The 288,358-nt window shown below is 46.5% G+C and overlaps 1 protein-coding gene, 1 non-coding gene and 1 pseudogene across 5 annotated transcripts; 1 reads left to right on the forward strand and 2 right to left on the reverse strand.

The window, feature by feature from the left end:
- Positions 1-18,983: 18,983 nt before the first annotated feature.
- LOC105066732 (large ribosomal subunit protein uL4-like) lies at positions 18,984-37,576 on the reverse strand (annotated as a pseudogene).
- On the forward strand, positions 20,328-214,380 carry SIPA1L2 (signal induced proliferation associated 1 like 2). 4 transcript variants are annotated; one of them, XM_074373151.1, is made up of 22 exons: positions 20,328-20,611; positions 117,215-118,933; positions 138,138-138,271; positions 140,393-140,581; positions 145,941-146,115; positions 150,047-150,150; positions 158,333-158,490; positions 161,019-161,595; positions 165,963-166,237; positions 176,885-177,142; positions 179,339-179,422; positions 180,870-180,970; positions 181,333-181,436; positions 183,299-183,684; positions 186,384-186,602; positions 189,926-190,082; positions 192,582-192,801; positions 199,987-200,118; positions 209,612-209,665; positions 210,178-210,301; positions 211,244-211,325; positions 213,105-214,380. In XM_074373151.1, the coding sequence occupies exons 2-22, from the start codon at positions 117,457-117,459 to the stop codon at positions 213,249-213,251; spliced, it is 5,157 nt and encodes a 1,718-aa protein (XP_074229252.1). In that variant the 5' UTR covers positions 20,328-20,611; positions 117,215-117,456; the 3' UTR covers positions 213,252-214,380. The 4 variants fall into 4 exon arrangements, with proteins under 4 accessions (XP_074229252.1, XP_074229253.1, XP_074229256.1 ...); XM_074373152.1 differs by having other exon boundaries at positions 117,220-118,933; XM_074373153.1 differs by lacking the exon at positions 209,612-209,665 and having other exon boundaries at positions 20,330-20,611.
- Positions 90,449-90,555, reverse strand: LOC123616028 (U6 spliceosomal RNA). The gene has a single exon (XR_006723892.1). It is a non-coding gene; the product is annotated as a U6 spliceosomal RNA (small nuclear RNA).
- Positions 214,381-288,358: the final 73,978 nt, after the last annotated feature.

Genomic DNA, 288,358 nt, shown 5'->3' on the forward strand with positions numbered 1-288,358 from the left:
CTTTCTTCATTGGACAAACCATGACAGGGTTCTCACTGGGCTTTAGGTCTTTATACAGCTGGCACTGAGTTCAGTGCTAACAGGAAAGGACGAGCTGGAGAGAGATAGGTATCAAATGAAAAGATCACAGAATTAGGAATGAGAGGAAATTGACATAATAAGGATAAAATACAAACATAAAACATTTCGATGTTTTCTGATTATAATGGATGTCTATGTTAACTCTTCACTGGAAAATCTCTGCCATTATTTGATTTTCTACTGGTAATAGTTTTAACATCATGGCATTTGATTTTTGAGTTATAATAATTATATTAGCCTGAGCTATAAGAAGAAAGGTTACAAAAACCCATAAAACAAAACAAAGTATGATGAGACATATGTTCATGAATGAAACAGAAGTATTGCAGAGGCTATGTTATGTAGGTGATTAGTACCAATAATATTTTAATGCACACCAAACGGGAAGGATACAATGATTCAACTACAATCAACTTTGTAGTGTTTAAGAGTACCTTGTAGGGCAGCAGCTACTAGAATTCTCAAGTTACAGAAAAGAAACAGAGGCAGGAAAAGGATAACTAAGATTTTACCATGATCTGATGCTGTTTTCAGAGAGGTTCATGCTGCCTTTCCAGTTTTACGTGCTCTGTATCCTTCTGTGGAGGAGTCATGGACATCTCTAGAGAGAGAGTGCAAGGAATGGTCTTCTGTCATTAGGTGTATGAAAGGAATTTTAACTTAGTAAGCTGGCAGCCTTCGTGTTCCAAAATTAACTCTTCTGGGCTTGGAGACCCTTCCTAAATTCTGAGGACCCAAGACAGGGTAAGAATTTTGACGTGAGGCAGTGTGAGAATGCAGACCTAAGGTAAGACAGAGCTTCGGGACTGCATGGACTTGCAAGCGAATTTAGAAATAGAGAATTCCTTAAGAACTCTGAAAAATGTTCAAATGGGAGGTCATGCTTTGAAATAGGGCAAAGCTGGAGTCTTCTGCTGGCTGCTGATAGAAGCCAGAGAAAGTGCAGAGAAGAATGAAGGTTGGTATCTCCAGTATCTCAGACCACAAATAAGCATAAGCTTCCACTTTGCCTAGTTAAAAACCGGAGGGGAATATGCTGAATTCATTTTAGGGCTGTGTCCACTTTAGGAAGTGGCCAGTGAATCTGTTGCAGTCATTGAACAGGTGTGGGCCAGCCAAGAGTGGAACTCACAAGAGCCCGATGTGCAGAGCCCTGCACACAGTAGGCAAAACTATGGTCATCTGGGTATGAAGATACCTTCCCTCCAAATCTCCCCTTAACTTTGTCGTGGTATTAGGGCAAGTCCTAGAGGAAGTTCCAAGGATATCATCTAAGTACATGGATGTATGTAGATGTAGGAGTGGGGAAACTCAGAGCATGTGAATGCGTGGTGATCATTTTTTAATGTATAAAAATATTGAATCACTATGTCATGCACCTGGAACTAACATAGTATTGTAGGTCAATTACTTTTCGATAAGACAATAGCATTTGAATGACCCAGGAGTGGTTGGTCAGTAGTTTACGTCAGTGCAAGCATTGTAAACTCCAACTCAGGACTTGTGCTGGTGCACAGAGTGGTAGGTGGCAACATCACAGACTCCGGAGGACAATTAATTAACCGGGTAATCACAGCAAGTGTCTTGTGAGTTAGGACCTGTCTGTTTGGGAAATAGCTGATAGATGGAGAGCCTTGAATTCATTTGTTTCAACAAATATTCACCGAGTACCAAATTTATACGAGGCATGATGATGAAGCAGTTTATTCCCTTGTAAATGATTTAAATAAATGAATAGACCTTCTAGGACATCACATATCTTTGGAACTAGATCTTGTTAAGAGGGCAGGACATGGTTGAAAGAGAGGAAGCATCTTGTGAAAAGCACTGGCACCCTGCGCTGGAGGTGGGAAGACAGCCTGAGAGTGGGGAGGGTTGGGCATGGAAGAGCAGAACTTAGCCCCTTGAGAAGGGGAGACCTAGAAGGAGGAGGAGATGTCATTAAGGATTTGTGAGCAGAGGAGGGGCAGGACCAGCGCAGTCCTCAATCTTGAGCTGGTAAAGTTTTATTTTTTTAATTGAAGTTAAAAAAAAAGTTTCTTTTGTATAGCACAGGGAACTATGTTCAATATCTTGCAATAATCTTTAATGAAAAAAGAATATGAAAACAAATATATGTATGTATATATATGACTGGGACATTGTGCTGTGCGCCAGACATTGACACATTGTAACTGAGATGGTAAAGTTTTATATCAGGCTGAGTTGCTCCAGTTCCTTCAAGTTGGCAAATCTGGAGGGAAGAGGGGGTAAAAATGGTTCTGTGCACTCACAGACCGAAGTAGATGTCAGAGCTCACAGGACACTTCAGCTGGTAAACGTGCTTCTGAATTAGACTCCCCCCAATAATATGACAGAGAATTTTGAGGAAAGTCACACACAGACATTCTGTTTTCTGTGTGAAAGTTCATGCTATCCGTACGGGTAGCTGTGATAGAATCTCCTTTCTCATGCCCTGGGAAGTTAGGAAGATATTTCAGTGGTAAGATTATTCTGTCTCTCTAAATCCATGCTTTTGAGGTATCAAAGCTGAACTGACTATTGCATCCTTAAGACCTGGCCCAAGATCCTTTGATGAGTAAATGAGGTGTTTATTTACAAAAGTATAGACATTATTGCTAAAGAAGCCACTCAAAGAGCCCGTATTATCTTCCTAGGAAATTACAAAACTGTATCAAACCATGTAAAAGTCATCACTAATATCCCAGCTGAGGATAGGATGGATTAGAAAGAAGGAAAAAGAGTGGAGGTGAAAAAGGCAACGGATATGTTGCACTAGTTCTAAGGAAAGTTAGTAGGAGCCTAAGCTAAATTGGTGGCAGAGAGAGTGGAGGGGCAGAGATCTCTCATAAAGGTAGAGCAGAGACACTGGGTGAGGGAGAGAGAGCGCAAAAAAACAAAAAAAATCGCTGGGGAGACAGAAAAATATGAGAGACAGATGAGAAGGGGTTTAGCAGGCGGCAAGGTCAGTTAGATGTGCTGGTTTGGACCCAACCTGAGATCGTCCAAATGTGGAACCAGAATTCTGGGAGAGACTGGGCAGCAGAGAGAAACTGGGGAAATATCTGCAAAGTAACATCTGAAGAACTGGAGGAAAATGCACGTTAGTCACATGGAGAGGGGGGTTTACCGGTATTTGAAAATGTTAAATGTATGGCAACGAAATCTAAATTGTATTTTTTCTTGGCTGGTCAAACTGACTTGGCTTCTCATTTATTTTAGTTTTTGTTTCCGGAGTGTGTGTGCTGGGAGCTCTTTGGTGAGTAGAAAGGTTGGAATCTAGCACAAGGGCCACCTCACAAGAGAGCAAAAATAATACCCCTTGGTCCCAGAGAGAGCCACGGTTACCATTCAGTAGTTCTCTCTCACCACAATCCCCTTGTGTCCTTTGTCCAGTTATGTCAGAAATATAAAAGGATGCTACGCTGGTCAGTAGTCAGCCGGCTCCCACACCCATCGCTGCCCTTGCCCTGCTCTGATGTAGCCCATGAGATTGCGTTTCCAAGACTCCTCTCAGCTGGGAGCCCCGTAGAAGAGTAGACGGTGAGAGAAAGGATCAGCTAGGACAGCTCCCTCTCCCCTCTGTCTGCTTCCTCTGCTGTCTTTGGCGGTATCTGTGTCTCCCTGTGTGGTTGGCAGCTTCTGCCATGGCCCCCAGGACCACAGCCTCCTCATATTCATGCTCCTGTATAATCCCTTGTCCTTGAGTGTGAGCTGGGCACATTCTAGTGACTAGAACATGGCAAGAATGACAGGATGTCACTTCCAAGACTAGGTGAGAAAAACACTGACTTCTGTCTTTTGATTTTTATTTTTTATTGAAGTGTAGTTGATTCACAATGTTAATTTCAGGTGTACAGCAAATCGATTCAGTTATACATATACATACTTTTTTTTCCAGATCCCTTTTCATTATAGCTTATTGCAGAAAATTTAGTATAGTTCCCTGTGCTATACAGTAGGTCCTTCTTGTCTATCTATTTTATATATAGTAGCAGATATATGTTAATCCCAAACTCCTAATTTATCCCTTCTCTGCACTTTCCCCTTTGGTAACCATAGTTTGTTTTCTGTGTCTGTGAGTCTATTTCTGGTTTGTAAATAAAATTTGTATTTCTTTTTAGATTTCATATATAAGTGATATTATATGATATTTGTCTTTCTCTTTCTGATTTACTTCACTTAGTGTGATCATCTCCAGGTCCAATCATGTTTCTGCAAATGGCATTATTTCATTCTTTTTTATGGCTGAGTAATATTCCAGTGTGCATGCATGCAGGTGTGTTTGTGTGTGTATGCGGGTGTGTATGTGTATATATCTCACATCTTCTTTATCCAGTCATCTGTCAATGGACATTTAGGCTGTTTCCATGTCTTGGCCATTGTAAATAGTGCTGCCATGAACATTGGGGCGCATATCTTTTCAAATTAGAGTTTTCTCAGGATGTATGCCCAGGAGTGGGATTGCTGGATCATATGTTAAGTCTATTTTTAGTTTTTTATGAAACTTCTATACTGTCCTCCATAGTGGTTGCACCAATTTACATTCCCACCAACAGTGCAGAAAGTTTCCTTTTTCTCTTTAGCCTCTCTAGAATTTATTTTTTGTAGACTTTTTAATAATGTCCATTCTGACTGGTGTGACATGATACCTTATTGTAGTTTTGATTTGCATTTCTCTAACAAATAGTGATATTGAGCATCTCATGTGCCTGTTGGCCATCTGGATGTCTTCTTTGGAGAAATGTCTATTTAGGTTTTCTGCCCATTTTCTGATGGTTTGCTTTTTTTTTTTTTTTTTTAAATTAAGCTCCAAGAGCTGTTTATATATTTTGGAAATTAGTCCCTTGTTGGTCATGTCATTTGAAAATATTTTCTCCCATTCCGTAGGTTGTCTTTTCATTTTGCTTATGGTTTCCTTGGCTGTGCACAAGCTTTTACTGCCTTTGGTCTTGTTCACACCTGTTTGCTCTGATGAAGTCAGCTGCTGTGTTGTGAGTTGTCCTATGTGGCAAGATACTGAGGGGGACCTCTGGTGAATGGTCCACAAGGAGCTGAATCCGGCCAACAGTCACTTATGTGGGGTCTTCAGATGACTGTAGCCCTGACCACTAACTAGATTTTAGCCTTGAGGGAGCCACAGCCCCATGACACCCCTAGGGACAGACCAGGATTCTTTATCCTCAGAAATTGTGAGAAAATACATTTCATTTTCATCTGTAATGTTTGAGGTGATTTGTTACGCAGCGTATGTAACTAATACACATGGCTCCAGCTTCCACCAGCAGCTTCTTCCTTTGTTATCTGCAGATCGGACAGGGCCTGGGCTCTGGTGGCTCTGCCTGTGGTCACTCCCGCCCCAGGGACAGAAGTGATGTCTGCTCTTGTTAATTGCTATGCTGCTCCTCTGTTTAGGTGTCCAGGTCCCTTATCTCCTGTATAACATCCCACCTTGAATAGCTTTTGTTTTTTCAAGGTGAATCCTACCTGAAAAGGTCATAGCTCACAAATTTGGTAAAATGCCCCTCTTTTGTGTCTGTGAGGCGCTTTCTCTTTCCATAAAAGTCAGAGGCTTGAAGGTGCTGCTGGGCCAGGGTGTGTATTCTAGCAGGAGTAAGTCCTGTGCTGTCCATCGTTGGAAGCATGGAGTTAGTAGCAGAAAAACAAGGGACCCTTTCATGTCTAATTTTGTATTTGTAATTCTGTAATCTTTTTCTTAAGAGCAGCGCTCACATTGATTTCAACTTCAATTCCCATAAACCTGGGTCTGCCCCCTAATTTAAACACATTGCATACCCATTGAAGGTCTAAAAACAAATCCATTTAATCCAACTAAAAACAGCACTTCAATTAGAAATAAAAAATTAGAATAAATATTTCACTTTCATTGGCCATAAGCTTTTGGTCTTTTTTATTTTCCACTTATCTCCAAGGCTTTCAATTTCTATTTTCATTTAAGTTGGTCTTAAAAAGAAACACATAACAACATAAAGGTTGATGAGATTAATTTTTGTTGTAGGTAAACTCACGTAGTTAGTGATTTTCTCTAGATGACCAAACTCTTGGCCTTTGCTCAGAGAAGCAGGTCTATGTATCTTTTCTTACCTGTCATGTACCAGGTCTGATTTCTAGTTAATGACTCTTCCGTCTAGGGAGAGGTTTATAACTAATGAAAGAAGAACGAGTGAGAGTCAGTACTACTCCCTGGAGAAAAGTGGACCTCACCGTGGAAGAGATTTCCATGTGACAATCATTTATTAGTGCTAGACAAGGCTGGTTAGAAACTGTGACAATTAAGAGTCCATTACTTTGAAAGAGAAGATTCCTGCCCAGGCAGAGGTCAGTGGGAGACAGACACAGATCAACGCTAATGAGAAAATAATGAAAAGACACACAACCACTATGTTCAAATTCTGTAAGAAAAAACAATATTTTCAAGTACTTTTTAAAAACAACAATAACAACAAAGTAATGACAATAAATGTTCTTGTCTGTCTTGGATTGTTTCCTGGAGACACCAGAAAAACCTTTGTTATTTTCTTCTAGACTTTCAGATTCTGTGATCTAGGACTCTACTGCTCAGAAATCGTTTCCACTCCACTCAGTCAACCTCTAAAATGAAATAAAAACGGTCACATATTTGAGCTGCAACTGCCTTCATTCGTAGACAATAGTTAAGTCTCAAGGAGGCAAACTCAACTCTTTGGAACATTTTTAGAAGAAAGGTCCTGCCTTCAATACTCTTTGCAGAACAAATGCAGAAGCACAACAGATTGTATCTAGCAAGTGATACTTTGTCGAGTAATCAGAAATACTGCCCTTCTGTAATTGAGCAGGAATCTCTCAGAGTAGTGTGGCTTCTGCTAACCTGGAAGAATTGCATACAAGGTCAGAGCCAGGAGGGATCCTAGAGGTTGTTAATTCCCACTCCATCATTGGCAGCGAACAAACTGGGGTGTTTTGTGTTGGAGTGAAGTCCCTGAGTCCCATGGCTGGTCTGTGGCAGAGCCAGGCTAGACCTCGCGCCACCTGGCTCCCAGTTCAGTGGGAAGTGACATTTCATTGCCTGCAAACATGGTGGCAAAGTTAACTTAGTGGTTGTGTCTTCCCTTAGAGGCAAATCTGGGAGTCTGCATGAGAGAATCTCAGTTGTCAACGCTGAGTAGTAGGACCTGTCTTACCGGAATGATAGACGTTCTGTCATGAAAAGCAATAATCGTGGGCGTGAAAATGGTCACAAGTCAATCACTGGGTTGCAACAAAGATGAATAATATTGTCATGTTCTCTGTGGTGTCCAAACATTCCCAGGCTGGAAGCCAGATTTGCGGGCTCTTTCTTTGATGGGCTGTGTTGTCTTTTCAATTAGCCTTATCTATTTTCCTCCTTATAAATGGGATAAACTTCATTAACGGCAGTTACAAAAGTGATAGAGTCTCATGCTTTATGTCTTGTTTCTTTTAGAAAGAGCCAAAAAGTCTGAGTTAGCCAAATGCTATGTTCTGAAAGAGGATGGAAAAGCAGGTTAAAGTTCTGTAAGTCCACAACAGTAGAACCTGCCCACAACAGCAGAAAATGAAATCTATGTTCTCTCAGACTGAAATCGAATTTCCCTATAAAGTTCAATAACTCTGTTAGCACAAATGCTGCCTGAAAATTTCAAGAGCAAGAAGTTATGCTAAGGTTATTAGTATTTTGCTAAAGACAAAATTAAAAAAAAAAAACTCATTCAGATTGAAATCACTGAACAGATCCTAAGGTTTTTAAGAATTTAAGGAGGATTGCAAATTATGGCCATGCCACGAAGATGGGTTTACATGGTATGCAGAGACTTATCCCTTTGAGCTTCCTCATGTCTGTCAATTAAATTTGATTTCTCTTGCTTACCTTCGCAGTCAGCATATAAAAATGGGTGGGATGATAAAACAAAGAAAAAAGGTGTAACCTCAGCAAAACAACAATTCCAGATGAAAAGACCAGCTTAAAATCTTTCGTAGTAAATGCCAATTCAGGTTCAGGAGATTTCATCTTAAAAAGGAAAAGATTTCTTTTTGCATTATCTCTAAACTGGAAAATATTTCACTGGATTTGGTTCAAAAATAACCTTGGTATATTATAACCTTGAGTGGGGGCCAGTGGCATAGTTAAAACACAGGGAAATATTGCCTTTGTCAGAGTTAAGGAGTGACTAGGAGGTGACTAGGCAAAAATCAGAGAAAAGTGACAGCGAAAAAGGAAGTGGGAAAGGCATCTTAATCCAAAACAGGTTTCTTCCCGCCCTGGTTCCTAGCTGGCATTCTTTGGGGCTGACTTTCACATCCTATCTCTTCCTGACTGCTGGAGGAAATTTTCTAGAAACTATCATAATTAAAAAAAAAAATTATTAATCTACTTAATTTCTCTTCCACTAGTGACTGAGATCTAGCTAATTTATCTTTGGAAGCACAGTACCTACCACAATGCTTCGCACGCGAAGAATGTTGGATGGATGGACGGTTAGGTGGATGAAAGGAAAAAAAAAAAGAGTGAACAGGCGTTTATCTTGGAGTCTTTTTATATGCTTGTCCTGAGCCCACTACTCTTTTGGTATTTGACAGCCCCAAACTAGACACGAACTAATCTCACCTATGAGAGGACCTACAGCATGGACCGCCTGCTCCCAGGAGGGCACCCAGCGCACAGTAAGAGCTCAGCACACACAGGCTTGCTCAGTGCCAATGCTAGAGAGAGATTCCCTCATCTCCGAATAGCAAGTAAGAAACCGAGCTCACTGATGCTGCTTTACAGGAAAGAGGGAAAACAGACAGCTTGGAACGAAGGAGTTCAGTGCGTAAACTATATGTTTACAAGCGATACAGATGCACTTTCCTCTCTGATGTCTTCCCCTGGTGCCCAGTGACACCACCTCCAGCAGATCCGCTTTTTATCACCCTGAACTGGGAACAAAGTGGCAGAAAATTTGATTTTATTGTTCCCCGTGAATACCAGTCAATTTTCCAAGTGGGAATACAAAAGATGGTAATTGTATGTTGTCTAATCTTGTCTGGATGGGTCCCCTCTAGTGGTTTCCTGCCACTGGGAAACCACTGAAAGGATGAAAGGATCAGAACAAGAACGAATGAAATGTAATGTGGTTTGTTCTCCACATTAACATGTGCCTCTTTGTTGGAGGGTATCGCTCTGTGTATATAGACGCATGGAGAGGCACAGACAGTTATAATTTTTTTTCCTGTAGGGCAGGCTTTTCTCAGGGAGTCAGCTAAGTAATAGTCGATGGAAGAAATGGTAGTAAATGATCAGACTGCATATTTGGGGCACTTGACTAATTATCTAGGCCATGGGATGTTGTGTGATGCTTGTGCTGGTCTTGCAAGGCTTCAGTGTTCCCTTCCCGAAGGGGGTCCCAGAGCTGGTCCTTGGTGGGTAATGACCATCAGAAACCTTCTTGAACAACACACCAACATAAAAAAAAAAATCTTGTCTGAGACTGTTGCTTTGTGTTTTATTTCATGCAAGTTGCCTTTTGGGAGGAAGCAATCACACTCTCTCATTGATGAGTTGTGCTGTTGCATGGAGAAGAGATGTGGCTCACAGGTGACCCTGAAGCAAGGGCTTTTTGTTATTAGAATGGAGTTGGACAGATCACTTTATCATACTTCCTCTCACACATGTACCTTCCACACCCACTCTCCACACCCTTCTCCTCTAATTTCCTCTGGGAAACAGCTGGGTGGATCATGGAAGGGATGGATATAACAGAAGGGCGACCATGTCTTCAACATAGGAGACAGTGAAGAAATTGGGGTTCTGGCCCTACATACTCAAGAGACAAAAAACCCATTTACAGACATACCTCATTTTATCACACTTTCCTCTATAGTGCTTTTCCGATATCATGGTGTTTTGGTTTTGGTTTTGTTTTTTTTTTTTTTTTTTTTTTTACAGATTGAAGGTTTGTGGCAATTCTGCATCAAACAAGTCTATGGGCACCATTTTCCCAACAGCATTTACTTACTTCGTGTGTTTGTGATTTTAGCACTTTTTCAAACTTTTTCCTTATTACTCTGGTTGTTGTGCTGACCTGTGATCAGTGGGCTTTGATGTTATCACTACGACTCACTGAAGGCTCAGATGATGGCTAGCATTTTTTGGCGATAGTTATCTTTAATTAAGGTCTGTACCTTGCTTTTATAGGCATAATGCTATTGCACAATTCACAGACACAGTGTAGTGTAAATGTAGTTTTTATATAATGTAACTAGGAAACAAAAAAATGTGTGTGACTTGCTTTATGGCAATACTTGCTTTATTGCCATGGTCTGGAACAGGATCCACAATATCTCTGAGGCATATCTGTACATTTTCCAGGTTTTACACCCTCAGGGGGCAAAAACATATGAGTACTGCTTCTTTCTGTATTATAGTCTCAGAATAATACCACACACTCCTAGCATTCTTCAAAGTCCCTTGAAGTGGCCAGGTCGCTCAGATTTATCTCCACCACTTATCAAATGTGGTTAGAGAGACAAGACGGGGTTGGACCTATTACAGTAATAACAGAAAGTTTGAGACAATATCTGTAAAACCAGTGACATGTACAATTTGCACGTGGCCAAGGATTCCCTAGACTGGCTTCAAGTATGGAAAGGGCCACGTTTACAGTAATTATTGGTCTTTTTTTGGTTCTCACTCCCATCTGCTGTGCTAGAATACCACCTCGCTACAAAAGCATCGGCTAACTCACGGATTTCTGGGCATCTTCAGGGCTGAGTCTCAAGTACACATGGCTGATTCAACTCTGCCTCCCGCTAGGTGCAGCGTGGCTTCTGGACCAGTGCAGCTGGCAAGAGCTGCAGCTTCCTTTTCCAGGTAAAGCCACCCAGAGGAATACCACCACCTCCCTGAGCCTGCCCGTCCTCTTCCTCCTTGCCCCAGTCCCTGCCACGTCCCGCAGGGCACAGCTCCCGAGGTGCCTGTGCTGTTTGAAGGTCAGGGCTGAATCTAGGGACACCTTTATTGTGTTGGGTCACACGGTTAATAGAAGAAAACAGGTGCAACTCGCTTGTGTCCTGCGCCCCCCCCCCCTGGATTTCAGTGGGTCATTTTAAAGTATAGCCCTCCTTCTCCCTTGAATTCAGCCATGGAGACAGGTTCCGGGATACACTGTTATGAGTGATGGACATCATTCGGTCCCAAGAATCCTGCCTCCCCTCCAACTCTGAGGTTCTCTAAGTGGCCCAATGTGTCCTTTTCCCTAGGATGAAGTGGTTCCCAGTGGGCATGTTGAAACCCCTGCAGAGGCAACAAATCACCCCCACCCCCGCCCGGGGCATCTTCCATTCAGCACAGGCACCAGCAGAGGCCCGTCTGGAGCCCAGGCTGGGATCTCTGGCAACAGCTATTAGGAATTTGGATGTAGATCAGGCTGTGAAAGGGCATTTCAGGGAGGCAGTCAAGGCTGCTAGGCATTTCCTGCCTTCACAGCTTCCAGCCTAGTGGTGAAGACAAAGGCCATGCGCCCAAGAATGCAGCGGGAGGTGTGAGGTGGGCCAGCTCAAGAGGCCACCAGAGGACACCGCGGTGACCTGACCCGGTGCAGGGTCCAGGGGGGTCTTCCTGAAAGAGTGCTTTCTGAGACCTGAAGCATGAATAGGAGTTAGGCAGATGAGGGCAGGGAGAGAGGGGAGCTGTGGGCCGAGAGAAAAGTCTGCTGGAGGCTCCGTGCGAAGAGTGAGGAGTGAATGGAAAGGTACCTGGAAGGGGGCAGGGCGGCAGGCTGGGGAGGCCAGGGGGCAGATTCGGGAGTTAAGGTTTTAGACTTGTGGGCAACAGGCCACCTCTGAAGATTCTGAGGCAGGAGAGGGAAGCGGTCTGACTAGTGTGGATGAAAGACTGTAGGGGGCAGACGGGTTGGAGAAGAATGATACAGGAGACAGGAAGAGACGGCTGTTGTCTTGGCAAAATACGATGGAGCAGAAGGATGCGAGATGCAGATGGATGCAAGCGAGACTTAAGACGTAGAGCTGAAGCCCTGGTCCTTGACGGGATGGGTGTGTGAGGCAGCAGGAGTTTAGGAAAAGCCTGAGGTTTGTTTGTTGGTTGGTTGGTTTGTTTCTTTCTTTCTTTCTTTCTTTCTTTCTTTCTTTCTTTCTTTAATTGAAGCACAGTCAATTACAATGTGTCAATCTCTGATGCACAGCTCAATGTCCCAGTCATGCATATACATACATATATTTGTTTTCATATTCTTTTTCATTGAAGGTTATTACAAAATAGTGAATACAGTTCCCTGTGCTATACAGAAGAAACTTTAAAAAAAATCTATTTTTCTATATAGTGGCCAACATTTGCAAATCTCAAACTCCCAAATTTATCCCTTTCCACCCCCTTTCCCCGGTAACCATAGGATTGTTTACTATGTCTGCAAGTCTGTTTCTGTGTTGTAGATGAGTTCTAGTGTTTTTTTTTTTTTAAGATTCCACATGTGAGTGATATCATATGGTGTTTTTCTTTCTCTTTATGACTTACTTCACTTAGAATGATAATCTCTAGGTCCATCCATGTTGCTGCAAATGGCATTACTTTATTCTTTTTTATGGCAGAGTAGTATTTCATTGTGTAAATATGCCACAGCTTCTTTATCCAGCCATCTGTTGATGGACATTTAGGCTGCTTCCATGTCTTGGCTGTTGTAAGTAGTGCTGCTGTGAACGTTGGGGAGCACGTATCCTTTCACATTAGGGTTCCCTCCAGATATCTGCCCAGGAGTGGCATTGCTGGATCATACGGTGAGTCTACTTTTAGTCTTTTGAGAAATCTCCATATTGTTTTCCATAGTGGCTGCACTGAACTACATTCCCCAGCAGAGTAGGAGGTTTCTGACATAAGAAACAAACGTGTGGTGATGGCATTACTGAACTAGAGATCACAGGAAAAGAAGGCATCTGGGAGGCCATGTGATGGTCTCATTTTTGGATATATTGTGCATTGGCGCATGCTGAGTGTGAGCTATCTTTGAGGTGTACGAGTAAATATTGCCTGGGAGCTGAGGTTTGGGGTGAACTGCAGAAGGATGGTCATTGTAGACACTGGAAGGATGAGGTTTCCTAGGGAGAGGGAAGAGTAGGCAGTAATCCTGTGGCCTATCATATGGTGGAGAAGAGGGAGAAGGCAGCAGAAGAGAACACCACGAGCCTCAGAGAGAGTGAGGAGGGGCAGAGAGGTCAGAGGAGGAGGAGACACATGGGGCAAAGGGAAGTGAGTGTTCCAAGGAGGAGAAAATATTGCCAGGAGGTCCAGGAAGCTCATGTCGGAGCCAGATTGTGGAAGGTCTACATGTTGGTAAGGGGAGGGGATTTGGACATTATCCAGAGGATTTTGAGCTGGAAATCTATGTACTAAAATTAGTGTGTATCTGGCGATTGGGAAAGTTGAGGGGCAGAAAGCAAAGAACTCATTGAGGAGAGTTGTCTACACTTGAGGCGAAAAGCACCTCAGAGGGGGTGGTGACACTGGAAGGGCAGAGGAGGCTGGTGTGAGAGACCTTTGGGGGAAACCAGAATACTTCCATGTTGGATCATGGAAGGCAGAGAAAGGGTGGGACCCAAGGAGACCCTACGGTGTCTACTGTTAGCAGAGTGACACCACTGTGACACAGGTGCTAATAAGGGTAGCAAGAGGAGCCTGCCTTTGGGGAAAACTGATGGATTCGGCTTTAGGTGTGTTGAGATGTGTCTGATGGTCTTCCTTTATGGGACAGCAGGCACGTCCTTAAGGTCAGTCTTATTTACCAAGGTAACCTCAGTGCCTTGTACAAGACTGACGGTCCCTAGGAACCTGACCCCAAGTTGTCGAATGAATGAAGGGATGAAGGGATGATGAAGGGTCTGTCTGCCTTTTTATTTTTTCCCTAGGCTTTCAACTTTTTCTAACGTTTTGGGGGTGGGGGGTTGTAGTTAGGTTTTAATTTATTTATTTTTAGTGGAGGTCCTGGGGATTGAACCCAGGATCTTGTGCATGCTAGGCACGCACTCTACCACTGAGCTACACCCTCCCCCTAACTTTCTCTAACTTTGTAACCTGGGGGTAAGTTGTCCTATCAACAGGACACAAGGATCTGGAGAGCAGTCAGCAGGTACTATGAAATGTCTTCACACTGAGGCTGCTTCCAGTTTAATAACTAAAAATGTGGTTACAGGAGACTTAAAATGAGATTTGCCAAACTGTAGGCAGCTCTAAATCCATAACTAACGTTACAAAGAAATCATATTTAAAAGGTAAATATGTGTGTGTGTGTGTGTGTGTGTGCGCGCGTCTTTTCTGTGTTAATTTTAGAATTATTACCAGCAGAGTAGGCTCCCTGCTTCTTGGCATTATTATTGATAGACGCCACCTAGTGGTGGAGAACAGCAGCTGTTTTTAGATCAGTGCAACTTAATGTTATCATTCTGATCATTACTTCGTTATTTCTTAAAAGTAGAACCAAAAACACTGCTTAAAGAATACTGTAAGTCCAACTACGAATAAAATTTAGAGGATTAAGATATAAACTTTAAACCTCCTATGGTAGAAAATTGAAAAAAAAAAAAAAAACAAAAACACAGGACTTCGTCTCAGTGTAATCCACCCATCCGTCCCTTCATTCATTCATCAGGTATGTGTCAGGCCCCTACCGCATGCGAGGTCCTATGTGAGGGACTGGAAGTAAAATCCCAGGGCCCACCCTGCATGGGAAGAGGAAATGGTAAACACTGGTGATCTGCTGTGTTTTCTGCCCTCACTGAGTGTGAGCCACAGTGCTCAGCACTTCAGACCCCAAATCATATGGAATCATCACGGCAACCTTCTGAGGTCTGAAGGCTCCTGTTTTCCAGATAAGGAACAAGGAACTTTGAGATATGACTTGTCTATACTCCTGTATCTAAGAAGTTTGCAAACCAGATTCAGAGGCAGGGTTGTCTGACATCACAGTGTGAGAGCTCCTATAGATCTGCTGTTGGGGCTACCGAGCCGAGGGCAAAAGCAGAAGACAGTTTTATGGGTAGTAAACTCTGTGCCTGTCATTAAGCTGTGGGTCTGGCTTAGAGAAGGTAGGGGGTAGACATGAGAACAAGTATGGCCAAGTCTGGATCATCATAAAAGAAATAAGCCATCTCTCTTGGAAGATTCTTGGAGATACACTGGATTGGGAACCTTACAGAGAAGCCCAACATGGGAAGGACATTGATCACTGGTCTTTGATCACTCTGTCCAGTGCTGCCTTTCCAGCTGTCCACGGTGAGTGTGCGTACAACGTTACATTGCTCATCTCTTGCCTCTGCACTGTTAGCTGCATTATTTCCTGTGTAAAAATCCCAGCTCAGGTCTCTAGTCCTTCTTTAAGGATGGTCTTATTTCTATGTAATAATCTTTCTCTGTATCCTGCAGGGCAGAACACAATAGGCCTCCATTATACTTGCAGAATTGAGAGTTTTTTTAAAAAATTATTAGTTGGGTTTCTTCTTGGCTCCTATGGAGATCATGTAGCATTTAGCACAATATTAAATAACTCTTACATTATGCTCCCTTCTCTCTTACTTGCCCGGCCAGTCTGATACCCTTGGCGAAACCTTCCCAGCTTGGCCCAAGCATTGCCTGCAGACAGCTGACTCTCCTACTCTCCCTGGGGACACCAATCATTGGTGGTCCTCAAGCACCCGTTCCTAAGTTCTGTTCCTGGTCATGAAATTCACAGGCTCTGGTGTACAGCCCTTTGGGTCCTCAGAGTCTAACACAGAGCTCTGAACTAGCATGCAATCAACACACAGTTGTTGCAAATTATGAATATTCATATGGCAAAAGAAATCCTTGAAATGAGAGAGTTGATTGTAGAAAAGGGAAAGAGGAGATGAGGGTGGGAGTCTAAACCCTTTTGGCTTAGCCATTCAGGTTTATTACAGGCTGTGCATATCAGCTGAATCTTTCTGTACTGTGTCAAGGAAATAAAACTCCTGTTCTGTTCAGTTCAGAGGTAAATAGTTGCAAATGCCAGCCAAGGTCAGCGAGCAAGCTCAGAATCTTGGAACGGGGCAGACAGCTGGTATGTCTTTGAACTCTGCGCATCCTTACACCTTTCAGAGAAAGATAGGTAAGATGGGTGCTGGAGTTATTTCAGAGGGAGTTCATGTGCCGATTCAGAATTTTAAGGAGCATGACTCCCTTGAGTCTGTTTCGTTAGGAACTCCTGGAGCATGGTGAAATTCACAGGAGGAAAAAAAGGCTTGAGAGCCAGAAAGTGATGCTTCGAGAACAAGGAAGTTTTGACCTGAGGGAAGGTGAAGGTGAGGAGATTCAAATGCAAGAGAGTTCACCCTAGGTTTCAGGCAAATACATTGTCACACTTCAGAGTTGATATCCTCCTTTAAAACTTCAGGGAAATATATAGCTTTAATAGAAAAAAAGATTTTTTTTTTCCAGTAAGATAGTCTAAGGCTCAAATGATGAACTCTTAACAGGCACTGCAGTTCTAAAGTGTCTGCCCTAAGTTCGCCTTCCCTGAAAAGGCAAGGACCCAGAGGGCTGCCGGAAAGACCAGCGAGGAGGGACACACGCACTACATCTAATAGGATTTGCAGAAGATGTGAAGTAGGTCCCAGATCGTTCCTGAACTTGGTCTCCTGAAGACCTCACAGCTTGCCAGAAGGCAGATACCTTGTAGGTCTGGCCCTGAGCTGGAAAAACCACCTTCCAGCATGGGCCAGGCAAGGTGGAGGGCCTCAGTCATGTTTGCTGAGGCCCGAAACTTTCTAATGAGGGAAGGCCGCCTGTGACCTGTGGTTCTGGGGATGACGGAAACTCTCAAGGACTGTCATAAGCGGACGCCACCGTTTCCTCCGCACTGTCAATGACCAGCATTTAAAATCTGCTCCCAACTTCGGTAGTGGCCAGAGGGCTTCGGCTTTTCCAATTTTAGTTGCAAAACCCAAGAAGAGGGATGGTAAGGTGGAGAGAGAGGTCACTGTGGCCAACATCGTCCCTGAGAGGGTCTGGCCAGACTTCCTTATTAGGTCGTTATGGACATTAAGGGACACATCAGAGCTTCCTCCTCTACCTGACAGCAGCAGCAGTCACCTTGGTGACAACCCATGGACTCAAGTAGTCACTTGCCTTAGGAGTCCAAACGCTGAGGGAGACGTGATTCTTTTCCTCGCGGTCCTTATAGAATAGTGGGAAAGACAATGAAATGTGCAATTATGTGAAGTGTGAGAAGCACTGTGATGATTGCGTACTTGGAAGGGAAGTCCGTCCTCCCTCAGCTTCCACAGGAAGTGTCCCTCCCCGGCCACTCCTGTGGGATTTTGTCATACCTGTAGTCCAGCATCTGCCATGGATGGGGGTGGGCACACGTGAGATGGTGAGATGATGAGGAACAGGGCCTATGTCCCATCCATTTTTAAATCCCCAGCACTGAGCACCTTCACAGGGTCACCATACATGTTTGTTGAGTGAATAGACGACCATCTTGGTAAGTGCTGTTAATGAGGTGACCTTTGGGAAGCCCACCAAAACCAGGAGAACTTAGGAGTTTTGCCGTGTCATAGTATTGCTCTCCAGCGTCTTTTACTGTATACCCATATTATACCAAGAGATGTAAAAGACTGTCCAAGGTTTGCACGGATTAGATCACAGATAGCATGGGAGGGACCGCCTCTCACTTTTCACAGGGTTATGTTCTAGGGAGTGTTTGTGATAGGGAAATACAGGCAACATTATCTCTCCAGGAAGAATTCTGCCTCCAGGAAAGAAGGAACTGAAAACTGTGAATCCAGTGTCAGGAAGCACAGCCGGAGCAGCTCTCTCACGGTAAAACCCGCTCTCGAGATCCAACGGTGGGGCTGGAAGGTAAGTTAGAGTCTGCCTAAGCCAGTCTGTTCCTGCTAGGAGGTTGTGACTCTCACTGAACCCTTTGGGCAGCGTCAACTCCAGTATAGCTCAATAAAGTCACGTGAGAGCATTTCATCTTTCAGCAACCAATTCAAGTGTCAGGCAATTAACATGAATAGTTTCAGGTAAAGCTTCCACCTGGGCGATCAACATCTCTTAGGAAAGTTGAAAAGGTAGATACATAAAAGGTCATTTTCTCGTTAAGATAAAGATCCAAAAGCTTTTGTCCCTTGGGTGGCGGGCTGCCTGGAGGCGGGGTGGGCGGGCCCGGGGGCGCCTGGACTTCTGGCCTCGCCCAGCCTCCTTCGGGACTCCGAAAGGTTTGTTTTCCCCAGCGTTCCTGCGGGCTGGCCCCTCCTGACCTCCTCAGCGTTGCTGTCTGCATCCTCCCATCCCAGCGCCTGGGGGCAGGGGCACCGCCGGGGCGACCCAGGGCGCCCTCGAGGGCCAACACCCCTTAGGGCTCGTCTCTCGCGCCGTCTTGCAGTGAACACAGCGGGGCGGGGATCCTGCGGCCCCTTGGGGCAAGTCCCTGCGCAGCGCCGGGCAGCTTTGCCGTCCGCCGGCAACGACACTCAGGCTCCGGCCGCGCGGGGACCGAGCGCCGGCGGGCGTGTTTGTCCCCACCCCGGAGAGTGGAGGACGGGCGGGGACGCGGCTGCGCCAGGGGGCGGCGCGGAGCCAGGCTCGGGGGAGTGTGTCGTATTTTTTTTTCCTTACTGCCTCTTTGATCAGGTCTTTATTCAAAATGAGCTGTCCAAAATGATTTGACCTTCATGGGATAAACACATCTAAGTTTATGCAGCTGGTTCCTTCTCTTCTATAGGGTTCCCTCCCCCCCCCCCCCGCGGGCTTTCCTGTGGCTGGTTTCTAGGTAGCGGCAGCCTCCCCGCCCCCCCCCTTGCCCCCCGGCTACTTCTGCATTAAGATGCCAACAGCCTTCTTTCCTTTCTTCCCTATCACAGGCTTTTTGCCTGGAAACCCTCTTCCTCTGATCTGGCTTCTACCGTGGCTCCTCCCCTATCTACCAGGAGTTTGTGGAAGACTGGAGGTGCCCAGGCTCCTGGTTTTTGCACGTGGGTTTAGTGAGATTCAGCAGGATTCTAAGGTTTTTTTCCCCCCCAGTGGATTCTTCTTCAGGACCCTGCGATGACTCCTCTAGCTTGGTGCTCTGGATTTTTTTAAGATGCTGCCAAGGTCTGTGTTGAGCATCTTGTGCATGGGAAGGTTGTAGTGCTACCCTTGAAGGAGGCAGTTTTCCTCCAAGAGCCATACAGAGCATCTTTACTTGCAGAAAGCAAATATAAAACACCCCCACCCCCGCCCGACTAGGAGCAAGTTTCAAAATGTTCAGTTTGCGCACATTGAGCAGAGTAATTCTTTTTAAAGGGAAAGGAGAATTAGGGGCCAAGGGGATGTTCCTTAAGGCCTGGATAAGGTCGTCGTCGTTCTAGAGGATGCAGGGCTCCCTGCTGTGCATACACCACCGCGGTTTCTCACTTCCCCGGTGCCCGTCTCATTCGCTCAGAGGCACAGACCATCTTGATATTATTTCAGGCCTTAAGTTTCTTAAGAAGCAAAACAGCCCTTTGGTGGTCTTGCAGCCTTCAGCGTTATCGTCAACTACCAAAGGAAGTTCAGGACTTCCTCAGTACAGTGACCTTTAGAGAGGACCAGCACCGGTAAGGCCGAAGCAGCAGGGGCAGAGCAGATGGTACGTCGCTTCTGTGTTGTGTTCAGTCTGCGGGGCCAACGGCGCCAGGTTTGGTTGGCGCCACATGCGGCCCCCGCGACACATGTATTTCCCCAGTTAAGAATCACATTTTTCAAATTTTAGGAATTAAAAAAAAGATCATGTCTTGCTCAGTAAGAATTTTCGGCAACTGTCGCTGGTAACACAGTAAGACGCAGATTACGACATCACTGCAACAGATTCGGGGTTTTTAACTTATTGGTGCCAGAGGGGCGAAAACGAGTCCCGAGGAGGACGGCGACAGCTTTCCCGGGACTGCGGGCCCAGGTAGGCTGCAACTCCCTGAGGTCGCCGGCGCCGCGCACCCCGCAGCCCCCTCTGCAGGGAGAGAGCCGAGCCCCTCCGGGACGCGCCGCTCCAGCGCGCCGCGGGGCCTGGGAACCGCGCACCGGCTGCGCCCGGAGCCCCGCGGGGCGGCGGGACGGGCGGCGCCCGCGCCCAATCGCGGGGCGGGGCCGAGGGGGCCTGCAGGCGGTGGCCAATGGGAGGCGGCGGAGCGGGCGGGGGGCGGTGCCGCCGGGCGGGCGGGCGGCGGCGTCGGGAGCCGGCGCGGCAGTCCCGGAGCCCGGGAGGAGTCGGCGGAGCGGGAGGAGGACGCAGGAGGAGGACGCGGGAGGAGGAGGAGGAGGAGGAGCAGGAGCAGCGCCGCGCCCCCGCCCCGGCCGCCCGCCCGCGCGCAGGCCGACCGCTCCAGCCGCAGCCGGCGGGTCCCGGCCGCCTCCCGCCGGAGCCCGGCGCGGGCAGGGTCGGGGCCGATGGGCAGCCCCGGGCAGCGGCGGGCAGCGAGGCGGCGGCCCCGGTTTGCGCCGCCGCGGGCTCGCGGGCTGTAGCAGGTCCCGGCGGACTGCGTCTCCGAGGTGCGTGTCGTGGCGAGCGACGGGAGGCGAGGCGGGGTGCGCTCGGGAGCCTCCGGTCGTGTCCGAGGACGGCCTGGGCGAGGACCGCCCGGAGGTGAAGGGCGGCCCTTCGGGGGCGCCTGGGGAGCTGGCGGCGGGGCGGGGGCGCGGGGCGGGAGTCCGGCCGGCAGATGCGCCCGCGTTCCGGAGCCCAGGGTGGAAGAGGAGCCGCCGCCGCTCCGCTCGTTCTCTCAAAGTTATCGATCGGCTGGAAGGTTATTCCCGTCTGGTTGACACGAGCACTAATGAGGACCTCTCTGGGCGCGCAGCAACTCCTCTGTGACTAACCGGGGAGAAGAGATAAAAGGTTGCCCGACGCGCTTCCCCGGCGCGCCGGGCGGGGTCACTTGCTGAACTTGCTGCGGGGTTTATTCCCCGGGAAGGCGTGTGCCCCGATCGCGAGCCCTGGCCGGCGCGCCGCCCCTCTTTGTAGGGTCCCGAGCAGCCGGCGAGCGCCCGTCCTCGGAGCCCGCCGGCTCCCCCAGCTCCCCCAGCTCCCCCGGCGTCCTTGCCTGCATGGTCCTCTGCTCCCGGTCCTGCTCGCCCCCCCGCCCCCCCCCCCGATTATTGAAGCTAGTTTGGCCAGGTCCTGGGAGTATCCCCACGAGCACCTACAGATTAATTTTCCACCATGCCGCAAACCCAGAGAATCAATCTCGGCTCGTCATCAGCGAGCGAGGCCCGATGCTTCCCAGGAAGAGAAAACAAGTTGGCATGACCCCTCTGGGAGATATTTGTCATCATTAACCTGCTTCAGTTAAATTAATTCAGCCCAGGATGACTCCAGCGTGAGTCCTGGAAAAATCAAGTGCGTTGGTCACGGAACTGTGGTCACCGAAACCCGATTTTGGTAAAAAATACAGTCGTAGACATTTTAGATTTTGTTTAGATTTAGACCTGGTTTTTGATGAGAATGGACGCCGGCCCCCCTCCCCCACCAAACAAAGAATCTTGGTGATTCTCATAGGTTTGCTCAGTAAGTTCAAAATAGTCACTTAGATTTTTTCTTTTCTTTGCCTCTTTTGTCTGCAGTTTTCATTTCTAAATGTTAACACTAGATGGCTTTCTTATGACAGGCATTTAGTAAACTGCGCTCTTGGAAGTTGCCTGTCTGCAATCCAGGTTGTAATCTTTCCAGTTTCACAATTAGTAATGGGAGGGGGAAAAAACCTCCCAAACTGTTGCTTCTTTAAAATATATTACCTTCCCTCTAAAAACAGTATTTATGCAGATATCAAGAGGTAGCCTGTGATTTCTGGCATTCCTAAAGATGAATTTCAAGAGACAACGTGGTTTATTGTTTTTAGTCACAAATTTAAGGCTGTTCTTGTGTTTTGACTTGAGAAATTCAAAGTTCTACAGTAAGAGTTGTAATTCTCTTCTTATGACATTTCTACTTATGATGTTTTCTGCTTCATTTAGAACTTCACTGCTTGATTCAGAGAAGTATAAAAGAGTATTATTCATAAGCAAGTGTAGTCTTTCTGGATGGCTATTTCAGCAGCAGCAGCCCCAGGTCTCAATGATGTGTTTTCAGTACTTTTTCTCTAAAGCAAGACCATGGCAGCCTGTCCAGATCTTGCCTAGGTAGGCAAACTTATTTATAAGCTGGAGAAATATCTCGCAGTTCTTCTTTACAGCTGTCATTTATTGTGTGTCTTGCCCAGCTTAAAATAAGGTATGTTAAATTTATTTGTTCTAAATTAGAGCGTATTCACAAATAGCTAAAAGTGTAGAGGGAACACACCTCTCTTGCAAACATCTGGGAGGTAGGAAATGAAACTAGAAACAGCTTTTATCAGTACCCTCATGCTACCTATAGATGGAGTGAAATGAACTTGGATAAGAAGCAATGTAAGCATTTAGTCTGGAAAATAAAGCAAGAGAGAAATTCCAGGTACTGGAGGTGGAGCTTATGGCTTTAGAGCATGGACTGCAGATTTTCCCGAGGTGGTTTAAGTGTATATTTTTCATCAAATGCTTTAGATGTTTTTAAATATGAGCCTTTCTCAAAGAGCTTTAATTTCAAGGAATGCAGTGGGGGAATTGTCAGCATCATGACTTGACTTTTGTGATGCTTTTTGTAGTTAAAGTGTAATAGGGTTTGCAAGTTTTATTTTATTTTGTTTGTCTGGAGTTTGGACTGGCATTTAGAAGGTTTCCCTGATACCTGAGCTTGGTAAACACCTGTCCACCTTGGGGACTCTACCTGAGGCAAAGGGGGTATTGAGTTATTCATTTTGAAAATCTATCTATTCCTCTAAGTGAGGAGGTAATTGTGAGCTACCCTGAAAGGGCAGTTGTTTGGTAATTGAAACTGGTTTAAAAGTATTTGGTCATCAAAACCAGTTTAAAGGGGTTGCATTTACTGCAAACTTTGCAAAGGACTCTGTTTTTCTGTTGATTCAGCCCCCTACCCTCCCAGTCATAATTGGTAGATGTAAAGGTTTGGGTTGTTTTTTTTTTTTTTTGAGATTGAGGAAGGCATTGAGTCTTTGAACTTGTGATGTACTTACGGCGATGGTTTAGGATTACAAATCCCTTCAAAGACATGCTGAATTGGAAGAAAATGTAGACTGTTATTGTTAACTGAAAAGCAAAGTTTTTTGTTTTTTTTTTTTTCAGTTTTGAACTTTAATGAAATATGAAGTATGGTCCAAAAGAATATAGGGAACCGTGTTCTAGAGTTTCTACGTCTATTACTGTACCTAGTTCCTTTGTTGGGCTAGAAAGACCACTGGGTGGGAGGACAGGAACCTCGAGTTTTCTGCCTCTATTCCCTGTCACAGACGAGTTTGGAAAAGTTTTTTCATGATCCCTTTCAGTGCCAAAGTTTTAGGTTTCTTTAATGTTTAAAAATAAATGCATTAGAGTAAAGAAAATGACTGATTGGGGTAGTTTATATTTTTTTCACAATGGTGTGTCCTTTTCTCTTTGGCCTAAGTTTGTATCTGAACATTCATGAGAGTTTTAGCTTCCCTGTTTTCCCTTGAAGTCAGTGATTCAGAAGTAGCTTTGCTGTTCCAGTCACATTTAGCTGTGACCCCTTTTAAAGGAAGGCTCACAGTGTGACAGGAGTTGAAATGCTTCATTACTTCAGAGATGACTTATTTTGATCCTTTCTGAACTTGATGCGTAAACTTTGGTTCCAAAGAGTGGTCCAAGGGAGACAGATCTTACCCCCATTAGAGGTTCCATTTCTTGGGAAGATTTCATATTTAGTGTAACCCAATTCATATATACATTTTTTACCCCTGTGCAACATTGTATAGCCAACTTGGGTGATGGGAAAGAAGGGATGCAGTAAGTTGAGTCTGGTTGTCATAGCGTCCCTGAACCACAAAGGTCCAGTGGTTATCCCTTCAGGTTGTTCCTATACTGTTGGTTTTTATCCACCTGTAGAGTTAAAAATCAGAAACAAAATCAAAATTTTAGGGATGGTCACATTGGTCACTGTTTGAGGCTGTTACCTAAGTATATTGAAAATTAACAACAGCAATTACTGTCTACTAGTAATGCCTTTCATCGAGTTACAGTAATACACCAAAAAAACAAAAAATAGGGAAACATATGCATGCTATCAGACAGACTTAAGGAAAGTTCTTCCTATCCGGAGGGGGCATGTGTTAAAATTACCCCCAAAGGCACGTATACCCACCTGTACACAGACCCTCTTTCCTTTTGCATGGACCAGTGAAAACATCACTAAGGACCAGGGTTTGGAAATCCCTGACCAGCTCAACTCATCCTTCCCTCATGCTTGGATCCCTTTATGTACTGTGCAGTGATCTCAGAAGGGGTGAAGAGTTCCACCTTTCTGATGTTTCTGCCTACTCGAAGGAGCTTTTTACCTGTAGAACTGCGATCTAATTCTAACCGATTTATTTGAATTCTGCCACCTTGTTCAGCTGCAGAACTAGCCTTTCTGGAGAGATGTTTCAACTACTCACTGAACAATACCTGTCCAGGTGGGGCCCAGAGCCGAAGTCTTCCCAGCTCACCTTGACCTGTGTAGAGTAGAGGCCCTTCCCTCAAGGAGGGGGTGCCCTTCCTTTAACTCGCATGTCTTGCTGGCACGGATAGAGTCCAAGTTTGTTTTTCTTCTCAGACTCAGCGAGTTAGTTTCCTATTCAGTCGAACCCCTGGGTCCTGAACAGCATGCTGTCATTCCCTTCCTGCCCTGATGTTGCTGCCAGACCTACCATCTCTTGTACTTTGTTCTTTATTTTAGCTGCTTCTTCCCCTGGTGCTTTTGGGAGTTTGATGCTAGCACCTTTGCCTGCCCTTCCGAAGAAATGCTGCCTGCACACCAGATCAGACTTCTTTTTAAATGTCTCACCTACATTGCTGACAAAATTGTTAGACTAGCTGAACCACCAGTGGAGTTCTGAGAAGCTTCCTTTGAGGTTTACAAGGAGTCACACTCTTGTTGGTTCCAGTGCAGTACGAAAATGCACTTAATTTCTTAGCCCCTGTCTGTCTGCCTTTTCCACGCAGATGTCCTGAAAGAATGCGTCAGATCTTCTTTGCTGGTTCCACTGACCAAATCAGCCTAAGAACTGAATTCATTTTTAGCCTGTCCCTAGTAACGAGAAGCATGTTCAGCAGGGTTGGAGATTAAGAAGTATGTGTTCAGTGAGTGACTGAGAAGCTAGGGCCACCCTGTGGCCTCTGGAGGCCTTAGGCACTAAAAAGATGGTGGAAAAGAAGAGAAGGTGGTTGGACTTTTTTTTTTTTTTCCAGTCTTAAACTTACTTTGCAGTTTGGTGTTGTCTTAGTTTGAATTATTTTCAGATGGTGGGGAGGAGAACAATCATCTTTCCCCAATTTTCCAGTGTTTTGATTAGTGAGTACTCTTTTCTTCCTGTTTCACAAATAAGCATTCAGCCATCAGGGGGGTGCTGAGTGCCACCAGTTCGATTACTTATGTTTTTCACTTGTGCATAGTTGCGAAATCTGCCAGAAGCAGCTCCCAGTTAATTGAGCTGTTTAAAAAATCAGATTAGTCCAAAGTAGGCTATTTATTTAGTTGTGTATTCAATTACTCTGAAGTTAAAAAAAAAAATCTAGGTAAAGAGCCAATGTTAAAAACTGTTACTGTGGAAAGTAAGAACTCTTGGGTGAATGCAAAATTAGGTATGCTGAGACGCATTGTTGTGTAGACACTAAAAAAATCTCTAACTGCAGTGCTTGGGGCCCCGGAGCTGGTGTGGTCTGCATAGTGATTGCTTTCACTGTCATCAAGGCATGTTTTGATAATCGTCGTGTCCCTGTTGAACAGGAGGAGTAGATGTGGGATACAGGCCTGTTTGTATTGAAGTATCTAGTAAGGAATTTTGGGAATTACACACTTTTTTTTATTCCTCATGCAGGACAAATGCTGTTGTTCGGAGGGTTTAATGCCTTAATCCAGAGAACAATTGTTTCTTTGTCATAGGGTCTCTAAACTTTTTCCAACATGCATTCCATCTGCATAGAATCACCTGTGTTTAATGCCCACCTGTGCACATACACACTTGTGTCTGTCTGTGTTGGTACACGTGTGTATATGTGCGATTTAGCATATGCATATAACTTTACCACGCTGAGATGGACAATACAACATAACTAAATTTTAAGAAAGGTGATAATAAACATAAGTAAAAGTTAGAGTATTTTCTTTGGCACCTCAAAGGCTTGCTTGTTACTTTTGCAAATGTATGGCCCGGGTTAGGAGACCACCGCTTCCCGCCCGACCCTCCCTGGTCCGAGTTCATGGCTCTTTGGAAACAATTTCTGGGGGGCCTGTAGGGTCTTGTGAGGGAAGCTTAAGACAGACCCTAACCTTCAGGGGCCCTCTAGTTACTGAATCTGTCCTTTTCCCTGAGGACAGTTTGTGCTTTGGCCAGTTTTCTTCCAATTGCTTATGGGTTGCTTGGTTTGAGGTTCCATTTTTTGGGAGGGTACCATCCTCCTTGCCACGTTTCTTGTTGAACTCAGCTGTTTAAGAAGCATCGTACTGTCAATACCCAGCATACCGCAGACCCATTATCAGGATAGAAGGATGTAACTAATCATTTGCTCATCTAGAAACTTCCAAAGAGTAAGATAAGACCAACTATGAACGTGCAGGTTAATAGTGCAGTTCACCCTGCGTGCTGTTGGCTGGAACTGCAGCACATGGTCGTCTGGTGCAAGGGAGGCTAGGGTCCCAGCCTCTCTGGTGAGCTCGCGGGAGGTGCAGGGATGATGGGAGGGGGTGGTGGGCCAGCCCCAGCACCCTCTCCACCCACCCTCCCCCAGATGCTGAGCGGTTTTAATCTACAGCACTTAGCACTGCCTGCCATCATATTATCTGCTAATTTTTATGTTTATCTCCTATCTTGCCTTGATGGACTTTAAGCACTGTAGGCCCAAGGGCATTTCTGGTTTATTGCTGTGTTCCCTACGCTTCTGTGGTTTTTTTGGCCAGATAACAGGTTTTCCGCAAACTGGTGTTTGATAAAGGAAGGCTTGAGAGCCCGGGGTTTAAACATGAGAAAACCGTGTCTCTTGGCTTTGGTTGAACTAAGTGTTACCTTAACGTTCTGATTATTTCCATTGTAAATGATCTACCTAAACAGCCTTCTGTACCTCATTTTATAGCTCTTCTGGGTCACTTGAAATGACCCGTAATTGAACGCTGATATCAAACAGGTAACGATGGAGAAGTAGTTTCTGGGTCCCAGCGGAGTTCCATCTGGTCTGTCACACCCTGGATGGCCCCGCTCAGAGGGGTGTGGTTTGGGGAGGGTGGGCCCCCGGGGGTGGGAGGGTGTGCTCTACGCCTTTCCCAGGTTTCAGAGTCTGACCCCAGCTGACACCTGCACAGCCTTACTGGGTTCAGATGAAGCCGCAATTCCCTTACAAGCCTGCTCGGACTTCTTAATCAAGGTACCCGAAAAGAAATGATTTCTAGGTGGTGCACCGTTATCTGTGTGGCCTTTTCTTATATCGCTCAGTCCATCAGTCAGGATCATTTCTACAGGAAATAATGATTTGTAAAAACCCATCAGAAGTTGGTGGCATACCTTTAGTGAAGTTAGTGCTTTTAATCTGAGGATTGCAGAGTATGTAAGAATTTGATTTATGCCTTAAATACAGTAAGTGCTCCGAAAGCACAGTTTTAATTTTACAGGCAGAAGTCTCCTATCTGAACATCCTGCCATAGCACTGATTGCCCACAATACATAAATTGAGGGGAAAATCACTCTCTTGATAAAGTAATGTGTTAAGGTGTATACTCTTACTGGAGCTATGGGCAAGGCTGAGAGATGAACCTAAATACTAGTCATATCACCTTATTTACCAACAGTTTTGTTTATTTGAGAGACGTTGTAAACCATTTGCCTGGACTAATGGATCTGTTTTCCTGTTCAAAAAGTTTTTTGTTTTTTTTTTTAAAGCAGAGGGAGGTTTAATGAATTAATTAATTAATTTCAGAGGAGGTGCTGGGGATTGAACCCAGGACCTCGTGCATGCTAGGCAGGCGCTCTACCACTTGAGCTATACCCTCCCTCTAAAAAGTCTTAAATGCTGAGAGGAGAGAGGGAGGGAGGCTAACGTGTTTGACTGAGGGACAGACGAAAGGACTGGGGAGAGAGATTCCTCCAGGGAGACTTAAAAGCAGTTATTGTGTTTGAACTTTCATTTATGTCCTCGCACCTGCTGAACCAGAACCTTGCAAGGCTGGTGGGATTATCCCCTGGTACGGATGCAAAAGCTAAGAGCGAAAGCAAGAACACGTGGTTTTCCGAATCTTAGTTCTTAGAGTTTAAACCCGGCTCTTTGCTCCACCGTGGGGCCCTCGCATCCTTGTGAGGTCCCTTTGGTCTCAATAAATCATAAACGGGGTTTAGGAGAGGAGAGGCAGGGAGGGGGCTGGTAAGGGAGGTGGCTGCAGAGGAGAGAGCCCATTATCCCACCACCGTTCCCCCAGGCATGGGGTGGTGGCTTCGGGGTGGGCTCATGAGCTATGGTTCTAGTCTAAAAAAAAAATGCCCTGTTCTGTCAGCCAGTGCATCCTCTGAAAAATATCGTACTTTGCGGTCAGGTGGCAGTTGTGTGGATGGAACCAGGTTCTCTCCTTGGCTGGGAGGTGAGAGGGCTCTGCTGTGACCCTGCAGAGGACATTTCTTGAGCTCTGGAGTCTTTGCCAGGATTAAAGGAAGCAGAAGAGGAACAGTTTTTGTTTTGCATGGATCCTTTGCTGGATTTGCATAATCTTTGTTTAAGTCCGTTGGATGTGAATCCCTAAATACATTTCAGGCATTTAAATATTTAAAAGGATTCACCCACCTGTACTTTCCTCACCCAAAGAACAGTGCTGACAACAAAGAAAAGAAGCCCCTTTGCAGATGCAGCCAGACACCCTCACCTTGTCGCCGAATGATGAAACATTCATGGCAACACTAGAACCGAACAGTCCCTGAAATGCCTCGCTGGCTGGGTTCCAGAATACTGTGTCCTGCTCCAGCAAAGCAGGACAATTTGTCTAAAACTGGCAGTCAGCCAGTCAGAAGCGCTCTGACGCAATCGTGCAGTAACTGCTTCGCTCCGACTGCTAATTTTAGGGCAGTTAAATCGGGGTGATGTCTGGTGGCTGCTGTGTGTCTGGCTCTGTGAAGCTTTCTAAATCCATCCTCCTGGCCCGGCATCCTAACTCACAGCCCTTTCCCAAACCGTAGAGCAGGGAGGGGATGTCGGGAGATGCGGGGGTAGCGAGGCGGGCCCTGGGAACCTTTCAGGAGGCACTCCTATCTTCTTCCTGTTCTCTTTGTCATTCCATCCACAGACACTCCTCCAGAGGTGCCTCCCTTGCTGGTGGGCTGGTAGGGGTGGAGGAGGGGGAAGAGACCCGGCCTCCAGGGAGCAGCCCGGTGACAACTGTCACTCGGGTGCCTTGCTATCCACTGTGAGCTTTCGCGGGTTTAAAACTGAACTTTGACCTCCTCCTTTTCTGGAAAAGATGAAACGAAGAAGATGAAGATTTCTCTTCTTTTTCTTTCGATTTTTATATCTTGTAAGAATTATATGTTTATCTTTAAAAGGTGAAGATTTTTTAGCAGAAGAACTTAGAGCATCAGATGGGAGAGCAGAGTAGAATTTCTTTGCTGATGCTGAGGACGGAGGTGGGGGAGGGCTGGTGGGAGCACTTTGGTGCCCACGTCTGAATTGCTTTGCTTCCAGGGCAGTGAGTATAAGCTGATTTTAAAAGAGGAATGTGGGGCCACTCAGTCTGGAGGTCTCTTTAAACTCTGTCCCGTTTTAAGATTTCCAGGTTCGCAGGGGGTGCTCTGGGGTGTGAGACCCTGAAAGCAGGGACCCAGTCGCTTTATTGCAGTCCTCTGGCCCAGGGAAGTGTCTGGCACTGTCAGCAAATTAACCAACTCAGCGTCTTAGGCCTCGGAGGGACCTGCGGTCCCCCATTCTCCTGTAAGCGTCCTGGCCTGGCTGATGGCCACACGTCACGTGTAGTAGAAGATGCCTGTGTAAAGGAGACCCCAGGAGAGATGGGCAGCGTAGCCTCTTCCAGGGGGAAGACCCCGTGGGTGGTGGAGAGCATGGTGGGGGTGCGTGGTTGGGAGGACATCGGAGGAGAAGGGAGGCCCGGGGTTAGGCTTCGGAAAAGGGTCGGGGTTTGCATTTTTGTTGAAGGGCTCATCTGCAGGGCCCCTCCTGGCTCGGGCTGCACCTGGAGGCCTGCGAGCCCTGTATCTGCCAGGCCTCTAGACTGAAGAAAGAGCCCGGAGTCGGCGACAGTGACATCAGTGGGTTAATGGATAGGGGATCTGGAGCCTAGGAGCGAGGTCCTGGAGCCACACCCAACCATGAGCAGCAGGACATGGCAGCGCCTTCCCTGCCGGGGGAGGGGGGGTAAGCAGTCACGTGGGACTTGACATCACGTGAGCTCATCAATTACCAGGAAAGCCAGCGGAGGGACCCCCCTCACCTCCCCTCTGATAAACTATCATAGCGGAGATGTTCTGATCTAACGATTAGAGCGGTCACTAGCTGGGGCCGTTTCAGGCTTTGAGTTTTGGAACTTTTGGACTGTTTTTTTAATACTTTTGATCTGCAGTTGGTTAATCTGCAGGTGTGGGATCTGAAGACACAGAGGGCCGACTATAACTTCTAGTTCAAATAGAAGAATGATTAAGGCTGAATGTCCTGGCTTTTGGCTATGGAGGAGACTGACCAAATAAGCCTAAAATACTAGGAGATTTTTCAGTCCCCTGGGCTGAGGGGAGAGTGGCTGGCAAAATAAAATCCTAGTTGACTTAAAATTCTAGACTTAACTAACTGCCCCCTTTGCTATGCCTACTGTTGCTGGAGTTTTGAGTTACTGAACCTCTTCAGTCATGAACAAAACTAATAAAAAAAAGTGCTGAGCAGCAGTCCTGGTTTAAGGTGTACACACACAGATACACAGTGTGCTGTCAGTGTGTGATGTTTCCTCAGGGCCCTGTTGGGCTCTGAAAGAGACTTTGAGGTGCAGTGTCCAGACCGGAGAGAGACCGACTTCCGTCTCGTGTGATAGCCCGAGGTCTGGGGATGCGGGCTCTGTCTGGACCTGATGCTCAGGGACCCAGGGCCCTTCTGTCTTGTTTCTCCAGCACCTGGCCTTGGCCTCATCACGTGGTGGGAGCCCACAGGGCCTGAGTACACACAGGCTGGCCAGAAACGCAGGGCTCCCAGGAGGTGGGCATCTGAAGACCCCAGAGGGTCTGCATCACTTGTGCCCTCATTCTGCGGAGACCTTAACGACCTGGCCGCAGCTGACTTGGAGGATGCTGGCCCTCGATGCACATCTGTGCCTGTGCCCTGACCCTGGCCTTGCCTGTTCATAGATGGAGTCACACACGTGTCATATACTTCCTGTGTGCTCTGTCGGGCCAGGCGCGGTCCTGGGGGGTACTCGGGGTTTGAGAGTGAGTAGGCAGAAAGAGGTGTTGCTCTTATGGCATTTGTACATCACCTAATAATATTGCTGTCGGTGGAATTTTCCTTTTTTTTTTTTTTTTTGATTGGAGGCAGTACTGTCTTCTTAAAAGTGCAGCTTAGTTCTGGGTGGAGGAAGGGAGGGTAAAGTCTCATAATAATGAGATTGCCGCCAGATTCTGTAACTTTGAAAGCAGTGTCCCTGGGGACATGGATTAGGGGATGTAATAAAGGACGTGGCCCCCGGGTTTAAAATTCAGACTCAGAATAGAAGGCTTAAGAGACCTGTGATGAAATGGAATCACGGTAATCGCTTGTTCGGGAGCCGGAGGGTTTCTGGGGAGCAGAGACCTCCCTGGAGACGGCAGGGCGCTCTGGCTCGGGCGTCCTTCAGACGGAAGTTCCGCTGGAGCTCGGGGGCCCTGTCTGCTCAGAGGGGAGCTGTGACAGGGTCACAGGCGAATCCTAAGGAAGCAGTTGTGCGTGTGACGCCCCCCAGGGTAATGAGCTAACTTCACCCTGCTTTCGCCCCAGATCACTTTGAATAGACTGTTTGCCAGCATCTTGGAAGGCTCGTGACGTTGATAGTCTTGACGTGATCAATGGGAGTGGCTGCCTGGGAGACCGAGTGAAGCTGTGGGAGTCTGTCCGGGCTCGAGGGGACAAGGTCATGTCCCATGGGTGCCGAGGGGGCAGGGGAGTGGCCACCGGGAATGGGCTCTGCGATCTGTGTTCTCCAGTTATCCTGTGGGTTTCCAAGGACGCGTGGCGTGTTCCTGGTGGTACCAAACATAGCTGTTCCTTCCAGGGGGCCACTTTGTGACACCTGTAGTGCTCTGGGACCGTTTCCCTCCAGGAGTTTGAGAGAAAAGTCCCTGCTCACCTGCTCTGGGTTAGGGGACTGCATCCAGCTTTGGATTTATTTAAACATTGGTTTTCCTGGAGGTTGGAGGGGTCCTGTTCTGGAACGAGGATTTGCAAGAGAACAAAAACTAAGTCATTGGGTTCCCTGGGTCATTTTCCACTAACCAGTTCAAAGGGGTGGGGGTGGAGGGCCAGAAAAACTCTTGGTTGAAATCAATGCCACGTAACATCTTTTTTAAGGATGGAGAGGCTGGATAGGCTTTATTTCAGCAGGAGCATCATGGCATTTCCATCATCTGGAAGTTGTCTTCGTTTCGCTTGCTGCTGTCTGCTCAGGATATGGTACAGATGGGTTGTGCTGATTTTGCTAATTTTTGCCAATAATTTAAGCATGGAAGGATTCAGGGACCTCCCGAGCGATAAGAACACAGCTGCCGAGGATAACTTGGAGGGAAGAGGAGCATTTCTGGAGCCTTTCACTCGATTTGGGGGCAGTAGCTGCGGCTAAGCGGCTGCAGATGGTGTTTTCGGCTCACCCGGTGGCAGTTGGGGAGTGTTTTTTTTTTTTTACATCTTTTTTGTTTGTAGTGAACAAAAGAGCCATGTAGAACCCAATCAGCTTGGTCAAGTGTATATCCATTCTGAGGATGGTGTCTCTCTCTTAGCTGAAATCTTAAACTTCTGTGTAAGGGAGGGAAGCTGGCCGGGTGATTTATTGGGGTCCCACTAAAGCCCGCATTACATGCCTCTAAAATGTGCATGCTCTGACTTTCTATTAATGGGTAAACATTTACAGTGGCCTTTGCCCTTAAAACTTACCATCCCGTCCACCGAGACCCTTTATCTTTCTCTGCTTTCGCTGTTACACGAAGTATTTGGCAGCCCCTGCAGGGAGCGCGGGCCTGCCTGTCTTTCACACATTATGTTTAATTTGTTGGTGGAACGGTTTGAAGGAAGCAGGGAATGCTTCTGGAGAGGGGGCGGTTTCTCAGGGGTCATGTCTTCATGGGAGGAGGGGGAGGAGACGCCAGAAACTTTGCAGATACCATAACCCTCACGGAAGTGGTTTTATACAGCACCTCCCGCTAAGTGGTCCCTGTTATTTTTGGCCTCAGAATAAAGTGCTGAGGACCCTGCCTCGAATCCTGGGGCGGGGCGGGGCACGATGCTTACATTGTTGGTTCAAAACCTTCTTGGCTTTCTGTGGTTCAGATGATGGCTGTATTCTGGCGACTGAAAAGGCACCCAGCACCTGAAAGATCGTAGTCTGTGCTCCCTCAACTTAGACCCACTAATTTGACCCACACCAAGACTTTTTTTCACCATTGTATCTTTTTTCTTCTTGAATCAGGACTTCATTGGAGGTTTCCAAAAGCCTGATCCTGCTACTCTTCTGTCTCTGGTGGCGTGTCTGTTTTGTTCACAGTTTTTAATCCTTGTTGTGTTCTTCTGAGGGTTAGAGATTCCAGACTATTTCCAGAATTGTTGGAAGACTATTCGGTGTTTGACACCTTTGGAGAATGTGGTAACACCTGGAGATGTTCCCCCTGACTCAGCAGAAGCGGGTCATGGCCAGAGACCACCTACAACTTTGCTTTTTACTTCTGGCCTGGGACTCCGACAGCCTTGACTGTCAGGATACCTTTTTTTTAAAGAAAATCTGGTATGAAGGGTCTTATAAAAATAGCAATACTTTCCATAATACCTTTTGGAATAGAGATAGCATGCAATTCATTGAAAAAGTACTGCTTACTGTACCACTCAGTCTGAAGTTTTGGCTGAAGGTCAGAGAGCACTGATGGCCTTCTGTGTTTTGCGCCTGTTGTTAGCACAAACAGATTTTTTTTTTTTTATTTAAACTCATTTTAAAATATGAGTCAAAGTTACTGCCTGGACAAGGGTGTTCCCCCTCCCCGCCACCACCATTGTATTGCCTATATTTACTTCACTTTATACATTCACTTTTTTCTGCTTTTTTCAGACACCTGCCCTGGCCTTCTAATAAGTTCAGGCTCCGGGAGACCCGGTATTGAAGTGTCCTTACTTGCCGCTCCCCCCTCGACTGAGGGACACGAGCACTGAGCCAGTCCAGGGGTCTGGGGTGCCATTCAGGTGCCAGGGTTGGTCCTTGTCCGGGTCGCGTGTGGAATTCTATTTGTTTGTAAGACTTGAAGGCAGATGCTAGAGGACGTACAAATATTTTATTGTTTATCAAGATCTCTCAATAGAATTTCTTATATATTTCATAAAAAACAAACAAACTATAGAGATAAGCAAGGTGTTTCCACCTCACTGTCTTCAGTAGTCAGAAGGGATGAGGGATAGACTTAACCCAGAAAATGACATTCCTGTAAATGTAACCACAGTGAACACAGGAAGAAAGAAAGGCATTTAAGGAATTGTGCAGCTTGTTCACGGAAACTGTACATACAGGCGATCAGAATAAGGAGTCATGATGATACATGCCACTTTTTGTTGTTCTGTGACTGTGACCAAAGAAAAGTAATGCTTAAAAGAGGAGCTTCCTGTTCATTTCGAGCAAATAACAGGCATATAACAAACAAATAAAATTGTTTAAAGCTTGCAGGCTGATAAGTGAGCTTGCTGGCTTCTTGCTTATTAATTTATCTAATCATGCTCAGACGGATGACATGCTGTTTGCAGGGGGTAATACATACCTGAACAGTTTCTGTGTTTTGTTTTTAATAACACTGGTTGTAGAGAGACCCTCCCGTGGAGCACCTGCGCTGATAGAAATGAAAGAAGAAATTTCAAAGCACTTTCAATAAGTCCAGTATATTCATTTTGAACTTTTATTCAGAAAGTAAGCAAATGATGTATGTCACAATTTATCTTTGATCTGTCCTTGGTGGCCAGGTCCAATAATTCATTCTGTAAAGTAAGAGGTCGTTTGTCTTTTCGTGAACAAAAGGGAGTCTGGATTTTGTGTACTTTTGTGCTACAGTTGTATGACGTTTTACGTAAAATACCACAACCCTGATACTCCTAGTGGGCGTGATTAGCCGTGCGACTCACCGCACCAGTTTAGCGTCTTCCAAAGGGGTCTGCAGGTCGTTTGATGAGCTAGCTTTCAGAGAAGTGCGGTTAAAATCGTGGGATACAAACCATTAGGAAAGGGGTCACTTTTTTAAACAGCTGTCTCTTCTTTAAGTTGGGGGACATGGCGTAGTGTTAGATAAGGTCTGACTTCATGCAGACTGGCCCGGAGCGAGGAGGCAGCTAGTAGGTCAGAAGTCTTTGGAAGAGGTGAAGATGAGGAAGGTCATAGGCCCTCTGGTCAAGGGGCCAGCCTGGTCCTGGGTGGGCGTTTCCTGGCCTGCGTGCCTCTCTGACTTGGACTGCTTCCGTGATGTGATGGTCTCCGGCCACTCTGGTGGGCTGGGTCAAGCTCTGTGTGATTTTAAGTGGAGTAGAAGGTTAATAACTGTATAGGGATTTGGGGTGGGGAATTTGCCCCAAGGAAACAATCACACTTGGGTCCAAAAGATTTATATGTAAAGATCCGTATGCAGAGTTAGTTGTAATGTGAGAAACTGGAAAAATATTGGCAGTAAGACTCTAAATTATGATTCTCCATATGATCAAGTAATTTAAATCAATTAAACATCTTGTTTTATAAGGCCACTTAATGACATGGGAGAATGTTCACAGCATATTAAATGAACATGTTTTCTTGCCAGGCAGTGTATATAACAGATCCCAGTTTCACAGGAAAATTAAATATGCATAGGCATCAACAGAATAGGATACATTCAAAAATTTACAGCGGTTATAACATGTAGCTGTGTTATGTCTGATTATCATTTTCTTTTTGCCTTTGTTTTCAGCTTTTCTAAAATGAACATACTAATTTTGTAAAAGGAAAAAACATAACATTAAAATATTTGAATCATATGACTCGTGTACATATCCTTTAAAACTATTGGTCTTTTTCAGTATAGTTTCTTGGCTCAGTGCATAAATTTGGATCTATTTTATTTTATCATAAAATCTTCCTTGATTTGTATTTTGGGGTTTTATTTAACAGAAGTTTTTAAGGCAAATAATTAGCAAACATTTATTAGGTACTTATGTAGACTAAAATTACTTTTTGTACACGTTCTTTACCATAAAATCACTTATAATCTAAGTTTAGTCTCATGTAGGTAGATTTCCTTTGAAAATTGTTTGCTGATTTTGTATGTTAGAATTTAAGCATTATATTTTTTTAGGGTTTTCACCACCTTCTTTAATCCAAACTTGTCACATAGGAAAAAATACATATATATGTATACTTTAAAGGCATTAAATTAATTTTAGAGGACTTACTATTAATGACATAATTTACTGGGAAGACACTGAATCACTTGCTTTTATGCACGTTATTTTATTTAATTCTCACAGCTGTCTTTCCTTGGTATGGGGATATCTTTCTCAGTTGGTAGTAAGAGTTGAGTTACACACTTTGGCATTTGCTTTAAAAATACCATGAATACTCTTTACTTTGAAAAAAAAATTTATTTCATTTCCTATTTATTTATTTAATGGGGGTACTTGGAATTGAACCCAGGGCCTTGTGCATGCTAAGCATGTGCTCTGCCACTGGGCTAGATCCACCCCACTTCTTTGCTTATTTTTGAGAGCAGAGCTACATTGACTGAGATAACATCTGTGTCTTTTTAGCAGTGTAATTGCTGGCCCTTTGATACTGTGCTTTTTGACATTTATATTAAAAATAAAAATTAGCTAATTTGTACGTTATAAGGTCTCAAAAAGTAGTTCATTCTTCTTTCATGCCTGTTAGTGCTTCTATTAAAATTCTGAAATGGCTTATTAAATTAAGTGCAGTGTCAAAGGCTAATTGTCTCCCTGTGAATTAGTCTACGTGACTTATGATAGCATGATGTAAGAATTAGGTTTGAATAGCAACTCTGAAGTCAGCTTTTAGTATCTATCAAATTGTAATGATTAGAAATGAAACGTATTAATAGACCACGGAGTCCATTTTCGTGCTGTTACAAAAGATGCCTCTAAGATACCTTTCGTGTCAGCCCCCTTGGACTTACCTGACTTGTGAGCATCCCACTTCTGAGGCACCGACATGTGAGCTGCGTGTGCTGTGTCCCACGCGGCCCGGCCCGATGGGTCAGGAAGCAGAGACATGCCTGACTGTGTCTGGGGCCGCCAGTGTGCGTGTGTAATGGGCGCAGGAAGTGGGTGGGAGTGGACTGGTGGAGAATCAGAAATCCCGTGTTTGTTTTTTCTCCTTATTTTTAATCGTAGTTTTCAAAATTAGATTTTGCAGGTCAGTGTAATTTTAGAGGCATGGATGTGAGGTTTGGAGCTACCTTTATTCAGTCTGTCTCTTGAGTACTTCCCGTGGCTGGAGCACTGTGGTCACCCGGGGTTTGAATGCAAGCTGGTGATTCACATCTGACGTCCACGTCTCCAGATGGGGACGTGATGCCTGTTGTCTGTGCTGGTGGTGAGATCACCAAGGACGCTCACGGAAGTGCCCTGCCTGGCACCTGGGTGAGTGCCCGTGGCGCCTCGTCACTGTTCCCCGTCGGGGACGACTGAGCACCCAGCGTGTGCTGAGGGAATCGTGCGCCCACACCAGAGCACGGGAGAGGATGCGCTGGCAGGGAGACCAATACCGATTACAGCTGAAGCATTAAGGAAATTAAGGTTCCTTTTTTTGGGGGGGGGTGTAGAAATTTTTTTGTTTACTTTCTGTTTTTTAGTAGCAGAAATTTCATTTTACAAGAGGATCTCTGACACACAGAGCCCTAACGAAGTCAGACGATGTTTTCTTTCTTTTTTTTTATAAATCGTGTGGCACCATTTTTTTTTTTAAATTGAAGTATGTAGTCTGTTCCATTGTGTCAATTTCTGGTGTACAGTATAATGTCCCAGTCATACATATAATATATACATACATATATACACATATTTGTTTTCATATTATTTTTCATTAATGGTTATTACAAGATACTGAATATAGTTCCCTGTGCTCTACAGTAGGACCTTGTTGTTTATCTATTTTATACAGTGTAGTTAGTATCTGCAACTCTCGAACTCCCAGTTTATCCTTTCCCACCCCCTTCCCCCCGGTAACCGTAAATTTGTTTTCTATTTGACAGTATAGTTTGAACGAATTTTCTTTCACATTTCGATTTTCACTACCTGGCTGAGAAAGGCCCTTGTAAATAATGAAGTATATTTGTTATATGTGGTGTGTCCCTAACTTGGCTTGAACATTTTGGCATTTGGGGAAAAAAATTCCAGGTATATTTAAGAGAATTTGTATCATTAACCTATATTTCTTCTTCCTTTTTTTTCCCCCCCGCCTGAATCCAGAACTTCCCCAAATGGGCCACTTTTACCCCTAACAGAAATATGTTTAAGACACATACAGTCAGGAGTTATGAGTTCAAGGAGCCATGATTAATCATTAAAGGAGACTTCCCTGATAGCCATCATTTTGCATTCCCCTCTTGTTTGGTGCCCCAGAGGTTTCTGAACTTTGGAACAATGCACCAGGGTAAGATTTTAGAGAGAGGGGAGCTGTTGGGAGACTGACATGTCCTACTTCCAGGGAGAATGCATGTGAGAGGTGGGGTTCTAGAAATTGACTCCTTAAATTACCCCTCACACTATTCCTTGAACTTTGCACTTGGGCTTCTGGGAGTCTCTGGGGGCTGCGTGCTGTGGTGGGGAGACTGCAGCTCTAGGACAGGGTGGTCTCCATCACCGGTCCCCGTGCCTGGCTGGGGCTGGGCGCCCTGGCCGTGCCCACGTGTCTGAAAGCATAACTCTGTCTCCTTTTCCAACTGGCCACAGCCTCCCCTATGGTTCATTGGCTTCCTTCGAGGGGCAGTGGGGGGCCTGCAGCCGAAGCCTTCTGTCTCCCTGTGGATGTGTCTTGGGCTCCGCTGGCCACAGGCAGCGGGTTCCTCACGCTCTGCCTTGGGGAGGAGTGGAAGGATTTTTGTCATGAAAAGCCACCATGTTTGTAGAGGCCTGCATGATTTTGTTAAGCATCACATAACCAGTTTTACAGGACGGTGATAGTGATGGTGACCGTGTTCCCTCGTGCTGGCTGCAGGATGGCTCTGTGGCTTCCCTTCCTTCCTGGGAGGTCCACAGGCCTCCTGCTCGGCAACCAGGAGCTCAAGATTTAGCCTCTGCTCACTGCTTGGCTAGCTCAGGTGGACCAGGCAGTATCATCCAGCAGACACTGACATAGGTTGTAGGGGAGCGGGGCAGCATAGCTCAGTGGTAGAGTGCATGCTTAGCATGCATGACATCCTGGGTTCAATCCCCAGTACCTTCATAAAAAAAAAAAAAAACCCAAACAAAAATGTAGATTGTCATTTCTTTTAGGAAATTGTATAAACAGACACCCCGGGCAAAAAATAAAAGAAAAAAAGAAAAAGCTGGTTACAGACAGCAATGGCTTGATTCTCAGGCATCCTAGCCACCCAGTCGTCTCATCACATCGCACTGACAGCTCCCACTTCCCTGGGGGTCAGGCGTTCACCCAGATGAGGCCGTCTTGCCCTTACAAGCTTGAAGTCACCAACGTAAGTTAGAAACACTTGATTGGGAATAAAAAGGTGTGTTGACTTTGGCCCTCACTTCTTAGGGAGGGGGATGTTAATTTTATATTTTTTGTTTTCAGAATGTGCTTTCTAATTCTGCTTAATACAGCACAGCACAGATAGGCAAAAAAAAAAAAGTTGGGGTTATTTTTTTGGGGGGGTGACAACGGTCACCCACACTTCTCTTTCATCTGAAAACTCAAAGTGACTGTTGTTTGTGTAGCTCCTTCCAGAGCTGAGCTCTACGTTGTCAAGCATCCCTGGCAAGCACTCAGCAAAGGCCAAACCAGTTCAGGTCAGGGGTGCCCCTCGGGAAGGCGGTGAACTCCAGCCCGGATCATTGCTTATGGTTCTGGCAAGAGCCCCGGGGTATGCTATGAAAGCAAAGCCCAAGTGTTTGCTCTCTTGTGGCTAGTATATTAGTCGCTACGTTTTCCGTCTGATACATCTCAGTATAACACAGCTTCAGGGAGGTGCTTCTTATCGTGGACGGGAGATGCCTCGGGAGAGACGGAAATAATGAATGGTTTGCGGAGCACCTTCGGGCGATGCATTTCTGCAGAGCCTGCTAAGATTGTGCTGTGGCCTCCCTCCAGCCTCGTAGTGTGTGGTGATAGTCATTTTAGTGGGAGGCTCGGGCTGTGCACAAAGCCATTTTCCAGGGTGGGCACCGTGGATTGCGGTTTTCCCCAGAACTGGTCACACGTTTGGATCTGCTCGTGTACCGAAGGTGATGCAACTTCCTGCAACAGGTAAAAATTTGCCCTTGGCCAACACTGTTGCTGGCAGAGCTTCGGCGAAAAGCTGTCTGCATTCTGTTGTCCTGAATCCTCCTGCCAAGTGGCACAGTGAGTGGGAGATACAGGGTGTCAGGAAACAGCCATTGGACGAGGTCCACCGTGAGACTCTGAGCTGTTACTGGCTTCGGCAGAATGGGTAGCTTTGCAGCAGCTGCTGTGTTCCAGAGGACCAGCGGCAGCTCTGTGCTTTCTTTCAAAAAAGCATGTGTAATCCAAACCCAGGACCCCCTGCCCCACTCTGCTGTGGTCTGGGTATCACCACCTGCGACCAGGAGCTGTTCACCCAGCGGGTGCCCATTATTTGCTAAGGGAAGGGATGTCACTGGACCTAATGGATTTCAGGATATCAAGGAAGTTGCTCAGTCAGCAATTGTTGAATTAAATTTAAACGAACAGATTAAAAAACCCAAGGCTGGAAGTATTTTATTTAGAGCTGGGATGTCACCTTAACTCAGGGACCAGCTTCTCATCGGAGAATAGACTTGTTTCACGGACAGCGTCTCAGTGACTGCCTTCGTCCCAGGAGGCCAGGGACAGTTTCAGAGTTGAGATGCTTCTGAGGCCTCTTTGTCTTGGTTCATCTCTGAGCTTGACTCACGAGGCTCTGCTCATGCCTTACGGATGAGCCAAAGGACAACGGGCGGCTTTGAGTTGGGCACAGGCTGTCTCTTAAAGGAACGTTGACCAGACAGAGCAAGTCGGTCCCTGAGAGCCAGATGAGGAAAATGAAGAGCTCCTGGCCAGGCCCGGCTGAGGATGGGGGTGCGGGTATCAGCGGGACTTGCCAGTTTCAGGAGCCGGCCGCAGCCCACAGGCAGGTGTGCCTGGCTTTAAGAAAACGGAGATGTAAAAGGGGGCTGGGAGGAGCCCTTGTCCGTCTGGCCAGTCCTTCCACCTTGGGCGTGAAAGAATTCCAGAGTCAGCTAATGAAAAATCGAGTCCCACCCAGGAAGAAGTGGAAAGAAGCCCTTCTCACTGCCAGTGGGCTCCTCACAAAGTCTGCTTCCCTCTGGTAATGGTTTTAATGTCAGAAATAAGAACAGTAAGCTTACGTTTCTCCAAATAGATAAACTATGTTTCACAGATGATTTGTTGAAATCAAATAGCCAAGCACCCTACCCTCCCTCTGTATGAACGTGGGGGACTTTAGGATATATTCATTGACCCCCCCCCCCAAAGACTAAACAAGCTATGTTTTAGTTTATTTTTCTGGAACCAATTCTAAATGTTTCACATGAGCATAAATAAGTCAGTGACCAGTGAAGTATGTTAGGGTCCTTCTTGGTTTGTGATTTGGGGCCCAGTTGTTCTGATCTCTCACTTTGTGTCACTTTTAGCAAAATACGAAGTGGTGGCAGTGGACGTTTGGAATTCACTTCACAGCAAACACGGGGTAGTTTTCCTGCAGCCAGTGAGTGCTGGGGGACTCTTGGCAGTGAGTGCTTTTTGTGTTTGCTGCTGTCTCAAGAGGGAAGGTGGGTGAGAGAGGGAGGACAGTGAACTCCAAATGTTACGCTGTATTTCGGGGTTTCCTGAATTGAGCATGAGTAGATTCGCCGAGACTCACCTGCTGATTTGCGGAAATCTGGTTGGTTTCAAGGAAGACCTTTCTTGTTTTTCTCCTTACCACCCTCACCCTTGTCCCCAACTTCAGACCCGCTGGTACCTGTTCCTTAGGAAGGTAGTGATGCAGGAAAACAGATATGGGGCATGAGAAGGGCTGTGTCCCGGACTTCGGTTGAGCCCCTGGGATGTGACCCGCCAAGTGTGGGTCCTTGGCTTCATGCAGGAAAGAATTAAAGAGCGAGCCACGATTGAGTAGAGGTAGGTCTGTTCATAGAGATACATTGAAAGGCAAGAGAAAGGCCACGTGATGTGGGGGTTGGGTGCTCAGATTAGAGTAAAAGTAGGTACACACTCCATATACAGAGTCTTTGAATGGAGAGAGGGTGCTGGCCACGAGGCATCTTGTTGCCAGTTTTTATGGGCTCAGTGGCTTCACATGCTAATAAGTGGAAGGACCAGTCTAACTATCCTGGGGAAGGGGCTGGGGTTCCCAGGAAGTTGGCCACTTTCCACTCTTTGACCTTTTGTGGCTAGTCTTGGGACTGCCATGGTGCCTGTGGGTGTGTTATTCACCATGTTAATATATTACAGTGGATGTATAATGAAGCTCAAGTTCTCCTAGAAGTAAAATCTCCCACCATCTTGAGCCTCAAGGCCCACTGGGGGTTGAATCTTCCACCATTTTGATGTTAACTGCGGCATCATTCCTTGAATGGCTGTGCCTGCCCCCTTCTTGTCTCACTACATACACATACATATATTCCTTTTCATGTTCTTTTCTATTACAGTTACTACGAGATATTGAATATAGTTCCCTGTGCTGTACAGTATGAACTTGTTTATCTATTTTACATATACCAGTCAGTATCTGCAAATTTCGAGCTCCCAATTTATCCCTTCCCACCCCCTTTCCCCCCTGGTGACCATAAGTTTGTTTTCTATGTCTTAAACTAGCATTTGAATGACAGTTTCCATTTATTCATAATGAAACTAAGATTTTTTCCTTTGACATTTTTAAAAGAATAAAACTCAAATTTCAAATGTCTCTGAAAGTCAGATGTTCCTTTTTTTTTTTTTTTTTCTTAAAGAGAGCATTTGATTGGGGGAAAAAAAGATCATTGCTGCACAAACTGTAGCCCCCAGGATGGATATCCATGTGAGCCTAGCCTGCCCCGTCCATTGCAAAGTTAACTTGGTTTATGTGAAAGTCAGGATTCTGAAAGCCCCTATGGTTGGGGGGTGGGGTGGGGCACACAATAGATGTCTTTGCAGACCTCAAGCCCGGCTGGAGCTGGAGAGATTAGTTAGTGTGCTGGGGGAAAGGGTCCAGGCCCCCGCCTTCTCTCCTTTGTCAGGAAGGTGACAGCTGAAAAGAGTCAGGACCCGCCCAGTGGCAGTGGTGACAGCTTAGCACAAAGAGTGGTGTGCTCCCAGCCTCTGACCTCTGCCTGTCCTTGGTCCTTGCTCTCTTCTCCAGGGGTGGGGCCGGGGGATGGGGGGAGGGCAGCGGTATCTTCAGTTCACTTAGGGATCCGACCTTGACATTTTTCTCTTATAGTTTAATTTTCTTAGCCAGTTGATTGAAGTAAGGCCTTCCTTGCCCCAGGCTTTGTGCTCTCTGGGCTGGAGATTAAATGAGATGGGGGTGGAGGGTGTGAATGGAAGGGGATGGTGCCAGGAATGACCCTGAGACCCAGCTCGCCCCACCCCGACCAGTCAGCCAGTGATTTCCACCAGCGAGATGGGTTTATACTAAGTGAGAGGGCAGTTGAAAGTTGTCAGCGAGGTGATGTACGTCTGTAAGTGCCCAGGTCAGGCTTGGCTGTACGTGAGAATCTTGGGTTGGATGCCCAGGCCCTACCCCAGACATACTGAGTTACTGGAATCAGGACTCTGACCCTAGACTGGCTGAGGCCTCAGACCTGATTTGGCCCCAAGGGGGGCTGCACCACATCAGGACCACCCGCAGGAGCTCTGAGCGTTGTCCCTCCTCCCTCCTCCCCCAACGTCCTGGCTTATCGCCACCCTTCATGATTTCGGGACTTGAAGTTTTAAATAGTTAAATGTTATAAGGTAATTTTGGGAGAGATGCTGGCTAGATCTAAGAAATTGCTTATTACATTTAGGAGACTTGGGCCACAGAGGGGTGTCAGACCAGGAGAAACTCTGGTCAGAACATTGGAGCTGTTGATGGTCCTGAAACCTCGAAGGGAAAACAGTTGGCTGGTGTCCCTGGTTCTAAGGATACAGAGGACCAGCGGAGGGCCGGCGGAGGGGGACTTGAGTGTCTGTGGATCTTGGTGTCCTGGGAGTGCGGCGGGTGGGGCTCCTGAAACCAGGCCTTAGAAAGAGGCTGGGGAGGGAGGACTTGGACTCTGCTGCCTTTACCATTGGTCTGAGGCAGTCCTCCTAGGAGGAGGAGGAGTACAGAGCTCCAGACAGGGCTGTCGGAATGTGTGACTCGGAGCACAGAGTTGGGTCATGGTCAGAACCCCTGTCCTGGTCCTCGGGGCATTGGCCAGTGTCTCTCCTGGTGCTTAATCCCGGACACCAACCCCTTGGACTCAGTTTCTTGTGTTTTCATTCTCTTCTTTGCACCAGGCGCTCATTTTTATTCACTCAACTTCCCTGCCCCACAGCCCCCTCCACAGGCCTTTGCCACTCTGCAGTTCCAACTAAAATTTCCTTTTCTTTCTCCTTTGGTTCGTGTTTTATATTCACTTTTTGTGTATTACGTGGAGGTGGTCAGATGGGGTGATGGAAGTGGGGGGTTGAAAGGGGCTTTGAGAAGTAATGGGGCTGCGACCAGCACCGGACTGGACAGAGGTTAGTTACAGGGTCAGAGGTCCAGCCCTTGGGCAGGCGGTCGGGGAAGCAGCTGAGCGGGGCTGACAGCGGGGCCTGAGCTTGTCCGTGGGGGCTGGCACCCACCATTCAGACGAGCTGGGCCTACCTGCCAGGCGGAGTCTCTGGCCTTGATGTGTCCACAGAGAATAACCCCCCTTCGCTCAGGTGGTCCGCACGCGTGCTTGCTAAATGTCACCTCTAAAGAGCATCCTCTCAGCTCTGTGAACATTGCTTATTTCACAGGAGGATTTTTAATTTAATTTTATTTTTTAAATGGGATATCTTTGTGCTGCTCTCTGTTTGGCTGAGAATTTCTAGCTTTTTGTTTTATTTTGACAACTTGTTGGAAAATCCTTGCCATTCTGCTAACTTTCGAGATGCCTAGCAATGTTTTATAGGCAATTTGAAACGTGTCTCTCTAATCAGTTTCGCGGGACCGTAATAAATCATTTTATGAAAAGCACCCTAGAGGCAGTAAATCTTTCCAAGGAGTTATTTCAGGATTCTGGAGTTGACAGAGCTGCCTTTTAAAAAGTGTAATGGAGCCTCTGGCTCAGGCCTCAAAAGGCTCACTCCTAGTTAACGTCCTGCTTACGCTCGGGAATGTCTCGGAAACTGGGTTGATGTTTGAGCCACAGGCTGAATGCATGTAGTCGGGGGGGGGGGGCCGCAGGCTGAGGCTGGCTTCTTTTCTGCAGCCCCCCGGCCCAGGCCGCAGCACGACTTTGTGAACTTGACCCTCATGAGTGCTCCTGCTGAAGCAAATGAGCATCTTTTGACCCTCAGACAGGAGTGTGACCAGATAACTCAATGTACCATTTTAAAGACATCTTTGCTAGAGTCGAATATTTGATTTTATTCTTTTAGACAATTATCTCCTTGTTTTTCTTAAAATTATTGTTTCTGTATTTGTTATAAGTGTGTGACAGGAAGTGTGATAATTTATGCAGCCTCTGAGAAGATGTGTCTTCAGAGTCATTTCACAGCTGGTGTCTGAGTTTCCCAAGTGACTTAGATTTACTGTTCAGCCCCAGGCTTCGGTCACTGTTAAAACTGAGACTCTCCAGAGGTTGAGAATGACAAGGAACTGATTTTCTTCATTACTTGCAACTAATTTGACCTCCTTCTATTTTTCTAGTTGAACCACAGGGAAGTCTGAAGTAGAGGATTTGAGGAGAGAAAGGCATTTCTGCTTCAGTTTCTGTTTTGTTTTGTTTTGCTTTTTTCTTTTCCTGTGAACATAGGGAAAGGATAAACTGAGGTTTGAAATACTAGTGCTAATTTTTATTTTATGTAAGAAATTAGTCTTGCTGCTAGTTTCCTAAGGTTTTTCAATGAATGGTTGGAAAGGTTCTGAAAAACCTGCGTTCTAAAAAACTTACCAGTTGACCAAGTGTTTGGTCAATTAGAAACTTTCCTTTCTCTGATGGTTCAGAAAATTTTTCTTAGTCCCCTGATGCCTTCAGGCCAGGTGTGTACGGACAGTGTGATAATCAGCATTTGCTTGATTTTCACTTATAAACCAGACATTATTTTAAGACTAGCAGTCTTAGTTTATAATAGAATATAACTTTTTTTTTTTTGTTAAAGATGTGAGCATTTTAGGTGGCCATAATTGTTTTGGAAACAAGTGGCAGGTGGTCGCAGTCATCTCTACCCAAGTAGATGTGTTTACCTCTGGAGATGGAGTGAAAGTAATTGTATCTGGCAGGGAGCAGAGACAAATTGTCCTCACTGCTAATTATTCAGTGACTTCCATCTATGCAGCCTCCCGTTTTAATCCAGACCGTAAGTGTCTGCAAATGTCTGTGCTAAATATTCTTTTGCTATCAGACAGCCTCTAAGAGCCTGTGTGCGCGTGCGTGTGCGTCTGTGTGTCTGAGAATTGATCTTTTTCCTTCTCTTTCTCTGCTGGTTTATTTTCAGTCGTAAGTTAGTGGAAATAGATCATTCAGTCATCTTTTTTTTTTTTTCCTGATTCTGGCAGCCCCTTTCCAGCCCTGATCCGTGGGAAAGGGCTCAGTTCCCTGAATCAGGTGGATGGTCTGACCAGGGGCACCCCTGGGAGTGGCCCTTCCTGGCAGGCAGTGCTTAGAGGCCTGGGCTGTTCTCATTTCAGCTGTATTTTTCTATTCTTTTATTTATTTTTTTAGGGGGGTCTTTTTTTTTTTTTTTTTAAACTGAAGTACAGTCAATTACAATGTGTCAATTTCTGGTATTTTCTTAAAGACAGTCTTAGCATATTCTAGTAAATTAAATTCTCCTAAGAAGCGACGTGGGGTCCTCTGTGGTGAGGATAAGCTGGATTGCTTAACTTGACTGCTTGGGCAGCCTGGAGTTTTTGGCACCAAGGCTCTGCAGCACGGGCGCCTCTCATTTGTATCAGGTGCCACACCCTTTTATATTTCTTAGACTCTGTCCTGTTGTGGCCTCACTGGGGGGACTAGAAAGCTGAGAGAAAGCAGGTCGCTGGATAAACTGCACTCAAAGGGCTTAAAGACAAAAACAAGCCAAAAGGCAGAGGTGCTGGACAGTCAGGCAGTTCTGGGTGAATGGTTAAGCCTGTCTCTGCCTGAAGACACAGCTGGAGGCGGTCGCATCCCTGCACCCTGAGGGGGGGGGGTGGCAGCTGGCCTGGGAGGGCCTTCGCGGAGGGTCCCCGTGCTCCCTGCTGTCCTGTCTAGTTCAGCTGGCCCAGCGCCATCCCTCCCTGGCCCCCACCTGCCCCGCTGGTCCAGTGCACCCAGGGCCGAGCAGAAAGGCACAGGCAGACTCGGGGAGAGGACAGTGACGGGAGGCACAAGACCGGCCAGTCAGCTGCTGCAGGGCTGATTCCAGCCCCTTGCTGACCAATGTGGAAAATTTCAATACTTTTTTTTTTTTAACCCCCTCCCTGAAAGGTAAGCAGTTGGATTATTTTCCAGTTTGGTCAGGGAAGTAGAAAATCACGTGCAAAGTATTTTTGTAAGAGGCAGAGTCACTCATTTTTGTTTTGCTAAGTCTTTCCATTCAGATACCCTTGGCTGTTCCTTCATCGTTCTCGTTTGGGTGATGCCTTCACAGAGGGTACTGGGGGGTCGAGTGCACTGTCATTGTCCCCAGAAAACCCTCCTCGTGCTTGAAGTGAACCAGGTTCTGGTTTACCAGCTTTTCCTTTAAGTAGACCTTTGACTTGGTCAAGGGTTAAGTACCTTTTGTTTGTTCTAAACTGAATTGAGGAAACTCTTTACAAAGCACAGCCGTTCCTGTTTGTATTACTGTGTTTGGAGTTGATGGATTTCAGTTCTCTCTTTCAGGGGTTACTTCTCTCTTTAGTTGGTTCGTCTAGTGCCCGGTGATGACTTCGCTGCTTCATGTTGTGACGTTAGCCTGCCCTTCGTTGGAAGATCTCAGCCTCTTCCACTGCAAGACCAGTTCTTCTTTTTCCTGGTGGGGCAGGTACCCGGGGAAGGCAGAGGTGAGCCTGACCTGCAGTGTGACCACTTCTCTGGCCTGGGCCCCAGGCTCCCGGGAGCACCAGCTCCTTTGCAGGAAGGAGGTAGGGCTGGGGTCTGAATTAACATCTGACATCAAGTCCATTGTGTTTTTTTCTCTCTACCTTCCTCTTTCTAGTGAAGAATGTGCATGCACTCGGAATGTCTCTCTTCCTGCAGCAATTGTGCTCATGCTGATGTTTCCATGCAGTTACATTTCTTTCTTTTCCTCTTTTCTTTCTCCTTCTTCAGTTTTTAAACTTTGGCTTAAATGGTTTACTTTCTCCCACACTCAAGTTGTGCACACAAACTGAGCCATACTGAATCTCACTGCTAAAACTGGTGACAGCCACATTTTAGAGAAATCAAGAAGAGCCATCATGGGTGTTCTGAAGATACATTCTTGAGGCTCCGAGTAGCCAGCCTGATAGAACTCTGGAGGTAGGGCGGGGTCCTGTTGCATTGTGTGGTCCCATAAGGGGTCGGGGATCTGGTTTCTCGGCGGGGGAGGGGACTGAGAGATGATGTTCCAGGCCCGGAGGGGACTCGCATTACTGGACTGCAGGTGCCTCTGGGCAGGCTGTCTGGGGAGCCTTGGCTTGTGCAGAGTTGAACTGCTGGTTTTGCTTGGGAGTCTTAATCCTAGAGTAGGTGATTTTTGAGCTGCTGTGTGGGAGTGTCCACTGAGCTGTGCAAATATTGCTTCAGGAATTAGAGGCTCTTTTTCCTTCTCTGAGACTCATGCTTGCCAGAGATAATGATTTTATTTTTATTTTTATTTTTATTTTTATTTTATTTTAATTTATTTGTTTATTTACTAACTTACTGTTCTTGTACCTCAAATATTCCACTTTTATGAATGAGAGTGTATCCACGAACGGGCTGGGTTCAGTAAAACTGACTTATTTCTAAGATCACATAGTACAGTGTTGAATTGTCGGAGAACCGAGGGAGGACCTAAGGGAAATGAAGCAGCATCTAGAATCCAGTGGAAAATAGGTCTTTGCCCAGTTAAGTGTCTGGCAGGTGGGTTATCTGTTAGTTATGCCAAGGATATTTTTAAAATTCAGTGTCTATCTCATCCTTAGGTTTCCAATAATTTTGATTCCTCAACAGACAGTGAAGGATACAAGGAAAATGAGACTGGGAAAAAGAAAAATAATTTCTGCGGAGATAAGCCCAACTGAATCTTACTATGGTAATTAATTGGCAGAAAATCAATAATTCAGCGAGAAGTCTCTCAGCCAATGGTGGCAGAAGACGATGCGGTGAATGTGAATTTGGGAGAATGTACAAGTGAGCTATTTAGGGGAACTTACACAGGGTGTTATTTAGTGTCACATCAGACTAGACATTTGGGAGATTTATAGGAGATTCATGGAGACCCAAATGTTTAAGTACTTTAACCATTTATCTGCCCCTAAAGAGAAACCTCTAAACCAATAAATATGTATTTCGCTAAATGAGTTAAAATGAAACTGCTTTTTTTTTTTTTGCATTGTCATCTGATGATTCAGAACTGTTAGTTTACCTGCTTTCTTTATTTCTTAAATTTGCTGCCTTGTGTTAATGGCCATCTAAAAGTTCCTTTTAAAATGTTTTAGTCTCAGAGTTTTTTCCACTCTTAAAAATGATAGAGGACTCCAAAGAGCTTTTGTTTATATGACTTATATCTAATGATATTTGTCATATTAGAAATAAAACCCAAAGGGAAGGTATAGCTCAGTGGTAGAGCACGTGCTTAGCATGCATGAGGTCCTGGGTTCAATCCCCAGTTCCTCCATTAAAATATAAATAAATCTAATTACAACCCCCAAACAAACAAACAAAAACATTAAAAAAAAAAAGAAAACCCAAGAGATTTAAAAATCATTATTAAATTAAAACCTACTACATGTTAACGTAATACCATTTTTATGAAAAGGAACCATTTTCCAAAGCAAAAGAAACCTTATTGAGAGGCGTGATTTTTAGGTCTCTAATATCTGGCTTAATCGATGACAGCTGGGGTGTCATCGTGCACCTGCGTCCATTCTGGTGTGACCTGTTGTTTCGGTGCCCACGTATGAAGAAAACCCAGCCCCACACAGAGATGTGGGGGGGGCAGGGGGAGTATTTCAATTTCTTCTTAGATAATGTGGACTCTTCTTTTGATACCACTAAGCTACTAAGCTACCACAAGTGGTAGCTTCTCAAAGGTTGGTTGAGATGTAGATTCTGAAATCACATCAATGAACTTTTAAAACTGTTGCTTGTGTGGTTTTGAATATCGTGCATGGTCATTTGGACAGTCTTCCAAATGTTGACACATTTCATTTCACAGTATCAAAAAGATCGTATCACCAATTAGAAAAGTCTTTAAATATAGGGAAGTTGTCCTCTTCACAGTGCATGTGGACATAACCAGTTTTCAAAAAATCTAATTTTTGTATAACATCTCGAATCTTATTTTGTCAGTAACTTTCCTCAAAAACACACCCATTTTGTTTCTTTCATATAAAATGTCTTCCAAATAGCCAAGTCTGAATAACCACCATTTGTATATTGTGCTTTTAAGTGAAAGGTGACGTTTCAGGGAAAATGTGCTTTTCCTGGAAACACCGGCCACGTGCCGCGTGGGGCTTTTCCGGTGGGCTCCCCTTTCATTGCACAGAGTGTTGAAACGTGGGCACTCAGGGACCCAGTTTGATAAAATTATTTCACTTCTTCATCAAGGATCTTGAGCAAGACCGTCCTTCCTTTTACCTGTTAGTTCGTTTTAGCTGCGGGGATGCGATACGATTCCCAGCGTACTTTGGTGCCACTGCGTTGCTCTGTGCCAGGTGCCAGCAGTTTTCTATATTGTTACTTCTGTGCGATCAGTACAGTCAAACAGGCCGATAATGACTCAGGGTTATTATGAGAGCAATTGGACCTCGCGGATCCAGGTGAAGAGCCTCAGGGAGGCCGGGGGTCCGTGGTTCACACTCTTGAGGACCATTGCTTTGAGACATGTGGGAAGGGTGCTCAGTGAAGCAGGAGCCAGACCCAATTTGTACGAATCAAGTATCCCAGAGATGAGATGGATCATAGCTGTCGCTGCGGGTGGCAGGGGGTGTTGGGGGAGGGGCAGGCGAGATGTGCGGGCGTCCTAGTCGCTGGAGAGTGGGACTTTGATGGGGGACATCAGCTCACAGGTCCTGAGTCTGTAAGTCAGTGCTCGGACATGACTCAAGAAATAGAGTGCTTTGAATCAATAGTCTGAGAGTAGTAGGTTTATAAATATAGTGGGTTTTTTTTTTTTAAAATCAAATTGATCAAAGTACATTTTTTTCCTTGTATTATTTAAGTAAGAAAAGTTGAGGACCATGGCGGCACAGCCCCTCCCAGCCCAGGCTGTCCTATGATACTGTCTTCCTGGCCTTTGTAGTCTGTTTCCTGTTCCATCGAGGTCCCTGTCCCCAGCTGTGCAGAAACACTCTGGAATAATAACAGCAACCTCGGTCGATTTTAGCTTAAAAAGCCAACCTGTGTTTTTCCTGATGGGAGGCGTCCCCCCTCCGTGTAAAGGACAGTGTCAGGCTGGCCATGCAACTGATTCTGCTGCTTGTGACAAGGCGTCATTCACTCCGGTCTTCCAGTGTTTTTGCTTTGTGGCTGGGCGGTCAGGCAGGTTTCCTTGTTTTCTGTGTGAGGTGTCAAAAGAGAAGTTTCCATGCCTAGAAGAATCCCTTGTCGCTTCTGACAATGCTTTTCTTTGTTCTTCCTTAAAATAAATTTGTCTTATCCAGGTGCCCCCATCCCCCCCCCAAATTATCTTGCTGATAGTGTGGAGTAATTTATACCGATATAGGTTAGCAGTGCTGCCTTCGGAGGAGATACATGAATGACTTACACATACATACGTAATTCAGGTAGCCAGCTGGTCACTTGTGAGTCCGCATTTTGCTCCATTTTATTTTCCTCTTCAGTTTCCTGGTTTTGTGCGATGGCCTGGGGAGCTCTTCCTGTGAACTTGAAATACTCTCGGGTTGGAGTACGTGTTTTAGGGCCTGTTGAGAGGAGGCTGGGTTTCCTCCAACTTCTCCTCCCATTAAGAAACCCCAGTTGTACAGGCATTCTGGGGACGGTGTACTTGTCCAGCTAAAATGAAAATGTCTGATAAAATATTAACAACCACGTGATTGGCGTCTGCTCCTGAAGATGTGGATGAGAGAAACCTAGGCATTCTATCCCATGACTGTCCTTTTAATCGACTTCACTGTGATGAAGACAAGACCCACATGATGGAGGAAAAAATCAAAGGACAGTGTGAGCACAGTTCTAGCAAAACCCCCGTCCCAGCCCCGTCACTGTTCTGAGCAAACGGATGAGGTTTGCGGGACGAACTGAGTCTCATCTTGTGCTTTCGTGTGGGATTTTTCTGGATCAGCCGATGAAGCCAAGCCAAGTAGATAATCATCTTCTTTTCGTGGTGGCCTTTTGTTTGGAAATACCATTCCAACCCTATTTCCTATGTATTTTTCCTTTTCATTCCTACTATTATTTCTGCAGATGAGAAGTACCACCTTTTCTAGTCCCACTCCCCATGGTTTTCTTACTTTGAGCCTGTGAAAGGTTGCACCCAGCTCAGCAGGCCCGTGGGGAGTGTTTGGAAGTCGGTAGCTGTGTTATGACCAAACCCGCATCTTTGCTCTTCGCTGCTGGTGTAAGTCCTGTGGTGTGCATGTCGGTGCCAGTATCCTCTTCTCTCCTTCGTTGAGTTAAGAGTAAGGGAGCCTTGTTGTGGAGAATTTGAGTCATCCAGGACTGACTCTCTTCCTCCTGCGTTCTAGCGTTATTTCACGGTTGTGCGTGCTTACTTCTTTATGTGTAGAGTTGTTACAGAAATGGCAGGCCAGCCAAGAAACAAGCACCACTTGGAGGGTTGGAGTACTCAGGTTTATTACTGAAGCTCTGAGCGCCTCCGGGAAGTGTGAGTGAGGGTTTATAGGGTCGCTTACAAGCTTGGGGGTCCATCAACCAATAGGATGGGTACAGCTAGGCAGTGTCATAAAAGCGGAAGCAAAGTCATTTCCAGTAACCCAAAACCGGTCTGGCAAGGGCGAAACTTCAAATTCATGAGTTAACTTAAAATTCATGAGTTAGCCCAGCCCAGTCTTGGCCCCAACCCAACCTTTTCCTTCTCAGAGTCTCAGGTCTCAAGCTGTCGGCTCCTTTGGAGTGGGAGGACGTTTTGGAGGTGAGAGGGACGGTAAGGATGGGAGCGGAGGAGATGGGGGTATCAGAGAAAAAGATGGTTCCTCTCTGATCAGTTTCCATTTATGCAAAATTCTCAGCCTTTGGCCTGACTCTTCCTGCCCCACACCACCTGCTTCACTTCGACCGGAACTGGACCTCTTCACGTCTGCTTGAATAATAACTCCTATATTGTTCTGCGTTGATATGATGACCACTTCCATAGATAAGTTTGTAAAACACCTACTTTTATTGGAGACAATAAGAGATTTAGCTAGAAAATAAGCTTTAGCCTCTGGAAAACTGTACCTTGCTGACAGTATTTATAAAGCTGTCAGCTAGAGGTCTGATAAACTGGGCTGAGAAAACTGATGGAAGTTACGTTTTCTTGAATACAGTGGGTAACCTGAATGGATGGGTAAGCAGTGTTCCCTTTCAGGACATTTCAAGTGGTTTCACTGTATTTTTTTCTCCAAATCATGTATTAGTTATGTAAGTTTTGCATTTTCTGTGTTTCTGTATATAAAATAAAGATCTATGTCTCAGATGAGTAGATACGTAATTGTTTAAAATGGGAACAACCTGAAGTAATGGGGCTTGAGTGAAAGACATCCTTACTACTTGGTGGATGTTTGACAGGTGTCAGCTGCAGTGTTGTCTCCCCCCTGCCCCCCCGAACACGACAACGCGGTTATTGTGTACCTTTGCACACTCAGATTTATTTCTTCTGTTCTAGGTGTGGTTACGCCTGTAGCAGACAAATCTATACCAATTTATTTTCCCTTCCTCATTTGTTTTCTGTCTGCTTTGCCCAACTCATTGTGGAGTTCCACCTTGTGTTTTGCGTTAGTCATAATTTAAGTATGATTCAAGAAATTCTTCTGATGACGGGTTCTGTCCCTTTCAGTCCCAGAAAACAGAGACAGCATGACTTTACTTGGTGAAGCTATCATCTGGGGGCATTTTTTACCTTTTATGGACGCCAATAGTCTTTTGTTTGAATTTAGACTTTCTCAGCTTCTTATGGTTGCTAATAGTGCCTGTTTTTAAAATAGAGAATCTACTTGAATTTCACAAATTTGTTTCATTCTTTCCCTTTCTTTGTTGATTTGATGACCACTATTTCAGGGATATAATAGAGGGTCCACCAGTCTTGGATTTGCAGACACACACTACTGTATATAAAGTAGATAAACAACAAGGTCCTACTGTAGAGCACAGGGATCTATATTCAATACCTTGTAGTAGCCTGTAGTGTAACAGCCTATAACAGCTATAATAATAGCCTCTAGTGGAAAAGAATGTGAGAAAGAATATATACAGATATATAATTGAATCACTGTGCCGTACATCAGAAACTAACACATTGTAAATCAACTATACTTCAATTTAAAAAAATGGCATCGTAACGTCATTACCTGAGAACCGCGTTCCACCTGCGCAGGGGGTGTGGGGAACCGCCAGACGGGGAGAGGGCTGCATTCGATCTTGGCTCCACCAAGGTTGGATCAGAATTCAGTTCTTAAGATAATGAATGTGAACCGCCACACTAAGGAACGACATCTTATTTGTAACATTTGCTTGTCTCCATGCAGATGATAAAGCAAACTAGCAAATGATGGTGGAGGAGCACGTCTCGGCCAGGCGCGCCATGTTCAGTGTCCTGTTTTGTTTTTTTTTTTTCCCTTCCTGGATAGGTATGTTTGTGGGGTTGCATGTGAATTCATCTTGTACGTCTTTCTGCTGATAAAGTTGTTCCCGGTCCCCACAGTATAGTTGTATTATTAGTTATTGTGTTTTACACACTGGGTAGAGGAGAGGGGCGTTCAGCACACAGTGCCCTGACTTTTCACTCCTCCACCCTCTCCCTGAGCAATCTGAGAAACCGCGCTTTGAGTGTGTGAGCCTGGGCGGCAGGAGAGGATCTGGAAGGATGGTTGGGGAGATTGCTGGTGGCCTGGTGGCCAGGTGGCCAGGTGGCCTGGTGGCCAGGTGGCCTGGTGCCCTTGGCCGAACGTTTGGACGTCACGGTGCCAGTGGAGTAGTTAAAGCATTTTAGCTGTAGTTCAGCAGCGGTGTATTGTTTCCCAGGAATCATCCTTATTTATCTTATTTGTGGGAAAAACTGAAAGAACCCAGAGTATTTATTTCCTCTGCCGCATCAAGACCATCCCAGTAGTCATGGTAATTTAGTTATTTACTCTTAAAAGTTCAGAGGAAAATTAATGTAGTGAATTTATGCGGAAAGGATAAAAACTTTGAATTAATTGAGACACCATCGCCAGCAAATGTCAGCTGGCCTGCTTACGATGACTCATTTCACCAGTTTCTTATTGACTCCCTGTTACGCCTAAGGCTTCTGCTCATTAAAAACTCACAGTGGAATTATTTATACATAAATCACATATAGGCCTGACTGCAAAATGTTAGAGCAAAAACACTAGGTTCAAGTAACTGTCTTGGGGAGTAGACACCGTCTGTCTGGAAAGTTTTTCTTTAACACTTTTTTTTTTTCTTTCACTCAGAGATGTCTGAGAAAGTTTGGTGAGGATGAAGGCCTTTGACTGAGGCTGTGAAGGCCACTGGGTATTCTGGAGGATGGAAACATCTTGATAAAAGGGACAGAGGCAGGACCTTAGGGCATATTTCTTTGGGAAAGGTCATTTATTGCATGCTTTGACTGTCAGGTCAAAGGTGCTTGGGCTGTCTATGGAATTGTTTGAAGGCTATTTTGAGATTGAAGTTATGCGTGGTGCAGTTTTGAATAGGTGTAGCCATGTGGACTATCCATTATGAATAATGAAAACCCAACTTAAACCGTTTTATGCAGGAAGGGAAAGGTACTGCTCAGGTTAACAGAGACGTCTAGGAATAGTATGCTTCAGGTCTGGTTGGATCCAGGGGCTCAAACCTTGCCCTGGAGACACTTTCTGTCTTATATTTTGACTCTCCTACTCTATTTGGCTGAGTTCCCATCAGCTCTTCCCATGGGATTGGCAGGTTGGTGGCCAGCGGTTCACACCCTCCAAGCTCAGCATCCTCAGTGGAAATCCAACTTCTGCCTCCCAAGATCCCTACACTACCCCAGAGGAGATGTCGAGGGCTCCCTTTGGTTCTGCACCCTGGGCTAGTCACTGAGGTGAGGGAGGGCTGTGCCCTGAGTGACCCGGGGGCTGCAGGGTGTCCCTCCCAGAGCCAGAAGAGGGGGTGCTGGACAGACAGGGCTCAGGCTGCAGAAGAGGGCACGTGAGGGAAGACGGGGCTGTTAAGCCCAAGTTGGGAGCAGGGGTGGAGAGGAGGTTTGTGGGACGGACGTGAACTCTGTTTTCTGTATTTGAGTTAGAGGTGCGGTGGGTTGTTTTTTTGTGGCAGCTGGCTGGTTGGGCACAGAAGGATGGATAAGGCTGTCCTTGTCCCCAGATAAGTGACTGATGGTAAAGACAGGCACAGGCCGGGTCAGCCCACCAAGGAGGGGTGGTCACGGCCTTGGATGTTGGGCGTTGACAGGTGCGCTGGTTTCTAAAATGCATTTCCAGGAGCAGATGGCAGAATGTGACGTTCCTCTCCAGAATCCTCTGTGATTCAGAACTCTCTCCAGGTATAACTGGCTCTTTGAATCCAGCACTGGTTGCATATTCATGTGTCCCGTGCTTTCAGAGTGGTTGACTGCTGGGTTCAGTCTCCTGGGGACCTTCTGGTCCAGATGCCGGGCGGGAGTAGGCAGGACCGCTGTGCCCATCACCAGAGTTCACCGGTGCGAGGCCAGAAATCAGCGCTTACGGCTCTGCCTCTCAGAGACATCTCAGTCTTTTGAAAGGAATTTTTATTTTGAAGATGAAAAAAACAAGAACAAACATTGGCCTCTCTCTGGTGCCGGCTGGCCCTGAGTACTAGCAGGCCTGCCCTAACAGTCAATGGATACATGGAGGTTTTAAGCCAGATAGAGTATTTTTATTCTTCTCCATGGAAAGAAGATGTTTGCCTTCACTTTCCAGAACCCTGTTTTACTGGAGAAACAGCTGATGAACCCACTGGTCAGGACAAGGGACCAGACCTCCGCGGATCTGGGTTTCTGGAGGGGTTTCTGGTTGAAGTGCGAGGCGCCTCTCAGAGCGGGGGACACGGGACCATCGTCCCTCCCCTCTCTGTGACAGCCATGGCCCCAGCTCTTCTGCTTGGGAAGACTGCTTTGCAGAAAGCTCACGTTTTTGTTTTTGTTTTTGTTTTTTTTTCCCAATCCCGAAGTCTCCAAAAACAAGGCAAGAGACAATAGGCAGTTGCCTCATGTAAACCACCTGCTTGGTAGGAAATGAAGCAGAGCTCCGGAGTCCGCGGTGCCATTGGAGGATTTGTGGTTTCCCTTCCGGTCGGTAAACAAAAGCAGCCCGCTTAAAAGAGCGGGGCATTCATTGTTTACAGGATGTTTGCTGCGTCGGAGGAAGGAAAAGTGCCTTTGACAGAGTCGTGTGCTTTGTGTGGGGGCACTGCCGCATAGCTTGGAGGGTGTCTGCTGGGGAGGAGAAGTGAGCCACGGCATGCTGAGGCCTGAAACAGACGGCTTGCTCAGTAGGACTCTGAGAGACTTAGGTGTAAACTGAAGCTGAGGGCTTGATAGTATAGCAGCATTAAAAAAATGAAAAGAGAGCCTCTTTAGAGAAAAAAAATGATCCCTAAAACTTTGAAGAATAGTGATGCTTCGAATTTTCTTTCTCCCTTCCTTCCTTCCTTCCTTCCTTCCTTCCTTCCTTCCTTCCTTCCTTCCTTCCTTCCTTCCTTCCTTCCTTCCTTCCTTTCTTTCTTTCTTTCTTTCTTTCTTTCTTTCTTTCTTTCTTTCTTTCTTTCATTGGAGGTACTTGGGATTGAACTCAGGCCCTCGTGCATGCTAAGCACACACTCTACCACTGAGCTCTACCCTCAGAATTTTCTTTTCTAAAATTGTACAAGTCCATACTTAGTTTGCGAGGAGCGTTTATTATGCGCGGGCGGGGTCGCGGCTCCTGCGCAGGCTTCCCCGGGGCGCTCTTTGGTGTGCCTAGCTCTGTGGCTGGCTTCTCTGGTGCCTGTCTCTTTTATCAGCTCTGAGCACAGGAGGTGATAACCAGGAGGCTGTCGGTGAACGTTTGTTGGGGGGATGAATGCTTGGTTGGTATTAATAAACTCAGTGAAGATTAAAACTATGACATAAGGTACTCAGTAATATATTCTTTTCTAGTTACTTAGTGTTAGGAAACCTTTTTGATAAATACTTTTATGGTTTTCTTTTATTGTGGTAAAATATCTGTAACATCTGTTTTAACCATTTGCAAGTGTGATGTTCACTGGTGTTAAGCACCTTCACATTGAGGGGCAACCATCACCACTATCCTTCTCCAGAGCGTCTTCCTCTTCCCAGACAGGAACCTTGTTCTCGCTAAACAGTATCCCATCCCCACCTCCCCACCCTCTGGCAACCACCGTCCTCCTTTCCGTGTCTATGAATCTGGCTCCTCTGTGTACCTCATGTAAGTGGAATCCAGCAGTATTTGTCCTTTTGTGACTGGCTTATCTTGGCTAAGCATAATGTCTCCAAGATTCATCCAGGTTCCAGCGTGTGTCCCAATTCTTTTCTTTTTAAAGGCTGAATAAATTCTGTTGTTTTATTGAATGGACATACCACAATGTTGATGGGCACTTGGGTTGTTTTTACCTTTTAGCTGCCGCGAATAAGGCTGCTGTGAACGTGGGGGTCCAAATGTCTGAGTCCCTGCTTTCAGTTCTTTTGGGTATACGTCCAGATGTGGGGATTGTTGGATCATATGATAATTCTAAGCAAAAAACATTAAACAGGTTTTTTTGGGGGAGGGGGATTCACCATACCATGCGGTAGATTTTTAAGCTCAGAGTCAGCTGTATTGGCTGCATATGTTTTATCAGTCAGTATTCCTTTCCCCTCCCTCACCCCTGCACATAATCTTAAATTCAGCTATAGCTGAAGGAGTCATACTAATACCGCTTCACCAACTGTTTCAAAGCTGCATAAAAATTGAGACAGATTGAAAAAGGTGGGCTTTCTAAAGCCAAGGCCAATTATAGCCTTCTTGATAGGCGACCCTGTAATTTATCAGGGACGCCGTTAATGCTCTGCAGGGACAGCAGATGTAAACCGGTCAGTTGGGGGGGAGGGTGTCTTTTGTAGGCAGCTGGGGAGCCCTGTCAACAGCATTTCATCCAGCTGTGCCCTGCACAGTGTCGCATTTTAATCCACACAAGGTCAGGTCAAGGAGGAGAGGGGTGGGTCCCAGCCGCTTCGCGCCAGTGAAGTTTGCAAAAATTCTCACAGTTGCTCTTTTAAAAAGTGATGCAGTGAAAGATCATGGGATCATGGTCTTAGGAGCCAGGATGACTTGCTGATCCGCTTTGGGCAAGTAACCAGTCCTTGAAAGCACCAAGGGGGGCAGAAAGGCTGGGTTTTTTGTTTGTTTGTTTTTGTTTGTTGTTTTTTAGGATGATTGTGAGTTTGGAGATGACACACACAAAGCATTTAGCAGGGCCCCTGGTACATGGTGCTGCGTACCTGATACCGACCACTGCTGTTGTTAAAAGCAGATGCGGTTAAACAGAAGTCACTACCGCAATAGACACCTGATACAGCTCTTCTCACAGTGTTGGTCTCAGGCCCTCAGACACTTAAAAGTTGCTGAGGTTCTCAAGGAATTTTTTTTTTTAAGGGAAGTACTGGGGACTGAACCCAGGACCTCGTGCGTGCTAAGCACGCGCTCTACCACTGAGCTGTACCTCCCCTCGCCAAGGAATTTCTGATGATGCAGCTTATCTTTACGGATTCTTACCATATTAGAACTAAAATTAGGAAGTTTAAAAGTATTGATTAATTCATTTAAAATGTCAGTAAGCCCCGTACACCTTATGATAAATGATGTTTCATGAAAATGGCTATTTTCTGAAACAAAAGAAATTAACGAGCAGAATGGCGTTTTACATTTTTGTGAATCTCTTGGATATCTGGAGTTAGTGGGTACGGGAAGATTCTCCTCTCTGCCCCAGGGTGGGTTCCTCAGCCTCTGGGAGACTCCACTGCACTAGCAGGAGGGTCAGGGATGCTTGGTGTCCTGATGAAGACGGCTCTGACCTGGGGAGCCCTGGAAGGGTCTTGGGAACCCCAGGGGGTTCCTTGGGGCACACCCTGAGAACTGCTGAGCAGAAGTTTCTCTGTGAGTCAGAACTGGATCTGTTTATCTTGTAGGATCCTGCTCCCAGCCCTGCGAGCCTGCCACCCTCTTGCCGCCACCCTCCTGCCACCACCCTCCGGAGCTGCAGAGCCACCCCGCCTGTTCCCCGCAGCAGGCTTCTATGTCCCATGAATAGGTCTTTTTATTTTTTAAGATTTTTGTTTTAATTGAAGTATAGTCAGTTTGCAGTGTTGTGTCAATTTCTGGTGCATAGCATCGTTTTTCGTCCTACATACACATATATATATGAAGCTGACTGTTTCTGTTCCCCTTGGCTGATGGATTGAGTGTTCTGGTCGGTCACTCCTCCACAGCAGACGGGTGAGCTTCAAGTTAGGAAGCCTGTTTGGACTTTGGAATTGCCTAGATTGGGGGCTTCAGAAGGAGTCATTAGCACTTTCCCGTGAGCACCCCTTAATATGTCTAGAAGGATAGGGTTTTAGAAATCGGATTGTAAGTCTCTGCGTGGAATGCCCCTTAGATAAAAGGGGCCGTTTGAGTTTCATGGTGGGCAAAGGGCTGCTCTCCTGGTGGTGGGGTGTGACATGGGGGGTCTGCACTGAGAGGATGTTGAGCGGACAGTGATGGAGAGAGAGGTGGGGGACCAGGGCATCCGGCACGAGGTCCAACTGGCTCTGCCTGGGGCTGGGGGGGTCCCCTCAATTGTTCCCTCAGACATAGAATAAAGGCAGAGCTGGCTCTCCCCTCCCTGTGTGTGCTCACAAATGTGTTTTCTGTAACAGCAGGAAATAAGGAGCTGTCAGAAGGGAGCATCCGGGCACATCTGGTCTCTGGTGCTGGATTGTCAAAAGTGGATCAACATTCTTCTCTCTCAGTCTCTGTCCACAGACACACACACACACGCACACATGTTTTCTTCTGCACTGTTTAAGGTTGAGTTACACACATCATGGCTTTTTACCCTCCAAGTACTCGTGTGTATTTCCTAAATACAGAGATATTCACTTACTGAACTACTGTTCAGTGATCAACTTGGGGTAACTTCCTGTTGATGCATTACTTATACCTAGTCTGTTATCATTCCAGTGTTGTCATCTGACGTGAAGTGTCCTGTGTAGTGTTCCTGCCCCACACAGGTCCAGTCTAGGGTCAAGTCCTGCATTTATTTGACATATGTCTTTTTTTTAATGTAATGTAATTTTTTTGTTGATGTATAGTCGGATTGCAATGTCGTGTTAATTTCTGGTGCACAGCGCAGGGATTCAGTTACAGTCGTGTGTGTTGGGCATCTGTATTTCCACAGCCTTTGTTGTTGAAGTGTGTTGGTGCATTTTGAGGTCTCCGGCCTGAGAGCCTGCATTTAAAAATTTTTTAAGTGGCTAAGCACTCAAACAGTGGCAAAGTAGTACTGAAGGAGGAGGGAGTAGAAACCCATCACATGTTTTCTTATCACAAATTGTAAATACATTATATGTATATATATGCGTATATATATATATATATATATATATATATATATATATATATATGCACGTATGTTGAATGGTGAGATTGTGAAACCACTGCTAGAAGAGAAGGACTCAAGGAAACAATAGTAGAAAGACTCTCAATCTGAAAAGACTGTTCCCTCTTAAAAGCAACTCAAAAGACTTGGCTGAAGTGCTAATGAGAGCATCGGGACCAGAGTAAATTCTGCCATGGGAGTAACAAGAGAGGAAGGTCATTTACATTTCAGCACAGGCAGCGGGAGGTGTTACCTAGATTTATTTTAAGGGAAGACCTGGCCTTGTACAGCTGGCCTTGTCCCTCCTGGCTCCTTGGTCCCTGCTCAGACCGGTGATGCGTTCATCCTGACACTAGCCTCCAGCCTGCACCGGGGCACCTCGCCCCTCCTGGACACAGCTCTGCTCATTTTCTGCTTTTTGCTGTGCTTTTGGGCACTTTGGGGGGATGGCTGCCTGGAACAAACACCTAGGTTTTCTCTAGTCAGTAGTCAGGTGTGTACAGCAGCTGACTTTAGAGTATATGGTCTCCAGATTAATTCCTGCATGGCCTCCAGATTAATTTCTTTTCTGGTTAATTTTTGAGGAGTGATAGTATGGGTTTATCATAGAATCTGCCACCGTATAAACATTTGTGATACATGCTCATCATATAATTTAAAAAAGTTTTCTGTTTTGTTATTCAGGATGTAATTTTAAGCATGTTTTGTCAACAGTTACAAGTTTCAGTTTTAAAACTGATAGAAGTATTCAGTTCAGACAATACAGACTATTTAAAGTAGAGCAGGAATCTCCCCTATCATCTCACTCCTCCCAGGCAATCCCTATTTTCTGGTTTTTTTTTTTTTTTTTCAGTTTTCAGTTTTATTAGGTAAAATTGTTATAATTTGACTGCACATATACATTGTATTGCATGCAAATATATATATACAATATATTGAACATTTTTTTTTTTACTTTGCATATATGTACAAGGCAGTCACTATTGACAGACTTTCTTTTAAATCTCCATGCAGACTTTTTAAGGAACTAAAACACAAAACAAAGAAGAGATTAGTCAGTAGGTACTATTTTTCCGGTTGTTTTTGTTAACTTACAAACATATCAGAGACATCTTTTCATTGTCAGCGTTTAGGTAGTTCCTGTTTGTTTTTAATGATGAATTGCTCTTCATTGTGTAAATGGTCTATAATTTATTTAGCTAATCTAGACTATAATTTATTTAACTAATCCCTGTTGAGGACATTTAGGGGCTTGTCAGTATTTGGATATTCCTAATGAAATGTTTGTATATAGACTTGACAACCACTTCTCCAGGATACATTCCTGGGAATGGAATTTCTGGATGAAGGAGTCCATACACTCAGTGTCGATGGCGTTGCCGCATTGCCCCCCAGATAGTTTGTGCCCGCTTACGGTTCCATCAGTGACCTTCACCAGCAGTGGGGATCTCAGTGTTTCATTTGTCTCTGATTTTAATGAACAAACTATTTTCTTCTTTTAATATTTATGTTCTTTTTAAAAATGAATGCTGAAGTTGACCAGTAACCATGTAAAAGGCCACTTGTGTTTCATTGGCCCACTTGCCTTTTCAGTATTACATGTGCTGATTTTTTTTAACTTCTTTATTCTGTATATTAGACCTTTGTCACATAAATCAAACAGGCATTTTGCCAGTTCTTAGTTTTATTCTTTTGTTTTTCTTTTCTTTTCTCTTTTCTTTTTTTCTTGTCCCTTTCTTTCTTTTCTGTTTTCTTTTCTTTCCTTCTTTCCTTTCTTCCTTCCTTCCTTCCTCTCTTCCTTTCTTTCTTCCTTTCTCTCTTTCTCCCTTTCTTTCTTTCTTCCTTTCCTTCCTTCCTCCCTTCCTTCCTTCCTTCCCTCCTCCTTTCCTTTCTTCCTTTCTTTCTTTTCAGCTAATAAATCCCAAACTGAAAATCCTTTTAGGGTTATATTGACATGGGTTATAATTATACCCCTAATTATACCCCAATTAAAGGCAACATTACAAATCTGTACAACATTGTCTATTGTTAAAAAAAAGCTATGAAGTTCATTTGCTTTGGTTCTTTTATTTTCTCTTTTGCAAGGACTTCTATTCTCACACAAATGTATCTGTAATGAGAACGTTGTTTGTAATCTGTAAATTCTGTAATAGCATCAGAATTGAGGAGATGCTATACTGGTTTAATTCTGACTTGCTCATAATCCCATGTAGATGATTTTATCATTCGATGCCCTCACTTCCCATTGATGAAGCTAGGACGTACTTAACTAACCACCAAAGGGGCTTAGAAGCATGTTTATCAGGGGATTAGAAGACTTGTTCTGCAGGATAAGTCAATTGTTATCATTAGGGGATTACTAAGAAAAATTCAGGCTGAGCGCCAAATTCTTGTTCTTACAAAGATGAGTACAGTTTCCCAAGACAGCTGGGACCACAGTGTGATAATGGTGTGCATTTCAGCCTTCAGATTTCTGGTGGGAATTTTTAACTCCTTAGGCATCTTCTTAGCAGAAAGCTGCTGTTTCGATGCCTGGATTACCTTCTGCCTCCTCTCTGTTTCAGCGCTACCTTCAACCTTCCTCCTTTCTGGAATGAAAAGTAGTGGCAGGTGATGCTGGGTTTTTTTTGTGATCCTGTCCATTTTCCTTTTTGACCAGTTTTGTTAAGGCCAGTAGAATTCTAGGACTAATGGACTGCCCAAGGCGCCATCGTTTATCTCCATTTACTTAAAGTCTTCTCATTGTCCTGCTCAAGTTTCTGAGGGAGCATCGCAGTTCCTAGGTTGGATCTCTACTAGGAGAGCAGCGCTGGGTGGAGGGTGTCATGTCCAGTATGCTCTGCATTGTCTGGGTCAGGATGCCAAGGATGCGTTGAAGCTGAAGGTGCTCGGACACTGGGAAATGCACTAGCCTATATGTAAAAGTGTCCTCTTCCGTAAGTTTGTGTTTTTGCTGCTTAGATTCATGGCATTTAAAGGTGGGTTAACATTTTCCAGATTATGTTTACAAGCATTCGGTTTCAGCCAGATTGAGGAAGGTTTAGCCACGATCTTAGCATTGGAAGACCTCAGGGGAACGACACCCTGGGCTCTCCTGTTCCATGTATCCTGGAGGGCGATTTGGTTTAGTAAACTGTTTTTTTGGGTAATTTCTGTAATTGGAATGCTCTGTTAGGTCCCAGGGGAAAGATGATGATTAAAATGCAGCCCTTCCCGCCAAGAGTTTATAATCTAACAGGGAAGGGAAAAGTACATCCGAGGACCTCTAATACCAGGTTCCCGTGCGGGAATTATCAGCCTCTAGGGGGATGCTGGTGAGCTGAGGTGGCCGTGGGGCTGTGTGCCCTCTGGAATGCTGGGCACGTTGTGGGTATTGCTGCGCACACTGGAATGCATAAGTGAATAAATTGAGACACGTACATTTTGGTGTTTTATGTTCATAGCAAAAAAGATGTGTTGATAGAGCTAATGTGAGGGATTTCATATGGCCCCAGAGGGTTTGAGAATTCGTGGAGGTCACCAAGAACTCAGGGCAGGTTGTGCAAATTCCGTCACGCAAGCCAGCCTTTCTCCTTGGGTGCCAGGGGCGGTCCTGCGGGTTCCTCGGCCTCTTCCTCCCAATTCTTTCTCTGCTCTCCCTGAACTCATCACTTGAACAAAGGAGGATTTGGTCCTTAATTTGACACGTCCAGCACTCTGGTTTCCCATGGGCTGATTGATGCTAGTCAGACTCAAAAAAGGAGAGAAAAACCTGCTTTGAAATTTGAATTATTCTTAAATGACAAAGTGACATATAGTTTTTTTGATAACTAGGAATTTCTTTCTTTTTTTTTTTTTGGAGGGGGGAAGCAATTAGGTCTTTTAAAAATTTATTTAAATTTTTGTTTTTAATGGAGGTACTGGGGATTGAACCCAGGACCTTGTGCATGCTAAGCAGGTGCTTTACCACTGAGCTCTGCCCTCCCCAGGAATTTCTTTCTTTTAATTCTATTTTTCTAATTCCTGTTCTTACCATTAGGTTCTATCTGGTTGAATCCGTGACATTGTGCTTTATCCCCATTAGGTTACAAATAATTTTTTTCCCGAAATGCAGACACGGTCTCATTGGCAATATGTTTGCAGGCCATTTCCTCTTCTTCCTACGAGTTATTGTTATACATTATTGCAGCTTTTCTTACTGTTTATCTACATGGCAGATAATATTTTAGTACTTTACTTATCTCATTTAATCTCCCAGCAGTGCCTTGAAGTCAGCATTATCATCTCCCTTTTAGAAATTAAGGGAACTGAGGCCAAGGGAGCTTAAATGATTTGCTCAAGGTCACAGAGCCAGTCAGTCCTGGAGCCTGGGGGACCTGGGCTGGCAAAACTCACTGTGGCCATGCCCCCGGGGCAGGTGACTTCAGGAGAAGGCTGAGTCACTCCTTTCGTCTTATCTTACAGAATTGTCAAGGTGTGACCTAGTTTTCTGAAGACAGATATGAGAAGAACCCCAAAGAAGAGTTCGGATAATTATATTGATGTAACCATTTGTAGGTCAGCCATAAAGATAAATGCACTGATACAGTATAACACCAAATGGAATCCCAGCGGAACTTGAAGGGTGTGTCCTATGATATGTGTACTATAATATGAAGGAATTATTCTGTGTTCTGATACTCAGATGAATGCTAAATGAATGGCCCATCCATGGCCGGAAGACTGCTCCAAACACCCTGAGGGTTGTGAACCCCCGGTCTTTGACAACTTTGTTGAATCTTCAGTGGCTTCTGGGCTTAAAGAATAATTCTGCGTGATTTCTGACAGGTGAACGTGACCAGTATGAAAGCTGGTTTATTAGGGGTTATCACCACGGAGTATTTACCACGCCATGTCGAAACGTTGTGCAAGCCACCTGCAGTGTTAGTATTTGGAAGACGTTCACAGTTCTGTGCCGTGAAGGCATGACTCTGGGTGTTCCCTTAGAGAGACACTGCTCACACCCATCTCAGCCCATGAACCTGAAAGCCAGAAGGCCTTTCCCGAAAACACAGTGTAGCTCTGTAAGTTTGCTTTCTTTTGTTTGTTTGTTTTGATTAGATGTTTCTCTTTGGAGGCAGTACCAGCAGAAGATTTCCTAAAGAAGGCCTTCGGTGAGGAACAATGGGGAGCATTATGATTTTGTTGCTGAACTAACATCATTGCTTTTCCTCGATAAAAGCAACTCCCCTTGGTCACAAGCAGAGTGTCTGACAGAAGCTGAGAAAGGAAAAAATGGAACTGTCTTGTCCGGAGAGTCATTCCGAGCTCAGCAGGCCTGCCGCACGTCTGTGTGAGCTGGGAGGTTGCAGGGTGCCCGTCACACCTGGAGGCCCAGTAAGAGTGAAAACAGGGCAGTCGTCTCTTTTAGAAGGCCGCTGGCTTAGACAGAGGGGAAGGTAGAGCCTCCACGTGCAGTGAAATGTGCCAGCTCTTTATGTTTAATGACCTACCAACAAATGGGAGCGTTCCTCAGATCAGAGTCTGATTCTCTCTTCCACTCAAAGTGGTGATGGCAACAGCTGGCTGCTGGGAGCACTTTCTGTTCCCGGACTCTCTTTCCTTCACCGGGAACAGCTCCCAGGCTGTCTTCCCTGCTCTGCAGGTGCAGGTGCCCGTGCCCCCCAGCACAGAGCTGCTCCAGGGACCTCAGAAGTAGATTCTGAGCTGCCCTGGGCAGGCTCCCGTGTATTTGCAAAAAAAAAAAAAAATACGGCAAATGGGCTTGGTGGAAATAGCATGATTTGGTGATCAGAACGCGAAAGAACCTTCATTTGAAGGTTGGACCACAACAGGGTTTGCCATGCAGGCTGTCAGACGATTCATTGAATGTTCCCTTGGGCGGTTTGTTTAATCCTGGATGTGCCCCAGTTTTGACATTGGCAAAATGGAGATGATAATCTCTTGTAAGATTTTTATCTGAGTTCAGTGAGGCCATGCTTGTTACGACTGATCGGGCTATTCGATTCACTTCCTTTTGAGTTGATCTGATAACTCGACTGAAGTCCACTTGTCAAACACTGGCATTTATTCTCCCATCTCAGCTTTATCATCCATAAAAACCCACGGTCGAATCCCTTTTTTAAATAAATACATTGAGAAGGGGAAGGAGAAGCAAGTGTTGAATTAAAATTGGGGAATAAGGAGTATTAAAATTTGGGTTTTTGGTTTTCACTTTCTCACAATCTTATCTGACTGTTTTGGTAGCTGCCAGCTGTGACTTGATTTTTTTATGCTGTTCAGCGGTGGTTTCTGAAAGAGTAGAACTTGCGGCCTCTCGGTGGCCCATCCTTGGCAGGTTTTGTCCCTGTGTTGACCCCCTCCCTGCTGGTTTTTGTTGCCTGCCTCTCCTCTTGGGCAGGGGACCTGACTTGGCCTAAACCCCTTTGTTGTTATAAGCAGTGGTTCTCAGCCCTTGCTACCTATATGAATTGCCTGAGAAGTTTTTAAAAATGCCAGTGCCTGATATTTAAAACTGATTATTTATTTAAAAATTGAATTGGAAACTGAATTTCTGACATCTATATTTCTAAATAATTTTTTAAATTGATGTGTAGTCGATTTACAATGTTATGTTAATTTCTGGTGTACAGCAGAGTGATTCAGTCATACATATATATGTGTTATACATTCCTTTTCATATTCTTTTTCATTATAGGTTACTACAAGGTATTGAATATAGTTCCCTGTGCTACACAGTAGGATCTTGCTGTTTATCTATTTTATTTATATAGTTAGTATCTGCAAATTTTAAACTCCCAATGTATCCCTCCCCACCTCCTTTGCCCCCACTTTGGTAACCATAAGTTTGTTTTCTATGTCTGTGAGTCTGTTTCTGTTTTGTAAATAAGTTCATTTGTGTCATTTTTTTTAGATTCCGCATATAAATGATATCATGTGATATTTGTATTTGACTTACTTCACTTAGTATGATCATCTCCAGGTCCATCCATGTTGCTGCAAATGGCATTATTTCATTCTTTTTTATGGCTAAGTAGTATTCCATTGTATAAATATGCCACATCTTCTTTATCCAGTCATCTGTCGATGGACATTTAGGTTTCTTCCACGTCTTAGCTGTTGTAAACAGCGCTGCTGTGAACACTGGGTGCGTGTATCTCTTCAAATTAGAGTTTCCTTTGGATATATGCCCAGCAGTGGGACTGCTGGATCATAGGGTAAGTCTCTGTTTAGTTGATACACAGCGAAGGCTGCGGTCCCTGCTTCAGTGTAGGGCATAGTCAATAATTACTGTGGTGTGGCCGTCGCTTTCATGTCTGTTTCAGTGGGGGAAGGACTCCTGAAGGTGGCAGTGAGTACTGTAGAAATGTGTGGCTCTGTCTCCCCCCCACCCCTGCCCCAGCTCTGTATAGACTGTTATAAACTGGTTTGCTGTGTGTTCAGACAAGGTGGGGAGCCTGGAGGGCTCCAGGGAGGGAGGCGGCCGCAGGGGCTCGTGTGCTGACAGCGAATACATCTTACTGTTCTTTTCATTCCTCCGTCTATTGTTTGGAAGTGTAGCGTGTAGGAATTATTCCTCGGTGTGATCTGCCTGCGGAATGTACTATTTTTAGGCACTAACCCACACAATAGGTTTATAAAAAGGCTATTGAACCTTTTGAGGCTGCTGGATTTTGTCGACAAGGGCTGAGTTACAAGCCGGCTCTCCCGCCTCACAGTTCAGACATGTAGGATTTTTTGTTGTTGTTTCTTCTTTAGAAAGCATCTGAATAGCTTAAAAATACAGTGGTTTGGCCGTCTGACAGGTGATGCCAGATGTCTGCCTACCTCTCCTCCAGTGTCCCGGCTCTCCAGACACAGCTTGGCAGGTGTTTTGCTGGGTTGCTAATTTTTACTTCTTCCCCTTTCCTTTTTAAAATGTGCTAAAATATGCATAGTTAGTGCTGGGGGTGAAAAGGGAACGCATGAAGCATTTTCTTGTTCCTGAATCTCTGCCTGCTGTCTAACAAGACGCATTTTCCTCCCTTGAGGGGATCCCCGTGTCCTCGCAGGGAGCATTTTGGTTTTCCCAGTTACATTTGGACCATTTCCCCCATTTCTCCTCATCAGTATTTCTTTAGGGTCTCCTACTCTCCAGACCTCCTTGGGGTTTGTTGCTGTTCTAGGCAGCGCATCCGTGTTACTGCTGTAGTTACTAAAGCAGAGCCTCTGAGAGAAGCTGGAACTGTGGGAGCTCTGTACTGCCTAGCTTTCTGGCCCCCTCGTCATCTCTGTTCCCGAGGGAACTTAGTCATTTCCAAACCTGCATGTCACGAGTCCCTTGAGGTCTTTTAGGAACTACCCACCCCCAGGCCCACTTCACACACTGCCCCGAACCCCTGCTCTCCTGGACTTTGATTCAGAAGGTTGAGACGGAGGCTGGTAAGTAGGATTTTCATCAGGATCATTCTCATGCAGTTGTCTGTGCGGACCTTTGAGTGTTTGGGAGCCGCCCTGTGGGTCCAAGCTCCGTTGTATAGATGAGATGTCAGAACCCAGCAATGACCAAGGAGCTCGGGCAGGACCGCACTTAAGAGCTGCCCGTCAAAGGTCAAAAGACTGTCTCTTGCACTTTTGTATGGCGTGTGTAGACATTGCAGAAATAACCAGAAAGTCAGCTGGGCTGTTTGTCCTGGATACAGGCGCATTACTGCTTGGCTCATTAGTTCCCATTTCCTGGAGACTGTGTATGGCGGTCCCTGTGACAGAGAGGGACATGGGACGAACATGTGACTTGTGTTCAACAACCCGGGACCAGACTCGAAGGTGATGAGTGTGAGCCTCTTGTATATTGAATGAGTCATTGGTGAGTGTGTTGTGTTTGCCCCCGGCGTGGTTTCATGGTTGTGTCAAGCGGGTGCCCCGGTGAGCTTTGGCACGCTGATGGCTTCACTAGCAAGTTCCATGGAACAAAGCAGGTTCAGAACAGGGGCCAGAGTGTGACAAATAAAGGCCTAGAACGTGGTCCTTATTCTGATCACATGGTGACAAACTTATATCAGCAAATCCACTTAAAATAAGTGAAGGTGACTTGTTGAAATTCACATGAAACCTCTCTTCCCTTTGCCCTGATAGATTATGATGTGGAGTTGGGACAAGAATCCAGGAGGATGAGTGATCGTTTCTGTAATTAACCAGAAAGATCCAACCAGCCAGAATGGCCATCATTCAAAAGTCCACAAATGATAAGTGCTGGAGAGGGTGTGGAGAAAAGGGAACCCTCCTACACCGCTGGCGAGAATGCAGTTTGGTGCAGCCACTGTGGCAAACGGTATGGAGATTCCTCCAAAGACTAGGAATAGACTTACCATATGACCCAGGAATCCTGCTCCTGGGCATACATCCAGAAGGAACCCTAATTCAAAAAGACCCCAGCACCCCAACATTTATAGCAGCACTGTTTACAATAGCCAAGACATGGAAACAGCCTAAATGTCCATTGATGGATGACTGGATGAAGAAACTGTGGTATACTTATACAATGGAATACTATTCAGCCATAAAAATGACAACATAATTACATTTGCAGCAACATGGATGTCCCTGGAGAATGTCATTCTAAGTGAAGTAAGCCAGAAAGAGAAAGAAAAATACCATATGATATCACCCATATGTGGAATCTTTAAAAAATAAAAAAAAAGAAGACAAATGAACTTAAATATAAAACAGAAACAGACTCACAGACATAGAATACAAACTTGTGGTTGCCAGGAGGGAGGAGGGTGAGTAGGGACAGACTGGGAGTTCAAGATTTATAGATACTGACAGGTATATATAGAATAAATGAACAAGTTTATACTGTACAGCACACGGAAATATAGTCAAGATCTTGTAGTAGCTCACAGTGAAGAAGAGTATGAGGGCAAATATATGTATATTCATGTATGACTGAATACCTGTGCTGTTCACCAGAAATTGACACAATGTTGTAAACTGACTATAACGCCAAAAAAACCCAAAACAAAACACAGAAAGGTCCAGGAATTCCTGTTACTTGACTTACTTGACCTTAGTGACACGCAGATTGCGGTACAGCCCACAGGGCCTGGTCCGTGCAGGGACTGTCGGCATCAGCCGACCCTTACACCACGTGTGTGAGCAAATGTGTGAGACTCACGGGGCATTTGTCCGGCACATGGCAGGTGCATAATGCATATTTGATGAATGAAAGCTTAAGGCTTTAAAAAAGAGGCCCCTTTTGTGTGTATGAAAATTCTAGCTCAGGATGCTGCAGTGTTTTGTTGACTTTTTTTCCTCCTATATATCTGGGCTCTAAAATCTTTTAATGTCTTTAGTGGGATAATTTACATTTCTTATTATCCAAACCTGTGATGTTGGTATTCCTCCAGTAACGGTACCCCTCATGGTTCTGTTCCTTAGGAGAAATCATATCCACTCAGAAGTCTACATTTCTGGCTCATTTTAGAGCTTATCGTCAATGCAGTCCAGGCGCCTGCTAGGAAAGAGGCTTTGCATCAGGGTTTCTGGCCTGACCCCCCTGGCCAGAGCCTCCTGAAGGCTGGCAGCCTCGCCCCATCTCCTGGGCTGTCCTCCACTTCGTCCTGTCCTGTCCTCATGCCCACATTGCCAGATGCACAGGTAGCTGAGAACTGGAGGTTCTTAACTGACCTAGTTGACCAAACAGCAGCCGCTTTGTGTCCATGAGGACTAAGCTCTCATCAGAAAACCTTCCTGTAGCTTTATGAAGGGATCTGTGAGTACTCATTAACCCACTCAGAAGGTGCTCCAAAAAAGAAGACTGAGTTAAGTTTTATATTCCCAACGATTCTGTTAAAGACCAAGGGAGCACATGACTGCCAGGGAGCAGCAGCTTCTATCGAACGTTATTATTTGGGTAAATAGATTACTAATGACCAGATGACTGATTTCTTATTAACGCCTTGGTGTGCGGTGTGGTTTGGGTTAGGAGGTGATTAAATGATTCTACCTGATAATCTGATGGGTGGGAGCCCAGAAAGGCTGCTACTGCTCTGCGAGAATTTTTGTTTTCGTTTTTTTGTTTTTTTTTTTTTTTAACTCAAACTAAATTTGCTGACAATACAGGACTGGCCAAGGGATAATTCTGCATTTAGGTAATTCTTCTGTGGGCCTGAAAGTCCAGCAGTTCTTTGTTTTTGTTTTTTTTTGGGGGGGGTAATTAGGTTTATTTATTTATTTATTTATTTATTTTTAAATGGAGGGGCGGGGGATTGAACCCAGGACCCTGTACATGCTCAGCATGCACTCTACCACAAAAAGTCAAGAAATGAATCAGGGGGATCCAACCAGAGGACGTTTGTTTGCAGACTGGTTTGTTCGGGTAGGTGCCCTGCCGGAATCGCAGAACTTTCATGACCCTGATGAACACATACAGTCCGTTTATCTGTGCATCGAATCAGCCTTTAGGAGAAACACTGTCGTTGGCTCAAACGATAGAGCAGTTTCCTGATTTAAAGTGATATGTACAGATGTACTGACATGCTTTGCTGTACACCTGAAACCAACATTGTAAATAAAAAATAAGAATTAGAAAAATAAAAACTAACTACACTTCAGTAAAAAAAAAAAAGTAATATATACAGACCTTTATTTATTGATAAATGGAAAGATGTTTATATTTGTATCCAAAGGTCTCTTTGCTTTATAGGGGGATCCCCACTGAAAGTTTGCACCCTCTGTATACAATACTTGGGTAGAGAGAAGGAAATAAAATCACCTCAAGTGCCGAAACCCAACTATAAAAACAGGTGACATTTTTGGAGAATTTTCTTCATCTTTTTTCTGTGAGTGTGTCTGTGTGTCCCATGAGGTTGTGTCGCACTGTTACGCTGTGTTGTGAGCAGGCTGTGTGTATATTTTGGCGTGCTTTTATTAAAGCATTCTAACACTGCACACCTCATGGTTTCATGGTCTTTATCAACAGTATTCTTATGCTAGGACACTGACTGTGTTTATTTTGCAAGAAGCTGTACCAGTTCTTTCAAGGACACAGGCCTGGGCAAAGAAGGGTGACACGTCCCACAGATACAGTCCCCAGCCTTGACGCCCTTGACTTTGGAGCGCGAGTCTACTCATGTTGGACCCAGACTAGCTGACTGAGTCTGTGTTACTATATACCCATGTTGAAAGCATCCTTCTGTATGAAGATGGGGAAGAAATGTTTATGAAATGAAACGCTGGTGCCCAGAGATTGTGCTCTGCACAGTGAAATCCCTTCCCCTAGCCGGGCTGATTTCCAGCGTAATCTTCCTTTCCTCTGGGCTGGCAGGAGGGAGCTTGGGCGGCCGATGTCAGGTTGCTTGGGTGAATCCAGACCCTCCCCTCCTGTATGCATTGGAGATCCGCCACCCACTGGTGGCATGAGGACCCTCGAGTGTGAAATGAACGCATGAGGGGGATTTATATCCTGGTAGCCCTGGGCTGGTTTTTGTGAATTAAATTTTGCAGAAATTAGCCTCAGCCCTGCCAAGGTAGTATTAAGTTGGTCCTGGTGAAGCCAAGCGGTTTCCATGACGTTTCTAGCCTGAGAGGTTGAGAGTTTGGTTTACATGGGAACAGAGAGTCTCGCCAGTAAACTGTCATCTGTTCAGTAAAAACTACTGTTGACCCAAAGCGATCACCCTTAAAAAAACATGATTCACACAGTATAGAAGGTTGAGGAGAACACGTGTGGATGTGAAGGATGGGGCATTAGCTCGCAGAAACCCCAGCCAGCTCTTCCAGGAGACTTTTGTGGGTAATACTATTGGGTGTTCAGGGGAAAAATTTTTTTTCTTTTCAGTGCACCTTGAGTGGGTCCATCTCTCAGACCCATAAGCACATTAACCAAGCTCACTAAGCTGAGTATGTATCAAGGATGCCCCCTTAGAGACTTTTATAAATAAATGTAACTGTCATGGGGCCCTGAATGCCAGCCTCTTCCTGGTGCCTGAGTTCACAGCCTGGTGCCTTTGCAGTGGTTTATTTATTTGTTTGTTTCTTTAATGGAGGGACTGGGGATTGAACCCAGGACCTCATGCATGCTAAGCACACCCTGTACCACTGAGCTCTACCTTACCCCCTGCAGTGGGAACATGGGAGATGGGCCAGTTGAACCATCACTGGATCCAGGCAAGGACTGCAAGGAAGGACCTGCCCCTTCTAGTGGCTGAGGACGCCAGCGTTTGCTACAGGATTGTTTCTCCAGGTCCCCATTCCCTGACCAAAGCTCCCTCTTTAATTACACATCGTCATTAATTGGCCACCATCAGTCCAATTTTACAGGCCTTGAGGCTTCTTGCTCTTGAAAATTGACATCTTGGGGGCGATGGTTCCCCTGGTTTCTAAGCTCCCTGGGGAAGTTCACTGCGTAATCTGAAAGCCGGTGACAGCCAGTTTCCAGGTAGGGCTCTGTTTGAACAGACTTGTTACTTTTTCCAGCAGGGCTGTTTCTTTGTGTTGGCTTACTCTCTGTACCAATGATGTGGATGTAATCATTTGTAGGAAAACATTCCGCCTAAATGTTCTCAGTGTGAGATTCATCCGTTGACTCACGTAACAGTTACTGTCATGCTGATGAAATGCAAGGTGTTTGGTCCGCTGATCCTCTAGCCCTGGGCTGCGTGGCAGTATTTCGTTTAGCTGCCTTTTTTTTTTTTTTTTGCATTTTCACTGTGCCCGGTACCTGGTTAGGCAGGGTGAGAGAATACAGAATTGAATCGCTTTTCTCTGCTTCCTAGATTCTGGGTGTAGTGGGGGCAGACACTCGTGTAAATAAATCATGGTGATGGTAATATTTGCCACAACGCAGAAGGGGGCGAGGGCCACGGCTTCGCAGAGGTGATGCAAACGCTCACGGGGCTCAGTGGCTGGAAAGGAAATGTTCCCGGGGACTGTTGGGGAGTCCCCAGCGCCTGGGGTTTGGGTTCACTGGGGCAGGGGATGGAACTTCTGGTTGGAGTCGTCATCTGGTAGGGTCTCTCCGCCTCTGGGGTGAGGCAGGTAAATGGCATGCACGTGGAGAAACACACAAGAAGATTTTTGTAGACCCTCGACTAAAATTAAACACCTGCCCCTGGAGTATGTGGCTTCTACTGCTGAATAGCTCCCGGAACTCTTCGAGCCTCCTGTCTCACGTTTCACAGGGAGACTGACAACTACAACATTGGATGTGCCTGGACCAGAGGCGGCATCCTGTGCATTAGGTCTCCCCGTCGTCCCAGATGCCTCCTGATTCTGTTCAACAGACTTTCCCACCAACATCTGCCATGGATCCGACGGGCACTGCGTGGCAGCCTCTCGCCTCCCCTGCCCCGTTGTTTTACTGAGCTGTCCTTAGGCTTTGTGAATTCTTCTTCTGCGGCTGGAGCACAGGTGAAAACTTCCTCCTGTGGGCTGTAGGATTTTCTCTCCATTCTTGACTGCTGTCCCAGAACGTTGTCAGTGCTGGCTTGTGTCTCTCTCTCGACCATTCTGATTTTTTCTGTTCTGTATTCATTGAGATTTTGATATCTGGGTCTAAGAAATGGAAAGGAAATGAACTTAAAAAAAAAAAAGTGTACTTTAACTTTTTCCACGTAAGTCTTACCTGCTTTTTTGCAGCCCTAAGCCTGACCCCCACCCCAGTGTTCATTAACTTGGAGCCCTTCAGGGTTCCTTCTCTTTTTTTTTTTTTTCTTTTAAAAACTGTTTGTAGTAGACAGCATAAGATGCCTACTCTTACAAAAGTTCTAAGATTCTCAAGTGCGATTAAAAATAGCTCCTGATGACACGTGAATTCTTCAGACTTTATCTGGTTCCTGTCTCTGTGGTTATTTTTCCTGGACCGCAGACGCGCCTATCTGGTTTCTCTGTATCTGAATGAAGTGTCTGTGCCATTCATAGCTGCCTCCTGGGTGGCAGGGGTTCCACGTCCATCAGGGTCTGCGGCGTCAGAGCACGTGTACAGAACTGATTTTCGCCTGGTGTATTAAAACTACACTGTGGCCCTACCTAGTCGCTGAAGGGAGAGAAGGTTTGGGCTTCAGTCTTGTTTTCTAAAAAGTAAATGCCATTAACCACTTGGGGATCCCCGAGCAATGGCAGAGACGCTACTGCCGACAAAAAGTCTGGGGCCCCAACAGGTGAAGTCGATGTGGGGGAAGTGGGAGGGTCTCAGGGCTGCCAGCAGAGCCCTGATGACCAAGGCTTGGTTTAGTTCATTTTCTTCCTCTGTTAGTCTCTAGAACAGGCAGAGGTATCAGCTTGAATAACACGTCTACACATTGAACATCTTCGAGCAGCTCGGTGGGCCCTGCATTCCGGAGGGCAGACATATCAGACTGAGGCCCGTGCTGTCTTCGGCTGTGAAGTCATCTCTCAGGAATTCCGTGTTAGCTGTTCAGGCTGTCACCGAGCTTAGGTGATCCTTGAACTGTCGACAGTCCTCTGGGTTGATTTGGGCTTGTCTTTACTTAGAAATGCTGTTCAAGGGCATTGTGACGGCGTCCAGGTTGCCAGGGAAGTAACTTTTTGGTTAATGCTGCTGTGAGTTAGTACCCTTGTGATGGATGGGCCACCCCCACCCCCACCCCCCGATACGTTTCTCTAATGGAGAATTCATGGAATGGCTTTGTTGAGCAATGTTTTTTGTGCTTTCTAGGGCTGAGAATGTAGTCCGCTATCTCCCGCTGTTATATCCTTTTCATCCTTTTCATTTATTTAGAATTTCCAAAGACCTAGTGGGCTAGTCGTTTTTTTTTTTTTTTTTTTTTGAATCTGCTGATTTTCTGTGAGGCTGATGTCATGGTCTAGACCTTTTGCCTTACATATGCTAATCGTTCGATTACACCGGCAGCTGGGAGCTTTGGCAGAGGGGGGATGAAGAAGGTGGATTCTGTATCGCCTGTCTGCTTTGCCTTGGACTTGGTGACATTTCGGTGAGAGCAGTTTGCAGTCCGGTGATGGGGGGCACTTGGTAGAGTCTGTCTTCAGGACGTGTGTGGAGTGTTAACCGTCAGACTCAGAGGGGTCTGTTGCCCCAGTTACTGTCAGATAGTGGAGTGTGTCACCGTGGGTGGGGTTACCTCCAGTCTCCGCGAATACCTGCTTTCCCACTTTGGCCTGAATACCACGGAGGTGAACTGTTGAGTTTAGAATACCTTCGTGTTTAAGTTTGGGTCGGGGGGTAACAAAACTGCAAGACAAATATGTTTCGCTGGGTGATCGATCACATTTGTTCCATGCGAATGTTTGCTGTTTCCTCAGCACTGCTGAGATGTGCTTTGTCGTTTAGAGCCTAGAGTTTCTTTTCCAACGTGGGTGTTGTATCCGATTTGAAAGTTTAAGTCTCGGTCCCAATTGACTAGTCAACATCCATCCATTTGTAAATGCAACTTCTGATTTAACTTATTTGCTTTTCTTCCATAGGCCATTATTATAAGGACACAAGCTAGATACTTCATGGAAAGATTCAAGGGGACGTTTGATTTTGTTAATTACAAACACACATGTCTGGTGTGTAGACCTGCTTACTTAGACGTTCATTGTTGGAAATTATTTCTCATTGTTATTTTTTTTTAATTGAAGTATAGTCAGTTACAACGTGTCCATTTCTGGAGTACAGCACAATGTCCGGGTCATGCACATACATACATATGTTCATTTTCATATTCTTTTTCATTAAAGTTTATTATGTGGTACTGAACATAGTCCCCTCCCCCCGTTGTTATTTTAATAAAAATAATCGAACCTTTTTTTAGCCTGGGAGATAATATTGAACTGACAAAGTCTGTGGAATGCCTGGGAACAGCATCCAGCTCGCAGCGACAGCTGCAGGGCCAGGGTGCACCCCAAACACGGCTGGAGGCAGACCACACTTCTAGAAAGAAAACATCCCCATGTGTGCCGCGGAGTCAAGCTGTGTCTGCGCCACAGAAATAGCACGCTCCAGTTAAAATCAGTAACTGTTTCGTTCTTCATCAGACCAGCGTTCTTGCAAAAGCCAACTGAAGGGAGAGTTCAGTGGCATTTGGGGAAAGAAGAAAGGAATTGTGGAGAAGGTTTCTTGTTGAAGGCTTTCGTATTTGAGAGGTTGGATTAAAGTAAATTTGGTAAAAGTAGAACTTTGAGTGTACACGTTTTATTTCATAACCCCTTCTTTTAACACGGCCCCCCGCCGTATCTTTTCCTGTGTGAGCCAATCTCCTGTTAGGACATCTTTGTCCCGTTCTTGACGTTCGAGACAGTCTGCCACTGATGGGCACGGGATCTTAGCTCTGACTTAGAGATCGCTCCTGCTTTTCCTTTCTGATTTTCTCTGACAACTACATTTGCATCATTTTGGCACTTGTTACCTGTATCTCTCAGAGGCACAGACTGGGGATCAGAGTTGAGATTTAAAATGGAATACGTCCACCTTGGTCCATTCTGTTGGAAAAATAAATATTCTGTTAGAGAAGAAGTGAAAAGCAGTGTTGCGGGAAGATTTGGATGTTCCCCCTGCCTCCTTGGGTGGACAGATGGTAAGCTTCCCGAAGTCAGAGCTCATGCCTTTAGTACCTTCTGCCACTTGTCACATGCCTTGCCCATCAGTCAGTGCGCAATGAGCCCCTGAATGCGAGAATGAAGCCGGGTTAGTGAAGTTTGATTTCGTTGGTGCCATATCTGTTCTTAACCAGAGAATCTGTGTTGGTCACTCACCAATGGCCCCAGCTCCGTAGTGAATATAAATGTTATTTGTACTCTCAGAATTCATGGTCTGATAGCAGAGGTGTCAAATATCTACAAACTACAGAAAAGGTCAATTTTTGGAATGAGCTTTGTAGTAGAAGAGGATTTAGACACACACATATATATTTATAAAGGGGAGGAAAATGTTCCCAGATGCCAGAGCGGGGAGGGTGTAAACATAGTAGGTGGCGGGGCGCCTCCTCTGTCTCAGTCCTGGGCCGGCTCCTTCCCCAGGCAGTGTGGCCACCTCCCACCTGTAGCCTGGGACAAGGACTTGCCCTGCAGTGTAGGCTTGAGTGTGTTAATTCCAGGAACCCACGTTACATCCCGCTGGTCCTGTCTCTTCCCTTCTTCCTTCTCCTGTTGTCTTCCCCTGACAGCGTATTTCTTGGGATAATCCATTCATTTATGCATTTTCCTGTTCACCAGATACTTCTTGATGACTGCCCCTGTGCCAGACACCTGTAAGTCAGAGATAGCCACAAGTCTCCAGGTTTCCACTGTACGCCTAAAAGAGTCAGGAAAAACATGTGATGCTATATAAATGGCACGTGTGAGCATGTTGTTGCTATTTGATACTGATGGAAGCTCACCTTTTAATCCCTGATTCCTCTTGGTGAAGCATGGGGCTGAATACTTTCTGTAAATTCTACCCTTCTCTGACTTAAAACCTGGTGTTTTCAAGATAAAGTTGAAATTTTTTGGTTTGGCTTTTAACACCCAGCATTTGTGCTAATTAACCGGTCTTTCCAGCTGCAGCTTTCACTGCTCACTTAAAGATGAATCACTGGCCCCAGCCACCCCCGTTTACCCATCCTCCTTGGTGAGGCTTTGCGCAGCCTGGAGCGCGCTGCCCTTTTCTCCCTTTGAAGATAAAGTGGAACGATTCTCTGAGGCTGCTCACATCTCCCTCCCTCCCCCAGGACCCTTTCCTCCCTCCTTTAAATTCCCACAGCTGGTGCTGTGAGGGCCGCCCGTCTCTCCTGCCTGCTCAGATGCTCAGACTCACCCTGGGTTTGCTCAGACTCACCCGGGGTGGCGTGGACCAGGAAACACCAGCACTCACACCCGGTGCTCCTTCCAGTCTTCCGATGTTCAAGTCACTAAGGAACCTTCAATTATATAGTGTTTCAGATCTAACCTTTCCACGTTGTAGATGGAGAAAAAAATTGGTTCTGGGTCATAAAATTACAGAACTTAATTCAAGGGGAAGATAAGAGAAGGAAAGAACTCAGTGTTTTTCTTGAGTACGTACTAGATCCCAAACACACGCACCATCTGATCTCATTTAATCTTCCTGCCAGTCCCACCCGATCCTTTATTAGCCCTTTATGGATGGAGAAGCCGGCTCATGGATGCATGCTAGTTATCCGAGACCCCTCAGCTAACAGGTGGGGGGAAGAGGAGTCCCTTTTTCTCTGGCTGCCAGTTCTCCCGAGTCCTTGCTGTTTCTGCTCATCTTTGCCCGTCTCCCAGTTTGCTGTTCTTGTTTCCTTGTTCCTCAGCTCCCCTGGCTACTTGAAGCTGGTACCTGGTGAACTGATTTAACAATCTCTCTCCCATGTTGCCTTTTTCTCCCCCTCTGTTTTCCTTTTCCTTCCTATTCCCATATCCTTGGATATTTTAAATAACATTTTGAAAGCAGGGATTTTTTTTTTTTTAAGTATAGTCAGTGTACAAGTTTGTGTCAATTTCTGGCACACAGCATAGTGATTCAGTTATACATAAACATACATATATTCCTTTTTGTATTATTTTTCATTATAAGTCACTACAAGATATTGAATATAGTTCCCTGTGCTCTACAGATGAAACTTTTTGTTTATCTTTTTATATATAGTAGTTAGTATCTGCAAATCTCGAACTCCCAATTTATCCCTTTCTATCCCCTTTCCCCCTTGGTAATCATACTATGTCGAAAACAGGTTTGTTTGTTTTTTTAATTGTTTATCTGTTTTAACCCATACACCCTTGCAGTTTCCTTGCTGTCACACTTCCCTCGGTGGAAAAGAGTTTGCCCAGCTTTTGTCGAGTTGGGAGGACAGTGAGGGTGTGGGATGCCGTGAAATGGGGCTGGCGTAGCTGGGGCCGAAAGTGATCCTGACGGTAGTGACAGCAACAATGGCCCTAATTATTAACGCTCTGAAAGGCAGAATCAGCGTTTTTGGTATTTTTTCCCCAAATGTTTTTCTGCTTTGTGTAATACTGTTTAACTGCTTTTCTGGTTGAAAATAGTGCTGCTGTCAGGATTATTTCTTGTCTGAACGAAGGTGCTGCAGACAGACTCCTGCGATTGGCAATCCTCTTTGCTTAAGTGAAAACTCTCCTTGTACTTGCTTATATTGGTTTGAAAATATAGAAGATAAAAATACCAAAAAAAAAAAAAGGCATAGTAATTAAATCTGATTTGCAGTAGATGGCTGGGTAAGAACGTTCACATTTAAAATACTGAAATGTAAATATTTGACTTGATATAATGTGGCCATACATTCTCCACTAGATGGTGATTTTAAAACCTTCTGTTGAGCTCTTAGACAGATGGTCCTTTGAGTAATGAACACTCCGTGGAATACAGCAAGCTGCCGTTTGGTAAACCGATGAAGTGGCATTATTAACAAATATTTTATGCAACCAAAAATCCAAAGTGAGAGTGGTTAGCTGTGGATTAGAACAATGCTAAACTCCATCTTATGGGGAGCAAGGAATCTTCAGGCAGTTCAACAGCTCTTCTCTGTTTCTGCGCGGGAATGAAGAAAAAGAACCACTGTCTCAGTTACCATCATCAGATTCTGTTTACTACGAGTCTCTGCCTGTGTGTGGCTGGGTGTCACAGTGATTGACAGTCTTCCTTCTTCCCTGCTGGTTATTATAATCTCAGGCAACAGGATGTCGTGAGTTAGGGACACGGAGAAACAAGATGAAAATGATCAAGAAGAAAGAGAACAGAGACCACTATTTTTGTGTGTTTCACCTTAGAACGTAAGTTGGATCAGCAGAATTTCAGTTTTGGAAAAAGGTATAGTTTTTCCTCCCATATTTGTGCCTGAGCCCCTTCCCTTAACCCCCCAGAATTTTAAGCACATTCAGGACCTCACTGGTATGTAATCATTAGAAAACAGTGTGCCACGTAAGCAAGTTTACCAGATAACAGGAAGCTCTCATCAAATACCATTTCCATCTTCATCACTTAGTGTGGATTTTTCTGATGTACATAGCATCTTTGTTATAATTCATGAGTGCATTAGAAACTGACATGGATCTCTTTAATAAGACATCTAGGTTCTCATGGGCATCTACTTTCCACTCATTGATAGAAAATCCACTTTACTTGAGGTGGTAAAAAAGTCCAAGTAATAATACCTTAAATGTTATTATGACAAGTTTCCAACTCATAGAAAACCTGGAAGGATCTCTGAACCTCCCAGGCCAAGAGACTGCTGTCTTAACAGACCTGCCCACACTCAAGCGTCTTCTGGAATTCCTTATAAACGTCAGAGGTCACCCGACCAACAGAACATTCTGTTACTCTGCTGGTTTTTAAGGTGCCGTTGCAGGGTTAAACGTTGTGCCCGAACTTAACATTCTTATACAGTCCAGACTTACCTTCCCCAAAACAGTGTATTTCTCACCTTACTAACCCTCCCTGCCAAATAAAGTGCCCCAAAGCATTAAGTGTTAACTGCAGAGTTAGGGGAGGTGCCTCTTCTGTCCCCAAGTCAAGTTACGTGGAATCCCGAGCGAGTGCTGCTCCACAAGGCAGGTAAGCGCTTTATCCAGTGGTGCGGGGAAACGTAGGTGGTGGAGGGATTTTTAACCGTTTTGCAGACTTAAGCCAGCCATGCGTCTTCAGCCATCCGTTCTCAGTGACCCCCTCCTGACTGCCTGTCCTCTGACGCGGTCAGCTTTCATTCTGTACACTTTTCCACACCCTGGAGGATTTTGCTCTGACATCTCTCCTTTTAGGGAGTAATTAGTAAAAAGACTTTGGGAGGAACGAGGAGCAGGTTGGAGAGGATGACAGGGTAAGACTACGAGTATTTGCAGCGGAACCTTAAGAGAAAGAAAGGGAATGGGGTGGGGGTTCCTCAGGTCAGTGGGAAGGGAGGGAGATGTGACATGCATAAGGTGGGCTGGAAGTGGGGGGCTCTTCTTTCAAGGCTTTGCACCTGCTGCCTCTGCCTGGAGCCAAGCCCTTGCTGTGCACCTGGCCCAGGTGACTTGAGCACCTTCGCCAGGACGTGGCTGGTTGCCGCCACCCCTGTTCAGGGAGCTGGGGTCCCAGGGGCGGTGAGCACGCCCATCATCCCCAGACAGGGAGCCATGTCTGTGTCCCTCTGCTCACAGCGCCCGCAGCGCTGAGCTACTGCCTCACAGGTGCACAGCGAATGTTTCTAGAAATAATAAACTCATGACGTATGTTTATTGAGCTGGTCATTGTTGGGGGTTAATAGAGCAAATGTTTTGTCTTCTGAGAGTCTCAATATTGTGGGAAGGCAAACGCCAGACAGTACAGGTGACCTGGGTTCCAGGCTCGTTATGAATTGAGGAAAGTGTCCATGGGGTAGGAGGCACATGGGGGTGGTGAGTGACGTGGCCCTGAGAATATTCCCTCGGGAGGAGGGTGGCTCTTCAGCTGTGTTTGCTTATCCTACCAAACCTCAGTGTTGCCAGCTTGCCAGCAAGGCGGCCACGGCGCTGCAGGAGAAAAGCCAGCCAGTTCTCGAACCTGTGGTTTACAGAACCCCTGGGAACCCTTGTGACCTGGGCTCTGCCGTCAGTGTGTGCGCGATTAGGAATGCTGATGCTCGCACTCGTGTTTATTGTCGTTTTGCCTGAGTAACTGCTCTGTAGAAAGGCTTGTCTGTAGAAAGTGGATTATGTAATTACTGCTTTAGAAAATTGACTTTTTACTTACTCTGAGGAGGGTTTGCGGAGAATGGGGATCGCATTTGGGGACCCCCAGTCGTGTGTTAGGCCCTTGCCTGGGCCATTGTGCGTGGCCTTTGTACTGCACCCGTTACGGTACTGATTCGCAGTCAGCCACTGCTCTGCAGGTGGGGGATTTCTTCCAGATCTTTGGTATTTTGGAGAAAACTGCATGAAGACTGAGGAATTTGGGAACAGAGGATGTACCACCGGGTCATCACTTATCCACAGGAATTACTTCCGTAAACACAGAAAGTCTCGTGACTAAGGTGGGTTTTGGATGATGGAGAAGCTGGGGCTCTCTCCTAGATGGGTCATTTTCAAGGTTTTTATTTTTCATCACTCTGCTCTGCCCTCTCCCCCGCAAAGTGATCCTCGGAACACATTCTGAAAACTGAAAAAAATGAGGTTCTGGACACACGTGACTAGAATGAGAGAGACCTGTGGTTCTGTCCCCAGGGTCACCCAGTGACCCCCCCACCCCGCCAATCCAGAAACGCATCATTGCCTTATCCCAGGGTCACCTGGACATGACTGGGTGAAGCCAGCCTCGTGCTCACCTGTGGATACTAATCTCCTGTTGTTGATTCCAGCTGTGGGTCCTGCATATAAACGTCTGTTTTCTCTGGTGGAGGCGAGCTTTGGCCCAGGCTGCTTCCTCTTCTGGTTCCCTTGTCTCTGGTCCCTCCTGTCTCCTTCCCTGCTTCACTCAGCCATACAGTCATCGAGGCATTCAGATGGTGCAGACCCCTGTGATGGTTAGTTTCCTGTGTCCACCTGGCTAGGCTGTGATGCCCGGGTATCCGGCTGAGCGCAGTGGTCCAGCGCTGCTGAGAGGATATTTTTTAGATATGCCTAACTTGTCCAGAGAACTGACTTTAAGTAAAGGCAGTAATCTCAGGGGGCCTCATTCAGTCAGTTAGGAGCCTTTCCAGCAGAATCAAGGCGCCCCTGAGGGGGAAGGAGAAATTTTGTCTGTGGGCTGCAGCCTCAGCTCTTCTCTCTGAGTTTCTAGCCAGCCCTAGGGATTTCCAACTTGCCAGCTCTCACAGGTGTGTAAACCGACTCCCCCTCCCCCACTCCCCTCCCCCCTTGTACCTGTACACACAGGCACTGCTGGTTCTCTTGGGTGCAACCCTGACTAATTCACTGCTGGAGACAGCATTTTATTCATTTATTTATTTACTCATTCATTCATTCATTCAGGTACTGGGGACTGAACCCAGGACCTCGTGCATGCTGAGCATGCGCTTTACCACTGAGCTATATACCCTGCTCCCCCCGAGACAGCAATTTAAGAAACTTCCAATCTCACTATTTTCACAGCAGATTGTCTCCACTGACTCCCATTGCCCACAGAAGTGCACAGCACTCACATGAGATAGAGGGTCCTAAACTGCTTCAAACTCCCTTCCCATCCCGGGTGGGTCCTCTCTCTTGAGAGCCCTGCCTCTCTTTGCTGCAGCCATCGCACAGCCCCCGCCCTGTTTCCCTGTTGCTCCGTCCTGCCTCAGTGTGCCCCCGGGATGCCTCCCTTTTCCTCTCCTGCCGCCCTCCCTCCTGCTCACCCTGTAGGATCTGACTTGCGTTTATTCCTCGTGAGAAGCTTTCCTGACCAGCCCCACCTCTGTTTCCTCGTCTCTGTTTTCTCCTTGATGCCTACATGTCGCAATGCCGTTCTCCCTCTCATAGCACCCACATCAACATTTGTCACTGTTTGCCTGTCTCTTTCTCTACTAGACTCCTTACTGTTTTCGGGAACTGAGATTCTGTCTTCCTTCCTGCCTGCCTCATGCAGTGCCTGACAGAGGAGAGAACCGTGTCCCTTAGAGCCCGGCCATGCGTCTTTCTGCGGGGCCATCCCGAGCCCCCATGTGGAGCAGGTGGCAGCAGGTCTGTGGTCACACCAGGCACCTCCCTCGGAGCCACAGGCCGTGCTGTCTGCTGCTGTGTGACCAGTCATGTTGCTGACGGGGCAGACTGCCTGCGAACTCTTTTACTAGACAGGTTTAGGAAGTGTACTGACTTACCCGGGAGGAGTGCGTCGTGAAAACCCTTGTGTTAGAGTCGATGAAAAATGCTAAGTCCGTGCGGGCAGAAATCTCAGAATAATAGTGGCCTTTTAGAGTTTTCCTTCCCTTCTTTTCTCAGGGCAGTGGAACAGTCTTTTATCAAGAGCTGAGATTTTTTTTGAGGTGAAAGGGGCCTCTTTATATGCAAAAGTTAAGGTTAAGTTATACTTCTGCTGACCTCAGGGAGCCTGGGAGATGGAACCTGTTCCTTTCTCGTCTTCAGATTGTCCACCAGATGCTCTGTGTCCGGATCACTCGAGCCTCAGGATTTAGACAGGGCTTTGGGGCTGCTGGAAGAGAAACTGGCTTTTTCATTTTGGGATCTGATTTCATTTCACTTCTGTAACTCCTAACAGAGCTACAGTTTTCAGTGTCGTGACAGAATGGTTGCTGGTGGTGCCTCTGTCGATGACATCAGAAGCAGAAAGGAAGAATGGAAATTCTACTCAGTCTGTAAATAATTTACATTCTGATAGGTTACCTAGCAATTTGGCATCGTAACTTTAGCTCTTAAAGGAAGCCAACAATGACTTATTAAAAGGAGTCTTGTGGGTATTTATTGATATGGAAAGATGTCATTGATATAATATGAACATATCTATAGTGTGGCGTAATTCCATTACTGTGACATTGTAAATGTTTAAATAATTATACGTGATTAGAAAACTGTAAACGTGTGTCCACCTCACTATCTATCTGTATATCTTACAGTAGATAAGAAAACTTTCTCCTAGACAGTTTAAATTAAAAAAAAAAATCACCATGCTTTATCAGAAGAAAAAGCTGTTAATGACTTTTCAGGTGTTTTGGTCAATCCAAGGACAAGAGGTTAGAAGAAAATAGACAAAAATCAAAAGTCACAGCTTCTGTGAGGGTGGTGATATGTATGGTTACTTATTTTTCTATTTTTTCCCGTATGTTTTTTAAGATATGTGGATTACTCATAGTTAAAACAAAGCCAACCATGGCTCTTCTAAAGTGCTTAGTTCCCACACAGGGCACCTTAGATTTGAGTTAAGTGCTTTAATTTGAAATTTTAAATCACACACCAAGATTGAGTAAGAAATGTGTATGAGAAGTTAGAAATTGACTATGCACTGTTTGTGGACCAAATTTAAGTCCACGTGAAAGATGCTTGTCAGTGTAATACTGCAGGGAACTTTGTAACAGTTTCCATGCTTCGTGAATTTTTGAGTTGGTCTGGTCAGAATCTTTGGGCTTGAAAGGGGCTGCAGGCTTCTTGCCATTTTAACACATTCTCGCAAATTCTTGTTTTAATTTGTGGTTGGCTGGTTTGGCGCTTCTGTAACCACCTACTGAACTTGGCGAACTTTTTCTCAGGAAGGAAGGTGTCAAAGGGAGCCAACAGTCCTATTGCTGGACCTGCCCTGTTTACAAACGTGTAAGTCCTGATAAGTCCTTTAAAAAGAATTCACGTGTTCCCCCGAGTGCAGTGGGCCCCACGCCCACATACAGGGTGTGTACACACCCAGCTCAGCTGAGAGAAAGGGGGTCTGTTTTTAGGACTTTTTGTTTTTGATTGAAGTCTGGTCAGTTACAATGTGTCAGTTTCTGGTGTGCAGCACAATGTCCCAGTCATGCATATACATGCATTTATTTGTTTTCATTCTCTTTTTCATTAGGACCCTTCTGATTGAGATAAGAGCTTAATGAGGATGTTTTAGGCACTCCAGTGTTTGTCTCTTTCCCTTTAAGAAGACCTGGTTCTGTTACTCTGGGCATTAGGTGCTTGTTGATAGTGACATAGGTGACCGAGGGGACAGACTTGTTTATTGTTTTCTTCCATCCCACCATCTTATTTCTTAACTACATTGACCAAATCTGTGTCATGGACTTTAGAGTAGATGTTCTTTTGGAGAGGTTAAGGTCATTCTTGTCACTTAAGCACCTTTATATTTAGAAAGTATTTTTTTTTGCATTTTTTAAAATTGAAGTATAGTCAGTGTATAATGCTGTGTTAATTTCTGATGTACAGCATAGCAAGATATATATATATATATATATTTTCCTTTTCATAGTCTAGAAAGTCTTTACAACCATGAAATCCTGTAAAACATTCCCTGTATTCTAAGGTGTCCCAGGTCAATGCATCTTCCATGTCTAAGAGAATAAAACTCTAAATTTTTACATCAGAAAGAAGGACAGTTTGTGATAGGGGGGTTACATAAATGCATGCATGTGTTTTCTGCCTACCTCTGCGTGTTTGTCCATATATAAAACATTTGTTATGAAAATATTAACAGCAAGGTTGGGAATTTCAATCTTCTGAAGTGTTGATCCTTTTCTATCATGACAAAACATTTCTTTTTTGGGAGAAGGAGTTAATTAGGTTTACTTTATTTATAGAGGAGGTGCTGGGGATTGAACCCAGGACCTCATGCATGCCAAGTATGCACTTTACCATTTCAGCTATACCCTCCCCACATCATGACAAAACATACCTTTCAGTACATCACTCAAGTTATGTTTGTATGTGATACATTTCCCTCTTCCTAATTAGATAGGCCTCAGGTGACAGTAGAGGAAGGCTGTTATGGCTTTGCTCTGGTCTCTCCAGTCTGACCGCCCAGCAGCCTAAAGCAGAGCCCAACGTTCTGGAAGATGGTGGCGGTCAGCTGGTGCCGGACAGAGGTACGGCGCAGGGATGCTGCAAGTGTAGAGTAGGCCTCCTGGAGGAGCACACGTTTATAAAATTTTCTTAAAATTGCTTCTTGAAGATTCTTACAAAACTTAGCTGTGTTGCTGTTGCTGAGGGAATTTGGTAGGTGGCAAAGCCTGGTTTTTGTCTTGTGCAGTGGCCACTGTGTACAGACAAGCCTGTTCCACACTCAGCCCCAGGCTGTTTGCCTACCCTTAGGGAGGAGTACTTTTTGAAAAAAAAAAATTATTGGAGGATAGTCGATTACAATGTCGTGTTCGTTTCTGGTGTACAGCATAGTGATTCAGTTATACATATATATATATATATATATATTCTTTTTTTGTAGCCTTTTTCACTATAAGCTATTACAAGCTATTGAATATATAGTTTCCTGTGCTAGATAGTAAAGAAAAAAGTTTGAAACAATTCATGAATTTGTGTGTTGTCCTTCCGCGGGGGCCGTGCTAATCTTCTCTGTATTGTTCCAGTTTTAGTATATGCGCTGTCCAAACCAGCACGGAGGACTGCTTTTTTTCTTCTTGAAGAAAGAATTTTTTTTTAATCGAGGTACCGTCAGTTACAATGTGTCAATTTCTGGTGCACAGCACACTGTCCCAGTCATACATATATATACACATATTCCTTTTCATATTCTTTTTCATTAAAGGTTATTATAAGACATTGAATATAGTTCCCTGTGGTATACAGAAGAAATTTGTTTATCTATTTTTATATATAGTGGTTCACATTTGCAAATCTCAAACTCCAAAATTTATCCCTTTCCACCCCTTTCCCCCCAGTAACCATAAGATTGTTTAGTATGTCTGCGAGTCTGTTTCTGTTTTGTAGATGAGTTTATTAGTGTCTTCTTTTTTTTTTAGATTCCACATACGAGTAATATCATATGGTATTTTTCTTTCTTTTTCTGGCTTACTTCACTTAGTATGATAATCTCTAGGTCCATCCATGTTGCTGCAAATGGCATCATTTTATTCTTTTTTATAGCCAAGTAGTAAGTATTCCACTGTATATATATACATCACGTCTTCTTTATACAGCCATCTGTCGCTGGACATTTAGGTTGTTTCCACTTGGAGGATTACTTTTGAGGTTAAGAAAGGGGCAGTTCCTCTTGGGGTCATGCAGTGGGTGTCCCCAGACTGCTGACACTGGCTTGAGCGTTTCCTAGTCACGTGATCTCAGCTAGGTTTTTTTTCTCCCCCATCTGGCTAAAGTCTTTGTTTCTTCATTTGTACAAGCAATTACTGCATTCGATTGTTGGGAGAATTCAGTGAGATCATGTAAATGCAGATACCTGGGCAGGGTCTAGCCCACAGCAGACCTGACGTACCTGTATTTTTCCCCATCCCTCTGTGGGCTTTGGCCTGAGTTCCTGTCACCTGGGCTCTAGCTCCTGGGACAGTGAGGAATGAGGTAGGTGGGGTCAGGTTAGAGGGGCCTGATGGCTGGGGTAAGAACTTTGCCTTTAATCTGTGGCAGAGGGAAACTGAAGGTTCTGGAAGGTCCTGATGGACTGGACGTGATCAGGCATGTTCTTCAAGAAGGTTATTCTGGTTCTGTGTTGAAGATCAGAGGTGGCTGCATTTTAGAAGTTTATGACAAAGTGATTATGCACCGTGTATAAGACAGCTTCTTTAAAGGTGCACTTGGCTTACAATGAATCATCAGATGATTAGACCTACTACAAATGAATCATTCCTGATGGATGAAGTGCCCACATTTTCAAGCATGGTAGAGATACACCTGCCTGTAGGCAGGAGATTGAATTAGGTAACTGCAATATCTCTATTTATGTTGGGTATCTTTGAAATGGTTTTGTTGCAGACTAACTATGAAATGAAATTTGCCTTTTTCAGGCAGTAGAGAGATTACTAAGTAGTCCAGAGAGACTGTCCCAAGAGTATATAAGTAGGTGGTAGCGATTTAGTGCTCTTCCTGTGTGTCATATTACATCCTAACGCAAATGCTAAATGTTCAAAGGGTATCTATCAAGTGCAGTGTGGTTGAAAAAAAAAAAGGAATGACAGTGTTTTGTGTCTTCTGTTACGGGTTTGGGTGGTATTTTTTTTAAACAATATACGGAGAAAGAGAGAGCACTTTAAGGCTCAGCTCAAGATTTCACACCCTCTCCCTGCCCCTCTCTGCTCTTTATTTATCCATAGGGTCAAGGTTGTCCTTGCCTCCAGGTTGCGCAGATGTGCTCTGCTTATATAGAAGATGCTTCTGGAGACGGCTTGTTTGTGAGGGAGTACTGAAAACTGGGTTTCTGCTAGTGTTAATGTGATTTTCTCTCACAGTCTCTTTCTTTTGGTTGGAATACTGTCGGGGAGGAAGAATTTCCCTCTATCCTTCTAGGTTCTGTTGGTTGGTCTCATAATCAAATCGACATAAGATTAACAGGAGAGAAACAAAACAGTTTGTTTCATCCGTACGGAGGTCCCATAGGTATGGGGCCAAAGAGTGACCGAAGCAAGCTGTTTACATACCTTCTGAAACAAATCAGTGATTGATTGTGGAAGATTTGACAAAACAAAAGGGTTTGGGCTTGGAGTGGCAGATTAATGAAGTAACAAAGTTGATACCGCTTCCTCTGCCCCGGATTCCCACTCTCCAGTGATAAGGACGCCCTCCATCCTTCCGGGGAAGGGAGGACACCTTCCCGCGGGAGCTTTGTTTCCTGCTTTCAGGGCCACAAAGGAGGGTCAGTGTCCTTGCACTGGCTGTTTCTCAAGTAACTTGAATTCAAAATAATCAGTCTGCCAAGTGGCCTATTTTGGGAGGGGCCTGCCCTGAACCCCATCAATATCAGTAATAACATCAAAAGAGCAGATAAAGTTGATGGGGGATCAAGTCTAAATCCAGCTGAACGCTTCCATCGTGTTAGAGTTACGATGCTGTGTTAACTTACTGTCTGAACTCGCAGATGCAGATAACCGCAAGGAAATAATTTCCGACTGGCTCAGTATCAATAAACTTGAAGTTTTAGGAGGAGGAAAAAAGTCAAGATTTGATTTCATTGATTAAAGAAAATCTCGTGGGCACTTGGACCTTAGAATGCGGGACACTGTTAAGAGTTTTACATCTTCTTTATTTTCAGAGGCATTTTCGTGTCGTGTATCTGGTGGACTCCAGAGCTGTTTTCGTGGAAACACTCGTGTGCGTTGCCCGAGACACCCTGGCGGGCCTTTGTCCCCAAGCTTCTTAACTCACTTTGGTGCCCTCTGCCTGTGGGTTTCTGTCCTTGGGGAGTAAAGCAGACAAGGCAGTGATTTAGTTGGGCAACTGAGGGTGTGCAGAAAGGGTCCAGGGAACTTGGACCCCAGTGTGAAGGTGCCGATTCATTGCCCTCTGCCTCACGTTTGGTGCTGCTAATTTGACCTTGTAACTTACGAAGAGGAAAGAGGCGGACACTGCAGACTGCCCAGCGCCGGCCTTGAGCTGGGGCTTGGCGTGTCTTCCCCCTTTGATGGCGTGCACCCGAGGAGTGCGTGCAGGCATCCAGGTACATCACGGGGCTCCCGGGCCTGTGGGCACCTTCCATTTGCACAGAAGTAGGAATTAATAACAGAAAATGTTAGAATCAAGACAGATCTGGGTTGCCAGGTCACTGGGGCCTTCTGATGCACCAGCGCCATCCTCAGGCTCCCGGTGGACAGACTCGGCCCCACGGTGCAGCTTCTGATCTGAACCTGCCAGGCTCTGCTTCCAGAAGGCTGTGGGCAGGGCGTGCAGAGCTTGGGAAGAGCTGCCCGCTTCGGTCCTTTCACCTACTCTCTGGCACACAGAACGAGATCGCTCTGCTTGCTGGCCAGCTCAGAGCTGAGTGCCGCGGTGCTGTGCACAGACTTTCTAAGGCTGTGTGTGGTTCAAGGGCACAGCCACGTGGGCCCGGATTCCCTCTGAGGGAGCGCAGAGCTGACTGAGAAGCTTCTTCCAAGGAGATGCAAAAGGGGAAGTCTCTTCTTAGGTCTTCACTGGTCTTTGGAACAGGGCTTTTCCGGCTCCGTGAGATTAAGGAAACCACTTCATTTCTGTTGGTCTTTTAACTCACACATAAAATGAGGAAGTTAAACGTGAATGATTTTAGATGTTCTGGTCTGACCTTTGACTGGACCCTGAACCTGAGCGTCCTCACCCCTGGAAGGACTGGGAAGGGCTGCTTTTTTTTCTTCCTTTTTTTTTTTTAAATGGCGGTTCAGGGCTTTGAACCCAGGACCTCATGCATGCTAAGCGTGCACTCTACTGCTGAGCTCTATCCTCTCTCAGGCTCCTTTTCTTGAACCCTCAGGGCCTTGCGTAAGGAGTCAGCTGGTCACCCAGAACCTAAGAAAAGTTTCAAGGATGGGACCCTAGCCTGAGGGCTTCTGCTGCTTTACTTACAGTGATGTTCAGTGATGTCCTTACTTAACATAAGGGTGGAGGGCTGGGCTGCAAACTGAGGATGCGGGTGAGTGGGCTTCCTGTTTGCCCCACCGGGGAGACCGGGAGGAGAGGCGGCTCATTCTGGGTGCATAAACAGGACTGTGCGACTTGTCCGTGCATCCACCGTCAGGTGGTTTTAGGATGCATTGAAAATCAGGTAGACAAAACTGGTACCCTTGGAATACCCATCAGTAGGTCTGAGTAGGTGGCAAAAATAGGAAAAAGAACACCCTTTTATATACCCTTGCAGGTTTAGATGCCAAGGTCAGATTTTGTTTTCCTCATTACTGGTGAGCCATACTGCCTGCCCAGTGCTGGTTGCTTTCTCGGGGAACCAGTACTGGTCAGGGAAAGTCTGAGTTCACAGCATCTGTACATCTGTATCCCTTCTTATGGCCACAGAGGCCTGGAAATAGTTTCTTCCTGTCTTCTCAGTTACATATGTATGTGTGTACATGCCTTCTGGGGGTGTGTGCGGTAACGAAACATAGAATGTAAGGGGTTACAAGATTACACCGAGAAGCCAGCAGAATGAAAGCTCTTAAACTTCTCTACAGTGGCTCTTCAGTAGCTTGAGGTCCTGTTATTTGAGAACCATTTAATGGAAGGTAATTGTGGGTTTTCTGGAAAAGGGAGTCTATGCTCCTATAAAATGATGCTGTGAAAGAACCAGAAATCGCCATGACAGCAGGCGTTCTCTGACTGAGTCCTTCTGGAGGTATGACCCCTTACCGAGGTCAGTGACCGTCCTCTGTCTTAGTTGAGAAGGATGTTCCTGTCTGTAGGGTCCCGGGCCACCCTAGTCTAGCTGTGTTGGAAACACCCTGCGTTTCCTCCGGGCCCCTTCCTCTCCAGCCTCACACGTGGAGACACGTGGAGTCTGCTGCTCACACCCTGAGCTGAGTCCCGCCTGCCTGACCAGTGTCCCGCCAGCGTGAGAATGGGGGTATTTAGAGCTTTGCACCTCTGCCCTTGAAGTTACTGAGATTTTTTTTTTTGGTTTATAGTCCACAAGTGTTAATGAGAGTTGAACCCAGCATTCAGGCACTGGCAGGGCTATAGAACTTTCCTGGGAGACCATCACAGGTAACTGTAATATTTACTACAAAAAGGGTTGCACCCAGAGTGTTTTTGTCATTCCAGATGACTGGAATGCACAAGCAACAGGTAAGCTTAAGGTGTCTGCATCAGAGGGAGTGATGCTCCTCGCGTGCTAGGCGGGTATAAAGGTCAGGAGGAGACAGCATGAACTGCTGGACGCGGTGCCGAGGGGGAGCACTGTTCTGAACCCTGCCTTCGTGACCGTGTTAGCGCTCCCAGTGGTCCTGCGAGGCAGGTCCCGTCATCTTCTCCATCTTACACTTGAGAGAGCAGACTCAGGAACGCAGCTTACTTGCATTAAGTCGCACAGTCCGTGAGTGTGGAGCTGTGATTCCAGCCTCTTGTCTGACTGCACAGCCATCGTGACACCAAGTCTCCTGTCAAACAAGGGTGCTGGGCACAAAAGTAAAGTCTGGGGAATTTTCAAGTTAGGGAAATGAATTTCCTACTTTGTAATGTATCCGTTGAAACTTCAGGTTTCAGATCTGTGAATGTCAGTATATATTTAATTTGGGAACAGTACAGAAGGATGAATTGCTACCTTTGTTCTTTGTAAGCAACTCAAGTGTTTCACTGTTATATTATTGGTTTAATGGTTTTTAAAAAAATTTTTCTTAGTTGACACATAGTCAGTTTACAATGTTGTGTCAATTTCTGGTGCACAACATAATGTTTCAGTCATACATATAGATGAATTCCTTTTCATTGTATGTTAAGTGGGTGGTACCAAGCAATTTGTAATTTTAGAATGCCCTATTTCTTGGAACAAATCCTATTTTGGACAGAATTAAGAAATAAAAAGTTGTATTTGTAACAAATTTATAAGAAATACAAAGTTGTATTAATTCTATTGGACACTCCAGCCTTTATACTTGTGACTGAACGTTAAATCTCTTCCATGCAGAGTCTGTCTTCCTGATTTTTTGGACATAATATGTATAAAATCAGTAGCCCTGATAAAAATGACTTGCAGAGTTTTAGCTGTTGTTGCTTTTCTGCATTTATAATGCACACACTACAAAGCAACTCCCTAAAAGAATTGCCATGACGATGTGGTACAGAAGTCCTTACTGCTGGGGGTGTATTTGATGTGAATATAATGACCGGTGTTTAACAGCCTCTGGCCACAGTTCATGGTGCCTGTCTACATTTAAGAGGCAAAGTTAACTGTGGCTACCAGGGGGTAAAGTGGGAGTGGAGAGAGAAATTGGGAGTTTGGGATTTGCAGATACTGACTCCTATATATAAAAACAGATAAACAAGGTCCTGTGTAGCGCAGAAACTATATTCAATACCTTGTAATAGCCTATAATGAAGAAGAATATGAAAAGTGTATATATATATATATATATATATATACACACACATACAGTTATACATATATATGTATAACTGAATCACTATGCTGTACACCAGAAATTAACACAACATTGTAAACTATTATATTTCAATTAAAAAAAAAAGAGGCAAAGTTAAGTGTGGTATGGTCACATGGGTGGCAATTACTATTAATAAAATACCTAGCAGAAGTTTTTGTTTTTTGTAAAGAACCAAGGAGGAAATTTGTAACTGCAGAAAATGTTACAGGATTTTATTTTTCATTTCGCTTAGACTTTTGGACATTTGGCTTGCAGAAAACTGTAATTTTTGGTTTTGTAGTAAAACCTTTTTGCCAGTGAAGGACATTAAAATCCAGGCCTCTGTTTGTGTCATATTTCAGACCAAAGATGTGTTACAGGCAATCCAGGGAAATGTGAAAATTGAGATTTATAATGGAAATGTTGATTCAATTTGAACTGAAGCCAAACATTCAGGAAGGAAAATTAGATTAAACAGGAGATGTTTAGAGAGACTTTAAATTATGACAGCTTTAAAAAAAATATGTTGTGGGTATTTCCCAGGCAGTGAGTGTACTGTCTTTGGCAGACTTGGAACCTAGCTCCTTGAAGTTTCTGCCATTTATTAAATTCTCTTTTATCTTTCTTTGGGCGCGTGGACCCAAAACTTAAGAGTTTCGAGTCTGGCGATGGGGAACTGTGTCTTACCCAGTGGTGCAGGATCAAAACCTGATGTTGACCATGGAAGTAATTCTGTCCTGTCACACCGTATTACATTTATGAGCTTAAATTGCCGTTCTAGGTTGCGAGTATAAAGCTACCAGTTACAGCTGATTTATTCCATTTGTCAAAGCTCAGCAGATACTCTGTGCAGCTAATTTATGTTCATAGACTGTTCAAATAGAAGGGGGAAGTACTTGAAGTCATGAGAACCTGGAATCTGTGTCCGGGAGCATGTCATGGGAGGATGCGTTGAGTGCTTGGATATAAATGCTGGAACAGAGAGGCTGCCTCCTCAAAGATCCACACCACAGGACCCTGCCTGCCGGACCAGCAGGAGCGCCCTGTGGTGGTGATGGCCCAGCCTAGTGCAGGCATCTGCGGTCAGCGGGAAGGGCACGGGCTGTTGGCATTCCCCCTCATCAGGTGTATGATGTGCAGAAAGCTTCTCCCATTCTGTGGGTTGCCTTTGCCCATCACTCTGTTGATAGGGTCCTTGGATGCACACGTTTCCTTTTTTTTTTTAATCTTTTCTTGTTTGGTTTTTTGGGTTGATTGATTGATTGATTGATTGGAGGGACTGGGGACTGAACCCAGCACCTCGTGCATGCTGAGCCTGCACTACGACGGAGCTGCACCCTCCCCACCTCCCACAGAAGTTTTTGATTTCGATGAAGTCCTGCTAATCTGGTTTTGCTTCTGTTGCCTCTGCTTTCAATGTCTTATCCAAGGAACGGCTAAATCCAGGGTTGTAAAGTTTCTGCCCTCTGTTTTCTTATAAAATTCGGTGAATTTTATAATTTTAGCTTATACATTTAAGGCTTTGATCCATTGAGAGTTAATTTTTGTATATGGTGTATGATCAGGGTCTAACTTCATTTCTTTTATATGGATGTCCAGTTGTCTCAGCACCATTTGTCAAGAAGACTGTCCTTACTCATAGACATAGAATTGTGGTTGCCAAGGGGGCGGTGGTTGGGAAGGGACAGACTGGGACTTCAAAATTTGTAGTTGCTGACAGGCATATGCAGAATAGATAAACAAGGTTATACTGTATAGCACAGGGAAATATATACAGGATCTTGTGGTAGCTCACAGTGAAAAAGAAGGTGGCAATGAATATATGTATGTTCATGTATAACTGAAAAATTGTAGCACAACATTGTAAAATGACTATAACTCAATACAAAATGTTAAAAAAAAAAAAAAGAAGAAGACGACTGTCCTTTACCTCTCGGATAGCATTCCTTGTCGAAGATCATTTGACCCCATATATGAGCGTTTATTTCTGGGCTCTGTATTCCAGTCTGTGGGTCCACGTGTTTGTCTTTATACCAGAACCACACTGTTTTGACTACTGTAGCTTTGTGGTGAGTTTTGAAACCGTATCCTATGAGAAACCTCTACCTTTCTTCTTTTTCAAAATTCTTTTGGCTATTCAAGGTCCCATGAGATTCCATATGAATTTTTAGGACTTTTCTGTTTTCACAAAGCACATCATTGGGGTATCCATAGATCACTCCAGGTGGAATTGACACTCCAGCAATGTTAAGTTTTCCAATCCATGAACATGGCAGTTTTTTCCATTTATCTGAGTCTGATACCTTTAAATATATATTCTCTGTTAGCAGGAGCACAGATTTGGGTGTAACCAGACAGACCTGGTTAGATTCTTGCTCTGCCACTTAACACATTGTTCGACTTAGATGTCTCTAAGTTACTGTTTCCTCTTTTTTTTTTTTTAATTGAAGTATAGTCGGTTTACAATGTTGTGTTAATTTCTGGTGTACAGCATAGTGTTTCAGTTTTATATATATATATTTTCATATTCTTTTTCTCTTTTGTGTGTATATATTTTTATTGAAGTATAGTCAGTTTACAGTGTTGTGTCAATTTCTGTGTACAGCACAGTGCTTCAGTCATACATGAACATACGTATATTCGTTTTCATATTCTTTTTCCTTATAGGTTATGACAAGCTATTGAATATAGTTCCCTGTGCTATACAGTAGGACCTTGCTGTTTATCTATTTTATATATAGTAGTGTTTATCTGCTAATCTCAAACTCCCATTTTATCTCTCCCCACCCCATCTCCCCTCTAGCAACCATAGTTTGTTTTCTATGTCTGGGAGTCTTATTTCTGTTCTGTAAGTAAGTTCATTTGTGTCTTTTTTTTTAGATTCCACATGTAAGTGATATATATGATACTTGTCTTTGTCTGGCTTACTTCACTTAGTATGACGATCTCCGGTTCCATCCATGTTGCTGCAAATGGCATTATTTTTTATGGCAGGGTAGTATTCCATTATATGTATATGTACACACACACACACACACACACACACACACACACACACACACAATGCTTCCTCTTCTTTAAGTGGAAGTTGTGTGAATATCACATACTGGGTCTAGCAGAGTGTGACATCTTTTTCTTCCCTTTGTGCTTTCTTGCCTGCCTTGGACATCTGTCTGTGGGCCAGCTTTGTCCTCTGTGTTCTAACCATTACTTTGCCTGTTCTCTGTCATATTTGAGCCTGAACCTTGACCCCAGGACGCCTACTCTGACTTAAAACCTGTTTTCATCTTTTCTCGGTTAATGGTCTCAGACTCTGACTCCAGCATTCTGTAGAGATCCTTTCCCTGCCCCCATCTTTGATCCATGTGCCTGGACCAGCCGGGGTACAGCCTCTGGAGAAGAGTGGGCTTGGGTGAACACAGTCCCCACAGGGAAGGGAACTGGGGGTGTCTTTAAGGAGCAGCCGCTAACGGTGCCTCGGAATGAATGGTTGCGTTACACCATGAGCTTGTGTAATGTTTTATATTTTGCAAAGCACTTTCCTGCTCCATGATTCTCCAAGATGAATCAACACGAGAAACACCTGAGGAACTTGTGAAAAACTGTCTGGGGGCCCCACACCCAATCTCATGAGTCAGAATCCCTAGGCGAGTGGTTCAGGAATTAGTTTTTTTAACAAACTAGCTTCAGCCAATTTTCCAGAAACTAGCCTGGCCCTGCTCCACATACAGGCCTTTGTGAAGCCCTGACCCATCCATTCTTCCAGTTCCAGAATCTTGTATTCAGAATCCGACAGGCCATCCCTGGACACAGCTATCAGCAGAGAGAGCCCTGCCCCTGAAGGCAGGGTTTGCCTGGACCCAGTCTCACCTTCTGCTTTCTACTCCAGGGACCTTACTTCCAAAGTCCTCTCTAGCATCCCCCGCCCCGACGATGAAAACAGGAAGCTCTGGCCCTGCTTTGCCTCTAAGTTTCGTACACGGACATGGAGTCTGGGTGGTGGTTCAGATTGGATGGGAGAGCAGCTAAGCTTCGGAATCCTTTTTTCAGAATATGCATGCCGGTTCCCCAGACATTGCTGTTCATCTTAACACATGTTACGGAATGTGCTTTATTACCCCTGCGAAGTGTGCAAACCATTTTGGAAGCTGAATTTTCATCCCCCTCACCCCCATGAAAACGGCACGGAAGTGCAAAGCCGATCACGTGCCCCCGTGGATGGCGCGTGTAACTGAGTTATGGTAGGGAGGGAGCAGCATGCACTCAGGGAGCCGAGGTTCGTCCTGGAACAATGGTGACAGCCACAAAAACAGCTCTCAGTACGTGTCAGGTTCGTACTGTGTTTCAGGCACGGGCTAAGAAGCACTTTGCACACATGACTGCTTGTGGCCCTGAGACCCCCTGCTCTTCTTCGTGAGGGTCGGCTTCATCCTTCCTGTTAATTCAGCCCCGAATCCCAGAGTCATCCTTGACTTTTGTTCCCTCATCCTCCTCAGCACCTTCATCACCTGATGCTGCCAGCCCCGCCTCCCCGTGCGAATCCAGTCTCCCTTCCAGAGTGTCACATCTCACCAGCCAGTTCCAGCTCCTGCACCCCCTCCTGCCTGGATTACTGCAGTGGCCAGACCCTCATCCCTCTTCCCACCTTTGCCCACTGTTCTCACTGCAGCAACAGGGTTGTCTTCACTCCTCTGCTCAGAACCTTCTGGAACAAAAGCCCGCCATGATCTGGCCCTGCTTGCTACCTTTCCACCCCATTTCCCAGGATCCTCGCTCTTCTCAGAATATTCCAGGCTTGCTCCCAACTCAGGTTTCGTTTTCCCCCATAGGTAGGAGCCCTCTCCCTGCCCTCCTCCTGGCTGCCTGTGTGGTCCACGCCCTCATCCTTCCCTCCGGCCCTTTCCCGCAGCCGCCTGCCCGTTCTGTTATCACAAAACCCCACCCAGACATCCCAGCCTTCTCTTCCTGTCCCCTGATGCTGCTCCCCCTTGACAGGTTATGTTTATATGTTCCTCGTTGTTATGTGACTTCTTCTGCCAGACTAGAAGTTCTGAGAAAGCAGGGCCTGTTCTGGTCCATTTGTTCCTGTGTCCTAGAGCGGTGCCCGGAACGGAGCAGGCACTCAGGTCTCCGTCGAACATACACAGTGAAACCTCTCTTACAGGTGATGCACCCGAGATCCGGGGGTTTGGAAGTTTACCCAGGGGGAGCACTGTGAGTAAGTGACCAAGCCAGGCTTTGAACTTAGGTCCAATGTCCACGTCTGAGTTCTGAATAACACATCATGGAACAGGAAAGACGTTCTGGGGCAGGAGCTCCGAGAAGAAAGTTACAGAGGCGGGAAGGGGCTGGCGTTTGGGGGAGATGTCAGGGAGAGTTTAAAGGTGGTCTTGGTCAAATGGAGCTAACTTGGGGAAGGACCTTAAATGCCATACTGAGGGGCTCAAAAAGTTTGACTTTAAATTGGGGATGGTAGTAATTCCTACCAGGTAGGATTATTGGAGGTAATACGTCACAGGTGCCTAGAAAGTGCCCGGTACTTACCAAGTGCTCAGTCAGTGTTGTGATTAGAGTCTGTCTTGTCAGCAGAGCAAACCTGGACTGTGGTCACCAGAGTAGAAACTTCTCATGCTTTGGACTCATATAAATGGTTTCTAGAACTTTCTCAATTTCAGATTTCCTTTATTTTCCCTAAAACTAACTAAAAGAACACTGTGAGTAAATAAATCGCCAGGAATTCAGCTGTTACATCTGAGTGAGATATTTTAGTTTTGAGAACGGGGACATAAGAGGATTTTTAGAATTACGCCTTTAGCTTTCTTTTTCATCTTTTAAAATTGTGTTTAAACCAGCAACTTCTGATCCCAGTTGTGCATGGAAACCACCTTTTAAAGCTGCAGATTCCAGGGCTCACCCCAGGCCCTCTGAGCCAGAATCTCCGGGCTCAGCAATCCGGGTATGAAGATCTCTTAGGTAGTTTTGGAAATTGGAAACCCCTGGTCAAAACCACCCCCAGCTTGTTCTTAGGGAGAAGGAATATTTACCTTTTTTTTGCTCAGAAATTGGTTCTGAGGTTTTAAGACACCTTCTTAGTTATACAGCCTCTTTCTGGAGGGACTCAGGCCTGCGTTGAAAGGAAGAAAATCTGTGGCTGAAATACGAAAGGAAGTGTGAATGGAAGTAGAATGAATGATGAGAGGTGATGAGCGTTCTGGTCAAACAGGACAGAACACGGGAGAAACCGGCTGGTTCACCTTCAGTGACAAACGGGTCAGAGCAGTTCTGCTTTGATCCTAGTGACACTCGTCCGGAAGTCTGGGACCCGGCACTTCTCTCCCACGTCACCCAGCCTGGTGGTGATGACAAGAGGCTTAGGACACACGCAAGATGTAAAGGTACCTCTTAGGGCTTACCCTTGCCTTATGGTGGCCAGAGTTGGCAACACCTTTTTTTTTCCCCATGAGAAAACAGGTGAAGTTGGCAGCTCTTTGCTCCTTGTCACTGAGGAAAGAGAGAAGGGAATTGTGATTTCTTACCTGCTACTCTCCAGGTTTATAGATGTTTGGGTTTTTAATCCTGGTGGCTGGAGTGAGGAGGAGGGGTGCCCAACTCTGAACATGACTTTAGACCCTATGAACCAGGAGCAAAAGCAAGAAATCCTCACCGGGCCATTCTTCCTGCTCCTGAGCCTTTTGCTCAGCAGGTTGCTTTATCTGGACGCTTTCGTGGGTCTCCGTGGAGCCGAAAGCCCTGTCCTCCGTCCTTCTGTGCCCAGCGTGGCACTTAGTAGGCACTTAGTAGATGTTTATCCCATGAATGAATAATTACGATGTGGACCACGGTGTAAGGAAGGAACAGAGAGTACTTTCAAGGTCAAGTTTCAGGGTAACCCAGAGTGAGTCGGAGGGGGAACGAGTCATAGGTGGTAGCTGTGCGCGTGTTCTAGATTTTCTCACTTCTGATGGAAGGAGGAAGACTTTATACAAGAAAGCATAGAGGTGGGAGGGCCCAGGGGGTGGTTATACGGTGGGTCTCAGCTGTAGTGAGATGCGTGAACCAAAACTGATCATTTCCATTAATATCCCACTCAGATAAAAAAGGAAAAGGAACAGTGACGAACAATGGATATTCGGGGACCCCTGTAGGAAATCCATTTTGCTCCTAACAGGTCGGGTGACCTTAGGCAAATCAGTTAACTTCTGGGTTTACAAAGTGAGAGCGTCAGAAGAGATTTTCCATCTCCCTTAAGATCTAAGGTTGTGATTGTGAATCCGAGTGGGTGAGTAATACCGAGAACACCAGACGCTGGTCTTGGGTGTAAAGGAGGAAATGATGTTTCTTTGAGGCAAAACCAAAAGGACCAGCAAAGATGCTGCTGTCAGTGGCCTCGTGGGAGTTCTGATGTTCTTATTGGGTGGGATTGTGGCTGGATTACGTCGGATCTGCCCTTCCAAACAAACACTTGAGATTCCCTTGGAATATTCGGGAAACTGGCAGGAGCCACCTGGACCCATTTGCTTACGAGCTGGGCCCGTGCACAGGCCTCTCTGGAAACGCTGGGCTGGAGGACCTTCTGCCTTCCTCTGGCCCACGTCCAGATGTACCATCCGTCTGGTGCTGGGATGGGCGAAGGGGAGAGCTGCGCACCCCGTGAAGGAGGAGGAGCAGTGGAGAGAGCCCAGAGGGAGATACGTGCCCCACCGGGATGCCCAAGCTCCCTCCCAGTCAGAGATGCTGCTCGCTGCCGACGGCGACCCCTCCGGATGCAGGGCAGGCCCTAGATAGAGCATCCTCTCTCACGGTCCCTCCTTCCTCCCTGTGTGTGTGCTCACCTTCTGCTTCCCCGAGCCCTGTTCCTCTCCTTGGGCCTCAGAGGCCCGGGCTCAGTGGAGATTGGTACCTATATTTTACTTTAAGTTAGCCAATTTGTCTTAGGTTGGCGTCTTTTGGACAAAATCAGTAATTGTGTTTAGTTTTTATTCTTAAGTTTTAAAGGCCATGTGTAAATTTGAGAAATAAGTAAATTTTCTTGAGGATTGTTGAAACTGGGAGTTTATTTTATTACTCACACTTTTTACATACATTTGAATTCTTTTCCAAAAAGAAGCTTTTATTTTTACAAGTCTTTGATCTAACAAATTCGCTTCTGGGAATTTATTGTCATGAGAATTTTAGATATATTAAGAAAAACTTACACATGAAAGTATTCTCCAGATAACAGTGAAAAATTGGGAACACACTAAGTTTTCATAATAGGACAACAGTGAGTATGACACCCCTCCATGGAATTTGTATCATTAAAAACATTTTTTCAGGCCAGGTACCAACATGGAAAATATGGACTATTAAGTGAAAAACAGGACGTTAAACTGTACATACTACATGATTAAAACTATGCAAAGACGTCTATCTTTAAAAAAAGATTGAACTTTTAAAGTAATCGTATGTATCTAGTATGACAGCTTCCCAGCTGCCGCAAAAAAAAATGAAGCCATCTGGATTCCAGCTCTGATCGTCTTGATTGACAGTTGTTTGATTGTAGCCCGTTACTGACTTACCTGCCCTAAGATTTTTCTCCTTTTCTGTTAAATGGGAGAGCGGTCTCGGTCTTGTCTCTTCAGAGGTCTTCCTAGGATCAAAGGAACAGAAAAGGGTTTTGGCAATGGTAAATCCCTAAATGCATGGAATGTACCAGGACTAACGTTTTTATGATAAAGGACGTTGATTAGTCAAACAAACTCTCTGGGGCTACCCATGGATTTTAGGGAGCCTGTGGTGATACACATGGTTTGCTTACTTGCTGACGTGAGATCAGTTTTCTTTCACTGATGCTCTGTTTATGCCTCAAAACAGGCTCAGAGCTGTAATTTCTGCGTCTCTCTCTTGTTCATTAACCTAGAAATTCAAAGGAAGTAGTGATTTCCCACGACCATAATTGTGATAAGGAAATAGGGTTTGTTATTTTAATGAAATACTATGTATCGCACTAGGTAATTATTCTCTTACTTTTTTCCTTCAGGTAAAGATCTCTGGTGTTAGGAACTTTACTGAATAAATAATCAGCCTCAGTTAATTAGCATGCATCTGTAATCGAAGGTGGTTTATACACAGCATTCAGTTCATGCTTTCAAAATTCCAAATAAATCCCGCTGAGGGAGAGCGCCCCCTCCGTGGGCTGGAATGTGGGCCCTGATGGGTGAAATGAACACGGAGCCCCGGGAGCAGGTGCCGGATCAGGGAAGTGCATTGTGGGAGAAACTTCCTGAAGGGTTCATTCTGGCCTCATTCCGGATTTTGAATTCACAGGACTCTGTTTTCTAGGGTATGGAGTGAGCCTTCCGACAGCGAGCCATCGTACCTGGGACACTTCTGGGTAAAACCAGACAGTGCGGAGCCCTTCCGTGTTCCTTCTTGGTGTAACTGACCTCAGTGTCTGTGCCCCACGGTTCCTGTTTTCTCTTAGGACACGTTCATTGCCAGAGAGGGATGGGGGAGTTCGGACTGGACACCGTGGTAGCTACGACAGGTGTTTGCAACGTTTTCCCTCGCCCAGGAGGTCACTGGTTTATTGTGGCCTGGCCTTCTGGGAAGCTGGGTTGTGTTCTGTCGGGGACAGTCCCCAGTAGGTGGGTCGCCTCCCTGACCCTCCCTCTGCGTTTGTCAGCAGGCAGCCTGGGGTTTCCATCTGCTTCCTTGCCAACCACATGGGGACACTACGCATATTTTGCATTTGTGTATGTTTGTTTATTTTTAATTTTTTAAAAAAATTTGGGGGGCAATTAGGTATTTATTTGTAGCAGAGGTGCTGAGGATTGAACCCATGACTTCGTGCATGCTAAGCGTGTGCTCTACCACTGAGCTATCCCCTCCCCCCAGATTTTTAACGTAACGTTTTATATTTGCCTCCTTTCACATGATATAATATTGCCAATCCCCAATACCATACATTCTTCAGAAACTTGGGTGCCGTGTAATACTTCATTGTACCGTATTTACCGCATGTATCATAGTTACCTCTGGCCACTGGCTGTTAAGCCTCTTGCAGATTTTTCATTCTTGTCCTTCTGGAGTGAGTATCTTCCTGTATGAGCTGTCTCCCACACCTCTCATTTCTTAGATTTTTCAGATACAGATGTACGAGTCAGATGATTTGCACAATTGACTTTATTGCTGTTCAGAGTCTGCAGCTCCTGAGGGTACCCCTCCCGGACCCTGACCAGCACGGAGAGGGTGTGTGTGTGCACGCCCGCACGTGGATGACTCTTATAATGAACTAGAGGCAGAAGTGATGTCCGATTCTTTTAGCTTCATTTCTCCTGTTGCTTGTTTTGCTTGTGCCTGTCTTAACCAGCCAAGTTTCTTGAAGATTAGGAAGCTCTGTCATTCATCTTTAATGCTCCCCCTGCCTCCCACAGCATCCAGTGCAGCGCCTAATAGAACTGAATACGTTTATTTACTGGAGTCACAAAAGGGTTTTTGTATCAGATAATCAACTTCATAAAGCTGTTCAGCAGAACTCAGTGTCCTATAATTCAGATAAACATGAGAACATTGTGAAGACGGCTTTGAGACCTTGTGATTAGCGAAGGGAGTTTGTTGTGTGTTTGCTGCTAAAATGACTGTTTTTTAAAAAACCCAATGCCAGACTATTGTATAGATTGACGGGGTTTTCTTTTCATGCTCTTTATGCTCAGTTGAAAGGAAGCATCTTCGGATTTGATGGCTTTCTGGTCTACTTGTTGGTTTTAACAAAGAGCGCATTGAAGATAGTCACTTTGTACATCTAGTTCAGTTTCCAGGAGTATTGATTGCTTTTCGTTTTGTTCAGCAAGGTGAGACACACTTTTCGCTCTGCAAGAGCTTTTACTGTGGATTCACTGGAAAATACCACACATGAGAAGAAAGTGAAGGTTGCTTCTCCTTTAAAAAAAATTTTTTTTTTTAAATGGAGGGACTAGGGACTGAACCCAGGACCTCGCACATGCTAAGCACGTGCTCTACCACTGAGCCGTCCCCTCCCCACCGTGAGGACTGCTTCTCTTTGAGATAAACAGGATGGGTCCTTCAGAGTATTTTTTAAGGCTCCAGCCTCCCAGGTTTTTATTATAAAGCACTCAGGTTCCCTTGTTGGTCACCCAGTGTCACTAAACCTTCATTTAAAGAAGAGAACAGAGTATTTTCTACGAATGTTAAATGAAAACCACAGAGGTGCGGTCTAAATCAGTTGGCACTAAATAGAAATTCTTTTCCTCTCTTGCTGTGTTTTCCTAAGACACAAATGCCTCAGCTTAAATTATTAATTGGAGTATCTGATTTCCTACTGGGTCACCCGTAATTCAGGGACCACATGGCTGAAGAAAATGCCGTAACTAATAACCTCCTGAGGGAAGGAGGTGCAGGGCTTACCTCTTTTTATCTCTTTCCGATTTAAAAGATTTAGTGGGAAACAGTCAGTACCCACAAGGTGTTGTTCTGTCTCCTTGAAAAAAATTCCAGGATCAAAATATTCTGTTTAGCAAAATGGCTCTTTGTTTATTCTCCCTTTGACGGGCACACGGGTGGATGGAGGGCTAGCTGAAGTGGCTCACTACCACAGGCGGGTTCCTGCTTTTCATCCACACCCCAAAAGTCAAGGACGCCAGAATCATCTCAGCATAATACAGGGCAGTCCCTAAAGTAATTCGGAATAGAAGTTGTAGTTGGGAAGAGAGGAGTGCCTGCCTGCAGATTGTCTGGGGCCTCTCCCTCACCTTCTGACAGCTTCCGTTCGCCTCTTGGAGAATCAGCTTAGCTATTGCAAGGCAGTTACTGCTTTGTGTTCCTCTTACTCTTTGCACATCAATCAACGTGCAGTTACCACGTTAGATCTTTGCAAACATGACTGACTGTGCTCCTGGGGGTTAGTTATGTGCTGTACCCATTTTAATTGCTCAGTTTGAAGTCCGTTATCAATAAATAGTCAAGTTTATCGATAAATATTCATTAACATATAAACCGGTTTTTCCAGCTATTATCTTTTGAACTTTGGATCTAGGAAACGTGGATACCAGCCTTTGCACCTAGATCTCATTGAATCTTGAGAATAATTCTTTGAAATAGCTATGATTATTCCCATTTTAAAGACAGGAAACTGAGGCTCAGAGAGGGCAAGTAACTTTGCTGTAGTCTCAGCTCATGTATGGTGGAGCCTGGATACTTGCTGAGTACCTGTGTGCAAAGACGTGCCTACGCCTTACCAGTCGAGAGGAGGTTAGCGGCGTGTAAACAGGCTGGTGTGCTGTCGTGTGCTGTAATGTCTGCTGGGAAAAATAGTACAGGATGTCAGGGGAGCCCACGTTAAGGTGACTTAGAACCAACGGTGAGTTTGGCAAGGCTTCTGGAGAACCCAGTCTGTGAGCTGAGGTCTGACTAACAACACCCGTTAGCAGGGTGGGGGAAGGGGTCCTGGAGCATCTTTGAACAGGGAAGCAGCCTGTGCAGGGCCCCGGCCATGGCCAACGAAGGGCAGCGTGGTGTGTGGGGTTCCGGCAGCAGGGCGGGGAGGGGGTGCTGAGTAGCTACTCATGGCCCAAGCCATGAGTGACCTGTGCCACCGTAAAGCAGTCCGGCTCCGTTCTGAGTGAAGTGGGGGACTAGTGAAGGGTTCTCAGGTAATCTAGGGAAAATGAGACAGCGGTTCTAACTGTGGTGGTGGCTGTTGAGATAGTGAGGTCTGCGTGGATTTGAGAATGCGTAGAAGGTGGAGCCGGCCGGTCTCGGATTGCACGTGGCCTCTGCGGGGAAGGCAGGATGAGCCCCAGGTGCTGGACTTGCGCAGCAGGTGGGCGGGAGGAGGAGCAGGTGCAGAGGGGAGGGCAAGGGGATACATGGCGCATCGGAGCCTTCTTTGGGCTAGGGATGGATTTCAGCGTCATCGGCATAGAGATGACACATGCATCTGCTAGCATTGCACAAGAAAATGTGCGGAATTAGAAGAGAAGGCAGCTTAGAATAAGCCCCGAGGAGCATCGACCCTGAAGGAAGACGAGAGGAGGAGCCAGCAAGGAAACCGCAAAGGGAGAATCAGGAATCACGGCGTGTCATGCGGGTGTCATGGTGACGTGTTGACTCAGTACGTTGGGGTAGTTTGCTTTGCAACCAGTTCAGATTGGGGGATGCAGGCTGGTGATGAGTGCCACCTGAGTGCCAAGCCCGGCTCTCGGGGCTGCGGGAGCGGGCAGTGGACACGGTAGACCAGGTCCCTACGCTGATAGGGAGCAGAGCACTTCCCTCAGACAGCCACATGGCAGCCCCCCCAGCAGACTTCGGATTTGGCCCCTTTATAATTCATCATAACGTCAGGTCATGCTGTGGGGCTCCAGTGGAGACTGAGTCCTTCAGGCACTTTTTACTGGGTCCTCTGCTTCACTCTGATGATGAAAAATCCTTAAGCACACCAAGGACACCAGCTTTTGGGGGGTATCGCGTATTTGTTTTTCCAAATAGCAGCGTGCAGTGCTTCAAAAAACTGTCTGAATATCCAACGTGAATATCCCACCCCCCCAAAAAAATTATTTTCCTTCCCAAATCCTAGGTAACCCCTATGTCATAAAATATCAGGGAGACACATTTTGCGGGGTTTTTGTGTTGTCATGCCCCCAAATATTTATCTTTGGTACCATCTCAATGTTTAATTCAAGATAAATGTCTAAGAACTAATTCTCCCATCCGGAGCTACCAAAAACTTAGCAAAGCATGAATATTGTGGAGCTGTTATAGCCATTTATGACCATTATTACTTACATTATCACTTAATTATAGCCCATTTTGTCAAATTGTCCCAGATCCATGACATCCGTGGTTTACCGTGATAAAAAGTTTGAGTTAATGGATTGTTTTATAGCTGTTTAGCCATAAGCTCGTTTAACACCAGGCTGATTGTGCCTGAACTTAGTGATTTTACAGGAAGTGCATTTCAGGTGACAGTACCTGGTGCCTGAGCTCACCTCCACTCTGTCATCTTCCTGGCTGCAGGGAGGGCAGGGGTGCGAGGGTTTGCCTTTCTGTTTATTCCCTGCTCAGTTATACACATCAGTATTAGAGGTGATGGAATGTGAGTATAAAAAATAAATGTATTTACGGTAGTTATCCTTTTATTATAAATCTATCATAAAATTTTAACCATTTTTTCCTTTAAATGAGGCTCATAATTTGTGCATTTTGTGGTTTTTCCATCCATTTCCTCCACCTGCAATCCTGCTGAGTGGCTGAACTGCAACTTACAATATTGGTCTCGAAGACTCACTGATGTCTCCTAGAAAACTTTGAGAACATTCTATCGAAAGACACTTATGCTTAAATACCACATTTTCTCTGTTTTGGTGCTTTCCTTTGGAAATCTTGACCGAGACTGAGAATGAGAACAGATCCGTCCTTTGGGCTCTGACGTTCTTGAATGCCCCTTCTAGTCCTGCCCCACTCAAGGCAATCCCACCACCCGGGAGGTCACACCGGTCCATTTATCGAGTTTTAAAGTACCCACGAAGTGCTGGTGACAGTTTTTCCCCCTGGGGCACAAGAGCCACAGAATTTGATGAAATGTAAGAATAATTGGAAACTATTGTGGGGGGGTGTCCTTGGTATTAAAAATGAACTCAAAGAAAGGAAGGACACTGTAGAAACAGGTTAGCGATTCATTTTTTTTAAACATTTTTTATTGATTTATAATCATTTTACAATGTTGTGTCCAATTCTAGTGTAGAGCACAATTTTTCAGTTATACATGAACATATATATATTCATTGTCACATTTTTTTCTCTGTGAGCTACCATAAGATCTTGTATATATTTCCCTGTGCAATCTTGTTTATCTATTCTACATTTTGAAATCCCAGTCTATCCCTTCCCACCCCCTTGGCAACCATAAGTTTGTATTCTATGTCTATGAGTCTGTTTCTGTTTTGTATTTATGCTTTGTTTGTTTGTTTTAGATTCCACATATGAGCGATCTCATATGGTATTTTTCTTTCTCTTTATGGCTTACTTCACTTAGAATGACATTCTCCAAGAGCATCCATGTTGCTGCAAATGGCGTTATGTTGTTGATTTTTATGGCTGAGTAGTATTCCATTGTATAAATATACCACATCTTCTTTACCCAGTCATCTATTGATGGACATTTAGGCTGTTTCCATGTGTTGGCTATTGTAAATAGTGGTGCTGTGAACATTGGGGCGCAGGTGTCCTTTTGAAGTAGGGTTCCTTCTGGATATACGCCCAGGATTGGGATTCCTGGGTCATATGGTAAGTCTATTCCTAGTCTTTTGAGGAATCTCCATACTATTTTCCACAATGGCTGTACCTAGCAATTCATTTTAATCAACGAGCCTTCTACGATGAACGCTGCATCCTCCGTCCCAGCAAGTGGTCAGGATCCAGGTTGGGGCAGTTCCCTGGGGAAGAGGCTGTCCTGCCACTGACTGGGTCTCACTGCAGGTTATCAGTCCGCTCTCTGGTAAAGTCCTCAGGAAGGGATTCGGTGACTCTGCATTGTCTTTGATGTTTAACTTTGTTTGGTAACCACACCAAGAGAGCAGGGTGAATTCATTTAGCCATGAAGTTAGGAAAGTAGTTCATTTAGGGTACTCTTAAGTAGAATTTGTATTCCATTACACACACTTGTGTGTGTGTGTGTGTGTGTATGCTGCACCTCCATTGTCTGTTCAGGTGTTGATGTGCACTTATGATGCTTCCATATCTTGGCAATCATAAATAATGTTGCTGTTAATAGCTGGGTGTATGTATCTTTTTGAATTAATTCTTATTTTGTGGTTGGCTTTATTCCTTTCATAGCTATGTAAGTTTAAAAAGCTAAAGATCTAAATGTTCTCAGAAACAATGAACAGTACATATATGTAAATTAAAAAATATTATGTGCAATAAAAAAAAGTCTATCAAGCCATGAAAGACATAGAAGAAACTTGAAAGACATGTTACTAAATGAAAGAAGCCAGTCTGAAAAGGCTACAAACTGTACGATTCCAGCCAAATGACGTTCTGGAAAAGGCACAGCTACAGAAACAATAAAAAGATCGTGGGGAGAGGGAGGGAGGGATGAACAGATGGAGCACAAGGGATTTCTAGGAAATGAAATTACCCTGTATGATACTATAGTGGTGGCTACATGTCATTATGCATTTGTCAAAGCCCATAGAATGTACAACATCAAGAGTGAACCCTAACGTAATCTATGGACTTTGGCTGATAATAATGTGCCCATGTGGGTTCATCGATTGTACCAAATGCGCCACACTGATGGGGGATGTTGAGGGCAGGGGAGTATATATGTGCGGGTGGGAAGGGCTATGTGCAAACTCGTTATTTTCTGCTCAGTTCTGTTGTGAACCTGAAACTGCTCTGAAAGTATAAAGTTCTTTTAAAAAAAAAAAGAATTAAGGCAGGAGGGAGCAAGTGGGAAGGGAGATAGGTACCCATGCCACGCACATATAGGGGTCCCTTTTATTTTACTCTTCCTTTCTTCCTTTCTTCCTTCCTTCCTCCCTCCCTTCCTTCCTTGCTTTTTTACACATATAATTTTTTAAAATTTTGTGGGGATTGGGGTGGTTAAGTTTATTTATCTATTTATTCATTTATGTATTTTAATGGAGGTGCTGGGGATTGAACCCAGGACCTCGTGCATGCTAAGCATGCGCTCTACCACTTGAGCTATACCCTCCCCCACATATTAAATACTTTATATTATGATAAAGGTTACTGCCTGTCATATATATTGAGTAATTTGTGGATTTATTGAATAACGTTTATTGAGCATCTCTACCACATCCTGGAAAAGGTGCCAAGCATGGCAGTTGAAGTGGGGAACAGATGCAGCTCGGGGGCCTCACAGAGAGTTACAGGGAGTGAAACTGGAAGTCACTGAAAGATGTGGAAATGGGCTTGTCCATAAGGAGGGAGAGGGTGCCACGGACCCCGTGCGGGGACACTGGGCGGGGATGGGAAGGACGAGGATGAACTGCTGTCCCCTCGGCCGAGGCAAGTGATGGATGCTCTGTTTAGAGGGACATGGACCTGAAGAGGGGGCAGCCTGAAGACTGGGAGACCTGCAGATGGCTGGGCCCCCATAGAGGAGGAGAGGGGCGAGCCCGGGGAGATGAGGCTTCAGAGCAGGGCAGGTTGGGGAGAGACTCGCAAGCCAGGGTTTAGGTTTTCATCTTGAGAAAGATGGCAAGTCTCAAAGGATTGTCAGCCAAGGTCATATTTTTAGTTGGGGTTTGTTAAGTTTCTACTCTCTTCAGTGGTAATCACTCTATGTAAGTTTTCTATTCTTGGATTAGTTTGGGGAATTTGTATTTTGCCAGGAAATCAGTAGTTTCCTCTCTGTTTCCAAACGTATGGCCACAGATTGCTTGTGGGGTAATTCTTTTACACTTGTATTCATCTCAGTATCTCCTTGTGTGTGTGACCGTGTCTCCCGTCTCGTTTCCGCGTGGCTGTGATGCTGCTCTTTCTCTCTTTTCCGTTTTCAGGCTCGGGAAGGAGTCTTACCTGTTTTCTTCCTCTTTAAAAAAAAAAAAAACTACCTTTTGGATTTGTCTGTTCTTTCTTTTTTTCTTTTAACATTTTTTTGTTGAGTTATAGTCAGTTTACAATGTTGTGTCAAATTCCAGTGTAGAGCACAATTTTTCAGTTGTACATGAACATACATATATTCATTGTCACATTTTTTCGCAGTGAGCTACCGCAAGATCTTGTATATATTTCCCTGTGCTACACAGTATAATCTTGTTTATCTGTTCTGCATATGCCTGTCAGTATCTACAAATTTTGAACTCCCAGTCTGTCCCTTCCCACCTCCCTCCCCCTGGCAACCACAAGTTTGTAGTATTCTATGTCTATGAGTCTGTTTCTGTTTTGTATCTTTGTTCTTTTTTTTTTTTTTTTTTTTTTTTTTTTTGGATTCCACATGTGAGCGATCTCATATGGTATTTTTCTTTCTCTTTCTGGCTTACTTCACTTAGAATGACATTCTCCAGGGACATCCATGTTGCTGCAAATGGCATTATGTTGTTGATTTTTATGGCTGAATAGTATTCCATTGTATAAATATACCACATCTTCTTTATCCAGTCATCTGTTGATGGGCATCTAGGCTGTCTCCATGTCTTGGCTATTGTAAATAGTGCTGCTGTGAACATTGGGGTGCAGGTGTCTTTTTGAAGTAGGGTTCCTTCTGGATGTAAGCCCAGGAGCCGGATTCCTGGGTCATATGGTAAGTCTGTTCCTAGTCTTTTGAGGAATCTCCATACTGTTTTCCACAGTGGCTGCACCAAACTGCATTCCCACCAGCAGTGAAGGAGGGTTTCCTTTTCCCCACCCCCACCATTCCATTAATTTCAGCTTTTATCTGTATTCATTTTTTCTTTCCTTTGGTATATTTTGTTGTTTTTTTCCTAATTTGTTAAGATGGTGAGCCCTCAGTTCCTGATTATATTTCTAGAAACGACACAGTTCAGTGATTGAGACTGAGGTCAGGTAGGGCTTGGTTCTTCCTTCTGTAACAGGATGCATGCGGGTTAGTGGTCAGTAACGAACATGAGTACCATTTTACAGCCTACTGAGAATCCACACAGCTCTGTGCTAACCATGAGAGGTTATTCTTACTCTTTCAAACTTTGTTGAGGGTTCTGTAAGCAGCAGACTTATCGATTGAATGTATAGATTATGCAGAAGCCTTGTCCAGCAAGTCAGATGCCGCTTCAGCAGAGAGCTATCAGGGAGAAAGTTGTTTCTTTGGTATCTCAGTTGCCATTTTTTCAGTTTTCATGAAAAGATTTGAGGATAATCTAAGTTATATAGGCTAGAACTGTAATTCAGCATCATCTGTGATTCTTTTAAACACATGAATTCTAAGTGAAATAGTTAAGACGGACGCAGTCAGGTCTCCTTTCCCTCTGAGGACCCCGGGCAAGTGCTGGTCTGTTTGGTGCACAGAAGCATCTGACTGCTCATTCTTGCTCTGTTTCCCACATCCTAAAATATCATCATATTTCCTCGATTATGAAGCTGCCCTGGGAACAGACAGCGTGTTGTCATGGCCAGGCTGATTTTTTTCCCCCCAAAGAGGAGGAAAGCGAGCTGCTATCATAAGTAAAGGCCTGCTATTCCAATAGACCGCCGCATGGTCATCGCAAAGCCATTAGGAGCCCACTGAAAACAGTTCTTCCACTGTTTAGCTAGTTGGAGTTTTAACATTATTTCTAACAGGATTGCAGTAATTTTTTCTGCTTTGGTGAAGGCTGAGGGAAGTCAACTATATTATACTTTTATTATCATCATTATTTTCGAAGAAGTAGCGTCATTCTTTTATTCTTGCACCACCAGTAAGATTCTCAGCCAGCCATCACTTAGGGAAATATGTAATACCTGGAATAAATTGGAAAAAAAATGATTTGTAATTAAAGAGGAGAGCTGATGAGGTCAAGGATCTACCAGCCGCACAGGTGAATTGTGTTTTCCGTCTCTCAGCTTCCATTTCCCCTGCGCACTTGTCAGGTTGCTAGTGGTGTGATGCGCTCGAAAGTTGTGCTTGTTCAGATGTCGCATTCCTGAAGACTCCTTCCCGCTGTAACTCTGTGAGTTCCTATTTGCTTGCAAGAGGGTGTTCAGAAAACTCATTGGTAATGCCCGGGATGGCCCCTTTTGCTCCTGGACGTTTTGAGTTTAACTGTTTTGAAAGTTTAATAATACTCAAACAATTACATGATCACTGTGTTACTCTTATAACTAACTGAAATGTGGTTTGATTGCCTGATGCGAGCCGGGCTCCATTAATAGGCCATGTTGATACAGAGATGAAAGGCGTCGTTCCTGACATAAAGGAGCTTGCAGTGAGCTAGCGGAGGAGACTGATGGGTAAACAGCACTGAGAGTGTAAGGGGAACGGCTGTGGTACGTGTGGGTGGAGTGTTATGGAAACACAGAGGAAGCACGCTTTTCTCAGATGTGGGCTGAGGGTGGGAGAGGTCCTGGAAAGTTTCTTAGAGAGGGTAATGCTTGACTGTGTGGTGTGAATTCTAGGCAGCCAAGTAGAGCAGGAGGGCAGAGCGTTAGGAGAGGAGATGTATGAACACCAGTGCAGGACCAGGAAACTGCATGACCCTTTGGTGGGGAATTGAAGATGGTCAGGAGGAGGAGCAAAGGACAGAGAAGAAACCATATGGAGAATGTGTTGAACTTGAGCTGTAATCACTGTTAATGGCTGTTTTCTGTTTTTCAGTTCAGGTGAAGGAAATGCGGCCAGATGTCTTAAAGGATGCTTTTGAAAAGGACGGAGGTGCACAAAATTATTACAACAGCTGAGAAACAAGTGGGTTTCAGAGACACCATACTCTGAAGATGTTGTTTGCTTTTGGTTAAGAAGAGAAACCACAGCTGTAGAAGAAGCCTTGGTGAGTAACAATGTCGTTAGACTTACACCTGTCCTCCTCGTGAGACTTGGAGCGTCTCGGCTGGGGAGACATGAGTGACCCCAGGCAGTCACAAGAAGAGAAGCACAAGCTTGGCAGAGCCTCTTCCAAGTTCAAGGATCCTCCCAGGATCATGCAGTCCGATGATTATTTTGCTCGAAAATTTAAAGCCCTTAATGGCAACATGGGACCCGCCGCCTCTCTGAATGCCCCGAGTTCCAGCGAGAGCGGCGGTCCGGCTAATGGTACCCCAGCCATGCCCAAGATGGGTGTGAGAGCGAGAGTGTCCGAGTGGCCTCCTAAAAAGGACTGCTCCAAGGAGCTGCCCTGCAAGACCCTGTGGGAGAGCCGGTCTCAGACCAGCTACGAAAGCGTCACGTCCATCATGCACAATGGGCAGAATGACCAGAGTGATGGCCAGCCAGAGGCGCAGCTTGACCTAGACTTCGTGGAGGACAAGTACACAATGGGAGACATCTTCGTTCACTCGCCTCAAAGGGGACTTCACCCCATAAGACAGAGGAGCAATAGTGACGTCACCATCAGTGACATCGACGCCGAAGATGTCTTAGACCAAAACGCGGTGAACCCCAACACCGGGGCCGCCCTCCACAGGGAGTACGGGAGCACGTCTTCCATCGACCGGCAGGGCTTGTCCGGGGAAAACTTCTTCGCTATGCTCCGGGGGTACCGGGTGGAGAACTACGACCACAAGGCGATGGCCCCTTTCGGGTTCCCCGAGTTCTTCCCCTGCGATCCTGCGATCTCTCCCAGCCTCCACGCGGCGGCACAGATCTCGCGAGGAGAATTCGTCCGCATCTCAGGCTTAGACTATGTGGACAGTGCCCTCCTAATGGGGAGAGACAGGGACAGGCCGTTCAAACGGAGGTTGAAGTCGGAGTCGGTGGAAACGTCCCTCTTCCGAAAGCTGCGGACCGTTAAAAGCGAACACGAGACCTTCAGGTTCACCTCCGACCCGGAGGACGGCCGCCTGGAGAGGGGCGTCCGCCCTTGGCACTGTCAGCGCTGCTTTGCACATTACGACGTCCAGAGCATTTTGTTTAACATCAACGAAGCCATGGCGACGCGGGCCAAGGTGGGGAAGAGGAAGAACATCACCACCGGCGCGTCGGCGGCCTCGCAGACCCAGGTGCCGGCGGGCCAGGCGGGCGGCTGCGAGTCCCCGCTGGGGAGCAAGGAGGACCTCAACTCCAAGGAGAACCTGGACGCCGACGAGGGCGACGGCAAGAGCAACGAGCTGGTCCTCAGCTGCCCGTACTTCCGGAACGAGACGGGGGGCGAGGGCGACAGGAGGATCGCCCTCTGCAGGGCCAGCTCGTCCTCCTTCAGCTCCGGGGAGAGCTGCTCCTTCGAGTCGTCGCTCAGCTCCCACTGCACCAACGCGGGGGTGTCGGTCCTGGAGGTGCCCAGGGAGAACCAGCCCATCCACCGGGAGAAGGTGAAGCGCTACATCATAGAGCACATCGACCTGGGCGCTTACTACTACCGCAAGTTCTTCTATGGCAAAGGTAGGCCGGGGCCCGGGGCGCTGTCCTCGGGGCGCCCGCTGTGCGCGGCCGTGTGTCGGGGCGCGTCCTTGGGAGCGTGCGGGGCCGCTGTCCCCTGTGCTCGGGCCTGTTGGCGTCCTGGACCCTCCGTCGCTGCCAGAGTATCCCCCCACCCTTAGAAGCCCCCCGTTTCCTGCCTTCGCAGATTCACAGCCCCCGATGTGGAAGCGCCTGCTTCCTTTCTCTCTCTCTCACTCTGCCGGCCTGGGGGCGTCACACACGTAGACTTCATTTTTTAGATCCACCCCTTCCCTGGTTAACACGATCGCCCTTTCATTGCTCGAAATCGTCTATTACACTGTTCACAGTGCATGATTCTGGTCCTTCTCCCCTAGTCTTCTCTGTACTTTTCTCCTCTACCTTCACTTCATCTTTTGAATCTTACGTCTTTGCAGCTCCGACGGCATTGTTGTATGCATTGTGGGTGTTAAATAAGTCTTTGTGAAGAGGATGTATGAGTTAGCCCGAAAGACAAATGTCGTTTTCTTGAAATTCTACAAACAGGCGTAAAGGTTAAGACACAGATAATTCCATGGTATTGTTATTTTAGGAATTCTTTAATTACATGTAAAATAAATGATGTTCGCTTTTATTTATTATTATTTTTTAATGAAGGGGCTGGGGATTGAACCCAGAACCTCGTGCATGTTAAGCACGTGCTCTACCACTGAGCACTATACCCTCCCCCTCCCTAAATTTTATTTACATGGTAAGGCTTGAAGGATGCATTCCTCAGAAGTCCTGTAGGTGAGTCCTCAGCCTTTAGGTAAGTGTCCTCAGTTATTCCAGGGACATGAGAATCACTCTGTTCGAGAGGCTTAAAAGAAACGTGTTGAGGCATATGTCAGTAACACAGGGCACAGGGAGCCCTCGGGGACGCTGGCCCTGCCTTCTTGGTGGGTGTGACTTGCTCCTTTCCACCCCTCCTTCTAGGACAGCATACTTTTCAGGGTCATAGTTTTCTGTTTCCAGTTTTACCTGTGTACCCCTTCCTGTTCCCAGGTGTCACGTCTTGGAACACGAAGGAGGCGGGGGTGGGTCCAGCCAGCCCCGGGGTGTTTCTCTTCCTTCTGTGGCTTCATGAATAAACTCTCCTACCACTGGCATGGATAATGGTGAACTGATGGTACTTTGAATTTATTTAAAATTGGTTTCTGTCTTCAGAATGCTTGCCTGTAGTCTTTGACCCCAGCTGTTTCTTTCTGGGGTAGGTTGGGGTGTCACTCCGGCCTCAGGAGGTCACTCCATCCACCTCAGTACCTGGAACCTTTTTGGTGCCTTTTCCCATGGACGACAAGCCAGATACAGTGCAATTACTATTTTTTAATGTTTTATTTATTTGTTAACTTAATTTTTTCTTTTTTTTTTTTTTTTTTTGAGGTGGGAGGTAATTAGGTTTATTTATTTTTTAGAGGAGGTACTGGGGGTTGAGCCCAGGACCTCATGCATGCTAAGCATGTGCTCTGCCACTTGGGCTATACCCTCCCCACCAAGTGCAGCTATTAACCATTTCCCCACATTTTTGCATCAATCCAGACTGAACCAGTCAGCCAATAACATAGTATTAGGAAATTGTATACATTAGCGGAACGACTGATATTGATAAGAACGTAGCTAACTAAGCAGGCACGTGCATTGCGACTGGTCACATAGTTTGTCTTTCTGTTCTCGGTCTGATGACTTGGTGGGGCTGAAATAATTTTGTCAGCATCTTGGGTCCCCAGCGGTGTCCCCCGCACGCCGGTCTCAGTCCTGGCTCCCGGTGTACATCGGTCTCACCATTGTGAGTTACAGCCTCCCAGCCAGTGAACTCAAAGAATCTCGGGCCTTCTTTTTAGTCTACTCCAGAAATAACTCCTGGCCCTCACGACTGTACGTGCAGGGGCAGCGCCTTAGAAAACTCTGCTCACGGATGCTTTCTAGGTGGAAGTGAGTTATTTTTGGAAAGGGGGACCATGGAGAAATGGACTAACTATTTCAGATTTTTTTTTTAAATCGATGAAGCCGTGACTGTCAATGCTAGCAATAAAATAGTCTCTTAGAATGATTATGCCCTGAAACCCTCAGGCAATGAGTCATTCTATTTAGTTTTGTAAGTAGTTTGTGATTCACCCTTTAAAATATCAGAACGTAAGAATTCTATATATGTGTGTATATGTATACATGCGTGTTTAGTACTAGCATCTTATTTTTACTCCTTTGCACATCTCAGTGTCTGAAGTCTATGCAGCGTAAATAGAATAAAGAACTGATGTCTTCTGCACCCAGGGTTGCCACCCTTTAATGTTCCTAGGGTCTGTTTTGAGAGATGATTTTGTTAATTCTCCTGACCCCCTTCTGTAGTTTCCCTTGAACTCTTAACTCTCACTTCCTGAGAATTTAAAGGGTTGTCTGTGGGTGGAGGCACTTTTTCTGCTTTGCTGCTCAGGATTTTCCAGGGCTTTAGAAATGATATCATCAAACTTGTTGGGTTGGACTGTGATATAAAACATCAGTAAGCTCCAAGGAAAGATCTGAGTGAGCGTAGACGCCCTGGAGGGGAGTGGAGCGTGGGTGCAGACACGTGGTTTGACAGTTTCGGGGTGCTGGGCTCCCTCTGGGTCTGGGAGTGAGCCAGACAGCTAAAGTCTAGCCTCCTCTACGAAGCCTGCAAAGTGAGGGAACGGGGCGGCCATCCCTGAGGCCCTCTGTTTTCAGTGACCTGCAGTTCTGTGCTGGGGAAGGTGACTGCTGTGCGGCTAATGGGACCTGGGGCCACGATGGAGCAGAGGAGACCGGCTCAGACGGAGCCCCAGTCTGCCTCTCTGCCCTAGCTCCCTGCAGCTGTGAACCATGCCTGCTTTCCCCTATGTGTGTAGCTGTTCCCTGCGGGCCCATCACTTCAGAACGCAATTGGCTACAACAGCAACTGCTGGGCTCTGGCTCGTCTCTCTGCAGAGTCATCAAGGGTTGAAAGCGGCAGCGGCAGCCTGGATTCCCTGTGGTCAGGTGGCCGAGGCCGCCTGTGTATGGGGATGGAGCCCAGCTTTTCCCCGTGGACTACACACTTAAAAGCATTTGTTTACCAGATACAGAGGGCAATGATTAAATTAATAATCCCCTCCCCCCATTTTGCATCCACCTAGATTCACACCAGCTTCAACCAGTGGACTTCAGAGCGGCCAACACCATAGTTTCAGGAACATCGTGGTGTGTGTTTGTTTGTTTGTGTTTAAATGCAGACGCTCTGAGCAGGCTGGCCCAGATTGAGAGGGTGTTTCCACAGGTAGCTTTTCTCTTTTCCTTTGTTTTTTTCCCCCTTCATTCAAGTTGTTCTCTTTGGAAGCAGGCTCTCAGGGAATCTTTTGAGGCTTTCCAGAATGCCTTTCTGTTTTTCTCCATTCTTCATTGTTCTGTGTGCAGCTTCATTTCCAAAAGGATGAAATGGCCCCCGAACGCTGGGAAAGGTTTAAAGCACTGAGCTTTAATCATGTGGGTGACTCTTTATTGGGTTGTTAACGTGAAATGGCTTCCCTTTGCACCTGGGGTGTATTCCTGTGATACATAGTCACCAACGGCTTTTTAGTAACTTTGCAGAGGGATTTATGCAGGGGAGTAGCCTGCCACGTTCCATACACAGTGAAGCAGCATCACTTGTCTGGGCAAATCCATCTGTAGCCTTTAGTGAAACAGCTTTTTAAAAGAGCGTGGGGATTGCAGCAAGCTTAGTGAGTGCTCCGTCATGTTTCGTGACCGTGGAGACGGGTGGGTACCGTGTGCCGGCTGCTCTTTCTCTCACGGAACTTGGAAAACCGCCGTTCCCTCCTCTGGGACCTGGGGCCCCTTAGACAGGGATTCCCTCCGGACACTTGATTTGAAGTCCCTTGAGTTTCCCTTGCAGCACAGCAGACCACCTGGTGCTTAGGGCCACTTAGAGCCTCGGGCCAGCAGCAGGCTGTCCCCAGTGTGGCTGAAGCCGGAGCCACTGGCACAGCAGAGAGATGCTGTGGGTTCCTGGGTGTCTGGTACTTTTTAGGAACTTGTACACCTGATAATTATTTGGGAGTCCTAAAGCTGCCCTGTGCCTGACATCAGCTCACAGAGGCAAGGGCGGCTCCAGAAGGCAGAGTAAGTCACTTTGGGGTAAAGAGAGGTCAGACTGTTACCGACCAGAGTTCTTGGTCTCCTTAATCAATAAGAGGCCAGACGAGAAATTCACGTAAGGCTTTGTTGTGATTCCTGCTATAGCACCAGGGAGCAAAAACAAGTAACCGGTTCCTTGCTCCTTACTTGGGTAGGGGTGAGCTGATCCGTTACATGGGGTGAGGGTGGGGCCAGATCAGTGGGTGGGGCTGGAGGGGTGGCTTAGGTGGTCCGCCCACCCCCTTGGTGGTGCTGTGTGCAGGGATCTTACGCAGTCCCCTGCGTCTGCTCCTGGCACTTCAGAAATGGCAGTTGGGTTTTAGTGTCTTGTTCATAATTTGCCCTCACTGCCAGTGCATGCAGTTGTATTTAGCCCCTTATAGTTTCTTTCTGTTCTATTGCTCGAGGAGACACTTGTCCAGGTGTGAGCCCTGCAGCACAGGGTCCCAGGTCCCAGCTGGTCTCAAAACCAGAGCAAAGGCGGAAGCTAGGTGTCTTTGATGACTCAGGAGGGAACTGAAAAGTGGCTGAACTGTTCTGAGCCTCTGGGAACATTGTCTTACAAGAACCATTCCACTGGTACAGGAACATGTGTCCTCTGGATGTAGGGGGAAAAAATACCAAGATTGACCATATTTATCTTTTTTTTTTTTTTTTTTGGTTTAGAATTTTTAAGCGACATTTAAGTATTATAGAATGATTATGGGGAAATAAGGAAAGGTAGAGAAACAAAAGGAAAAGAAATAAAATCACCCCAACCCACAAGAGGGAATCCCCAAGAACAGTTTCATCTCTATCTTGGTAGGTTTTGTCTGATGCAAATAAACGTGTGTGTTGGAGCCTTCTGTCGCTGTTGCTGTGGAACTTGCTTTGGGTAATCACATTTCCATCATCTGAACATTTGTAAATTTTGTACAGAGCTGCATCAGCACTTTAAGGGCCATCATCAATTATTTTTGATTTTTTAATTTATTTAAATTTTTTAAGATTGAAGTACAATCAGTTACAATGTATCAATTTCTGGTGCACAGCACAATGTCCCAGTCATGCATATACATACATATATTCATTTTCATAGTCTTTTTCATTAAAGGTTATTACAGGATATTGAATATAGTTCCCTGTGCTATATAGAAGAAGCTTGTTTTTTGTTTTAAATCTATTTTTATATGTATCCACCATGCATGTACAGGGAGATGCCTGGTATTTGCCAACCCCAGTCTGGGCAGAGGAGTTAAGGTCTGTATTTGCGTACTTCAAACAAACAGCTTATCAACTTGATAGAAACAAAGTGATAAAGAGACATTTGTTTCTTCCCCTTGACATGTGGTCCACCTGCAAAACCACTCAGGTCAAATGTACTCACGAAATGTCCATTGTAACAAACAGATCTTTACTCAAAAAGCAAAGTGATATAAATAAAGGTTTAAATTTCATAAAATTTGAAAGATCATAGAAATTTACGTCATAGCCTTGCCCTTCTCCCCTTGGATGTGGGCTGTGCTTAGTAATTCCCCTTGAAAGGATAAAGCAAGGAAGGAGGGAGTGACTCCCGTGGAGAAGTCTGCCAACCCCTGCCCCAGCCAGGCGATGATGGCAGCATCAGCAGTGGTCAGTCACATGGACAGTGTGTATACTTGACATGATGAGTGGCATTTCTGTGGTCTTCCTCTCCAAACCCCAAGCACTAGACAGGTCCCAACTGAGGCACATTGTACAGGATCCCTGCCCAGTGCTCCTCAAAACTGCCAAGGTCATCCAGAAAAGGGGAGAGTCTGAGAAACTGTCACAGCCTGGAGGGAGCCTAAAGAGTCAGGACCACAGTGTAATGTAGTTTCCTGGATGGGATCCTCAAACCAGAAAAGGACATTAGGTAAACAGTAAGAAAATCTGCATAAAATGTAGACTATAGTTAATAAGAATTTATCAGTTGTTGGTTCATTAGTTGAAAACATATACCAAAATAATGTAAGATGTAGATAGCTAGGAAACTGGATGAGGGTCTAGGAGAATCCTACTATCTTGGGAGCTTTTCTGTACATCAATAACAACATTTAAATTGTTTACATAAATTTTTAAAATGTAAGTTATAAATTCTTAAAATATAAGTTATAAATTCTCATGATATGTTTAACATGAGACTCTTTAAGAAGAAAGGAAAATATTTATATGGTTCTTAAAAGTAGCAAACTGACAGGTTTTTGTTCCTTTCTTAAGCTATCAGGATTTCTGTGGGCAGCTGACTCCACTGTGTGTCAGAGAGACTGAAAGTGACCAGACGTCAGTTTCATGGGTCTTTCCCGGACACTCTTGCCCTTGAGTATCTTTCTCAAACTGACCTTGAGGGGCAGAGGAATTGTTACTTTTCCTGATGTCCTTGGCACTCCGGCTTCCAAATCTTCACTGAGCTCTCTGAAGGAGGCCTTTGTGCCCCACTCATTTTTTTCTTGCAGTTTTCTGTAACAAGTACAATGAAAGAAATGCGGACCCTGTAGAAGTTCTGTGTGAGGAGCTGAGTTGGCTTCATAGGGCAGACTTTGTAGTGCGCATGAAAGTCTTCGTTTGCCCAGTTGCCTCCCCTCTGCCTGGTGCTTGGGGTTCCTGGTGTTTATAGTTGCATCATGTGCCCGTGAAGACGACAGAGAACTTCTTTGATGTCTCATTCCCATCTTAGCTTTACAAGACTTCTTAGGGCTGGGCAGATTGGGGTTCGTTTTGAAAAGCTTGGAACTTTCCAGAAAAGAATTTTTAGCTGATTCCAAGTGGACTGGATTTCCAACAAAAGGTATATCCATACCACAGTGTAAAGGACAAGACTGGTCTTTCCAAGGTCTGTTTCTGCCCCAGGATGCCAGCCCTTAAGCTTTGAAGACCCTTGCTGTGTCAGGCCCCGCCCTGGCTGGCCATCTGCAGGGCCTGAGAGTGAGTTCCTCTGCTGAATCTGCAGTATATCTCCAGGCATTGTTTCCAGGGCCTGTTTTCTGTAAGCATCTTTAAATTCACTAATTTTTTTTTTTGACTACTCTCACCGAGCTCTATGTAAATTGACCTTTCTCCAGTGGTACTCTTGATCATTCATATTTTAACTGAAGAATGGTATTTGTACATACATACGCCAAATGAACAAATAAAAAGAAAAAGTTCTTCTGGAATGTGTGTAATAGCCCTCTCCCCACTGTTGATACAAGCTGATGATTTTGTGGCTGGGGAATTTCTGCCATCAGGCAGAGGTAGCCATCCATTCTCTTTGTAGTTGGAGGCCTGTGCATCCAACTACAAAGGGCAAGGCAGTGCATCTTAAAGGGCGTAGACCATTCTGGAGTCAGGCTCTTGGGTTTACATCCCAACTCAGTTTTGAACAAGTCCATTAAATTTCTTTGTGACTCAGTTTATCATCTATAAAATGGGATCATAATAAAAATTGCTCCTATAAAGGGCTTAGAACAGCGCCTATTACATGGTATACTTCTTCCTTCTCCCAGTGGTTCTTAAGCACGTGTTTGAGACGTCTCTTTAAAAATAAACTGTTGTCCCCACCCAAGTATAGCATGTAAAGGGCAGTACTTTATTTTAATGGATAAAAGATGAAGAGAAAAAAAAGGAGAGAGGACCACGTGGCAGGGTGCACCCTAGGGAAAGGTGTCTGGTGAAGCCTGCCACTCCGTTCCAAACACATGCACTTAAGTTTCCCGAACATGGCAGTTGTGGGCGGAAGTTCATTCATCAAATGAACCCCGTCGCTGAGTGAGGCATGGCCGCATTTGCTTTGAATTTCATGCCTGGTGGCTTCTTTTTTTGTCCTTCTGGTTTTATACAGTCGCTGAAGAAAATTAAGAGGGAGTTGGACACTATTAAATTCATGCGGGTGAACTGAGGACCACCGAACAATAGTACTATTCTCAGATGCAAATTCCTCCCTGAGCAGATAAAACCCACTCAGTTCTTAACCTCACTGCCTGGCCGGTGCCTCCAACAAACAGAGCTCCCATTGAGGTCCCCGGCGGGGCTTTTAGCACGGAGGGATCACCCAGCTGCACAGGAGATCCAGCCTGGGGGTTAGCGTCGCCTGGGTTCTGAGTGGCTGATGGGACCGGGAAACGTGTACGCTGCCCTGGGGAGGTCACGGCTTCCATCCTCAGAGGTCTGGCCTCAGAAGTCTTCCCAGTTGCTTACTGAGGAAGAACTCATGCTCTCCTATTTCTCTAGGAAGAGTAATTAATTCTCTATTAATACTATAATATTTCTGCATAATTGCCGATGCGGCAGTTAACTGGGCAGACTCCCTTGCATTTTCCTACGGGTACCAGAAGCTGGAAGTTCAAGTCTTTGGAACATAAAGCCTCAGAGCACCTAGAAGCTTCATAAAACCCACCTGCCGTGTATTTGTTCAGATCCAAAATTGATTTCACTCTTTGTCCCACTGAAGAAAGCCGGGCAACCTTTCCTATTAGTAACGGCCCAGGTCTCTCGGCTTTTAGGCAGTGAACTGTTTCTTGCTCTCCCAGTGTTTTCTTTTTCCTTCCCATTCTTCTAGCAAATAACACTAAAAATCATGCCTTACCTCAGGAAGCCCGTGATAGCTGCCTTACTTCTCTAGACTTTCACTTTTTATTCAAGGTTTTCTTAAAATTGTGTCTCCCAAGATGCCACCCTGATGTTCAGGACCGATGTGATGTCTCATCCTTAAGTTGTGTTCATTTTACTGAGCATGAGTTGACTTCTGTCTTTTAAAGCTTTACAGTAATCTCATCCGCCTTGAGGTGATTTACCTGGGAGTGCTCCAGGGTCGGGCGGCCTCAGTTTGCATCCTGACTGTCACCCGGCTTGTGACCTTGAGCACGTCCTTCAGTATTACTGTCTGTAAAATGGGGATACCTGCTCATAGGTAGAGAGGTGACATGAATTACTTTATGTAAGTTATGCTTAATATTGTTGTTTTCACTGTAGTACCTCAGGTTTCTCAAGCTCAGCTAAGGCTTGGGGTAAATTTTGGCCCAAGGAGCCTGTGCATAGCTAAAATGCACCATTTTCCCCCATCGTGGTAAATTCCGTAATTTAATCCATGAAACATCAGGAGGCAGTTTGCAATTCTTTGATGTCTCTGATGACGTTATCTGCAAAAGCAGGTCCTGTTGTTTCATTTCATTCAATCATTCATTCATTCATTTATTCGTCATCCCTTGTTGACTTCTTTATGACTCCTAAAACAGGAGAGGTGATTTAAACTGCAGACAGGCGGCTGTTTGGAGGGGGAGGGTGGCAGGAGATACATCAGAGGAAGGACTTGGACAGCAGCCACCTGCAGGCCCGGGTCTGACCCAGATGGGCAGTGAGCCGACAGCTAAATGGTCAGCTCGCTGTTCAAAGAGCAGAGGACCACTAAACAGAAGCCTCTGCTGTGCGTAGCTAACCAAGCGCGGGCTGCTTGTGGCTCCGATGGGCTTGTTCGTGACCCCGTGGCCCATGGGGTGCTGCCACTCTAAGAAGTCACATGCGGCAGAGCCACAGGGCTTGTCTTGTACACGCTGACCCGGGAGGCCTGTCGAGTGGTGGTCCCTACCCATCCAGAACGTTCGTGACGAACCCAGTACATCTCTCCTCCTGGATACGACAGGACCTGGAAGCAGTGTCTGGGCTGAGGTTCCATGGAGCTCCCCCCTGCCCCCCCTTTTTTTTCTTAAATTCTTCCGAATTAAAATTATTCTTTTCTTTGCTGAACAGCCAAAGTGCACCCCGGAGATGCCCTGAATCTCATTTCCTACACTGAAATCTTGTTACCTGAATTTTTTTGTTTGAAATCTGGCTCTGTTGTATTTGCATGATATGTGGGTTTTCATTCATCCTTTCCACAGCCTTTTCACAGCTCCCATTCTGCCAAGGAAGGGTTTTATGTGATTCACCCTTGAAGCAATTTTATGGAAGTCATGTGCTCGGATAAGTATGGGCTGGGGAGGGGGAGGGGGTGCTTGCTCATTGTCCTGAGCCCGCAGATGAAAAGGCTCTTCTGATGCAGGTGAACAGGGCTGAGCTGTCCTGAGGGGGACCGGCCAGGTGTCATGTGAGAGGGTTAACCTGGCTCCCTCCTGGAAACCTCAGGGGTCATCTTCCCTACTCTTACCTTCCTGGTGTGCGGGACACCCTGTATGAAAGCTTGACAGTGTGTTAACGGAGTGCAGCAGAAAATGGTGCATTCTTTAGAAACACATCTTGGTAACCTGCTATGTTCCTTGGGGGAAATTAGAAGCATGGAGAGACCTCTTAGAAAACAGCTCTAGGGCCGCAGAGCTGGCCTGTCCAACGCTTAATGCTTGTGAGCAGCAGAAACGTCATCTCTGCTTGCCTTTCAAAAGTGTGTGTGTGAGATGGAGAGAGAAAAATCACAAACGAGCGTGGGGCATGGCTGAGGGAGGTAGGCATCAGGGACAAAAATGTCTTTCTCTCTAATTTGCCTGCCATCTTCGGTGAAAAGGGTCATACGCACATTTTGGGTTCCTCTTTTTTTTTTTTTCCCAGTCAGTTCCAGATAGAAATAATTCAGTGAAGTATTATATATGCCCCTGCTTTCTCTAAAAGATGACCCTGAATGCAACGTAACCTCTGATTACAGATCAGCATTTGAGATTAAAAGTATGAACCTCCTTAGAGTGTGGAGAAAAAGGAACCCTCCTACTCTGTTGGTGGGAAAGTAAATTGGTGCAGCCACAATGGAGGACAGTGTGGGGGTTCCTTAAAAAACTAAAAATAGATTTACCACATGATCCAGCAATCCCACTCCTGGATATATATCCAGAGAAAATTGTAATTCAAAAAAATACATGCACCCCAATGTTTATAGCAGCACTATTTACAACAGCCAAGACATGGACGCAACCTAAATGTCCATCAGCAGATGACTAGATAAAGAAACTGTGGGGGGGATGTGTGTGTGTGTGTGTGTGTGTGTGTGTGTGTGTGTGTGTGTGTGTGTGTGGACTACTACTCAGCCATAAAAAAGAATGAAATAATGCCATTTGCAGCAACATGGATGGACCTAGAGATGATCATACTAAGTGAAGTCAGTCAGACAGAGAAAGACAAATATAATATGATATCACTTATATGTGGAATAAAAAAATGATACAAATTCTATTTATAAACCAAAAACAGACTCATGGACATAGAAAACAAACTATGGTTACCAGAGGGGAAAGGGTGGGGGAGGGATAAGTTAGGAGTTTGGGATTAACAGATACACATTACTATATATAAAACAGATAAACAACAAGGTCCTACTGTAGAGCACAGGGGAGTGTATTCAGTATCTTGTAATAGCCTACAATCTATTACAAGAAAAGAATCTGAAAAGAAAACAATAGATATGTATGTGTATGTATAACTGGATCGCTTTGCTGTACACCTGAAACTAACATTGTAAATCACCTATACATCAATAAAAAATAAAATTTAAAAAAAGTATGAACCTCCTTTAGTCACTCTTGAACTGTGTAGGGCTGCCGGCTTCAAAATCAAAATGCCCTATAGTGCTATTTCTTTTGTGTTCACTCCCTTTTTTGTCTTTCATTTAGTTTTTGGTCAATAATATGCCTGCTTTCAACTATAATACATCTCTCAGGCTAATGATAAATGTATTGTGTGTATTTGAGGGGCAGGTGGAGATGCTGGGGTTAAGAAAGGTCACGCAATTAACCCAAGGTTAAGTAGGTGATAAGCAGGAAAGCTCAGATTCAGAAACCAATTATTACTAGGCTCATTTGAATGATAGATATTTAAGAGTGAGTGAGTTTAGGACTGCCAGTTAAATGTGGCAATTTGATGGCACGTAATCTCTCCCCTTTCCAAACACCACTAAAAAATGAGAGTGTAGGAATTCCCAAAGGGCAGAAAGTCACAAAGGAGCAGAGAACTTGGAAGAAGCCGTGTAAGGCAAGTGGTGCCAAAGCAGAGGGAAGAGCAAGACACGTCCTGCAGGCTGAGGATGCCACCCCCACCCTGTGGTGGCGGGCAGCACGTGGAGGGGACAGGCCATCAGAAGCTAGTCAGCCATGCCACAGAAGCACTTCTGAAGGTCTGGGGCATAAGAAAAAGGGGACTAGTTCAGTGCTTTGAAGATACTGGATTCTCCTTCCTGTCCCTCAAGGCCAGTTTCCTATTGTCCCCTCACCCAGGTGGAAAATTGAAGGTTGTGCTGGAGACAGTGAGCCAGGGTGCTTAACAAAAGATGAGGGATTAAGTGAAAGCTCCAGCACAGTGGAGCTGCCCAGCCCTGCTCACTTATTTGGGCTCAGTGCCTCCAGACAGCAGAAGGGAAGAACCTTCTGGGGACATGGACGAGCTCATGCAAAAGGTCCTACCTGTACAGGTAGCTGGTCCGTTGAGTCCCCACCTGATCCGTCTAGTAGGAAGTAGACTTTAAAGGAAGATATGGACCATTGTAGCTAAAGATGGACCATTATTTCCTAATGATAAATCCCCTAAACTTGTAGCACCCCAAAACATAGCTTCAAGATATGGAAAGCAAAAACTGATTGAACTAAAAGGAGAAAAAATCAAATCTAAGACCTTGATTATCCATATACAAAAACCAGCCAAATAGAAATGGAAAATTTTTAAAAGGCATTTATATTACCATAAAACATCAAGGACCTAAGACTAAATCTAAACAGAGATAGGAGTGACCACTACAGAAAGCTACAGAATGTCACCAAGAGCAAGGAAAACCTCAAATAAATGGAGGAGATATATCGTAGTCATGAGTGAGAACACTCAGTATGGAAAAGAATTGTTTCGAGGGAAAGAGTTAAGAGTGAGGAAACACGGAACAAGGACTGCTATCTTGTGTAAAACCATGTACCTAGATGTTCTCCCGTATTTCTCAGTTCCTGACACAGAGCTGACACCTATCCCGTGCTCAATATTTGAGTGAAGGAATGGAAATGAATGAAGTCTGTGTGGTAGGCTGAATACTGGCTCCTGAAGGTATCCAGGTCCTCATCCCTGGAACATGTGTATGTCACCTTATATGGCAGCAGCAGCTTTGCAGACATGATTAAGTTAAGGATCTTGAGGTAGGCGATGATGCTGGATTATCTGGGGAAATGCAAATCCAGTCATCACTGTCCATATACAAGACAGAGGGAGATTTGATGTGGAAGAATGCAGTGTGACCACTGAAGCAAGTTCAAGGGCTGGCTTTGAAGATAAGAGGAAGGGGCCTCCATGAACCAAGGAATTCAAGGAATGCAGCTCTAGAAGCTGGAAAAGGTAAGGAAACAGATTCTCCCCAGAGCCTCCCAAGGGAGCTTAGCTCTGCCAGACCCTTGCTTTTGGTCCATCAGAGCTGAGTTTGGACTTCGAATCCCCAGGGCAGCAGGACAATAAGTAGGTGCTGTGTTCAGCCCCTAGGTTGGTGGTCATGTGTTGTAGTAGTAATGGGAAACTAACTGAGTATAGTTTCCTGTATTGTTTTGTAAATACTTGTATAAGTTTTTCAAGGAACCACATTTCCCCTCTCACTGAGAAGAATTCCTGCTACATTTCTGGGCCCCAAGACCTTTCAAAGTATCTTGTCCACTTCCCATCATGAAATGAGCTACCTCCTTGTTTTTATTTTGCTATACCTTGTTGAGGTTAGATATGACTGTTACATTTTAGCAATACCAAGGGAGTCTATTTTGGTTCAGTAATTTCAGAACAACTTATTAAGCACCAGTTTATTAAGCATCTCTCAGGCTCTGTAATGCTAAGCCTTCAGGATATAAAAGTTCAAGGACTGAGATGGATCAAGATGGCGGGGTAGAAGGACGTGGAGCTCAATTCCCACCCCACCCCAACAAACACATCAAAAAATACATCTATGTGGGGACCAAATCTCACTGAAAATTGACTGGAAGGAAAAGCTGAAAGCCTTTTTCTAAATTCAGGAACAAGACAAGGATGCCCATTCTCACCACTTCTATTCAACATAGAATTGGATGTCCTATTTAAAAATAAATGAATAAATAAATCTGACACAAATAAACAAAAAAATTGGAAGTCCTAGCCACAGCAATCCGACAAGAAAAGAAATAAGAGATGTCCAAACTGGAAGGGAAGAAACAAAACTGTCCCTATTTGCAAAGGACATAGTTTTTGACATGGGAAACCCTAAAGTTTCCACCAGAATTATTTGAACTAATAAATGAAATCAGGAAAGTTTCAGCATACAAGATTAATATACAGAAAACTGTTGTTTTTCTATACACTAATAATGAATGACCAGAAAGAGAGTGTTAAAAAAGAATCACATTTAAAGTCGCATCTAAAAGAATAAAATACCCAGGAATAAACTTAATTGAGGAAATGAAAGACCTATACTCTGAAAACTATAAAACATTGATGAAGGAAATTTAAGATGTTGTAAAGAAATGGAAAGATATGCTGTATTCTTGGATTGGAAGAATGCTGTTAAAATGGCCCTCCCACCCACAGCAGCCTACAGATCTGATGCAGTCCTTATCAAAATACCCATGGTATTTTTCACAGGACTAGAACAAATAATCTTAAAATTCATATGGATCCACAAAAGCCCCAAATTGCCAAAGCAGGCTTGAGGAGAAAGAGAGCAAAGCTGGAAGCGTGACCCTTCCGGACTTCAGGCAATGCTACAAAGCTCCAGTAATCAAAGCAGCATGGCACTGGCACAAAAACAGACCCATAGGTCAATGGAACAGAACAGAGAGTCCAGAAATAGAACCACACATCTGCAGTCAGTTAATCCACGACAGAGGAGGCAGGGATATACAATGGAGAAAAGGTAGTCTCTTCAGTAAACTGGACAGCTGCATGTGAAAGAGTGAGATTAGAACATTTCCTCACACCACATGCAAACGTAATCTCAAAATGGACTAAGGGGATTGAGTCTTGAATGGTGAGTAAGAACGTCAGGTGAAAAAATGGAAGGTGGAGGGGGCAAATGCATATGCGTTAGGAGATCCTTGAGAGAAGAGCCTGCAGAGAGCTTGAGGTGACAGCATTGAGGAATTTGAAGGAGAAGATGGTTCGATGGATGGAAGGATGGACATTCAGACAGTTGAGGATGAAGACAGAGGCAGAAGCAGAAAGGACAGCCAGGGGCAGAAAATGAACCTTGGGAAACAGTCCTGTTGTAAGGAGAGGCTGGAGAAGGAGCCACAGAGGAGACCCAGAAGGAAAGTCCTGGAAGCTGCCTCCCTCTGAGAGGAGGTGTCACAGAAATTGAGAAAGTGGAGGGTCCCAGCCCCAAGCGGACAGCCAACCGTGGGGACATGGCGGGTAGGTCTGCCCGGGCAGAGACAGAAAGGTATTCGGTGCTGGGTTTGGCAGTGAGATGCCTTCGAGTTCTCGAACAGAGCAGCGGTGCAGAAGGCAGTGCGAGGTGGGCTGAGGGTAAAGTAGTAGTAGAGGAAATGGGAGGAGAGAGAGTGCGTACTTGAGGAATAGTATTCTGCTCGCTGAAGGCAATGGGGATGGAAGTGACGTGGTCATGACTTGTGTCTGTGCCAGAGACCCACCCATCTGCCAAGACTGCCAGCTCTTCCCTCACTGACCTGTGTTTCCTCCCCAGTTGTAAAACACGTACTTCACACACAGTGAAATTCACCGTTTGTAAGTGTCCAGTTCTGAGAGTTTTGACAAACAAGTGTGGAGTGTGACCACTGCCACAGTCAAGGTGTAGGAGAGCGCCATCACCCCAGAAAAGTCCCCATGTCCCCCCGAGTCAGCCCCTGCACCTGCTGCCCTGGTCTGTCATCTGCCCCGAGTGTGGGAGCAGCAGGCACACAGTAGGATTTTTAGTTGTCAAGTATTACAGTTAATGTTTTGATTCACTTAATCAGGGCTGTCAATTTTATCCTAAAGGGGGATTTTGTTTATTTGTCCACTCTTTCTCCCTAAAATAATTTGCAGTTCTTTTGATTCACCTCTCAGGTTTCATCAGATGCCTAAAAGGGATCTGGGCATTTTTGTGAGTAACTTCTTGAAATAGGTTCTTTACTGCTCATTGTAGTAAAATGAAAGTTCTTATTATGACGTTTGCCAACTTCAACCAAGAAAATTCTGAATTGATTTGGTTTTAGTTTTAAAGATGCATTTTCTTTGGGACCTAGTATCATGCCATATTGTGTGTGTGTGTGTGTGTATATATGTGTGTGTGTATATACTATATATAGTGTATATATATAATACATGTATATAGTGTATATATAGTATAGTGTGTGTATAGTATAGTATATATAGTATATAGTGTGTATATAATATATAGTATATAAATTATATATAGTGTGTAGTGTATATATGTAGTATAGATAGTATACTATATATAATATAGTACATATAGTATAGTGTATATAGTATATATAGTATATAGTGTGTATATAGTCTATTAATTATATATAGTATATAGTGTATATATAGATAGTATAGGTAGTGTACTCTATATAATATATAGTGTATAGTGTGTATGTAGTCTATTATATATAGTATATAGTGTATAGATAGTATACTATATATAGTATATATATAGTATATAGTGTGTGTTTAGTATATAATATGCTATATATAGTATATAGTGTGTATGTAGTATATCATATACTATATATAGTATATAGTGTGTATATATGTATAGCTAGTATACTATATATAATATATAGTATATATAGTATGTATATAGTATATAGTGTGTGTATAGTATATATACTATATAGTATGTATATAGTATATTATATGTAGTATATAGTATATATAGTATAGGTAATACACTGTATGTAGTATATAGTGTGCATATAGTCTATAGTATACTATATATAGTATGTAGTGTGTATGTAGTGTATATGTATATAGTATATAGTGTGTATATATGCTATATATAGTATACTGCAGCTTAGTAGTGTAGTAGCTACCAGTACCAGACTAAAGAAGTAATGGCAATGTACCCAGTCACCTGAAACAGTTAACTATTAGTCTCTGTTTTCATTGATTGTTTTTAAACTGTTGATTAAAGGCACAAATAACTGTCCCTGGATCAGCTCTCCTCAACCTCAGCCTTTTTTTTTTCTTAATCAATGTGTGTTTAATTTCACTGGAGTCGTGCACGTTTGTCACAGTGAACCAGGCTGTTCTCAGGACATAATTGACAAGGATGAGTTAGCCATGAAAAACAGTCTCGTTTCCTATTTTGTAAGTCCGGACTCAGTCAGTAATCACCTTTCAGTCCCTAAAATAGTTGACTTGCTGCTTCTAACCCTGGACTCGCTCAACAGGGAAACGATGCCAGCATTAATCTCATGTGGTTGCAAGAAGTAAAAAGTAAACGATCTGCCTTCTCAAGACATAGCCAGTGCTCACTAGCAGCTTTGGATGAGGTTTGCTCTGAGTGGTGTGAGTGCTGTTTTCCTTTGTTGAACTTGACCTGCGTGCATCTCGGTGGACGGACCTGACAGCAGGTCATGAAGAAAAAAAATGAATAACACCCTGGGGGTTTGCAGGTTCCCCTTGCTCTGCATGGATTATTGGTATGATGGGGCTGTTCAAGTTGAGAAGTGGCGTAAATAAACATTTGGGTGATTGCACCCTCTATTTTTGTGGATCGGGCTACATCTGAGTATGGTGTTAAGTTTGAGTCCTTTCAGGAGACAACGCTTAAAAAATGTGGTTGCAAGGAAGCATTTTTACTTCTTTTAGCAGAGCCCACTCACAAGTCCAGAGAGGCTACTCACAAAGTAGTGAGCTTTCTGTCCTTGGCAGCGTTCAGGCTAGAATATATGTTTCATGAGCAGGGATGTTGGTGGTGGTGGTGGTGGTGGTGGTGGTGGTGGTGGTGGGGGTTTGGGCAGGGAGGTAATTTGGTTTATTTACGTATTTATTTAATGGAGGTACTGGGGATGGAACCTAGGATCTTGTGCATGCTAAGCACGTGCTCTACCACTGAGCTATACCCTCCTACCCTGAGCAGGGACATATTTCCTGGATTATGACCCCACTGCTGAAACAGTGCTTGGCTCCCAATTGTTCAATCAGCTTCATGAGTAGGGATGTTTTCTGGACTTGTCCGCGCTCCCCAGGCAGTGCCTGGTGCATCCTTGTTGAATGTGTGAATAAGAACTAGTGACCGTATCTTAGGAAGAAAGTCCTTGGGAATCCCCACGCTGGGTGGGCAGGAGGACCTCAGAGTTCATCCCTGCAGTGAGACTGTGTGCACTTTGATCCCTCTGGGTCCAGCGACTTTACGGGCAGGAAGTGATTTGCTGATAACATAGTCAACTAAGTTAAAGGTTGGGTGGATGCAAGTTGGATTTGGCAGCTGAATGACCTCTCATTCTGTCCGCTGCTCAGTTTTGCTTTAGACTGTTCAGTGCTTTAGTGACATCATAAAGAAAGGGTGGTCTTTGCCACCTCACTGTTCCCCACGATAAATCTGACTGGTCTGAGTGGCTAATTAGCGCCCCTCTGGTACACTTGGTCAGTCAGAAATGGTGACCCTCCCAGCTGGAGAAAAACTGTTTAGTGATAGTTCTTCAAGTCACCAGGTTCCCCTTTTCACAGTTTCCAACGTGGCAACACACTCTTTCCAGGGATGCTGTTCCCGTGGTACCAGGGATGCTGTTCCCGTGGTACCAGGGATGCTGTTCCCGTGGTACCAGGGATGCTGTTCCGTGGTACCAGGGATGCTGCTCCCGTGGTACCAGGGATGCTGTTCCCGTGGTACCAGGGATGCTGTTCCCGTGGTAACCAGGGATGCTGCTCCCGTGGTACCAGGGATGCTGTTCCCGTGGTACCAGGGATGCTGTTCCTGTGGTACCAAACTCCCAGCTTTGGGGCCCGTGTTGCCCACGAACTAGTCAAAAACAGAATGAGAGGAGGAAGTAGTAGAAAATGAGATGTGAAAGTGTATCTGATGTGCAGGCAGAAATTTTGATCAGACACATTTGGGGGAATCCTGTGCCAGAGCCACGAGGTGTATCTCGGGGACGGGACATGTGGGCTGAGAGCTACCCATCCTGATCTTTGTTCCTTTCTCCTTCCGTCGCAGAGCACCAGAACTACTTTGGGATGGACGAGAACCTTGGCCCTGTGGCAGTCAGCATCCGGAGGGAGAAGGTGGAGGACCCCAAGGAGAAGGAAGGGTCCCAGTTCAACTACCGGGTGGCTTTCAGGACGAGCGAGGTGCGGGTGCTCGGGGGGCGTCTGGGGCGGGAGCCTCGGGTTCCCTGCTTAGGTTGTTTGCTACAAGGTATTGCATCTGTCTTTACCGTTGATCATGACAGTGAAGATAATTGAAAGGGTGGACACTATTTTATCCCAAATAAAAAATTTGAAAAACCAGTGACTGGTAATAAGAGGCAGGAGTTTTACTGCCACCTGACAAGATGGAAAAGATGAAACCATCAGGAGGCAGGGTTTTCGGGCCTGAGATGGGGGACAAACATGACTGCTATGATTCACATCAGAATTTAAGGCCGACTTTAAAATCTAACACAGAAAAATCGGCGGCCGCCCATGGGCTGAGCGTTGGCTTGGCGTCTCTGTGGGGACAGCACCTCTGTGCACCCACACACTTCATCCCACCCGGGACCCAGCAGAGTTCCCCGCTGGGCTGGCTTTGAATGCAAAGCGCCATCGTTCCACAGATGTCACGATGTGTTGGAGCCACGTGGGTGGAGATTGGACTTCCATGAAGAACTAGATCTGGCCTGCACTTGACCGTTTATCCTCTTGACCATTTAAGTTGGAGGGGACTATGTATTTCAGCTGACTCCTTCCAGATCCACCTTGCCGGTCCCCTGCACCAGCCTGGCACCCCGGTGCTCCGGGGATCTGGGTCCGGGGGATACGTAGGAACAAAAGCTCACTCTTGAAGTGACACGTTTAAGTTACTGACCTGTGCCATCCAGTGCGGTAGCCATTAACCACCTGCAGAGATTTAAATTTGTGGTAATTAAAAGTACAGTTCCTCTGTCATACTGGTCACAGGGCAAGTGCTCAGCACATCCCAGGATGGCCCCACTTGGCTTCAAGAATTGTCAGCAGTGGAAGTTTCAATAGAAGAAGAAAAGGGGCAGATGGCTCCCACCTCAGCCAGTGCAGGGAGAGAATGTCCTCGTCACCGCAGAAAGTTCTGTTGGACCGCGGTGCACAAGGCGTTACACAAACATTAGGCACCGTTCGGTGATGGACGTTGTTACCACCACCACACAGCTTCTCTGTAACAGCTCTCTTCCCAGGGTCAGAGGAGGTGGGCTTAGAGCCGGGTGTCTTGAGTTGCAGTGCTGGGATTCCCTCTCTCAGTGCATCAGATCTGGGATTAGATGGGATGTGTCTGAATTGTGCTTTCATGACATCTTTGGGGACATGTCACCAATCGGGAGGCGGAACCTGGTGGTGGTCTTCTCCGCCCCAAATCCCCCGACCGTGGGTGTCCTGGGAAGGCCCCTCTCAGCATCTGGAATTGTCAGCAGTGGAAAGTCCAGCAGAAGAAGAAGAGAAAGCGTAGAAGAAAAGAAGATGATGTGGAGGAAAGAGGCAGCGGGAAAAAGAGAAAGGAGGCCGGGAGGAGACTGTGGCCAGGCCAGCCTCACGCCCTCAGACGACTCCTGAGTGTCCTTCTGAGAGTTGGTTCTGAGAGTTGTGGGATGTCTTTGTCCCCATGGCCGTGCTGTACCCCACGCCTCCCCTGCTTCAGGTCCATCCGTCTATGTCAGCCCCGCCTGTTTGCATCCTGATCCCTGGATCCTTCTGTCGTTGAAAAAATATTTGTGCGTTGAACTTCCTTTCAAACTGAGAACTTCGTAGTCTCTTTTGCCCCACTTGAAAAGAGCCTTGATTTTCTTCCTCTTTTTTTTTTCCCATTTGGCCCTTTTCTTCTTTTCTTAGTCATCCTTTTTTTTTAATTGAAATAGTCAGTTACAATGTGTCAATTTCTGGTGTGCAGCATAACATTTCAGTCACCCATATCCATACATAGGTTGCTTTTCATATTCTTCTTCATTACAGGTTACTACAAGGTATTGAATATAGTTCCCTGTGCTCTACAGTATAAACGTGTTATCTGTTTTATATGTAGTTAATATTGGAAGATCTTGAACTCCTAATGTATCCTTTCCCACCCCCTTCCCCGCCCTCCCTGTAACTATCAGATTGTCTACTATGTCTGTGAGTCTGTGTCTGTTTTGTAGATGAGTTCATTAGTGTCCTCTTTTTTCTTTTTTAAGGTACCTAAAAAGCTACGCTTTAAAGAGGTAAACCAGGAATAACTATTAACCAAGGTGTTATTTCTTGCACCTGCAGCTAACAACACTGAGAGGAGCAATTTTAGAAGATGCCATCCCTTCTACGGCAAGGCATGGCACCGCACGGGGACTGCCCCTCAAAGAGGTTCTGGAATATGTCATTCCTGAGCTGAGCATCCAGTGCCTGAGACAGGCTTCCAACTCTCCCAAGGTCTCGGAGCAGCTGCTCAAGCTCGATGAACAAGGAGTGAGTATCGTGTCTGAGACCGTACGTGTCGGGGGGTGGGGTGGGACTCTGTGTCCGTGGCTCTCAGTGTTTGCGAGTTTTCCCATCCAGTTTTCTTTTAAGATCATGTATTTTTAAAAATGATTTTTCAATTTCTTTATTGAAGTATAGTTGGTTTACAGTGTTGTGTCAGTTCCTAGCGTACAGCGTAGTAATGCAGTAATATACATATTCCTTTTCACATTCTTTTTCATTATAGGCTGTGACAAGCTATTGAATAGAGTTCCCTGTGCTGTACAGTAGGACCTTGTTATCTGTTTTATATATAGTAGTGTGTATCTGCTAATCCTGGACTCCCAATTTATCCCTCCACCCCCCAACCAAGATCATGTATTTTTAATGCCTTAAAGCATTTTCTCTCTAGTTTTTCCCAAAAATGCCTTGATGCTAGTTAAGAAAAGTGATGCCTTAGAGCATAAGACACCCTCTGCTGAGTGTGACTTGCATTGTTTTTACCAAGGTTTGAGGATGGCCCCGCTAACAGGAGCACCTCTGGTCCATGATTATTAGAGATTGCTGGAATGTTTTTCCGGAGTTTAAAGACCTCACATTGGGCCTTTCCCTGAACTAACATTCAAGCTTGTCCGCTATGTGCAAAGCGTCATGCCCACAGATGGGGGAACAGCAGGCCTTAGGCGGCTTGAGGCTGACTCAGACCTGGTCCCTGCCCACGGGGGTGCTGAGACGAAGAGCACAAAGGCCTTTGCAGGATGCAATGTGGTGATGGATCTTGGAGGTCTGGATGCAGCGAGGGTTCTGGGAAAAGAGGAAATGGCACCTGATGGGGCAAATCTGAAGGCGGTGGCGTTGACACTGGGCCTGTGGACTTGAGCAGCATTCCAACAGGGAGACGTGAGTCTTTTAGGAGCTACAACTAGTTTGTTTCCAAGAAAAGGGCCTCCCACCCAGGGAGGCTGGGAGTTCAAACAACAACAACAACACAGTCCCTTGAGGCTGGAGCTGTCGTTTAGGAAGATTGTTCTGGTGGAAGGGAACTGGACAGGCTAGTGAAGGTGGAGACTCGGTGGCCTGAAGCTCCACCATGTGATTGTTGCCGTCGTCCAGGAGGGAATTAACAGTGGGCAGGGTCTAGATGGTGGCCCAGAAGACCGAAAGAGGTCTTTTACCTTCAAATGCAAGAGAATTTGTAGGCAAAACTGGGAGGCAGGTGCCCACACGTATGTGATTTATTTTAAATGAGTCAATTTGTTTTTAAATATGTGCTTTAAAAAGAAAAGGAGAGTTGTGATGTGTACTTGCAGAGTTTCCCAAGGAACATGCTGTTGCCGGTTGTGAAGGCAGAATGAGGTATTTCTTGGCTGACCCAGTGACACTCACTGCGGTATTTGAGTGGAGTCTGATACTCAGACGGCTGGAATTCTAAGAAGAGATGAAGATGTCATTGCTTTAATGAGCTGACGCTGTGTTCTCAGCCCGAGGAATCAGGCACTGGGACATTCAGAGTGGGTAATCCTGAGTTCTGTCTGTCTCAAGAATGAAGGCTGCCATATTAAAAAAAAAAAAAGAAAAAACAACTAAACCAAGCCGAAACTTGAACCCTGAGCAGTTGGCTTCTTAAGTCATACAGTGCACAGAATAGTTGACCACGATCATCGTGGGGACAGCGCGTGTGGAGTGTTTGGAATGGCCGTGAGGCAGCAGAGGAAGTCCTGTTACCGTGGAGAGATGGCGAGGGTGTTTCCCTGCTGGTGCAGGGACTCCGAGTTCCGGCAAGATTGATGAAAAGAGCAGCATCCACTTCCGTGTCACAGGAGAGCCAGGGGAGAGGAGGTGCTGCCCCGGGGGCTCGTTGTCCCTGTAAGTTCCTAGTGTGTGTCGCTTCTCCCTTGAAAACGTGTCCCCATACCTGCTGTGAAGCAGGTGCCTGGCGGATGAGGGCCCTGGTCCCCTCAGGCTGCTGCGGGGGACACTGTGGGTGGCCTGCTTTCCCCCAGCCTGGACCCCGAGGCCCTCAAGGCCCAGGAGATGCTCCAGCATCCATAGGTGACTGTCTTCTCTCAGATGGAGCAGGTATGTGGAATGTCTGGCAGATGAGGTCCAGAAGCTACGCCGGTAAGGAGCATTGAAGGTTATAAACATTGCTGTGCTCGGGAATTTTCCCTAAACTAAACATTGTAGATATTTTTAATGAACACCTGTTTACAGTCTGAGGTCAAGGAGTTAATTTTGAACATTGGGTTCTTCTTTTAAGCAGACAGATGAATTGTATAGCTCTGGTCGTATCTCATGTGTTTCTGCCTTTTTTTTTTTTTTTTTTTTTGAACTCGACAATGTGCTTTGTTTAATTTTTTTTAAAAAATTTTTAGGGGGAAGTAATTAGGTTTACTTATTTATTTTATTTTTCACATTTTTTAAATTGAGTTATAGTCAGTTTACAATGTTGTGTCAAATTCTAGTGTAGAGCACAATTTTTCAGTTATACATGAACATATATATAATTCATTGTCACATTTTTTTCTCTCTGAGCTACCATAAGATCCTGTATATATTTCCCTGTGCTATAGAGTATAATCTTGTTTATCTGTTCTACATTTTGAAATCCCAGTGTGTCCCTTCCCACCTCCTGCCCCCTTGGCATCCACAAGTTTATATTCTATGTCTGCGAGTCTGTTTCTGTTTTGTATTTATGTTCTTTTCTTCTTCTTTTTTTTAGATTCCACATATGAGTGATCTCATATGGTATTTTTCTTTCTCTTTCTGCCTTACTTCACTTAGAATGACATTCTCCAGGAGCATCCATGTTGCTGCAAATGGCGTTATGTTGTCAATTTTTTATGGCTGGATAGTATTCCATTATATAAATATTACCACAGCTTCTTTATCCAGTCATCTGTTGATGGACATTTAGGCTGTTTCCATGTCTTGGCTATTGTAAATAGTGCTGCTGTGAACAATGCGGTGCAGGTGTCATCCTGAAGTAGGGTTCCTTCTGGATATATGCCCAGGAGCGGGATTCCTGGGTCATATAGTAAGTCTATTCCTAGTCTTTTGAGGAATCTCCACACTGGTTTCCACAGTGGCTGCACCAAACTGCATTCCCACCAGCAGTTTAAGAGGGTTCCCCTTTCTCCACAGCCTCTCCAGCATTTGTCATTTGTGGACTTTTGAAGGATGGCCATTCTGGCTGGTGTGAGGTGATACCTCATTATTGTTTTGATTTGCGTTTCTCTGTGCTTTGTTAACTTTTTAAAATTTTTTTTTAGGGGGGAGGTAATTAGATTTATTTATTTATTTAATGGCGGTCCTGGGGATTGAACCTAGGACCTCGTGCTCTATCACTGAGCTATAACTTCCCCTCATTTGTTTCTGCTTTTGAGATTATATTTGTTTGATATGCTTTCTTAATGGTGTACAGTGTGACATTTTAACTCCCTGCAACTCAATGGTATCTAATTCCTGTTTCACATCCAGAAGAGATACCATGTTTTTTCTGCAAAAGATACTAGACAGCATTTTTAACACCCTAGTTTTTAAAGGATTTGTAAAAGTTGCTGCTAACCTGTTAGGGTGTTTGAGAATTTCTTCCAGGTGGTGCTATTTTTAACCACTTTCCTAATCTGCCTAATCCTGGGAGATTTCCTGAAAATCTGCCCAGGGCGGGGATGGGCCAATTCTCTGTCACTGTCCTTAAGGATTTATAATCTCAAAAAAATTATTAAAGGGTATGTTGTCACTTTCCACTTTCTTGGAGTTTGGAATGCATTCCTGGTTTGACAGTGAATTTACCTGCGCTGTGTAAGATGTGTTTCAGCCGTGGGAGATACAGTGGAAGTACTGGGGATGGAGCCCAGGACCTCGTGCGTGCTAAACACACACTCAGCCACGGAGCTTTACCCTCCCCCCCAGTTTTTGTTTTTTTTCTTGGCACTGCTAAAGAACATGTTCGGTTCAGTCCTAATACTGGGTATGACACAGTCCTGCCCAGCCCTGCGTAGATCCTTGTCTTCAGTGGGTGACTAGGGCTCAGACAGGAGCCCCAGGCCTGTGCGCAGTCCCCCAGCCGTGGGAGCTGTCACTGTAGACATCCCGGCAGACGGTGAGCAGGGGGTGTTTCCTTTGCATCCTCCCGTCCTGCACAGACCCAGTTCAGGTGGAGGGCGCTCGGGACGTGTGGGCGGTTGGGTGACTGCCCCTCTCCGAGCTCACCCCGCGCGCAGCAAGGCTCTCCTGCGGTCTGCGGAGCCTGCCCCAGCAGGCGGCTTCCCTGCTTTCGTGGACCGCGTCTTGTCCTTGGGCACTGTGGACACGGGACGGCTGTCATCACTGCCGCTCCCGGAAGCAAGTGCCGCTTTCTCTTAGTTTACTGACAGAGTCAGCTCTGAATTTTGATTGAAGGCTCTGTTTTACAGCCTGATGATGAGAGCAAACAGTGTTATGGATGGAGGTCTTCGGGGAATAGATGAGATCTGATACTCTGGCGGTCGTGGAGGCTCAGACTGTTGGTGTTGAGATTAAGTGCCCTGATCTGGTGAAGGAGAAGTCACTTCTCTTTGGGGAAAGCAAGAAAGCCGTAGACGTGGGTCTGGCCTCCCCCGGCCTCGCGCGAGAGCATCATTGTGGCTTCCAGCGAGATCTGGGACGGATGGGAAATCAAACTGCAGCTGAAACTCTTCAATGGCTATAAAAATTCTTTGTGGTCTGTGGTGCATTTAACAGAGGTTTCCTTTCCAAGACAGTCAAAAATGTAGAGATGACTGGAATTGTACAAAGTTACTTTTATGGAAACAAAATACTATTCTATCTGCAAACGTGTAAGACAATTTCCAGTGGGGTGTCTTCCCTTATCAGACATTCATTTCATTTGTTTTTTCATGACAGCCTTTCCTATTTCCACGAATGTTCAAATAACAGCAACAGAAAAGCATTAGGAACCAGAGAGGGCAAACTTTTTAAAGCGGGCAACCTTGTTTTCCTTTCTAACTTGGAAGATAATTCTCATTGCCACAGGGAGGGTATGTGGTTAAGTATTTCAACAGCTGTGTTTTTGAGTAAATGCTTGAACCTGTCTGTCTGTTATGGAAAGCTGGCGATTTCTACATGGCCGCGGACATCCATTTTATTTCTTGGGAGGTCTGATATTTCTCCAGCCTGTTATTTTCGAGTCTCTGGGTTTGTGGTGTATTTGTAGTATTTTGTCCAGTGACAGTTGCTGAATCTTTGGCCTTTAACTGATGGGAATTGCCTGGGCGCACTTCCCTGAGAACAAAACTGTCATTTCAATTTGACCGAAAGTTCGCTTGTCTGATACTTTCTTTTTTCTTTTTGCCAAATAATTACTTGCCTCTCTCCTGCGTTTCAGCTGAGCTTTCAGCACAAGATTGGGGTCCTCTATTGCAAAGCAGGCCAGAGCACAGAGGAGGAAATGTACAACAACGAGACAGCGGGTCCGGCTTTTGAAGAATTCCTTGATCTTCTGGGCCAGAGGGTGCGGCTGAAAGGATTCAGCAAATACCGAGCGCAGCTAGACAATAAAAGTAAGCCTCGTATCTGTGTGCGTGCGCGAACCTTCAGTCTCCAAAGGGAGGCATCCCATGTCCATCGAAGCGGCAGTCACATGCCCCCTGGTTCTTGACCCCAGAATCAGCCTGATGAGTTTATTTGGGAATAGAGTTGAGATTTCCTCCGAGGAACAGAGGAAGTCTGTTTCTTCGGAGGTACGTGTTCCACATAAGCTCCAAAGGTCAGTTCTTTTCTCTTATAACAATAGCAGAGGCTCCCCAGTGCTTCTAAGACATCCTCGTCTCTTTTTCTGGCCTCTCCATCACATCCTTGTTCCACTACGGCAAGGACGAACCCTGCGTTCGTTTCTAAAAGACTCAACGTTACCACGTTCACTGACCTTGCTGATTTCCACCTTCCTGGTGTTACCTGGGGAGCGAAAGCCGTGATTAAAAAGCTGATGCATCCTATTTTTCCAAGACCCTCAATCAGGTCCCCTTGAGGGGGGCCCTGGTGAATGCTAAGATGCCAGATTGACTTATGCCTCCCTGCGATGTGTGAATTTGTCTTGTATCTTCATGTGGGCAGTCTTACTCCTTACGGTCCTCAGAAACTCTAAGTATTTTATTTTTGTATTTGCACTGTTACTTAATTGCTATCAGCACCTAAGATACCAGGCAGAGTACTTTGGTGTATTTGGGGAGGTTCTGCTTACTGTCACGCAATTCACTGCTTGCTGTTTTAATGAAGGATGAGCCAATGGCTTCTGAAGCTGGAGGCTCTGGGAGAGCGTGTAGCCCCTCCTGGTAGGAGCAGTGATGTGGGATACTTTCCCTGTTGCAGCGTTAGCATGTGGCCAAGCCAGGACTGGAACCAAGGCCCTGCGGTCCCCTGCCCCTAGCGCCCACTCACCTCGGGGACACTTGCCTAGCTCAGGGTGGTACTGGTGGTCTCCGTGCACCTGGCCTGTCATCAGTTCTGGAGTTTTGATCCGTTTTTGAAAGTTACACTTAGAGGATACATCACAAGACCTTGGAGATGGCGTTCACTCACACGTGGGCCACTGCATGTCTTCCCTGTGCGCCAAGGTTGCAGTTTGACTTAAATTGGATGCCTTTTGCTCATTGCTTAGAAATGCAAGGGTTAGAAAATAATTTGTGACACCCATTGTGAATGTCCAACTACTTTAAGAAAGATCAGTGAGATCTTTTCTGATTTTTCTTCTTTCTTCTTGGCAAACTCCCCTTTACCTCCAGACCATCACACACCCCCCAGAGGTGCTAAGCTGCTGCCCTTAGGGATGTCCTTCCTGCAGAGCCGACGTGGGCACATTCCTACACATTTCTGCCATCCCTCTGCAGTGGGCTGGGTGGAGGAAACCTTTTAAGAGCTTCTGAGCTGTACTTTCTATAAAACTACAACATAGATAATGCTGATATTTTCCAGTGTATAGAATTGGCATCTGCTTTGAATTTTTAAGACCCAAGACATGTCTTTAATACGTTACAGGTGCAGTGCTCAGCACCTTAGCTCAAGGAAATGCTAACACAAGAACAAGCTTTTGACATGAGGATTCTGATCATCAACGAATCTTTTATTTTTAGGAGCAAGGTGTCCTGTGAGATGCAAGGAAATCGTGATCTTCCATTAGTGGAGTGGAGGTTTCTAAGAATTATGTGTCATGCAATGGTGAAATATAAATAATATCTTTTATGCCATGGGCAAAAAGGGAAAAAAATCTTCCTTCTGAAATTCAGGAGAATTGTGTTTCAGTTTTAATTCTGTTTGCCCACAGGATTTTGGTCAAATCTGGGCCTCATTTCTTCATAAGGGAAATTTATTGTTGAGCTAGCTTATCTGAGATGTCCCTTCCAGCCTGAAAATGGTTTGTTCCTCCCTTAAGTTCAAAGTTGAATTAGGTAGGAAGAAAGGGGCTGTGAGCCACGGAGGTGCCCTGCTCACCTGTGGTGAATGGACCCTGGGCCACGGGCAGCCTTTCTTTGGTTGGGTGCAGAGAATGATAAATCCAGAGACCACCACCATGGCCCTCCGTCTCTTTTTGAATAGGAATATTTGTAGCCAGCCCTCGGACACCCCATTCCCATACTGATGTTTTGAGACGAAAGCTTTTTAAAATACTTCATTTTTGAAATTCATGTGAAGCGCTGCTGGGGATGGACAGATTGTGATCACATTTTTAAAAAGTGTCCCTCCCTCCCCCGTCCAAAACCTGCATTTTTCTTTCTTCATTGCAATTTCCTGAAGCTGAAGCCTGTCGGCTAGACCACTAAACATCTGTCAGCCTTGCTCTTCCTGAATTTCAAGCATAGTAACAGTCATTGCCCCTGCGGGGCTAGTGCCTCCCTGACCTTCAGTATCGTTGTCAGTGAACCAGTTCTTCGTGGAAAGGAACGGTCACCCTTCTCTCATGCCCCGGCCTGCTCACTCCCAAAGCCACGTTCACGCTCAAGGTCCTGAGCCGAGAGAGTTGAAATGGAAGGTTACTCTCTAAGAAGTCCTATGAGAAATAACAAATACACATTAAATGAATAGCTAGAAGAGAAAAGGTCTTTATTTGGGGATTAGATGCTCTACAGCTCATTAAGTGAGTATCCTCCCCGACCAGCTGCAAGTTGATTGATCAATATACGTACATAAACATTTTAAAAAATACCCCCCTTACTCATGAAATTGCCCTCTGTGAGGACATTTTCATTGCCAAACCGTATATGATACTTTTCCTAGAGGATTTCAGGACTATTTCTGAGTCAGATGTAAGTATTAGAAATAAAAACATGTTGCATGATTTAGAAAGAAAATAATAAAGGCCCATGAAAGTTAAATGTTTTAATGTTTTTACAGTAAAACTTTCAATTTTCGGATGAAGAAGAGGTTAGCCCAAGATGACTACTTGGACTTTCCCCAGCAAACACAGTGGAGTGAAGTTTGTTTTAAGTAATATTGAGCAGGATTGTTCCCTGCTGTTTAAAAGGTCGAAAAACGTATAGAGGTCAGGGATTGAGAAAGGCAGCCCTGAATTCTGTTTACATCTTAATTTCTATTTATCTTTTTGTCTTTATTTATCTGTATGCAATGTGGTTGAAAACTCCATCCTAAAATTATTACTTACACGTTCTGTAGTCGCCACGATGATTTGGGTGTCTGAAACTCTCAGTCCGAGGTAATCGATTGATAACACACATGGGTTTTGAATCCACACAGAACCCTTCTGCTTTTCAGAAGATGAATAGCTGTATGATGAATGGGATTCAGATGCCATAGGCTTTTAACACGTGTCAGTGCAGAACACACAGGAAGGGACCACATCCACTCTCCACGGTCTTGATCACGTGACTGCATCATCCTGTGACCAGCTGAAAAGAGAAGAAAATGCTTTTCATCATTCAGGGAAGGGAAGCTTTCACACTCGTTGACCCCATTTCCATATTAAGTCCATCCTGTTTCATTTTTCTGGGATCTGGAGGGTCAGGTACCCAAGGATAGCTAGGAATTAACTGTAAACACACACACATGCATGCACACGAGGGGGCAAGGATAACTTCTCACTGGCTCAGGCCCGTCTAGTAATAACATCCAGGTCTGCACGAGCCCCCATCCATCCTCTGCTCCCCCGCACTCCCCCTGCTGACGCACCGCGCCCCACGTGGCTCCTCTGGATCAATCATGCGAAGGCAAGAATGTAGGAGGAAAGACAGGCGAAACGAGGCCTGTGTGCAGTAGAAAGCAGGCGGAGGAAGCAGATAGAAAACCCAGGGTGCAGGAGTTGGCTGCACAGTGACAGAGACAGCGCCTGAGACAGTGGGATGTCCACCAAGAGGCCGATCATTTAGACTCGGCCGGTTTGCTCTTTTCCGTTGAGTTGCCTTTTGTACTAACGACCCCTAAGCGTCATGTGGGTCATTCTGCACTTGCTAACTTCTCCTTGTGATGAATCTTTGTTTGCAGCGGATTCTACGGGGACGCACTCCCTCTACACCACGTACAAAGATTACGAACTCATGTTCCACGTGTCCACCATGCTCCCCCACATGCCCAACAACAGACAGCAGGTACGTCCTCCCCTTCGTCCTCCCCTCCCTCCTCCCGCGTCAGGTGCTGGCTTGGAACGCAGCCCTCGTATGGTGCTAATGTATTTAGGATTTGTCAGAAATCGTTAGTTTTTTTTTTTTCTTGAATGGCATTAATAATCTTTGGCTCTTTTATCATTTGGAAGTCTTTGGGTTTTAACGGGAGTATCATTGCACAAGCTTTCCTTACACTTTTTTCTTACAAAACTCAGAAACTCTTCCACACTCACCTGTATTGCTTGCCAGGCAACATCTTAAGGGAAACTGCTTTCAACGGTATTAATTACAAAAAAAAAAAAAGTCAACTGTGTTACCCGAACTTCGGTTTCTGCATATGGATCAGGAACTTATTTATATATAGAAAATATTGCGAGAATAAATCTTGTAATTCATTCGTGGCATTCTTTAGATTTAGGGTGTTTGATTGTATTAGGGTTAAAGCCAGGGTCCAAACAAAGTTTGCCTTCATGCTTAAAAGCTTAGTCTCCTGCATCACTTAACCACACTCCTTTTCTCTAACCTGACACACCACAGACTTCATGGTGGTTATTGGGTAAATGTTTGTCCAATGAATGAAACTTACTTGTTGCAGAGAACTTTTTCTTGCTTTTTCTCTTTTTTTCTGAATGCTCATGAAATTCAGTGAAGGTAGTCAAAGGATGTGTTTTTCCCAAGAGGCCCCTTGCCCCGTCCCCCAGTTGCAAGAACCACCTTGGATCTTAACAGCTGGAAGGAGAAGGAGGCCGCTGGTCCTCAGCCCCAGGTCCTCACACTGGGGACCACAGCTCCTCTGTTTATTCGTCTTCTCGTGGTAATTGCTAGATGGGTTTTTCTACCTAATCCTTAACCTCAGTCCCTCGCCTTTCCTGCATTTTCTACAGTTTTTCCTAGTAATCGGAGCTCTGCCCACTACATTGAGAGGAGCTGTCTTTTGATCTCATATCTTTATGTTTTTTATGAGATGGCGTTACAATCACTAGATCACATGCGTGTATCTATAGATGTTCTAAAGGAATCTCAGCACTTAAGAAGTGTATCTGGAATAATGCCATAGAGACTCATTAGATATTAAGAAGCTTCACTGAGATCCCTGCAGCTCTGAATCATCCGGGAATTAAAGTCTGTGTGGGTTGTTGCCCAGAAAACCCGTAAGGCTGACTCAGGCCAAGATGACCTGTCAGGACATTCATGGAAATACAGCGAGTGCTCCTTGACCCCCACTCCTTGAGTGTTCAGTGGCCCTTCCAGCTCCCCGGTGCCCTGAGTCACTGGGCTCCAAACTGAATCAGCCCTGCCGCTTCCCCGAGGGGCACCTCAGGAATGTGGAAGTCCGCCTGACGGTACTATTACCAGAACTCAAAACTGGCTTCCCCCACCCTCCTTCATTAAAGAGTTATTACAATGGTGGTTTTATGAGTTCTCTGTACTTGACTTTTTTTCACCGAACCACCCCTGAAAAGCCCCACATGTAAAAGTGTGGCTGGAAGGATGGGGGACAGGGAGTGGAATGCATGGGGGTTTTCAGCTTCCCAAATGGGAGGTTTTATTTAAAAAAAAAAAAAAAAAAACCGGTACATTGAGCCTGTACATTACAAACTAAAGCCTTGTTTGATTCCATTTTTGGTTTTGTTTTTTAACCCGAGTGAGTATTCATAGCATTGAATAAATTATGCTTGATGGATCAGAGGTGAACACTGTAAAAAAAAAAAAAACTGTTGATTTTGGTTTTTTAATTGCTCTTACTAGAGTATATGTAGTCATGCATGTCTTTGAGAAATCTGTATACTCCATATGGGATGTGGGCAAGTCATCGTAGTATATGAAGTGCTGAGTGTTGAGTGGGACAGGAGAGGTTAGACTTGTGTTCTGGCCTTGCAGTCAGTCCCTTGCCTTGAGAACTTGGGTAAGTGTCTTTGTCTCTCAAGAAATTGGATATTTGCATAAGGAGAGCACAGTCTAGATGGCCAACAGCGGGTGCCGGGGGCCCGGCACTGAGAAGGATTTTACACCCGGGCTCAGATGGAGAGAGTGCTGTGTTTCTGAGATACATTCCTGGGGTTTGGATCCGGGGAGGTGCAACACACATGAGCGTGTGTGGACAAGATGGTACGTGACATCTCCCTCCTAGTGTTAGAATTCTGTGATTCTGGGGCCTTCTTTGAGGCTTCCTTCTTCTAAGTTGGACAAAAATCTTCAGCAGAAAAATGTAATTGTTAAAAGCAAGAATTCTGGAGCCCCACTTCCCGGCTAGGAATCCCAGCTACTAGCCTTGCAACCTTGGGCAAATGTTCTGTGCTTGAGTTTCCTTTACCACTGAGAGCAGAGGCTTTTACTCTTTTCTTCACCGAGATGCCCTCTACCCGCAGACACATTCCCAGAATGTGGTAAGTAGTCGGCTAACATTTGTGGAAGGAGTTAATGAGCCTTTCTTAGGTGATAGTTAGAATCAGATGAGTTCATATCAGTAAAACACTTAAAATAGCGCCTGGCACCGAATGTGCTAGATAAATTTTAGGTGTTCTTATCATTTTATCCCTTAGGAGATACGGAGGATGAATGTTGCAGATGACTTAATTGTGTTTCATCTTCCTGTTCCCAGTCCTCAAGATCTATTACGAAAAGCTAAGGTCTGAATAGTTCAGAAAGTAAGCGACTAATTGAGCAATAATGACAGAAAATGATTTTTTACTTTGGCATTTAATATTTTGCTAACCACGAGTTGTCAGAATATTCTGTTCATAGATAGACCGTGGCACCGTGCAGTCCTGGAACCCCACCCACACATTGTGTTAATACCAAGGGCATAAGTGTCTGAAATGACCATCTGGGCTCATGACTGCCCTTTGAGGCCACAGAACTCAGCAGCGTTAACTGGTCTGTCCATGAATCATGCCTCTAACTTTGGCCTCATTAGCACCACGGTGTTTGTGACCATTTAACTGGTCTAGACGCATCCACATCAGATAGGATTGCTTGTGTTTGTTCTGGTAATAAATCAAGCTGAAAGCTGATCCCGAGATGTACTCAAAGTCTTTAGAGAGTTCACCACAGTTGCAAAAAGTTCAGTCTTTGGAATGCCTGCCTCTTACAGGGAAAACCTAGCCAGACCCAGGGCGCGATAAGGAAGCTGGTTCTTGCAGTGTTTTCCCTGATGCCCCCAGGTCTCTCTCTGGGCCTGCTGGCAGTCAGTCCACTTTTCCCAGGGCTGTCTCCCCCACGGGCCGATCCTTCCAACAGATCAGAGGTAAGCTCTCAAGCGGTGTTACCAGTGGTAGGAACCCCATCAGTTAGCTTCAGACTTCACTTTGGCAGAGAAACCTTTTCTTCAAACTGAACATAGAAGACCGATAAAGGTAGCATGGTTCTTGGCACGTAGTAAACTTTATTATTATTATTTTTTAATGCACATGTCAAGTTTGAACGGCTCTGCTTGGTTGGGGTGTCCGAGCTCCATGGAGGTCGCTTAGGAATAAGACCAAACCCCTGGGTTTCTGAGATTCCGCGTGCAGAATTCTGGTCCTAGCCTAGGGATGGCACCTACAGACATAATGAGGACACAGCTTGTTAAGCTTGAGCTGGGCAGGAACCCCTTCTCCAGATAATTTAGACAGATGGCCAACCCCTGCCTTAAAAGGTGTGTGTACGCACTTCTGTGAGCCCCTAATTGGTATGGCTGCAGAACCACTCACGCTGGCGGAGTCACCCTCATTAAGTGATGTCCAAGCAGGTCCCCACTGCTCTTGGGTGCATCTGTAAATAATAATCCGGAATATTGGGGGAGAACAAAATGCTTATTATTCAGCTTTCCACAATTAGCTTTATTGCCGGGGCCAGAAATAATGTACACGTATACCAGATAATAAGAATTATTGCTTAGAAAAAGGGCTGGTGTTGCCTGGGATCAGAAGAGGAATACGTGTGTCTTCATCATCCTTCCTGATCTTTACCGTGTTAATAAATCATTAAAAATCCCCATTCTTGGTTCATTTCCGTTTCTCCATTTCTCACATCGTCAGTCTTGCTTTACTGGCTTGTCCATTTACTTGCTGTTGGTAAAAAGTTTTATATAAAAGATGTGTTTGGTGATATAACGTGGTAACCTTGAGACGGTGATTAAATTTGATAAGATCTTGCTGATCTGAGATGAGAGTGGTGACTGGCAGTCACTTCTTTGTGGGAGCCCAGGGGCGAGGCTCTCTTTTCTCTAAGTTTAGATCTTTTATATTCTAATGTGTGCAGCTTTTCCCTCTCCTAATACTCAGACTACTGTTCCATGTTCACTATTTCCGTGTCTTTCCACAGGAAATTCTAGATGTCTCTTAAGAATCAAAGCAAAATTCTCATCACGGGTGCACACTCTTGGGTATAGAGTGTCTGAGGGTCTGTGTGTGTGAGTTGTGTGTGCTTGCGTGCAAAATGAGGAAGGTCTCTGAAGGAGGAGAAGCTAGCCCTCTAAGTAAAGGGGAGAACCTTTCTCAGCGAGGAATTAGCAAGCTCAAGGTCAGTCCCTCCTGCAAAAGCAAGCAGGCGTGTTCCGGAGCGAGGTGGTGTGTAGAAGGGGAGGGCGTGCGCTGAGATCAGACTGCAGAAGCATCAGGCCAGACCCGCCTTTGTCAGCCCTGCTCTACCTGCCGGGACTTTTTAGATCCACTCCGAGGACTGAGATCCAGAACTTACAACTGTTTTTTTTGTTTGTTTGTTTATTTAAATGGGGATGCATTTTGTTTTTTGCTCACTTCTGAGCTCGTCTTTCTGAATTTCAAAACTTGCAAGATAATCGTTAATTGATGCAGTTTCCTCTTTGAAATCATGCTGCTTTTCACATACCTGCTTCTTAAGACAAGAAACTCTCTGGAGAGCTCTAGTTTCAAATTCAGCTTCCTCGTCATTGACTGACTCTTAGAGACTTCTTCTGAGCCACATCCTGACTGTTTCTCTTTCATATTTCACAGCCTGTTCCGCTCTCCTCCAGAATTAGGTGCCAGACATTCCTTTTTCCTATCTTGCTAGGTTTAAAAAAAAAAAAATAATTGAGCAAATGAACCTGCTTGGGTAGAGGTGAGCAGATCCGACCGAGTGGAACTTGGTGGTGTTTTTCACGTGTGTGTGGCTGCCGGAGGGGTGCTGGTTCTCACTTGCTTTGGATGGCTGCTCCGAGTTAAAGCTGGACCTGCAAAACCCTGACGTTTGTTTAAGGCGTGGGAAATACACCCCAAGGTTGCTATTTTGGTCTCATCTGTATGCTTTTTGTCATGGAATTGGGTGAAGAGTCACATTTTCACCTTCCTTGTCATGACAAGAGCTTAGTCCTGTTTCACAGCTTGGATCAAGTGTTGGGGAATTTGGTAGAGTCAACTGTGAAAATCTAACACAATATTTACTAACTCATGCTTGTGGCTGGAGACACTGAGTTGGTTCTCTTGGCGCTGAAAACGTTCTGGGAGCTTCTCCTGTCTGGAAGAGCCTGGAAGATGTCATTCCTTAATTTCCAAAATAGACAGCGTCTTGGCGACCAGGGGCTTGACTCACCTCCGTGTCTTGCTGGGCTGTCCTGATTTATGGGCTGCCTCGCCCTCTGCCCTTCCATTTCCGGACTCTAATTATACGGAATGTCATTGACCGATTTGAAAAAGACATAACTCACTGCTAAAGAAAACATTTACCTTTAGATACAAAGTCCAAGAAATACTTAGGTTATGTAATGTCCGGCGATGAAGAATGTTTCTGGGACCTTTCCAAATGCCGTATTTCTTTAGTGGCTAGAAAGATTCAGGTATCCCCTTCATGGACAAAGTGTTCATTTCTCTCAGTTTATCTTCCGCAAAGAGATTTAGGTTTTATCTTCTTAATGAATCTCCTCGCTCCCCTCCCACACACACATAGTTTATTTTGTCTACAGAGTGCATTTTGTAACCATGCACTTTGTATCTGAAAAACTTGCGTAGCCAGTTTTACAAAGCGGGGGGAAAAAAAAAAAAGCTAGCCGGCAGGTTGTCAAAGTAACCAGCCTTAAAGTTGTCCTTAACTGCTGCTTTAAATATTCCTGTGGTGAAGTAGAAACCTGCACCCAGCATCTCCCTTCAGGAGGGAGAGAAGTGGGTGGGAGCCCCATCCACTCTGTGCTGCCTCCCGAGGCCAGGCTGCCCTGCGTGCTTAACTGAGTTGGGGCCCGTGGGAAGTGGACCCCGTGGTCACCCAGGAAGGAGGAGCCACAGAACTCCCCGCGTGGCCTTGGCCACCGTGAGCTCTATCTTCCTGCGCGCCAGTCTGAGAATGCCTAGGTTTCAAGGATGCTGAGGAAAGTACGGTATAAGCTATTGTGTTGTTAGGCATTTTAGTTTTTCTTTTTTTAACTTTTCATTTATTTGTTCCTGAATTTCCCTTGTCCTGTTGCAGGACGTGTGACTCCCGTGTCTCCGTTATTGGGGGGACGAGGGAAGGGCATCTTAGCTTCGTAGAGTTTTCAGCGTGTCTGTCGATGCTTGTTTTAGATACATCTCCTTGCCTCGCTCTCTTTACATGAAACATTTGCTGGAGTGAACATCTGTGTCCACCAGAGTGCGGGTAAATAATAACACCGTGCAACTATGACTAGTTTGCTGCTGACATAGATCCGAAATGTCACCTTTTACTTAAATATCCAGCAAACATTTTTAAAACTCCAGATGGCTCCTTAAGGTATATTACCATATCTTTCAAAACTGCACTCAGGCAGGAAAATGATTTTGGGGTGTTTATAACTTTAACCATGGGGATTCAAAGAGGAATTTTCCAACATATGAATCAGGGATTTAACTGGTACGTAGTGAACCCTGGAAGAATGGATGTTTCACCCCCCTTTTCCAGGCCTTTTTAATCATGCAAAATCACGAGTCAGGGGCCTAGCAACGAAATCCTTTTTGTATCTGAGTTTAAAAGGTTTTTAAGAGTTGAACTTACTGCTCTTTATAGCGAACTATGTGGGTGCCAAATAAATGTAAGGGCAAGCTCATTGTCTTTATTATGGCTGTAAAGAGGGATTTACTGCCTGGGATGATCCCATTCCTGCAGTGACGTCACCCGCTCACGTAAGGATTGCAGTATCTAAGCTGACGACCACAGACTTTGTGAGCACAGATGCTGGGGGGCTTTACACGCGGAAGTGCTATGTGTGCGGACTTCCCGGCGCTCAGAGATGGTCGCGGTTTCATCGCGCGGTATGACGTGGCTGTGATTGTGTATTTGTGTCACTTGTTTATTCCTTGAGCAAATGTCTCCTGGGTGTCTGCTGAGTCCTGGGCAGGCCATTAGAAACTCGGAAACCAAAATCAATCAGACACGTCTCCTGCCCTCCTGACGATGAAGATGTGATGCAGGAGAAAGAAACCAACAATTAGAATAGGGTACCACATCTGTTGTCATAGCAACGGGCCTGGGTGTGTGGGTGCAGGGCCCGAGCAGGCTCACCAGGGGGGTTCCTTCCCGGCCCGGGGATAGCTAATCAGAGGCCTGAGTTGTCTAGGAGAGACTTGGGGTGAAGGGGGCATTCTTGGCAGAAGGAACATCGGAAGTAAAGGTGCTAACATGTTGCCGCTCTGGGGTTCCTTCTCTCCGGCCACGTTTGTAATTTATTAAGTTTTCCGTCTGTTCATCTGGTGGAATTCTGTGTCTCCGAAATACATGTCAAAGGCTAGATTTCAGGTAATTAGTTTGAATCTACTGCCACCAGAATCACAGGCTTCTGTGTTTCCCTCGCAGACACGCACGTGCCTGTGGGGGCACAGACACAATTAAGCCGCCGGACGCACTGGTGTCACTAACCCTCCCTCCCCTTGGGCGCTGTGCTGCCTCCTCCTTTTAAGTTAAAGGGCTTAAACTGCAGAATTCCTTAAAGTGATTTCGGCTCTAACGTGCTATTATTTCGGGGTTAAAAAGACAAAGCCGAAAAGGAGCGAGAACACGGGTTGAATTAAGTGGAAGAGTTGAACGCCGGCTTTTATCTCCGTGGGTCTTCGGACGCAGCCACGTTGAGGACGCCTTGCTTCCAAAAAGCAACTCTGGTTTTCTTTAAAAAAAAAAAAAACTCCTCTAAACCGAAAGCTGAGTGAATTGTGTCTCTAGTACAGCTCTTACGTTCACAGAAGACCTTCTCTGTAACTGTGTACGCTCGCTTTCTTCCCCGCAGCTCCTGAGGAAGAGGCACATAGGGAATGACATCGTGACCATCATCTTCCAGGAGCCCGGGGCACTTCCTTTCACTCCAAAGAGCGTCCGGTCCCATTTTCAGCACGTCTTCGTCATCGTCAAGGCGCACAATCCGTGCACCGACAACGTGTGCTACAGGTGAGTCAGCAGCCCCCGGCACCTCACGCTCCCAGAGCTGCTTCAACAGGACGTCTCTTCCCGAAATAGCTTTGTTTTCCAATGATTATTTCTAACCCCACAATCATCCTTTTCCTCCACCCCCTCCCTCAGGTACTTTTTGTAAGAAATGATGACCTTCTTCCCATTTTGAAAGAGCGAAATTCCCAGCAGTTCACAATTGTAGGTCACACGTGTCCTCACTTTTGAAGACGTCATCCAGCCCCTGCCAGAACCGCTGCTTAATGGGCAGCAGCCTCGGAGGCAGGTGAGGCCACTCAGGCCCTCCCAGGTCTTCCCCGAAAGGAGTGTATGCATCATGGTGGTGAGATGTTTCTTCTCAGCCAAGATCTTAGAAACACACAGGACCCTAGAGCTGCCAATTTGAAGCATGTGCAGATTTGATCTGAGATGCATAGGGTGGCAGCCTGTACCATGTACTGTAGCGTGCATGTCCATTCAGATCCCCGAGTTAATAATTTGGGACAAAAGCAGATGTCTCTCTCTGCTCACTACAGAGCTCTCCAGCGAGAGCCGTCTTGAACATATTTTGATACAAAGTTTGCCCTGATGCCTTGGCTGAAGTGCATGCAAGCTGTAGTCAGACAGCAGCTGAGATCCACAGAGCTAAGTGCAAAAAGTAACCCCGCAAGGTGCTAAGTGGGGTTTGCCCTCTTCAGCATCCTGTGGGTAGAACACTTCCAGGAATCTGCGCCCATCGCTGGAGGAGAAAACCACACATGGCACAGGCAATCACTGGAGTTTAGGATGGTGGCCAGCGTGGGGACAGCAGGGTCCAGAGGGCAGAGAGGTCACTCGAGCTGTTGATCTGTCCAGAGGAGAGGCAGCAGGTGCGGCTAGCCTAACCACAGTCCAGACAGGGAGCTCAGAGACAACTCTCCAGGAGTTAATAATCCCTACCCGATCTAGAGCGTTCATCCTAAGGATGCAAGGAAGGGAAAGACTGGTCCAGTATGACGTCAGCCCCTAAGCCACTTGGACCTCTGCTAGGACCTTGGAAGACATGAGTCCTGTCCCCCATGTCCTCCCCAATTTAGTGCCTTAACTACCATACGTGAGTGCACTCGGTCGCCTGTCCCAAAGTGAGGCAGTCCTTCCCTCCCCTTTCACACCAGCTAAGGCCCCACCCAGACCGTCTTACATCCAGTAGCTTGTTTCCCCGGAAGCAGTGAACTCTGCTGGAGAGTATGCAGGTCACAGTGAAGCTGAGAGGCCCCGGGGACTGCCACCTTTTTAGTCGAACCAGCCACATCCCAGAAAAGGAATTCATGCCTAACAGAACCAGTTGGACTGAAAGTTCTCCTTCCTCAAGTCACCTCTTTCCGGATTTTCTACAGTGGCAAAAACAAAGCATCAATTTTTTCCTCTGTTTATCCCAACACTGAAGATACCCACCTGGGCAGGTGTGGGGTTGGTTCACATTCTTGGTACAGAGGCTACTCGGTAACTAGGGAGGAGACACCGGGGGACTCGTTCACTCACTCACTCTAGTCCTTCATTTGTTCATTCATTCGTTTACTCTTATTCCAAAAAGGATGTGAGACAACCAAAGCTGATGTCTGATATAGGCGAGGTGGTTGGTTTTGCCATGTTGAGATGCTTGGTATTTGTCACGATACATTTGATCCTTTCAGTCCCTGGAATCTCTTAAAACTACATCCATCAAGTCTTCATTTAGTTGTTCAAAATGTGATCAATCAAGTGAGCATTTCCTTAAAAAAGAAAAAAAATGACGCTCAAAAATATTGGCCCCGTAAGTGTGATCACTGTGTCCAGGGCCAGTGAGGCTGCAGCAGCCAGTGGGGCCAACCTTGCTCCTGTCGGGAGTGTCACTCTGTCAGCGGGGACCAGCCACAGCGTTAGAGCATCAGCCTGGCTTCGGACCCATTAGCCCCTATCTTAGCTCACACGGCCATGACACGTACCACAGACCTGGTCATTTAAGGAACAGACATTTGTCTCTCGCAGTTCTGGAGCCTGGAGTCCAAGATCCAGCTGTTTGCAGGTTGGGTTTTTCCTGAGTTCTCTCTCTCTCTTTCTGGCTTGCAGACGGTCGCCTTCCTGCCGTGTCCTTACATGGTCCCTCCTCTGTGTGTGTGCGTCCTTGGTGTCTCTCTGTGTCCAGGCTTCCTCGTGTAAACACACCAGTGGGATTGGATTAGGGGCCACTCTCATGACCTCATTTTGACTTCATCATCCCTTTCAAGTTCTTATCTACAAACACAGTCACATTCCTGGGTACTGGGGTTTAGGGCTTCAACCTACAAACTTCAAGTGGCCACAACTGAGCCCATAAAACCTCCCGTCTACTAAGTTTGAAAAATTTTGCCTAAAAACAAACAAACAAAAACCCTCTGGTATCCAGAAATTAGGTTAACAAGAAGCTACCAAATGGATGACTTCAATTAAACACACGGGAATATGTCACCTTTCTGAAGGTGACCATCACAGTGTCACAGTTCATCTTGTGTCTCCTTTTCCTTCCTCAGTGTTGGCGTTTCCAGATCAAAAGATGTGCCCCCGTTTGGTCCACCAATTCCCAAAGGCGTTACTTTTCCAAAGTCAGCGGTATTTCGGGACTTCCTCTTAGCCAAAGTCATCAATGCAGAGAATGCAGCCCACAAATCTGAAAAGTTTCGAGCCATGGCCACGCGAACGAGGCAGGAGTACTTGAAAGATCTGGCGGAGAACTTTGTCACCACCGCCACCGTGGATACCTCTGTGAAGTTCAGCTTCATCACCCTGGGGGCCAAGAAAAAGGAGAAGGTCAAGCCCAGGAAGGATGCCCACCTGTTCAGCATCGGAGCGATCATGTGGCACGTCATAGCGCGGGACTTCGGCCAGTCCGCCGACATCGAATGTCTCCTTGGGATTTCCAATGAGTTCGTAATGTTGATCGAGAAGGATTCCAAGAATGTGGTCTTTAACTGCTCCTGCAGGGATGTCATCGGATGGACATCTGGATTAATGAGTATCAAAGTGTTTTACGAACGAGGAGAATGCATCCTCCTGTCCTCGGTGGATAACTGTGCGGAAGACATGCGGGAGGTTGTTCAGCGGTTGGGAGTAAGTATCCGTTTCATTTTTCCCGTCATCCTTAAGTCTTCAATCCCAGATTCACGATCACTTCCACTGTGGAAATTCCTTGCTGGTGATGGCACCTAGGGAATGAATGACTTTCTTATGGATAGAATTGGGTTTTATTTTTAATGTTTTTATTTTCTAAAAATTTTTATTGAAGTGTAGTTGATACGCACTGTTAGTTTCAGGTGTACAGCAAAGTGATTCAGTTATACATGTAGATACATATATATGTTCTTTTCCATTATGGGTTATTACAAGAAATTGAATATCGTTCCCTGTCCTATATACGTAGGTCCTTGTTGTTTATCTATTTTATGTCTAGTAATGTGTGTCTGTTAATCCCCAACCCCTAATTTATCCCTCCCCTCCCCTTTCCCCTATGGTAACCATAGTTTGTTTTCTGTGTCTGGGAGTCTGAACTTGGGTATTAAATGCTGTGTCCTTTTGAGCTGTTGCAGAATCCATGAATGGTGGAGAAGCACCTGTTACAAATTGCCTGGAAAGGAAGAGGGAAGGCATTTTTCAGAAGGGAACATCAGGACATATTTTTATAGGGTTTAAAGGAACGACAAGAGAATTGACTCAATATTACGTCTGTCTGCAGAGAGTGACATGACGGTCCCTTCCTAGAGGGAAATTAATAGGCACAGAGTCACTGCTGACCATACGAACAGTCAGACTAAGTCCTCTTTGCAGCCTCCATTCTGTGCATGTTTATACAGTAGGTATTTTTGTTTAGTCTGCCAGATTAAATATATTATTCATCTTGTAGCTGCAGTTTCTTACAGAGGTTTTATAGAATTACCTATTAAGTTAGAAAGACCAAAAAAAAAAAAAAGTCATAAGAGAGATGGTTATTTTCAGTACAGATAGCAGTTGTATTTCTACTTCATGTTTTAACAAAGGAAGATATAGACATTAGTCTGAGTATATACAATAGAATTATAAGAATAAATCAAACGTAAGAGCAAAACGTGCTTTGGCAAAAGAATTTTTCATGTGTAAATCTTCCCCCAACGGACTGTATCTTTCGTTAATTAGAAAAGATTTAGTCAATTAAAATCATGAAAAAAGGAGAAATTATACCCATTCCCTGCCCGCTTCCCTCCCACCAAATATAAATCTTCTGTCACTCCAGACCTCACGGAGGAGACAGTGCGGTCATGTCGGTGTCAGCCAGCCTTGGAGAAATAACGTCATTATTTGCAGACACTGTTTGCAAGAAGAGCCTTCAGCGTATTCAGCAGGATCGTAGGGTGTATGTTCACAAACCTGCATGTGATGATTAAATACATGATTCGTTTGTGTATCTGGAGAATTGAGTTTTCCGTGTGAGTCTCAAGACACATTGTGCTTTCAGTAATGTTGCAAATACTTTTCTTTAAGGAGATTCACTGAGTCATCATGATCTGTGCTCCTGAAACTCCAACTCCAGTGAATGCCCCTTCACCAGCCACCAAAATGCACATCTCAGGGGGAGGGTGTAGCTCAAGTGGTACTGCGCATGCTTAGCATGCACGCGGTCCTGGGTTCAGTCCCCGGTACTTTCCTCTGAGAATAAATAAGTAAGTAAACCTAATTACCTCCCCCACCAAAAAAAAGAAAGAAAGAAAAGAAAAGAGAAAAAAATGCACATCTCATAGGTTCTTACACATTCACTGTCCTGTGGGTTCCATTCTACCGTTTTCTTAGAAAAGTGACTGTATTGCTCATGTGACTAAGGTGCCCGATGTCTGGAATTTACTTTATTTTTTAATTAAAAAAAAAAGGTTTTTTTTGCAGAGGGTTAGGTAATTAGATTTATTTATTTATTTATTTGATTTTTCAGTGGAGGTGCTGGGGATTGAACCCAGGACCTCAGGCATGCTAGGCATGCACTCTGCCACTGAGCTATACCCTTCCCCCTTGGAGTTTATTCAAGGAAAGATACTCTGGGTCTTGGAGGACTTGCAACAGGAGATATTTAGGAACAAACCAATCCAAAGACGTTGAGGGGCTAGAACGTAAGGTTGGTACTGGGTGGTAGCAACAGAAATGGAGAGGAAGGGGATGCTTGAGTCATCGTAAAGATACTGGGACTGGATGCTACTTGCAGATGGTAAACGCTGAGCCGTTTATAGTGGTGGACAGTCAAGTCACAGCTGTCTGTGATGCAAGTAAAGACACATGTAGGGAATGAGAGCTCACGCCTAAATGGGCAGGCGGGGCCGGTCGCTCTCAGAAGAACCCAGGCTTGGTTGAAGGCCCTGCTCTCGCCGTCTTGAAATTCTGATTTTTTTAATAGAAGTATAGTTAATTCACAATGTTGTGTTAGTTTCTAGTGTACAGCATAGTGATTCAGGCATACAGTTATATGTGCATATTCTTTTTCGTCGTCTTTTTCATTATAGGTTATTACAAGGTACTGAATATAGTTCCCTGTGCTGTGCAGTAGGTCCTTGTTGCTTATCTCTTTTATATATAGTAGTTATTATCTGCAAAACCCAAACTCCTAATTTATCCCTCCCCCCACCCTGAAATTCTAAATAAATTTTGACCTAGAGGCCCTGCATTTCTGTTTTACACCAGACCCTGCAAATTATGTATCCAGTCTCGGGTACCTGGAGAGGAGGGAACCATATTCATGTGATGGTTGTGTCCATGCAATGACGTGAGCAGCTCCAAGTAAATGGAGAGCATGATCCTTCAGCCTTTGCACATGTTAAGCAAGGAACAATGGGGAGGGTTTAGCTCAGTGGTAGAGGGCATGCCTAGCATGCACAAGATCCTGGGTTCAATCCCCAGTCCCTCCATTTAAATAAATAGATAAATAAATAAATCTAATCACCCCCCCACCCCCAAAAAAAAAAAGAAGCAAGGGAAAGGATAAAGAAATCCTGAAAAGCCGAAAGCAGAGGATGTGGCAGTTCGTTGGAAAATATAAGGGGAGGAGACAGAACAGACTCAGAGGAAGCTGGACCGTTCACTCTTCAACCTGATGTACAAATGTTAAATTTCAACTGAAAGTCACATTAATGTCTGAAAGAAGGCAGGGCACGTGTCGTACGTGCAGTCTTTGGTAGGAGAGCTTAGTTGAAACAAAGCTGATAACGAAGGGAAGGGAAGATCAGTTCAGGTTGTGTGTGTTGCCAGAGTACTTTTTCAGCAGTTTTAAATGAGTTCAGTTCATAATTGGGGAAGCTTCGATTTTTCAGAACTTCACCTCTAAGACCAGCAGTCCCTTTCCCCATTTTTCTAAGCCCCGGACTCTCTCGTGTGTCTGCGAGAAACTGATTGGCAATGTGTGCACCGCGGCAGTAACCATGGAAACCCCAGCCACGTGGGTGATACACCAAACCTGCCCCGGTCCCACAGCTGTACTTACAGTCATAGGTCTTATTAAGTAGGAACCCGTGTATTCCGAGCATGTTTCATGGAAACGGAGCGTTTATTAAACTGAAACTTTATGCATTAGCTTTGTGCTTTGCAGGGTGCGGGTTTGATACCTCCTGGCTTTAAATTTCCCACAAATGAGTGATGCCTGGTTATCCAGTGATATTCAGGGAGCCCATGTCTTTCTTTCAGTGCACGTCAGCTAGTCTCAGTAAGCACTTTTGAGGGTGGTGCTAACTAATGATCGGGGGTTTAGTTCACCGAGTGGGGTGCTTGCCTTCAGGAGTGAGATGCTGCCTGCTGCCCTTGTCCACAGATGCCAAGGACACTGGCTGGCCGACTGGCACGTGTTTGATCTGACTGGTCCTTACACCCAGGCAAGCCAGGGCAGCCAGTATCCAGGGAAGAGGTCCTGGAAGATAGAGCAGGCTGTCCCCAGGGCCGGGGCACAGGGAGTGCTTACAGTTACCCTAACATTCTGACCTCCCACTGCTGCCCACGCAGGGAGCTGGTCCCTCACGGTGAGCTTGGAAGTGCTTTGGGCCATTCTTTAAGTTGAATCAAATTGTCTAATAGGTTTCATTGCTCGATGGGTAAGAGTCTGCGTTTTGTCAGTTGCTGCAGTCCATCTGGAGCAATGGAATTTCCATGTGTAAGAGCCAAGTCAGTTGGCATAGAAAGGAGAGGAGGGATTATCAGAGCTTGTCCTAAGCCCGTGGGCTCTGGGTCAGTGGCTTCTAAGAAAAAGCAGGACACCTGTTACCAGGTTTGCCTTTGAAGACTGAAACCATCCTTTTCCTTTTATTTTCTTTGCACCTGATGCCACGGCAAATTGTGGTGAAGTCTGGGTTGAAATGTGTCACTGTCATGTCACTGGGCGGCCCCGGGGGGCAGGGCTGTGATCCTGGGGGAGGGGTGAGCACAGTGGCCAGGGTGCCCCCCACAGCAGCACCTCTGACCGCCTCCTCCCTCCTCAGATCGTGACCCGAGGCTGCGAGACCGTGGAAATGACCCTGAGGAGGAATGGGCTGGGCCAGCTTGGCTTCCACGTGAACTTCGAAGGAATTGTTGCAGATGTGGAACCTTTTGGTTTTGCATGGAAGGCCGGCCTTCGCCAGGGGAGCCGCCTCGTGGAGATCTGCAAAGTGGCTGTGGCCACGCTGACCCACGAGCAGATGATCGACCTTCTCCGGACGTCCGTGACCGTGAAGGTGGTCATCATCCAGCCCCACGACGACGGCTCACCCCGGAGGTAAGCTCGGGAGGCTCCCACCACGGCTCGCCCCTTGGTGGCCACTGTCTCAGGTGCTGGTCTGCCTGCTCCTGCCAGGGCTGCAGAAAATGTGGTCAAAGGCATCTTCAACCAGAGGTGTCTGGACGTGAACTGTTAGTGCAACTTAACAGAGCTTTGAAGACGTCATTAGTGTGTAACTGATGATAAACTGTCATTTCCTAAGCAATTTGCTGGGACGTGGAAGTCACTGATTAGCGGGTTAAGAGAACAGTACCCATGTGTGTGCAGGATTATTGGGGCATCAGATACACTCTGTTTGGTGACCACTCCCTTCTGGTCCAGCTGGTCCAGGGCATCCTCATGAGCTGTTGCGAGTAACATGGGGAAAGAGGTGCCTGGACTTAGAAAGCTCAGAGGTGGGTAGATGGCGGGGAGGGGCAAGGATAGACTGGAAAGTGTCGCCCGTTCCATTGTTAATAGACAGTAATGATGTTCAACATCAAGAAAATACCAGGGGTCAGGTGGGGAGGGCATAGCTCAGTGGTGGAACGCGTGCTTAGCATGCGTGAGGTCCTGGGTTCAATCCCCAGTCCCTCCAGTAAATAAATAAACAATAAAAATAAATAAATAAATCTACTTAACCTCTCCCCCCCCCCAAAAAAAACACCAAAAAAATAAAATAAAAGGAAAAGAAGTTATTAAAAGAAAAGGAAAGGAAACATTAGGCCAAAAGGAGAGAGAACGCTAAGAACAAGCCATTCACCTTGTACGGCAGTGTCGGGAGTGCCAACTGAACAGCACTCCCTCTGCCCACATCTCAGATGAAGCGCCTACCAGCTGCCCGAGAGCTCTGGCTTGGGAGGAGGGGTAGAGTTTGCTTGGAATCCAGGCATTAGACGTGTGATCATGGGCAGGCCCCCTGCTCTTTCTACGCCTCGTTGAATATTCTGCAAGGTGGGGGTTGCAGTACTGCCTACCTCATACCGCTTTATCAAGATGAAATAAGATGGTGTATGTAAAACACGTAGCACCCTCTGCCAGAACCATCACCCCACTCATTTTAGTTAAAAAAAAATAATAAAGTAGAACTTTCAGATACTGATTTGAATTTGGGGCTCTATGGGAAATTCACACTCAGAGATAGCAAGATTACGGTGCCCACGTTCTGACCTTCTTTCTGCAGTCACTGAGCTCATTCGTTCTCCTCTCTGCATCTCCTAAACCTGTCCGATGGCACTTCCTCCATCGACGTGTTCTGTATCTGTGCCGTCCAAAACAGGAGCCACCAGCCGCGTGTGACTCGCACACACTTGAAATGTGATGAGTGACGCTGAGGAAATGGATATTTCCTTGTAAGGAATGAATGAAGATGTCATCAGCCCCAAGCCGGCTAGTAGCTGCCATATTGGGTGGATCAGCTCTAAACCATGACATTTTTCTTAGAAGACAAACCAGCGACACACCACCTTCCTCTTTGGTTAACGTGTGCGATTTTGCCACAGTGTATTTCTGTTGGTTACCTTTCCATTTGCTCCCGGCTTGACTTTCTATGGTCTTGTTTCCTAATAACGATTTGCCCAATTAGGTTTTTTGCCCAAGAGGTTTACAAAATAAAGGTCAACGAGCTGATATTCCTCTTGAGAGTAGCAGTCGCATGTCCCGGAAATATAAGCCATCTTTTGTTGCCATGCTGGATTCTGTCCCGTTAAATCCATTTGCTCCTCAGGAGTCCCATAAATCACCCAGTGGTATGAGGAGGAAGAAATCAGAGACCAAAACTGTTTTATTAAAAATGCAACTTGGAAGTAGCAGAAAGGAAATCGTTCAGCCCTTGAAGCTGAAGTATTTGGAAATGAAAGTCTTTTAAAATAAAATTTAAGCCAGCTATTAGAAGTTTTTCCCATATGGGAAGATTTCTGTCTTCATTTGCTAGAGTTACAGATTTGTAAATTTCATGGTGGGAGTCGAGGCTTTTCATCTGTCTTAGAGGTTGGTTACTTCTATAGATTTAGACAAAACCGGTACCATGTTCTCCCTTTGGGTTCAAAAACAGCATTTCTCTTTTATTTTTAGTTTCAGTCTGCTGTTGCTCAGTAAGACTTTTTTTAAGCATTCAGGAGATCTGGTTAATAAAAATGTTAAAGTTATCATTATATTTGGTATTTAAAACATATGATTTAGAAAAATAGACTTTCCTAAGAAATGCTGAATTGGTTTTCAGCTCAAGTAGATAAACAAACAAAAAGTATTATTTCAAAGTTCCACCTATTGTTTTTTGATCCAAGGACATGTTATCTGCTTTGGTCTACACAACACACTAATTCTTTGTTTTAAAGCAAATTCTCTTACTGAAGCTATTCAACATATTTGGAGATTTTGCCTGTATTTCCTCAGAATCTCATCACTAATACCATTCCCTGAAAAGATCCGGAATTTTCTCCTGGTTAATCTGGAATAACTGTCTCCTGGAATTTAACCTTAGCCAGAATGAGAATTAGCTATTTGCCCAGTAGTAACATTCCAAAATTGGCATGCCTACCCACGACCTTTCTGTAATCCACAAAGGTCCTGAGCCTGTCATTTCAGAGTCTTCCAATTCAGTCTTCCAATTTTCTGTGACTTTGAATTTGTAAATTTGCAAATCTGTATTTTTGCTCATTTTGGATTCGTGTTACGCCTGTGGCTCTCTGGGCGGCCTGATAAAAGTACTGGCTGTTGTCAGACAGCCTCGCGTAACAGGAAGTCATCCTTGCAGGGACAGTCCCTTACCTTAGTCTGCGATGTTAAGTATGAAACGTCATTTTCCATTTCATTCACGCTGTAGGCAAATTTAGCCTTCTGCATTATTAGATTCGTTTTTAAAGAAACTGTAGGGGAGGATGTCTAAGAGGAAATGAGTAGCTCTCCACTCATGTTGAAAATTAAAGCACACACCTTCTCAGCAAAGTACCACGACTCCGACAGCAAAATATACAAAGGCGACTCTCAAGGTAAAACTGCAGGTTTGATTTGTGCCCTGGGAAATTACCCCATCATTCACAAACTGGCTCTTAACTGCCTGTCATGGAGGGGGCCAAAAGAATCCATTGATTTAAATGGACGTGTGTGTGTAATTTTTTTCTTCAAAGTTGTCTTTAATGTAAGAGTCATAAAGAATGGCCAGTGAATGAATTGCCAGGTATTCTCAGTCTTCATGACATGGTGAAGAATAGAGCAAAGAATGCATGGATCTTTTTTGCCATTCATCAGTTTCGAGTTTTGTCCTGCAGGAGATCAAGGAGAAAGCATTGTCGTCGGAGCCCGTCTGCACCTGTCCGCAATGGGGGAGGCCTGTAGTGAGAACAGACTCACTCCTGGTTGTCCACAGGTCGGGGGGTGTTGGCTTATGACTCAGAAGCTGCTGGAGTAAACGCAGTCTTTCGCTGAGAGAGTATTTATGTCGAATCAAAAGGCACCCCGCGTTTTGAAGTCCCATTCTCTGGCCTCGGGGTGGTGATAATTCAGCCATCCCACAGCTTGAAAGGAAGGCAGGGCCATTTTTTATTTTCCTCGTGGAGTTCCAGAGAACGTCACACCAGGGAGGTTCCCTTTGGGAATGCTTATTAAGTGATCACGTGCTGGGATTGGGTCCAGGAATGGATTTCTGTAGACTGGGGATGAGTAGCAAGAAGCAGTGAGGGAATAGCACTCTTCAGATGGAAATGAGGTTTGAAAGGGAGCGAGGCTATTTCCCAAGCCAGATGGTCTCTGCGGCAAAGATGGAGAAGCGTTTAGAGGAGGCTTCATTAAGCATTCCTTGGTTTCGTGCAAGGCGTGGTGTGGCCTCAGTCCCTAGCCTTCAAAGGTCACTGACATCCTATCAATGTCATTTTTAAAGCACATCAACTTACAAGGCTAATATAAAGGAAATAACAGCTCATCAGAATTATGCACGAGTTGTTGTACAGTGTGAGTGATTTCGGAAATGCGTCCAATAAAAATGGAAATGAAATTCCTTACTGTGGTGCATCTGTCTTGTGTGATTTCTCATACTTTGTTGACACACTCTCCTAGACATACTGTTCTATGTAATGCAAAACAGTGGAAACGATCTCATGTCGTCATGAATCTAAATTGTTGTTCTCTGACCATCCTGTAAAATGGAAGCGATACATTCTTGCCTTCTGTCTTGCTGCCTGTTGCCTGACCGTCCCTGAAGTATGCAGAGGGGGACATGGGAATAGAAACAGGAAGGAAAACTCAGTTTTGTCAGATTAGCAGTTGGTGGATGGATGGATGAATGGATGGATCGACAGATAGATGAATAGTGAGTTGAAATCTGGGTTTAAAGTGAGGCTTTAGATTAGGATTCCAATTTATTTGTATGGAAAGGAAAATTAGTTATATTTGGTATTGTCTCATGGGACCTCCGGTAATGAATTTTTATGTGAACTGTGAAGAAAATACAAAAGTCAGGGTTCTCAGAGTAACCTGACTCCTTTTTGTCTGTGTGGCATTCTGAATGCAGTCCTTCGCAGTTGTATTTTTGCTATTTTAAATTTTATTATATTTTTTGCTTTTTTTTTGGTGGGGAAAGTAATTTTTATTTTTATTTTTATTTAATGGAGGTGTTGGAGATTGAACTCAGGACCTTGTGCACGCTAAGCGTGCACTCTACCACTGAGCTCTACCCTTCCCCCCATTTTTGCTATTTAAAAATGGGTTTCTCAAACTAGACCTACAGCTTATTACTTAAAAATAAGCATCCCGTCGCTAAAAACACTCTCACCCACTCCAGTGAATAATCTGCACCTTAGTGCCTACGACCCTTTTTTTTGGCCACTTGAAATGTGATACATTGACACAGTGACTGAAATACGAAAGGGAATGGTGAAGCCAGAGTTCTCTGTTAGTTAGGCAGATAGCTGTCTCATGATGGACAGGTTACACCGGGCTGTGATGATAGCCAACCAGTGGGTACTCTGTTTCACGGAAACATGTTCATCAAAGATCAGACATGAGGCGGATGAGAAATAGCTCAGGGGTAGAGCGCATGCTTAACATGCACAGGGCCCTGGGTTCAATCCCCAGTACCTCCATTAACATTACTAAATAAATAAATAAACCTAATTACCTCCCCCCACCAAAAAAAGCAACAGCAACAGAAAAAATCAGGCATCAAGTTAGCTCTTGAGAATCTTCTGTTCAACTGTGATGTACATAACACAATAGAATGTTATTCCTCAGCAAGCTTCCTAAGGGAAAAGAAAGAAAACGAAGTGGTTGGCTGCATGAAGAACTTTCCCTGCCCTGTTTGAGGTCTCATGCTCTGTTAGTTTAGTGGTCCCTGCATCTGGTCAGAAGGAGAGCAGGGAAGCTGATGAATTATTCAGCACCAGACAGCCTCACCTCCTGTGTCATATGACGCCTTTCAACCTTTTCGATCCAGGACCTTTATTCAAAGGGCTTGCTCAAGTGAGTTTATGGTCTGGGTGTGTCTTGCTATCTGCAGTCGAGATGTCTCTCCTCTTCTGTCTGTAAATTAAGGAAATCGGTAGAAAAGTTAATTACTATTTCATTTCATGCCTATTTCATGTATGAGGCTGCCCTAACCTTCACAGGAAGTTATCCTCAGTGGTTATCTCCCTGTTGGGAGCTTTTGATTTTTTCTACAACAGAAAGAAAGAGTTGGTGATTCAAGTGAATGAGCATCAATTACCCCTGTCACCTTGTTGGATAATTTGGAAAGAGTCTTTTAGCCATTAGCAGTCTATTAGCATAACAGACGTTAAAACGATTAAAATATCGGTGATTACTTCAATCCCTAGGGCTGTAAAACGGCTCTTTTACAAAGTGCATAATATGAAAGAAGCAGGTAGTTCGTTCATTTGAGGGGAATCTATCTGCCTATGCTTCCAAAGATTCTTTTAGCTCCTGTTGGAAACTGTGACATGATTGGGCCACATCAGCTGTTCTTTGGTACTTTTCTAAGGTCCCGGCCAAGGGTTTTGGAAAGAATACAGAGCTAGGATTCAGAAAACTGCCGCTTGGCTGGGCTCAAGCAGACTTGGTCCTGATGGTCAGGGTGAACCTGTCCCCGATAAGCAGCCTCACCTTTCCAACTTCTCTGAGTCTTCTTCTGAAAATCGTTGGAGGTTTCCTTTGTATTGCCTCCAACATTTTTGTGAAATTGAAATGATGTCCTATCTGTTGAAACCTGTCAAGTGCTGTACCAGGTAAGTGTGAATTAGAAGTAAAGGATAGCATTGCAGTACATCAGAAGGCTTTTCATTAGATTAGTGGGTTCAGTTAAAGTTTCGCTGTGATGCAGCCAAGCCAAGTAAAACCAATAGGCAATTTGAGAGCAAATACGAGTTATAATTACATGATTAAGCAGTGGCTGAAGGTCCTGCTAATTTGTTCCTTTTTTTTTTTTTTTTTTTTTTTTTGGTAAGAATACATCTCATTCCTTTAAACTTTCTCAGTTTTAGGTTTTCTGGGGTTTTTTTGTTTGTCTGTTTGTTTTGGTTTAGTTTTTGTTTTTGATTTGTTTTGACTACTCTTCAACAGTCTTTGTCCCTATTCATTATCCCTAGGGCTTTTCCCCCTTTAAAGTAGCACAAAGTCGTGGGTCCCACTTTGATATAAGATGAAAGAATAAAATAAGAAGATAATGGCATATTGTTTATAGGTAAATGGACACAGGAAATTTCACAGCTCTGATTGTCTGCAGTTATGATTGTTACTGTTAAACCTTACAGTTCCAGAGTTCTATAAATATGTATTATCTAGAAAGAGCTTTCATGAAAATACATAGGTCTTTTGCTGTTTTATTTTGGTTTCCTCTCTTTTATAGAAGCGAAAAGATTTATTTAAGTAATGTTATCAGTTTGTAACTAGTTTCTTTGAAGCTGTCACTTCGGGAAGCTTATATACTTTGTAGAATTTAATCCGACACAGGCTACGCTGTTACTCTTCCACTTGCAGGAGGAGATACTTGGGTCCAAAGAGATGATCCCATTTCTGAACTACCCATCGGCAGGTCTGGGTCTAGACCCCAGAGTCAGCGCTTCTCCCTTCAGTGGAGAGCAGTGTGATTGCCATAGAGGAGTCGTGCTGGGAGTGAGTAGAGGAAACTCTGCCACTTGGCTGGGTTCAAACAGCCTTGGTCCTGATGGTCAGGCAGCTGAGGTTAAAGTGCTTCTTTAGAACTGAGTCCACAGCCCAGCCAGCAGCGAATTCTACTTTCAAGTGCCCGTTTATTGATGGTGAGTGGAGGGTCTTTCCAGGAAGCTGGAGGCATCACTTGAAAGGCATGGGGCCGTGTGTGGATGCCATCTCGGCGACCTTGCTGGGTGTCCCTGAAGTCATGGGCCCACAGATGCAGAGCTCGCCCAGAAGCCGGGAAGGGGCAGCAGTTGGAGACTAGACATCTACTGGTGGGAGACCCTGCTTTAGGCAGCAGGGAAGAATGCTGATGAGTGTGGATGTAAGTTAATGAGTGTCCCTTGTGCAGAAATAAGCCACCCCAGGGAGTCCGCCGTGCCGGGTGGGTTTGTATTATTTGTCAGAATAAAGCAGTAAAACACAAGATCCTCTGAGGACTCCAATTAATGGAATGCCTTGTGATTGTGACCATATTGTGGTGTCACTTTTTTTCTTTTTTTTAAATTTTAAAAAAAGGTTTTTTTTTTAAATTTTGGGGAGGTAATTAGGTATTCATTATTTTTTAATATATTCTTTTATTTTGGGGGTGGTAATTAGATTTTACTTATTTTATTTTTAGAGGAGGTACTGGAGACTGAATCCAGGACCCTGTGTATGCTAAGCATGCGCTCTACCACTTGAACTATACCCTCCCTCTCATGATTTATTTTTAATGGAGGTGCTGGGAATTGAACCCAGGACCTGGTGCACAATAGACATGCCCTCTACCCCTGAGCTATGCACCACCCCTCCTCGTAGTGTCATGTTTCCACCTAGCGCATTTTTAACCCTTCTTGGTCTACAGAATGTTTTGCCTTCCAGGATATACAAATGAGAAAGATCAGACATGGCAAAGTTACTGGCTAGACAGGCAGTGGTGAAAATTGTATTTATTTTGAACCCTGAAGCTGGATGTGTATTGCTCTCTACCTGGAGTGTCCATTAGAAGCATCAGATGACATGTTCATTTGTCACTGAGCGAAGAGGGAGTCAGTATGCCCACCTGTAAGGGATCCTCCATCTAATGTCTTTATATATATATTTGGTTTTATTTATTTTTTGTTTTTTGGGGGGAGGAGGTAATTTTATTTATTTATTTATTTATTTATTTATTTATTTATTTATTTATTTATTTATTTATTTATTTTAGAGGAGGGACTAGGGATTGAACCCAGGACCTCAGCATGCTAAGCATGTGCTCTACCACTGAGCTGTACCTCCCCCCACCACCTCATCCAGTGTCTTGAGTGCCTCCTTTTGGCAACTACATCGTGAAAACAATCCCAGAAGCTAGAAATGCAGGTCATATCCACTGGCTCAGTTTGGTCTGTTTAATGGAGACCAAGCACATGTGTCAGTGAGGTCTGAATTTCTGCACTAAGGCAGGAAAGCAAAAGACGGAAGTCTTCAAAAATGTTGCAGTTACACACAAGACGAGCAGCTCACTTTTTGTGGCATGTCTTCGTGTGCTAGGTCTTTTTCGCATTCAGTTTGGGTTTGATTGGCTTTTACTTGCCAGCCAGAGATGTGTGAGGTGTGCCCTTCACAGCAGCGCCAGGTTGGATGCTCAGATGAGCTGGGGCCATCCCAGGGGGAGAGAGGAGTGTGTGCAGGGGCTGGTGTAGCTCCGTTTACCATAGATGCTGCAATGTGAGGGCTTCTGCAGGCTCATTTTTAATTCTTATTTTATTCCTCTTCCCATTTCCCTAAAAATTGGTTGAATTTCCATATGTATCCTTCAAGGACTTCCTCATACATATGGAGCAGAACTGAGTTTCACTAGGTTTGATGATATGTTACAATTAGCTTTATTACAAATAGCAGCTGATGTCTTGGTCATAGAAGTAAAGCAAAAATCTAGTTTGTAAGAGTAGTTGCTATAAAAATGTCATTTAATAACAGAATTCATTTTGATTGTAAAACAAAGCCGTTCTTTAAGTTGATTTTTATGAGGGCAAAAGAATAGCCATGTTTAGTATTAAAAGATCACTCACATATGACCTTGTGCAAGAGACTGGAAATGAAATAATTTGACCCTGATTCCTCGACTTCATGTATTGCACACATTTTTGTCAGCCATCTCTCAGATATTAGTCATGATTATGCATTTATATAACAGCTTTCTTCCAAGATTGAAGCTAAATTGCAGCATCTTACTGAGGACTGCAATCTATGAGCATGAATTAAAGACAGCACACTGCTCAGTCATCCGCCTTCCTTTTTCTCCTTCCTTTTAAAACAAATTCAATAAACTTGAAACCCAAGCAAGCACTGGAAACGCAAGTTGCCCTTTGGTCCCTAGGACTCAAGGCTCACGTTCCTTTCATTCAAAACGTAACTTCAGGACCTTTAACTTCCATGAGTCTCCATTCAAGATTACTTGGCTTGTACTGTTCAGGCAACTGCAGCCTTTGAGACACCAAAGCCCGAGGTTCAGGTGAACCTCCAGTGACTTGCAGGGAACAGCGGTTGGGATGGAAGACAAGAGCAGGTGTTCATGATGTTTTGCTGTAGACGGTAATATCCCACCTTTATGATTTCTAAGCAGGTTGGAAAGAGGTGTAACCTCTTACTTCACCACCTTGAGAATGGCAGCGCGGCACCTTGCCCATGTAGATTTTGCAGAGGGCGACTGCTAGAGTTTTTCTGTGGACTCTGGAATGTCTAGGGAGAGGCACTGTCTTCGTCAGCGTGGTGGATTGGGGTGACTTACCCCAACACTCAAAAGTGGAACTCACCGTCTTCCTGTGTTCTTGCCAGACTCCCACCAGTTGGCTTCACAGGTTGACCTTGCTCAAGTCAGTAGTACTATATGCACTCTTAATTAGCGGGAAACTTGACAGATGTCTTGACTCAAATGACATTTTTCAGGATAAAGGGTCTTACGTCCCTGACTGATCACTGGAGCCCACGGGAGAGCACTCAGGAGATGACCTTGCGGGGAGCCATGATGCTGGTTTAAAGGAGGGACCGTGGTAACTGAGACCACACGTGACTTGTACAGGGTGGACCCTCAGGTCTTCCCTTGACTGTGACTTTTCCTTAGTTCGCTTTTTGCTTTTCTCAGACTCATAAAAAAGTAATACGTGACCATGATTCTTGATTATGTAATCATCTTTTCAAATGCCTGTTCAGATTATATATGAGGCATTTTTAATCTATTAAAATTCATTTGTTGCCCATGCATCGTGCAAGTGATTCCATGTATGCAAACTGGTTAGCGACGTATCTGGGTCTGTCCAAGAAGCTGGCAAGCTACATACAGAGACAGAGCGTATGGGTGTGATACCGTATGGTATGTGTTGGTTAACCAGAAGCCACATGCTTGAGACTGGACCCTTCTGACCCAGGCTGGGTGCTAAATAGACAGGGTCACCAGGGATGTGCCTCAGGGTAGACAGCTCTGCATCGGGGTCTGTGGGCCGTGATGCTGCCTCAGCGCTGAGCATCCCTTCTCACCATCTCCTCTCGGCCCAACAGAGGGTGTTCGGAGCTCTGCCGGATCCCCATGGTGGAGTACAAACTCGACAGCGAGGGCACTCCCTGCGAGTACAAGACCCCCTTCCGGAGGAACACCACGTGGCACCGGGTGCCCACGCCCGCCCTGCAGCCGCTGCCCAGGGCCTCCCCGGTCCCCGGCACGCCCGACCGGCTGCAGTGCCAGCCGCTGCTCCCGCAGAACCAGGCCGCCATCCCCCGCAGCACCTCCTTCGACCGGAAGCTGCCCGACGGCACGAGGTAACGCTGGTGCCGGTTCCTCAAGGACTGCCCTGGGGAAACTGCAGTGAGAACTTCAGATCGTTGGGGGCACTTCGATGGCCCTCGTCATTTCTTAGTTAGCTTGTTCTGACCAACCTGGCAGGCAGGGCGTCTGGACAGAGACCCCCGATGCTGTGGTGCCTGGGGTCTGCCCCTCTCCTGGCCCAGCGAGGGTGCTGATGGCTGATGGCAGGTCCTCCCCACGGACTCCGCCCCCCAGGGCCGTGGCTGTCGCTCTCCACCGCCACCCTCCTGCCAACTCGCTCTCCAAACCATCTTGGGAAAGAGACCCCACAAACCATCCTGCAGGCGTCTCTAGACAAATGTAAATACTTCTGAGGATAAATCAAACAAAATTGCAAAATCCGTGATTAGCTCCTCACATGCTCCTCTCGGTAGTAAGAGGTCCCAAGATCATTAGCATTTCTTTGCTTTTCTCTCTGATTTTAAGCAAAGTCAGTTGCCTTTAAAATTAAACATTTTCCCCCTGAGAGAATGCACTCAAAGCTCAATCCCCAAAAAATATAATAAAAATAAAACCTAAGTCCACTAGTGTGAGAAGTGGTGGGAATTTGGGGGCTGAGTAATTGGCACAGGTAGTTTTAAGTGAACAAAATAGTAAATTTGTCGCATTGTTGTTGTTGACTTACACTCCTGCTGTGTTAGCTTCCACGTAACTTACAGGCCATACAGACACCGTGCGTTTCCTCAGAGTGTCTGGTCAGGCTCTGGTCTAGGAGGTCATATGTTGATTGTCAGCAGGTGTTTCTAGTATCGTCACCTTGTCCTGTTACTGGGCCTCTCTCAGCCTCCAATTTTCTTTTCTTTTTTTTTTTTTTTTAATTTTTATTGAAGCAGAGTCAGTTTACAATGTAGCGTCAACGTCTGGTGTACGGCATCATGTTTCAGTCATACGTGTACATACATGTATTGGTTTTCAGATTCTTTTTCATTATAGGTTCCTAGCAGGACCTTGTTGTTTATCTCTTTTATATATAGTAGTTTGTGTCGGCTAATCTGAAACTCCCTGGCTTCCAGTGTTCTCATCTGAAAAATAAACCTGGCAATAAAAGAGACCTCCACAGGGCATTTTGAAGCCTGAGTCAATCAACAGGTGTCAACTGCTTAGAACTGTGCCTGGCATGAGAGGAAGCCTATATAGGTGTTAATAAATAGTTAATAAGATTAAAATATACGGTCTTTTCCTCTGCTCCAGTTTATTCTTAAAATGAGCACAGGAGTGGTGTTACATCAATTTGGCATTAAATCATCTTTATTTTAATTTAGCTTTTTTATTTTGGTGGGGTAATTAGGTTTATTCTTTCATTCATTCATTCATTCATCCATTCATTTATTTAATGGAGGTACTGAGGATTGGCCCTAGGAGCTCGTGCATGCTAAGCACGCACTCTACCATTTGAGCTACACCCTCCCCCTAAATTGACATTAAAGCATCTTGACTCTGCATCTCCTTTATCAAAGGTCTGCTGAGTTTATCAGCTTCCCATATTCAGAGAAATGCCTATAGTCGGTAGCCCAGGTGATAGGAGTGGCATGGGAAGGAAAGGGGTCCTCAGAACCTCCCTTAGTAATGGAGAATTTAGCAAATTGTAGCAACGGGTTCTGATAGCAGAAGGGAAACTTGGCAAGCACGTCTTCATCAAGCGAGTTCTCACGAGTGTTCCTTGTGTCTGTGCGTCTGAAATAAGTCAGCTTGCATTCCATAGATGTGTGAAAATAAATGCTTTGCCAAATTTAGAGTTTTCTCTCTGCATCCGTTTTAAATATAGAACCAAAACGTGCCTTGCATTCAGTTTCACAGAACACGTAGTAGCGATGTTTCCATAATTCTGTATTTTGGGAGGGTTCTACTGCTGTTCCTCCTGTTTCACTCGATTCAGCATCTGCGCTTTAAATCTTTAGACAGCGTGGCCTTGCTCCTGCCACGTCTCTTTCGTGCAATAAATCACCAACCATAAACCACCTGAAATCTCACGGCCTCGCCCATCCTTCGTTTATTTGTCCAGGATTTATTCCATTTCACATTGCAGTGTGTGTTTCTCCCTTTCCTTTGTCATTGTGAAAATGAATATATTTATAAAACAAGCCAGGCCGAGATGCTGACACCCCCCAGATCCCTCAGTGCCCTGTTAATGATTCTGGTCAACATTTCAGAAGTTCGCCCAGCAACCAGTCCTCCTCCAGCGACCCGGGACCCGGCGGGAGCGGACCCTGGAGACCGCAAGTTGGCTATGACGGGTACGGCTCAATTTTACCCGTCTGGGGCCCCTGGGCAGGGGGGCTTATCTCTGGGGCTCATTCAGAAGCACTTACTGTGCACCTGCTGAACACAAAGCCATGGCGGGGACAGAAACTTGCAGACAGGTCTTTGATAAACTGCTTGTCCAGGGTGGGCAGCTCATCATTTCTAGTGAGCTAGCCCTCATTTGTCTATATTCTGAGCTTGTCTGTTTTCTTTCTCTCTTTTTAATAAAGGAGAGTCTTTCTGAATATGTGAAAATTAAGGATCTGGGGATCTGTGGGTGGTGGCCCTTTAGAGGTTCCCTTTTGTTTAAACTGCTGACAAAGAATAAATTCACAGCCTCCCTTGAAAGCGCTTTTTCTCCGAAACCCAGCTCAGAATCGGAGAAGGCGGGTTTAGCATCGACACGTTTTCTCGGCCTCTTGTTAGAGAAGAGTGGACGCTTGCCCCCAACACTGGGTGGGCCAGTCCGTGTGTGTCCAGGAGCTGGTGCCTCAGGCTGCGCCTGAGGATGCCTGCGAACGGGGTCGCAGAATTGATGGATACAGTAGCTCAGGGGAAACGCACCTGCGCTCCGGGGAGGAGAGGGCTCTGGCAGTGGAGTCCTGCTCTCTCCTGGCAGCAGTGTTGGTGCGTCGTTGCAACTGAGTCTCACGTCTGCCCCTCAAAGGAGCTGAGTGCCCTGATTTAGACGAGGGAAGGGCCAGGTCAGCCGAGGAGGACTTTGCCTGGGACTCTCCTTCCCTCTGGTTTAGGCTGAGAAATACCCTCCCCCTCCAGACATGGGGTTCTTAAAAGTTGTACATAAAGACGTTTTTCTCAATTTCATTGCATTTTCAAAGTAGAGGGGAGCTTTTTTCATATCCATGGGAAAACCATTTCTGGCTTTTTCTGCCAACCAGGATCTGGAACTGGGATTCTGTGAGTAAGGACCTCTTGGTGATGCGAATAAATCTTCTGCAGTTTCTCAGGGAGGAGTATATTGTCATAGTTGGAGTTCTCATAAAACCAAGTCCACTTGGGTGTAGTCTAGAGCTGATCAATCTGATTTTCTTCCCTTAAAAACTTTGATACAAAGACGTATTTATCGGTGCACGTGTTCTCAGCAGAAGAAAACCAGCAACAGCACAAGCAGGGAGCCCGCCCTCAGCCTGTCAGGGACGAGCCGTCTGACCCCGGACAGCCCTTCCACCTCCTGGCAGCCGCCTTCTTTATCTGTAAATGGTGCCAGCCCAGTGCCTCTATTGACCCAGGGGTGAGATGAGAGCCCCCAGTTCCAGATGCTCTAAGCCTCTCCGGCAGGGCTGGGCCGACAGACCCACCTCCATCTGCCAGGACACAGCCTCTGATCACGGGTCCTGGGCCTGCCCCTCTGGGGACCGGCGCACACGGGGGAAACTAGCAGGGCGGGCAAGGCAGGGCTCAGCTCTGTTTCCTTTCCAGGTGCCAGTCTCCCCTGCTGCTCGAGCACCAGGGCTCCGGGCCTCTGGAATGTGAAGGGGCCAGGGAGCGGGAAGACGCCCTGGAAGGAAGCAGACACCTGGGTAAGAAGGACCTCGCCCCTCCCTCCTGCCCCACCGCCCATCGCTCATTTACTCCTCCACTCACTCGGCGCGTATCTGCCGAGCGCCTTCAAGCCACCCACCTGGGTGGGCCCTGGACCTCCCAGCATCACTGGGGACGTGGTCACGCTGGCTGTGGTTTCAGTGCCTGGGAATTGGAGCATTAACTTCATGGTGGTGGTGGTTCTGCCTGCTCTTGGGACATATCTGTTATTAAGACCAAAAGGTTCTGGAACCACAGTCCTGTTCGCTTTCACCTAACCTTCCTTTGGTTTCCTGCATTTCTTTGCTCTTTTGTTAACACTCAAAGCGAGATGCCCAAGTCTCCTCTCTTTGTGTGACAGAAACCAAGTGGCATGGCCCATCCTCCAAAGTCCTGAGTTCCTATAAAGAAAGAGCCCTGCAGAAAGACGGAGGCTGCAAAGACTCCCCCAATAAGCTTTCTCATGTAAGTCCTTTCATCAAAAACAAACGCTCATTCAGCCGTTCTGACCGGTTTATTAGCACTGTTGCCAGGGATTCTCAGGGGCGTGTCATTTAAAGCACAAGGCTCTTGGGTGAAGTAAGAAAAAAATAACTAAACAAAAAGTTTAAGTATTTTTTTTCTCCTTGATTTGTAAAGAACCTCGAAGAAAGGTCCTACAGTAGATTACTTGGCATAGCCAAGATTGTAGCCTCGGCCTTCGATCCTTGATGTTTTTAATCTGTTAACTATTATCCACCTGTGGACATAACACAGCAGCGGAAACTGAGAAGTGGGGTGTGTGGTCAGAGATGCCCCGCCTGGAACTGGCCACTCCATATGCAGCTGCAGGCGATGCCTGGTTAGTAACAGCCACAGCTGATACTAACACACAGCAGGATCCACACGACACCCAAGTGGTTTGATTCACATTTTGCGAAAACCCTACAGGGTGAGCCAGCCGTGTGGGTGATGGTAGCTCAGTGAAACTTACTTTCTGGTTAAAGGTGAAAACAGGGATTGCGGTTGTTGGCCAGTAAAGCCAACATTATAAAGTAGCTTGTTTTTCAGAATTTGCAGGCATTTTATAAGCTCCTGACCCGAGTTGTTCCTCTCCTCCTCCACATGTGGTTGGCGAGCTTTACAGCTGAGCGTTCCAGGCTAACACGTGTGGCGTCCCTCTCTTCACCGTGTGCCGACCCCGCCGGCCTCACCTCACTAATTGATTCCACTTGCACAGGGAGGCTGGGGGTGGGAGTGAACTTGAGAAGACGGATGTGTGATCCAAAGGGCAGGGGGGCTTGCTTAGGGATCCAGTAAGATGGAAGGAAGGAAGGAAAGGCCAAACCACTGGAAAACAGATCAGGGCTGGACCAGCTCTCACGACGTCACAGCCCCTTACCGATGTTTCCGGTCTTGTTAGTCTCCCCGGGCTGAGCAGAGGGGCCGTGTCTATGCAGGCATATCAGACACGGACTTTTGCCCCGTTCTCTCGGCTCTGTCTCCCAGGGACCTCAGAGCCTTCCCGTTTACTCTCAAGAGCGCCCCCTCTCATCAGCCCCGGGGCTGCGCTGACTTGGGCTCTCGGAGAGACAGCTCGTGCACACGCTGTGCTTTGTGGCTGCAGTGGCCTTCTGTACGTAGTAGCTTGTTGGGTCCACATGCTAGTCACTGGGCTCCAAGTCATAAGCACAGAGCGGGGCTGGGTGACTGGCCGAAGTCCCACCACTGTGATCCCAACCCGCATCTCTGCCCCAAACCCAGGGCTGACACTGTCATTCGTCATAGGAGCATTTTCTGGACAAAAGGCTGCCCTCCCTTTTCTGTTAATTTCCCACGTGCTTTCCCAGCTTCTGTAACCTCCATTGATTGTCTCCTTGTTGGTGACACCGTGGCAGGAGTTTTGTGCGTCACGTACAGAGAGTTGAGCAAAGACTTAAAAAGATACCCCTTTAACTGGAATTGTGGGATGAATCATGACTCAGGGACTTTTACATAAAACCAAGATTTTTTTTTAAACGTGTTCCAAGTTTTTTGTTTTATTTACTTTTTTTTTTTTTTTTTTTTGGTGGAGGAGGTATTTAGGTTAATTTATTTATTCTTGGAGGAGGGACTGGGGATTGAACCCAGGACCTCAGACACGCCAAGCATGTGCTCTACCACTTGAGCTATACCCTCCCCCTAAAACCAGGATTTCTTTTAAAGTAAATGCTTGCATTGCCTTACATGGAGGAGTGAGTAGGAAGGGTTTGGGTGAAATCCTCTGGTATATAACTTTGTGAGTCTGGGTGATAATCAGCAAAGTATGGGGTCTGTTTGAAGCCTTCCCACTTCTCCTTCCTCTCCAGATTGGAGATAAGAGCTGCTCCAGCCACTCCAGCAGCAACACACTCTCCAGTAACACCTCCAGCAACAGCGATGACAAGCACTTTGGGTCTGGGGACCTGATGGACCCCGAGTTGCTGGGGCTGACCTACATCAAGGGGGCCTCCACGGACAGCGGCATTGACACAGCCCCATGCGTGCCCGCTGCCGTCCTCGGCCCCCTGCACCTGGCGGGCGGCAGGGCCCTGGTCCACGGCCGGGCAGAGCAGTGGGCTGACGCCGCCGGCATCCCGGGGCCCGATGACGAGCAGGCCAAGATGTATGCGGTCCACGGCTACGCGCCTGTCTCTGCCGGCGGTGCTGCCGACGGCAGCATGGGGGACCTCAGCGAGATCTCCTCCCATTCCAGGTAAGGGCCTCCCTGCACCACTGGCCAGCACCCGCGTGGGGTACCCGGGCACCTGGGCGCCACCCCTGCTGGGGTGGTGGGGGCAGGGGCCTGAAGTGGGAACGAATGCCCCTGAGATCACTGTCACCAGTTGCCAGGCCATCTGACTTCAGAGGAGATGCCTGTTTCCAAAGTCTATTCTGAAATTTGCACAGTAAGAAGTCCCTTGTCGGTGACAGTCACTTCCTTTCTCTTTAAATCTGAGAGAACACTCAACAGAGATGCTAATTGCTCCCGTCAGGCCTCTCATCTCTCTCCCAGTCCAATCTGTCGTCTCAAAGTCTCGAAGTTTTTAGGAGAGGCGGTGGCAACCTAGACGGTGCTCAGGTGACAGTGAATGGTAACGCGGGGTGGCCGCTGTGTCGTCTGTGTGACGCCCAGTGATAAAGGCACAGGCCCGAGCCCGGTCCTCCCCTGTTCCACGGGCCCCCTTCGAGGACTATGTCTGACAAGGCAGATATGTTCAGACTGACACTCCGTTTTTTAAAAAAAATAAAGTCTAGCTAATTTGAAAGGAATTTTGTTCTAATTGTAGATGTTTAACATGTGGCATTAAAACACCTTCCCCCGGGCCCAGTCCTCAACCCCAAAGTGGGGGCAACCTCAGTCACACTCAGGGACACCAGACCCACCGCCAGCAACCACGTGGTTCAGGGGAGGTAGACAGATAAGGTGTTTTATTTGTTTTATTTTGTTGTTTAATTTTGCAAATACAGTGTCTGCAACATGCAAAGACGCAGAGATGAGTTAGTTTACTGTGTTTCCTCTTTTCCTCTGAAATCTATAAAAAGTCCATTTTTAATATCATTCGTAATTTTAGGCTTTTTTTATTTACTTCCTCCACTGAATTACTTCCTTTATACATAAGGTTTTCAGCCAGGGTACGTGCTAATCAGAGATTTCAGAACAAGATTATATTCCAAGGAGCTTATTGCCCAAGCAACCCTGTGGTAAACTCTTGCAGTAGCAACAACTTGTGACTAACTCTTTCATACATCACTTAAAAAAACATTAACTACATGTGAATAATGCTTAACTCGTATCAGGCCCTGTTCTTACTGCTTCACGGGTAGTAACTCAGATAACCTTCAGAGCAACCCTCCAGAGGTGGAGAGTGTTACATCCACACTACAGGTGAGAAAACTGAGATTAGTGAACTTGCCCGGGGCCTCCCAGTGCCAAGGGCGGAGCTGGCATCGGGCCCCAGGCAGCCTGGCTGCAGGGCCCCGGGCCACACCTGTGCGTCAGGCTGGCTGACAGTGCCGCTTACCTGCCTTCCGAAACTCTGACATTAGACGTGTCATCGAAGCATTTAAAACTTTAAATACTTGTAAAGTAGTTCCTGGTCTCTATTTTGACTCATTTTTCATGAAACATTATATTGTTGGTTTTCCTGAATTAAAAAAAAAAGATCTTTAGGTTTTTGTATTTCTGGGGATGGTCATACAGCAATTACGCTCCTAAGCGTACACCCCAGTAAACCCCTACACAGGTGGGGCTGTAAGTCCTTCTGGTCTTAGCCGAACCACTAACTTTTAAGATTTTTTGCTGTTTTTAGGGATTCTGTCTTTTAAATGTTATTTTGTGTCACATGATAATACAACGAGCAGCCGTATGACTGTACTGGATGAAGCACTGTGCTGGCAGAGGCCCCCTGTGTCCTGTCCAATCACCAGCCTTCTCTTCCCCCTCCAGGTGGCCACTGATAACCGTTGGCGTTCGTGATAACCGTCCTCTCCCTTTTCTCTACAGCTTCCATGCTGATTTATACATTCCCAAACATACATTTATACTATTCGTTTTCACCTGTTTATGAACTCTTAGAAAACGCAGTCACGCCTGACGCATCCTGTGTGACTTTGTCCACATGAGGTTTGTAAAATTCACCCCAGTTGTCTGTGGCCTCAGCTCATTCGTTCCTGGAGTTTCCTTTTTAATTATTATTTTACCGCTTTTGTTAATTGGCCATCATTCCACTGCTGATGATTCAGGATGCCAGCCGCGGGGAGCTGTTAGGATCAGCACTCCTGTCCGTGTTGCTGTCTGTTTCCAGCTGTCCCCTTGCAGGGGTTTATCTGGGGCGTATGCTTAGGAGCGGAATTGCTGGGTCTTGTGCTGGGCGAGCGCACACCTTTACAGGTCATGCCCAGACGGTTTTCCAAACTGCTGTGCACACTTTCACCCTCAGCAGCAGGAGGAGGACCCATCGCCCCAGATGCTGGCCGTCCAGCATCACATGCTCCCATCTTGGCCCGTCTGGTGAGCATGCCAGGATATTCTGCTCTAGTTTGCACTGTCATCTCCCTGGTGACGGCTGAGATTGAGTTCCCTCTCTTGTGTTTCTTCACCATTTGAGTTTCTTTTCTTTTGTGGCATCAGTTGGAGTCGGATCCCAATTTTCTATTAGATCTCCCCTGGCCGTGTTTTTTAACATCCTTCTGGCCACAGGCATACAACTTGCACATGAACACCCTCGGCCTATGGGGAGCAGGGCCTTCTAAGAAGGCTCGCAGCACAAAGACAGCCTCTCGGCCTCTCTCTGCCCGATTTTGCTCGCGGAGCGGGCCAGGAGTCCAGTGCCGCAGCTGAGTCGGGCCGCCGGCCAGCGCGGCTGGGATCTGATTGTCCTGCCTTCAGCTTCTGTCTCTCTTTCTCCCCAGTGGTTCCCACCACTCAGGAAGCCCTTCCGCTCACTGTTCTAAAACCAGCGGCTCTCTGGATACTTCCAAAGTCTACATCGTGTCGCACAGCAGCGGTCAGCAGATCCCCGGGTCCAAGCCTTACCACAGGCAAGGGGCGCTGAACAAGTATGTCATCGGCTGGAAGAAGTCGGAAGGCAGCCCTCCGCCCGACGAGCCGGGAGTGGCCAAGTGTCCCGGGTAAGGCGGCGGCGGGCGGCTCCCCTCGCGGCAGCCCTGGGCGTCCGGGGCGTTGGCTTAGCAGATGTATTTTTCCCCCAAGCAGAAATCGATGTTCTCCAAAAGAATACTCTAGAAACAGATTTGTAAAACTCTTTCAAGATTGGCTTGTATCTTTCTCTTTAAACGTTTTCTCTTTCCTTGATGTTTTCATGTAAGACTGAAAGACATCTCTGTTTCTCCTTGTTTTTATATTTGGAAAGCTGTGTGCAAAGGAAAAGTCACAGTAATGTGCTATTGATGGCAGGAGTGTAGATTCTGTAAATAAATGAGGTCCAGGATAGTCTTAATTCCCACAGAGCCTGTGTCTGTGTGTGTGTGTGTGTGTGTGTGTGTGTGTGTGTGTGTTTCCTAAAGTTGCTGTGTACGTGACATCATGAAAGAAAAAGTGTTTTACCTAATTTTAACATGACTTGATTTCCCTTTCAGGGGTCAGGTTTTGCGAGGGGTAGGGAGAGGGGAGGAAAAAAGAAAGGGGTAAAAACACTGATAACTCATTCTGTAACGTGAGTTAAAACTCTGAGGACGTGTCTTTGAAGAGACAAGTAAAGAGATCACATTTCAGGGACGCAGAGCAAGGCTGGGCAGGGCTGTGCAGCTGAGGGTTTGCTTACTTTCTGGAAGGACAGCTGTAAAAAACCCTCACGTGCACTAAAGTATGAGGTCGTCTGTTTTTTGCTGCAACTGCATGTGTCGATAGCGTCGTCAGATGTCGGGGGACACGGGGGCTGCCGGGGCTTTCAGAGAGCTCTTTGAGATTTTAACTTAGCCCGTGAACTAGTATCACTTTTTTCCCTTAAAAAAATGACCCCACTTCTTAAATATGTCTGACAGAACACTGTCTCCTAAATTAAAAATAATTTTGGTGCTGAAATTGAACATGGAACCTGTCTGTTAAAAAATAAATAAAACCGTCTTGCTGATGATTGCAAACGAATCATCGAGAGGAATTTTATTGAGATCACTAGACGTTTTTGATCGTTAAATGCGCATGTTCTCGCGATCATGTCAGTATTTCTGTGTGATCGCGTCTTCTCAGTGCTTCACTACAGGTCCACCCCGAGCCCCTACGTCCGTGAGTTATTTGTACAAGTGCTTCGCACATCAGTGTAAGGCTGTGCTTTGGGTCAGGGCTCCCTCGAAGACCTCGGAAAGGGGGAAGGAGCTCATGTGGATACTTATCACCAGAGAGCCCCCAGCATCTGTGCATTTTAATGCTGTGTAGTGACACTGACTTTTGGGGGAGGGGGGGAGGTAATCAGGTTTATTTATTTATTTGTTTATTTTTAATGGAGGGACTGGGGATTGAACCCAGGACCTCGTGCATGCTAAGCACGTGCTCTACCACTGAGCTATACCCTCCCCACCTCCCTTCTTCTCTATTTATAATCTTGTTAAACTCTAGTATTTTCAGGGAAACTGCTCAGCACAGCATAAGTAATCCTTCCTGATTTGTCCCATACCTGCTTCCACGCCCTAGCTCACCCACCCCGACCTCTCAACTTCCTTCCAACCAACTTTATTTTTACTGCCCCAGTGGGTGGTTCTGTCTCAGGCCTCTGTGCCTGCGTTCATGTGGTTCCCTCTGCCCAAATGCTGTTCCCGGCTGTCTGGGCCAGCATTCTCCCAAGCTGGGCCCTTCTTTACACCTCTGTCCCAACACTTCGCACACAGTGACTGCCCACTCTCTTGTTCATGCTTGCACGTACACATGCGTGCACACACACACGCCCCAGACCAGGGTCCTCCGGGAGTACCACATCCTGCTCACCTCTGCACTCCCTCATGACTGGCACAGAGTAGACCCTCAGAGCATCCTTACTGACATTTGGCAATTTTAATAAAATCACTAAGTTAGCAGAAAAGGCTGACAATTTTTATTCAAACACATAGGGAAACTGGACGAGCACATGTCTTAGTATTTCTAGGTATTATCTTTTTATCCAAGGAGCTACTGATGAGACCTGGGTTTGGTTTGGTTTGTTCCCCCCCACACACATCTTTCCCAAAGCACATAGGGCCTGGAACCCTTGAGCCCTCCTAACCCCAGATCTCAGGACCCACAGCGGGCCCTTCCTGACCTTCCTTGTCCCAAAACCTCCATGGTTGGTTTTCCCACCTGGCTTTTGCCCAACCCCCACAACCCCTTCAGGTCTCGGGTTCTTCCTTAGCACCCATTTGCATGTCCTGCCGTCCTACCAGCCACTCAGATCTTCAGTCACGTGTAAACGTTTTCCAAAGCTTCCTCCCCATTTGCTGCGTCCATGTTGTTGGCGTGGCTGGGCTGTGCAGGAGACCTGACCTACGGCAGGAACAAAGCATGAGCCGTAGCGATTTTCAGATAAATCCTTCTCAGTCTGGAGCTTGTCTGTGTGAGTGTCGTGTCCCAATCATTTCCCCATGGGCCGTCTCACTATGACAGGATAGCCTTGCACTTGACATAGGGCCGTCTCGGTGACACGGGACAGTCACACACAGGTCATCCTCTGGTCTGCACCCTGGGCTGGGGACTCGTGCAGCATCACGTTTCTGGTTCGTGTGGCAAAGACCGTCCACCTCTGCTGACAGTGCGGCCTCTGGTTCTCCACCCACCGTGTCTTCAGGAATGTTCCAGACCTCGGATTGCACATGCAGACAAAACCATCTGAAAATGACTCCCCAGTTTTCTCCCCTGAAAAGAGCTGAAAAGAATAATTCAGCCAGACGGTCTCTGGTTGTCCATAAATACATTTTTATTTATTGGTAATTAAGGGGTGCAGCTGCTTTACTTACCCTCCCAGCTTTGCAAAATTGCTGATAATAAAAATGCTTGGTGCACCCCCGGATCGATTCCTCTTCACCGTCAGGCTCCCTGGGGTCCATCCCTCCATATTGCTGGGGTGGATGGTGGGGGGCGCGGTGGTCCAGCCGTAAGAGAAAGGCTCTTTTAAGTTCCTAAGACACACAGCGTTCCTTCAAAGAACACAGGATCCTCTCTGATGAATTATTGAAACTGCGTTTTCTGACACAGATTAGGAAAGGGGAAACGCAGCCTTATTTTTTAAAGTTGGCTGTTTTTTTTCTCACCCAGAGCTTGCGGGATCTGATTTTAACTCTGCAGGCGAGCTCGTTTCACAAAGTAAAGTGGCCCAGGGGTCTGGAGCACGTGGAGGAAAAGTACCCCATTAAATGCTAACGAGCCGTGTGTCTGTCTAGGTGGTCGCTGGAACCGGTTACTGGATTTTAATTCTTCAGGCTACAGGCGCCTTACTCGTCCCAATTTCCCGTCTGGTTTGTCTCCACAGGCTGTTCGGGGAGCTGGGGCTCCTGACCCCGGCAGTGCAGCCGCAGGCGGCGGCGGTGGGAGACGCCGTCGCGGAAACCCAGCACGTTCTGTCGAAGGAGGACTTCCTGAAACTGATGCTCCCTGACAGCCCCTTAGCGGAGGAGGGGAGAAGAAAGGTTAGCCACTCTGCCGGGGTTTGCAAGTTGCCGGAAAAGCCTAAAGGGGTGAGAGGGCTTCCGGAATTCTCCCACCTGTGGTGTCTCTCCTGATCCTGCCGACGGCGCCATGCCTGGTTGGCCGTTCTCACTGTTACTTCACCAGGGAGTGAAGTGAGGTCAGAAAGAACAGCTTTGTAGATGGACAGCAAGAGCTCGAGTCAGGCAGGCCTGGCCTCAGTCAACGGCGTGATCTTGTGCACGTGACTTAACCTCTTGGCCCAATGCCATCCTCTGAAAAAAGGAGGCAGTGAGACGTGCACTCTGTAGGGTTCTAGCGAAGATAGGAAACAGCCTCGCACAGTACCTGGGCTGAACAGGTGATCGGGAACAGCAGCTGTGAAAATTCACACCCCCTGACTCTTGCTCCAGAATTCTCCCAAGGATAGTGTTCTCCAAGCCACCCCACTCAGATGTAGTCCCGTTCCAGAAACAGGATGGAGTTTAGAGCCTCTGCTGCCTGCCGGGTGTTATAAATAGGATGGAACTTGCACGGTGCTGTGTAAATCTGTCCTCACTCACGGGGGAGGTTCCACACACCAGGAGCACAAACCTCACGTGGTCAGGGCCACACCTTCATCATGACGGCGCCGTCCCTTGCTTCTGGTCGATTACTTAACCGTCCTTCCTAGTTTTAGTGTTATTATTTGTTATTACAGTCTCTTATTTTATTTTTTATTGATGTATACTTGATTTGCAATGTTAGTTTCAGGTGTACAGCAAAGCGATTCAGTTATACATACACATACATATACACACATACACACACATATTTTCAGATTTTTTTCCATCATAGCTTATTATAAGAAACTGCATATAGTTCCCTGGACTATACAGTAGGTCCTTATTGTTTATCTATTTTATTTTTATTGTAGTCTCTTAAACCACTTTGTTATGTAATGGAAAGTATGAAGAGGGACTTACAGGTCAGCTAGCCCAGTCTCTCTTTTTGCAAGTAACTAAGGCCCCAAATGGTGAAAGGCGACATTCACGTAAATATTTGGTGGCCAGGTTGGCTGTGGAACGCGGACGTTCTCCCTGCTAACTCAGCGCCCTCTTGTCCAAACGAAAAGGGAAGAAAAAAGTCAGGCATTGTCATACTGACTGTGATAGGAGCAAACTCAAGTCTTTGTGCTTCTCTCCCCTGTAGCAAAGCAATGGACCTGCTATGGACCTAATTGTGTTCTTAGAATAACACTCTGATTAGATGCTACCTCAAAGCTGCTTTAATCTAACGGGTTTGTAATCCTGTTCTGGAGAGCCTGCTGGTCGTGTGTGAAGAGGGAATCCCAGAACTCGATCAGAATGGGCCTTTTTTTTTTTTTTAAACTTGTATCAAATCATGTAGATGTTACTGTATAAGCCTGGGTGCAGACGGTTTTCCAAAAGTGCAAATAGCTTTTCTTTTAATAGGAAGGAACTTCTCCTGGACTTTTTTTTTTTTCTTCTAAGACAAATCGCCTTCTTTTCAGAGTGTAAACTTAACTTTGTAGTTTGCACACACCCTGGGCCCCATTCATCAGTTGGACAGATGACAGAATGGAAGGAACTCATACAATAGACGTATTTTTAGCCTTCGGGCTGCATTCAACAGGAGTAAATAGCCATTTCTATATTTGCCTGATGCAAACATTCTGGCTTTTACTATTATTTATGTGAAAGGAATGCGGTTCAGGATTTTTAGAAGAAGGAGTTGGAAATTCAGATTTTATTTAATTTTTCTTGAGTTTTTGACCCCTTGCTTCTTCAGTGAGGCTTTTCCTTCCCCTGTCTGGGATTGACCACACAATAATTTTCATGGTTTCTTTAAATCTGGTTAAGATAGATTACTATAACTCAATTTTCAACTGTGATAGGCTTTTGTGAGTGATACTTTAAAGTATGTAGACAGTAAGATTTGGCTGGACTGACCCTGTCTCTCTTGAACCCACTCATACTGCCTAGAAAGCTGCATTGCTCAAAATTTATTATTATTATTATTATTATTATTATTATTATTATTATTATTATTATTATTATTATTATTATTAATTGTTACCTCAATTAGCTCAAACCTTACATGTAGTTGATTGGTAGAGAAATTACCTAATATTAAAATGCAGTTGTTTCAAATGAGAATCAAGTCCACACTGGGTGTAGTTTTGAATAACTGTTGCCTGAAAGAACAACCTTTTATATTTCCAGAAGCCACCACTGCTCTAAGGTTACGGGAGTTCCACTTAACATTTCAGAATTAATAAAGCTGTGCATGTGTAATTCACGGTCATATGTCACGGGGTGTCAGGGGAAGACATTCAAGTCCAGTCAGTGCAGGAAGCGCAAGAAGTGCGTTTGCCTGGGTGAGCAGCACGCCTGCTCTGGCTCTCCCGAGCTCAGGCTGCCGGTGCCTGCCTGCCCTGGGACCCACCTGCTCTCGGCTTTCTAACGTCTGTTTCCCCCGCTCCCCGTGTACGCCCCTAGTTTTCGTTCTATGGGAACCTGTCCCCCCGGCGCTCGCTGTACCGCACCCTCTCTGACGAAAGCGTCTGCAGCAATCGGAGGGGGTCCTCCTTCGGCAGCTCGCGGAGCTCCATCCTGGACCAGGCCCTGCCCAACGACATCCTGTTCAGCACCACCCCGCCCTACCACAGCACGCTGCCCCCCCGGACCCACCCGGCGCCCAGCATGGGGAGCCTGCGGGGTAAGTACCCCCGGGCTGCACAGCGCCTGCCTCGCAGGCCCTCCGAGGGTCTCCCAGCGGGGCGTTTATTTGTTAAACGATGTATCATTTGGCGGTCTGTTTTCTTTCTTTTTCTTTTTTTCATTTTTTTTAGAAATTCTTAAGTGCAGTAAAAGCCCCAAAGTGGATATTTTTTTAAGTTAAGTGCTACCAAGCAATTTTGCAGAAAATTGAAAAACCCATATTAAACAGTTTTATCCAGTGAAATTGTGACCCTTCTACTATAGCTCAGCTATTACATCCATAAAGAAAAAAAAGTGTCTAAAACTGGATTTTATAAAGAGAAAATGGTGGCAGGGGTTAGGTTTTCCGGTGGGCAGCGCAAACAAGAAGGGAGGCTGGTTTTCTAGCCTTCTGTGTCTGCTTCTTCTCGACCTTCAACACGTGGTGGTGGGGATTGTGGCAGGTGGGTATCGGACACCTGGTCACCCGCAGGAGCATCACGTCCTCGGGTCGTCATTTGGATTCTCTGTGTCCAGTCCTCTCCAATTTCCTAGCCACGGGTTGACTGGTTAATTTCTAGATGATTTTCCTTCACATCCTAAAATCTTTCATTTTTACATAGTATTAGTTCTTTATTATCATGTCTGTGTTGAAGGGTGATTTTTTTTCCGACATTAGTTAGCTGTATTTCCTTTGTTCATAGTTAATTTCTATTGTACAGGAAGAATGAGAATTTAATCAGAAATACGTTCACTGTCAGGTTTTTTTTTTTTAATTTCATCTTAGAAAGCATTATCTTTAGAACCAATTTGAACGTCATAATACACATAGAAGTCCCAGGCTAAATGAAATAAAAGTTCTAATAATGTTTCTAATGTTTAACATAATTGGAAATGAACCTAGTCTCATAAAATTCTTAATGTCTTTCTTTACGTAACATAATATGCTGTCTGTTATAAAAAGTCCATTTGCCCAAATTGGAGAAACCTTTATACTCCCTCTTGAAAAAGGTATGAGAGGTCAGACGAGCATATTCTAATACCCCAATATTTCTCCAAATGGTTTTCCTTTTTTGTAAATAGGTAACTTTAATGGCCTCTTAAAAGCTTTCCTGGAACCAGTAAAACTTTATTTTCTTGCCAATGTTACATCTTTCACTTAAAATGCTGAGATGTGACTGTGAAATCCATGGCATATACATTAGTAGAGGTCTTACGTTCTTACACTGACTTACTTCCATGTGAAACACAGACAGTTGACCCTTGCACAACACAAGTTTGAACTGCACGGATCGACTTATACGTACTACATGGTCCACGGTTGGTTGAATCGGGGGTGTGGAACCTCAGATAGGAGGAACCTTGGATACAGGGGGGCCAACTGTAAAGTTAAATGCAGCTTTTCACCTGCAGGGGAGGTCAGTTCCCCTAACCCCTGTGTTGTTCGAGGGTCAACTGTATATTCTGTTTTTTAGCTTCAATTTTTTTTTCCTTAATAAACATTATTTAGAATCATTTTAGGTTCACACCAGAATTCAGCAGAAAGCACACAGATTTCCCACATGACCCCTGTCCCCACACAGGCACAGTCTCCCCCAAGGTCAGCGTGCCTCACCACCGTGCTACGTTTCTTAGAGCCACTGACACATCCTTATCACCCAGAGGCCATAGTTTACGTTAGGGGTCACTCTTGGTGCCGTACATTCTCTGGATTTGGACAAATGCATCATGATGTGTGTTTGCCATTGTATCATACAGAATATTTTCATTTCCCTAAAAACCCTCTGTACTTCACCTGTTCATCCCTCCCTCTCCCTAACCCCCGGTAATCACTGGTCCTTTTACTGTCGGCATGGTTTTGTCTTTTCCAAAATGTCATATAGTTGCAACATACAATATAGCCTTTGCAGATTGGCCTCTTAAATGATTCACTTAGTAAAATGCATTTAATATTCCACCATGTCTTTCCATGCTTGACAGCCCATTTCTTTTCAATGCTGGCTAATATTCCATTGTCTGGATGTACCAATTTATTTGTCCTTTTACATATTAGAGGGCTGTATCCTTTGATTCTTAGTATGTTCAAAGTATAAAGGCACTGTTGGAAACAGGCATGTATACTATTCACTCTCTGGGTTTAAACTGTCTTTCTTGCCTTCGTTGTTTGTTTCTCTAGGAAGAGCAGTAAGAATGGTCTTTGCTGTCTGCTCTTCTCCAGTAAAGCCTTCTTATTTGGCAATGTGAATCCTCCAATCTCTAAACTTCACAACCTACTCAGAAAAAATTCTCTGGATTTGATGGATAACATGACAAAATGGAAATAAGGGATCTGGAAATACTTTGAATTAATGTGTCTCCCCCCCAAACCTTCTGATTCTCTCCGCCCTGCCCAAGGATTTGGTTGTCCATGGGGGACGCACGCCCCTGGGACCCCTGACTCCCACACTCGCCTGTGTGGTTATGGCTCCTGTATCTACTCAAGGCAGATTTCAATCATCCTTTGCCTCCTGTGGTTTCTGCTGGTTCAGCAGGGCCCTTGTGAGACGATCCCGCTTCCTGAGTAGTTTGAGAGTCTGACATGGAAACAAACCAGAGTTGATCTGTGGGTGCTCCTGCCAAGCAGACATCTGTGAGTGAGAAATGAGGGCTATGTGGGGTCGTCCAGGTATTTCCCTTGGTTTATAGGAGACTTAGCTTCACATTAAAACTTGGAGTGGTTAGTTCTTCCCGAGTGTGCAGCACTGGGTGATTAAATAGCTTTGTGGGAGGAGCAAGGACACACAGGGGGTCTTCTGAAGTTAAAGCCTCGGTGTTAGCAAGGCTTTAACTGACCTTCCACTGGTAGAGACTCATTCGGATCTCATTCCTAATTTGGAGCGATGATGGTGCCGGGAAGGGCTGGAAGCCCGTCTTTTCACAGCGAATCTCAGAAGACCGCATCACCACACCCTTTCTGCATGGAATTATCCCATCCCAGGTTTCTCATCCAGATGGTTTTCGCTCTTACGTGTCTCAAATTTGCACCTGTCTCAGAATCTTGCTTCTCCTGGGAGCAGGATCTTAATCCACCCTCGGGAGACAGCTACTTAGCAAACGCATTTTGCGCGTGACTCATGTCACGATCATGTGTATTTCCTGTGAAGTCCCTCAGTGTGCTGCGTCATGATGTCCTTGACTCAGAGGTACAAAAATACGACTGGCTTGAGCAACTGAAAATAATCGTGAACGGTTTCTGCATTGCATTTGAGGCCTTGATTTCCATCATTGGATTCCAGAGTAGAATTTCTGTAGTGGCCCAGGTAGGGGGGGAAAAATGGGGCAGGCCATTTTGACCCCCAATTCACAGACCAGAAAACCAATGATATTGACTAGTATGCCAGCATCCTTCTTCTCCATGACCACGTGGGCACCTGGCTTCATTCAGTGCAGTCCAACCATTGGCAGGTTTATAGCATGTTTCAAGAGAATCCCTGATTTTTTATGGCATGGAGATCAACACTCTCCAAGGAACGGAGGAAATCTTACACAGATAGACTAACAAGAGTTCTGAAGTTCTGAAAAATAAAAACAGAGTATTAGGTTGTATGTGTTCACAAATCTATAGTTGTGACCTAGGCCCCCACAAAGGATGCCCCTGGAAGTTTAAATGTGGGGTGGTGGGGGCTAGAATAAATTTTAAAAATTAGTACTTTCCTTATAATTTAGCACCCACACGAGATGCCACGGACTCCAGTGCAGACGCCCCAGAAGGGTCACCCTGGCTTCAGCCGGCACCATCAGAGGCAGGGTTTCCTCTGACTCGGTGTCGCATCTCTTCCTCTTTTTCCCGATATTCTTGGTCTTCCCTGTAATAAACGTCCATCGGTTTCTGGAGAGTCACTGGGAGACCTCAGCTCTCTGACCACCAGGAAGTGCTGTCAGGAAGGCTCCTGGGCCTTTACAACAACAGCAGGGAAGTCAGATCGATCAGGACGGGCCCCGGGGTTTCAGGGTCGGGGTAAACAAACAGGAAGCTGCAGGATGCACGTGGGGCCCGAAGAGCGGAGGCCCGGGCAGCAGTGCCTGCAGGCGAGCCGCCCCGTGGGATCTGTGAGTCCCCTTCTACCCTGGAATGGCCAGAGGAGCCGTGTGGGCGCCTGTAACACTGGCCTGGGAGACCAGACCTTGAAGTAACAGGCTCTTATTCCCAAGTCATGCCTCTCTTTCCCCAGCTGGAAAATTCAGAAAATACTCCCCCGGCTGCCAGGGTGCACATGTGCCTGACCCAGGCCCCCAGACCGGCACCGACAGGACTCACCTGCTCCTTGATGGTTTTCAAGGACAGAGCTTGCGTCTTATTGTTCATTCCGTCCATCCCTGGGTGCTAATACAGTACCTGGTGGTCCCTGGAATACAGAGGATGCTGAGGAAGCAATCTGGGTAATTGCAGGAGTGACACCTCAAAGTAATAGGAAGGATTCTGGGTGGTTTGGAGTCTTAGACCAAACGAAAAAGGGTGGGGGGGGTGATTTTTTCCCAGTTGTATGATTTTTCCAAGCAATAATTCAGAGAGGAGTTTCGATGGCTCTTACTTCATTTAAGGTGACAGTCGTTGACACTAGGCTCCTCCTGCTTACTGAAGGATGATGGATTTGGCCTTCAATCCATGCTTTCTTGAAGCTTTTCTCCCAGATCTGTGCCCTTCCTTAAGCGGCTGCTTCTCCTTTGTGTCCTGGCAGCTGTCACCTCCTCGGATTGGCCTTCCCCCAAACCGCCGCCAGCCTCTGCAGGCACATCTCCCTGTGTGGTTTTCTTTGAGAGACCTGTTTACTCATTTATTCTCTTTCCCTGTCGTGTGTGATGTAAGCTTTGTGAGAGGAGGGGTCTTGTCCGTCTTACCCGCTGCTTGGCCCCATCACAAGCATGCAGTCGGCGTTTAATAAACACACCACTGATGGCTGAGTGGATTTTACTCTAAACGCACTCCTGAGAAAGGGCATCTTCTCCAGCTTACCAGTCACCTTTGCTGGCTCCACAGCATTAAATAAACACGAAAGTCCCATTGACAACTGGGGAAGACAGGTCATCGTTTGTAAGAAAGAAGAAATATCGCAAACGGCATCCCTTCTTTGGCTCCCTGGTCCTCCAGAAAAGTTGGAGGAAGTTGGAAGGATGCCCAAGGCCTGCTCCTGGCTGTGACACTCGACCTTCCCGTATCGCAGAGTCCTCAGTGCCACTTTGAGCTGTGTACAGGGCAGCAGGTGGAGATGCCTGCGGAGTTGTTGGCCTGCCCTGCTATACGGGTAGCAGGGTCCCCTTCGCTGCCACCTCACTGCCTGGACAGCAGCTTCCCGGCTACCACGATTCAGATTCGTGCCACAGCTCATGGAACTTCAGGGTGCTCAGAATCATCAAAGTTCTGATCATTAACCCAAGACGGTCAGATGTCCCTTGTCAATACCCCGTGGGGTGTTTGGGGAAGGTGGCTTTTGGAGCCCACAGCCGGAGGAGGGACAGGAAGGAGGAGGGGACAAGGGACTTGAGCCCAGCCCTCCTTTCTGGCCGCATTTTCCCCTCGTGCCCTGTTAGTTTCCTCTCTGTCTCCTCCCGTTGGAGGCGGTCAGGGTGCTGACTGGTGGTGCTGGGGGAGCAGGTGGACAGAGCGTGTCTCAGGGTTGATTTTAGGCTTTAAGATGCCAGAAGCTCGAGGGAAGGATTATTTGTTTGTAAAGGCAAAGAAAAATCCGCAAGCTGGCATATCTTAGCAAAACACGACCAAGAGTGTACTTCCTGTGTAAACGTCCATTTAGGTGAATTGCCCCCCACTGTTTTCCTCTCCAGGGAGGGAAGGAGAGGCAGAGGGTGAGGGGCTGGCCTGGGGCACCCATCACGGAGCTGCGACACACTCTCTTCCTGAACAGAAGGGAAGTCAGTGGCAAAAGTAATTGCCACCGACTCAAATAACGTCTCTACACTTGGCACAGAAAACCTGTGTTAAAAAGCAAAGCAGCCGATGTATCTGGGAGACAGGACGTGATTGGCACGTGGTTGAGGATTCCTGGGCCTCCTGACCTTTCTGCCCACGGGCTGAACCTTAAACTTGTGGGTCATGGCAGGACCTGGGGAGGTTCGTCCTGTGAAGGATGTCAGGAGGGTGGGTGTCAGTGTCCTTCCAGGCCACGTCACAAGTGCGCTGTGTCCTAGCCCAGACACCAGCGTCTCGCGGCCACCCCAAAGGATGGGGGAGCAAAAATCACAAGTGCATTTGGTTAATTACGTCCCTTACTTAATTGCAGGCTCAGACAGCCAGGCGGTCATCGCTTTGATTGGTTTAATTAGTTAGATGTGTCCGCAGCAGCTGCACGCCACGTTTTGGGCAGGTTCGAAAAAGGCACGTTAGAGAAAGTCCAGTTGAGGCCTTCAGAAAATTTGCCCTCAGATGCCAAATGAGTCTTTTAACAACCAGTACTATCAATGACGTAAACATTTCAGGTCCTTTACCCAGAGTTTAAAGAGAAGAAGAAAAATGTAAAAGGTTCACTCGTCCAGTCAAAGGATGACTTGCAAACGTTCGGTGTGGAATGGGGAGAAATTTCTGGTTCAGCCAGAGATCAAGCCAGCTTATGAAGTCCAAAATGTAATCCAGCCACCATTTTTGTGTACAGCATGGAAAAATACTGTTCCCGCTCACTCCCGTCTGTTAACAAAGAAAACAAAGTGAGTCTTTCTGCATTTTTGTAATAGACGGATATTCGAGGCACCCAGAATATGCGGCACTCAGCTTAGATAACTGTGTTCGTTGGGAAGTTTTTTAAACCACCAGGAGAGAGAGCAAACCAAACCCTTTCTACAGTAGAGGCTTACGACACTCGTCACATGGGGGGGTCACCCCAAGGAAAGCAGGGCGCGGTCCTGCAGCTGGGCAGACACAGGCCGTGCCCTCGGGAGAAGCCTGCCCCTGGGAGGCGCACCTCTGCTTTTTGGGTACGTGCGAAGGCGCAGTCCTCATCCTCACGCCCGGCCCCGCCTGCCGGCCAGCCTCTGAATGAACCTGGGGGTCTTGGCCCTTCCACGGAGCTTGTTTCTCCGGCGGTGTGTCTCTGGGTAACCGCGGTGGGGTGTCTCCCTCTTTACTGGGGCAGGAGATCTTTTAGGAGAAGCTCGCTGTGCCCCTCCGGTACCCGTGCTGTGATCTGACTGATGCTCTGGTTCTGTTTCTGTTTAGATGAGTTCTGGTTCTCCGATGGGTCCATATCGGATAAGTCCAAGTGCGCAGATCCTGGCCTGATGCCCCTTCCGGACACGGCCACAGGGTTAGATTGGTCCCACCTCGTGGACGCTGCCCGGGCGTTTGAAGGTAAAGACCCCAGCCTCCTCCAGGGCGGGGGGAGGCAATGCAGGGGTCATCCTGGTCCTTGGGTGGATGCTCTGCGCGTCTTCGAGGAGGAGGAACACACGGGGCGGCTTGAGCCGAGACTGAAGGCATTTCCTTAGGGAGACTCAGACATTTCTCGAAATAAACATGGGGCAGAGGATCCCAAACCCGATTCCACGTCAGGCACCAGGTGTGACCTAGCAGGAGCCCCTTTTCCTCTTCCACCTCTGTTTTCTTTCCTGGAATGTGGATCCAGGATGCAGATCATGTCTTTCCTCCCTGTGTGATGAGGTGAGGGAGGAGGGGAAGGCCCTTCACAGGTCCTGAGCTGCCCTGCTTGGCAGGACAAGCCCAGGCCTGGGCGTCTGGTGGCTGGAGGTCCATGCAGACTCCGCGTGGCCTGCTTGACCCAGCAGGGCTCCCTGTCCGGACCTCGGCTCCCTCCTCCTGCCGGCGGTCAGGGTCGGGGCGGGGCTGGCTCATGCCCAGGGCCCTCCTGCTGCCTCCCACCGCATCTGGTGCTATGAGTGTTAGAAGGGAGGCTGCTCCATAGGAAAAAGCTTTTCTCCAGCTCGCAGACCTAGAGGGCCACCACCAAGGGGGATGCTTGCCTTGTGGGCATCCTTGGGACCTGACGTGGGTATAGGGGACCCCGGGGACCTGGCTTGTGACCCTCTTGCCATTTGCTGCTACACTCTTCCCACAACTGCAGCCTCTGCTCCTGGGTGACCAGCAGGAACCCTACGATGGGGGCAGGCTAGATTTAGGGCCCTGTTTGAGAATCTGCCCTGTGTCTGGGTCAGGGCATCCCAGAGGGGCTCTGTGTTCACAGCCACCCCACAGGGAGGGGCAGGCGCCCCTAAAGTCAGGCTGCTGCAGCAGGTGGAGGGCTGCTGCCCTGACAGCCTCACTAACGGGCCTCCCCGGCTCAACAGGCCTGCGGTGGGTGTCTCCCGTAAGTTGGTATAGATGCCAGCGGATGAGAGACGTTTGGTTGGAGAATGCCCCGCCTGGTCGGGGAGGCAGCCTTCCTTTCTCCCACCCAGAAGTTGGTTGTATGTGTTGTAAAAGCCCCGGGCCCATGGCCTGGCTGTTTTCCTGGGCTCCCAACACTGGCCCCGATATGACCCAGCCCCAGAGGGCAGGAGCACGGTCTCCCCTCTGTCCAGAGCCAGCCTGGTGGGTTGGGGCAGCATTTTCTCTGGCATGTTCTGTACACACTGTTGTCGCTCTGCCCTCGGAGAGTGTCAGAACATCTCCCCTGCCTTCTCTTTCCCCCCACTGCTTAAATATTTGCAGAGTACTTACCGTGCTCAAGTCTACATTATTCACGTCCCTGTCACTTCTTATTAGGTGATGAGTTTCTCAAGGGAAGGCTGCTTTTTAAATGTATCTTTATTTATCAAACGTACAGCAAGAGAAAACGAGATGAGTTGGTGTAAAGGAGTCAGTGGGTATAAAATACACTGCGTCCTTTGCAGCCTTGAGCTGTCCCAGCTTACGGCATAGTTTTTAACCTCTGAGGTCCTTTTGCATTTTGTGTTCATTTTTCTGCTTTAAAACAATAGATAATCTCTTTATCTCCACCTTCATTTGTGTCTTGGCTTGCTCCCTTCTACCCCCTTCAGAATAAAATCACTGCTATGAAATCAGTCCTTTCCAGGAGCTGGGCTTTGGGTGGGCGGTTGAGAAAGCAAGATGGCGCACGCAGCAATGGCTGAACTGCCCATCCACGTGTTCTGGTCATAATCGCAGCCCTGCCGCTGGGCTCTGGGCCTTGGGACTGGTCACTTGACTCCACACTTTGTTGGGCTTCAGCCGGCTCGTCTATAAAATGAAGGCCTTTGCCTGAGAAGGTGGAAGGCTTCCTCCAGCCCCCCACCCTCCAGTTCCGCAGTTCGGTTCATCCTGAGCTGAAGTTGGAAGCCAGGGCGGGAGTTGGCACCTTCAGACCAAGGAGAAAAAGCAGAGGAACCCCAGCTAGCCAGAGCCTCTGGCGCAGTGGTACCTGAGTTAAACAGGAACCATGTGGGATTCTGTTGGTCAGGGGAGAGGACTTCAGTTATCTGACCTTTCTGGACTTTGCAAACAACACTTATGGGAAATACGGAAAGAGTTGGTGTCATATTTAAAATTCATAGTAATTTTCGGTGCTGCTCTGTAGGGTAACACACCTCCTGCAGACAATGGTCAGCTAAGGAAAATTCAAGAATTTGCAACTCTGGACATTTGGCTAATCAGATTCTTTGTATCAGTGTCAGCTGCACTCTTGATGTGAGCCCGCATGATGTGATCGCTGGATGTGATCAGTACCCTTAGCACTTTGGAGAGAAATGTCTTCACCAAGACAACCCAGTTGCCCTGCTTGTGGTTTGATCTTTTTGTGCCAGTTCTCAACGCCATTTCTGAGCTAGACTAAAGATCATGAAGAAAAGATAGTCCCCAGACTCCCCACTGTGTGCCTGTTTAATTGTTACAAACTAATAAAGGCAGTTCAAGATGCCTTGTTGAGCTCAGGCCGCTCTGGGATAAGGCTGTGTCCATCCTTTGACGTAAGTAGCGCATCTGAAAACAGGCTTTTAAAAATGGGATGTGTCTGCCTGTTGGATTGTGGTCCCATGACCCTCATATAATCCAATAGCATCATTCATTCCCAGTGGACATGCCTCCTCCCCACTGATGCTACATTTAAGTTCCACGCTTTGACAAAAGATGTATTCCCCTTTGTCTAAGAGCTAAAAGGGACGCTGGATGCATGAGTTTAAGAATTTAGTTTTACTGTGCTATTCAAGAGGAGAGCAGAGGCACTGAATCAGTCTGCCCCAAACACAGCTGCTTAAATATGTTTAAACTCCACGGGTGCACAGGGGATGAGATCACAGTATTATTGGGGTGAAAGGTCTCCAAGAATCCTGTGTTCCCTTAAAGAGAAGGAACATCTCCACCACACCTCCCACCACAAGGCACAAAGAGAGAATTAAATCAGGAAAATAAGGCCAAACACAAACTAAAAAAACCCTAACCATTCAGAACATTCTAATTATAACTCTAATGATAATTGTGCTAGGGAGATTTAAAGACTATGATAAGAGCATTTTTTTTTCTTTTTTAGTAAGCAAAGATGAAAAAGAGACTGCCTGTTGAAGTCCCTGGGCTGCAGCTCAAAGTCCTTAAACAAAAATGTGTTGCTTCCAAAACATTTACTTAAATGGAAAAATTAAAACCAGGAAAATTAATTAACTTAACTGTAGTTTGAAAAAAATTCTGCAGAAGTGGTGACAGAAAACAAGAAAAGAAATCAAATGATTTTCTTAAAAAACTAGCAATTAAAATTTCAGTGGAATTCGTAAAGTCAGTGATCAATTTGTCTTTGAATATTGGTAAACCGATATACATTTGATCAAAAAATGAAAAGTACAAATGAACAAAACTAGAAATGAGACAGGAGATTCGTTTTAACAAATACATGAGAGATTAAAAGAACATTTAGGAATGTCAGTTTACTCCTATATAGGAATAAGTCTGAGGAATAAGATAATTGGATATTTCTTACAAGAAAATGGGGAGAAGGACCGTAAGAAACAGTAGGCGACTGAAGCATGGAGGGCGTTGAAAAAGTTGTGCAAGAGTATCTCCAAATCACAAATATCACTTGAAACTAATACGTTTACAGTTAATTGTTTTTTAAAGTTGAAGAGAATGATGATGCTTTTGTATAAGTTTTTCTTGAGATGTATTATCACCATTATTGCATAATAGGATTCTTTCCTGATAACACACAAAAAAGAAAAATTTTTAAATGTCTTAAAAAAGACCATCCTAGTCATTAATATTGATGTGAGGAGGCTTAGATGAAACTCATTAGTAAATTAAAAAGATATCCATTGTTACTGGCAAGAAGTTAGCTAGTTTAATAAAAGAAAAACTTTTCATTATAAGTTACAGTAAATGAAGTGATTAAATGATATCAATTTCCCAAAAAGGGTGTATGTAATAGAATTAGGACTTGTTTCTAATAAAAACAACATTTTGAAAGATACTTTCATAGCCTAACAAAGAATATCTACTTTATTCCAAATAGTTACACTTAATGGAAAAACGTTTTCAAGCAGATCCTTTAAGTCCAAAAACTAAACAGGGTGTCCTTGGAGACTATGTCCTTTAACTTTGTACTAGAAACTTGGACGTTTAAGTAAGCAATACAAAAAAAAAAGGAGTACATCTTGGATGTAAAGAAATATTTATAAGTATGATTCTGTATCTAGAAAATACAAAATTCAGAAAGATTATTAGAAATAATAAAGCATGTGAGATGTTTTAAAAGTGTATTTCATATTTTATAAGCCTCATTTCAAAGCCTAGTTCATTTTTTCGGTTATCTAGTTCTGGATTACAAGCCACCCCCAAATTTTTGCCTGAAAGCAACTATGGTGTGTGATGGCTCATGATTCCGTGGGGTGGCTGGGCTCAGCTGAGTGGTTCCTCTGCTTCCTTTGGTTTCAGCTGAGGGCACACATGCAGTTGTGTTCATTGGGAGCTCAGCTGGGACTGGAGCAGGAAGGTGACCTCACTCATGTGTCTGTACCTGGAACAGCTGGGGTCTGGCTGGACCCTGGTCTCCAGCAGGGTAATTGGGCTTCTTCACATGTGGCTGAAGGAATCAAGAAAGCAAAAGCAGGAGCTTTTGGGGGTTTTGGGGTTTTCAAGACCCAGAACATTAGATCCGCCACATGCTATTGGACAGAGAAAGTCACAAGGCCAGCCCAGGTCCCAGGGTAGAAGTGGCTCTACCTCCAACTGTAAGGGGTGGTGCGTGCAAAACAGCCACTTATTATAAATTCTTTGAGAGTTAAGTCATCATTGGAATTACAATGAGAGAAAGCACCAGACACGTGGATAACTGTTAGACACTTTGATCTAGCACATGGAAGGAAAGGAATGGACAGAAATCACATGTGGAAGATGAGATTCTTCCTGAGTTAATTCACAGGTTTGGTACAATTTCTGTTCAGATATCTAAAGGATATCTGCACCCATTTGGAAAACAGATGAACAATGTTCAGCAAAAAAAGCTTATTACAAGCCAATAATGATGGAAACAGCATGATAATGATTCAAAAAATAGAAATGAACCCTTTTGAAGGAAAAGAAAAACAGAGCCTAGACTGAAATCTGAGTGTATTTACAACTTAAATGGAAATAGGATATAAGTACTCCATTTGGATTAAGGAATTAGAAATGTCAATTCTAAAAAGAGGAAAGAGTGGGAGGGGATAGCTCAGTGGTAGAGCACGTGCTTAGCGTGCATGAGGTCCTGGATTCAATCCCCAGTGCCTCCATTAAATAAATAATCCTAATTACCTCCCCCCACAACAATAATTTAAATAAAAAGAGGAAAGATGAACGTTTTGGAAGCAAGGCAGTACCTTAATCATGGGGTCATAAGAGAACATACAAAATGTAATATGACCAGATAAAAGTATTTAAATATTTAGATCTTTTATTAACCAGCAAGAGAACATTCAAATAAAAAGGGAAACTGGGGACTCTGGAGAAAGATTTGTAATAACGGCACTGGATAAAATCAGGGTATCACAAGTGAATGAAGAAACTTGACCAGCAAAAAAATACCAAATGCCTAATAAACATACGATCAAGGCACAGGGATGCTCGGACCAAAGGAAGGCTCACAGGTCAATAAGGACTTGACAAATGTTCAACCACACGTGTAACTTTAAACGGTAACCAGCTACCAGCTCACACCTTTTGAGTCTGAAAAACGACGCAGCAGCTCTGGGAAGCTATGAAGAACCTACAGCTGGTATCATTATAAAGATTACAACATGATCCATCTTTTTGTTCAAATGCTATGACAATATGTAGCGAGAGCCAAAAAAAAAAAAAAAAAAAAAAAACCCACCGCTTGACCAGAAATCTAATTCCTGAGAACATGCTTACTTGGCAGTGATTCCAGAGAATAGAGAAGCTTCCACTGGAGAAATGCAATGCAGCATTATTAAAAATTAATTAAGAAGCGAAAGATGGATAACCGAACTCTACCCCGGAAACTGAGGTCTAAACATTGAAAACTCCTTCAGTGGGCTTGTGAGGGAGGTGAATCATATGCAGAGAGCCTTTCTCCCCAGTGTCCTGGCCTCCCGCTCCCCTCTCCTGTGACCATCAGGCTTGAAAACTGGCCAAGCCCCAGTTCCAGCTTGTTTTCGTGTGTGCCAGGTTTTGTCGGGGGCAGTGAAGTGTGACCCTCTGCACACACAGCAGAACCCCAGCACAACACTTGCATCGGCGTTCTACAGGGAGACGTCATCTGTCACCCTTGCGGTGCTTTTGATTTCCTTTATGATGTAGAATGAGCAAGGTATGGGGGGGCCAAAGAATGGAGAGATTCATCCCCCGAGTGGTCAGGTGAACAAACCCAACTAGCAAAGCTGCCTGTGGGTCCCACCAGGAAGCTGGGAAGGGAGGTAGAGTCTCTTCTTCAAAAGTTATAAGATTTAAAGTAATTCCCAGGGGAGGATATAGCTCAGTGGTAGAGCATGTGAATAAATCGATCAGTAAACCTCATTACCTCCCCTCAAAATAAATAAACCACAAATTTAAAAATTTAAAAAGGAACAACCCCAGAGCTTTCCTTTGCTCATTACTCAGATTCTAGACCATTACCGTCCTACATTCAGCAATAGGCTGTAAAAAGCCTAAATCAAGATATTTTATGTATAACTTTTTTTTTTCCTGGGGGTCCATTAAGTCAGCTTCCTACAGTCTGATGAGCACAGTTGTCAGAATCAGAACCTCTGATTTCCTGCAGGTAGCTACAGAGCCCCAGCTTTTCTGTGATTTGTGGTTGTAGCAAAGATGTATATCAGAACAGCTTTGCAGAAACTCGTGTGGTTTCATCCAGCCTCCGGCTTGCATGTCGAATACAGCAGATACCTGGCCCGCAGCAGACATGGCTAATCGATCCCGGCACCGATCCCTCCCAAGGCCGGCCTGGCCTTACGGTTCTGTGACGTGCTCCACGCGGCTTATCTCGGGTCGTGGGGATTATTTGCAGGCCGCTATTGTGCCTGTACCATCTCAGTTTTGTGGTGATAAGGCAGAGCCTGCAGACTGTTCCTCCTCTCATTTAGTGCTAAATGCGCTAGAAGAAGAAACTGACATTGCAATAAGGTTTTTTAAGATTACGCCAAGGGAAGGATGGCCCTACGTGTAAGCCATGCCTCATGTTCCCCCGCCCCCGAGCCAAATTTACCTGCACTGGAAAGAACAGAAAAGGAAGAAACAAACCTGTAGCGCGTGGGAGATTGGATCTTTGCCGCGCTCACATTTACACGAAATTCATACTCCGAGCCTCCCTTTTCTTACAGTTTTTTCTCTGCCATTCGGTCCAACGGCAGTGATCGCTCAGTTACTGACTATTTATCGTTACAGAAGTCAGCTGCGGAGAAATAAAGCTTCCACTGGAAACTGTCACGAGATTAGCTGTTTTACAAAGTAGTTCAGTGTCTGTACTTAATCAAGTAGCGTTCTGTCTGCATCTCAGCCTCCCAAGCCTTTCAGACTCCAAGTGAAATCCTCTTTGTGAAATGACGCTGCTGGCAAAGCGTGCTTTTTGGCATCTTGCCTTCTGACCAGTAGGACCTCGTTTCTCCCCGAGGAATGTTTGACTGGCTGCCAGTAGCAAGTTCTGTGTCTTCAAATATACGGATATTTTATCAATTACGGTAAAAGATGAAGTGAGCTGTTTTCATGGAGATACTGAGACTGAACCATCAGAATCAAATAGATAAAGAAAGATAGAAACTAACCGAATTATCACTGGGTTGTATAAAATATGGATGAATCTGTGGATCTCCCTGAAAAAGTGAGAAAAATTTAAGCTTTTTTTTTTGACACTACTTTTTGGCAGTCCTTAAATTCACCGTGGAATGAAAATTCATCTTCTGTTGACCTTTTTAAGGGCAAGGTGTTCCCTGGTTTGGGGTCATTGCAGAGCAGCGCAGACCCTCCCAGCCCTCCCCAGAGCTGCCTCCCCCGGACCAGTGCACACCCTCCTTCCTGCCCCACCTCCACCAGTCACATCCTGTTGGGGGTGAAAGTCGGCGATCCCCAAATCATGCTGTAAATTTAAATTCACAAATTATTTCATCACAGGCAAAAACCCTGCTAGTCAACCACATTGGGAGCACGACGTCTCTTGGAAATGGAGTCACAGAACTTCTGTTGTCCTGTAAAGGGTACAAAGCATGGAGAGGGACCCCCCAAAAGCTTTATAGGAATGTTGATTGAAGGACACCTGGGTACCTGTCGTGGCTGTCAAGGTGTCATGATGTAGGACAGGGATGCGGGGTGGGGACCCTGCTGTGTGATTGATCTTGCGGGGCACTCAGCACAGCTCCAGGAGGGCCGGATCTCTGTCGGTGCCTCCAGCTCGGAGCCCATGGCACTGCAGCCCGGGGTCCTTCCAGGGCTCCTGGCCCCTCCACCATCCTCTCTAATTAACGGGAAGCACGTGACCCTCCATAAACCAGACAGGCAGGTAGCCTCATTAGGAGCCTAGTCCGGCAGCCAGAGGGAAACAGAGTAGGATAAATTAAGAACAGAGCCCCCCTGACACGGACCCGAGTGCAGTTTCTCAGCCATTAATCAAATCGTGTGAAAAGACGCTGCAGCAGGAATGCACCTGCTGTATCCCTCGACTCTGACTGTGGATGCGCACCTGTGCTCCGGCGCCAGGAGGTGGGGAGGGGGCGGGTGATTAGACGCGTCCCTGGTTCTCACCTCTCCTCGCTGGAAAGCAGGACTTTTTCTGCGTGCCATTCAGCACTTCTGGGCCAGTGTTCTTGTGTCAGTGTTCAGTGCCCGGAGCTGGGCCAGTCTGGTGCCCGTTCCAGAGAACATTCTATTCCCTTTCCTGCCTGGCTCTGGAAAACGCTGGATGTGAAGTCACTGATGCCAAGAACAGAAATGGCCCTGTGCTAAGGTGGGGTGGTTCTGCCGATCATTGCTGCTACTGCTATAAACCCTGTGCCCCTCAGATCATCCTCTCAGGCTTTTAGGGAGAGTATGTAGCTAATCTCTCTCACCACTACCATCTTTACGTTCAGGGAGCGGGTCATTTAAGCAAATCTAAAATGGTCACGTGTTCTTACAGTCGGGCTTGCATGTTTGTAGTGTGCCACACGTGCCTCTGTTGTGCACAAAGCCAGAACCGTTACACATGGACCGGGTAATCTAACCACCTCGTTTGGCACCGCATAGTGCGTCTCTCAGGGGCAGTTCCTGGTTTAGCGCAACACGTACGCACGCAGACATGTACGCACGTGTCCACACGTGCAACGTGCATGCGCAGCTGTGTTTCATAGGATCCCATCACTTGAGCCAAATGTGAACCCCAGAGACACTCAAGTGAGCAGAGATGTTCCTGTTCATAGGAAAATTCTAAATCTTATTTCAGGTCTTGACTCAGATGAAGAGCTCGGGCTGCCCTGTCACCACCCGTCCTATCTAGGTGATCATCTGGGGCTGATCGTGGGCTTTTAGTGCTCCGTAACCTTTTCTTCATATTTCATGTGTCTGCACGTCTGCATGGTTATGGAAGCGCGGAGGGTTGGGGACGCCTAAGGGAGATGTGTCCGGGCCATCGTGTCTCAAGGATGAGGTCCTCTCCTTGGTTCTGACAGTCAGCCAAGTCATCATTCAGCACCGTGATTTCATGCACAGCTGGCAGCTTTGGCCTTTCTTGGGGTTGTGGGCAGGAGGAAGCAGATTGGCTCTGGCAAAACCAGTGTCTGCCACTTGTCCCCATGGCTGCAATGTGCATATGCCGTGAAGCCCAGAGGACAGCCAATCATCATGCTTTCTGTCAGCGGCTTGCCTGAGTTTGTTTTTCTTTGTTTCATTTGACGACTGATGGGAGGGAGGAGGGGGAGGTTTTATTTAGTAACTATTTATTTCCACAAAGAAGCAGTGCTCTGTGGCTGTTACCAAGCCTTCTCTCTGTGTGTGTCCCCCCCTCCCCAGACCAGAGAGTGGCATCCTTCTGTACCCTGACGGACATGCGACAGGGACAGGACCTGGAAGGGGCCCCAGAGCTGCCTTTATGTGTCGATCCAGGCAGTGGCAAAGACTTCATGGACACAACTGGGTACGTGAGCCCCCGTGGACCGCCTCCCTCCCACTGTCCCAGGCTCCAGTGATGAACAGGGATTCGGCCCACCCCAGGCCAGCAAGGCTACCGTTTCCACCTGCCTTTCCTTAGTCCTTCAGGATCCAGAAAAGGGACTGAGCTTGCCTGACTTAGCTCCCTGCCCTGCTGGGGTGGACGGAGCTTGGCAGCGTAACTGCTCTGCTCCCTGGAGGGCGTGGTGGTAGATCCAGGGGAACAGGTGCCCGTGCCTTTGGTGAGGAGGCTCATTGACCAAGTGGGAGGGTGTGGCCCCGGGTCAGCGTCTGCCACCTCATCACTGCAGCCCTGGACAGGGACACCTGGCCCATCAGCCTTCCACCTGTCGAGGACTCACATCCTCCAGTGCCCTGGTCCTCTACCCAGCCTCGTGCCTCCCACTGAGGTGTGTCAAGAACCAGCCCTCTCTGTCCCTGTGTTCTTGGTTCCCAAGGCATGTGTGTTCTCTACTAGTGTCATCCATTCCGAATTCCAGCTTTTCTATCAGCATAAGTTACCAATAACTTAGACGTTCATCTTGGTAATGAGACTCTTGCTAATTCCTGGGCAGAGAAAGGCAAATTGGAGAAGTTGCATCTGTATCTGGTTCCCAGGACTTTGTGCTGGTCTATCTAATCCCAGCTGCCTGAATGCATTTAGATCACCTATCTTTTGTTTTCTTACCCCTGTATATGCCTGTAGACATTCTGAATCCCTTTTTAAATCAACAGAGACCCAGGAGGAATTTTCCGCTAAAGCAGCAATGTGTTCACTTTCAAGATCTGACATAATACTATTTATTTTCTTGCTGGGCTCTGAGCACATGACACAGTTTCTTACATGAAAATGTCATCAATGAAAATTCTGGATGAAATGTCTTGATTTCAGCATTCCCGAGTCTCTAAGCCTTTCGTTCCTTGCTAGGGAGCAGTCTCCATCCACACTGACGGGTAAAGTCAACCAGCTGGAGCTGATTCTTCGGCAGCTGCAGACCGACCTTCGCAAGGTACCGCAATCTATTAAAAGTCCATGATCAGAACTCCTTCTCCTAGTGGGGAGGGTGTAGCTCAGTGGTAGAGGGTGTTCTTAGCATGCTTGAGGTCCTGGGTTCAATCCCCAATACCTCCATTTAAAAAAAAAAAATTCTTTCTCTTGCACAATCAACCCCTTTTAACCACTAGAAATAAAAATGAAGACACCCAGAAAGGTAACTGCCCTAATCACAACCCAACAATAAAGGAAAACGGAGGCGCCTGAGGTCTGATTGCATCTTCTTGCCCACAACTACTGTATTTCATCAAGGTCACCGTAGATCTGACTGAATGGGGATGAGCCCTTGGATGGCCAGTCTTCAGAACGAGGTAGAAACGCAGCAGGCTGGCAGTTTTCTGTTTAGTGAGTTATCACTTGCACCAACTAGTTATGAGCTGACCTAAGAGGAGCTCCTTGCTGCCAGAAAGACAGCTGCTGTCCTCACACTGAGCACCACACCCCTCGGAATTTCTGGTCTACCCATCAGCCTCTTCATGGTTGGTCCTCAAAAGATGTTCAGTAACTCATTCCACAGTTGTTGGCCAAGCTCTTGTTGGATCATCAGCGCTGTACTAGGTAGCCACTCTGTCATCCAGGGAAATGAGACAGGGTACAGTAACTGGAGGGTGACGGCGGGAGCGGGGAGGTGCTGTGGGAAGGCCTTTGTTTGTAGAGGAAGGGAGAAATCCAGCGGGCACAAAAGCTGGTGGAAATGATCCAGTTGGGAAGGAAATAATGGTGAGGGGTGGTGGAGAGTTGGGCCCCTGAGCTGAGCAGGGACGTGGGAGCATCTGAGCCAGGCTGGGAGTGAGAGTCCCAGTGCCTCCTGGGAGGGAACCGGAGCTTGAGTTTCTGGTAGTGACTGAGGAAAGATAGCACTTGGGTGGGCCGAGTCAGTGGTCAGTTCTAATGCCAGCCTCTGGGGACCTGTGTCTTTGGTGGAGAGATGAGGCAGATGGTGTTGGGGACAGCCTGAGGACAGACGAGATAGAAGCAAACTCCGAGGGCAGAGCAGGACGTGCCGAGGGGCCCAGTCTCCTGAAGAGGCCTGGCTTGCCCTGCACATGGGCTGCAGGTGCGTCTGCCCGTCTTAGCTATCCAGTCACCTCCCTTAAAAAATACCACATGTGGCACTGTGACAATGACTTTTGTCTCTTTCTGGGGCAAGATAACCCTTTCGGCAAGCTTGCATGGTTACATTTTTTTGTTACCTTCTATTGGAAACTCCAGATGTGAATCTTCTGAAAAATCTTGATTATTTTTACATAGTTTTTCATGGCAGACTTTGAAGGTCATTGTGGAAATACACTGTACTGGGAAAACTTTACGACCTCCCTACTTAGGTTATTATAAACATCCCAGGGTCACAGCTAAGCCGATGCTGACTTGTCTAGTAAGGAGGGTCTCCCGGAAAGCTCTGCACTCCCGTCCAAGGCCATCACTTGAACTTCTCATCAGCCCCCCTTTTCTGGATAGAGGATAATATAGACCATGATGCGTAGCCTTGCGTAGAACCACTGTCTCCATTCCCATTGGGAGCAAAGTTGGAGGAAAGGAAAAAGTGTGTGCCCGCCCCCCCAATTTTTGGCAGAAAACAGGAGCAGGCAAGTCACTGGTGGGGAAGTCAGCTCTCCTCTCCCCTCAAGGAATACGTAAGCAAGTCAGTAACAAGGCAGGGTGAGGGCTCTTGCACGCAGCGGGGGGGACCCTGTGTCCGTCCTCAGGCCCCTGACCGGCTGTCCCCGCCCCGCAGGAGAAGCAGGACAAGGCGGTGCTGCAGGCAGAGGTGCAGCACCTGCGACAGGACAACCTGCGGCTGCAGGAGGAGTCGCAGACGGCCACGGCCCAGCTACGCAAGTTCACCGACTGGTTCTTCAACACCATCGACAAGAAGCCCTAGCCGGGCTGCCGCCCCGCCAGGGAGCCCCCGGGTGGGGGCCCTGGTGTCCCCTCGCAGTCGCCAACATGCGGTTTCCAGCTGTGCTTCCAGCCAATCGTAGCTGTTTGTGCTGTTCCCCTGTCTCGCAGCATCACCCAGCCGGGTCGGGAGCGCGGAGAGCGGCGCCCCGCGGAGATGAATGTAAGGCCAGTGTCAAGGTGAATGTCAACGCCGGGGCCGGTGTGGACCTTGCCCTTTGAGACGCTGCTGAACGGAGGTCTGGCGTGGGCTTACCTCACGAGGGAAGACAATTGGGTTCTATTTCCTGTGTATCAGGTGACCCGGGAGAGATGTTAACCAACTGACCACAGTCTGGGCTTTAGAATTGTAAAATAAACGTGAGAACAAATAATCAGACATATACTTTAATGTTAAAGGTGCTCTATTTTTTTGGATGTACAGTAGTTTTATTTCCACAGCCACATTATCATAGCAATAAGAAAGGGGCAGAATGAATAGTCAGAAAAGCCGTGTCGGGTTGGGGTGGGGGGGTGCAGAGAAGCAGCACTGATGTGTTTAACACGAGTTCGAATGCAGTTACTTTAGAGAATTATTTATTCGCAGGAGCAAACGGTGCCTGAAAATTAATAACAGTGTTCTGATTCAAAAAAAAAAAAAAGATACATATGCCTTGTAAATGGCTCACTGGGTAGTCACTTCAACCTTTAGTTCACTTTTGTATAGTTAACGCTCTGCTGAGAGTCAGTCTGCCTGCAGGCTAGAGCTCCCCCGTCATGCCGTGACCCAGCGGAACCACCTGTACGATGCCAAGTTTGTTTATCTTTGTACAGAAGCTTTGATGAAGCGTCTTGTATTTAACACCCTTATTTAAGCTTATTTAACCTTAAATTGTTAATTTTATAAACTTGGGTTTCACCTGCACTATGGTGGAGGGCAGTGTGGGTGGCAGCGAGCTCAGGAAAGACCGAGCTCGCCGGAGGGGAGAGAGGAGCGGGGCGGGACCGTCTGACAACTGGATGCTGCTGGTAACAAGTTGTTTGTATTGCTTTACCATTTTTATCTGTTCGATCTGAGATGAACAGACATTCTGCTTTTTTAAATAAATGTCTAAAAGAGTCCACATAAGTAACAGTGTTGTCAGGTGAATGTAGATTTTGATGCTCTCATGGGTCTGAGTGTCTGAGAATTTATTTTGGGTCTTCGAGGATCTTAATCTGTACTGAATACGATGTAGCCTTCCTGCAGAATCCCAACCTGATTAAAGTGAAGAGTAACTAGTATTGATGAATGCGTGCTGCATGCCAGACAGTCTTCTCTGCACTTTTCATCCATCTCATTGAATCCCAATCGTAACCTTACCAGGTGCTGGGATTCCCATCGTACAGCTCGGTAAACTGAGGGTAAAGTCAAGTGATTCACAAAGGTTGCCCTTTTTTAAATTTTCATCTTATTCCACAAAGAATTTTGTCTTGCTTACAAGAAAATAAACATGATAAAGTAGTAGGAATTTGAAAAATGATCAGGAAGGGGTCAACCACACATTTGAATCAAATGTAAGCCAGAAAGAAGACACAGCATGTGGGTCAAAGTGGGAAGGGAACCACAGTAATTACAGGACAAAGTTCTCCACCTTCTGAGAACAGAAACCGTATCAAGAATTGGGAGGAAGCAGAGTGATTCCTAGAATTCACCCTCCAAGGGATTTCTGCCCTGGGTTTCATTCACATCAGCCTTGCACTGAAAAATACCCTTAACGTCCCTGCATCGGATGTAGCAGTGGACTTCACAAGGCTGCATCCTGAAGCCGCCCCCTCCAGGAGGTACAGGTGCAGCTCCAGGATGCAGCCAGTGAATGCGAATTCTCAGAGAGCCGAGCATCCGGGACCAGGTAGATGCCTGCCTCCCTCCTCCCGGCTTCCCACTGCTCAGTATGTGCCAGACACCTGCTGCGGGCCAAGGAGCCAGCTGAGACCAAGACCAGCCCCGCCTTGTCATCACGGGCCGTGTGATCTATGTGTCTGTATCAGAATCCAAAGGGACACCTGCTCCAACAGGTCCCTCTTTACAGGTGAGAGTGGAGGTGTGGGCTGTGCGACTGGGGAGACCTCCGTGGGTGGGGGACTTCGGAAGGTAGAGAAAGAGCGGGCCAGGGGACACTGGGGGGAAGCTTCAAGTTCAAAGGCCCCGATGCTGTAGAAAGTCAGGCTCTAGAGGAAATAGGTAGTGACGGGAAAGTGGGAGGAGACAGAAGAGACAGGTAAAAGCCAGGTCGTTAATGAACTCCAGGCCGTGGTGGAGTGTGGACTTCGTTTGAAGTCCAAAGGGAGCTGTTGAAACAGGAGAGCGGCCGGCATGAGACATCCTATATTTTAAAGAATTCTGACGTCTAAAGGAGGAGGGCTCACTGGGGACAGGCATCTGCAGACTTTGTGTGAGGCTTGCAGTAACTATTTCCGGCTTTGGAAGTCACAAACTGCTGTCTATTAAAGTCTGGGGAGGAGGGTAGAGCTCGGTGGTAGAGTGCACGCTTAGCATGCACAAGGCCCTGGGTTCAATCCTCCCTACCTCTGTTAGAAAATAAATAAATAAATCCGCCCCCCCCCAAAAAAAAAACTGATTTCCTGCCCTTTAAAGATGGAAGAGCCCCTCTCAGCTCGCAGGTCACCACTAGCATCACTGACCATCCATCCCCCGGGATGCAGGAGAGAGCAGAGAAGGAAGAGCCATGTAGGTGAGAGATGCTGCTGGCGGAGAAGATGGGGGAGGCGGTCTCCCCATCACATTTGAAAACGTCTTTGTGGGGAAACCCACAGATCTGCCTTTGGGTGGGAGACAGCAGGGAAAGGTTTGACTCAGGGATAAGCCCTTCAGGGGAACGGCTGAGCTGCATGTTGACCAGTTTTCTGTAAACATGTCATGCCTTTAGAGGAAGCTTCACAGCAGTTGTGTCTCCCGGCCTGGCCAGCTCTCTGCGTCACTGGGCACAGATGGACTCCGCTGCTTTAGGGGGCAACCAAGCTGATGCAATGGTTGACGTTGCTTAGAGAACACAAAGTGCCCTGACCCAAACCTAGCTGAACGGAGAGCCATGCCCTCTTCCTGAGGCGCACCCATCGATGAAACTGGAAGATATTTTTTGAAGAAATGCTTCTCAGTCTTTACTAGCAAAGAATGACTCATCGCTTACATCTGCCTCCAAAGGGCTGTGCCAGAGAATATGGCCAAATGACTTTTGGCCTGTTCAACTTTTTTTGAATGGGTATTTTCAGTCCAAGACCAAGCTGTGGAAAATCCTGTCCTGCTCCTGTTGTGCCTATGTTTTTGAGCAACTTGGCATCCTGGTGGGCACTGTGACTTCCAAAATACACCCCTTGGCAGCTAAACATGTTGACTCTCTGTTAAGCACTCACTGGGTACAAACTAATGAAATATTAGAATATATCCACTAAAAATCATTTTGATTTTAGAAAAAGTAATAAAGTGCTTTTTTTTTTTTTGCAATTGGTCTTTATTAGGGTTGGAATCATAGATTCTCTACTCTAGAGAGAATTGTTTTTTTAATCAAAGTACTGTCAGTTACACTGTGTCAATTTCTGGTGTGCAGCACAGTGTCCCAGTCATGCATTAACATATGTATATTCGTTTTAATATTCTCAGTGCTTTTTTCTAACCACATACAGTGATCTGTTAATGTATGAAGACCATTCTCATAGGTGGCAAAGTTAATTTGTATTTTAGAGGCTTTATGCTGCTATTCGCAGCATCAGAGAACAGGTTTATCATTAAAAATATGAGTTACAGTGGGCAGGGCAGAGGGACATGGCCATACAGTCCTGCCTTTGCTGATACTACGATTATGCCAGGAGTCTGCTGTCCTGCTAACCCACTACAATGCAGAATTTGATTACATGTCATCAACTGGGAGTTTCCATCAAACTCAGGAAGCCATAAACCATAGCTTTTTGCCTGCAGAGCCAAAGATCAAAGAGATACCTATAAAAAAAATATAGGAATCATGCTCTTCATAGGTGTCTCCACGAAGGACTGGAACCTTGGTCACTAGTGGAATACTTGGATATTAACATCACTTGCTCTTTGGGTAAAATATGGGCCTGAGAAACCTGGACTGCAGTTTAAAGGGAGAACAGACATGGAATTTAGACTGACCAACTGAAGAGCCCGCCGGCTGTGGAGAAGCTATGGATGTGACCTCTTGAAGAGCTGACCCTACTCTGTCTCCAACAAGGAAGGTGAACAAGTCATCATCTGTGGCAAAGCCACCTTCTCCCACGATCACTGTCAACAACACGCATGCTAACCTTTATAAGGGGCAAAGGCCCACCACTTTTAGTCCCAGCCTCTGGAGATTATTAAATAATCACCCCAGGATTTGCACTTCAGAATTTCCAAGTTGGGGGCTGGGGGGTTTGCAGGAAGAGGTGCTAAAGGTTTTTACAGACGCTCTGCTCTTTCGGAGGACTGGTAAGTAAGATACAGTAAGTTTCAGTTCACTTGAGTGTTTGTGGATTTGGTGTTGCTAATTTAAAGCCATTTCCTGAGTTCTGGTGGAGACAGTTCAGACATACTACCCACTAGTAAGAAAATAAACTAAATGGAATTGACTGGGTTTAATTCAACACCTGGTTCGAGGCAGGTGAGAGGGAAATGTATTGGTTTATGTTCCTCAGGAAAGAAAGTGGTAAGAAACCCACCAAAATCCAAGGAATGCATTGGGTTTCTGTCCTATGACCTCCAAATTAACCCAAAGACCCAGCTTTCTAACTTTCAATAATAGGAATTAGGCAGAAACTTAAGCACAAAGAAAGATTCCTCATGAAATTTATAAAGGGTTTAAATGAGCATCACTTCCAAAGGTGACATTCTTACATTTTTAACATATAAGATGTGGGGGGCTTTTAAATTACTTTTTTAAAAAAATTCTCTAAGCCCCCTCTGGTTCATCTTAATATCAGAAAATTCACTGCCCCCTTAGATCCTTACAACCAAAACATTGATTCAACTATTAGCATCTGCAGACTCTGAAACAGACCACCCTCTGTTTTCCATCCCTAATATCAGAGACCTGCCTAACATGTGCAGAGCAGCTTGGTTTTTGAGACGAGCAAATGAAAAAGAATCAGCCCCTTTGACATGCAAATACCCTTTGGCCGCCAAGGCTATGTTATTAAAGAACTCGATTAAGGGTTAGTCTACCAAAGTCCGGGCCATCAGTACCCATCACTCGGCTCGGAGAACAGCTGTAAATACACATCTGCAGACAGAGATGTCAGACCCCGGCAGAGCTCCTCTATGGCTGTGCAGAACACGCCCACGGCCTGGGCATCTGGGTCCCCACCCCTCTTCCCCGTGACCAGCATCACTGATCGCCAACCAAGCAGGATCCAGCTGAATGCACCATTGAGCTGGAGTAATTAAACCTGGCAGTCATGTGCTCTTCTAGGATCTGATTAAACACCTTGGAGGAGTCATTACTGAACCCCATCTGGGCTGAGAGCTTGCCAAACAGCAGGCTAAAACCCCCAATGCCCACTTCCAGGAAGGGAGAATTCCAAGACTGGGTGCTCCGTATCCCAGGAAATCCAGCACTTGAGAACTAACTCAAGCAGCGTGTTCATGGGAGGAAGCAACCCTCTCCGACAGCCGAGCACGGAAGGCAGTGGGCTGAACCCTCAACTCCTGCTTCGTTCTTTTTGTTGCTGCTCTTGAACTATCTGAAGGCTGTTGTTCAGGCAACATCATCCTAAAACCATTTCATTTCTGAGTAGCTGTGGGGAGGGGAGTGAGCAGAAGGCGGCACGGCACTGACCTAGTTAGAGTCTAGCCTTTGGGAGCCACATGGCTTGTATAATTCCACCGTTGACATGAGCTCTGAAATCAAGTGTCTCTTTATAATTTAAAGAGTTCCTGTTCTGTTCTTTCAAAGCCAGAGCCTCTTAAATGCTTTGCCCTGAAGTGTAAAATTGAACTGAACTTGACTACCCTCGTCGTCTGCTGTCTCCTTGTTTGTATGAGGATTAATCTTGCCAGTGACACTGATGTCCAAGTGCGAGATAGTGTTTAAACATTATCTGGCAAGGCAGCCGTATAGAACCCTACCTTCGCCGATTCAAAGAAGACTTTGAGTGAACGAACTTAGTTCTGCTACATGAGTACATGACATTAATGGATGTGCACATCTAACGTAGAGAGGCGCATTTCATTTATAAAAATATTTGCCTCTATATATGACCGTTTTCAATATCTTGCTTGGAAAATTTGACACGGCGAGCCCTCCTGCGTTAACCGTTGACTCTTGCAGAAAACGTATCACCTTTATTCTTCTCTGAGACTTTGTTGTACACGGCCTTGTCCCCTCCTGAATTATGCCTTGTGATGAATTGTCTCGTAAATGGAAAGAGTAGGGACTGGAGAAGCGTTGGTGAGGACGTGAAGTTGGAACTCGTATGCAGAGTTGATGGGAATGCAAAACGGTGCAGCTGCTGTGGAAGACTGTGTGGTGGTTTCTCAGAAAACTAAATATAGAATGGCCATGTGACCAGGCAATTCTACTTCTAGTTATTACCCCCCAAAATTGAACGTGGGGGTCTCAAATATTTACGTACCCATCCGTGTTCACAGCAGCATTATTCACAGTAACAGCAAGGTGGAAGCAACCCAACTGTCCGCTGACGGATGAATGGATAAACAGTGTGGTTTCTATATACTATGGGATTTTATTCAGCATAAATAAGGAATGAAATTCTGGCACAAGGCACAGTGTGGATAAACCTGAGGACGTTCCACTGAGTGAAATAAGCCAGTTAAAAAAGGACTGTATGATTCTACTTAGTGGACATACCTAAAGGAGTCAGATTCATAGACACAAAGTAGAATGGTGGTTGCCAGGGGCTGGGGGAATGGGGCGAGGGGTGGGGAGGAGAGAGCTGTAATTCATGGGTGTGGAGTATCATTTGGGGAAGATGGAAACAGCTCTGTGTGGCTGGATGGTGGTAGTGGCCGTACAAAATCTGAATGTACTTAACGCCACTGCACTCAACACTTAAATATGGTGGCCATGGTCAATTTTATGTTTCTTTTGCCACCACTAAAGATAAATAAATTTGTTTAAAAAGTTAGGGATGGGGACCTAAATGAGTGAGTTTGTGGGAACTTGAGATGGATAAGCACAGAGAAAATGGAAAACTCAATCTCACAATAAAACAAAGACTTGCTGGAGCAAATGCAGGAAAATATAAAACACCACTGACGCGCTCCTTGGATGTTAAAGGGTTGCCAGACTTTGATCGATTGCCATGTGTTCAGACAGACGTCATTCCAAGACGCTATGCTCTGAGGCCCGCAGGCGAAGCACTGGGGAGAAAAGACCGCTCTCCAAAGAGTGATTAATTTGGTAATTAATGCAGAGGAGAGGAAGAATGATTCTGAAATGTTTGCTCCAGGCCTTCAATTTTAACAGTTAACTCTGCAGTTGGAGTGTCTGTTAGGACAGTGAGGTTGGATGAGCGAAGGTGAGAGATCAGACACCAGGACAGCAGGGGAAAGGGTCAAAGATGAATAGTTTGGGGGCAGGGGAAGGGTGGCGCTGGAGGATTTGGAAGCCTGAAAACCATGAGCCAGAAAAGGCTCTGAAGGAAGCAAAAACAAAAGCCATTATGAGAAGGTCCTGGTACAGACCAGAAGGATGAAGTGCCCCGGAGCTGGAAGGGACCAACTCCTTCACTGGATCACTTAGGGCCGAGCTGGCAACAAGGGAGCCTGGGCCTTGGAGGAGGCACAGGGGAGCTCTAGATGTCTGGTCATCCCTCCCCCCACAAATAACCCTGGGCATGAGCGGAGACCCGGCTCCCATCTCTGGACTCCTGCTAACCGCACCCGGGCAGAGCGGGCCAGAGCATCCTGAGACCTGAACAGAGCTACAAAAAGACCTCACAATGCATCTTCACAGCCAGGCACCAACTCATTTTAAGGGATGCAAGTCCATCTCCCTTGCCAAAGTCAATGCCTGCCATGAAAGCATTTTCATCCCCCTCCCCTCCAACCAAGTTTAAAATTTTTAAACCAAAATCATCTGGGAGCTGTGCCTGGCTCCCGCAGGTGGCCAGAACCGGTTTTCCCTGGCTCCCACCTTCCTCCAGAGACCCAGGAACAACCTGCAGGCTATTTCCTGTTTGTGCTGCTCCCTGCAAGGTGGATGGATCAACTCCACCCTGCACGGGGTTTGAGCCAACCAGGTCAGCCCCACTTCCCGCGCTGTAGCTCAGCCAGCTCTTCCGCAGGGAAGTTTCCAAGCTTCTTCCGTGGAATGGCTCCTGCTAGAAATTGCCAGTGTGTGATGAACCACACTCTGGGGAGTAGCGGAAGGGGTATTAGGGTCCTGGAGGAGCTGAGACGGAGTCCCCTTCCTGGGGCTGGGCTCCAGGCTTCTCTCCTCCAGGCGGGACCTAACATGCACTTGGCTTTGAGGTTGGGTCTCCAGACTTTGGAAGGAGAGCGGGAGAAGTGGTCTGGAGCGGGTATAGCCTTGACCAGGGCTCGCTGCTTGTAGAGCCAGCAGTGACCCTTCCGGAGGACATGCTGTGGGGCCAGGGGAAAAGCCACCTGTGGTTCAAGGGAGCAGAGTGAGCTCCGTTCTGTGTGGATGGGAACTGGCCCACCTGGACCACTTTCCTCTCATCCTGGCTCTGAGCACCACATCTCCGTCCATCCTCGGGAGACTGGACACCTGGCCCCGGAACCCCCGCCATGAATAGCCCCTCAGAGGGGCTGACACGTCACACTAAGTGCTCAGGGAGTACCTGCAAAATCCTCAGGGCCCCCCCCCTTCCTACCCATTCATTTTCGAACTCAAAGGAAAATGACGTTTTTCCTGCTTCTGTGAAGAGTGAGAAGGGGGTCAGAGGACAGATGGGGACAGGTGAGTGTCGGGGGGGTGGGAGGAAGGCGTGGGGAGTTTGGCGTCAGGTGGGCACATGGAGGATGCTCTTTACCTCCATCTCCTGTGGGGTTCATCTCCCCATGGCGGCCGGCCACCCACTGCCAAGGTCATGCCTGCTTGTGCCTTCTTTCCCCTTGAAACGTATGTGCTGATCCCCCAACTCTGACCGCGCCGTCCAGCCTTTGACTCCCATCTCTCCGTCGTCCTACACCTGCTTTACCAGCTCTCTGGCCCCAACCACCCTCCTCCTCCCATCACGGAAGGTGAGCAGTCCCTCCTCCCCACCAAGGCCAACGCCTTTCCCAGGCTCTCCACCTCCGCCTCCATCACCTCCCTTAGAGACACACACCATCCCCGCCTCCCCTCTTTTCCTCCACAATCTCCTTCAGTTCACCTTGTTAACATGGCTTGCCTTTTCTCAGCTTGAAAAACTCCTTAGCTAACGACCACCCTTTTTCTTTCCTTTTGTGATCTCCATTTCATGATGAGGTCGTCTCCCTGGCTGGCTGCCTGCCCCGCCGCAGTGCCCTGGAATCACCCTCCATTTCCACCTTTGCCCTCGACCCGGATGGCTCTCGTGATGGCCACCAGTGGCCTACCAGCTACCAAAATAGGCAGACATTTCATTTTGCTAAGAATAGTCACTTTTTAACATAGACACATTGCTATACGTAAAATAGACAAACAACAAGGTCCTACTGTACAGCACAGAGAACTATATTCAATATCCTGTAATTAACCATAATGGAAAAGAATGTGAAAAAGAAAATAAACATATATATAATTGAAGCACTTTGCTGTACACCTGAAACTAACACATTGTAAATAACTACACTTCAGTTTTCAAAAAGGAAGGGAGAGGGTATAGCTCAGTGGTAGAGTGTGTGCCTAGCATGCATGAGGTCCTGGGTTCAATTCCCAGTACCGCCATTGAAAATGAAAATAGCCACTTTTTTAATTATAGATTTTCTCTGTGTCAGCCGCTGGCCGGGGCAGTTTGTGGGCCTTCCAGACCTCTCCCAGGACACCTGGCCGTGCTGTTTCTCTGACCGCTGCTCCCCCACGACCTGCCCTGCAGGCTCCTCTGGCCAGTCCTCCGGGAGCCGCCCCCTCCAGCCTGCTCCTGCAGCCCCGGTGGCGTGGAAGCCGCTTACACAAGCCACCCTGTGCAGTCGATGCTCGTGTGGCTCCTGCCACCCGTAGCTGAGCCTGTCTTCTTGCACCTTCATCTCGATTTCAGTTCCCGCTTCCAGCCTGAGACTCCCGAACCAGAAGTCTGCTCCTCTGTGTCAATTAGGATGCGTTCAATTGTAATTAACAGAAACCCAGTTCAAACAGACCTGAGCCCCCAGGGAACGTTTGGCTCACAGAGCAGGGAATCAAGGTCAGCCGGGCTTCTGGAGAGCTTTCATATGGTGGCGCTGCACGCATTCTCTCCTACGGGAAGTCAGGGACCCTCACTTGGGGTGGGGGTGGGGCACATCCCAGGGACTCATTCGAGACCTGGGACACGGCCATCCTCTCATGCCCCTCATTTTTCCTGCATTGTTAGTACCATTATACACCCGTTCTAGATGGGAAACTCCCGCCCCATCCCATGTAAAGCTGGGTCCCAGCACCTGATGTCAAAGCCCTGCCAGGCACATGCCAGGTGCTCAGCAAATGCACAGGGACAAAGCACTGCCTTGGCCACCATGCTTATCAGATTATATTTTCACATGTCGATCTCTCCAAACTGCATGTGAGTTTCTGCTTCAAACGTTTGCCTTTTCCTTAGCATACTGTCACCAACTATTAGGTGCTGGTTGGATGTTTGTGGGAAGGAGGGAGGAAGCGAGACCGTCAGCATCCAACTCAGAAAGGCCACGGGAAGGGCACGGCGTCCCAAGAAGGGCCATCTGAGGCCCCTGGAGTTCAGTGAGCATCAGTTATGCAATGATTCCTTGCCAGGCCCCTTTGGTGGGGCTAAATTGAACCTGACGGAATGCAGAGTCTGGTGATGCTGTAGACAGGCAGGTCCCAGTGGCTGTGTCCTCAAAAGTCAGGAGGATGAGGGATGGAAAGTGACGATCCAGCTGGTGCCAGGGATGGAGCAGCCCTCGAGGGCTCCCAGCTAATGGTGTCCCTGTGTGCGTGAGTGGGGAGCGGACAGGCAGGCATGGCACCCCTGGGCCTCACATCAAATGCTCAACCCATCAAAGGACAAAGACCTGGTTACAAATGAAGCTTCAGATAAAAGGTAATCCTATCTGGGAATTCTCAGCTTGCAGAGGGATGCTGTTGGATCGTCTAATTGCCAGATCCCAGGCTGTTACGGCTCATCAGTCTAGCGGATTATCTGGGTCCCAGCCCCTCTTCCTGTTGGTTTCTGGGTGCTCACACCCACTTTTTCTATCCGTGTATAAAGCTGCAGAATTGTAGAAAGCCAATCCACTACGTCAAACCATTAACATTTTAAAAACTCCACATTCATGCAATACCTCCCTATAATAGGGAAAGCTACAAAGCTAGAAAGTAGGTTTAAAACTATAGAAAACTCTAAAGCCAGAAGGAAGTGTTCAGTGGTTATCTTTGTAACCTTGATTGGGAAAAGCTCTCTCAAACAAAATACAGAAAGGACAGGCCAGCGGAGGACATTCGTTTTGATTTCACTCATTTGAAAGTCAAGGTTTCTGTTCCACAAGTGGCATCTGAAACAAAGTTACCAGATGGGTGAAAGTATTGCCTGGGGTAAGTTATACCCACTTTCCATAACTGGTAAATGTTGGTATTGTGAATATGTGAAGAACTCTGGCAAACGAGCCAGGAGAAAATCTAAATAGAACAGAAAGTTAGGTAATGTGTCCGATTAGACCTGTTGAAACAGTGATGGGGCTGGGGGGACCCCTAGTCTAATGAGTGTATGATGAGGTTCTCAGCCTCACCAGCAATCAGAGCAATACAAATGAAAATCACGGAGAAATCCAGATCACCGTCACCAATTGGCCAGAACTCAGAAGTCAGGTAATAGCAATTGGTGATGAGGATGGGGGAGGAACGGAAGTCCTCACACGGTGGGCTGGCTGGCTGGAGTGGGGCCGGGCACAATCTGGAAAGCAGCCAAGCAGAGAGTGGCTAGTGAAACTGGGGAGGGAAATACCATCCTACACACTTACGTATGTGCTTACCAAAAGAAATGTGCACGTTCGCGGACAGGGGATGTGTCTGAGGCTAGTCGTCCTGCTGCTGCCTGTGAGAGTCAAGTGCGGGGCAGCCTCTGTGTCCACCACTTGCAGAAGGGAGGGTCAGACAGGATGCTGTTCACACGAGAGATGCCCTGCAGCAACCGGAGGCACAAACTAGGTGGCAGAGCCAACGGTCAGCCTCCAACGCACAATGTGATGGCAGAATTAAGACAAAGGGAGAGCATTATGTCACCGTACCACTCGGATAAAATTTGAAACAAACCCAAGTCAAGCAAGTATATTTTCCATAAACATAAACATGCTTCCATTAACGGGGGCAGAAGAGATTCAGTGGACCTCTCTGAGCCTCGTGAACGTAGATGCTACGTGCAGGTGTGGGGACTGAGATAAATGCAGATAAAAAGGCAAAAGAGGGAACCTTACACGGATCAAAGTTTGCCTCAAACTTAGGAGTGCGGTCACTCAATTCTATGCACCTGATGCCCCGTGAGAAGGAAGGAAAGATGCTCAGCCTCATGACTTCTGCCTTCCTCTCTGCTCAGGGCCCAGGCAGTGCTCCCCAGGGCCAGCGATGGGATTGGCAGGCCGGGCACAACCTGGAAATGCAGGTGTGCTTGTTCGAATAGCAGGGAGCTGGGGCTGTTAAAGATGCTAACATTGAAAACTGTCCTTTTTCCTCTCCTCTCCCCTCTCTCGCTGTCTACCACATGCTGTTTTGTATTTGCTATTTAGTATCGCCCCCTTGGACTCAGGGATACCCGCTGGGTGAGTGCAGACCCTCACAGGCTGCTGGGGTCCCTGCCCTGGGGCTCAGCATGGCCCCCTCTCTGCCAGCATCCACAACAAGGGACCTTGCCCCAGCCCACGGCAACCCTCAAGGAGTTGCAGCCTCTGGGTCAAGACACACTCAGTACCTGGATCGGGGCAAGCAAGAGGTTCTCGCCTCCCCCAACACCCGTGCTCAGGTCCCCACTGGGAGGGAAGATGGCAGTGGTTGCTGAGGGAGCACAGAGAGGCAGGCTCACTGGGATCTGGGGCACCAGAAGTTGGGGAGCCACCATCTGAGGACCCATCCCGGGGGCGCAGCAGAAGGACCACCTGGAACCGAGGAAGCCACACAGGGTACCTGCTTCCTTGACCCCAAGACTTCTCTTACAGAATGCGAATTCAAAACGTAAGTCACTGAGAATTTCAAGACGAAGACCACAGAGAATTGACTCCCATGCCATTCCCAGTCGCACGCGGGGGAGATGACCCTGATGCTCAGAGTGACAGATCGCATCCTTCTCAGTCTGGTGAACTCAGAATCTCACCGCGATGCCCAGGAGCTGCCTTTCCTCCTCCAAGCCAGCTGATGCACTTGTGGGATTTTGCAGGTTGCTTGCAATGCCGTCGGGAGCTTGAGATGCGCGGTAGGGTGCATGTCCACATCACGCTACCAATCTGGGCTTTGTTTTTCCAGGAACGCAGCTTTGCCAGCACACCCAGAGTGTCCCCACTAATTTTGTCCCCTCCATACAACCATCCTAAGTGAACACAGAGCAATGGGCTTAGAAGGACTTCAGCTTAAGATACAGCCCCACGTACCACTTTGAGCCCAGGAGAAGAGGCACTTGAGAACCACCACCGACGGTGGGAGGGGCCTGAAGCCGCGGGAGGGCCATGGGGCTCTGGCTTGAATTTGTCCAGCCCGAGGTGTCCCCTTGCCCTGAGTCCTTCATTTTACAGACTGGGAAGTTGGTGCAGATAAATGAGTGACCCGTCTGGGTGACCCCCAGTGAGCACCAGAATTCAGCCCCCCTGGCTTCTACCCTACGTCACTTGCTTGTCCCGGGCCACCCCTCGCCTTGCCTCTCCGTAGGCTGGTCAGAGTCACAGCTTAGCGACATGTAAAGACAAGTCAAGTAGCTTATTTGGGGGGATAATTTGGTCTATTTCTTTTTCTATTTTTTTTTTTTTTTTTTGATGGATGGTACTGGGGACTGAGCCCAGGACCTCGTGCATGCTAAGTACACGCCCCACCACTGAGCTGTCCCCTCCTCCCATCAGATAGCTTATTAATCAGGTTTATTTTGATCTCCTGGCGAAATGATAATATTGTGGCTATATTCAGTTAACAGAATATATTATTAAAATAAATATCTACCTGTTCCTTTTACTTCTTTAATGTGTGTACTAGGAAATTTAAAGCTGCGTAGTTGGCTTGTGTCCTATTTCTATTGGGGAGTACCGGTCTACCGCTTACAGCCCCCTAGACCCAATGTGGTCTGGCTGTGTGTACGTCTGCGAGCACATGTGCGTGTGTGGGGTGGGGTTATGAAGAGCGAGAGCTAGACAGGTAGATCTCACATGCCCTCCTGGATGAGAACAGCCCTCTTGCATCCTCTGATGTCCCTGAAAAGCTCATCAGCAGCTGCACACTTAATGACTCCCCCTCCCACCCTGGGAAGCTGATGGTGCCCGCAGGCTCCGCGCTCCCGAAGTCTGCCGTGGGTCCTTCCCCTCACCTCTGTGTGCGTCTTTCTGCATCCACTTCCTCTTCCAACCCCTTCCCCAAATCACATCGCCATTTCCTCCAGCATCTTCACTCCTTCAAGGACAGTTAACAAGGGGGTCAGTTTCGCAGCCTGGACACCTGTCTGCTGGTCAAAGGCAATCCTGCCCCAGTCAAACCCAAGTATTTCTCCTTCCCTCCAAAGTAGTTCCCTGTCAAGGTCTTGTTGATCTGCTGGAAGACAGAGAAGCCCATAACTAGCCCCTGGGGCAGACTCAGCTGGCCACGTCTGAGCAAGAGAACAATCTCTCAAAAGCAGGGCTGCCAAGCCTCCACCCCCCCACCCCCACCCCTGCCCCGCAGGAGCACAGCTGTGCCCGGGCCTCAGACTGGCCCCCACCCTCTGGACAGACACCCTCTGCCACCAGCCCCTCCTAGAGCTCATTCCCAGGCTGAGGGACCAGCTCCCAGCAGTCAAGGTCTCCATGGAGCTCCAGGGGTCATGAGAACACAGCCCAGAGAGGGCGTCTGGAGGGGAGGGCGAGCTCCCTGTGCGACCACATAGCAACTGGAGGCTCAGCTCCATGAAACTGTTTGACAACAGACCATCAGCTCCTTCTCCCTGTAGCTCTGTGAGTTAGCATCCTGGCTCTGATCTGCTTCCCTGCTGGCAGCCCCACTTCACAAACCAGCCCAGTTGCTGTTTGTTCTGTAAAGCAAGTCCCTGGGTATAGTGTGGAGTGATGGGAAATGTCTACGAGAGCAGATCCCCAAACATGGTCACCAGGTAACCAGGCTCCGGCAGGGGGCGCAGGGCGGGGGTAGGGGAGGAGGATGGAGCATGGGTACCATCTCCCCTGCACCACCCAGCTCTGCCCAGAGCTGGTCCCCATGCAGCACCGAGGCAACCGTGCACACAGCCCAGCAAGCCGGCTCGTTCCAGCCCAGCTACGGTCTGCAGGACCCAGCACCGGCCGTGCCCTTGGAGAGGCGCAGACCCGCCATCCTGGCCCTGGCGGGGCTGGGGGAAGTCTGCCTTTTGTAATCAGGGGCTGTGAACCTTTAGTGAAAGGAGAACTTCCAGAGGCCATCAGACTTGATCTCTAGGACATTAGTCCCTCATCTTCTCTGTCTGCTGGCTTTCCTAATAATGCCATTATTCTTTGCCCTAAGGAAAGAAAGCAGCCTCCTCTGGTGGACCCGCACCTGCTTCCAAGGCTGCTGCTGGCCTCTGGGGCATCTTTGTAAGAATTAGGGAAGGTGTTCTTCTAAGAAGGTCCCCTTCTTTGGACCAGACCCACAGCTCAGCCAGCAGCACCCAGACTGGATTTCAGGCCCCATTCACCCTGGTCCCAAACTACATTACCAGGCAGTGTGTGAGTCCGTCCGCCTCCCAGCTGAACTGATCAGCTCTGTCCCAAGGCAGGTGACCTGAGGGCCCAGCGTCAGCCTTCCCACGTGGTCCTAGCATTCCTCCTCATGTGACCATTCCCAACTCAGCCCTTGACCTCTAGGTTTGGGCTCTGACCTTGACTGTTGGTTCTGACACTGCCGTGTGTGCGCCTCTGCAAGCCCTGGCCTGGCCGCTACTCTCTCTCCTGAGTCTGCCTCCTCGTCTGGCTTCTCTGAGGTGGTAGAAAGAATCAGCTCTTCTGTGTTGTAACTTGAGCGGCCTTGAGGAACTGAGGGCATCCCTCTGATCCGAGGTGCCGGTCTGTAAAGAGGGGACAGTAACGGTGCCCGGTGCACCGGGCTGATGTCGGCTTTGATTGGCGACAACACCAGCACAAGGGCTCTGCCAGTGTGGGAGCGGCGTTCCCTTCCCCGCTCTGCCTCCCGCATCTCCACTGCAGCCCCATTTCCTGTGCACTGCGGTCAGCTCGGACCTCTGCCATCTGCCCCCAAAGCAACACGTTCTGAATTTGGCAGGTGCTGCAGCTGGTGGCGGCCTCTTCTCGGCCCGGGACTAGAACAATGTAATTGAAACCACCAACGGCAGATACTAAGAGAAAGCGGGGCTGACAGGGGGCACCTCGTGAGCTAATGAGAGCAAAATTGCAGCAAGGAGACCTGAAGGAAAGCAGAGTCTCCACTCAGCCCTGCCCAGGCAGGAGGACAAGCTCCATCCCCGGGGTTAACAAGGAGCCGTGTGCATTCTACCAGGAGAAGCTCGCACACCTGCGGCCAGGGGCCAGGACTGCCCCAGGTCCTGCACAGACTGGCCCCACGACATTGTCAGACCTTTGCTGGTCTCAGGACAAAAAAAAAGATGAAATTTGCAGCATTTAGATCCCAGCTCCGCCATCCACTGGTGTGTTCTCTGGAGCTCAGTTTCCACATCACTAAACGGGGATGATAATTGCCAAATTCACAGCAGCACTAGGAGAATTCGGAGAGAATGTGCTTTAAATGCTCAGCCTGGTACTCGGCGCAGACAGTAGTGATGATGATTATTCCCACGGCTGCAGCCAGTGCTGTTCCCATAAGGGCTTGTCATCACACGTCCTCCGGGGCAGAGATTGCCCGGGGCGGGTCGACCCTCTTCCTCTTCCTCCTTAGTAGCAGAACTCCACGTGCATGAGGATGGGAACGCGCCCGGCTACAAGACTGTCTCTCAATTTTTCCTGGAGTCAGTGGTGGCCACGTGACTACATTTTGGCCAATGAGATGTAAGTGGAAGGAGAGGACAGTCTGGGAGAAGATGCCTTTCTCCCCGCCCGGACGGAAGAGCAAATTGCTGGAAGGAATCTGGGTGCTGGTGGACTTGGTGGAGCCCCCACTGGCTGCCCTGTGAGCACCAGGATTTTTTTTTTCACAAGGGAGTTGTTTAAGCTTATTTAGGTCTGTCCTGTAGACCCCAGACTCATCCCAGTTGGTTCTATAACTGATATTCAAGCAGGGAGAGGGGAGGCCAGGATGGAAGAACTTAGGTGCTGACAAGGGAGGTGGAAGGATGAAGGCAAGACTTGTCTACTTGTGCAAAAGTTGACCCCACAAAAGACACCCCACTTTTACATCCTTACATGTCAATTTTGTGCCTCGTGGCCAGTTTCGACCTCTCCTTGCATTGTGGATGGAGCCCTCCTTGCCACGGTCCTGGGTGTCTCTGCTGACGGCCTCACTTGCCTGGCTGCCGTGCTCTGCGCTGGTGAGTTCATCTTTCAGATAATTGTGCAATCCTTGCAAGAGCTACTCATCACCAGAGCTGGGTCTTCTTGGCAAAGGGAAGCAGGTTTTGGGAAACAGGCATGTAGCATGACTTTTACTGTTCCTGCTGAGAATTGTGTTTTGAGTTGCGAAATACTGGCCTGAAAATCACATTGTAGAACTGGACCCAATTGTGAGATGGAAATTGCTAAAACAATGCGTGTTTCACTCTGCTTCCCGCGGACCTCCTTTTTAGGGTTTTGGGACTGTGTACGTTTCTGCCAGACTTCCTTGAAGACACACGGCTGTTTTGGAGTGTTCTGAGTCCACAGGCTCTGAAGCGGGAGGTTTTATTTCAACCTTTCTCTCCTCTCCCGAGAGCCACCTTGGGGAGTATGATGAGGGCTAATTCCTAGGACTGTGGGAATTGTTATGATCCGGGGACATCTGGGCCTAAGAAATCACATATTACAACCAGTCCCCTGGGTTTTCATTCTTGGAATGTGTGAGGTCAGCCTGAAGATGATTCTTGGAAAAATGCCCTTCAAATCACGAAATCGGCCCAGAACTGAGCTACATAAAGTCGCCCACGAGAACTTGAAAAGCTACCAGGCCAGAGAGTGTGGTCTCTGACCCAGTTAGATGTAAACAAGGACCATGTCCTTCAGAACATGGTTGGGACAGGCACAGAAAAGCAGAAAAAAGGAAAGTCATAGAGACAAACGTTGGCAGGGCCCATCTGAGCACTGTCAAAAGAGCCGTTCCACGAGCCAGGCACAAGTCTCAGCCAGGTGGCTGTGTCCTTGCTTTGGACACAGACTTCCTGGGCTTTCGGAGACTCATGCTGAATCGTGAGCTCCGATAGGGGTAATATATGCAACGTGTTCATAGAGGCATCTAACTAATGTTGAGGGAATACGTTGATTGACTCTTTTGAACATTCAGATCATTCATATACACACAAATACAATTTATATAGTGCAGTAATCGTGTCTTTGTCTTTTGCATTCTTAGCTTGGACATCTTGGGGCCTTGGTCACCCTGGAGGGACTGCCCCACCCAGGTTAAGCAGTTCCTAAGGAAGCCGAGCAAACAACCCACCGGCAAGTGTGCCTTTCAAAGACAAACCAACCGGTCCACAGCCAACCCTCCAACCACCTCCCCTATCAGGCTCTCACCTCCAGGGCCACCATCCATCTGCCCTAATCACCCAGGGCTGGGTCCCAGACAGCTAGGGACAGCCCCGAGGCCCCAGAACCTGCTGAAATTCTCCCAACCAGCCAGTCCTAAGCCTGCTGCCCCTGACTCACTGGTTCCTTCCCATGGAAACCGCAAGTAAGGCTCCACCCACAGTTTCCTTCACTCCCTCTGCCTCCTGACCAACTCTGGTCCTTCCCTTGTGGTCCTGCGTGCTGTGCCTCCTGTTTCTAGGGAGCTGCGAGCTTTTCCGCTCATAGTCTTTAGAACTTCTTCCTTCATCACAGGCATTTCTACGTCTGTGTGTCCTGTCATACTTGTTTAAAGCAAATCTTGAGTGTCCTCAAATATATATATACACACACACACATATATATCTACATGCATTCTGCTCAGCTCTATTCTCACCAAACATCATTTTCATATTTCACTTCCCATGTAACTTGCCCACAGGGAGAGAATGTGTTAGCAGTCAGGCCAGTGCGAACATCTGGTCCACCTGACAGTTCAATTGCTCATTCTGAAATGAAAACCTGACATTCTGGTTGCCTGCTCAATTTCCTAGGGAGCTTTGTTAGGGAGAGCCCACATCCCCAGTCCAAATGAAGCTTGGACCCCTGGGAGGCAGCAAGATGGGGGGACAGACTGGGAGTGGTGGTCAATTCACCAAACCCAATGTCTCTTTGGGGAGACAAATCTACATGGCCACCTGCCTTCCCAGACAGCGTCCGTTCTGTCTGGATGCGGCCTTTCCTCTGCGCCCTGTTCTGAGCGGATTGATGCATAAAAGTCAGCACCATCCCCGCTGACCCCACCACGCATCCAGAAATCCGTGCCTTTCGTAAGAGGCCAGCCTGTGACCAGCCTCGCGGACCTGCTAGTTGTTCTGGGTGATGTTTCCAGACGAAAGAAAGTCTGACTAGTGGGGAAAACCTCAGACGTGCAGATGTCATCTGAGTGATGGTTCCAGAGAAGAGCAGAGAGAGGGCTAGGAAGCCCAGCAGGACAGGCAGGGACCGCCGTTTTTCCTTGTCCCTGTGTCAGCATCTCAGCACCTGGCCCCCTGTCTTCGGCAAGGGTGTCAAGGCCAAGCTGAGGGCCAGAGGCAAACGTGTTTAGCACGTTCAGCCGACCTGAAGCCTCAAAGTAAAAGTGACTTTGTCCCTGGGATGTCGCTGTCACTGGGGCGCAGGAGTGGAGCCAACACCAAGTAGCATCTCAGAGCATCAGAGGACAGGCAGCCCTCGAGGGAAGTGGGTGGGGGGCAGGGAGCCCTCTACCCTGTAAAAACTGGCCCCAAGCCGCCCCCCGCTCGTGGGCGCACTGCTTCCCTCGCCCCTCCCTTTGCTGGTGGGTGGCCTTGGGAGCCACCTCCTGAGCCACGTGGGCCCTCAGGAAACTGAGCTGCACCACAGACCCCACGCCAAGGGTCATAATCAGATGGTGTCCTAAAGACACAGCCACCGAGCAGCTGCTGTCCCTCAGTGGGGCCAGCCAGGGCCTGCCTGGATGAAGATGAGCAGAGGTTCCTTTGGGCCAGGGACCTTCGAGGCAAATCAGTTAACTGGTGAGTGGGGGCCGGGGGAGAAGTGGAATGGGAGAGGATGTGACAGCACATCTTGTCGCCTTGGCAACCAGTCCCCGCCAGCATCATGAAGAAGACATCGAGATGCGGAAGGCAAGCCCGTGAGTCCGGGTCCCCTGCACTGGGATCCCCTTAATCCCTGCAAACGCAAAACTCCCAGCAGCACCCCAGCAGCTTGTGGCAGCTCTAGAACCCTCGAGATGGGCTGCAGTCAGCCTCCCTCCCTGGTGGGCTTGGATGGGATGAGAGGAGGGGCAGTGTGGTGTGACGAAAAGGGTCTGGAATTCAGAGGCCGGACCCTGTCCCTTCTGTTTCCCACTGTGAGTGTCCCCTCTGCCCTGACTTGGCGGGCTTCTGGCTCCGCCCACAGGCATGTGGCTTTGAGGAACACCCCTCGTCCCGGGCTGCAGCTCTGAGCAGATGGGTTTTGATCAGCTATTTTTGAAGGTGTCACTATTAATTATCAGAGCAATGCTTGCATGCATCCTGATTCCTAGACTTGGTCCTAATTAGAAATCTGTCCTGCTGACACTGCCGCAGAACCACCACCTCCTCCCCCAGGAGTTCTGAGAGCCCGTCAGCTCATTCACAAGGACAGACCACAGCAAGCCAAGGGGCGAGAGACAAGGAAAGTGTCACAAACTTGTACCGTCATGGTCACATGATGGCTGAGTTGTGAAACCATCTCAGTTTCCAAAAATGCCAAAGATAAACATATTTTTGCAAGATGCTTTATTCACAAAGCAATTGTTTGCATTTTGAGGGACATGGTTTCAGGTTTTCTAAAGAATGATGCGATCAATGAAAATCATCATTAGCTGAAGTTTGCTTCTGAATAATCCCATAAAGGTGGCCCACAGACTTCTGGTTAGAACCACTCCAGACTTCGGCTTCAGCAGTTTCTCCATTTAGAGTCTTGATGTACCCATTTGAATCTTTTTTTATTTTATTTTAATGAAAGCAAATTTAATCGTAAAAAATGCTTGATAGCTTGAATGTTATATTTCACACTCTTTGAAATTTTTACATTGCTGGGGTAAAAGTAATTATATTTGGTTACACGTTTAAACCAAATAAACTGGTTGTGCATTTTACTTTAAATGTGAACCTGCTTTTTTTCTCCTTTTTCAGTTTTATTAGGTAGAATTATTACAGTTTGACTGCACATACACATTATATTGCATGTAAATACATATAGACAGTATACTGCACATTTTTAGTTTACATATGTGTACTGATTATTGTTTCTAAGAACAGATTAGATCTTTAGCTTTTTAAACTTACATAGTTATCAAAGGAATAAAGCCAACTACAAAGTAAGAATCAACTGAATGCAGTAACCCAATCATAAAGGACAGTCAGATGCGCTCACACATATTCAAGAAATCAAAATAATAATTAGTTCATTTGTGTCCTTATTATTATTGTTATGATTTTTCAGATTCCTCATGTAAATGATGTCATGTGGCATTTTTCTTTCTCTTTCCAGCCCACTTTACTCAGAATGACAATCTTCAGGTCCATCCATGTTGCTGCAAATGGCATTATTTTATTCTCTTTTATGGCTGGGTAGTGTCCCATTGTATATATGCACCACATCTTCTTTATCCAATATCTGTTTGAATGTTTCCCAAACATCCCACACTAAACTGATGACAGACCCGTGCTGTGATTGTTCTGGGCCTCAGTAAATGGGACTTGCAGAGAATTCTCTCTCTCCATCACCTTCCAAAAACATCACAAAGTTCTCTAAAGCTGCCTTCACCATATACTCAGAATCTACCGACTTTTTTGACCTCACTTCCGCCATCCCTCCTGCACCCTCGACTCTCTTGGTCCAAACAGCTACTCTCTCTCCTCCAACCTGCCCTCCTCCCGTCCACTCTGCCTTTCCACTGACGCATTCTGTGGGGCCAACCGGTGCCTCCAAAGCCCAACACTCCCCATCCCCGGGCTCTCAGAGACCCACCTGCACTCCCCCAAGAGATAAAATCGGACGTGTATTTGCCCCAGCAGAACTAACAGCCCTAGGACACGGCTGCTCTTACAGGAGCTCAGGCTGGTTTGTTTCAACCCATGTCTCCTCCTTATCGGAGCATAAATCCCACTGCCCCTTCGCAGACCCTAACGCTCTCACCCCACCTGCAGCCAGTCAGAAACTTGTGCCCGAGGTGATCATGCAGCCCCCAACCCACCGTGTTCACCAACCCCTTCCCCGTACAAGACCTCAGCAAGTGACCCTCAGGGCACGCAGACACCTCTCATCCGTCTCCCCACTGTTGCCTGCAGCAGCGTATCTAATAAACTTTTCTCTCACTTGGCTTTGCTTTTGGTAAATTCTTTTACCGCCCGCAGTACCAGCTCGCCCTGTCCCATAACATCCTCTGTATAGCAGCCAGAGTGAGCTTTAAAAAACAAAACTATGGCCTTTTCACCTGCCTGCTTGGAGTCTGTAAGTGGCTCCCCCTGTCTCTCTGGCCGCACCCTCTGCACCCTGGTGGCGGGCTCCTCTCTTGGCCCCTCCCGGGCACTCCCAAACATCCAGCCTCCCTTTGCACGGTGACTTAGCCCTTCTGCTGCTGATCTCAGGGCACGTCCTAGAAAAAGGTGTTCTGATCCCCCAGGCTGGGCTGGCCTCCCTCTTCTTCCAGCTCATCCCTCCCTGTGTTTCTTTGACAACACTTTCATCCCGCGGATGCGTGCAATTATCTCTCTCACCTTTCTCCCCATTAAACCACAAGTGCCATGAAGGCAGAGACGTGTCACACCGTGTGCCCGGTGCCTTGCCGCATGGTAGACACGTGGTAAATATCTGTTGAAATAAAGAATGAATGTGTGAGTTAATCAATCCAAACTCAGCAACTAAACCACCGGTTCACCAAGTGACACAAGGAGTGAGGATACAGAGGTAGAACTACCTGGACAGAAGGGATGTCCTTCTTTGCTGATTCCTCACTGATGTGTGGAAATAGAGCTTTTAGGGATATGCCTCTACCGAGTCTTGTGAAGGACTGAGCACGGGAAACAGAGCACAGGGTTAGAACTAAAGGAACAGATCTAATACGGAGTCAGATTTGTTTTTCCTTGTTGCACGTGTACCTGAGGTCCAGTGGCCCTGCATCCCACCCAGGCTTCTGGCCGCATCACCCGAGAGCCTCCCATAGACACAGCTGCTGCTCTCAGACAGGAAGGCTGCTCTGCTGTCTCTTGCTAATCCATCTGTCCTCCTGAGCAGCAAAGGGCCCGTGGATGGCTGGGGAGGGCCACGGAGCACCCCATCTCCCCCGCCCATGGTGTCCTCTTTGGCAGGTCCACGCATGGTCTGGTTTTCACAGCCAGTCTACCTAGGGAAAGCCGAAGCCAGCACTCCCCTCAGCCTCCGGGCACCCCACGGTGCGCCATCTCCTGACTGATGCCATCAAACAGCTTGATTTTGATACCAAGATAAGCCTACTGTCTCACAATCTGACCTACAATTGGATAAGTTTATTCTGGAAGGCATGGGTGAAAGCAAGGGACTGAAACACCTGAGTGTGGTATCAGTTCGGGTGTGGCCTCAAGTCAGAAAAATCTGGAGCTGGCAGGTCCTCTCATCCACCTCTGCAGGGATGAAGGCAGAGCGGGGCAGCAACCACCATCTATGCTTATGTGAAGTCATAGCGGGCAGAGCTGGAAAGAAGCTGAGAATTGATCTCACCCACGCCCCTCATTATTTTAAGTGTCAATTAAAATGAATTAGATGATGCATAAGTATGTATTCATCGAAAACAAGTGGTGTAAGACCCTTTCCCTGGTGTCATAAGCCCCGTGATGATCACGTTAGCATTACTGATCATTCTCTTTATTTACAGATTCATTTTAAATCTTTTATTGTCACGGACAGTGTTGTTACCTTTACTTATCATTGTGTGCACCTGCACAGGTATTTTTATTGTGAAGGCTAAATTCCTAAATTGGAACTACAAAGATGGCAAAAATACAGAATTATATAGACATGGCCCAATTTTGGTCCTCCAAAGGCATGCCAATTTATCTCCTATGCACACTGCATCAGAGCGAATATCTTTTTTCCACCAACATTGGGTATTTTCAGTCTTTGTAATTTTTGCCAATCATGTAGGTAAAAAAAAACAAAACAAAACACTTTGTTGTTTATTCTGAATTTCCATGAGTATATTTTCAAGAGTTTATTGGCCATATGAATTTCTTTGTTAATTAATGTGCTCCTATCTTTTTTTAATTAAATTGTTTTTCTTTTACTTATTGACTTGTAAGAACTCCTTCTACATCCTGTTCATTAAACACATTTCTGTTGCGATATTTCTATGTCTTGCTTATTTTTAAATTTTTATCATTTTTCTCATAAATTGTGATTTTCAGGTAATCAGAATGGCCTGCTTCTTTCTTTAGAACACTTCTAAAGGAAGTCCTGTTTCTTATTGAGAAAGGCCTCCTACATTGCAAGATTATTTGCCTGTTTTTTTTTTAATATTTATATGTTACTTTGTTTATTTACCTCTTAGTGCATTTAGAATTTGTTTTTATATATACTGGGAGCATAGGGTCTAAATTTATTCTTCTTTCACAGATGACTAGCCAACTTCTTTGTCATAATTTATTGAACTATTTAATGAAATAATTTCCCCCAGAGCTCCCCAGTCCCCAGTCATTAACTATTCTGCTTTCTGTCCCTCTGGATTTGCCCAATCTGGGCATTTCATATAAATGGAATCATACAGTATGGAATCATCCGTACCATACTCGGCACGTATCAATGCTTCATTTCTTTTTCTTTTTTTTAAACTTCATTTCTCTTTATCACCAAATAATATCACATTACATGAATACACCACATTTTATTTATCCATTCATCAGTTGATGAACCTTTGGGGTTACTTCCAGGTTTGGCTATTATGAAGAATGCTGCTATGAACATTTGTGTCCAAGTGGGCGTGTATTTTCCGTATTTGTCAGTCAATTATCAAGAGTGAAGTGGTTGGGTCATGGGGTAAGGCTGTGTTTAACTTCTGTGAGGCAGTACGGGACTATTTCTCACAGCACTGCACCATTTTACCACTCCACCAGCAGTGTGTAAAGGTGCCAGTTTCTCCCCTCCTGGCCAACATTCGCCTTGTCTTTTTTATTACAGCCACTTTAGTGGTTGGGAAGTGGTGTTTCACTGTGATCTTGCCTTGATTATCCAGCAAGAAGGGCATCACTGACGTCAGAATCTTTTTTTTTTTTTTTTTGCACTTTTTCCACATCCTCTCACGAGATCATTACATTATCAGTCCAGCAAACCTTAGATGAGTGGTTTCATAGACTTGAAGCTATCTTTTGAGGAACAGTACTGAAAGTAACTTGATAAAGGAGGTGGCGGTCTCTGAAATGCAGTTCCGAGTATGCTTCTACACCATGCATTCACATTAACTGTGCTTCAGCCAAAGGCTTTTGTGTCTCTTCTTTTCCATTAAAATACAATTTACAGCCATCAGAGGATAGCTGCTGAGTGTTCCTTCCCCTTCATCTTTTCCAAGTTCTCTTAAACAGACACTCTGCACCCAGGGCAAGGAGCTTCTACCTTGTTCTGAAGGTGCTGAGTGCTGGAGGCTTGGGGCGCAGGCAGGCGGGTCTCTCCCCACGACTTTAATGAAGGGTCTTTCTTTTCCTGCCGGAGGAGAGTCCCCATCCTCGTTGGTACCGAGGCATCTTGTGAACACAATGATGGATTTCTACTGCCTCAAATTGCTGAGTTTGGCAAATCTCTCCAACGCAGTAACAGTTGCTAAGCTTCTTGCCCAGCTGCGGCCCTTTTTTGCTACTGAAGCAATACAGTGGACATTACTCATCCCTTAGAAAAAAGCTATTAAAACATCCCACAAGACAGTAAATTACACGAAGCAGGTGTCTGCAAGAGACTAAACATTCCCCAGCCAAACATGATGATCTGGTAGTAACTCTGTTTCCTGAAAGCCTAATTTATTTCTCATCTCAATTAAAGTGGGGTTTTAGGCAAAAAAAAAAAAAAAAAAAAAGACGATATTGGAGTGGCTGGGCTTAATGTCCCAATGCAGAAGATATTAGTCTCACTTTATCCACTGAGTTTGGTTGGGACAATTTTACTAGTTAACAATCGAATTCTTCTCAAAGTCTTAAGTATTGCATAACTTTTTAGTATTTTGCCTCTTAGATTTAGCATCACAGAGATGAAGAGATGCTAGGAGGAATGCTAAGATCATGGAGCTGAATGGCTGGCTCAGGACAGTCAGCTGGAGTCAGGCATCCCTGCCTGGTTGAGCCTGAAATGCTCCCTGTTTATCAGATTTGTCTTCCAGACAGGATGATACTCCCTGGGAGGCCTGTCTGCCCTTTGTGCCCCTGGCAGACATTGCTAATCCATCACAGATTTCTCTCCTGTCATAGACTCCTTCTCACCATTAGGCTCAGACAGCCACAATGAGTTGCTCAAAGTTATCATGCTCTGTGAAACTAATATGCTTTGAGGGGCATAAGTTTTTCCTGATGAAAGCATTCTGGGTGTAAAAAGAAAAGTGTAAAACCACTGATCTACTAAAATTCTCTCATTTTGGAGATAAAATGAAGGCTCAGTCCAAGAACATACCACAAGTTTATGGCAAAAATCAGAATTAAGTTATTGTCTCTTACTCTCCCAGAAGAGCAAGGCATTTTCTCTTTCCTCTTGTCTGTAGCCTCACTACATCTTTACAGCTGTCTGCAAACAACTGTCCCTTTGGAACGATCTGATCCATACAGCAAATGCTTTCCCTGCATGTGCATTTGTCCCTTCACACCCGCAGCCTCCACATCTGCGAATCCAGCCAAACATAGAGATCAAAAAAATACATTTTTTTAATTCCAGAAAGTTTCCAAGAGCAAAACTTGAATTTACAGCATGCTGGTAACTATTGACATAGCATTGACATTGTGTTTACAACTATTTACATAGCTTTTATGTTATATTAGATATTATAAGTAATCTAGAGACGATTTAAAGAATACAGGAGGATGTACACAGGTAATACGCAAATAGTGTGCCATCTTATATAAAGGACTTGAGCATCTGCAGATTTTGATATCTGTGGAACCAACCCCCTGCCCAGTTCAGGATACACATTTGTTAGCACAGACCTTGCACGCAGCTGACAAGAGGAAGACGGAATGGGGGAGTGAAGGGGGAGAGGGAACCACCTTGCTGAATGTGGTATGCCGAGTACTTTACATGTGTTGTCTCATCAAACTCTGAAATAACGCTGACATAAACCCTGGATAAACCCACAAGGGAGATCAATATCCCATTACAACACCCCTAGATTCTTCCCCATGCAAGTTTTCAAGTTCTTTGTCATCCAAGAAATACAGGAACTTTTTAAGGATTGCCAGCCATGCTGCTCTGATCAGAAGCAGAAAGTGTTTCACATCCTCAAAACAACTGATGCTTCGACATCAAAGAAAAAGATGCAAGAGGCAGGGAAGTAGACACTCAGTTATCTGGGAGCCAGCGTCATCATTGCCTCTTCTCCAGTGCTCAGCTCTCCTGGTTCACATGTCTTGTATCAAAGTGCACTTGCATCCAGAAAACAGCTGGAGAGCGTCGGGAATTTTTTTCAGGAACAAACAGTTTATTGATGAATGGGAAGGGCAAAGTTGGAGAACACTCTAGGCAGACAATATAGAGCTGAAATCAACAAGGTGGAAATGAAACCTTCAAGAACATCATTTCAATCAGATCAAGCCAATCACCGAGCTAGCAGGTCACAACGTAGAAAGGTCCCCAGGAAATCCAATAGTACAATTAGTGTATCATGAGATGGGATCCAGTAAGCTAATATTTTCCCCCAAGGCTAAGGCCAAATGACTTGCTTTTATCAGCCAGGATGGAAGGACACGGCTTTTCTTGACTTCCTTTATGAGTCTGTGCTTCTTTGCCTCCACTCTCTGCCCTACCAAGACTGGTGTTAAAAATTCAGGAATGATGCCAGCTACCAAGGTAGACAGGTCTGGAGTATATGACAAATAGAGCAATCTAGCACTGTTATTAACTGCAGGTATTTGGCTTCAAGGCTATTTTATGGCTCATTTTCAAAGCTCCATTCTTATCCAAAAAAGGGGAAATGTTTTTCTCGCGTCTCAGGCAGTTACAATGGGCTGCAATGAATGGGGTTCCTGTGACAAAGCAATCAACTTTTCCACGGCTGGCAGGTGAGTCAATTGGGTTTTACTAGGAGTTATTAAATATGGTTTTGGGGGCTGATTTACTACCTGCCGGGTTTCTGTGGAAGTTGAGCATATAAATACACCAAGCCAGCTGCATTCATCTTTTGTTCTTAATTCACTGCTGTTTCCAAAGTGCGGACAGCCAGGGAGTGGTTGTGCTGGGGACACAGGGAAGCAGAATGCCCAGGCTGCTCCTACAACCCCGACGGGAGCATCCGTAGGTGGCAGGTGAAGCCTCAGCTCTCACAGAAGTGATACAGCTGGTCCGGTCTTCTTCCTGTCATGATGAGCAATGGTCTGGGGGCTCCCTAGACAGGGGCATCCTGGGATCTTCTGGCTGCTCCCAGCCCAGGTGGTCCCCACTCTGGTCTGTGCTGACCGTGGAGCACCACTTGTCCTGATAAGATGGTCCCATCCCTGCATGGGATGTTCCCTCTGCTCCTCCTGCTCCTGGTGAGGCCACCACACTCCCTTCCTCTCTGTAGCTCTCTCGTCTCCAATTTCCCTTCTTCGTCTCTGCGGAAAGACCAGTGCCAAGGAGGAGGATCAAGTTAGAGCTGATTTTCCATCCGCTCTTAAGGACCATGGTGATAATCCCAGCTAGACGTTTGCCACAGTTGCTCTAAGAAGCCTGAGCTTTCCTGGTCACCTCCTTCAGGATCAGTGTCCCACCATGGCGGGGTCATCCCTCAGTCTAACTCAGGCTTGCAGGGCTTCTGATACCCAAACCCTCTGGAAATCACAGCCAGCCATCAGCTTCCTGCAGGGCGTCCCCTCGTCTCCTAGTTAAAGCAGACCTGGTCCTCTCCAGAGGACCACAGGTGTCAGCGTGTCTTTCTGTCTTTCCCGCACTGGCACTCCTGCTGCCCGTCCTGGTGATTTCAATGTCCCACAAACCCTTCATCCGATGTCCTTGTGCCTGCCAATGACCTTGTCCACACTCCAGCCCGCCTCAGCCACCCACCCCACTGCCATCCAAAGGGACTCCAAAATACAGATTTCAATCATTCAGATTTCTGACCTCAACTGCCCATCTCTGTAGTTCACTCCATCTCGTATCCAGATGCCAACAATTCTCTGTCCCTCGGGGACTGTCATTCTATTACTGCCACCACCTTGAAAGCCTTTCATATTTTCACTTTTCTTTTTTTCTCAGCTTAAAGTCCATCTCTTTGATCACTCCCATACATATATCCTCACCAGTCTTGTAGAATCCTTAACAAAAATTGGTTATACACAGGTGTAGGCTGTGTCTGTCTGTACCTGAGCAGTTGACTGTGGCCAGCGTGATAGAACAACTTGGTTCACTGTACATCAACTTAAAGTGTATGACCAGACGTCTCTAAGAGCTTCTCAACACTTCTCAGACAATTCACGATCTCACTACCTGAGGCAGCAATTTCATAATCCAAGGTCCCATCTCAAACCTCCAATACCCTTCTCCATCTTTACTTTTTTTTTTTTATTGAAGTACAGTCAGTTACAATGTATCAATCTCTGGTGCACAGCACAATGTCCCAGTCACGCATATACATGCATATATTTGTTTTCATATTCTTTTTCATTAAAGGTTATTATAAGATATTGAGCATAGTTCCCTGTGCCATACAGAAGAAACTTTTTTAAAATCTATTTTTATATATAGTTGCTAACATTTGTAACTCTCAAATTTATCCCTTCCCACCCCCTTTCCCCAGTAACCATAAGACTGTTTACTATGTCTGTGAGTCTGTTTCTGTTCTATAGATGAGATCATACTGTCCTTTATTCTCTCTGTTTTTTAGATTCCACATATAAGTGATATCATATGGTATTTTTCTTTCTCTTTCTGGCTTACTTCACTTAGAATGACATTCTCCAGGTCCATCCATGTTGCTGCAAATGGCATTAGTTCATTCTTTTTTTGTAGCTGAGTAGTATTCCATTGTATAAATAAACCACATCTTCTTTATCCAGTCATCTGTTGATGGACATTTAGGCTGTTTCCATGCCTTGGCTATTGTAAATAGTGCTGCTGGGAACACTGGGGTGCAGGTGTCTTTTGGACTTAGAGTTCCCTTCTCCATCTTTATACTCAGCCAGTGACCGATATCACTTCCCATATCGCTGAGAAAATAGATGCAGTGGGAAGCCAGTGGAGACACTGTGCAGCCTTACCTGCCCACTGACTGCCCTGGCCGCACCTCTGCCTTGTGTACTGCTGTTCCAGGGTATGAAATGCGTCTGCCCCTCTTGAAAGCCAGAGCCTGGACACGTGCACTGGACGCTGTCCCCTCTCCCCTAGTCCTTGTGAAGTCAACTCTCCTCTCTCCCATGTCAATGAGTTTCCCCGGTCTAACATGTCATCCTCTTCAGCATACAAATGCTATCATTTCTCCTGTTTTTAAAACACCCTCCCTTCCAACTACTGCCCCCTTGAATTGCCTTGGGAAAGTCTACGTTCACGGTCCCTGTTTTTCTCTCCTCCCGTTCTATTCGGAGCCCACTCTTACAGGTTTTGTCCTGACCTGTGCTCTGGAATGATGGTCAATGTCACTTCCAAGCATCACGTGGTCACATTCAGTGGTCACGCCTCAGTCCTCATCTTACTCAATCAGTCACATGGGACCAATTGCTCACCCCTTCTCTCTGAAATGTTATCTTTCCTAGGTTTCTGGAACATTCCACCGTCTTGTTTTCCCTCCTGCCTCACTGACTGTCCCTTCTCAGGATTGTTTTCCTGGATTCCTCTCCCTCTTCTGCCCTGAGTGTTGGCGGCCCCTTCTCCACTCCCATGTCGGCTTTCATCAGGACCGTGATTCCCACGTGCATGACTCACCTCCCCATGAACGCCTAACACATACTGGAGCCATGCCTAGGAAGCATCTGAGACTTTACCTTCATATTTAATCTTGCTAAAAACAAAGTGGTCACTGTTATCACCCCCCTTTTACAGACCAGGAAATGAAAGCACAGACAGGCTGAAGACCTTGCCCAAGGTCCCATGTCAGGTGAGTGGCAGATCTGTTTTGGATCCAGGCGTGCTAACTCCAGAGGCCAAGAGCTGTAATGGTCATCCATTTAACATTCCACGGATTTCCACACAGGGGGGCACTGGGAGCTTCTTGGCAGTGGTGACCTCATTTCTGTGGTTTCTGTCTTCTCCGGAATGGAACTTCATGAGAGTAGGGACTTTACTGGATGTTTGACTATATGACTAAATGCCTCAGACCCTCCCTTCCCAGTCACCACGATGCTGTTTGACACCTGCAGATACAGCTTCTCCCTGACCCTGGGCCGAAAAAGCTGGGCCAGGGCCCTGCAGGACTTCAGCCGTGACCTCCCCAGGGCCTCGGAGCACTTAGCAGCCAGTGGGGCCCCCAATCCAGGCAACTGAGAGGAAATCGTTTGCTCATCTGGGCCATGTGCTGGGTCACTGGTTTGAGTGTTCATCTTCCACCCACATCCGCAGTGCCTGGTCCCCTCTCACAACCACCCTGGGAATAGAACACCCACATCCGCACGCTGCTCGGTCAGCCCAGTGGTCTCATTTCCACACTCAGATCCAGTACCTCCTTTTCTGAAAGGCCAAATCCTTCTCCTCCCAGGAATTCCCATCTGTGACCACAGAACTCACCCTGGATCGGGCTTGAGCTGTTATTACTGTTGTTATAACGGCAGCTAATTTTGTGAAGCACTTGACACATATTATCTTAAAAATTGTTCACAATTACCCTGTGAGACAGTCTCCACTCTGAACCTCATTTTATTGTGGAGAAATCTGGAGCTTGGAGGGGTTAAGGAAAATACCCCAGGTCACCCAGGGGGCATGTAGCAGTGGTAGGATTCAAACCCAGGCAACCTGGCTCCAAAAGCCATCACTACCCTTTTCTCAAATGCTCTTTCTTAGATGCCAGAGCAAGGGGCCCCTACTAGGAAAGGATCACTCACCCTGGAAGCCTCAACGCGTTCTCCAGAAGCCTCGCCCCACCCCATCCCAAACTTAGGTTGTGTTTGTGTCCATCTGTTTGGGGTGGGGAGCCTCCAATTGCCCTGGGTCCAAGGCAGATCCAAGACTGTCTGTCCTCCATCGCTGGGTGGGCTCCTCAGCCTGGGGCCAGTTGGTGACTCACCTTTGCTTCCTCCATTGTACTTGAAACACGGTAGGTGCGAGAGAAATTTTGTTAAATGAGTTGTCGTCAGTTCTTTAAGCGCAAACCATTGAGGGGAAAGTCATTTATTATCAAACAAACTTTGGAAAGGCTGAAAGGAAGACTAAGTACTAGGAGCCAGAAAAACTATTTCAGAGATGTGGGGAAAAGTTGGAAGAATGCAGGAAGAAGGGGAGAAGCATAAAGAAGCCCCATAAATCATGCAGCATTATTTTTACCAGCATTGTCCTTCTTTATTTTATGTCCCTGGCACCAAACAATTCATCATCCCCGTTGCATGCTAAGTGCTACCAAAATAGCACTCAGCCCAAAATTTGAATGGGAGAGAGTTTAGAAAGAATAGCAACATGTTGAACCATCTGCATTCCTGACTGTCTGGAGTGTTCCTCCGCCTCCTCCCCGACACACACACCTTGTGCCATTGCCCTGCACTGCCACCAAAAAGAGGAAGAGTAACAGAGGAGGAGGGGAGCGGCATCTTTTCTGACATTTAGTGGGAAAGTTGAGTGTGAGTGTCTGTTTCACATTCTTCTGTTTCTGCCCTGCACAAGGCACCGTAGCCGGAAAACCCAGGTCAGCTTCCCCCTCTGTTGTCGTGTGTGTGTGTGTGTGTGTGTGTGTGTGTGTGTGTGTGTGTGTGTTGAGGGGGCAGTGGGTAGGTGGCGGGTACCCAGTGTCAGTAAGCAGCCCGGAGCTGAGCTGTAACACATCCATCATCTCTGGGCTGAGTGGGCGGGGTGGGGGTGGGGAGGGGCTGATCTAGACAAGACACTGAGAAGCAAAATACTTTGAGAAGAGAGCTTTTGTGAGCAATGAATGTAGTATAGCACCCCCACCCCATTTCCCAGTCTTTTCAGAAATGTGTCGAACGATTATAGAGTCTTAGCTTTTTATTTGGAAATGAGTACTTGGAAACCATTCTCCAAAGTAAAGGCTTTAAAATCTACTCTCTCCCCCGAGAACCTTATTTATACTGTTAATTTGCACTAAATTAGAGAAAGGATTGGTTTTTCTTTGAAAAGTAAACTTCCCTATCAATAAGTGGTTATGGCCAGCACATCCCTAGTGGATGAGACTTGGGAAGCCCCGTGTCACTGTCCCCTCTGCTTGTGCCCGTCCAGCAGGGGCTCAGCCAATGGACGCCTGCCCTGGCCACGCCCTCCCCACCCCCATCCCTAATGTAGTCACACTCAGCATCAGTTTTCCAGTATTAACTTGTCCAGAGACTTGTCTAAGAGATTTGCATTCAGAACTCCACTTAAAGCTCAAAGCAACCCTAGGTTAACTTTTATTTTCCCCATTTTTAAAAAAAAAAAAAAAAACAACAACTTTATTGTGGTACAATTTCTGTAAACTACATATTTCAGATGTACAATTTGATGAATTTTGATAGATATATACAGCAATGAAACCACCACCACGATCAAGATAGCTAACATTTCCATCAATCCCCAAGAGGTGCAAATTTCAAATTCCTAAGTTATCTCTTCCCATGCCCTTTCCCCGCGGGTAACTGAGTCTGTTCTCTATGTCTGTGAGTTTGTTCCTGTTTTGTAAATAAGTTCATTTGTGTCCTTATTTTTTTTTTTTTTAGATTCCGCATATCTTCCCCAATTTTAAGGATAAGGAAATTTAGGTTAAGTGGCTGGGTGGGAACTCAAACTCGGGTTAGTATGACGCTCAATTCCATCACATTAGCATTTAGAAGCTCAACAGAAGACCTGTTAGAATAGAAGACAAATGGGGCGTCAAACACACCAAGGAACGGGCCACACAACCCATTGGTTTGGAGCCTTTCCAGGCTCTTCCTCTTGGCCATGGAGCAGATCAAAGTCCTGTGACAGCCCTCCAGCCCCTTTCCCTGTGGCCAGCAAGGCGGATGCAAAAGTGAGCAGAACCAGAGTGAAAGCACTGAGGGGCCCCCTCTCCTAGGGGCAAGCTGGGCTCTGTCTTTAAGAGGAAGGGCTGCCCTCTCCTCCAGGGCTCTGGGGCGGGCGCATTTCTTATGACTCAGGAGGCAATGTTCAAGTTTGCAGTGACACCGTCCCCTCCACCCTCACAGTTTACATAAGCGGGGAGAGAAGGGTAACTCGGACAGGATACAGCAGCTCTAATCTCTTCCCTCCCTAAGTGTTCTGCTCAGAGTAAAGGTCTGTGATGGCTTCTGCTCCAGCAGTGTGGGTGGTGCCGATGAGAAGCACCTCGCCTCTGACCCCAGTCTCATTCCTTTGGGCAGTTCCTATCTCACCCAGGGGAACTGACTACCCATCTGGACTTTTTATCAGGTGGTATGTGGGACCTCTGTGAAAGCAAGAGGAGAGAGTCAGAAAGGAGGAAGAGGGAGCTAGGACTGGTTAGAGGCAAACGCCACACCTTTTAGTTTAAGTTAAAACTTGTAAATATTCTGCCGTGTGGTATATGGCCCTCTCTCTGTTCCCAGCCCTACACTGTTAACAGTGGATCTTGCTACTGAGGAGCAGAATGAACTGGGAAGTTCTTAAATGATGGGGGTTCGTCATGTGGCCCAGAGAGGTCAAGGAAGTGTGTGAGAGCCACAGAGCACTCACAAGGCAAAAGCAGGACTCAACCTGGTCTGGACGTTTCAGGCCCAGGGTTTGTCCCCTTACTTCCCCCTGTGTCCTGAGGAGACCCCTGAGGCAGCTTGCGGCGTGCTGCCCTCGGCCCTCCAGCTGCCGGCAGCCTGCCGGCTTGGACGCGAGTGGCTCTGAGAGCTGTGCGGTTTCACGGGGAGGGTCTATTCCCTTAGCGGGCTGCCCCTTCAGCCTCATCTGCAGCGTGCTCTCCAGCTCCTGCCACTGTCACTTAGCTTCTAATTCATCAGCTCGACTGCAGATGGTGTCCTCCGCCGGGATTTCCCTGGTTATTAACTGTCTCCAGTATTCTCACCCGGGAGCGTGCTCCAGCTGACTTAGACTTGGGGTGAATTTTACACACCCACCCAGCACCACCTCCCTGGGGCCAGAACCTTCCCCAGACCCCAAGGATGCCGGCCCTTTCCTGTGCTCACATATCCTGGCCTGATGTTTCTAACTCAGCGGGAAGTTCTCAGTGTTGTCTTCAATTCCAAAGTCACTGCAGGGTTTGTCAGAGGAGATCGGATCCTGTAGCGGTCTGGGCTCCAGCTGCCTGGGTACCTCCCACTTGCCCAGCAGCCCCACCCATCTGCCCCAGCCCCTCCCACTTGCCCAGGCCCCTCCCATCTGTCATGGCTCCTCCCACTCACCCATGCTCCTCCCATCTTCCCTGACCCCTCCTACCTGTCCCAGCTCCTCCCATCTTTCCTGGCCCCTCCCACCTGCCTTGACCCCTCCCACCCTCCAAGGAGCAGCAATGACGTCCGAAAAACACAGCTTTTTTCTTATTGCAGCCCAGCAGTAACTGAGGAGAAACACCTTTGGACCGGTGTCTTTGAGGGATGAAGTCTAAACAAGGCCATCACAAAGCCTGGCCTGCCCCTGTTCTTTCCAGTTGGGCATCTGGCAGAGACCCAGGCAGGGACAAGCCAGCCTCATGATTTCTAGCCCTTTAGAGCCAGCAATTAGGACTGGTTTGACTCAGCCCAGGAGACTGAAAATCAGGAGTTTTTACGGATACATTTTCTCTCTTGCTAAACTCTATGTTGAGGGAAACAAGAATTCACCACAAAATTTCAAGCAAAGATGATTTAAAAAAAAATCCTGTATAGCCACACCTCTTCAGTTCTACTTCCTCCACCGAGCTCTTGGTCCTGGTCCTCCCTTGACCCTCTCTCTACACATCACCTTGGTGAAGCAGTCTGACCTCAGTTTTCCTGGCGTGTCCTCCGGGACTGAGAGAGGTCCAGAGCAAGTCTGCAATGAAGGCAATAGAAGCCATGTCCCTCAGTCAAGGACTCCTGTCCATGTGTAGACATGTCTGGCAGCCTTCATAGACAACATACAAAACACTCTGATAAATGACTCAGACCTGAGATTCCACCCGCGACCCCGAGGGGGTTGATTACGCCCAGGCCATGTGTCAGGGCCAACAAGATCATTGTCCTTGTTCTGAACATACTCTCAAAGTTTTCCTCATCGTCATGTAGTTAAATGTGCCTGAACAAATTATAACTGTCCCTCGGAGAGCTGAGCCTTACTGCCTACCCCTAAGGGATGGAACGGCCAGCTGGTGGCAAAATACAGCTTGAAGTGACAAAGCCTCCAGACAGGATGTCCTGAAGACAGGACACTGTATTTCATGGTGACATCTGGAGAAAGGAGGCCATTCAGAACCCTGTGACCTACAGGAAGTCCAAGCACCAAAGGCCCATGTTCTTAAACCCAGCGAACAGGGAACAGTCGCTGTTTTGAGATGACTCAGAGGTTCCACTGAGATCCCCTTTCGTAGCTCTTCGAGCTCCCGGTCTTCAAAATGCCCACCTTTTATGCATTCCTGGAAGAATGATCTGACCCAAATTTCTAATATTTGCACGTCCTTCACTTAGATGGTGTGTAGTCAAACCTCAGTTACATGGAGATATGAAGAAGAGCGATTAGGCAGGGTTAAGCAAGTGGTTTGTTACCAGAAGACTATCAGAAGTCAGAAACAGCAATAAAAATACTAGTTAAATTCACTGAGAACTCACTTTCTGCCATGCCCTCTCTTGGGTGAATTACTTTACATGCAGAATTTCTGTAATCTGCTCTGCAACTCTGTAAAGGAAGCACTGTTATCATTTACATGTTGAAGATGAGGAACTAGGTGAGGGATTTGAAATGGGATTTGTTCTGTAGAAAAGGAAATTCTCAAAGTTGAGTTTCAGGTAAGTGTGGGAAGCAATGGCAGTGGGCATTAAAAAATATTCATAATCAAGTGAATTTTTGAGTCAAGATTAGATATCCTGGGAGTTTCAAAGAAGGAGCAGAAAGGAGCTCCTTTGTACAGAGCAGAATTGTACAACTCTGAGGACTAACTGCACATGTAGATAGTTTTTCTAGAAACATCTTGTAGACGGTTTTCAATAACTTTCATTAACTTAAAAAGAATTCACATGGATATTTATCCAGGGTCTGCTCAGAGCCCCTTTTCAGTTATAGATGTTAAAATGGACACAAAATGAGTCAAAGTCTTCAAGACAGACCATAATTCAGTGCTGGAATGAGTGCTACAGGGCACAGGTGTGCACAGAGATCAGAGCTGCATGTGTAAGACCAGAGAATCCTTGAAGGGGAGGTAAGAGAAGGGTGGACTGGCTTCAGACCCTGAAAAATGGACAAGAGGTGAGGACCAGATGTGCTAGAAGACAGGGAGCCGGAATTTCACATGAAGATGCTAGGAGACAGGAGGGGAACTGACCAGAGCAAGGAGAGGATGGGGGCTGAGCTGGAGGTGGGCTGGTCAGGGAGGCTGGGCCTCAGGAGGGGACTCTGTTTTTTTCCCCACAGTTCAAATTCCATGGTCCTCTAGAAATAGAGAGCTGGTCCCTTAAAGAGACGGGTTGGAAGTCTCTCGGTTCTTGGAAAGAGACTTGGTTGAAAGGTGTGTTTGAAAGAGAGCAGGAGAATCTAGAATAACAAACCAACCCAAACAGTCAACACATATATAACAGTGTCAAACATGAAAATACTCTTAACTGAAACTTAGTCAAAATGTTTCTTAGATGTTTTGATTTTTTTTAACTGATTTTTTTTAATGGAGGTACTGGGGATTGAACCCAGGACTTCACGCATGCTAAGCACACACTCTACCACTGAGCTGTTACTCTCACGCCTGCCATATTGATTTTGGTGACACCTTCTTCTGCCCACACCAGCTGCCTTGCTGATGCTTGGTGTCTGGTATGTCCTTCCTACATCAAATCTGCTGCAGACTTGCTGGCATCATGCAGGCCTTGATCTGGAACTCAGGAGGGAGGGGACAGCCTTATGTGTGAGAATGGCCTGAATCTCATAGCTCATCTTTCTGACACTTCAGTGCTGTACCTGCCACCACCATGTGCTGATGGGAGTGCTCGAGACATCTCCAGACAGAAGCTGCTTCTCTTATGGTGAGTCACATCTCAGGGGGAACAGGGCTGCAGAAGAACTCGGGGTGTCCTGGGCAGTCAGGTGGCTGGAGGCAGGGATGGGAGGTGGAAGGGGGCAAAAGCCAAGCGGGATGGCTGTGTGAATTCCACTGGAGAAAGAAAGGTGCCCCCTGGCATCAGGGGGAGGCCAGGAGGAGAGGGAGTCGAAGCATGCTGACTCCATCTATAATAGGGAAGAACAAGTCTGACTTCATACTGGATCATTTCTTTTACTTTAACCTTTGTCTTCTATTGCTCATTAATTACTAAAGGGATATTGCCTGTAAGTTTAAATTATACATAATGGCCCAACTTTGGGAACCTTGCCTCCCAGGTAATGAACTGAAATACCTCTGTTTAGCTCACAGGAAACATCCTGACCAGGGCCACCTGTGAATGACAGGAAGGAAGGAAGAAATTAACACATCCCCTCCGGAGTCTTGCCGGAACCAGGAAATGTCTGACTTTCGTCTCTCTCCGTTTAGTATGAAGGAAGCCTGAATGCTAGCTCGGGTGGGATGGTTCTTTGGGACACTAGTCCGCCACCTTCTCAGTCTACTGGCTTTCTGAATAGAGTCACTACTCTTTGTTCCAACAACTCGTCCCTCGATTTCTCAGCCTGTCGTGTGGCCAGCAGTACGACCTTGGACTTGGTGCCACATCTGCAAATGACCAAAGCAGTACCCTGTGCGTTGCCCTCAAATCCTGGAACTCCTGGGGCACAGTTATCAGGGGGACAGTGGACAGCCCTGGAGACAGCTTCTTATTATAATCCCCACAAAGAGACTCTGAAGTCTGGGTAGACCGAAGGTGGGTACACAGGAAATGAATCAATTCTCATTTTGTGGAGAATTTCATATCCTGGGACTACTGTCAATAAATACATGTATTTCTTTTGGGGAGAAATTTGTAGAAATGTCTCATAGGATGATTGACAACCTATGTCAGAGAAATCTGCACCAAGCTCGTATTTTGAGTCACATTTTAGAAATTAGAGATCTTGAGGTTTAAAGAATTTAAGAGGAAATTTGTGACAAATCAAGAAGCCCAGCCCATGCCTTCGGTCTCTGTGTATAATGCGATTGTCTAGATGAGTGTTTTATAATGCATGTTTTAAATCTTACAGACGTTCTCTTTCATATAAAAATGTGTGCATATATATGCACGCATAAAATCAGACCCTTGCACACACACATACTTCTGGGGTTTTCCTGAGAGTGGCATCTTTTGTTAGAGGCGCACCCTTTCATGCACGAGTACCATTTCGCCGTGGAGAATGTTGGGGAAGAAAGGAGAGTGTGTGGGAAGCCCTCGTTTCAAGTATAACTGTCTTCTTACAAGCTGTGTGTAAGCCCAGCTTTTGTCAATTTCATCGTTTTGTCAATTGACTTGTAGATTTACCTACTTAGGGTTTCCTGAAATACACATCACTGCTTAATTGCCAGGCGGGTAAGCTCTTACTTCTGTATGCTGGAATAATCAAAAAATGAGGTCATGGCATCCACTGAGCTGAGTCTGATGACTCTCCACGCCAGTCCCCCAACTCTTCGCAGCCTCTCGGCACCCCCTCCCCACCCCTCCAGCCCCGTGCCCACCCTGGGGGCACCTCAGCATCCCCAGGAAAAGGAATAAACAAGCATGGGCACCAGAAGGCTGATGCCCGGTGTGAAGTCTTCCTGCTGGTGAGCTGGTTCTCAAATGGCTGTCAAGTGGCTGCCGCCTTGGGGCTTGCGGGGCCAGTTTCACCAATCTTCCCTCCCCTGTGACAAACAACGCAACGGAAGAGCGGAAGCGCTGATCTCACCGGGTGGTGCCTAGGCCCGCCAACACAGCTTCCTCCTGCTGTGCGGGCAGCGGGAAGCCCTGGGGCCAGCGCAGCACAAGGGCCCCTGCAGGGGCAGCTGTTCCCAAGCCTTCTCTCTGTGTGACACTGGCTGAAGAGGTTGGTTCCCTTGGAGGAAGAAAAAAAGAACCCTGGGGATAAGCTTCTACTTTAAATTCCTTCCCAGATCGATATTGTGGACAACCTTCTCCATGATGCCTCTTGAATTTTTTTAATTGAAATGTATTTAAGTCTTGCCTCTTTCCAAACAGGGCTTGAGATGAGCATTCCTAGGCTTAGTATCTTAAAACACTTCATGATAAAATACAAATCTTGCTTGGGGAGCCTGACCCAGGACCCAGGTGACAGCTGCCTTCTCCTCCGAGCATCTTGGATGCAGAGATGCTTTCAGTGACTTGCTCTAAAGGCTGGCAGCCCTGGGTACCAAGTCTCTTGTCTGAAAACTCCTCCCTGGGTAGTTAAAACTGACCTGCTGACCTCACTTGTCCTAGGGGCACCCCCTTTGTCAAGAGGTCAATGAAAAGCTCTTCTCTGAGAAGTCCCAGAAGGAAGGAGGGGAGAAGAGGTGGGGCGCAGAGGGCGGGCAGCACCTCGCCCTGCTCTCCAGCACCCTGTATCCTTGCCCCAGCGACGCCCTGACAAGAGGAGCTTACAGCCCCACCCAGCACCCACCCACCAGGAGGAGCGGCTCGGCAGAGGCTGCTGTCTTGGCCATGGTCACAGCCTCGGCCAAGGTGGCGATCAGGTCCTCGCTGACCCTCACTGGCCCTCTGGCACCATGACGAGCCTTCCCACTCAAGGCCCCTGCCTCAGGCCTCTCCTCGCCCACCCAGAGACAGACCAGCACTGGGAGATGCTTTCAGCAACCAGCTGGCAAGATTTCTGGCGCTGTCGTCAGCGGAGGCGGCCAGGCAAGAGCTGGCCTGTCTTTTCCGTCCACGAGCAGGTGGGCAGAGCAGGGCAGGGTTTCAGCTGCCCTCTTGTCAGACGAGTCGAGCGTGTTAGAAGTGAAAGGCTTCTCCCTAGAGAAGCTTGGCTCAGAGTCAAGGGGAAACACTCACCCTTCCTTAAGGCCCATCCTCAGAACATGTTGGATTCTCACCCTTCCCAGGGTGGGCGGGTTTCAGAAACGCTGGCTTCAGCCCAGGGGGCAAATGTGTGTGTGTGTGTGTGTGTGTCTGTAGCACGGAGGATAGGGCTGGGGGGGCGGGCTGCTGGCCAGAGGGGAAGGGGAGGGGCAGATGGGGGGAGGGGCAGATGAAGGGAGGGGGAGGAGGGAGAGGAGGGGAAAGGGAAGGGGGGAAGGGGGCGGGGGACAGGATCCAGAGCAGGCAGCGGAGGAAAGGCGAGGGAGGCAGGAGCAGGGACCTGGCTGGAGTGCCAGAAGCTCGAGGTGCAGGGGTAGGGGTGACACCTCCAGGAGAACACATCTGGACCTGCCTGGCCCCTGTCTTGACATCATCACTCTTTATCCCCTTTGTCACTTGTAATTCTGTTCCAAGGAAACACACACACCGTGTTAGGAGCAGACTGGGTGACACCAACTCTCCAACCGGAGGAGATGAGCTGGTCAAACCTCAGGTTAACTTCCGGTGGAAACCCCACCATCTGTTCCCATGTTGGCCTTGCCCTGCTGAGCCTGTGGCTTTGCTAAGAGTGCCCGTCAATCAGCGATTAGGTTTTAAAAAGCTTGTTGTAAAGGTTGTTCTTTCACCCTGACCAGCAAAGTGTGAGTCCAAACCAACCTGCCTAGCATCTCTCTCCTTTCCTCTGCCCTCCCCCTTTCCATCCATCCGAGCAACCCCAGGAGGATGGTGGTTCTTTCCCAGAACTGCGCCCTGCTGCCCCAGCCCCACACATACAACTAACGTGCTGCGTTTCCTCTATCATTTGCATCTTAATGTTCCAAACAAACAATCATGAAGCCTTGTGTGAAAATATAAAGAAGGAGTTAGAGAGACTTGGGCTAATTCTAAACCTTGATGAATTATACCTAACTATGGAAGCTTCGTGATGAGGCTTTAAAAAAGATGCTGAAATCAATTTACCAGCAAGAAAGGTGCCAGATGGGGACTGAACCAAACAGAACTGACGTTTTCTTTAGCCACAGTTTAGAAATTATAGGGGGAAGGAAACCCTGCCTTATATGGGAGCCTGTGTTTCAGCTCAGGTTTGAGTTGGATTTTTATGCTTGTCATGTGAATATCACCAGTCTTGCGTTCATTCATCCACTGAACACCCACTGTGCGTGAGGCCTGGAGCACCCTCCGGATTGTTTGGCTCCTGGGCACCAAGTCCAGTCCCACCAGGTGTCACCTCTGCTCTCAAGGGGACCCGCTAGGCACCCCAGGTCTTCCCAGCCACTTCCCATGCCCTACTGGCACCGCCATGTCTGATGATGGCCATTGTCACCCACCCTGGGAGCCACAACCCCTCCACTGGGAACAGGATGCTCTCTGGGCTCCCCTGTCTCTGTTGGGCTCCTTGGCTCCTGCCAGCCCCAGCCGATCCCCAGCCTGCAGCCACGAGCACCTTGGAACCCTCAGGATGCCACACCTGCCAGGGTGGGGTGGCATCAGTCCTGGTGACATCAGGGAGAACACCTGCCCCCTCTGAGTTGCTCTCTCTAAGAAGGGTCCTGAGGGTGTACTTGTGCCCGATGGTGTTTTGAGCAGGGGTGGGGGGTGGAGAGCACATGTGTGTTTGTTCACATCCTATTTATTACTATCGTTAACTGCCCAGCGCTCAGACTTCGGCCCAGGGGTGACACCCAGGTGGCCCCCCCTCTGCTCTTAGAGCTGCTCCTCATCTTGCCTCCTGGAAGGAAGGGTTCCCTGCTGGTCCATGCTCTACCAGTCTGCTTTCTTCTCCCCTTAAAATGAGATTTTTTCCCCCTCCGGATAGACATTGCCAGGCCTGTCCCACTGTTCACCAGTTCAGTAATCTCAAGCTTTGTGGGGTGGCCAGAACTTCTATGAAAGCCCCCTCCCCCACCCCCCCTTCCCTCTGCTGGTTTTAGAGACAGGGAGGGCTCCTTGGCCGGAGTCTCCTGTGATCGGGCACTACGCTAGAATCACCGTGGACTCGTTTTGGCCACATTCCCTCCCCAGATGGGTCCCTCTGGCTTTACACCTTGTATTGAATGGATGATCTGATTTGAACTGCTTTGAAAACAAATCCTGGACACGTCTACATCCATGGCCACCTGCGTGACTCTGCTGCATCGCTCAGATGAATGAGTGGAGCACAGCCTTGTTACATGATGCTGGCGAGGACCAAGGGCAGCCGACTGGCGGGGCAGGCAAGACTCCCAGATACTTACTGTAGGCCGCCTTCCAAGCAGACCTGCCAGATTTAACAAAAAGAAAATACAGGACACCCATTAAATTGAAATTTCAGATAAATGAATAATTTTGTGTAAGTATAGTTACGAAGTCCAAACTCTTCCTGCTCACTGCACGACAGGCCAATAAATCGAGGGATGAGTTGTTGGGAAAAGGAATAGCGACTTTATTTGGAAAACCAGCAGGCCGAGAAGATGGCAGACTAGTGTCCCAAAGAACCATCTCGCCTGAGTTAGAATTCAGGCTTCTTTTACACTAAAAGAGGAGGGAGGAAAGTCAAACATTTCCTGGTTCCGGCCAGACTCCAGAGGGCGTGTGTTGACTTCCTTCTTCCCGCAGTCACTCACAGGTGGCCCTGGTCAGGGTGTTTCCTGTGAGCTAAACAGAGGTATTTTAGCTCAATGCTCATTACCTGGGAGGCAGGGTTCCCAGTGATGGGCCATTATGTATAATTTAAGCTTCTATGCAACATCCCGTTAGTGATGAACTTGTAGCAAAAGCAACAGAAGACAAAGGTTAAAGTAAAAGAAACAAATCCAATATGCAGTCAGATTTGTTCTACCCTCTGACAGTATGTCCCAAATTTTGCATGGCATGTATTTATTCTAATACTAAAAATGTTATTTGCTGTTTATCTGAAATTCGATTTTAACTGAGCGTCTGGAATTTCATGTGGGCTACCCTCCTGCCAAGGGTGAGCCTTACTCTGCCCTCTCTTAATAAAATCACTGTTTTTTCCATTGAGTTTTACTTCTGCATGTTATAAAACCAGGGGAATTTAGGGAAATGATACGGCCCTTTAAAACTGAAGAAAGACAAACCACATGGTTTTCATACTGATGTGCTAAATTTTCTCTTTGACATTTTTTTTTACCCCTGAGTGTATGTTTTGGCCTCTTTCCCCCTCCTTCCCCCACTCTCCTTGGTTTAGCAATAGAACCAGTTTCCAGTGGGAAACCACTGGGGAACTGGATTCTTCTCTACCCGGAGGTTTTCAAAGAGAGGAAACATTTACTTTAGCAAGAACTAATCTTCGCTGTCAGAAGGAAGCCAGATCAACACCTCCAGCTCTGTTTAAGTCCACTGCTTTGACACATCATGGGGGAGTTTTATCCAGCACGTGCAGCTTTGGCTTGGGAACAGACTGGATTGTTATTTTCTGGTCAAGCTTCCCTAGAGCCAGACTTGCTAATGAGAGCCTGCCATTGACTAGAACAGGACTCCAGGGAATAGATATGTGACTGACCTGGGAAACGTTGCAGTTGGCATAAGCTGGCAGTGACCGGGGGGCACACCCGGGTGTGGGGAGCTGCCCACACAAAGCGGGGCCAAGCTCGCTTCTCTCTGACCCAATGGGGGCTGGCTGGTTTTCTGGAAACAAGAACTCCACAGCAAGATGCAACCCAGACACCTCTAGCACGCACGTGCGTCCACTGCCAACCTGGGTGTTCATTTTCTAGAGCAGCGTACAGAAGACAGCATTGTCTTTGCATCTTCTTGTCATCAGAGGAGCGGTGTGAGCCAGGCCACCAGACACTCTGGCCACCAGCGTCACTCCATCTGTCCTTCTCACCTGGGGTTCCCTGAGAATGGAGCCCTGGGGCCCTAAGGGGCCAGCGTGCTGACTTCTCCCCCGTGTCTGGAGCGATCCTAATGCTGTGTTGTTCCAGAGGGAACAGAGCGAATTCTTCTTCGATTAGTTTACTGTAGGAGCTTTGCTCCCTGCCGGAACCCTGCTTGGAGGGGAGGACGGCTAAGAGGCTGCTTGGCCCTGACACAGGGGTCCTGCCTGTTCCCATGCGGCACCTGGTGACGGCCCTGAGCTCCCAGGAAGACGGCGGACAGAGGGCATCAGACAGACTCCTCAGCCCCGGGCAGGGGCAGTCACCGCAGGGGAGACCCTGCACTCAGGCTGCTCCTCCACCTGCACTCAGGCTTCCACCAGGAGATTACTTCCTGTTTCAGTGTCTCTTAAGCATCTACTATCTGCTTTTAGTGCTATTGGGGATGACCTGGACCTTTGCCACAAATGGCTACAGACAGACCGTTTTAGGAATGCCGCCGCGGGCCAGTTGATGCTGCAGAAACCTTGCGGGGGTTGCTTGGTGCTACGCTTAGTCCATCCCAGGCTCGATGCCGCCTCGGACCTAATAAGGGCAATGGCCTTGTGTCTATTTGTGACCACAGGGACGGAGAGGAGGTCGCGTCCCCCAGGACCAAGGAAGAGCGCGCTCCCAGGCCTCGTGGGCGGAGTCTGCCTGTGAGAGGCCAGCTAACCCCGCCCCAGCCTGGCTTCTCAGTCTGGAGCCGTTTTCTGCCTTTGAGTGACTTGGCTGACATTTATAAGCCCAAAGTGAGCCTTTAAACCTTCTTTCACTTGGTACCTTATGACCGAAAAGCCCCAGCTGTAAGCTCTGGGGGTGTATTTGCAGAAGTGATTGTAATGAAGACAAAAAAGGGGACGGACGCCCTCCCGTAAGCCCGACTCACTGAGCCGCGGGGCCGGGGCGTGGCCTCGTGTCGCCTACAGGAGGGCTCCTCAGGGGCGACGGTTAGGCTGCCTGAACCACCTTCCGCAGGTGGCCCAAGAGACGCAGCCACAGCTGAGGTACACACGCCTCTCAGGAGATGCGGGACTTGCCGGGGGTACACGTTAGACCCCAGGCTGGCCTGGCTGTGGGCAGGGAAAGCAGCTTACTGCATCTCTTGGATGTGACAATGAGGTGCCTGCAACATCTTCTAGGCTGTAGGACAGTCAGCTCTGGGGCAGGGAGGGGACCTGGTTAGACGCCCTCGGTACCTGCTTTAGAGGCCATTGTACCCATCTGGAGCCCCCAGGTTGGACCCCTCCATGGTAAGGATCCTGAGCTGGACGGTTCCTGAAGGGTCCAGGCCTTAACAACATGCAGACATCCAGAGAGCAGGTGTGACTGGAGCAGCCAATCTCAAGCATCCTTATTTCTGTATTGTTTTGTTTGCGTTGAGTATTACTGAGGCTCCTGGGATCTCTGACCCAGAAAGCAGTGAGTCTGGCACTGTGAATGGGGCTGGCATGGCCAGCATTAGAGCCAGGTGCTGAGCAGGTGTTTGGGGACCTGTGGGGAGGGAGAAGGTGGTGGGGAAAGCACACATTATCTGTGTCTTATTTTCTTTCTCGAAGATAAATTCATACCTTTTAGATTGTCCAAAAAAAACCCAAGCCCCAACAGATCTATGATTTATTGTTCACAGCTCACACAGTTGATTTCATGTACTTTGAAGAGTTCTGTCCTCTTTCTGACAGCTCCAAGGGTTCTCCCGTTGGAAACGTGGGAGTGTGACCTGCTATGCTGATTCCAGAGGCGTGGTTTTGTAAACGTACAATTATTTCAAGGCTACATTTCATAGCCCTGTAAACAGAGCATAACTAAAGTGTGCACAATCAGAGGAGGCATCTTCTCTTCAGAGGGCTAGGGACTGAGTGGACGTTGACAGCAATTTGCCCCTGTCTTTACCCCCCAGTGATGGCTGGGGGTCCTCACACCTCCTACCAACCTTTCCTGGACCACCAGGAGGAGAGAAGATGAATTAGAGCAGTAACAGAAAGAATTCCTTTACTAGATGAGCCACATACAAGTAGAGGTGTGCCAAGGGGGATGGGGGATACCTTCTCAGAAAGGCTGCTTACCTTTCTGAATTTTGTTCTACCTCGCACAAAATCCAGTTGACTGTGTCCTTCTGATGTCTAGTTGGCTCTGTACTCATGTCCCCTCCCAAACTGAGAGTCCACGCAGCAAAGCAGCGGGATGCCCGGAGCACAGGAAAGGACTACAACTCAGAAATTGTCTTTCCCTGGGAACTATATTCAATCTCTTGTAATAACCTTTAATGAAAAAGACTATGAAAATGAATATATGTATGTATATGCATGACTGGGATGTTATGCTGTGCACCAGAAACTGACACATTATAACTGACTACACTTCAATAAAAAATAAATTAATTTAAAAAAATATGAAAAGAATATATATATACACATAACTGAATCACTATGCTGTGCACCAGAAACCAACACAACATTGTAAATCAACTATACTTCAGTTAAAAGAAAAAGGCTTTCCCTTATATTCACGCATAGAGTTACTGAGTGTTCGGGCTGCCAGAGAACTTAAAGACCCTCTCTTCCACTCTTACCAGAGGGACGAATACCACCCGCACCTGCCCTTGCCTACAGTCTCCTACTCTCTCCTTAAAGATTCCTGTCTATGGGGGACTTACTACTTTATAAGTGTTATTAACTGTTTACGCTTTTTTTGGTTAGAATGTTTGTATTTTGGGGGGAAAGAAATCTGTACCGAGTTTTGTGCTTCAGAGCCATGAAAATAAGAAAAACCCCCACTCACTTTGATGGCTCTCAGTCTGTTGGACATGGCTTCTGCGTCTCATCCAGTCCCGTCTTCTCCAGCGAAAACATCTCTGGTATTTTCGATCGTTCCTTCTTTGTTAGGATCAGGAGAGTTTTTCATCCTGAGTACTGCTTTCAAATACAAGGCATTTAGGAGGGTCGTTTTCCAACATCTCTCTTAGGACACTAAACCCAGAGTTGCCCATCATGCTCCTGATGCGGGCGACCCGCTCAGAGTGAGCTTGCATGGCCATCGGTGCATCCGTGCTGGCTGACAGCTCTCTGGGCTTGCCGCTGGGAACCGTATCACACTGCTGATCACGCTGAGCTTCTTGGTGTTCTTTCATGTGATGCTCAGTCAGGGGTGGCCACAAGAGCGGACAGAGAAGGGGTACAGGAAAAAACAAACAGGCCGTCTGAGGCTGGGGGGCTGCCAAGGGAATGGGGTTAGCCAAGCAGATGGGAGCTGAGAGCGTGGCTATCCTGAGCAAGTGCCTTATTTAGGGGTCAGGGTGGAGAGTACAGGCAATAGGCTTGAGGGGTTTCATTGGGACATTTGACTGTCACTAGGTCACTGTCAGGGGAGGCCAGGAAGGGGGACTTGTGGCAGGGACCAGCCTCGTCCCCCTGGAGCACCCGGTCACCTAGACGGGATGCTCCCAGCCTGTTCGTGGGGATGTTGAGGCATCTGAAAAATGTGAAGTTTTGGAATACACAATACACAAACCTAAGGTGACCCCACGAGCCTGCTGGGGCCTCTCTTTCAGCTTGAAGTGCATTGTGTCAGGATTTTCTGGAAAAGATAGAGATTGTAGGGTGGGGTGCGGGGCACGTGTGTCAGCTTCACTAGGACCTGTTGCCCGTTGACTTGAGGCGGGCGTGGACCCGGCTGATTTTCCAGCCCCGGGGACGCAAGCAGAGGCTTGGTTTCCCTGGGCCAGAACATGCTGCAGAGAGTTTGTCATCAAATTCCTTTGGAGATCATGGTTATAGGTTGGCCGTAAGTAGCCAAAAGTCATGTGCTAGTAATAAGGAGAGGTCCCCCCTGTTCCCATCAAAAAGAAGACCGCTCAGTGATGACCCAGAGACAGGGGCAGGAGGAAGAAACATCAGGTTCTCAAGGGTCATTGAGGTTAGGAAGGTTTAGTGTCCGGAATTAGTTTCTCTTTAAACAGCACACTGTTGAATGCTTACACAGCATCGAGAAGGCTGAAGTAAGTCACTGCCTTTTTCCCAGGGGTCACTTTATCCCTGCTCCTGGCCCGTTCCTCATCTCCGTTCCACCAAGATCTGAGGACATATTTTAGTATTTACGAAAGATACACTTTGTATATCTTTCTCCTTTTGGTGAAGATGTAATTCAACAGCTGACCTCAACCTATGTTATACAGATGGACTATAATTAGTTTAACTAATTATATCATTTATTTTGTACAAATCACTTTATTTCTCATCTATTAAAGAAACATTTTTAAACCAAAAAGGTTTTAACTGGAGGAGTTAAAGACACAGCCTGACCCTCCACGTCCTCCACACTGAGGTGACAGTGGTGGTGGTGGCCTGCTGACGGTCATTAGTCCCTCCTGGGATGTGCTGCAGGGGCAGACCGTGGAAATACGCCCAACATAATTTGTTTCTCTTTCTCCTTCAATGGCTGTAGGTCCCAAAATAGTGTCAGGTGATCACATAGAAATTGGAGCTTGTAAAGTCTATCTCTGTGGACTGGCTGGGCCTGGATTTTCACAGAGGCGACTGGAAGACTCACTGCAGCTTCCCCGTGTTAGTCCGCAGACCCTGAATACAATGTTTGCCAAAAGAGGGACTCTGCCAAATGGTGATTTAATGCAAACTCCCATTTATTTACAGAATCTCAAGCCAGCGGTGAACCGACTCAGCCCAGCAGACACCGGCTTTCTCGGTGCCTAGCACGGCCGGCTCCACTCTGCTCACTGGCTCTCGCCCATCTTCATGGGCTTCAGTCCGCAAAGATTCTGCAGATGGTCCAGCTGTAATTCACCTGCCTGCTGGCTTCAGGGCTGCCTGCCAGGCAAGGACGGGTGAAGGGAGAAAGGCCCTGGGACTGGGGTGGCTGTGCGGTCTTGCAGGCTGAGGCTGGCTTCTTGCAGCGGCCTCAGCGGTGTCAGGACTGTCACCCGGGCCTACGCTTGCCTCCCCTGGGGCCTGCCATACCAGCACCACGTACATGCGAGGTTCTGTAGGAACCTGTCACTCGGCATTTCATGCTGGAGAAATCATGAAGCTTTTGGGTTGTTGTTGGGTTGTTTTTTGTTTTTTGTTTTTTGTTTTTCCCAGAAGCAGCATGATGGTGGGGACGGTGTAGCTCAGTGATAGAATGTGTGCTGAGCATGCACAAGGTCCTGGGTTCAATCCCCAGTGCTTCCATAAAAAAAAAACCTAATTGCCACCCCCCTGCCCCCCACACACACTCAAAGAAGCATGTTAAAGCACAATGCTCAGATGGATGCCCTCAAAACCATTTTAAATTATGTTTCTATTAGATTTTCTGCCATGCATCCATTGTTAAAATATCATAATTAGAGGGGGAGGGTGTAGCTCAGTGGTAGAGCACATGCTTAGCATGCACGAGGTCTTGGGTTCAATCCCCAGTCACTCCACTAAAATAAATAAATAAGTAAGTAACTAAATAGATCTAATTACCGCCCCCCCAAAAAAGCCCATCATAATTCTGCAAACATGGACTATCTGTGAACTCTGAACTGAAGCAGTGTTCCCGAGCTTACCTACGCTGGAATCTCCTGGGTGTTCATTAAAAAGCAGATTTTAATTCCCCAACATAGGCCTTCGGAATCAGAATGTTTAAGGTGCTGGCACGGAAATCCACCTTAGAGAAGCTCCCCGGTATTTGTCCACCATCAGAGTTTGAGAATCATTACAGCAGCTATGTGGCCCCCTCTCCTGCCTCTCCAAACAGTGAAAGGATTTTGTGTGCCTTCGAGTGCAATGAGAATATCACAAAAAAGCTTCTTAAACAGATGAATAATAAAAACTGCTCTTCTTGAAGGCCCAGATGGGGGAAAAACCAGGCTGGTGAAAACATTTCTTATATGGATTCCTTCGACACTCACCACTGGCTGAGAAGGGCTTTACAGGCCCTTCCCTCTGGGTCCCTCAAAGAGCTTGATGACGCCAGCCCCGCTCACCTCCTAAAGCAGACGTCTCCAGCAGCTTGGGGTGCTGGGTTGCAAGTGGGGGTGAGGGGGCTGGATGTGTGCACGCGTGCGTAAAGAAGGCAGCTGCGGTGTGGCCCGCAGAGGGCTGCCAAGGGGCTTTCTGGACCTCGAGGCGGAAGCTGCCAGCATCTCTGCTGGAAAGGCAGAGCCGGGAGACCATGGTGGGGAGGGGGCAGCGGTCAGGCTGGGAAGCCGTGGTCCTTTCCGGTCCCCAGTATTGCTCTTTTTTATTCTTCCGCCAAACCCAAGAGTGGCCAGGTGAGAAATCTGCCAGGAACTTGAGATTTTTGAGGTCAAAGATGATTTCTATCAGATGGTTCTCTCTGGAGAAAACAAAAAAAAGAACCAGGAACAACTGCTTAAATCGTACGCCTCATTCATTTGACCAGTTGATCCCAATGGACCCTGACGTTTGGCTAAGGTCAAAGAGGCAGCATTTTATCTCGTTACAGTTGCTGGACAGTGACCCTTGCCAAAGCTCCAGGCACATGAAGGTAATTCAACAACCCATTATATTTATTAGGGGACTGGGAGGTGACAACACTGCCCCCAGGGCCAAAGTCCAACAAAGAACGGAGCTCTGTTTTAGGTCTGAAATCATACAGACCGGCAGCGCGGTGACAGAGTCTGCGGGGTGGAGAGGTCGCTTTGAAATCGAGTCATTAAGTCAATCAGCCCGTTCAGACCGTTCTCTCCTCTTCCTGGCTTCCGAGCTGGGTTCGGCATGATGCTCAGCGTGGGGCAGGATTACAGAGGGGTCTCAGCTGTGCTTTTGTGCGTGTGCGTGTGTGTGTTTACACACGTGTCTCTTCCAGCAGGTGCCTCCGTGTTCACAGTCTACCTAAGAAAAGAGCTCGAAATTGTCTCTAGCTGGGCTGAGAGAGGTCTTTGAAATAGCAGTGAGAAGTCAGAACAGCTGGGAGAAGGGTGTTTGGTTTCATCCGTTTAGGGACGAAGCCCTGTCCAGCACCCCTGGGTTCCTAAGTGTTTGTCCCCAGGGTCTGCACCAGGGTCCAGTCTCTCTCTGCATCATTTTTTTTGGGAGCAGGCTGTGGGAGGGAAAAAGCAGACAGAATGTTCCCTCTGTAGGGCACCCTGCTCTCCTGCAGGGCCACGGTCCTCAGATGTAAGAAGGCCTCCCTCAATGCTCTTGTTCTGGAAACTTCGACACGGAGAAACTCATAAAGCCAGGGCAACCGTCAGGTTTGGGGGCACTTGCAGAGCAAGGAGGAACCTCCTTCAGGCAGGGGATTAACCTTAACTCTTCATTCTGGGATGAAGAGCAAGAAGAGATGCGTTTATAATACAATGCAAGGTCGTTTTCTTAAAAAGCCAAACCCCCATTTCCAACTTCCTCTGCTGGACCCTCCATGTCTGAGTCACACCAGGAGTCAGGCCTTCCTGAAGTGGCCTCACCTTGTGACCTGCTGGCTGGTCCTGCCACCTCCCTCCCTCCTTGATGTCTCCCGGAGCCGTTGGCCCTGCGCCTGGCAGCCCACCTGGCCCCTTCCCTGCCCGCTGCCTCTCACTTGAAACCAGGTGAGTCTCGCCACAATCAGTGCACCTGGATGACCGTGACTTCCCAACCTGCCAAAAGTCTGAAACGCCCGGAGCAAAGTTTGCTTTGTACAGACTGCTATCTGGAGGGTGCGGTGGTGCCTTCTCCGCAGAGTGTGTGTCCAGAGGGGACGGCACTGAGAGAGAGCCGTTCCCTGGACCCCCAGGAGCTGTTATCACAAGTCTTGTGGGGTAGCAACTCAGGGCACACAAGATGAACCATGGAAATGGAAGGCTGACCAGGCTTCCATGTTGGGTTTAGAGTGGAGGAAAGTTGGTGCCTCTTTCTTTGCACAAAACTCCTGAGTTCATTTCCTTAAACCTTCTTTCATGACTCTAGGAAAGATTCCAGGAAAGAGCTGCTTTGGGGCTGCAAGGAGGAGGGACCGGATTAGCATGCTGTGTCGGCAACAGAGCCACAGGAATCTTGGTCCTTATTTTCTAGTAAACTGCCACTATGAATATTTTACCAAATGCAAATGAGCAGCCTGTGTTGCCTGACGCACTTAAACTCTGTAGCCCCCCGACCGGAAGAGAACTGTTCCCTCCAATCAGGTCACTTGGCGTGAAGCCAGGGGGGTGGCGGGGAATTAGGTGATTTCTTTTTCCCCTGGCACTTAAACATCAATTGCTTTGCCTGTGAGACAGCAAAAGCCTCACAAAGCCCTTGGAATTTGATTTATGAGATGTGATTTTGCACTTCATCCATCTATGGTGCCGAGTTGCACCAGAACCTACTTAGCAGGCAGCGACCCTGGGCTCACACGCACTCAGCTCACACGGCGCAAGCCCTGAGCCCTCCCGCCACTCGGATTCGCCTTCCCTGCGCGCTTCAGGGTCCTTCTGGCTTCTCTCAGCTCCTGCCCAGCCCTGACTTCACTCGGCTTCTGACCTGGTCTCCCACAGTCTATATAAATTGTGCCTGCCGCACCCCCACCCCTCTGCCGGGGGGTCCTCGTGGTCAGTTTGCTCTGTCCTGGGCTTGAGATGCTGAAGAAAGATGGCATGATGCAAGTGTTACCTTCTACCAATGACTGGTGAGCTCCCAGCTCCCGGTGCCGTCTCTGGTCCATCCCCTGTCGTGGCCTTGAGGCCATCCTTGTCAGAGCTGCCACAAACCTGCCCATGCCCGTCACCCAGGGTCAGCGACTTCTGCGGCTCGTCCCCCAGAAATGACTCCGTCCCCCCTTTACTCTCTCTACATCCTCTGACCTCAGTCCTTTTCTGTGTAAATCTCTTTCCATTTTCCTCTGAGTCTCAACATCTCAAAAGTACTCTTCCTTTATCCAGGCAGTGGTTTGATGCAAAAGTTTTCCAGTAAGTGAAGTCCTTTTATTTATTTATTTTTTTTTTAACAGACTGTTGCGCAAAGCCCTATTTGTGAAACAGATAAAAGGAGACTTTCCCTGGCTTGGCTTCTCTTTATCGCCACCAGGCTGACCCTCAGGGACCTCTATCCTGGGATGCCTCCCAGGACTGTTTGGCAATCATGGCACTAAGAGACCCCTGCCTCCAACCCTTCTAAATTCTAAGTCCCCTCTCTCATGTGCTCTTCTTCTTTTTCCAAAAATCTTGAATCTCTTACACATCACTGACTCGTTTCCATTTTTTTCAACTGTTTTTTTTATCCTAAGTAAGAAAAAAGAAACTCTTTTGGGCTGTACTGATCATTGTAACTACTGTTCAATTTCTATCGTTTCTTTCAATACATTCCTCAAAACGGTCTGCACAGCCAGTCACTTTTCCTTGCGCAGATATTACAGTGGCGCCATTTCATGGCTTATGGGTGGGGAAACACGATCCCGCGCTCCTCCCGCCGCTGTCTAAATGCCTCTTTGCACCGTGATTTTGACGTTCTTCCCATCAAGAGGTGGAGGTGATTTATTTTCACCCTTAAATCTAGGCATGGCCATGCAGCTTTAGCCAGAGTCATAAGCCAGTGTGATGTGATACAAGCAGAGGCTTGGAAAATGCTTGTGCCCTGGGGCTTCTCTCCTCTTTCTGCTAGAGACCCTCTCCCTCCAAATGAAGCAGCAAGGAAACCTGAAGAAAGGTGAGAGACAGCCCAGTCACCCCAGCAATCTCAACTGGCACCAGTGGACAAGCCAGCACCCACGGCCCAGCATCTGGGTAGGGTAAATAATCTTAGACAAAGCATCCAGCCAGCCCCAGGACTGACTGCAGGGCAGCTCAGGGAACCCACAGTGCTGGGAGTCATAGTAAAAGCGTTAAGCCTTACACTATGGGGTGTGTGTTCCAGAGCAAAACCTAACTGGTCCACCCTCCCATGACTTAGTTTATATCAACTTAGGGGCACTTCTCAGTCTGTATGTGCTTCAGTGTCTCTGTCTCATTTGAGGTCACCTGTGTTTTCTGGAAGTCTTTACAACAGATGCATTGAATGCCCTACAGTGTTCAGATATCATCTTGCTTCAAGCAAGAGTTATGCTGGGCGGCAGGGAGGGTATAGCTCAGTGGTAAAGCGCATGCTCAGCGTGCACGAGGTCCTGGGTTCAATCCCCAGCCCCTCCATTAAAGATTAAATAAGTGAATAAATAAATAAACCAAATTACCCCCCGCTCCCCCAAAAAGAGTTATGCTAAGTGTCTCCTTGGAGATCTTAATTTACCTAAGCACCTCTGTTAATGTGGCAGTAAAGGAACCATGCCTGTAGTTCAGGAGAATGGTTTCAGAAGAGGATTTCTGTACCTGCTATTCAGTGATCTGGCCAAACCTTGATACCAGCAGTGACCCAGTAGTGGACATTACGCCCAGTCACTTAATGGCTAATAATGTGATCCTATCTATTTGTATTAGTCAGGGTTCTACACAGAAACAGATCCAGTAGGGTATGTGTGCATGTATAGAAAGAGAATTGCTTATTTTAAGGGACAATTATACAATTATATGGGCAGGCGGGCGGGTGGGCAGGCTAGAGACCCAGGGAGGAGCTGGTGTCGCGGTTCATGTCCGAAGGCAGAATTCGCTGTCCCTCGGGGTATCTCTGTCCTTTTTCGATTAAGGCTTCAACTGATTGGGTGAGGCCCACCACATTATGGAGGAGAATCTGTTTCACTCAGAGTCTACTGACTGAAATGTTAATCTCATCTAAAAAAAAATCTTCACTGAAACACCTGCAGTAATGTTTGACCAAATATCCAGTTCCTGTGGCCCAGCCATCACAAAATTAGCCATCAAGCTCCCCTGGTTGCTGACTGGCTCCCCAAAGTCATTATGCTGAGAAGGTCACTGTTGTTCCCAACCACACAGAACTGTCTAGATGAAGGGGCTGGATATAGCAACCAAATGGCTCTGATCTGGGTATGCGGGCACTGTTTGTGATTCATGGATCATGCCAAACATTCCCTCCATTCGCTTCCCTCCTTAATTCTCACTGATGAATCCTGGAGGTGTGGGGGGAAGCTGGTCTACCAAGGAAGTCGTCTAAATCAATAGAAATTTAAGGAAATAAAAAACATATGAATTGCATCTTGATAGAACACTGCTAGGGACTGCAGAGATGGAGAGTCCAGTTTCTTTTATTAAATATGGTTGGAATTAGAGTGATGGGACCAAGGAGGGGAAAAATGTATCAGAGATAGAAAGTGTGATTTCCTAATCCGTTGTTTACAGGCTTGAAAAGTCTTTGTCATTTATCCAAAAAGCTTCTAAAAGTAGAAGGATTAAAGACGTGGGATAGAAAGGCTCGAGCGAAACAAACGAACGTGGTGAATAACAGATATGTGGGCTCTCAAGGATATTAACATAAATAAAAATTCATCATGAGACATAATTACATTCCCCATTGTGGCCCACCCTCTAATTCTCCTGGGCCCTGAAAAATAATGGGAAGGTTAACACATTTCTCACATTTCTAAGCATGTGATTATTTCTTGCTTACACAAAAATTACATAAAAGCAATCATTTGGAATCTGAGAATAGATGACATGTACTAGACTCGGATAAAAGCTTAACCGAAATAGAAAAGCAATCTGGTCTTGCTGACAATATTGTCACAAAAATATTATTATTTTATGAGGGGAATTTCTCAGAATTCAATAACAACATGTTTAGCAGCTAAATTGAGTCATTTGCATATTGTGGTGAAGTAAAAAGACAATAATTTCATTTTTGCTGCCTAATAGGATTTCCTGGGGCTGGGTTGCTGGGAACATATCCCCTTTTCGGTTTCTGCCCATCCCCTCTCCCTCCACGCTTTCCTCCCCACATCAAGCCTTTCCCCCTTCCTCCTCTACCTTTATTTCTCCAATTCTCCCCCCTCCTCCAGTCTCTTTGTTTCTCCCTTTCTGATCAGTTTCTTATTCAGGACAAATGACTCTGATTGACTGCTGTTAACCCCTTCCTGAGTACGAGCAGAGAAAATGAACCATCATGGCATCTTTTTTCTTACTGGCCCTTCTTTTTCTTCCAAGTCTGGCATTATTCGTATTGTTGTTATTATTGTTTTGTTTTGTTTTGTTTTTCCTGGATCCTTTTTCTACGTCAGGTCAAAAGAATCACTGGACTTGGCTATTCACCAGGAGGAGGTGCAGATAAATTCCCACCAAATCCGGAAAAAGAGGCTCATAGGCTGACTGAAGTTGTGTGTGTGAGAGAGAATGTGTGTGTGTGTGTGTGTGTGTGTGTGTGTACACAGATATTTTGGTTATTTCTTTCTGTTCTGTCTAAATTATCTGGATCCTCACTCTAAATCCAGAATAGCCATGGTGGTTAGGAGGGAGAGTTCTGACACTAAATTGCCTGGGTTAATAGTCAGGCTCTACCACTCACTGGTCTGAGACAATCAAAACTTACTTGACCTTGTCTCTTCTTCAGTTTCCTTATCTACAAAGTAGAAATAAAAATAGAACTTAACTCACGGTGCTGCTGGGAAGATTAAACAAACTAATGGACTTAAAGCTCTTAACACACAGGGCAGGGATATATTGGGAGTTTGAGATTTGCAGATACACACTACTATATATAAGATAGATAAACAGCTGTATTTAGCATTTATTTATTTTATAGTTATACTGTATGGCACAGGAAACTATATTTAATACCTTGTAATAGCCTATAATGAAAAAGAATATGAAAAGAAATATGTATGTAAGAAATATGTATGTACATGTATAACTGAATCACCATGCTTTACAACAGAAATTAATACATAGTAAACTGACTATACTTCAGTTAAAAAAATTTAAATAAAAAAGACCAAAAAATTAAAAGCAAATTAAACAAAACAAACAAAAAAACCTACAACATATGGCCTTGCACAGAGTGGGCATGGCAAGTGGGACTCTCAATCCACACCCCTAGGTGTGGATTGTATAGAGATATACATTTCTAGCCTCTTCTCACTAGTTTGTAGTTTTATCTCACATATTTGGGGTTTTCACTTCGAGTCTGGAGTTACAGGAACCAAAGCACAGATGGTGAGCCCCGGTCATTACCATCTGCTCAACCAAGTTCCTGCTGGGGTGTCCGCTGTCCCTCCCACCCTAGGCTCTCCCCAACACGTGCCTCTCTGGATACAGAACTTTGGGAGAAGCTGGGCACCGCTGGTGTGTGATCTCATTTTTGTCTCTTCCTTCTGTGAGCTTGTCATGAGGTGGGAAGCCCCATAAAAAAGACTGGCAGGACCCCCAGGCAGGGCCACCAATCTCCCACCAGCACCATCCAGTTCCCTGGCCCAGAAGCTCTATCTCACTTTTTGCCTCTGAAAGCTTACTTCTAGGAAGTGGAACTTACCCCTAAAATTCTATTGGTCCCCTGAGCTCACTCCTGATTGGTTATTTCTCTCACTCCTGATTGGTCCTTTTCTACAAAGCTTGTTCCTAATTAGTCAAACTTTGTTATCCCTTATTTGCATATGATGTTGCAAAGTGTAAACTGGCAGCCTATAAAAGCCTGTGTAAACCCACAGACAGGGTCCAGAGCTTGAAGTGTTAACTCTTCTGGGCCTGCTGGTGTAATAAACCTGAGTTCTCCAACTCTGCGAGTGCTGCTTGTTCTCTCACCTGGATTCCGGTTGCTGTCACAACTGAGCTGTAACACGTTTTTCTGCAATAGTCATGCCCCTAAGGACTGCAGGGCAGCAGTGAGGCAGCCCACTGCTCCATCCTCATCATCTCACTCCAACTTCCCGAGTCCTGGAACATCACTGTCTCTCTTTTTTTTTTTTTTAACATTAAGCACCTCTTTGCCTCTGACTTTTTCCAAGCCTCTCTGATTCTTTCAACCAAGCCTTGGTTCTCTTTTACTGCTTCTGCTAATCCTCCTTCAGCCTTTTGAAAACAAACCCAAGACACCCTAGACATCTTGCAAGCACAGCTCCCCCAGGGCTTCCTTCCATTTGAGTGGCTTGGGGTGGGGAACAGTCATGTTGCAGTGGGGAGAAAAACAGAACATAGAGGGGACAAAACTCTACAAATTAATTTCAAAATGGTATCCGGCTACAGAAGCAGTAACCAAATATGAGTATATATTTTTAAGCTTGCTGAGACTGTCCTTGTCATGAATGTTTCTCAATATCGTCTCTCAGCGCTGTGTTACCTGCTTTCATTCTTTGGGGTGGGGGGTAATCAGGTTTGTTTGTTTGTTTGTTTGTTTGTTTGTTTGTTTATTTATTTATTTTTAGAGGAGGGACTAGGGATTGAACCCAGGACCTCATGCAAGCTAAGCACATGCTCTACCACTGAGCTATACTCTCCCCCCTGCTCTCATTCTTGAAACATCTCATCTGTGACTCAGCCATCTCCCAGTTTCCTCCTATCATTTTGGGGGCTGTTGTGTGTTTCATGGGTTCTTTTTTTTATTGAAGTATAGTTGATTTACAATACTGTATTAGTTTTTGGTGTACAGCATAGTGATTCAGTTATACACACACGCACACACACACACACACATATTCTTTTTCATTATAGGTTATTACAAATTATTGAATATAGTTCCCTGTACTATACAGTAGGACTTTGTTGTTTACTTTGTATACAGTAGTTTGTATCTGCTAATCCCAAACTCCTAATTTATCCCTCCCCACTTTTTCGCTTTGGTAACTATCAATTTGTTTTCTGTGTCTGTGAATCTCTTTCTGTTTTGTAAATAAGTTCACTTGTATATTTTTTTTCAATTGCACATATAAGTGATATCATATGATATTCATCTTTGTCTGACTTACTTCACTTAGTATGATCATCTCTAGGTCCATCCATGTTGCTGTTAAATGGCATTATTTTATTCTTTTTCATGGCTGAGTAGTATTCCATTATATAAGTATACCACATCTTCTTTATCTAGTCATCTGTCGATGGACATTTAGGTTGTTTCTGTGTTTTGGCTATTGTAAATAGTGCCGCTGTGAACATTGGGGTGCATGTAACTGTTAGAATTCTTTTGGTTACCTTTTAATGTAGTAAATGTTGACTGAGTGGTAACCATATGTCAGCACTGGGTCTACAGTGGTGAAAAGAAGCTATCCCTATGACCTCCTGGATTGCCCCCTCTCAAAGTGTCACTTACCACAGAATTGCCCTGTGTTATAATAATTTTTACAGCCAATAATCTTAAGTTAGAATTACAAGTTTAGCAAAAGCTTCCAATATACTAGATGATAAGTTCATCTCCGTATTTCCCAGAGCACACAGTGGGTACATATTTGATGAATTAATAAATCACCATCATAATAATGCTATAAAACATTCCAATAGATTTATAGGAATAAAATCTTCTTAAATGGATTGCTAAAAACACTATTTTCACTGTTAAAACTTAGGGGTAAAATGGAACTCAAGGTCTCAGAAGTTAATTAACAAGTAAACTAGTCTAAATTTCATTAGAGGAAAGAGACAGGTATGAGTGACATGTACCTAGCACACACCTCACCCTAATTTTCCTCCTGAAAATTCACTGATCTTTTTTTTTTTTTTTGGTAGTAATTTGTTTTGGTGAAAGGTTTGCCCTTCCTACCCCAAAGTTATACACGGTGTGGTTTAAGGGGTGCACCCTGATGCCCTGATGGCATCTCCTTATCTACCCATGGACTGATACTTGAAATTTCATTGTCAAAGAGGACTTTGTCCTCTAAGGCTTAAAATGAGATCATTTCACACCGGCCAGAATGGCCATCATTAAAAAGTCTGCAAATAATAAATGCTAGAGAGGGTGTGGAGGAAAGGGAGCCTCCTACACTGTTGGTGGGAATGCACATTGGTGCAGCCACTGTGGAGGACAGTATGGAGGTTCCTTAAAAAACTAAAAATAGACTCACCACGTGATCCAGCAATCCCACTCCTGGGCATATACCCAGAGAAAAATATAATTCAAAAAGATACATGCACCCCAGTGTTCATAACAGCACTACTTACAATAGTCAAGACATGGAAACAACCTAAATGTCCATCAACAGATGACTGGATAAAGAAGAGGTGGTATATTTATACAATGGAATACTACTCAGCCATAAAAAATAAACTAATGCCATTTGCAGCAACATGGATGGACCTCGAGATCATCATTCTAAGTGAAGTAAGCCAGAAAGAGAAAGAAAAATGCCATATGATATCACTTATATGCACAATTTAAAAAAAAGAACATGAATGAACTACTTATTATTTATAACTTAGATGACTGATATCTTGAATATGTGTGAGCGCATCTGACCATCCTTTATGATTGGATTACCGCATTCCATTGATTCTTATTTTGCAGTTGGCTTTATTCCTTTGATAACTATGTAAGTTTAAAAAGCTAAAGCTCTAAACTGTTCTTTAGAAACAATAAACAGTACATATATGTAAATTTTTTTTTAAAATCTTGTATTCATCAAAAACAATTCAGTGTTTGGTCGAATAAAGATTTTTAAATTGTCCCAAAAAATGACTATATGCATGCAGTGGGCACAAGGTGAGAATAATGGCTTGAAAGGGAAAGGCTTTGAAGAGAATATTCAAGTTTATGGATGGATACAGCATGTGTTCTTTGGGAGTTTAAGTGAGACTTCCTTAGATGGCTGAGATGCAGGAGAAATGGTTTACAAAAAAGCCATTCCAGCTGAACTTAAGTGGGCTTTAAAATGCTTGTTTTTCAGTTTGTGTAGCTGGATATAGTTCTTAAAAAAAAAATTGTTCTAAAGTATTGGAGAACCCGAGAAAGTTACAAGAGCCAGTTTCTGCTTTGAGAATCTAATTTCCCTGTAGGTTTCCCTTGGCTAGCCTCAAAGCTTTCAGCTTAGTCAACTCAAGTGGGTCCCGTCTCCTCCAAGAGAGATTTTCCCTTCCTGGCACTCCGTTTGCTTAGGAAACGTTCAGGGCTGCTCCTCCTTTGCCGTTCATGGATACGAGGGCAGTTAAAAGAAAACTGACCGGCTTTCCCTCCACCTCATCTTTCTTTGACTTGTTTGCTCCTATTTTCCATTTATTATCGATAGCTCGTTTATGTTCACAGCTTCTGGGCATTTTGTAAAACCAGATCGACAGCTCCGGCTCCTGGAAGGGAGGAGGGTGGCAGTTGCTATTAAACCTGTGGCCACCCACTCCTCAGCTGGCACCGCAGCCCGCGCACCCTTGGTGTCTCTGGGATACAGCTTAGGGGATGGTCACCTGGAGGACAGGGTGGGGGGTGGTCTCCTGGGGTGCAGGGTAGAGGGGTGGTCTCCTAGTGGGATCTCTTCTAGTCATTCAAGGTGACACACCAGCCTCGAGACTGGTGCTGATCCCGAGGTCGCGACTCTCCCTGGTTGACTTGGGAAGATTCAGTCACATCTCCTGGGAACCCTTGATTTGCAAGCTTTTATGTTTAGTAGAAGAAGGGTCTGGCAACCTGCCCTCTCTCTCGGCACAGGAGAACTAGGAATAAGTTTCTATTCTCCTCTAAGTGGGTGATGAACAAAGAAGATCAAAGTCACCCACTGTGTGCTCCGAGACATCCCACACCCGCCACATCCACCAGCCTTCAGAGAAGCCTGCTGCCCCACCTGCCTGGCTGCCTTCCCAACAAATAGTGAGGGTGACACCCTGACTTGCCCCTGGGCCTTGTGCCCCCACAGATGTCTGAAGTAACTGCTGGGCTGGAGCACACTTCCTTGTGGACCGGAGACCTGCGGGCCTCCCTGGGACCCTCAGCTGCCAGGCACCTCCCACATCCCTCCGGTCAGAGATCAGAGCCACCCCCGCCCCCCTCTCCCTAAGGACCTCAGCATCAACACAAATCATCTTCCCTGCAGCAGACTGTCCCGGCGGTACCCGGAGACTCCCTTCCCCAGGCTGGCCGCCAAATGGTCTGCTGGACTCGCCTGGCCGCCAAGTGGGAGAAAACACAGGACCTTGTTTTTGTTCTCAGAAGACCAGATTCACAACCACAGCCAAGAGTGTGTGAGGGGCGGAGGGGAGGGCCTCCTCTCTGGGCATCAAATACCTACTTCCTAGTGGGAGGCAATGAATGGGGCCAGGGCCCTGGGGTCCTACCATCAGACATCAGGCAAGTGCGTGTTTGGTTCAGGGAGAGGCTGGGGGACCACAGCTCGGGCTGTGCCCTCCGTGTGAGGCGGGCAATACCCCAGGGCCCAACATGGTACACACCACACCCGTCAATGAAGTTCTCCATTAAATGAAACTCACTTGGGGACGACTGCTCATGACACGTGCTAGGACAGAAGGTCAAGGAAGCTTCTCGAATAATGGGCTGGAGGGGAGACTCAGGCCAGGCCCAGCCTCAGGTCCCGTGGAGGATTTTTTTACTCAGTATTTCTAGGATTTATTTTTGACCCTGTTTGAATTCTTCTGGAAGCAGCAGGCAGAGGGGTGCGGGGCTTGGCAGCTGTGGGCTGGCCCGCCCTCTCCTGGCTGTGGGACCATGGGGAAGGCAGCTTCACCTTTCATTCAGCTCAAGGGTGGATTGAGCACCTTGGCTGCAGGGCTTCCAGAGGGAGTAAAATGGTGAAAAGGTGTAGATCCCTGGCTCGCAGGGCTTACATTCTGGGGTAGGGGAGATAATAAATAGGTAACAAATAAACAGGGCACTTTTAGAGAGCAAGGAGCGTCCTGAGGGGCTTAAAGAGAGCAGGTCGCAGGACAGAGCCCCTCTGGAGGTGGCCTCTGAGCGCATACCGGGCGAGGATGCAGGAGCCAGGCACGTGAAGGGCTGAGGAGGGGCGTCCCGAAAAGGGGCTGTGAAGTTCAACAGCCCAGGTCAGAACTACAAGTTCAGCAGACCGGGCCTCCGTCTCCTCGCCTGCGCGGTGGTGTCACTGAGCATCACAGGAAGAGCCACGCACTGTGAGCTGTCCTGCCCACGAAACTGGCCAACAGCACAGCCCCCGCACGGGGGCTCAGTTCTGGTGGCCCTTGATTCCCGTCACCTGGACTCCCGTTTCTGTCCAGTTCCCCAGGAGCTGCTCCTGGACGTGTCTTCCTGTTTCCTCGCCACCTCCTCCTTAGCTCGAAAGGCCCCACAGGTGCCTGTCTGCCGCTGAGCCACTCAATGGTGTTCCCTCGAGAGCCCCTGGAACAGAGCAAGTGAAGCAAAGGGGGGGGGTGTGTGCGTATGTTTACCCAGGTTTACTTTGGGTTCTGAGCATATACTAATGCACAGAACATCTTTGGGATCCTGACCTCTAAAAGGCCATGGAATCCTGAACTGGAGAAATCCCCAGCCCTTCCTGGACCCACCCCTGTCTCGTGGCTGATCACCACCGGAGCATGGGCATCATTCCCGCGTGTAAAGGTTTCCGTGGACAGTGTGCCTGACCCCCTGGCTTGCTGCTTTTCTAGGTAGGAAGCTCTTCCTCACAGCGATGCCCCTTCCTCCTGCACCTCATTCCCGCATCCCTATTTCTGGTCTTCGTGGAGAAGAAATGGCGAGGACCACGGTTAGGTTGCCCTGAGATGCTTTTCTCCAGCTGAATGACTCCAACCACCTCCATTCTCCCTAGGGGGCTCTGAGGAGCCAAAGGGAGAGGTACACCCAGCATCGGCAGGTGTGGATGGAGAGCTGGAGAGGGCCCCATCATTGTCCCCCCAGGTGACACCAGCTCAGCCTCTGTGAACAGCCACGGTCAGGTCAGCAGGTAACGCGTGTCCAGCTTTGACTCGGGGCCGGGCTCTTTACAAGCGCTAGCTCACGTCCATTCTCACGGCAGCAAAGTGCATCGGGCACCATGGCTCCACTTAGCAGGTGAGGGCACTGAAGCTGGGAGAAGCTAAGTGACTTTCCCAGGACACGTTCGTGGAGCTGAAATTTCAACTCAGCTTTGATGCCAAAGTCAATTGCTGTAAGTAAACATTTTAAAACAATGATTAGCTCTTTAGAAAGAGCTTCCCCAGCCCTGCCCCAGATCCTCTATACTGAGCAACTTTTGATAAGGAGGAAAGTGTCCCGCCTAGAAACTGAAGTACAAAGGGAAAGAACTCCAGGACAAGGATCACTGCTACCATTGATGGAGAACCTGCTTAGGGCCAAGGACATTACCTACATTCTCTCATTTAACATCATAATGTCCCTGCAAGGTGGACATGGCTGTCCCCACTGTAAAGGTAAGGAAATCAAGGATCCTATGGGTTAAGGTTCAGGGGTTGCCATGTCCACTCCAGAGGTCTACCTCCAAAGCCCCCGCTTTTTTTTTCTTTTTACTGTTTTGTTTTTACCTTTTTTTTTCTTTTAAATTGAAGTATAGTTGATTTACAATATGCTGTCAATTTCTGGTGTACAGCACAGTGGTTCAGCCATACATACACATATATTCTTTTTCATATTCTTTTCCAGTATGGTTTATTACAGGATATTGACTAGAGTTCCCTGTGCTGTACAGTAGGACGTTTTTGTTGATCTGTTTTATATATAGTAGTTTGTATCTGCTCATCCTGAATGCCTAACTTCCCTTCGAAGCTCGTAACCTTGACACACATCGACTCTGAAGATCAATCTGGATGGAAATGTGTGGCCCGACCCATTTTGTCATCATGTATTCAGTTGATGCAGACCTGTTAATCATGCACCAGCCACACGCATAAAGGAAAAAAAAAAATCGGGGCTCGGCAGTGCTAGCTGCGAACAAAATGAGCAAGAGTAACCACATTTTTCAACCTTCACCTCCTCCTTGAAAGTGAAGATACAAGATTTGGAGTGAACCCCAGAAACTTGTATCTGACTTTGGCATCAGGTCCCGCAGCAAAACCCACCAGACCTGGCTCGAATCCTGGTTCTGACACTGACTCATTGTGTGAACACGGGCAAAGTCACATCATGTTACCGAACTCTGGTTTCCTCTTGGATGAAACAGGGTAATACTCACATCACGCCACACTCTTAAGTATTCATACTATTGCATCATCATAATAATATGTAACGATGTCTGCCCTGACCACTTCACAGGTGATGTCCTGTATGTAAAAACATGTTATAAGCGTGAAACAAATGCAAAAGCTATGGCCATGAGACGGGTGAGGACTGCTGTTTGGAGACTTGCACGGCTGATGTTCCACCACGGTCCTTCCCAGCAGACAGCCCTGTGAGACTGAAGCAGCTTTCCCTGGGATCCTAGCAGAGTCCGGAAGAAAGCCCCAGACTGCAGCCATCATTAACCGCAGGGCCTCTAACGGGGACTGCGGGCTGCAGGGCACGGGGAATTCTATATCAATTGCCCTTGGAAGTTAAGTGCGTCTTCCTGTGGGATATATACAGTGTGGGCATCCCAGACGGGTTCTAATGCATCTGCCCTCAGTCAAAACCAAACGCTAGGAAAATAATTTATTCCACTTGCGGCTTGGCCTTCTTTTCATTTCTCTTATTCCCTCCTCCCCACCTCCTCCCACTTTTCCTTCCACGCCTTGGCCCATCTGTTCTAGGTGGGATGTGCCTGGCAGGCAGGGAGCGTGTTTACTTCAGCTTTCCAGCACACGTGCCTGGGGCCACAAGCGGAGGTGGGAATTATCAGGCCCAGAATATAAAGCAGGGATCACCAGCGACACTGGAGCCGTCACTTCCCTGTCGTGGGTGACATCATGCTCCTCAGATGGGTGTCGACGGACATGTGGGTGCTGGACCCATGCACTCCTGCCACAGGGAGCGTTCACAGACTTGGAGCCGGAGGGACCTGGGTTGCAATCCTGTCCAGCCACACGCCAGCGATGTGAGTTAGCTCCTCGAATTCCTTCTCTCTGGGTGAGGAAATGGGGCTCTTCCCATCGCACAGAGAACAGAGTGAGGTCTGAAATGCACAGGGCTGGTGGCGTCGGTCCTCAACGGACACTAACCTCCTCTAAACCTGTCAGGTGACACTGCCCTCCGAACCCGCGGCAGGGACTGAACGCGGGCGTTCCCAGGGATGTGCACGGCAGGCGTGCGCTTGGAGGAAGATCTGAAGTGGTTTTTCAGCTTTCCCACAAGCCGCCTCTATGACTAACATGCGGTAACACACCTCGTGGCAGGGCGTGGCCGCCGCGGCGGGGCGACTCTCAGAGGGCGGGCGAGGCTGGTGGGAGCCAGGGCGGGGAAGCGTGACTGGTGGTGTGCGCGGCAGAGAGGCGGCAAATACCGGAGAGACGGTGGGTCCCCATCCTCCCAGCCCGGGCTCCGGATGCCATCAAGGTCTTTGCAGAATGTGTGGATCCGATCCTCATCGCTGTTACTTTGTATTTAATCTATGCTTCCTGATGCTATAACCCAAGCTTGTCGGCAGGGCAGCGTTTGTTTTTCTTTTTTAGAAGAGGACTTCTGCTTTTATTCCTCTCAAGCCCTCCATCCCGCCCTCACTCCTTGGCTACCCCGCCCCCAGGGGAGTCACTGAATTCCAAGTACTCGCTCCTGCGCACCCGGGCGGTGGGCGCCTTCTCCCCCTGACACTCGGCTTTAGGTTTGCAGGAGGGCACCCTACTTCCCCTTACTTTTTTCTTCCTTAACTCTTTCCCGACACAGGGTGTTCTGTCCATCCCAGTTTTATCTTGCCCTGTGGGGCCTCCAGGGAAGCCAGTCCTGCATTTGGGGCGTCCCACTCCGGGAAGCACAAAGCTGGGGAGTGGGTGGTGGGCGGGGGGACCAGTTTTCCTTTCTTTCCTTGATCGCCTGTGTTTTCTGTCTGAGACTCAGCAATAGCCACGCTGTGTGCAATACTGACGGCTCGACACGCCGTCGTGCTGCTCTGCTCAACTTCTGAGGATGCTGCAACCAGCTGCCAAGCCAGGCCCTGTGCTCCCCAGGATGGCAGAAGAAAGACGCTCCTGGCAGTGTAGAGATCGCTTAATCTCCTCTGATAACGATCATTTTCCTTGTGATCGAGTCCGCCTAATTGTCCTTCTGGCTAAATGAAACAAAATGTCAACGTGTTCTGTGGGCTCTGATGCAGACCTACCTAAAGGAACTAGTCTGAGCAAGAGGCGAACAGCACTTCCTGGTAGTCTCTCTGGGAAGGATGTGGCCAATCTTCTGTTCTGCAACAGCCATTCGAAGCAACACAGCTGAGAGCGGGATGGGAAAGGGCGGAACCAGGGACGTCAAGACAGTTTAGAGACTGCTGCAGTCATTCGGGCTAGAAATCACAGTGGCCTGACCTAGAGAACCCACAGGGAGGAGAGAGAGAGAAATGGATAGATTGCAGAGAGATTTAAGGGGTACGGTCACATAGTTCTGCAACCAAGCGGGAGTGCAGGGTTAAAGGAGCACGGAGGATTCAAGAGCTCAGGACACAGGCTGGGACTGAGACTACAGATTTAGAAGTTACCGATTTATCAGAGGAGTTGAGCAGAAAGACAAGGGCAAGTGAGATGGGAAGTCCCATAAAAAACGGCAGGACCCCCAAGTAGGGCCACCACTCTCCTGCCGGCACCATTCGGTTCCCTGGCCCAGAGGCTCTATTTCACTTTTTGCCTCTGAAACGGCTTACTTACCCCTAAAATTCTATTGGTTCCCTGAGCTCACTTCTGATTGGTTATTTCCTTCACTCCTGATTGGTTATTACTCTCACTTCTGATTGGTCCACTTCCCTAACTTCTGATTGGTCCGTTTGTAGTACTTCATTTGCATGGAGCTCACTCCTGATTGGTTATTTCTCTCATTCCTGATTGGTCCATTCCCCTCACTCCTGATTGGTCTGTTTCTACAAAACTTGTTCCTGGTTGGTCGACTTCTGTTATACTTAATTTGCATTGATGTTGCAAAGTGTAAAACTGGCAGCCTATAAAAGCCTGTGTAAACCTACAGCTGGGGGTCCAGAGCTTAGACTGTTAACTTTTTCAAGCCTGTTGGCATGATAAACCTGAGTTCTCCAACTCTCCGAGCGCTGGTTTGTGTTTTGCCTAGATCCAGGTTGCTGTCAACTGAGCTGTGACACGTTTTTTCACAACACAAGCACCAAACTTGTGCTTTTTTCTACAGCAGAGGTAGAAAACATGTTCTGTGGTCCAAATTCACCATACAGACATGGTTTTAGGGATGGAACTGAAACCATGTTTTAAAAATTGTGAATCGTGGCATAGAAACCTGATTGTCAGCGTCTCCTTTAAAAGCAGAAGCTGTGGCATCCTGGGGTCCGTGTTCTCACACCTTGACAATATCAAGGAGCTGAGTTGCCTTCATCCCTTTAAACAGGACACTTTCTTCTGGTTTGCCACGGGCCCTACTACTCCTTACTGTCTTCCTGGCTCCCATCTTTAACTTACCTTTCTCCCCCAAGGTTTTGAGTTTGTGACCATCACCAAAAGCCTGATTTGGCCAGATTGGCTCACTTCTGGCTGTTGAAGTTCCTTTTTAAGGTATATTTCAAGGCTAGGCAGTTTCAAAGATTCCTCTCCAGTTGTAGGAACTTTTCAGGAATGACCATATATAGATCCTCATCTGGTCCTCTAGAGTATTGTCTTAGGATATCAGTGATCTTTTCTGGTTCTTTTGTTTGTTTGTTTTTTTATTGCTTTTTCCAGGGGGAGGTAATTAGGTTTGTTTATTATTATTGTTGTTGTTATTATTTTAGAGGAGGCACTGGGGATTGAACCCAGGACCTCATGCATGCTAAGCATGTGCTCTACCCCTTGAGCCATCCTGTCCCCCACAATGATCTTACCTGCACAGCCTGTCTCTCTGACTCGACTCAGAGCTCTCTGAGAGCAGCACACCCTGATTACGTGTTGGTGTGTTCAGTATTGGCACAGTGCCCTGTGTAGAAGAGACATCCAAAAATACTGATGTGGTAAATAGACAAAGTGTCTACAATTCACAGTTTATAAACTCACTTACAAAGGGTCCAAGATGACCTGGCTTCTAACAGGAAAGCCAGTACTCCAGCCAAGTGTGTGGTGTCCTGGGGGCTCCTTACCACCCTCAGGCTTACTCAGTGGAGCCTCCAGAAGTATGACTGTCACTCATGGACCACAAGTGACTTGAAGGTAAAAGACTCTGCCTGTTGGGTACCAGGGTAACCTCATGAAAAATTGATTGGAGGTGCCAGAGATCACTTCTGACTCCTTTATAAAGGGCACAGTTCAATTCAAGGAAGATCTGCAGGGGTGACCATGTGCTGGGAACTAGGGTAGGTCCTAGGCTCACAGCAGGCTAGAAACAACACACTGAGCCCCTGAAAAACGAGTTGTAGTATCGGGAAAGCTACAAAATCAAAAACACGGAGAAAGGACTTCTGATGTAGCTTAAAAGAGGCCCCCCAGGAAGCCTCCTTAGGAGAACTGATATTTAACTTACAGGTGAGCAGAAGTTCGCTCGTGAAGGGTATCGAGGGTGTGGGAGAAAAGGGTTCCTGGCAGAGGGAGCAGTGAGTGCAAATGCCTCATGTCAGGAGTGTACTGTTGGAGGAACGGAAAGCATCTCATTATGATGACAGTAAAAAATGTGAGGACGAGAGGGAGGCAGAAGCCAGGTCGTGTGACTGTGTAAACCAGGATGAGCATCGTGGGTTTCATTGAGAGAACTGTGGGTTCTGAAAGGGGCAGGGGCAGGGGCAGGGTTAGATGTATTTAGCTTTGAAGTAGCACTCTGATAGCTGTGAGGAAGGCAGGTTGGGGAATCATGGGTGGCCAGGTTGTCCAGATCAGCCCTCCCACTGAAAGCACTCAAGCCCGTTAGAGAAATATAACCAGATCTTCTGAAAAGGCATCAAAGATTTGACAAGATAATAAGGAATTATCAAGCCAAACTTTAAGAGAAAGGAATGTAAGCAGAAGCACTAATCCACTTTTGTTTTGCTGGGGTTTTTTTTGGGGGGGTGGTAATTAAGTTTATGTATTTATTTACTGGGGAGACTGGGGATTGAACTTAGGACCTCGTGCATGCTAAGCACACACTCTACCACTGAGCTGTCTCCTCCACCCAGTCCATCTTTGCCCTGAGGTAATTTACCCACCCAGGTGAGCTGGAGCCATGATTTTGATCCCCTCCTAGGGCAGAGTGAGCAGAATTGACAACCCGGAGAGTCACAGTATAGGGGGTTGTCCAAGCCAGGCTCCTCTAGAAGGTGGAGCCAGAGGCAGCGCTGAGATGATTGGCGAGGTGCAGGCCCAGGGCAGTGGCAGAGAGGGCAGTGAGGCAGGAAAGGATGCTCAGCGACGTGATGCAATCCATTCCCCCACCATCTACAACCTCTCCGCCAGCTAGAACTGGACGCAGCCGGTTACTTGGCAGATGTGTTTAGGTGGCCTGTGGGACTCCCTGGAGAGGGCTGTAGGAATGACCCCCACCTTGGGGGTCTTTGTGTGGCTTCTTCCCATCTTCCATTCCCCGCTGGGCAAGTTTCATCCCACCAGGAGTTTACCTCCTACACTTCTGTTTTGCATCTTCTGGCCCCTCAGAGGCCAACCAGGAAATGGGAAGATGAAACCAGAGAGGGACCTGTGTCATTGCTGGCTGTGTGCCCTGGGTCAGAGGGGCCGCGGCGGGCAGGACAGAGCCCAGGTGGCCCTGCCGGGAGGGGAGAGGAGCCTGACGGAGGGCCACAGCCACATGCCCTTGCGCCATGCTCATAATGTGCACAGAACTACGAGCTGGGAGTTCGAGATTTGCAGATACTAACACAAAAAATAGGCAGACAACAGGTTCATACTGTAGAGCACAGAGAACTATATTCAATATCTTGTAGTAACTTATGGTGAAAGAGAATATGAAACGAATATATGTATGTTCCCATATGACTGAAGCACTGTGCTGTACGCCAGAAATTGACACAACATTCTAAACTGCTTATACTTCAAATATATATATATATATACTTTTTTTTTTTTATAAGAAGTGTGGGGTTAACTGAGTAACATAAAGCAGGATGCCAGACTCTGCCTTCTGCTTCCCTCACTTACCTAGGGAGTAACCTACACTGCTCTGAAGCTCGTTTTCACACAGAGAGACAGAACCCCCTAGTGAGGAGGGACACAGGCTTTGCAGACTCACAGAGCTGGTTTCAGCCCCACTTACAATACCCAGGCAGCTAAGTGACCTGGAACAGTATTTTACCAACAAGTCTCAGTTTCTTCTTCTGTAAAATGGGGGTTAGGGTAGTGTGTGTGCACCATGGGGCTGCGGAGGGGAGTGGGGATTAAGAGCAGTCATACATGCACAGAGCTTATCAGAATGCCTGGCACACAGAGTGGAGAATGATGAAAAAGAGAAGAGGGGAACAGACCCACAGGCACAGAAAACAAAGCATGGTTAGCAGAGGGGAAAGGGTGGGGAATGATAAATTAAGGGCTGGAGATTAACTGACACACACTACTGTATATAAAGTAGATAAACAACAACGACCTGCTGTATGGCACAGGGAACTATATTCAATTTCTTGTAATAACATAATGGAAAAGAATCTGAAAATAATATATATATGTATGTATAACTGAATCACTTTGCTGTACCTCTGAAACTGACATTGTAAATCAACTACACTTCAAAAAAAATTTTTTTAAAAAAGAGAGAAGAGGGGAATGCTCTCTGTAAATAGAGTCGATGCAAATGTTAGTGTTTATTCTATAGAATTTGGATATGTGTGTGTTCAATTTGACACTCTGCTCTGAGGGATGAGGGTGTTCATTCTGAAAACGGGGTTCAGGAGCGACCTTGGCGCATATCACGGTGCCAGGCCCCAAGGGGCACTGTCCTTTTCAAATAGACAACTGGCCAAGGGCCAAGCACATAGGTGTGAGGTTTGGCCATGACCTTTAAAGGATGGACCTGGATGCTGACCTTGCCCAGAACTTGGGTGGGGCTGGTGTCTGCACACCATCCACCCTCCTTTTGAAGATGAGGGCTTGTTTTCCCAGCAGGAAGTACACGCTCTGTGCATCCCACTTGTGTGCCTTTCCCAGTCTGCTTGGGGCCAGCCTAATGCGAATTCCAATGATCAAGGCCTTGAAGGATTGCATCTTATGATTTAAAAGCCTGTGGCACTGAGGACATTCTCTTGCTCAATCATCCTCACACCATGGAGATGCTGAATAAGATGGTTATATGAATGTTTTCCAAGTTAAATTGGACTTGAGGCTCCGTGGGATTTTTTCACCAAGTGCAGACTGTCCTCTTTTTCATCCCTCAGTCTCTAGCCATTCTCAGCAATTTAAGTAGACATCAGAGTGTCACCCTAAGGAGGATTGCTCAAAAAGTTTTATTAGTCTGCAAGAATCCTTCCTTCCTTTTTTTTTTTTTTTTTGGTTTTTGTTTTAGCGATTAAAAATTTAACACATATTCTCTGTCCTGGTTTCATCTTTTTATTTCCCATTGGGCAATAACAGAGACCAGCTTGCAAAGCACAGTTTCTTTGAAAAATCTGGTTTCTAATGATTTAAACACTAGCTCATCAGAATCTGAGGTCCAGTGACTCTGAAGTTGGTTTTTCAGGCCAGTGGATGTCACCCTGGGTCTCTGGGCCTCAGTTGCCTGATCTGTAAAATGGAATCAGAGTTTTATTCTCCTGCTTTCAGTTCTACAGAAAGTGTAAACCAGGGATTTACACTCGGGAAGTGCCAGCTCAACTGTAGGGCCAGACTGAGAAAATCTACTAATGCAGCTCCCTTCAGATCAATTGCCTTAAATCTAAATGCAGATTCAGATACCCAGTCACCCCTCAGGGTCTGCTGGGGACTGCTTCCAAGACCCCCACAGACTCCAAAGCCCACAGATGCTCAAGTCCCTTATATAAAATGGCCCAGCGTTTGCTTATAACCCACACACACCCTCCATATACTTTCAGTCATCTCTGGGTTACCTATCACACCTAATACAGTGTAGATATTATGTGAGTAGTGGCAAATACCATGTAGATGCTATGCAAATAGTGGCTGGTGTGCTGCAAATTCGACTTTTGCTTTTGAGAGATTTCTGGAATTTTTTCCCTAATATTTTCGATCCAAGGTTGGTTGAAGCTGAGGTGTGGGACCCACAGATATGGAGAGCCGACTGTACATGCAACATTTGTTCCTTCTCATGCTTTGCTTGGTCTAACGAGAACACAAGTTCAAGTCCCTGCACTGACTAAGCAGCGGAAGGTGAAACAGCCAGGTGTGTTTGGGAGGACGGTCTAGAATGAAAAAAATCCAGAACAGGCAGCCTGAAGAGTGAGGGATTCATGTAAAAATAATTGAAGTGATTGGCTTGCGTTCTGAATGCATATTCTGTGAAATTCTTGGAGGATGGTAAACACAGTCTAAGCCGCATTTGAAGCAGACAGACATCTCATTATAGACATTGGCTTTCTGGAGGTTTTGAAGTGATCTTTTGATGTTTGGGCTGATGTGTAGCTCCGAGTGTTTACCTGCATGTGACAATGATAAAGGTGGGGTGTCCATCCCCCCTGGCCT

This window comes from Camelus bactrianus, chromosome 11, assembly GCF_048773025.1.
Source record: "Camelus bactrianus isolate YW-2024 breed Bactrian camel chromosome 11, ASM4877302v1, whole genome shotgun sequence".
NCBI lineage: Eukaryota > Metazoa > Chordata > Mammalia > Artiodactyla > Camelidae > Camelus > Camelus bactrianus.

Coding starts and splice junctions, on each gene's coding strand:
- SIPA1L2 (XM_074373151.1), top strand. CDS start 117,457: ATGAGTGACCCCAGGCAGTCACAAGAAGAGAAGCACAAGCTTGGCAGA. Junction 158,491..161,018: donor ACCGACAACGTGTGCTACAG/GTGAGTCAGCAG, acceptor TTCCTTCCTCAG/TGTTGGCGTTTCCAGATCAA. Junction 200,119..209,611: donor CGCTGCCCGGGCGTTTGAAG/GTAAAGACCCCA, acceptor ATCTTATTTCAG/GTCTTGACTCAGATGAAGAG.